The sequence below is a fragment of the Myxine glutinosa genome, chromosome 3 (assembly GCF_964187855.1).
Source record: "Myxine glutinosa chromosome 3, kmMyxGlut1.1, whole genome shotgun sequence".
In the NCBI taxonomy this organism is placed as follows: Eukaryota; Metazoa; Chordata; class Myxini; order Myxiniformes; family Myxinidae; genus Myxine; species Myxine glutinosa.
The window spans coordinates 46971988-47221692 of NC_136263.1; the positions used below are offsets into that span (position 1 = coordinate 46971988).

Consider the following 249705-nt stretch of genomic DNA (forward strand, 5'->3'; position numbering starts at 1 on the left):
GCTGCCTTTTTTATTTCAACATGGCGGCCGGAAAATTGACGTTCGAATCCAGTCACCGGCAGCAGTTTGTTCGCTTTATAGCGTTAAGGTTCCACTTGTCCATTTTATGGTGTACTAACATATTCTTTTCTTCTTTTGCAGGCTGCAAGTACCCACAGCAACCATCACCCAGGATAACATAGCTTAGAGACCTTAGATTAACCAAAATGGCAGAGTCTTCATCTAACAAGAAGTCAAAAACGGTGGATTTTGAACTATGCTTTATTTGCCAGTTGAGCAGCAAGCAAACAGATTATACAAACGATGTGCTTCGTCCTTCTTTGCCTTCAGTAGAGAAAGTAATTACAACAACTGATGTTCGATGTTCATATGGGGAAACAGAATTCTCCACATTAAAGAATCGCATAAAAGGTTTGTCAGCCCATGAACTGTTACAGAATGGTTTTTCATACCACAAGACATGTTATAAGGATCTCACACATAAAACATGCATTGAACGAGCCAAGACCCGATATGAGAAAGGACAAGCGACAGGCAGCGTCAGTTATATAAAACGGAAGACAAAAGGACGACCGAAAAAATCTGATGCTGCATCTACAAGTGCTTCCACATCACAGCGATCTACCAGAAGTCAGGCTTTCGACAAGGAGATGTGTGTCATTTGTCAGGAAGACAAAGCAGACAAATTGCACGACGTCTCAACTGAAAACATGGGAGCTCAGCTCAAAGCCATTGGTCAACAAACAGACAGAAAACTTTTGAAAGTTAGACTGAGCAATGTTGTAGGCTCATCTGATCTTCTTACAGCAGTTGCTGAGGACATGAAGTATCACCTTCTGTGCTTAGGCCATGCAAAACGAGACATACAAAAAGCTAACAGACCTCCAAAACAGCATGTTCATTTTGCACAGTTAGTGTCTGACCTGGAGATGCTCGACATGGTGGAAACTGAAATCAATGACCCATCTAACAGTTCAGCTTTGAATATGAACGACATTGAACAATCATATGTTGGTTTGCTAGAAGCCAATGGGTTCCCTTTGCCCGACAATCCGCGATACAAACCATACTTAAAGCAACTGATTTTGGACAACATCGCTGATGTGCACTTCACCAGGCCTCCAGACAAACCAAACCTGAGCAAGTACTTTCTACAAAATCCAAGGAAACCCTGTTAGCTGGTGCGTTGGCCTCCGATACAAAAGACCTAAGAGAAGATGTGAAAGTCCTTCTGAAAGCATCTAAAATACTGAGAAGAGACATTGCAAGCGCAACCCCGTGGAAATTCGAAGGAACATTTGATAATTATGAACCACCTGCTTTGCTTCAACTCCTCTGCAAGCTTGCTATCCAAGGTTTACATCATGTTAAAACAATCAGCAGGGCCGAATCTATGAACCAAAGTGCATCTGTGCTGGCACAACATTTCGTATGTGCATACAAGTCTGATCGGCAGGTCACCTATGAAACAAAACATGAAGATGTCACTTTCAAACACCACACTGAGACTCCCCTTACCGTCGGCTTAGCTCTGGATGTGCACAAAAACACCAGGTCCAAGGCCCTTGTGGAGACATTAGGCAAACTAGACCTCACTGTCCCGTACAACAAGGTAATGGAAAAAGAGACTGCCGTCGCAAATGCTGTTCTTGAAAGGATAAAATCCATGGGAGGAATTTATCGACCACCTTGGTTGGTTAACGACATGTTTGTTTGGTTTGCACTGGACAACATAGATTTTCTCGAATCCACGCCTTGTGGCATGAACACACTCCATGGCACTGCCACCGCTATATATCAGACTGCATCTGACAAATCCCCAGCAACACCACTTGATATCGATCGGTCATCAAGGTCTCAAACATTAGAGGAGGCTATTCCATGTGAAATACTATCATGTGACAAACCAATACCAACAAACAAAAAGTGTGTTTGCACACTGAATTCCTGCAAGTCCAGCTCACAGTCAAACAAAGAGAAGGATATGGCATGGATTATTGGCTGTTTGGACTTCAACGAAAGTGAAGTTGAAGTAAAATCAAGCTCTACTTCTCCAGGAACATGGGGCGCCTTCAACTCTCTGTTGTCTCCATCTGGTTCCAAGACAAACATTGCCCTTGTACCACCACTAATACGATTGCCACCAACAGAGTATGACACCCTGTTCACAGGTCTGATGAGAGCACGTGCTATCGCCACCCATGTCATGGGACCAGAATCTATCACAGTCGTGACTCTTGATCTTCAGCTATACGACATGGCCATGAAGTTGTGGATGGAGCGTGAGGACATCAAGAAACAGTTCTTGTTTCGACCTGGCGAGCTGCACATCGTCTTCTGGGCACTGGCTGCCATGGGTAAATATGTGGAAGGGAGTGGTATTGACCAAGCATGGGTCGAAGCTGGACTTTACTCACCTACAACCGTAAGACAAATACTCTACGGAAAACACATGTATCGAGCACTGGAAGCTCATACAGTTACCTTGCTTGCTTTGTACAGTTTGTACTTCCGAAAGTTCCTGCAACTTCAGCCTGATGAAGAAGCTTTCTTGAAGGAAACATCCACTCTTTTGGGAGAAGCCTATCAGCAAGACATCAATACAGACTCAGGAAGCAGACACAAACTCATTGATGCCGTTAAAAAAACAATCGAAATGTTCGAATCCAGGGACATCTTCCAAAAGATCAAACAATCTGAAGGCACTGCAAACAAGATTCAGCGTTTCATCGGAAAATACATGAAGCAGTTCGAGACCATCCTCCTATTTGTTCGAGCCACCAGACAACGAGACCTATTGCTGCACATGCAGAGTCTGGAATCACTCATGAAGTACTTCTTTGCCCATGATCATTTAAACTATGCACGCCTTCTACCACTGTACATCTATCTATAATTCCAGTAATCTCTGTGTGTATGTGTGTGTGTATGTGTGTGTGTATGTGTGTGTGTCTGTGTGTTTGTCTGTGACCGCTGTTTCTCGACAACCACGGGTCCGATATACTTGAAACTTGCCAGGTATATTGCTGGGGACCCGAGGATGTGCCTTTTCAAGGTTTGAAATTAATCGGACAAGTGGTTCCCAAGGTATGGTCACCGTACTCGCAAGCCGTTCGCTTTGGCTTTGCGAATGGACCAAACCATTTCATGTAAATAGAGGGGGGGTTCTACCGTACTCGCAAGCCGTTCGCTTTGGCTTTGCGAATGGACCAAACCATTTCATGTAAATAGAGGGGGGGGATATAATTTTAGATATATATATAGTACGGGCACGCCCTAGTTTCTACAATGCAACAAACAGAAAAGCAGCATCCTGAGATCTGGGCAGAGTTCATGAAAGGGAACTTCTGCGTCACCAAAGGTGTTTCTGGATTCACATCAATAGGCCCAGACCATGGGATTGAACAAGAGAATCGTGAACTGAAGGTTATTGGAGGCATAGTTGGAATCACACAGAATGAAAAGTCACTGGACAAGTACTTTCTTATTGCACCTGAACTCTCAAACTTACAACATGAATTTGAGAAAATGTACTTCACTGGCAGCAAGGCGAAGAGAACACAGCACCATGAGCTCACAGGGGGAAAGCTCTCCCGAATAACACAAAATGCTGTCAAACTCAGTGCAGTATTTCACGAGCATGGAAACCCATTTGAATCCGCTGATGAGGATGAGATCTACAACCTGCTCACCAAAGCAGTTATGAATGAAACTGCTACCAACGACATCCTTCGGCGTGATGAGATTGGGCAACAGATGTTTGAAGGTTTCGTCACTGAACGCCTAACGGAAGGAAAACTTTCTGTGTGGGACAAAATTACCAAAAGGAAACTGGGTACCTTCAAAAGTGCCAATGCAATGGCAGAAATCCGAATGGGAGACAAGGTGGTCAAAATCAAAGAGCGAGGACTGTTGCAACGGTTCATTGTTATTTCAAGAAGTCGACCAGAGCTGAATCTCAAGGAATGCATCGGAACTTATGAGTTTGGTGTGGTGCCTCGATCACTATTTGCTTCAGATGGATCCCTCCTGCTGGCATACGATAAGGCATCAATACTTCATCATCTTGAGAAGCTGGACAGTAACACACAACATGTTCAAGCTGACAGAAATGAGGCAATCCAAGCAATCCAAGTACCCTTGCAGGTGGCAGACACAGCAGTGGAACATACAAATGTTGACCCAACAGATGAATCGTCAGCACACCGAGTGATCATTATTGATGGGATGGCTGTGGTAAATTCAGTTATCAAAACGGAACAAATGAAAACATGCCAAGACTTTGCAGATGCCTTTCTCCAGATAATCTGTAACATGGCAGCACAATATGATGAGGTCAGATTGGTGTTCGACCGGTACATCAGAACATCGCTCAAGGAACAGATGACGACAAAGAGGACCAAGGGAAAGTCAACATATTACCACGTGAAGGACAACACTTTAATCCAACATATTTCCCTGAAGGACTTCTTATCAGATATCCGCGCCAAAGGACAACTGACCGAGTATTTGGCTGACAAAGTTGTATGTCACAGCAAGAGCTCCAACAACAGACTGAAACAACTTATGGTGACCTCAGGAACACAAACCAAGGGCAATGTTGATATCCCAGACTCGCTCCTCACTCACAGCCAAGAAAAGGCAGACACTTTGCTTGTACTGCATGCTCTAACTGTTCTCAATGAAGCAGAACTTGTTGTCAGTTCCCCAGACACAGACGTCTTTTTGTTGCTTGTCTACATGTATCCAAACTTACCAACGTCTACAACCTTCCTTACGGGAAAGGGCAGGCTGAAGAGGAACATTTCTGTGCGGAGCATATACAACAACTTAGGACCAAAGCGTGCTTCTGCACTGTTAGGTTTTCATGCTCTGACAGGTTCCGATATGTCTGGTAGATTTGCTGGCAGAACCAAAGACTCGTGCTTCAAGGCATTTATGTCTTGTGATGATGAGATCCTGGATGCACTAGCAATGCTCGGGAATGATGACATTGATCTGCCCGCTGATGTATGCTCTCAGTTGGAACGCTTTGTCTGTATTTTGTATCGATCCAAAATCTACACAAAAGTGAATGAGCTCCGTTGGTTCCTCTACTCAAATCGTGCAGCCGAAGGAGAAAACCTACCACCAACTTCTGGTTCACTGGACTTACACATTCGTCGGGCACATTACATATCCATGATTTGGAGAAAAGCTTGTGAAACTCACCCGTGCCTCCCAGCACCAGCTGCATTTGGTTGGACATTTGATGCAGTTTCAAGTCACTTCTCTCCTGTTCGCTGTTTGAATCCACCAGCTCCTGAAGCAGTATTGTACCTCATAAAGTGCGGGTGCAAACGTGGATGCGAAGGAAGGTGCAGCTGTCGCAAGAACAATATCCCATGTACGGAAGTTTGTGGATGCTGGGTTTTCAGCTGCAACAACAAAACTGTCCAACCAGGGATAAATGAAGACTGTGAAGATTGAGGTGTTACTTTCTATGACATTCACAAAATAATAATTCACTTGATATCCATTGTTAAAAATACTAAATGAAAGCCAGGCATTTAATCAGTATGACTTTTTGCATCTTCCTGTTTAAACGATTTAAGAGATTGAACAGTAATTCAAGTATTTCATTTTATTTAGATCTGTTTGTTGGCTTGTTAATTATGTATTCTTTGTGAAAAATACATGTCTTTAAATAGATACTTTGTTTGTAATTACATGCGAAGGGAGAAGGTATCGTTTACATTGCGGGTGCGCGGTGGCCATTTTGGAATTTGGCATGTAGATCATACATATAACATAAATTTGATGATTCCATTCGATTCCTGGTCTCAGAAAACATATATTTAGACACTTTATTTGTAATTGTATCACATGTACTCGCGAAGATATCGCATTATTAGTGTTTGGCGGCCATTTTGGACGCCATCTTGGATTTCATAGTCTTAGAATGTTCAGAAAAAATGCCACCCTAATTTTTTTTAAAGCTTATGATACCTTCTTACAAAATCAATTGAGTTTTTGCTTTTAACAAAAAAAAATACACGAAATTCCAAATATGCCTATACTAGTGCGGGCCCGGGGAACACGGTTGGTCTTAAAGTATTTTAATTACAAATTAGAGGTGCATAAGATTGTGAATCAAAAAAAGACGGATGAAACAAACTCCTATTGAACTTTTTCGCAATTTTTTATTCATACTTCCGCATCCGCAAGATGGCGGCCTCCATGGAGCAATTTGGTGCATAAAAGCTTCGAAATTCTCAAAGGATCCAGAAAAATCTGGCTTTTCAACATAAAAGTATTTTAATTACAAATTACAGGCGCATAAGATTGTGAATCAAAAAAAGACGGGTGAAACAAACTCCTATTGAACTTTTTCGCAATTTTTTATTCATACTTCCGCATCCGCAAGATGGTGGCCTCCATGGAGCAATTTGGTGCGTCAAAGCTTCGAAATTCTCAAAGGATCCAGAAAAATCTGGCTTTTTAACATAAAAGTATTTTAATTACTACTACCCTGCTGCAAAGCCGCAACGAGCCGGCGAAGCCAAAGCCTCTTGCCACTATTTAACCCATCACTATGGCATAAGTAGGTTAGGTAGTTGGTCATAGGCAGGTGTAGTAGGTACTGTAGGGAAAAGGGGGGCATTAAGCTCCAGGGGGCTACTGCAAAGCCGCAACGAGCCGGCGAAGCCAAAGCCTCTTGCCACTATTTTACCTATCACTATGGCATAAGTAGGTTAGGTAGTTGGTAGTAGGTAGGTGTAGTAGGTACTGTAGGGCAAAGGGGGGCATTAAGCTCCAGGGGGAATTAGGCTCCACTACATTGTAAATCTTGAAGGTAAATATAATGCATTTACAATGTAGTGGAGCCTAATGCCCCCTGGAGCTTAATGCCCCCCTTTGCCCTACCTGGTAAGACTTGGTAAAAGAGAAGAGCAGACAGTCCTCCCCAATACCTACATACAATAAATGTCACAAGAAGCTTAAGGAAGTAACTATACGATGTGCTAGCTTGGGGCCTATTTTAAGATATTTTAACTGGGCTTAAAATACGTTTTCACAGTATGTGTGTAGTCTTCTAACTTCAGTCGCTGTCAGGGCTGGTTCTCTCCGGGCACTGTGGCTTCCTCCACCAGAAGAAGTTAGCTTGCAGTAAGATCAGTGCCGACAGATCAGACGACAGCGCCGTTTCAACGGCAATGTGTGACTGTCGTTAATCAAACCGAGCTTTCTTTCTTTATGTAAACCGCTTATACCGGTCGGTGCAGGACAACATCAGACAAACCTACTGAGCTTGGGAGCATGGGATTGAAGCCTAATTCGGCTTTTTAGGTCTACCACTAAAGAAGAGAAAAATTTCGAAAATGCCCCAGAGTCACGACTGTTGTCGCGAAGGGTGCTTTTAAGGCCAGCACCCTAGCCTGCCTTTTTTATAATTAAAAAAAAGGTAAAAAATCAAACATTTAAACAGCCTTGGACATGCACCTTGACCCCATGGCCAAGGCACACCGTCTATCAAGACTGTCCCATCAGCATACACATGCACTTCAACCCCAAGGCTGAAGCACATGGTCATTCAAAACCCATGCATCCTGACCCCGAAGGGCCAGAATGCATGGTCATACAATACTCCACCACAGTGGACCACTCCACCACTCCTCCACGAATTGAAGAGAAGGGTGCACTTACCGGAAGTTACGTAGTTCCGCGGGCGCCTATTGAACTTTTTCGCAATTTTTTATAAAGACTTCCACATCCGCAAGATGGCGGCCTCCATGGAGCGATTTGGTGCGTCAAAGCTTCGAAATTCTCAAAGGATCCAGCAAAATCTGGCTTTTCAACAAAAGATTGTGAATCAAAAAAAGACCAGTGAAACAAACTCCTATTGAACTTTTTCGTAAATGTTTTTGCATACTTCCGCATCCGCAAGATGGCGGCCTCCATGGAGCGATTTGGGGCTTCAAAGCTTCGAAATTCTCAAAGGATCCTGCAAAATCTGGCTTTTCAACATAAGATTGTGAATCAAAAAAAGACGGGTGAAACAAACTCCGATTGAACTTTTTCGCAATTGTTTATGCATATTCCGCATCCGCAAGATGGCGGCCTCCATGGAGCGATTTGGTGCGTCAAAGCGTCGAAATTCTCAAGGGATCCAGCAAAATCTGGCTTTTCAACAAAAGATTGTGAATCAAAAAAAGACAGGTGAAAAAATTCCTATTGAACTTTTTCTTATTTTTTTATGCATACTTCCGCATCCGCAAGATGGCGGCCTCAATGGAGCGATTTGGTTTTTGAAATATTTTTTCAAATGCTCGAATCTCATTGGTTCCGGTGTTTGGTGACGATTTTCGTTGAAGATACCAGGGCCCGTGTGGGCCCGGGGAACGAGGTTGGTCTTAAAGTATTTTAATTACAAATTAGAGGTGCATAAGAATGTGAATCAAACAAAGATGGGTGAAACAAACTCCTCTTGAACGTTTTCGCAATTTCTATGCATACTTCCGCATCCTCAAGATGGCGGCCTCCATTGAGTGATTTGGTGCGTCAAAGCTTGGAATTCTCAAAGGATCCAGCAAAATCTGGTTTTTCAACATAATACGTACGCGTTCATTCACAACACCGGCTTCGCCGGCTACTAGTACCCGACTGCAAAGCCGCAATGAGCCGGCAAAGCCAAAGCCTCTTGCCACTATTTTAGCCATCACTATGGCATCAGTAGGTTAGGTAGTTGGTAGTAGGTAGGTGTAGTACTTACCGTACCTCGTTCAAAATGACACCATTTGCATTCTGGATCAGATTAAAATTTATAAAATGTCCTTGATTAATTCGGTGAATTTCGTCTCAACTTCGGATATTTCCGGCAGTGAAAAACTATCCCCTACGGCCGCGAGATTTCTAAAAAATAATTCTTCGTCAATTTTAGAATATTTGATGCCGTTTCAGCCTCCAAAACGCGGTAAAAAGCTTTTTTGAAATACTTTTTCAAATGCTCGAATCTCATTGGTTCCGGTGTTTGGTGACGATTTTCGTTGAAGATAACCAGGGGCCGTGCAGGCCCGGGGAACCAGGTTGGTCTTAAAGTATTTTAATTACAAATTAGAGGTGCATACGATTGTGAATCAAAAAAAGACGGGTGAAACAAACTCCTATTGAGCTTTTTCTTAATTTTTTATGCATACTTCCGGATCCGCAAGATGGCGGCCTCCATGGAGCCATTTGGTTTTTGAAATATTTTTTCAAATGCTCGAATCTCATTGGTTCCGGTGTTTGGTGACGATTTTCGTTGAAGATAACCAGGGCCTGTGCGGGCCCGAGGAACGAGGTTGGTCTTAAAGTATTTCAATTACAAATTAGAGGTGCATAAGATTGTGAATCAAACAAAGACGGGTGAAACAAACAGCTGTTGAACTTTTTCGCAATTTTTATGCATACTTCCGCATCCGCAAGATGGCGGCCTCCATTGAGTGATTTGGTGCGTCAAAGCTTGGAATTCTCAAAGGATCCAGCAAAATCTGGTTTTTCAACATAATACGTGTTCATTCACAACACCGGCTTCGCCGGCTACTAGTACCGACTGCAAAGCCGCAATGAGCCGGCGAAGCCAAAGCCTCTTGCCACTATTTTACCCATCACTATGGCATCAGTAGGTTAGGTAGTTGGTAGTAGGTAGGTGTAATAGGTACCGCACCTGGTAAGACCTGGTAAAAGAGAAGAGCAGAGAGTCCTCCCCAATGGCAATACCTGCATACAATAAATGTCACAAGAAGCTTAAGGAAGTAACTATACGATGTGCAAGCTTAGGGCCTCTTTTAAGAAATTTTAACTGGGCTTAACATACGTTTTCACAGTACTGTATGTGTGTCGTCTTCTAACTTCAGTCGCTGTCAGGTGCCAGGGCTGGTTCTCTGACTCTCCGGGCACGGCAGCTTCCTCCACCAGAAGACGTTAGCTTGCAGTGATTAATTCGGTGAATTCCATCTCAACTTCGGATATTTCCGGCCGTGAAAAACTATCCGTATTTCTAAACTAAATATGTAACCCGCTTATACCGTATTTCTGGCCGTGAAAAACTATCCCATATGGCCGCGAGATTTCTAAAAAATCATTCTTCGTCAATGTTAAAATATTTGACGCCGTTTTCACCCTCCGAAACGCGTAATAATATTTTTTCAAATGCTCGAATCTCATTGGTTCTGGTGTTTGATGACGATTTTCGTTGAAGATAACGAGGTTGGTCTTAACGTATTTTAATTACTAATTAGAGGTTTCATTAGATTGTGAATCAAAGAACGACGGGTGAAACAAACTCCTATTGAACTTTTTCGCAATTGTTTTATGCAAACTTCCGCATCCGGTCGATGGCGGCGACCATTGAGTGATTTCATTTTAGAAATATTTTTGCAAATGCTCGACTCTCATTGGGTCCGGTGTTTGGTGACGCGTTTTGTTGAAGATAACCAGGCCCGTGCGGGCCGATGTTGATCTTAAATTATTTTATTAATACATTGGAGGTGCATAAGATTGTGAATCAAACGATGACGGGTGAAAGAAACTCCTAATGAACGTTTTAAATTTGTTATGCATACTTCCGCATCCGCAAGATGTCTGCCTCCACTGCGCTTCGGATTCTCGAGCCAAGGCATAATCAGGTTTTCAACATAATACGTACTCGTTTATTGACAACACCGGCTTCGCCAGCTACTAGTACCGACTGCAAAGCCGCAATGAGCCGGCGAAGCCAAAGCCTCTTGCCACTGTTTTACCCATCACTATGGTATCAGTAGGTTAGGTAGTTGGTAGTAGGTAGGTGTAGTAGGTACCGTACCTGGTAAGACTTGGTAAAAGAGAAGAGCAGACAGTCCTCCCCAATACCTGCATACCTCTTGCCACTATTTTACCCATCACCATGGCATCAGTAGGTTAGGTAGTTGGTAGTAGGTAGGTGTAGTAGGTACCGTACCTGGTAAGACTTGGTAAAAGAGAAGAGCAGACAGTCCTCCCCAATACCTGCATACAATAAATGTCACAAGAAGCGTAAGGAAGTAACGATACGATGTGCTAGCTTAAGGCCTATTTTAAGAAATTTTAACTGGGCTTAACATACGTTTTCACAGTATGTGTGTAGTCTTCTAACTTCAGTCGCTGTCAGGTGCCAGGGCTGGTTCTCTGACTCTCCGGGCACTGCGGCTTCCTCCACCAGAAGACGTTAGCTTGCAGTGATTAATTCGGTGAATTCCGTCTCAACTTCGGATATTTCCGGCCGTGAAAAACTATCTGTATTTCTAAACTAAATATGTAAACCGCTTATACCATATTTCTGGCCGTGAAAAACTATCCCATACGGCCGCGAGATTTCTAAAAAATAATTCTTCGTCAATGTTAGAATATTTGACGCCGTTTTCACCGTCCGAAACGCGTAATAAGCTTTAAAAAAAATGTTTTTTCAAATGCTCGAATCTCATTGGTTCTGGTGTTTGATGACGATTTTCGTTGAAGATAAAGAGGTTGGTCTTAACGTATTTTAATTACTAATGAGAGGTTTCATTAGATTGTGAATCAAAGAACGACGGGTGAAACAAACTCCAATTGAACTTTTTCGCAATTGTTTTATGCAAACTTCCGCATCCGGTCGATGGCGCCCACCATTGAGCGCTTTCATTTTAGAAATATTTTTACGAAACAATACCTGCATACCTGCATACAATGAATGTCACAAGAAGCTTAAGGAAGTAACTATACGATGTGCTAGCTTAAGGCCTATTTTTAACTGGGCTTAACATACGTTTTCACAGTAAGTGTGTAGTCTTCTAACTTCAGTCGCTGTCAGGCGCCAGGGCTGGTTCTCTGACTCTCCGGGCACGGCGGCTTCGTCCACCAGAAGAAGTTAGCTTGCAGTGATTAATTCGGTGAATTCCGTCTCAACTTCGGATATTTCCGGCCGTGAAAAATTATCCGTATTTCTAAACGAAATATGTAAACCGCTTATACCGTATTTCTGGCCGTGAAAAACTATCCCATACGGCCGTGAGATTTCTAAAAAATAATTCTTCATCAATGTTAGAATATTTGACGCCGTTTTCACCGTCCGAAACGCATAATAAGCTTTAAAAAAAAAATTCCCCAAATGCTCGAATCTCATTGGTTCTGGTGTTTGATGACGATTTTCGTTGAAGATAACGAGGTTTGTCTTAACGTATTTTAATTACTAATGAGAGGTTTCATTAGATTGTGAATCAAAGAACAACGGGTGAAACAAACTCCTATTGAACTTTTTCGCAATTGTTTTATGCAAACCTCCGCATCCGGTCGATGGCTGTCTCCAGCACTCCATCCAGTGAGTGATTTCATTTCAGAAATATTTTTGCAAATGCTCGACTCTCATTGGGTCCGGTGTTTGGTGACGCGTTTTGTTGAAGATAACCAGGCCCGTGCGGGCCGATGTTGGTCTTAAAGTATTTTATTAATACATCGGAGGTGCATAAGATTGTGAATCAAACGATGACGGGTGAAAGAAACTCCTAATGAACGTTTTAAATTTGTTATGCATACTTCCGCATCCGCAAGATGGCGGCCTCCACTGCGCTTCGGATTCTCGAGCCAAGGCATAATCAGGTTTTCAACATAATACGTACTCGTTTATTGACAACACCGGCTTCGCCGGCTACTAGTACCGACTGCAAAGCCGCAATGAGCCGGCGAAGCCAAAGCCTCTTGCCACTATTTTACCCATCACTATGGTATCAGTAGGTTAGGTAGTTGGTAGTAGGTAGGTGTAGTAGGTACCGTACCTGGTAAGACTTGGTAAAAGAGAAGAGCAGACAGTCCTCCCCAATACCTGCATACCTCTTGCCACTATTTTACCCATCACCATGGCATCAGTAGGTTAGGTAGTTGGTAGTAGGTAGGTATGTAGTTGGTAGTAGGTCGGTGTAGTAGGTACCATACCTGGTAAGACTTGGTAAAAGAGAAGAGCAGACAGTCCTCCCCAATACCTGCATACAATAAATGTCACAAGAAGCTTAAGGAAGTAACTATACGATGTGCTAGCTTAGGGCCTATTTTAAGAAATTTTAACTGGGCTTAACATACGTTTTCACAGTAAATGTGTAGTCTTCTAACTTCCTCCACCAGAAGACGTTAGCTTGCAGTGATTATTTCGGTGAATTCCGTCTCAACTTCGGATATTTCCGGCCGTGAAAAACTATCCGTATTTCTAAACTAAATATGTAAACCGCTTATACCGTATTTCTGGCCGTGAAAAACTATCCCATACGGCCGCGAGATTTCTAAAAAATAATTATTCGTCAATGTTAGAATATTTGACGCCGTTTTCACCCTTAGGCCATGGGCTACCTAGACCCCTGGTGCCCCCCCCCCCCCCACCAACCTACCACCCAAGGTTTTTTTTAAGCCTTGGGGTGTCCTGAACACGAAATTGAATGTTAACAGTGAAAATATAGGGACGAACTTTCCTGCGTCAAACACCATGGTGACTATCCGTTAACACCTGTTAACCTTCACACAACTCCGTGTGCCTTCTCCATGTCGGCTTGCCTCTTCCGCTGTTCATCGTCAGTGCTACGAGCTTGGATCAGCGGATCCAAGCTCGTAGGCATGCTTCACAGCTGTATCCGTGTCGATAGTGGAGCTGTACACTATGAATGATTTGTAGCAGCCCATGTTACAGAATGATAGTTTGTCCTTGTATTGATCATGCATCTGCAGCTTTATTTTCAGGTTTTCGCTCCTGTATTCTGGATTAGGGTATTGCGAATCCTGCAGGGATGATATGTAAATGTTGCGTAAATCCGTTAGTTTCAGAATTTGTTCATATTTGGCCCGACAGGACTTGTGATATTTGGCCTCGCATGCGAACAGGTCATGCCCTCTGATCCGACGTAGCAAGCTCTCATCATTTCGCTCCTCAGCTGACGCGACAACATTTTTCCCTCCGTCAAATTCAAACATTGACAAACCTGATGTCCACGATCCACTTGATTTGATCTTCTTCCTCCCTTCAGACTTACAAAATAAACAGTCGGGGTTGAAGAGGACGCGATCACCTTCGGACGACCGACTTGTTCTGGGGGCAGTACCTGTTTCAAGTGGGTCAGATGGTTCAGATGGATGCAGGCGATCCAGATTCATAGTGAAGCGTTGGTAAAATTGTCGGTGATAACCATGATGGTCTGACAGGGTACTGGGTATTAGATCACATGATCCTTTCATCCTGTGTGTATAATCCACTGGTTGGGAAAGCCGTCTTTGTCTGATGTCCTGCAACTTCGACAATTTGTTCTCGGCGGTACTGGTGCTCGAAAGAAGCTGAAGTGGTCCATACTTTAATCCTGGAACATGGACAATGCATTCGGGTATATGTTTCTGTGTCTGTGTTTCTTCATTACTTGTAGAACCACTATCGTGTCGTGTTTTTTTCTGGGGAGGTGGACCAGTCTCCATCGGCGTGGAGGGGTCAGTAGGATCAGACATGATCAGGCTGCGTCATTTGGTGCATTCACACTGGACCTGAAAAGACACGTTTGAAGTCATATTTAGAAACAGAAGACAATCAAATATATGTGTAATATTTAGTATTTATGTGTAAAACCAAGGTAAGAGAATCAGGAGACGTATATATTCACTTGGTTGAATGGTACACTGGAAATTGAAACTTAACTACAATTGTTGTGAATTTTCATAGCCATGTCACACGACATGTATTAGTAAAAACTTAACTAACCTGTGACGAAGTCCTTTCAGAATTGCCTGGGTAGAACTTAACTATATTTTCACATGTACAACAGGAGATATAACTGAAAACAAAAACTGTATGGCGAATAATCGTAAAGAGTGTTGGAGAAAACATGAATTCCATGAATCGCGTTGGCGGCCTTAAATTCCATATGTTGTATTGGGGGCTCAGCTTTGCTGATTAAATTCCATAAATCTTGTACTGTGGATTAAATTCCCTAAATTTCGTCCGGTAAAGAATTCCCTAACATTCCCAAAATTCCCAAATTTGGAAATTTTTCCAACATTACCAAATTTTTCAAAAATTGGAAAAATTTTGTGTGAAGGTTAACAGGTGTTAACGGATAGTCACCATGGTGTTTGACGCAGGAAAGTTCGTCCCTATATTTTCACTGTTAACATTCAATTTCGTGTTCAGGACACCCCAAGGCTTTAAAAAAACCTTGGGTGGTAGGTTGGTGGGGGGGGGGGGGGGGGGGAGGGGGGTGCACCAGGGGTCTAGGTAGCCCATGGCCTACCTCCGAAACGCGTAATAATATTTTTTCAAATGCTCGAATCTCATTGGTTCTGGTGTTTGATGACGATTTTCGTTGAAGATAACGAGGTTGGTCTTAATGTATTTTAATTACTAATTAGAGGTTTCATGAGATTGTGAATCAAAGAACGACGGGTGAAACAAACTCCTATTGAACTTTTTTGCAATTGTTTTATGCAAACTTCCGCATCCGGTCGATGGCTGTCTCCAGCACTCCATCCAGTGAGTGATTTCATTTTAGAAATATTTTTTCAAATGCTCGAATCTCATACCGTATTTCTGGCCATGAAAAACTATCCCATACGGCCGCGAGATTTCTAAAAAATAATTCTTCGTCAATGTTAGAATATTTGACGCCGTTTTCACCGTCCGAAACGCGTAATAATATTTTTTCAAATGCTCGAATCTCATTGGTTCTGGTGTTTGATGACGATTTTCGTTGAAGATAACGAGGTTGGTCTTAACGTATTTTAATTACGAATTAGAGATTTCATGAGATTGTGAATCAAAGAACGACGGGTGAAACAAACTCCTATTGAACTTTTTCGCAATTGTTTTATGCAAACTTCCGCATCCGGTCGATGGCTGTCTCCAGCACTCCATCCAGTGAGTGATTTCATTTTAGAAATATTTTTGCAAATACTCGAATCTCATTGGGTCCGGTGTTTGGTGACGCGTTTCGTTGAAGATAACCAGGCCCGTGCGGGCCGATGTTGGTCTTAAAGTATTTTAATAATACATTGGAGGTGCATAAGATTGTGAATCAAACGATGACGGGTGAAAGAAACTCCTAATGAACGTTTTTAATTTGTTATGCATACTTCTGCATCCGCAAGATGGCGGCCTCCACTGCGCTTCGGATTCTCGAGCCAAGGCTCGAGAAAAATAATAAAATAATAATAATTTTTTATTATTATTTTATTCCCTAAAGAAATCTAGTTATTCCCTTTTTTCCTTATTTACCCTAAAGAAATAATACGTACTCGTTTATTGACAACACCGGCTTCGCCGGCTATTATACACTCTACCTGGACTAAGGTATCCCTACCCACTACAAACGTAAAACTATGTTAATGATGATGTCATAGGTGCCTCCATTATGACGTCATAATTCGACAAGTACCAAACTTCATCCGATCTAAGATGAAATTTCTTGTGCGTATCTCGGGATAAATTGGTGGAGAAAAAAAAGTAACCATGACGTCATCGGTCACGTGGTTCGGCCGCCATATTTGTTTGAACACAAAACCACTAAAACACATCCTGGTGAGGATCTGCAATCTCTGATTGCTCTTTCTTATTTGTTTTGTATTCAGAGTCAAGGCTTGTGGAAGCGCTATAGAACATTGAACGGATTCCAGGACACAACATAGCAAAAGGAACAGCAGAGAGAGGAGAAACACGAACAGCGGGGTTGAAGGACCAGATAGAGGCAGACTTGGACAAACAATGGGTGTGGGAAGGAATGGGGGGCAGGAAAAGGGGTGGACAAGATGGATACAGAAAGAAACTCTCAGGAGGGAAAACTGGGTTCAAGAAAGAGTTAATCTTGGGCGGGGGAGAGGTGGGGGTGGAAGGATGGGTTGTGTGGTTACTGGGGGTAGAAAAGATCAAGGTTTGGATAGGGGCGAGAGGGATTAACTGAGATGGTGATGAGCACGACTGAACAGTTGTCTTTAAGAGGGAAGAGTGATATGCAAGATAATGTGCAAGTTGGTTTTGCAGGCGGGGGGAAAAGGGGGATCTAAAGAGTGGAGCGAGGTGATGCTGAGTCGTGATTCCGGGTTTTGGGAATTTCGCCAGAAGAGGGTTGATGGTGGACCTGCGCGTGCGCCCTGTAGAAACCACGGACGGAGTCGGCGAGTCATCCCCGGCATCCTCAATCAATTACGACTCCCTGCGCATAAGCATATCGACTGCAGACAAACGTCATGCTAGAAATAAATCATATCACACTCCATATCATCGACTAGTTAATCTAGTTTAAGTTAACCTGGGAGTCGGGGTTTAACTAGGTTTTAACTAGCTAGAATCAGTAAATACAGTACGAGTGGATATATTAATATTGTTGCTCATGTAAGTTTCCATGTATGTTTGCGTACGTAATAAATCGATGGCCCGATTAAATTCCATTTTCGTGTAAAATGAGAGACGAAGAAGAATGCAATAACATGACCAAATACGGAAACGTAAATATCGATGATGAAAAATAATGACGAATTGTTGTCTCCCCATCATGCCCCACCTCCAAACTCGCGATCTTACCACGTGCTCTTTCCTACCTATCATGCGGGGCCACGCCCCTTGGTTCACTTCTCTCACGCTGTGCCACGCCCCTTCGCTCTGTCCTTGCAGCGAGCGAGACGGATGCACTTTGGCTGTTTCAGATTCCTGTCTGGTTCTTCCTGCTGGGTGGGGGTTCCCGTGACCACGTTTGTGATCGCTACTCTTCCTTCGTAACGAGTTCTACGTGACCTTAAATGAAAGCTTTTACCATTACAACAAACTGAGACCTTCAAAGCACAAACGCGGCCGGGAAGACGAAAGAACTTTGAAGTGAAAGGGTCGCAGAAAGTAGGGAAAAGAGAAGGTACGGATTGTGGGAAAGCTTCAGGTTGTCTGCACTCCACAGAGTATGTGTAGATGCTGCTGAAGCCAGCACGTGGCGATGGACGGGTTCCCGTTCTTGGTTCCTGTGAAGAGCTGGGAGTCGGGGTTAAGTGGAGGACATACCACAGGAGATGAAGAATCTGCAGCAAACAGTGGTGGTGGATCCATGAGAGGAGAATCACGAAAAGATCCTGGATTGAATTGCACACAAGATGCGAGAGAAGCAAATTGGGTTGAAGCTTGTAAAACTCCAGTTGGTGGACCTGCGTGGGTTGCAGGATGTGGGCCCTGCGGAGTTGAGGTGGGTGGATCCAGCAGAGTTGAGGCGGGTGGACCTGGGGGAGGTGAGGCGGGTGGACCCGGGGGAGGTGAGGCGGGTGGACCCGGGGGAGGTGAGGCGGGTGGACCCGGGGGAGGTGAGGCGGGTGGACCCGGGGGAGGTGAGGCGGGTGGACCCGGGGGAGGTGAGGCGGGGGGACCCGGGGATGGTGAGGCGGGGGGACCCGGGGATGGTGAGGCGGGTGGACCCTTGAGAGGTGAGGCAGGTAGACCCGGGGGAGGTGAGGCGGGTGGACCCTTGAGAGGTGAGGCGGGTGGACCCTTGAGAGGTGAGGCGGGTGGACCCTTGAGAGGTGAGGCGGGTGGAACCTTGAGAGGTGAGGCGGGTGGACCCTTGAGAGGTGAGGCGGGTGGACTCTTGAGAGGTGAGGCGGGTGGACCCTTGAGAGGTGAGGCGGGTAGACCCTTGAGAGGTGAGGCGGGTGGACCTCGGGGAAGCGAGGTGTGTGGACCCTTGAGAGGTGAGGCGGGTGGACCCGGGGGAGGTGAGGCGGGTGGACCCTTGAGAGGTGAGGCGGGTGGACCCGGGGGAGGTGAGGCGGGTGGACCCTTGAGAGGTGAGGCGGGTGGACCCTTGAGAGGTGAGGCGGGTGGACCCAGGGGAGGTGAGGCGGGTGGACCCAGGGGAGGTGAGGCGGGTGGACCCAGGGGAGGTGAGGCGGGTGGACCCAGGGGAGGTGAGGCGGGTGGACCCAGGGGAGGTGAGGTGGGTGGACCCAGGGGAGGTGAGGCGGGTGGACCTGCTATAGTTCAGGCGGGTAGACCCAGGGGACCTGAGACGGTTGGACCTGGGGGAGGTGACACGGGTGGACCCAGGGTACCTGAAGCGGTTGGACCCACAGCAATAAGAGTTTTTGGACCTGCTGCGATGGGAGTTGCTGGACCCGCCACGGTGAGAGTTGCTGGACCCGCTGCAGTGAGAGTTGCTGGGCCCACCATGGAGAAAATTACTGGATCTGCCGTGGTGAGTGTTGCTGGACCTGCCACGGTGAGAGTTGCTGGACCCGCCGCGGCAAGAGTTGCTGGACCCACCGCAGCAAGAGTTGCTGGACCCGCCTCAATGAGAGTTGTTAGACCCGCTTTGGTGAGAGTTGCTGGTCCTACAGTTAGAGTTTTTGGTCCAGCCGCAGTTAAATCTGGTGGTTTTACTGGGGGTGGACCTATAGGAGGTGTTGCTGGTGGGCCTGCTGTAAGTACATTTGGTGGGCCCGCTGGAAGTATAGGTGGTGGGCCCGCTGGAAGTGGAAGTATAGCTGGTGGGCCTGCTGGAAGTACATTTGGTGGGTCCGCTGGAAGTATAGGTGGTGTATCTACTGGAAGTACAGCTGGTGGGTCAATGGGAGGTACAGGTGGTGGATCCACAGGAAGTACAGCTGACGGATCAGGAGTGGTTCCACCGGGGCATTCGGCCTCAGGGGCACGTTTGTGCTGCCCCACCAATGGATCTCGTGCTGTGCGAGTTGTATACGTGGGACGTGAAGGAGCCGAAGGTGAGGCAGTACTCCGGGCCGTACAAGATGCCTGCGAGACCACTGATTCACTCTTGGAACACGCCACCTTCGGGAGCCTCGATTTCGGAGAGGCTGCGGTGTTGGACTCATTCTACTATGCAGGTTCGTCAACCGATCAATTACATGTGCCCTGCATGGTGAGAGATGTGCGTAAGCTTGCCAAAATGATTCGTGCACTCTACATTCCGCTTGTTTGTGCCCAACACTGTGCATATGATGCTGTGATATAGATGTGGCGCTGGTGGAGGTGGGAGATTGTTACAGACAGCCCTCTCTTTTCTACCACGTGGGTGTCCGGGAGTCATTCAACTCACGCAGCACGGCGCTGCTGTACGGAGGCACGGACCCGGACACGGCCAGCTCCCTGCAGGTATTGTTCCACATGCTTCATCACCATAGTGTTAGTGTTTTCTTAGCGTAGATGTCATTTTAATACGTCTTACGAGTAGCTTGGTGTTCATTTTTCTTTTACTACCTCATGGTTTTATTTCGATGAATACTGTATTTTCTATTTCTTTCTTTCTCAAGATTTTAAAAAGAGTTCATTGTTGACCCTAGGATGCATGGCTCGAGGGCTTCTATGGGAATTCAATGGCAGCCGGGTCCAAAACGAGCCTTGCATCCTCGGGTTAACCGAGACATTGTATGTCGATGGTTCTGTATGATTGTATGAAGAAAGAGGTCCATAACACGATACCTGTACTTGCAAAATCCATCAAACATAAAAATTTGACCTTAAAAATAATTGGTGGCTGACTTCAGTGACCAAATATACAAATCCTCTTCACATTTCAAGGTAATCAGATTTAAATGGATGATTTCAGAAATTTTCCCTATGTTGACCCTTTCCCTTTTAGACCTCATAAATAATTAGTGGTTGAATTCAGTGACCTGATATGCAAATTCTTTTCAAATCTCGAGTCAATTGGATAGAAATTGAGGATTTTTGAAATTTTACCTTAGAAGTTGTTGACCTTTGGCCTATGTTGACCCAAAAATAATTGGTGCTTGAATTCAGTGACCTCATATGCAAATCGTTTTCAAATTTCAAGTCAATCGATAGAAATTGAGGATTTTAGGAATATTGCCTTTGAATTTTTTGACCTTTTGGCCTATGTTGACCCTTTGGCCTATGTTGACCTCACAAATAATTGATGGTTGAATTAATTGACCAAATTTGCAAACCATCTTCAATGTCCAAGTCAATCGGATTAAAATTGACAATTTTAGAAACTTGGTCCACGTTGACCTTTTGGCCTATGTTGAGCTCAAAATTAATGGGTGGTTGAATTCAGGCAGCTAGTATGCAAATCCTCTTCAAATTTCAAGTCATCAGATGAAAATTGAGGATTTTAGAAACATGACCCAAGTTGTTGACCTTTGTCCTATGTTGACCTTTCACCTTTTGAACTCAAAATCGATAGATTTCTTGCTTATGACCAACTCTACTGTTCGGTGAAGTTTTGTGATGTTCGGTTAAAAATTGTGACCTGTAGGAGATTGACATATAGTCAGGTTGCCAAAATGTTGACTCTGCAATGTTGACCACTGCGAACTTTTTTCACGGAAATGTGTTCTATATAGTTAGAATAGTTAACTTAGCTTGGTTGCTGCTTGTGCAACGTTGAGCATTTCTCAGAATTCAAGATGGCGGCCGCCGCTATCTTGGATGTTGGCCAATTTTCAACTTTTGATTTCGATGACCTAGAGCAGGGGTCGGCAACCTTTTTGACATGAAGTGCCAGTTTGAAATGTTCTTGTTAATTTGTGTGCCATATCAACATTAAGTTTAACATTAAGTTTAATTATGACACCACATCAAAAAAATATTTCCAACAGACATGGAATTTTATTCCATCCACATAGGCTACATGCATGGCAACAACATTTTAAAGAAACATTTATCTCTCATAATCAGGACATTGTAATGATCATTTTATCATTGTAAAATTTGTCCCCCATGAGGTTACAAATTATATGCACGGACCCCATTTCAAAACACTGCTTTCAGTAACTCATTTACAAAGTATTGCATTGGGAACAAATGTCAAAAAGGGAGAATAGAGTGTATCAAACAGAAATACCAGTACTATACAAGAATGCTGCCATCCTCATGAAAACATCCACATCTGAGTTTGAAAAAAGAGATGGACAAACAGCTACATATGCAAATCCATGTGTACTACAAATAAACAGATGCCTACCAGTCAGTGTGATCCCTGGCCCTGCTTTCCTTTGCTGAGCGCCATTATCTGGGGGTTGTAGTTAGTCACTTTAAGTTGCACACATGCTTTGGAGTGGTTGGTTGTCAAACGACTGCGGGAGGGGCTGAGCACGTTCTTCATGTGTGAGAATATCTGCTCACAGAGGTACGTTGACCCGAAGACTGACAGCAAAGCCAGTGCAACGTTCCGGAGACAGCTGAACTTCTTTGGCACGGATGTCCAGCAGGTGAAGATGCAGGTTCCGTGATCTTGCACTGCCGTGGTTTCTAGTCGTTTCCGTAGCGCTGCAAACTTAGTCACCCACAGTGTTGAACTCTTCGGCTCAATCAGCTGCATTTCCATGTCCTGTGTATCCAACCAGTCTATCAGAGATAAATCCAATTCGTGTCCATCAAAGCTGTCTGGCTTGATCAAGAAAGAGAACATGGGTCCATACTTCTGAAAGTCCCAAAATCGTGTTGTGAACTCCGACTCAAGCTCGCTCATGTATTTGCATATTTCAGCGGTGCTGATGCTGTGCTGCAAGGACAGCTCTCTTACGTGTCTGAAGTAGCGGAAAGTGGAGGTAGCAACATCGCTTGAAAAGATTGCTAGCTTGCCGACAAAAGCCGTCCATGTGTCAAACATGTCCAAAACAGTTTGCCCTGCACCTTGCAGTCGGAGATTGAGCTCGTTGAGGTGTCCCGTAATATCCGTGAGAAACATAAGTTTCACAACCCACTTCTCGTCCTCAAGGTCTGGGTAGTTTCGGTCCTTTTCAGCCAGGAAGGCCTTGATGGCATCAAAGCAGCTGACAAACCACTCCAAAACTTTTCCGCAGCCTAGCCACCTAACCGCTAAGTGGAGAGGGATATCTTTGTATGTGCAGTTCATTTCCTCGAGCAGGGACTGGAACTGTCGGTGTGTCAGAGCAGATCGCTTGACTATGAAGTTAATAACCTTTACTACCATAGCCATAACCTTATTAAGATCTGAATTTGACATCTTTGCACAGAGTTTTTCGGTGTATTATGCAGTGGAGTTTCATGATGGTGTGACCGACTTTTTCCTCAATTAATCTGACAGCTCCCCTCTGTTTCCCGACCATGGCGGGGGCGCCATCTGTTGTCACTTCAAAAATCTTCCTGATGTCAATCCATCGCTCCTCAAAATGTTCCATAAACACCTTGGCTATGTCTTCACCTTTTGTTGTGTCCGACATTGGCTTTAAGCAGCAGAGTTCCTCTCTTACAGTCGAATCACAGTATCTTGCCATGACTGCCAAACGTGGTATGTCATTCACGTCCACGCTCTCGTCAAGTGCAATGCTAAATACCACAGCATCTTTTAACCCAGCTATTTGGTGCACGCTGACATTTTCTGCCATTTCTTCGATGCGTCGCTCAACACTTCTAGCTGGCATGGGAATATCTTTTATTCTTGATTTGATTGTCTCTTTGTTTGGTAAGCCTTCAAACAGAACCTCTGAGCTACAGAAAAAAGCCTCCTTAATATATTCGCCATCCGTGAATGGCTTTCCGCGTTTCACAATGCAACGAGCAATGCGATAGCTTGCTTCAGTCGCATGGTTTTTAGCAATAGCAAAGATTTTGAGGGTGTTGGCTTGCTTCCTATACCTGGACATGGCACGTTTGATGGATTCTGCCTTGTCTGCCTGATCTTTGAAAGTTTTCTCGTGCTTTGTCTCAAAATGGCGCATAACACTCGACGTTCGACAAACATTTTCAAAACATAAAGTACACACAGCACGGTCCTTCTGAAAAACAAAACCCCACTTCTGTCCATGAGGGCTGGAATGCCCGAACCTTTACTTCAGCTTTCTTAGCTAGCGGGGTTGCCATCATCGACCGAACCTGAACCGCTTCACTGCAATTCCTGTGGGAAATGTGAGCGGGAGGCTGTACCGTCAATCAAACTAAATAAGACAGGCCGCGTGTTACGAGAAAAACTACTACCCCCATTTTCATTACTACCACCCCATAAAAAAACTCAAAATAATGAGGAGATTAATATTAAAACGCAGAAGGCAGCCTGAATGATAACAAAGAGCGGAGATGCAGCCGCTGACCACCGGGTGTTAACAACACAATCGCTCTTACACCACCTCAGGTTGCCACGAACTAACGGCATATCGGAACCGGAAGGCTCCAAGCCTGTATCTCCTGTTTTATATCTGCGATTATTATACAATTCAGAATAATGATGAGATTAATATTAAAACTCAGAAACCAGTCCGAATAATAATAATGAGTGGAGATGCAGCCTTGGACCATCTGCTGTGAACAACACCACTGTTCTTACAGCACATCCGGTTGCCGTGAATATTGTGTTTGAATGTGCCAGGCCGGCATCTCATGTTGTGCACCTTTGATTATTATTCCAGTAAAAGAATTTGGAATTGGAATGGTGACTCTGCTCTGATCCATCTACCTCATCACCTTGCACTATCACACCGGAATACTGTTATAGTGCAACACGCGCAACAGCCAATGGCTGTTCAGGAGGAGATTTGGCATGCAGCGGAGAGGGCACTGCTTTCGCCAGTGTGCCAATGATTATGCTGCCGCGTGCCAATGGTGGCACGCGTGCGCGTGCCTAAGGTTGCCGACCCCTGACCTAGAGGGTCGTGTAATACCTCTTTCTAGGGGTTTTAGAGTACGGGGAGTCCATTTCTGGAGTTATTTTTTGGATACGGCGTCAATGTCAAGGTCAAAATGAAGGTCAAAGGTAAAACTAAGAAACTTTAATGTATTGTTATTGTTCATAAGACATGACGACGGAACCAGAGACATGTGACGCACAGTACCATGACCTCTATAGAGACGAGGTAACGTAGGTAGACTATTATAGACATTCACATTATTCACATTATTATTCTATTATATTATATTTATATTATATATATATTATACCATTATATTCGTCTTTCTCCAGACTGCTGAAACTGCCGGAGTAAGGGTAGTCGGCATTTCATACTTCAGTGAGGTATTCCCAATACTATTGAACAAATAGTATCAAAATAAAAAAATGACAGGCAATTAGACAAATAATAAAGCAAAAGCAAATAAAGCAAAAATAATAATAAAATAATACATATAATAAAGACCGGGAGCAGGAGGGAAACAAGAGGGGGAGAGAGAGGGAAGCACAACAACAGTGGAGCACAGGGACATCGGGAGATCTGAAGAAGGGAGAGGGTTGGGGTGGGGTACACCGGATAAACAAGATGGACTGTTTGGTGAGCAAGGTCTTTCAGGAAAGAAAACGGAATTTGATGGTGGATTTGGGATGGATTAACGGGTGTAGAAAAGATCACGGTTTTGGATTGGGGAAAATAAGAGATGGTGGTGAGCAGGTGTTTTAAAGACCCGGAGGGAGGAGTGGAATTGAAGAGAGTGAGGGAGCTTGTCCCAGAGGCAGGAAAAAGAGGAATGAAGGAGTGAAGGTGAGCAGAGAGTCTTGATTTAGGCAGTTTAACCAGAAGAGGGTTGCTGGCAGATCTTGTGCAACCTGCAGGAATATTTGGAGAACCGAGCACAGATAGAGCTGGGGGAGCAAGGCCGGATAGGAGTCGGTAGAAGACGGAACGAACACCAACCTGCCTGCGGTGAGCGAGTGAAAGGCCCTCAGAAACATTCATCACGGGAGATTCCAATGATTCTGAAAGCTTTGGATTCAACAGCGTGAAGCTGACCTAGATGTGAGGCAGGAGCACCAGCCAGTGGGGAGAGCAGTATTCCATCAAGGTGCGGATAAAAGCGTTGTGTGTGGAGAGAAGCTCAGTAGTGCCATGGAGGGACTTCAACTGGGCCTCCTCCGTCATGTGGAGACTGGCTTTTGAGGCCAGCTTGGAAATGTGGTTTTCCCAGGAAAGATCATGGCAGCTAGTGAGACCCAAAAGCTTGGGTGACAGAACTTCTTCAAGAGGATTGTTGAGAAATTAGATGGGAGGGTTGTCCAGACGGTATTTTCGGAGAGACATAGTTGTTGTTTTGGAGAGACAATGTTGATACGTAATGTTGATACGGCACGTGATACGTCAAATTTCCTGTTTGGCATTGAAGACCTCCATCCATTGTTGAGACAGCAGAAGCAGCATGTCCAGAGCAGAGTGGCATGGTCTGAATCCAAATTGATGATCTGGGTTCAAGCCATTGGAGAGGAGGAAGGATTTAATATCAGAAGCGATGACCTTGCTGATGATTGGGAGCAGGCCGATTGGTCTGTAGTTGCAAGGATCTGTTTTTGCACCTTTTTGTGTAAAGTGGTAATGTTGCCTGATTTCCAAGCATATGGCAGATGACCTTGAGCAAAAGAGAGGGTGAGGAGAACAGTCTTTGAATGTCTTCTCAATTCCCATTTCCTCAAGCATCTTGAATATCACAGTTTTTTATTTGACCATCAATATGACTTTCACAAGGCAATATGTACCGGTGATATCGTTTCTTACATTATTAATGTCTGGGCCTCTTCTCTGAGAGACTTTTGGGATTCCTTTGTCTTTGTTGTAGTCCTTGATATCTCAAAAGTCTTTTACAGAGTTTGGGATCGGTGTCTGATATCCAAGCTTCCCTCTTCCGTCTTTCCTTCTTCACTCTGCTCTCTCATGTCAAGCTTTCTCTCTGACTGTCTCTCTGACCGTAAATGAATACTTGACAATTCGGTCCTGTCTCCAACACTCTTATCTCCATAATTGGTGCTGGTTCAACATCTTCCCCCTTTCCTATCAACAGCAGTGTCCCTCAGGGTTCTGTCCTGTCTCCAACACTCTTCTTTCGTTTTTATCAATGACCTTCTTTCTTCTACAAATAACCAAATGCACTTGTATGCTGTGACTTGTATGCTGTGACTCGACATTACATTCCTCCATGTTTTTCCCATCTGCCCCATCTTTCCTTATTCGATCTACATCTTGTTTGATCACATCCACCACTTTAAATTCGGACTTGGACAAGATTTCCCTGTGGGACAAATGTAATCAGGTTAAGTTTAATGCTTCTAAAACTCAAACTCCTCCAATCTCTCTCTCTCTCTCTCTAATACTCTCTCATCTCTCCAATCTCCTTTGAAAGCTCCACAATTACACCATGTAATTCAAAAAACCTACTAGGTATTACCCTAACATGGAATTTATCCTGGAATCCACACATTACACAAAAATAGCAAAGTCTGCCTCGAAGAAACTAGGAGTCCTGTTCAGATGTCGAAGATTCTTCTCTCAACTGTTGTTTCAACTATATAAAGGATTGATTCGTCCTTGTATAGACTGCTGCTCTCACATCTGGGAGGTTCTAACCCCACATATTTACTGGACAGAATTGAATCCAAGGTAATCCGACTTATCAACTCTCCCAATCTGACCTCAAAACTTGACCCACTCGAACTATGCCGCAAAGTTGGCTCTCTTTCTCTTTTCTACAGATATTACTTCGGTTTCTGCTCCCAATAACTTGCTTCTTGTGTACATCCGCCATTAGTGAGACCAAGGAATACTTGACAAGCCACTACATAACATGATTATTGTGTGGCCATTGCCGAGGTCCCACCGTTATGTCGTTATGTCGCTATAGTCAGGTTCCGAGCTCACCTTCAGATGCTACTGTGGAAGGCAGCGGACCAACGTGACCCACCCGAAGAAGCTCGAGATATTGCCAACTTCGGCTGGAGCATCGAAGGCTCCACCATCACACCTGCCGTCTCAACAGCGCCAGTTGCTCCCCAAGCGCTCCTGGATGTAGTGAGCTGCAGCTGCACCGCAGAGGGCAGGGCATGCAGCTGTGCACGCTGCAGCTGCAACAGCGCAGGCCTTTCATGCACGGACTACTGCAAGTGCAAGGGAGGAGTCGCCTGCTGTAGTCGTTTCACCAGCAAGCAGATGGACATCGAAGACGACGAAGGGGAGCTAGGTGTAGATGATGATGATGATGAAGAGTAGTAGAGGATTGTGACCGCTGATGGCTGGTAATACTGTGCTCAATGTCTCTATAGAGGTCATGGTACTGTGCGTCACATGACTCTGGTTCCGTCGTCATGTCTTATGAACAATAACAATACATTAAAGTTTCTTAGTTTGACCTTTGTCCTTCATTTTGACCTTGACATTGACCCTGTATCCAAAAAATAACTCCAGAAATGGACTCCCGTACTCTAAAACCCCTAGAAAGAGGTATTACACGACCCTCTATGTCTAGGTCATCGAGATCAAAAGTTGAAAATTGGCCAACATCCAAGATAGCGGCGGCCGCCATCTTGAATTCTGAGAAATGCTCAACGTTGCACAAGCAGCAACCAAGCTAATTTGACTCTCCTAACTACATAGAACACATTTCCGTGAAAAAAGTTCGCAGTAGTTAACATTGCAGGGTCTCAAAGGACATACAGTATAAGGGCGGCAACTAGACTAATACAGACAGACAAAGACAGACAGACAGAATAACATGTGACCAACCAATATGCAGTATTGTACTTGAAAAATCTTTGATTTTTGCAAGTAATAAGAGACCCTTTACCCCCATACAATCAACAACATTGGAACTTTGTTTCCACTATTTTATGCCACACTGTCAGTATAAACGGAACTTCAACACAGGAGGAGGAGGCCATTACTCAAAGCCTGCACTAATTACACCACTGAGTCTTGTTTGTTTTCACTTAAAGCTTAAAACATTAAAACTTGATATAGCTCAAAAAAGCAATCGGTGATTATTATTATTACTTTGTATGCATCACATGGCTGTGGGTAGCATCATTGGCTGAGGGTGAGGCGGTGTTGTTGATACAGTGCCCTCTGTAAGTGAGGGCAGGACTTTGCGATTTGCCTCTCCTTCAAGTGTCACAGACAGTGTTGCAGTTTTATTTCCAAACAAATTGACAAAGAGGGGGGGGGGGGCAGGTCCACCTTTTTAACATCCAACCAAGGTACAAAACACACATTGATGCCTCACCCTGCTCGAGATACACCAGGACGGTAGTTTATCGATGGGTCTAGATTCAAAACCCAGGCTAGACACCTAGCAAGTGCACACGCCTCTAGGCTATTCTACCAGCAAATACCATTGCATACATGATCAACACATGACCACTAGAGTAGGTATTTGGAAAAAACATTGGTAATCTGATTCACAATAAACTCATTAACTGTAATTTTGCAATATGAATAGACCAGCTACCAACAATCGTGCAGGAAATTCATGGAGTCTTTATCAAATAAACCGATCGTATCTATAAATCTTGCTGCTGTCGTGCAATTGGGAAGACCTACAAAGTAAAGGTATTTTAAATTATGCAACTCGAAATGACTAAGCGAGCAAGGAGAAGCTGACATTTCGGGCATTAACCTTTGATTGGAGTATTTGTTAACCCTCCATTTGTTGCTCTGATGAAGGGTTAATGCTCGAAACGTCAGCTTCTCCTTTCTTCCCACAGCGGTTGGCATACCTCCATTAACGTCTCGTTGATTTCATCCACTTTTCAGCATTGATTGCGAAAATGCTGTAACTCTTAATGACTTTTAATGACTTCACTTATATTTGTTAACCTTCACACTCTATAGTTTGTTGCTGTTGCACTGCATTCAATGTTGCCTTTCTCCTGTTTCCCTCTTTGGTTGAAAAGGGTAACTGATCTGCTGAAGATAGTGATGATGGATACCGTCATTGTCAGGTTGTATTTGTCAGGTTTTAAAATGCACTTTTTCTGCTTTTTCTTCCTATCACTGTCATTAACACAGGTGGAATTAAAGGAAGTTGAACAAAAAGGCTTTTCTTGTTTGTACAGGGACTGCGTCAACAGTACCCCCTCGCCCTTATCCGTCCCCCCTCCCCATCCACCACCCTCATTTTTCAAGTCTAGAGCCAAAAACATGACTTGCATTCCAACGGTATCAGGAAACTCACCCATTTCTGGGAAACATTTGTGACACACGTTGGAAATTGCATAGGATGGACTGACATCTCTGTTGAGTTTTGTTGGTACAGGACTGGGAATGAGGGGGCGCGGAAGGTTGTGGAGTCAGGAAATGGGCTCCCCCTGTAATATGTATTATTAGTTATCTGGAAGGGAATGTGAGAGATGAGGATCTTCAACATTATTAGAATCTGCTCCAATGAATTACTTCCTTATTGCAGCCAGGTCGGTGGTCTCTGTGTCTCCTACCACCTCTGGTCTTGGTATTGGACCCTCTGTTCTTTCCGTGCATTGTTTCTGCAGGGTGCACACGGTCCACCATCAACTTCCTTTTGCTGAAGCTCCCAAAAACCAGAATCGCTGCTCGCCTCCACTCATTCGTTCCTCTTTTTCCCCACCTGTAGAATCAACTTCCACATTCTCTTCGATCTCATTCCTCCCTCCAGGTATTCAAGACAGCTGTTTACCACCATCTCACATCATACACTATCCAAAAACATGATCTTTTCTACCCCCGTTAACCCCTGCTGCCTCCCCACCTCCAAACCTTCTTTCACATTTCCAGTTTGTCCTACCTGAGAGTTTCCTTCCGTATCCATTTTGTCCACCCCTACCCCTGATTTCCCCTCACATCCCTTATTTGTCCAAACCTTTCTATTTTCTTCTTCAACCCTGATGTTGTTGTTACCTCTCCCCACCCTATTTCTACTGTTCCTTTTGCTGTGTTGCTTTCAGTGTTCTAGCTCTTCCATGAGCCTCGACTTTGTGTATATATATATTTTTATTTTTTTAATTCACCAAACCGAAAAATGACTTTTGATACAAGGAGCATCTGTAATTGGATTGCACGGCGCAATGCCCTCGAAGGATGGCCATCGTGGCGGATATACCCCATGAGAAATAGGCAATAGAGAATGGTGTATACCGTATACTGTATTTGAAAGTCCTATCGGGCTTGGGTTTACAGCTGTCTGCCTTTTATCCTATAAGAACCCCCTTCTTCTACTCTGAAGTTGTTTTGGGCCTGTACGGACTTGTCATCGCCGTGAGGCCTCTGAGTGGCCCCTCAGTTAGATTATAATTAGGTTATGTTAGATAGTGCTAACTTGATATGTTTATTGAACTGGGAAGCCGAAGGGAAACCCTAAAGCTGCATGGGCTTCAGTTACCATGTTTTCATGATGTTTTGCATCGTTCCTGTCCTTTAGCTTTGGCTGTTCCTCAATAACAATAAAAACAACAAAAACAGCAGCAACAGCGGAAGGACGATGGTTTCCTCACAGTGTTCATTGGCCGACTGCCCAGCCAGTACAAAGTACTTATGATCTAGGTGTGTCTGCCATGAGGTAAGTTTGACTTGATGCCGTGCTGGGAAAGTGAAATGAAAATAGTGTGGAGGGAGGGATCAGGGTTATGTGGGGTAAAAGGTAATGCGAGCAAAATATAAAATCACGGTGAGGAGACGTGCTTGTTGGCCTGGACGTACGTGAATGGTTTCTGGTGTTTGCGGTAAAGGACAACAGTGGTCATTAACTGCCAACATGCATAACCACAAAGGAGGAGGTACTTTCATTTGTAATTTTGTGCACCTGCTTCACTGACATTATTTATTTATTTTGTTCTTTACTTCGTCCCCCACCGTTCAAAAAATTAAAGTGATAAGTTTATTTTGATGTTCAGTATATATATATATATATGTATATATATATACTGGTGTTGGCTTAGCGGTTAGGGTGCCGGCTTGGGATCCTCGGATCCTGGGTTCGAATCCCGATCGATCGCTGAATTAACACCAGGGGGGTTGACTCAGCCTGTCATCCTTCCGAGGTCGGCAAATTGAGTACCAGCTTGCTGGGATGAATGATCCCGGTGTGCACCCCGGTTTAGAATAGGTACACTGTATCCCTGCGCATCGTAAGAGGCGACCAAGGGTTGGCGTCAGGAAGGGCATCCGGCCATAAAAACATTGCCTCAAAAAGGGAACCATGATTGTCATGGGGCCCGCAAGGCTAACCCCGCTCTAGTGGGGAAAATGGCCTTAAAACGATCATTCATTCATTCATTCATTACTTCATCCCCGACCGTCTACCTACGTAATACACTGAAGACTGGAATCTCCTGCGATGAAGCTAACTCCAAGGGCCTCTCACTCACTCACCGCAGGCAGGTTGGTGGTCTTTCCGTCTTCTACCGACTCCTCTCTGGCCTTGCCCCCCCCAGCTCTCTCTGGGCTCTGTCCCGCAAATATTCCTACAGGTCGCACAAGATCTGCCTGCAACCCTCTTATGGTCAAACTGCCAAAATCAAGACTCTCTGCTCACCTTCACTCCTTCATTCCTCTTTTCTCCCGCCTCTGGAACAAACTCCCTCACTCTCTTCAATCCCACTCCACCCTCCAGGTCTTTAAAACAGCTGTTCACCACCATCTCTTATCTTCCCCCATCCAAAACCTTGATCTTTTCTACCCCCGCTAATTTCACCCCAATTCCACTTTTTTGAAATACCAACTTCTGTCCTGGAAGTCTTGGTGTCCTTGTGTTTTATACTTCTCCCTCCCCCCCCCCCCCCCCTTCCCACGCCTCCTCCCCCCAAGCCCTCTCCCTTCCACACATCTCCCTGCTCTCAAATGTTGTGTTTGTGTGCTTCCCCTTCTCTCCCCATCTTGTTTTCCACTCCCTCTTTTTATATATTTTGTTTGTCTGGTTGATTTGTTTGTGAAGTAAATGTTAGCTCTTTCACGAGCCTCGATTCGGTATACAAAAAAAAAAAAAAAAAAAAAAAGACGAAAGTATTTGATTAACAGATATTGTAGGCATAAATAAATAATGTTTCTGTGACTGGCAGCTGCACAGTCGCAATGTCTATTAAAGTCAATGCTCCTTTCTGCAGGAGTGGTGCCATGTTTGATTCCATTACCATACAAAATGACAAAATAACAAAGTAATAGGGGATGTTGCTAGCAATGAGGCCTCTTGAGAGTTATAAAGGATAATATGCTTTAGGACTTGTGAAGGATCTTCAGTTTAGTTGATCTTGTTGTGCCCGTTGTTCCGCAGGCCTCATGCGGTTCGGTGTACACATTCCTGACCTACTGTGTGGCACCATGCGGCCAGGCCATCTTGTGCGAGTGGCAGTCTGGGCTTCGAAGACAACCTGTTGCATCATCGGCAATAGAAACTCCGGTTGGCCAGCCCAATGGCCCTTTGCTTGTAGAACGACTTGTGGAAATGCTGCAGCACATCCAAGTAACGTCAAGGTAGGTTATACCGCTGATCTCTGGTATCTGTGGCCCATACTTCATAATCCCTCACCATTTGTGATAAACTCTCGTTTTGCTTTGTGGCTCACCCTCTGGTCTCTCTTTATGCATCTCTCTTTATGACTTCACGTTTGATAGTTAATTAAAGCAAGCCAACCGCAATCTGCTCTCACTGCCTCACTTTTTACTGACATCTGCAAACTATTTAAATTTCAACAGCGATGGAACGTAAAATTTCCTTTCAGATTTAATCTGCCATTAAATTTGGTAACACGTGTCATGATCAGTATGATATTAAAAAGTTATCTCGCATCGCCTTCGGCCTCAAGGTACTTTATAAGTTATAACAGGAGCCCATTGAGGAGTAAAAAGGGAAGACTGGGGAGTCAAGGTCAGCGAGGGAGGTGGTGGAGGGGGTGGGATGGGGGCGTTGGTGCCGCATGAACAGTATCGGTTACAATTCAGCTAGAGGACCTCACGTCATTCATCGCTGCCTTTCATCTATTTATAAAATAGCCACACATGGTATGTAAGAAAAAAGTGCCAAGATTATCTTTTCCACTGAAAGGGCTGCAAGACTTACTGTGCATGCTCCACTTACTGTGTGTGCTCCACTTACTGTGTGTGCTCCATGTTCTCCTTTGAATGACGAAAATAACGATATAACTACAACGGCACTTGGGAGAGAGCATATCTCTGCCAAGCTGAACAGTTTACGTTTCGTATTCCACTGATAGGCCAGATCTGGATATGGATCTGAACCAAAATCATCTAATTGGCTTGTTCTTGTCATCTACCCAACTTGTCCATAAAGTTTTGTCATAAGTCGTCCACAACTTTTTGAAATGCCATGCTATGTACCGCATTTGGCCCCATCAACATCCCTGGTGTTGGGCTAGCGGCTAGGGTGCCAGCTTAGGATCCCAGGATCCTGGGTTCGAATCCCGGTCCATCGCTGAATTAACGCCAGGGGGGTTGACTCAGCCTGTCATCCTTCCGAGGTCGGCTAATTGAGTACCAGTTCACTGGTAATTCCCTGCTTGTCGTAAAAGGCGACAAAAAGGGTTGGCGGCAGGAAGGGCATCCGGCCGTAAAACATTGCTTCAAAAAGGGGACCAAAAAACAACAACAACCACGGTCCCCGAAAAAGGCCAACCCCCGCTTTGCGGGGAAAAATGGCCTCTAAATGTGTTTTTTTTTTTTTTTTTTTTACTCAATGGTGAAGAATCACTATAAAAATATCGGATCCAAATTCGGATCCACATTTGGATGTTCACCAAAATCGTATTGGTTCGTCCTTGTCACGCACCCAACTTGTCCACCAAGTTTTGTCCGAATCCGTCCACAACGTTTTGAGATATCATGCTATATATTGTTTTGTTTTTTCACCACATCTCTCAATGGTGAAGAATCACTTAAAAAAAGATGGTATTCATCGAATACTTATTACCCTGCGCAGTCAACTTGGTGTGAGCCAACTCTTCTGTTTTTGAACGTTTCTTTTTTTTCATCCAATATGGCTGCCAGACCACGTGAGCGATGACATCATAAATTTATATTCTCTAATATAATTGTTGCATGGATCATGCTCAATAAATTTCAAACTGATCAGACTAAACGTTGTCCCTGTCAAATTATGACGTCATAATTATGGCACCGATGACATCATCATTAACATATCTTATTGGCCATGGGGTTTAGTTGACAATGAACCATGTTTGAATTTCTTTCCATGGAGCGATTTCGGAGATACAGAGGTGCAACTTTTTTTTTCGATTTTTCCAAGATAGCGCCTGTACCGCATGACCTATGACGTCATAATTATCATTTAAAAAATTCCGCATGAGGAGCCACTCATATTCTGAAAGTTTCGTTCCAATCGGACTAACAGTTGCAGAGGAATTTTTTTTTTTTCATACTGATCAGATCTACCGTTGTACTTCTCGAATTATGACGTCGTAATTCAGACACCGATGACATCATCATCAACATATCTTATTCCCCATGGGAAGTACTTGACAATGAGCCATGTTTCCATTTTTTCCATTGAGCGGTTTGGGAGATATAGAGGTGTAACGTTTTTCCAAGATGGCGTCCATACCACGTGGCCTATGACGTCATAATTATTATGAATAAAAAAATCTACAGGCGGAGGCACTCCTATGGTAAAATTTAGTGTCAATCGGACCAACGCTTGCCGAGAAAATGAATTTTAAAAATGCAGACTCGGCACATGTACGACGCAACCGAATGTCTAACCATGCTTTTCGCTTCGCGAGTACAGGGTAACTAAAATGGCACTCGGTAGAGCGCACACCTCCACCAGGCCGAACAGTTTGTTTTGTATCCCAATGATAAGCCGGATCTGGATTCGGACCTGAACCAAAATCTAATCAGCTTGTTCTTTTCACATAACCAACGTATCCCCCAAGTTTAGGCGTACCTCTTTCACGGCTTTTTAAAATATCATGTGACATATCGCTTTTCGCCCGATCTCTCAATGGTAAATAATTACTTGATAATTAAATAATTCTCGTTTCCGAATCCATATTCAGATCTTCAGCAAAATCTAATCATTTAGTCCGTGTCACACACCCAACGGATCCACCAATTTTGTTCAATTTGTCCACAACGTTTTGAGATATCCCATCCTGGGTTAGATAAAGATGGGACACATCATCACCTGGTCTTAGCCGATGGTGACGCAATCAAATGCGATGTGACCGAAAATAAACACGAACCAACATGTCAAAGTCGTCTTTATTGTGAATAGGAATGTTAAAGTGCTAACATTGTGATAAGCCACTTGGGGTTGGTTGCCAGTCCTGGTCGGTTTTGGAAAGTGAGGCAGTTAGTTCAGTTCAGACTCTCCAAACATTTACCATCGTTAACAAATGCTGATCGGTGTTTCTCTGGACATTTTGCATGATTCTTGGTTAAAAAGCTCCAGATATCTGTCACAACTCTTTCATAAATAAACAAAATAGCTGTCCTTGATGTTATTTTTCTTTTTAAGTTGATTTACATCAAGTAATTTAACTAGTAAAGTGCAATCTTTTCCATGCAGTCTAACCCACACCCCCACTTTGCCTCCGGTAGTGCACGGTGCAAGGCGACCGTGCTGGCAGAAATTCGACGAGCACGACGAGATCTTCAGGGAAAGCTTCTTGCCAAAGAACTCGTCCGGATCCGCCAGCGCCTAGATACCACCGAGCTCCTCAGTCCCGACATCGTAGTGAACCTTCTGCTTTCCTACCGCGATGTCCAGGTCTTGCTCGCACTATGTCGCCCTGGCTTTGGAGTTGGAAAATTGCATGTGCTGATGTTTTTCCGTATGACCTTGGCAGGATTATGACGCGATGGTCAAGTTGGTCGAGACCCTTGAAATGCTGCCCACGTGTGACCTTTCTGATCAAAACAACATCAAGTTCCATTACGCATTTGCCCTTAACAGGTAAACCTGACTCGCAATGGCTCTTGTTCCCATCCTGCCCGATTCTGTGCAGCTTCACAGTCATTATTGCACTCAAGTTCGCAAAATGTTCTACAAATGTGTGTTAATCTCCGAGAGTTTTCAATTGATTGGCCTTGCATCAAAAAATAATGCATCTGTAAGTTGAGAATATGGGTGAAATATTAAATATTCTTATGCCAAGTTAATAAGCACATTTGTTGGGGGGGGGGGGGGGGGAGAGGGGTTTATTATTGCAATAACTAAAAAGGAAGTCACTAGTCTGGCCTGTGTTACTCTGGAGGAGCACGGAAGGGTTTGTTTGTTTGGATGGATCGATCATGGTGTGTGATTCGTTGAGTATTTTATTGTTCTGGTGTTGCAAAGCTGATGTAATTGTAAAATATTTCTTTCCGAGATGTTGTGGTTGAGGGTTAAGGTGGCACGTTTGAGAACATGGTGTTGCATTAAGTTATTTGCAGGTGATGGTGAGGTATTTTTTGTGTCTGAGAGGAGGTGGTTAATTACCTCCGCCACCAAAGGTGGATGGAGGTTATGTTTTCACCTCTGTCTGTTGGTCTGTCTCTGTTTGTCTGTCTGTCTGTCTGTGAACAAGATACCTCAAAACGTTGTGGACGGATTCGAACGAAATTTGGCAGATATGTAGTGTATGTGACAAGCACGAAACCATTAGATTTTGGTGATGATCCGGATCCGAATTCGGCTACTAGAAATTTTTAAGTGATTCTTCACCATTGGGCGATAGGGCAAAAAACGATACATAGCAGGATATCTCAAAAAGTTATGGATGGATTTGGACGAAACTTGGTGGACCGGTTGGGTGTGTGACAAAGACGAATCGATTCAATTTTGGTGACGATCTGAATATGGATTCGGATACGATAATTATTTAATTTTTAAGTGATTCTTCACCATTGAGAGATCGGGCGAACAGCGATGTATAATACGATATTTAAAAAAGTTATGGACGAGTTATGACTAAACTTGGTGGACGAACGAGCTGGTGAGGTGACAAGAACAAGCAGATTAGATTTTGGTTCAGGTCCGAATCCAGATCCGGCCTATCATTGGGATACAAAACAAACTGTTCAGCCTGGCGTAGGTGTGCTCTCTACTGAGTGCTATTCTAGTTGAACAAGTGGTCACATCGGTGTTCTTGTGTCTCAGTGGCATCAAGGACGTGCATCTGAAGCAGTTGATTTGTGCAATATTTGTGCTGATGCCTTTAGGAGTCTATTTTATCTATTAAAAACTACCTCTGGCACTACAACTCTGAGGCTACTCTGAAACCCCTACGTAAAGCTTAACCTTCATCACACAGGAAAACAACTTCCTTTTTGGAGGTCACCAAGTGAGAATTATTGGCTACAGCTACCACTTTGAGTGAGAGTCGTCATTGGCATGGAGTTTATTTCAATAAATACTTTGCCAAGGGCCATCTGCATGTTACATATGCAAAAGTGGTGGAATTTACCCCTCCAAACTCCCACCCTACTCCTCCACCCTCCCATCCCACCACTATTTCCTCCTTTATGCCCCATTAACTCCCTCCAATTCCATTCACTCAGTGTCTTCGCAGCCAATTTTCCCCTTTCTCATCCTCATTTCCAACTGTCTTACCCTCCTTGCTTATCTCCTGTCATACTTTCTTCCCCGTCATTTCAACATTTTTGTTCTCCCAATTAACTGCTCGGCCCATTGAACATGAGCCATGAATTTTAGTCTATAACTGACTGCGCCAGTGTTTCCCTGAGGCTCCACTGATGTTGAACTTCAAACAGGAGACAGCTAGTTCTGGTAATATTGAATGTGAAAATTGGTTTTGTGTTGACTGATATTGGAAATGACATTGCACTTTGATAAATGGCCGTGTAGAATTGCACCTTCAAATATTAATTGGCTTTTATTCATCTGAACCAACTTTGGATGCTGAACATGTGTCTGCAAGGACATTTTCTGATCTGTTGAAATGATTACATCTGCCACTGAAGGTGGACAGAGATGTGTTCACGCTTTTGTCTGTCTATATCTTTGTCTGTGAGCAGAATATTCAAAAAGTTATGGATGGATTTGGCGAAACTTGGTGGAGAGGTTGGGTGTGTATGAATGAATGAATGAATGAATGAATGATCGTTTTAAGGCCATTTTCCCCGCTAGAGCGGGTGTTAGCCTTGCGGGTCCCATGACAATCATGGTTCCCTGTTTGAGGCAATGTTTTTATGGCCGGATGCCCTTCCTGACGCCAACCCTTGGTCGCCTCTTACGATGCGCAGGGATACGGTGTACCTATTCTAAATCGGGGTACACACCGTGATCATTCATCCCAGCAAGCTGGTACTCAATTTGCCGACCTCGGAAGGATGACAGGCTGAGTCAACCCCCCTGGCGTTAATTCAGCGATCGACCGACCGGGACCGGGAGCCAGGAAGGCTGCAAAGAAAGAGGTAGCAAAGGCGCAGGAGGCATGTAGGAAAATGTTCGGAGAACGCTTGGATTCGGAAGAGGGTCAGAAAGCAGTATTCAGGATTGCAAAGCAGATAGCGAAAGAGAGGTGTGATGTGATGGGGGTGAGTTGCTTGAAGGATGAAGTGGGACAAATCGTTGTCGACCCAGATGGAATTAAAGGAAGATGGAAAAGATATATGGAAATGCTGTTGAATACAGAGAATGAATGGGATGGCAACATAGAGAGTAACCCAGTTTTAAGACCGGCAGAGAAGATAACCGAGAAGGAAGTTGAGGAAGCGATAAAAGCAATGAAGAGTAGAAAAGCGGGAGGGCCGACGGGAGTTGTGGGAGATATGTTGAAGGCAGCAGGAAGTTGGGGTGTGAAGAGAATGGCAGAGATCTGTAATCTGGTGGTGAAAGAAGGCCGCATTCCAGTGGATTGGGAACTGAGTACCCTCGTCCCTCTATACAAGGGGAAAGGTGACCCTCTGGAGTGTGGCTCGTACCGAGCTATAAAGTTATTGGAGCATGGAATGAAGGTATTGGAAAGGGTGTTGGAGAGGAGGATAAGGAAGAAAGTGAAGATCGACGAAATGCAGTTTGGATTCATGCCAGGAAGAGGAACGACAGACGCGCTTTTCATTGTGAGGCAGTTGCAGGAGAAGTACATGGAGAAGAGGAAGAAGTTGTTTCTTGGGTTTGTTGATCTGGAGAAAGCATTCGATCGGGTTCCACGCAAAGTATTGACATGGGCATTGAGGAAGTTAGGAGTGGAGGAATGGTTGATCAGAGTAGTGATGGCAATGTACAAAAGAGCGCGCACAGCTGTAAGGACGAAGGACGGGAACAGTGGTTAGTTTGAGGTGAAGGTGGGAGTGCATCAGGGGTCGGTACTAAGTCCACTACTATTTGTAGCTGTGATGGAGGTGCTGGCTCAGAACGTAAAGGATGGTTTACCGTGGGAGTTGTTGTATGCAGATGATCTGGTGTTGATTGCGGAAAGTATGGATGGACTGAAGGAAAAGATGAACACGTGGAAGGAATGTATGGAGACAAAAGGTCTGAAGGTGAATATCGGAAAGACGAAGGTGATGGCAAGTGGTAAAACATGTGGTGAGGTGGAAAGAACTGGGAAGTGGCCCTGTGCTGTGTGTAGGAAGGGTGTCGGAGTGAACTCCATTCAGTGTACAATGTGCGCTGAGTGGGTTCATCAAAAATGTAGTGGTCTGAGAGGGTCATTAACCAGTGTGGCAGCTACATTCAAATGTAAGGTGTGCACAGAGGGAGCTGCAGATGGAGGAAATGTTGAGTTGGATCTTGGAGACGGCATGAAGCTGGAAGGTGTGAAAACATTTTGCTACCTCGGAGACATGCTGAATGGAGAAGGTGGATCAGACTCGGCAACGGTTGCTCGAGTGAGATGTGCATGGAAGAAGTTTCGGGAATTGAGTGGCGTGCTGATGATGAGGGGAGTGTCGTTGAAGCTGAAGGGAAAGGTGTATGCTGCATGTGTGAGAAGTGTTATGATTTATGGGAGCGAGACATGGGTAATGAACGTAGAGCAGCAACGAAGGTTGGAAAGGGTGGAAATGCGAATGGTTCGACGGATGTGTGGAGTATCGTTGAGAGAGAGGAAGACAAATGATGAATTGCGAAAGATGATGGGAATAGAGCCTGTGATTGATGCTGTGAAGAGGAACAGGTTGAGATGGTTTGGTCATGTGTTGAGGAAGGATGAAAGTGACTGGTTGAGAAGAGTGATGGAAATGAATGTAGAAGGAAGTAGAAGATGGAGAAGACCGAGAAAGACTTTGCTAAAGATGGTGGAAGAAGAAATGCGGGCAAGGGGGTTAACAAGGAGAGATGCAGAAAATAGGGCAAAATGGAGAAGATTGTCATGGGGACCGCAAGGCTAACACCCGCTCTAGCAGGGAAAATGGCCTTTAAAATGCATGTTGTTGTTGTTTGACCGGGATTCGAACCCAGGATCCTAGGATCCCAAGCCGGCACCCTAACCGCTAAGCCAACACCAGGCTTAGGCGTATGACAAGGACAAATCGATTCGATTTTGGTGAATATCCGAATACTTGATCCGGATACTATAATTTTTTCAGTGATTTTTCACCATTCAGTGTGACGGTCAAAATGATATCCAGCACGATATCTCAAAATGTTACGGACCGATTCAGATGAAACTTGGTGGACTGGTTGGGTGTGTGACATGGACAAATTTATTTGACTTTATTGAAGATCCAGATACGGTATTTTTAATTTCACAAAGTGATTCCTCACCAATGAGAGATGGCCAAAAATTATATATTGCACAATATTTGAAACCGTTGTGGAATGAAACTTCGTGGTTGAGTTGGTGAGGTGACAAGAACAAGCCGATTCGATTTCGGTTCAGGTCCGGATGCAGATCCGGCCCACCAGTGGGATACAAAACGTAAACTGTTCAGCCTGGCGGAGGTATGCGTTATATCGAGTGCCGTGCTATTTTAATGCGTTTTCCTTTCTCCGTGCAGTCTTTTATTTTATGTGAGGCAATCAGCTAAACGCATCACGTGTGAAACAGCTTTTGTGCAAACATGGTAATTGGATTTTAGTTATAAAGAGAAAAGAGAGTGTGTGCCACAGAGCTCCAACGTGCTGCGATAAGTGATGAGAAAGGGGTTCAACAACAACTACGAGAAAGCTATATCATGGAGATGATTGCATTTGCTCGTGATTAATTTCAGTACTGTCAATGTAGTAATGACTCCAAAAGAATTACCTCCACCTGTTTTGCAAGAAGCTTGCTATGGGAAGCGGCACTGCTGCTTTATTCTGCTGCCTGATTACTGGAACCAGCCAGAATTCTCTACGTTACACCCACAGATGCTTTCTGTAATTACTTTTTCCCCAATAACGTTCCACTTAAAGCATTTTGGATCATTGGTACATACATAACCTGAGAAGTGCCAAAAACCGAATGAGCAAGAATATTCTTGTTTTTGTTTTTAAAAAAAAGAACAGTGATCTGTGGATCATTGATGAGCTTGTACATATTCCATATGCAGGCCTATGAGACATCGGTGGACTGTTATGTGAATTTTAAGCACATTGGTCGAATACACAGTATAATGTCCAGTATACATGGGGTGACATGGGAATGTCAAACGGGCCAAATCATATCGTACGTCAAATTTAGTTCAGTACATGAAAAGAGCCGTGAAATTTGAATCGAATTTCAATACTTCTGCACACCCGAGGTTGATATAATTAGGGTTGAAATGTGCACCACTCGTGATAAATTAGCTCGGTCAAAACAAGCAACCAAATAATGTATATGCAAATCAAAAAGCAAGCTTGCTGCCTGAACCGTGGGCTTCATTCACGTGGTAAAATGAACACCCGCGCACGTGGATTACCCGAGAGAAGCACGGGTTACACAATGGCAACTGGACAATTAGGGAGTGAGGCGATGCGTGAAAAATAGCTTCAGGTGCACGAGACCAGTGGCGTTTCACAAGCAGTGGTGAAGAAGAACCGTTCTGAGACAGCTTTTCAAAACATTGCTCAAGAACTAGAAGAATATTTAACGTGTCTGCCTTTAGGCACAACACAGCACATCAAACCTGTATATTTACTTTTAAATTTGCCACTTGTGGTACTTTAGTCGCTAATAAATTGGATTTGGATTCTGTTGGTGTGGAGTTCCACAAGATGCTGCTGCACCCCACCTTGTCAGGATTAAAGTCCCCTTTGGAGCATGGTGGATTGTCAGGATCGAGCTACTTTGAGTCGAGTAATAGCCCATGTTCGCTGCAATTAAATTAATGGGTCAAATGTTTCTCACCTACAAGGATCTCAGGCTCTCAATCGTTCTACTGTTCGTGACTTCTATCTGTGCCAATGTAAATAAATGAGCTTGAACAGTCACGATCAGTCAGATGGGTAGAAATAAATAAAGGACCATTCTTACACATAGACAAACCACTTTAAGGCAAATATGAAAAAAGTAAAAACAAGTACAGATACATTCAAAGTATACCGCCCCCATGCCAAATAATTAAATATTCTCGAGCTCATAGAGACTGTATTGGGAGGGAGAGGCGTACAATAATTGATTGATTAATTGCATAATTAAAATCAATAAACAATGATCACAAAATATTTTCTTAATCAATTGGCTAATAGCATACCGAAACCACCAGTGCTTCATCCGAAGCTGTAACTTTTTGAAAATTAATTAAATAAGCCATTAATCGAAAATAAATAATAATAAATTGATTGATCAACAAATAATTAATCGATTAATTGATGAATCAATAAATCAAAAATATCCTTAGAGCCACATCACTTGGTAACTGTCATGTCCAAATATCAGCTTCCTAGCTCAAAAGGTACCTGAGATATTGCCCAGATGAGAAAGAAAATAAATAAATGATTAATAATGAAAATAAATAAATAATAATCATAAAATAATTAAACAATTAATCGATTGCCAATAGAATACCTAAACCACCACCGTTTCACCCGAAGCTGTAATTAAACAAATTAATTAATCAAATCATTAATCGAATAATTAAATAATTAATCGATTAATTGATTCATCAATAAATGAAAAATACCTTTTGCAGCCAAATCACTTGGTCATTGTCATGTCCAAATATCAGCTTCCTAACTCAAAAGGTGCCTGAGATAATGTCCAGAAAAGAAAGGAAATAAATAAGTACTGAATTTATCGATAATAATTAAATAAGTAATCAATTAATTGATTAATCAAAAAACAAAAATAACGTTTTTGCCAAAGTACTTGCTCACTATTGTGCCGAAATTTCAGCTTCCTAGCTCAAAGGATGGCTGAGATATGGCCCGGATAAACAAGCAAGAAAACAAACAACCGGAGTGAAAACTGAGTATTCCCTTTCAGCGCGCGTCATTGCCAGGCCCCCTTCAGTGCCTGGCAATGACGTCATGGAGCGCCTGGGGATGGCATAGGAAAGGAGCAGTGTACAATAATCGATTCTGGATTTTAAAGGTGTATACATCTTCGTTTTATATGGTTTCTAAGGCTCGGAAGGAAGACCACATACACACACACACACACACACACACACACACACACACACACACACACACACACACACACTGGAGGTAGATACTTTGAAACCTGGTAGATCTCTGTTCCATCTCCTGAAACCTACGCACATGTTGAGATAGTAGTAGCCAACAACAGCAACTTGCACGCACGCACACACATACATACGTGCACGCACTCGAATACACATGCACACATGAAGATGGGTCATTTGAGACCTGGGAGGGCTCCGTTCCACCTTCTGAAACCCACATATGGAGATAACAACCAACGACACACAATTTAACTTCAGACAAACACAAGCATTGACTGACCTTGAGAGGAAGTGACTTCCTGGAATACGCTATGTGCCAGTGGCGGCCTCTAGTGTCGGCACTTTTCTCTCCACAGTCACCCGGGAATTTTTAGGGCAAAATGTCCCACACCTTGCCATGGGATGCAATTTTTTTTTTTTTTTTTTTTTTTTTTTTTTGGGGGGGGATACAACATCGAGGCTCGTGAAAGAGCTAACATTAATCACACTAAAAGTCAAACCGACACACAAAACACAAAACAAGGGGAGCGGTAGACATGATGGGGAGAGAGGGGGAACGACACAAACACAACATTTGAGAGCAGGGACATCGGGAGAAATGTGGGAGGGGGAGGGCTTGGGGGGAGGTGGGAGAGGTATAAAACATATGAACACTGCAAAGACTTCCAGGAAAGAAGTTGGAATAAATAATTCCATTATCTATAATTATGTACAGTGCATTAAGAAAGTATTCAGACCCCTTCACTTTTTTCACATTTTGTTATGTTGCAGCCTTATGCTGAAATCGTTTAAATTCATTTTTTCCCTCATCAATCTACACTCAATACCCCATAATGACAAAGAGAAAACAGGATTTTAGAAAGTTTTGCAAATTATTAAAAAGAAAAATCTGAAATATCACATTTACATAAGTATTCATACCCTTTGCTATGATACTTGAAATTTAGCTCAGGTGCCTCCCATTTCTCTTGATCATCTTTGAGATGTTTCTACACCTTGATTGGAGTCCACCTGTGGTAAATTCAATTGATTGGACATGATTTGGAAAGGCACACACCTGTCTATATAAGGTCTCACAGCTGACAATGCATATCAGAGCAAAAACCAAGCCATGAGGTCGAAGGAACTGCCTGCAGAGCTCATATATAGGATTGTGTCGAGGCACAGATCTGGGGAAGGCTACAAAAAATCTCTGCTGCATTGAAGGTTCCCAAGAGCACATTGGCCTCCATATAATTCTTAAATGGAAGAAGTTTGGAACAACCAGGACTCTTCTTAGAGCTGGGCGCCCGGCCAAACTGAGCAATCGGGGAAGAAGGGCCTTGGTAACAGAGGTGACCAAGAACCCGATGGTCACTCTGGCTGAGCTCCAGAGATCCTGTGTGGCGATGGGAGAAACTTCGAGAAAGACAACCATCACTGCAACACTCCACCGATCTTGGCTTTATGGCAGAGTGGCCAGACGGAAGCCTCTCCTTAGTGAAAGACACATGAAAGCCCCCTTGGAGTTTGCAAAAAAGCACCTAAAGGACTCTCAGACTGTGAGAAACAAGATTCTGTGGGCTGACTTTGCCAATCTCCCTCACTTAAAAAAAAAAAAAAAAAAACACCTTTAGAGGCCATTTTTCCCCGCAAAGCGGGGGTTGGCCTTTTTCGGGAACCGTGGTTGTTTTCGAGAACCCTCACTTATTGTTGCTATATTATTACCTATTTTACCTTGCCATATTTTACATGTACATTTGCATTATCATCGGCTCTGATGGCCAAACATGACCTCTAATATCTAATTTATTTTTTAATATTTCCTAATATCTACTTTTAGGCGAGGAGAGCTTGGTGACAGAGACAAGGCCTTGTCTGTCATGCTGGCTGTCCTTTCTGGCTGCAACCAACCTCCTTCAGACATGTACTGCCTTTGTGGGCGCATCTACAAAGACAACTTCCTCAAATCAAACTATCAAGACATTGAAAGTCGGGATAAAGCGATACACTGGTGTGTGTTTTCCTTTCTAATTCCCTGATGTCAACACCCACCCACCACGCCACCACCATTTTTATTTACCTGTAATCTCACTGGCCTTTCCACATACTAGGTATCGGAAGGGGTTTGAGCTGGAGCCAAGTTTATATGCTGGTGTGCACCTTTCCTCTCTTCTCGTCGCACGAGGAGAGACATTCAACTCGGCATCAGAACTCAGCAGGATTGGTGATAATCCCAGTGCCTGGTTTCAGAAATTACTTTCTTGAGATTTTTTTTTTTTTTAATCATCAAAATCCTTAGATGCCTGCATGCTCGCTCACAAAACTGCTTCTTCTGCTCAGAGACTTTTTTTCTTTCTTGGTTGTTATTATTTGTTTTGTTGTTTCAGGCATTAAACTGAACAGTTTGTTGGGCCGACAAGGTGGCCTCGAACGGATTCGGAGCTACTGGGATGTTGGCCTGTTCATTGGCGTTAGTCTACTGGCTGGAGACTATGCTAAAGTGGTGAATGCTGCAGAAAAGCTTTACCACCTCCACCCTCCCAGCTGGTGAGGAATAATGACGTATGTTATCCCTGGTGGTTGCTTAGCGGTTAGGGTGCCGGCTTGGGATCCTAGGATCCTGGGTTCGAATCCCGGTCGATCGCTGAATTAACGCCAGGGGGGTTGACTCAGCCTGTCATCCTTCCGAGGTCGGCAAATTGAGTACCAGCTTTCTGGGATGAATGATCCGGGTGTGTACCCCAGCTTAGAATAGGTACACCGTATCCCTGCGCATCGTAAGAGGCGACCAAGGGTTGGCGTCAGGAAGGGCATCCGGCCATACAAACATTGCCTCAAACAGGGAACCATGATTGTCATGGGGCCCGCAAGGCTAACCCCCGCTCTAGCGGGGAAAATGGCCTTAAAACGATCATTCATTCATTCATATATCCCATGCTAACCTTAGTAAGGGGCAGGGCTATCAGGGTTAGGGCTATTCAGTTAGTTTGTTGCTACATTGCTGTGATGATAGTTTCTCAGAATTTGATGAAGGCAAGCACATACAATGGCCTGCAAAAGTATTCACCTCCCTCCAAAGTTTTCACATATTGATGCCAATTGAGCTTATTTCATGTTACTTTCAAATCAAGCTTAATATATAGTCTTCACAAACTACTCCAAAGTGATGAAGCTCAAAAAATGCAGATGAAATGTGAATAACTGAGATTAACAGAGAAAATCAGATGATTCTCAGTTGCATAAGTATTTTGAAACCCTTTACCTAATTAACTCTAAATCACTTCAGGAGCAAACTGTTTATTTGAAAGATTACAAAATAAGTGTTATCGGTTTCACCTGTATGTAATCAGTGGTTTAACCTAAAAATTAAGCTCCCCAACTTGTCTAAGGAGTTTTAAGGTGCATCTGATTTGGTCAACTAACAACGCAAATATGAAGGCCAAGGAGCTTTTTGATTTATTTTTTAATACCTAGCCGAGGCTCGTGGAAGAGCTAGAATTAGTTCATTGAATGGATCGGGACACAACGGGACAAAAAGAGCAGTAGAGAGGGGGAACACCAACATCAGAGTTGAAGGCCAAGATAGAGGCAGACTTGGCCAAACAATGGGTGTGAGGAGGAATGAAGTGCAGGAGAGGATGCTTAGGGTAGACAAGACAGACACAGAAGGAAACTCTCAGTAGGGAAAATTGGAAGGAGGAGGGATTGGGGTGGGGTCAACAAAGGTATAAAAGATGTTTTTTGATTGGGGACGATTTGAGATGATGATCAACATCTGTCTAGAGGATCTGGAGGGAAGAATGAGATTGAAGAGAATGTGGAAACTGGATACACAGGTGGGAGAAAAGAGAAATGAATGAGTGAAGGTGAGCCGTGATCTTGGATTTAGGTAGTTTCACCAGAAAAGGGTTGATGGTGGACTGTGTGTGGCCTGCAGAAACATGGGGGGACAAAGTATGGAAAGAGCAGATGTTGCAGGACCATAAAGGAGGTGATAGAAGACAGAGAGACTACAGACCCATAGACAGCTTCATCTTGGGAGATTCCAATAATCTTGAAGGTCTTGGTTTCCACGGCATCAAACTGGGCAAGGTGTGAGGCAGGGGAGTCAGCCCAGAGGGAAGGGAAGTACTCGATCAACCTGCAGATGAAGGCCTTGTAGGTGGATAGGCGTTCAGGTATGCCAAGGAAGGTCTTTCTACCAACTGAACGTTGATGGCGAGACTTGAAGATTGCAGTCCATCGATGATCCCCATCAAACTTGGCAGAACTAGAACAATTTTCACGTGAAGAATGGGTAAAGATTTCACCATCTCACTGAGCAAAGCTGGTAGAGACTGACCAAAAAAGACTCATAGCAGTCATTGCTGCAAAAGGTGTTTCCACCAAGTACTGACCTAAGGGGCTGAATACTTTTTCAACCAGTGAATTTTGATTTGTACATGTTTATTGCAGGTATTCCCGACATGTGACCTCCTTCAACTATAAGTGTTTTTAGTTTGATGTCTTCAGTTATGAATAAAAAAAGTTCATTTGGAAATATTGTTGCTATATAATTCGTAATTCATCTAAGTGTGGCAATATTGGTTGGGGGTAAATACATTTGCAGGCCGTAAATACATATGCCTGGCAGAATGAAGAGCTATTCTTGCTGGTGAAGACTACTGTTTAACTTTTCTTTTAATTCTGCTCCTATGAAGGATTATCGCTCAACGTCAGCAACCTGTTTATCATGGCAGTTCGCACACCTCGGTCAACATCCTGTTGATTCCGTCCACATAAGCCTGGCAGTCTGTCAAGATTCGATGAGAGTTCTGTTTCCTGGATTATCTCAGCAATATAGGATGTGCCTCCCTGCAGGTATATGCACTCTGTGGTGGAAAATGGACAGCTGATTCTGTATTATATGAAGAAAGACCAGGGGATCTCATCAGGCCACTCTTCGGCAAGGCCTGCCCCACTGGACTTCTGGATCGATTTCATGGCAGAGACGAGCAGAGGCATGGAGCCTATCACTGCACTTCGATTTCCGGTAAACACATGATTGCTTTATGAAGAACGTTGAGTGGTGACGCCATGTAAAGATGAGGCATATTGTAGCTTCTCTCCACAGGTTCTCATTCAAGAGCCGGCCGGAGAATATCTACCAGGTTACGTGGCTGTTAACAGTGAAACTGAAGAGCGCTCAGTGCTATTGTGGCTTATTGCTCCAACAGACACGGTAACGACTTGTTATAAGCCATGAACATGAGGCACATATTTGTGGGAAATAATGGAAATGGTGGTAATTATTGGGAAATTTAACCAAAAACATCAAAAACTGATAATTAATTGGGTTGATATTCATTGATTGTATAATTTGATATGATTGTATAAGTAACTAGAAAGCATATGAAAATGCAAAGCCCAGCTGTGTCCACTTTGAATTCAGACTTCTTCTTCTTCCATGTGTGAAACATGACAAAACAGATAAATACTAGAATGGCACACGGTAGAGCGCTTACCTCTGCTAAGCTGAACAGTTTATGCTTTGTATCTCACCAAGAGGCCGGATCTGGATCCAGACCTGACCCAAAGTCGAATCGGCTTGTTCTTGTCACCTAACCAACTCGTCCACCAAGTTTTGTCATAATCCGTCCAAAACTTTTTGAAACATCATGTTGTATATCATTTTTGGCCCAATCACTCAATGGTGAAGAATCACTAAAAAAATCATTCTCGGATCTGGATCTTCACCAAAATCTAATCAATTCCTCCTTGTCACACGCCCAACATGGCCACCAAATTTCATCTGAATCCGTCCACAACTTTTTGAGATGACCTGTTCACGGACAGAAATGCAGACAGACAAACAGACAGGGTGTAAGCATTACCCTCCACCAACCTTCGGTGGCTGAGGTAAAAATACAAAAAATTGATGATTTTATGCAACCTTGACCTCTGACCTTTTGATCTAAAAAAAAAAACAATTGGCCTTTAGATTTTGATTGGTGAACAAATTCAGTGACCCAATATGCAAATTCTCAAAATTTCAGGGACATCGGATGAAACTTGACGATTTTCTGCAACCTCGACCTTTGACCTTTTGATCTTAAAAATAAAATAAAAACAATCCGCTTCTCGTTTTTGATTGATGAACCAATTCAATAACCGAATATGCAATATTTTTTTAAATTACAGTTCAATTGGATGAAAATTTATGATTTTAGGTGACATTGACCTTGGACCTTTTGACTAAGTTATTAATTTGTCTTTTCCATATTCTCATAATAAAGCTTTGTTGAAAATTTGATGACAAAAGCTCAGATGGTAAAACAGTTATGGCCTGGACAGACACGCACGCAGGCAGACACACATTGACATACAGAAGTGATTGCAAAACCCCGTCTCCCACTGGGTGCGGCACGGGTTAGTGAACCATTAGGTGACAAATACAACTTTGTGAATTTCCAAGTAATTTATGTGGAGACAGCTAATGCCATGCTTTTGTAGTTCTGTGATTGGCTGTGAAACATCATATGCTTGCTACAGTCAATCATGGACCTGCAAAGGCAAGACATGGATCCAGCCACAGAAATTTGGGAAATTCATTCATTTACATATACTGTTTCACAGCTAATTGTCAGATGTTTTCCTTTTTTGGAATTTGAGTTTAATTTCCCTTTAGGTGGTAGATAGTGGATTCAGGTGATGGGAATTTTAAATCTGTTGGAGCTGAAATGCTGGTGAGGGATTCAAGTCAAAAACTAATGATGGCAATGATTTTTTATTTAAACATTTTCCAGATGAAGGTTACAGAGTGGACCATTGAGGCATCTGAAATCCGGGGGGTCAGGTGAGTGCTTGCCTTCCACTATCAGTTTTTAATCAGTGCAGTATTTGATTTTGACTTTAAAAAACACAAATAAATACACGAGTAGTTCATACAAGATATTTAAATCCTCCTTCCAGATGTCTCTGATACCTTAATGTCTCTCCCTGGTTACTCCCTCCTCCGGTATGATAGAACTGAGCATCGTCCTGGAGGTGGGGTTGCTATCTTCATCAAAAACTCTCTTCCTCACTCTCCCTGCACTGCCCTCTCTCCACCTCACCCCCAGTAGTACCTCTGGCTACGGCTTCCCCTTCGCTCCCACCTTTTGTTCATATGTGTGTTTTACCATCCACCAAACAGTGATGACTCCATATACATCTCACTGTCTGATAACATGGACCAACTTCTATCTACTCATCCCAACTCTCTCTTCCTCATATGTCGTGATTTCAACTGTCATCATGCGAGCTGGCTGGCTCTCACCAGCCATGGCACCTCAGCAAAGGACTTCTGCGACTCACTGGGACTGACACAATCTGTCAATTTCCCGACCCGGATATCAGTCAATGGGGCATCTTCTCTTCTAGACTTGTTTTGACAAACTTCCGTGCAAATGTCTGGTGCTCTTCTTCTGCTCCAATCGGTTCATCTGCCCATATGCTTGTTAAAGTGGACATCTCTCTGGCCATTCTCAGGGAGCCTCCTCAGCGCCGACGAGTCTGGCATTTCACTCAGGCCAATTGGCACGGTCTTCAAGCAGCTATAAATCATCTGGACTGGTCTCCCATCTCTACTGCCTCTGACATCAACTCATCCTGGGAATTCTTCCAAAGTAAACTGCTCTCTCTCTCTCTCATGCACAGATTTATGCCATCCTGTCTTCAGTTGTCATACCCTTCCTCCCGTCCATGGTACACGGAATCTTGTGGTGAGGCAGTTGCCCTGAAACTACTTGCCTTCGTCTCCTGGAAGGCAAATCCAACGGAAGGCAATCTCATTTCCTTTCACAAAGCGGAACAAGTGTGTGTCTCCCCTCAGGAGAGCCAGGAAATAATATCTCTCTACTCTCAAGAGTGAACTCTCAAACCTGTCTCCCTCCTCCAAATCCTGGTGGCGTCTTGTCAAATCTGTTTCTGGTGTTTGTTCCCACTCCATCCCCTCCCTAACCTCAAATGGCTACACAGCTGTCTCCGCACGTGAAAAAGCTGAATGCCTCAACTCTGCGTTTGCCTCAAAATCTTGTGTCCCAAACCCGTCTCTCTCTATACCGACCATACCCAGTCGTACCCAGCTGCTCCTGGACTTTGTGTTCTTCTCTCCTGACAAGGTGGAGAAGTTTCTGTCAATCCTCGACTCTGATTCTGCAACTGGACCAGACGGCATCAGCCCACGGGTCCTAAAATCCTGCTCTGCCGCTCTTTCACACCCTCTCTCTGTTCTTTTCGCCCTCTCTTTTGCTCAAGGTCATCTGCCATCAGCTTGGAGATCAGCCAACATTACTGCTTCACACAAAAAGGTGCCAACACAGATCCTTGCAACTACAGACCAATCAGCCTGCTCCCAATTATCAGCAAAGTCATGGAATCCATCATTGCTTTGGATATCAAATGCTTCCTAGTCTCCAATGGCTTGATCTCTGATCATCAATTTGGATTCAGACCAGGTCACTCTACTCTGGACATGCTGCTTCTGCTGTCTCCACAATGGATGGAGGTCCTCAATGTCAAACAGGAAATCAGAGCTGTCTCCCTTGACATATCACGTGCCTTCGATATGGTCTGGCACCCCGCTCTGCTCACAAAACTCTCCTCCTATGGCATCCATGGAAATATCCACGCATGACTTGTGGACTTATTTCTCTCATCTCCCCTTCCTGTTCAGGCTGGAGTTCCCCAAGTCAGTGTTCTGGGCCCTGTGCTTTTTCTGGTCTTCATCAATGATGTCTCCGACTCTCTGGAAAATCCTCTCTATCTCTTTGCTGATGACTCCACTCTCTGTCGCTCGATACCTCATCCCTTAGATCGACAGTCTGCAGCCTCCTCACTCTCTGCAGACCTGGACAAAATCACAGACTGGTCAAACAAGTGGAACATGTCTTTCAATCCTGACAAATCTCACACTCTTACGATGTCTCTCTGAAAAGAACATCTGGACAACCCTCCCATCTACTTTCTCAACAATCCTTTCCAATAAGTTCTGTCACACAAGCTCTTGGGTCTCACAATCTCCCATGATCTTTCCTGGGAAAACCATATTTCCAAGCTGGCCTCCAAAGCCAGTCGCCGACTGGGCAGCCTCCATCCTGCGAAATCCTTCCTTGGCACACCTGAGCTCCTCACGCCAAAGACGGCTTTCATCCGCAGCTAAATGGAATACTGGTCTCCCCTCTGGGCTGGTGCACCTGCCTCACACATAGCTCGTCTTCACGCTGTTGAAACCAAAGCTTTCAGAATCATTGGAATCTCCCGCGATGAAGCTAACTCTGAGGGCCTTTCACTCACTCACAGCAGGCAGGTTGGTGGTCTTTCTGTCGTCTACCGACTCCTCTCTGGTCGAGCCCCCCCCCCCCCCCAGCCCTGTCTGTGCTCTGTCCCTCAAATACTTCAGACCAGGTCACTCTACTCTGGACATGGTGCTTCTGCTGTCTCCACAATGGATGGAGGTCCTCAATGTCAAACAGGAAATCAGAGCTGTCTCCTTCGACATATCACGTGCCTTCGAAATGGTCTGGCACCCCGCTCTGCTCACAAAACTCTCCTCCTATGGCATCCATGGAAATATCCACGCATGACTTGCGGACCTATTTCTCTCATCTCCCCTTCCTGTTCAGGCTGGAGTTCCCCAAGGCAGTGTTCTGGGCCCTGTGCTTTTTCTGGTCTGCATCAATGATCTCTCCGACTCTCTGGAAAATCCTCTCTGTCTCTTTGCTGATGACTCCACTCTCTGCCGCTCCATACCTCATCCCTCAGATCGACAGTCTGCAGCCTCCTCACTCTCTGCAGACCTGGACAAAATCAAAGCAGGACGAGAATCGCATGTCCACAAGTGATGCTCTACCCTTTCACAGATTCCTCGCACATAGGCCTCCTTGTCCGTCCTCAGCGAGCGTACAGTTTTATGCCTCAGCTCCCGGAACAGTTCAGCTCTGCCATCGAGCCTGGCCCTGCGACCTTGGTCGATGGTATCAAGCGTCTCCTGAGAGACAAAGTTCCTCTTCACCTGACGGTGGGTTCCAAGACGGCCACTGTCAACATCAAGGATGGTGGTCTTGAAGGCACTCCACAACTCCTCAGGATCCCCCGAAGCATCCACCCCCCCCCCCCCAAACCCCACTCAACCTACTCGCAATCTCCTCAGCTACCCTCTCCTCCTTAACTTGCCCACATACAGCCTAGGCTGTGATGATAGCATTCTCTTGGATTTGAGCTTCAACTTAAGAGTTGCTACAACAAGCCTGTGGTCAGTGTTAAGGAACTGAGCACTCAGGTAGATCCTGCAATTCTGGAGCATCCACCATCGACAATCAATGAGCACATGGTCAATCTCCTTCGCCACACCACCATCATTGGAATACAAAGTCCAGCAATGATGCTGTGGGTGCTGAAACCAGCCAGCCACCCTAAGTCCATGACTTTTTGCAAAGCCGAGGAACTTAGTGCTATTCTGGTTCACAGTCCCAGATCCATGGGGACCAATGCATGCCTCATAACCATCCCTGTCAGTGCCAGTCGATGCATTGAAATCCCCCAAGACTAGAAGAGTATCTCTCCTGTGGCACTGATCAACCACAGACTCGTGCGTGACGTAGAAAGCCTCCTTCACAGTGAGATCACTTTCCTCAGTCAGAGCATATACAGAGACCAGGGAGATGACACCCAAAGAGTGACGAATCCTCAGTCTCATAATACGCTCGTTGACCGGTGATACCTCAACTATCATGGGAGTCAGCTTATTGGACACAGCTATAGCGATATTTATACAGCTTATTGGACACAGCTAATTTCAATAGGCTGAGATCAAGTCTGAAATTTGTGTTGAACTTCCGTTGTTCACCCCATGTGTCTTTCTCCCCATGCCCTCGATCTCACTCTCACCTCTACTCTGCTGATTGGTGATTCCCCCATTGCCTTTGGTTCCACTCTGTTCTGCTCTAGCTCTTACATGAGCCTCGACCATGTATACAAGAAAACAACCATAGGGATTACACCATGAAATCAAAATTCAACTATCATATAATTTCTACATATTAGGAAATGCTGAGAATTAGAAACAAATTTCAAGGGATGATCCCACAACTGCCTTGATCCAGTCATCTGTTCCCCTTTTTCTGTCTCAAGATATATTTTATCCCTCCACACCACCCCCTCTCTTTTCTCAGCATCTCCAAGCATGATGAGCGGTGTTGCTTTCTCTATGTTCTCCAAAATTCCAATGATTTCCAGATCTTCCTTCCTTCGGAGGGACATGCTATTAGGTAAGTGACTGATGGACCGATCTTACCTTTCACTTAATGATCAAAGCATACAGATGCTGATGATTAAAGCATACAGATAAAGTAATTGAGCAAATTGAGAGTCGTAAAGCTTTCACATTTACAGTTTTTACACCTCTGCCGACAGAATCGCCCGAGGCATTATGTTTTCGGGTTGTCTGTACGGCTGTCTGTCCGTCCGTGATAGTTTTTCGTTACTGCGATAACTCGAGAATGGCTGAAGGGATCCAAGTCAAACATGGTGCAGGTATGCATAATGAGGAAAAGATAAACTGATTAGATTTTGGGGTCACAAGGGGAAAGGTCATGTTAGGTAAAAATACAGTTCCCGTGATAACTTGTGAACCAGTGATGGGATTTTAATCAAAGTTGGTACAAGTATGTATTATGATAAAAAGGTGAACTGATTTGATTTTGGGGTCACGAGGTCAAAGGTCTGAGGTCATTTTCGGTAAAAATCCTGTTACTGCGATAACTTATGAACCACTGATGGGATTATGACCAAAGTTGGTATAAGTATCTATCTATAATTCCACTAATCTCTGTGTGTTTGTTTGTACGTTTGTCTGTGACCGCTGTTTCTCGACAACCACGGGTCCGATATACTTTAAACTTGCCAGGTATATTGCTGGGGACCCGAGGATGTGCCTTTTCAAGGTTTCATATTAATCGGACAATTACTTACCGAGCTATGTCCAAAAAACGATTCAACCAATCAGCGAGCAGCGAGTTATCGCGTGTGCCGAACGTGCCGAACACACGCTGCCTCGGACGGCACATTTGAGAGCGTATTCATTTATTTCACGTTGGCAAACTATGTTGCCGCTATGTTGGCGTTAAACTATGTTTTAAAACTAATTAAAACTAATTTGCGATTCATTCGCTTTCCTGCGCGTTTGTGCACGCGATGGCGATTTCTTTACCAAACTCCGGAAGCCGTTCGCTTTGGACCAAACCATTTCATGTAAATAGAGGGGGGGGATTGTCACTGTACTCGCAAGCCGTTCGCCGTTCGCTTTGGCTTTGCGAATGGACCAAACCATTTCATGTAAATAGAGGGGGGGGATATAATTTTAGATATAGATATAGTACGGGCAATGCCCTAGTGTATTATAATGCAAAGATGAACTGATTAGATTTCAGTATCAAGAGGTCAAGGGTCAGAGTCTTTAATAGGTTTTTGTTAACCTGACAACTTAAGAACAGCTGAATGGAAATAAGTCAAACTTGGTACTACAAGTATGTATAATGATGTAACAATAAATGGATTACATTATGGGGTCAAGAGGTCAAAGGTCCCATTCGGTAAAACTTCTGTTACTGCATTAACTTGTGAACCAGTGATGGGATTTAAATCCAACCTGGTACAAGTTTGTATAACGATGTAATAATGTTGGTGGAGGCATATCGGTCGACGTAGAAGAGTGCCGTTCTAGTTTTACATATACGTACTACGAGTTAATTGACGGCATGAAAGCCAAGTTAATTCGTTTTTGTAATTCCATTTATTAATCCACATGCCATCAGCTGCATATCATACTTTATAGAATACAGGTTGCAGAGAAATGTGATAAAATATATAATCTGAGGAAGTGCCATTTTTTTTTGTAGAGCAAAAAAAAGTTTTTATTGATTGATTATTTTAGTTACAGTTGTGAAAAAAAATAATCCCTTTTAAGGCCATTTCCCCTGCTAGAGCGGGGGTTAGCCTTGCGGGCCCCATAACAATCATCATGGTTCCCTTTGTGAGGCAAAGTTTTTATGGCCAGATGTCCTTCCTGACACCAACCTTTAAGTCGCCTCTTACGACACGCAGGGATACGGTGTACCTATTCTAAACCGGGGCACACACCGGCACATTCATCCCAGCAAGCTGATACTCAATTTGCCAACCTCAGAAGGATGACAGGCTGAATCAACCCCCCTGGCGTTAATTCAACGATCGACCCGGTTTCAAACCCAGGATCCTAGGATCCCAAGCCAGCATCCGAACCGCTAAGCCAACACCCGACTTAGTTACAGTTGTGAATGATTTGATTATCAATTTAAAATGAGAATGATACAAGATCCAGGCAGCAATCTGTAGGCTCTAGAAGATATGGATCATATCTTCATTGTATGCCAGTACTTTGGCCAAATTAAAGGTGGATGTTGAGCTGGAGTCCGTCATGGTATGCGCCGGATCAGTACATGTAAGAAAAGTAAACCGATAGATTAAGGAAATGGATTATGGATAAAGAACAAGTGATGGGCCCAATATCCTTGTTTATTACAGGTTTCACTCCATGGTGAAAAGCTTCATGGAGGAACAGGGCCTCAATATGGATCTTGAGCTGGAAAACCACCAGGACCTGGAGGTGAGTGGGCGTGTCTGTGTCTCTGGTAATAACACATCATCACCTGAAGCTTAAGCCTGGTGTTGGCTTAATGGTTAGGGTGCTTGCTTGGGATCCTTGGATCCTGAGCTCGAATCCCGGTCAATCGTTGAATTAACGCCAGGGGGGTTGACTCAGCCTGAATCGTTGAATTAACGCCAGGGGGGTTGACTCAGCCTGTCATCCTTCCGAGGTCGGCAAATGGAGTACCAGCTCACTGGTAATTGGGGCACTGCATTAGCGGCACAAAGCGCTTCCATAGAAATGATGCAACCAGCAGCCACAGGCTGAAACAACAACCTGAAGCTTACAAATGTTGGCTTGAATATTGCCCCCTAGTGGTTGTTTTTGTCATTCATCTTAGGGAGATGTTTCCATAATGCATTATTTATGCTGAACAAATGCAGGGGTCTAGCATTTTTGTTAATCTTTTTTTCTTTGGATTTTAGCTCACCTGGAACGAAGTTCAGGGGAGGCTTATGCGATGGCACGTCGTCATTCCATCCATAAACACTTGAAAATTCTTCTCTGAAACCGTTGATAGGATTGCGACCAAATTTGGCACAAATGATATTTGTTGTGTTGTGACTAAAGTTTGTTCACGGCATTTAAGAAAATCGGGGTTTAAGGGGGTCTACCGGGGGTCAAAGTGGATCCAGGTTTGACCCTCAAAATAGATACCGTAAATTTCGGACCATTGAGCGCATCGTTATATAAGCCGCATCCCCTGAATTTTAAAAAAAATCTGGAATTTAAACACACACAAGCCGCACTGGTTTATAAGCCGCAAATGTTGCACAAAAAACCAAGCGCAAAAACGTCCGAAAATTAACCACAAAAAGTGAGAAACTCGACAGTTCGATCGCCTTCAATTTGAAAGCTGCATCGTAAGCATTGCGTCGTGTTTTCGGCATGATGGAAGTTGTCTGCGCATGGGCGATTACCGGTAACTGAATGTTTCGTGTGTGTAAAGGCCGTGTGTAAATTTGGAGGAAAAAACCGTAAACAGTTATCACTAGCACACTTTTACAGTGAGTTTTGAATTCACGAAGTCAAAACCAGTTTTGAAACCTAATGTGAATCTAAACATAGACTGGAGACTGACGACAACAACTTGATTTGGCCTGAACGCGTCATCAGGAAAACCCGCAACATCGGAAAATTCCATAAACAAGCCGCATCGTTATTTTAGCCGCAGAGGTCGAAGTTGAGGGAAAAGGTTGCGGCTAATAGTCCGAATTTTACGGTACTTGCTTTTTTCTCTGAAACTACACACACTATTTCGATGAGACTTGACCACAACCCTCACCACCTATGATGTACCAAAGTTTGTTCACGGCATTAAAAAAAAAATCGGCCCATGAGGGGTATACTGGGGGGTTGCCCCCCAAAATAGGTATTTGCTTTTTTCTCAGAATCTACACATGCAATTCTGATGAAACTTGACCACATCCTTAATCACCCGTGTTGCACCAAGGTTTGTTCAACGCATTAAAAAAAAATCGGGCCGTGAAGAGTATACTGGGGGTTTGCTCCCCAAAGTAGGTATTTGCTCTTTTCTCTGAAACCACACACGCAATTTCGATGAAACATCACCACAACCTTCATCACCCATGATGTACCAATGTTTGTTCAAGGCATTCGAAAAATTGGGGTCTGAGGAGGTGTGGGGTAGGAAGGGGGCTGTCTCCCAAAGTAACTATTTTTTTGTTTGTTTGTTTAAAGTCTTATGATTATGTTAGTATGATTCTACATGCTCCCTGTCTTCCAGCAACCATTGAAATTGGTTTAAAATACCTTTAGTCAGTGTAGTATACTGTTTATTCTTCAAGGTGACTGCCAGGGGTATTGCCCCTGCGTTTATATTCTTCTGTTTTTCCTTGTTTTTAATTTTTTTCTTCCTGCATTCATTTCATCTTTGCTATTGAGGATGTTTTATGATTTTTGCACTCTTGCATTCAGTATAATTTGAATTTAACAGCTCCTTGATACAAGTTTCATATTCACCATTTTTTACCTGTCAGTGAAGCTGATCAGGACTGTTGAAGTACACTTATGGAAATCCGTGACCATTGCACACTACCTCCTTGGGTTCTAGTCCATGATAATGCTTTATGGAGATTTTCTTTTTTGTTGTCTTTGTACTGTACAGTGTACATAGATACTGTATTTTACTTGTTGCAATTCTGTTTTTCTGCAGAACCTCCCAAAATAAAGCCTTGACAATTGTGACAATTGTGCATGGCTAAAATGAAAATAATTTCAAATTTCTCTGGTACTGTTCCACAAACCACCTCAGTGGGATTATGAATACAATGACAATGGTGAACGTATTGTACTCGGACGAGGCACCTTTGGCGTAGTGTATGCTGGACGAGATCTGCACAGCCACGTGCGCATTGCGATAAAGGAAATACCAGAAAAGGATGATCGGTGAGGCAAGGCATCATGGTGTGGAATGGGGTTGAGAAAACACATGGGGTGGGGCTGAGGCATCGTGGGTTTGTGGGTGGGATTGGATTTGAGACATTGTACACTGCTTGATGGGGCTAGCTAGTTTCATGGTGCTGCGCAAGGTTGATTCTTCATGCAAGGAGAAGTTGAAGCATTGCAAAATGAAACGTTATTGTGGAGTAGAGCAATGTGAGAAGCTTATTGTGGGTCGTAGAAATAGTTTTGAGGTATAGCATAGCTGAAAGCATAATGACATAAGATGCCGAGAATGACTCGATACAGTGCTGTTAGTTGGTGACACCATCTTGTTCCTTCTTGTAAGGTATTCTCAGCCTCTGCATGAAGAAATTGCCTTGCACAGGCACCTGCAACATCGAAACATCGTACGCTACCTCGGCTCGTTGAGTCACGACGGCTTTTTCAAGATCCTCATGGAGCAAGTTCCTGGAGGTTCCTCACCCAAACTACGCACACGCTAAATTCTGCTGTTGCATTTCAGTCATGTAATCTGATGCTGTAAAACTGAATGGTCTTGGTCAAATTTATATTACCGCATCAATAGCAACTACTTTCTGTGGCTTCATTGTCTGTAAGCTATACACAAAATAGAGATTGGCATAATGGTTGTAATTCCTAAGTGTTTGGGACAGCACAATAGCTCTCTGTTGTCTTGTTTGCCTCTACGTTGATAAGGTCTGGATTATTTTTTCAGCAGAAATGCATCTAGCTTCAAAACTGCTGTTCTGGTGCACTGTTAAAGGCACCTTTTCATCACCCCACACTCCCTTTATAATAGCACAATTTTTGAAATATTTTGTCTTTATTGGTGGTCATTAAATATTGCTTTGCAAACTAGAGTTCATAGAATACCTTTCTCCATCCTTTCTTGATAAAAAGGCCGCAGGAAGGGTCTTTGAACTCTTGCTTTGCATTTCTGAGCATGATCTACATTTCCTACGCGTCTGAATCTCAATATTCCCAAATGCTGAGGGTGCGAGCGGCAAATTTGATTGGTCGAGATGGCATAATATTTTGTCCAAGTTATGCTAAACTTGAGGTTTTTTGGAAGTGCCAACAAGGTGATTTGTGTTCTAACAACAACTACAACGACACTCATAGAGCACTCCCGTGTTCATTCTGAACAAAAATACCATCATTAACTAAACATGCTACTATTAATAGCCCACTTCTATTATGGCCCATATACACTACCGGTCAAAAGTTTTAGAACACCTCAATTTTTGCAGTTTTTATTCAAATTTACACAGTTTAATGTCCAATGAATAACCTGACATGGTACAAAGGTAAGCAGTAAATTGCTCGAGGTAAAAAAAAAGTTTAGGTTTGCAAAAACGGGAAAATAATGTAAATTGCAGTTACATTGTAAAAAAAAAAAAAAGGCCTTCTTCAGGGAACAAGTAATGGATTAACAACTTACAGCTGTTCTGCAGCAATGTAAGTAAATTAAGCCTTGAAAGTTGATGCAAACAGTTCCTACAGGTGTCCCAACGTCTGCTGATTACTTGATTACAAACCCCCTGTCTGTATAAAAGCAGTATTGGAACAGACTGTTATTACACCCTCTGAAGCATTATTTGGACTATATTGCACTGCAGGAAGTAGTATATTGGAAACTGGAGAAAACTCTTGACAGGAAGAGGTCTGGCAGACCCAAAGCCACAACAGAATCAGAAGACGAGTTTCTGAGAATCAACAGCTTGTGTGATAAGCGGCTCATTGGACAACAGCTTCAAGCACAGCTTAACACTGGTCAAAGTAAGCAAGTCTCAGTTTCAACTGTGAAGAGAAGACTTTGAGCTGCAGGTTTGACAGGTCGAGTGGCAGTAAGAAAGCCATTGCTAAGTTGCCAAAATAAGAAAAGGAGGTTGGCTGGGCCATGAAGCACCACCAGTGGACTACTGAAGACTGGAAGAAGGTCTTATAGACCGATGAATCTAAATTTGAAATCTTTGGTTCATCACTCAGGGTTTTTGTATGCCTTCGAGTAGGCGAAAGGATGATTCCTCAGTGTGTGACACCAATTGTCAAACATGGAGGATGAAGCGTGATGGTCTGGGGCTCTTTTGCTGGATCCAGAGTCGGCGACTTGCACAGAGTGACTGGCACCCTGAACCAAAAGGGCGACCACAGCATTTTGCAGCGCCATGCAATACCCTCTGGTATATGCCTAGTTGGTCAGAGGTTCATCCTACAGCAAGATAATGACCCTAAACACACCTCCAGGCTATGTCAAAACTACCTTCGAGGAAAAGAACAAGACGGTAGGCTTCAAATCATGGAATGGCCAGCACAGTCTCCAGACTTAAACCCCATCGAGCTGGTTTGGGATGAAATGGACAGAAGGGTGAAAGCAAAGCAACCTACAAGTGCAACACATTTGTGGGAACTTCTGCAACAGTGTTGGGAAGAACTTCCCAAACAATATTTGATTTCCATTGTAGAAAGAATGCCATGAGTGTGTTCGGCGGTTATATCTGCAAAAGGTGGCTACATTGCTGAGTCAAAAATTTAAATTCAATTTTGTTAAACAAAATGATTCTATGATTTCTTTTTATCTCCAATTGTTTATTTGTTCTATGCTTAATTAAAGAGTACATTGAGACATTAAACTGCGTAAATTTCAATAAAAACTGGAAAAATTGAGGTGTTCTAAAACTTTTAACCGGTGGTGTACTTCTATCATCCATGCACCCTATTATGTTACATACCTTGCCATTATCGTAGCTTTATTTGTTATTGATTGATTTGTATGATATTTAACAACCACATGTGTGCACATTTAGGCTAAATTGCTCAATGAAGATGAATATGACAAAAAAAAACTTTATTCCCAATGGCTCGTAGATTATATGAATGAAGTTTCATATCGATCAGTTATGCGGTTCAGGAGAAGATTTTTACGTTTTTATATGTTAGCTTCTTCTTTTTTTTTTTTAACCAATAATCCAATACAGTAATCCCTCGCTATATCGCGCTTCACTTTTCGCGGCTTCGGTACATCGCGGGTTTTTCTCGCTAGTATATGTAAAATTATATATCGGATTTTTCATTATATCGCGGGATTCTGCGGCCTCTAGGTATTTTTATTTTTTTAGATTTTAATTATTTTTGCGGTAAAATAAGCATTTTCTAGCCTAAAAAATTAATAATAATATAAATAAAAATATAACACATTAATTAAAACCTATATTAAAAGAATATTACAGTAAATCGAAATAAAATACGCATTATAAATGAGTAGACAAAGAATCGCGCATTTTGAAAGTCCCATATTCTGGGGGTAATTAACTTGTCCATGATTCTGGGGGTAATTAACCCATCCGTAAGGAGGGTTCTTGGACGGTTCTTCGCTACTTTAAGTAATTTGCAAGGTTGATGCCAAACTGTGTCCTGCAGTTTAATGATCAATATGGTTTTAAGAGTCATCATACTTTGGGTAACCTCTAATTTACAATAACTTATGTTTCCAACTTAGAGACACATGATCATGATGACGATTTCGATGATGTTGTCTTAAGCTGCAATTAAATTAAGTCGCTGAGTAACATGAATGACCGAGGTTGTGGAGGATGGGATTTTTCGGTCATTACCTTTTGATACAGATGAGATATCTGCTTCATCACTGCATCAGATCAGGAATAACCACCCTCACCTCCTCTCCACCCCCCACTGCTTCCTACAAATTAACCATCAGGAAGCTGCTGCATATGCAAGAGGAAGCTAATGCATTTCTTATTAATTTTCAAAATTAATCATCATCTCTATTTTGAATAGCTCATGAAGACTTCTTTATGCTTAGGCCTCAGGTTTGATTAAAGACACTTTTGTCAATTATTGCCTTTTGCTTTCAAAAACACAATTTGCATCAATGTAAATACTTTGTTGTACTGTACTTGTGTAGTTCCATGATCATATGTGTATGTTTGTTTGTTAATTAATTGCAATTATAAAAGAACTTGCATCAATGTACTGTCCAGCTATATATACACGTACAAATATTTTTCTAATACGTAAGGACTAAGGATGGGTCTCAAAAGTGTGTTTAAGAGTGTAGAAAGGGTTCATAAGAGAGTGGGAAAGGTTTATAAGAGTATGGGGAGGGTTTTTAAAGGCTTAAAATATATAAAAATAATGAAATAAATATATGGTTTCTACTTCGCGGATTTTCACCTATCGCGGGGGGTTCTGGAACGTAACCCCCGCGATAAACGAGGGATGACTGTATAGCCATCAGACCAAGTGGCCGATGTAAATTTAATTCTTCACTCACGTCGGGTCGTAGATCAGAGATATAGGAAGTTTCAGATTTTTTGGATAAGGATTTCGATTCAACCATTTATGGCTGGAATACCAGCCTGGTGTTGGCTTAGTGGTTAGGGCGCAGGCTTGGGATCCTAAGATCCTGAGCTTGAATCCCGATCGATCGATGAATTAACGCCAGGGGGGTTGACTCAGCCTGTCATCCTTCCGAGGTCGGCAAATTGAGTACCAGCTTGCTGGGATGAATGATCCCGGTGTGTACCCTAATTTAGAATAGGTACACCGTATCCCTGCGTATCGTAAGAGGCGACTAAGGGTTGGTGTCAGGAAGGGCACCCGGCCATTAAAAAAAAAAAACATTGCCTCAAACAGGGAACCATGATTGTCATGGGGCCTGCAAGACTAACCACAATCTAGCGGGGAAAAATGGCCTTGAAACGATCATTCATTCATTCATTCATTTTTTACCACTTCACTGATGATGTCATCATTATCACTCTATATACGCCGTGGGGAGTTGATGGCATATGGCAAGTTTCAATTTTTTCACTGAGTGGTTTCAGAGATGTCCATTTTTTTCCTTTAATCCAATATGGCTGCCATACCACGTGACCTATGATGTCACAGTTATCAATAAAATATTCTCCATTGGGAGTCCCTCCTATGTTTGAAGATTAGCATCGATCGGACAAGTGATTGCACAGAAAAAGATAATGCGAAAATATATAGACATGGACACATACACAGACAGGGGCGTTACAATCGTCTCGCAACCCCTTCGGGTTGGGTCTAATCGAGTAGTTCCTTTTTGTGGATTATCTTGAGATGTTATTTCTTGTGAAATAACATGTTATTGCTGCTGTTACTTTCTGCAGGAAGTTTGTCATCTTTGCTGCGAGAGAAGTGGGGACCACTGCAAAACAATGAGTCAACTATGGCGTTCTACACACGGCAAATCCTTCAAGGAATTCGCTACCTTCACAACAACCAAATTGTGCACCGTGACATCAAAGTACACCTCTTCTTGTTCTTATATTTGACTTTTCTTGTAGCCCACCCCTCTCTGCTCTACACTCTCTCTCCTTCTTTCTAATGTGTTATCCATTGCTTCCTGTTTCTGCCACTGCAGGGTGATAATGTCCTTATTAACACTTACAGTGGAGTGCTGAAAATCTCTGATTTTGGGACATCCAAGCGTCTTGCTGGAGTAAACCCGTCTACGGAGACGTTTACAGGTGTGGCACCATCAGACTCTCAATCAAGCACAAAACTTTGTCAGACCCCCATATCGTCAACAGCAATAGCAGGACTCACCATTTTTAATCTGTGGCTCTTTCATGGACCACAGATATTACCTCAGCAACAGTAGATTTTTTTTTTCAAATAAAAGTTGAGAGTACGTTTATTGCAGTGGGAAATGAGGTGCAACAGATGTTTTGAACATTAGTTATTCGTCAGAAGTCATTTTTAACAAACTTGTTCTTTGCTCTTAGGACCTGTTTACACAAAGGTTTGAGAATGAAGTAAGGGAATCCATCAAAGAGTGTAGAATTAAATTACTAAGAGTGAATCTTTTCAGATTGAGTTATGGCCAAGTCCCAAATCCATAGACTTTACACATGACATCCTCTCTCTCCCTCTCCTCTCCTCTCTGTCTCTCTCTCTCTCTCTCTCTCACCACTCTATCTTTGCACCCCTCTTCCTCTCTCTCTCTCCCACCCCATCCCTCTCTCTCTCTCCCATCCCATTCCCTTCCCTCCTCACCCATACCCACACCTCTTTCTCGCTGTCTCCCCCACCCCTCTATGTCAACCACCTCTCTATGTCCCCAACCCTCTCGGTCTCCCCACCCCTCTTTCTCTTTCCCCCGCACGCTTTCCCCTCCTCCCTCCACCCCCCCCCCCCCCTCCATTCCCCACTCTCGGTCTCCCCACTCCCTCTTTCCCCTGCACCCTTTCCCCTCCTCCCTCCACCCCCCCCTCCCCCCTCCATTCCCCACTCATCCTCTCCCCACCTCCTCTTTCACCCCTCCCCACTTCATATTCCCATCATGAAGCAACACCGGGTACCTTTGCTAGTAAGTATATCTTATGATCCAAAGATGAACTGATCTGATTTCAGATCTGATGATATAATAATGTTGGCAGAGGCATATTAGTCAACGTTGTTGCGTCAGAGTGTCATTCTAGTTAAAGTCTTTGATATGAGTCAGTTATGGTAAGAATAGAATTCCCAACCCACTGAACCCAGAGCAGACACTTAATTTGGCTCACTAGGTTTATGGCATAATCATGTGCTGTGCCCCTTGGGAATGATAGGAGAACATATCTTTGATCCACTGCCAAACAGATCTTTGATTGTCTGTGAGCATTCATGTAATAATGAATGTAATATACATGCATGTATTCCAGGAACACTACAGTACATGGCACCAGAAATCATCGATCGGGGTCAGCGAGGATATGGAAAGCCGGCGGATATTTGGTCTCTTGGGTGCACTGTCATAGAGATGGCATCCGGTCGGCCACCTTTCCACGAGCTGGGCGAGCCACATGTTGCAATGTTTAAGGTGAACTATTCTGTTTTGTAATTGAGAATGAAGCACAATTCATCAATTAAATCGAAATTAACAATGGTGCAATCATATTTTCATTAAACCATATAAGATCGGAGAGAATGAAGATCTAACACAATTCAAGGGCATGCTACAAGCATAATTATTCTCTACAGCAGAAGAGAAGCTATTTTGGAGACTGAGGCCATCAGTGAAGTAGAAGGTTGTCCAAATGTGATTATGTTAAGAATGTAAACCATGAGGACTGTTTACAGGATAACTGATTAATATCTCTTGTGAGACAATCTCTTGTCAGTTAATGGTATCAAACCATAGAGCCTGGATATCCATCCAAGCCAATGAACATTGTAATCAGTTTTGACTGCCTTAATAACTCCATACTCTTGTCCCCATTTGAACCCTCACAACCTTCTACCAAGGTGGGCATGTTTAAGATCCACCCAGAGATTCCAGAGACCCTTTCACCAGAAGCTCGTTCGTTTATGCTCCTGTGTTTTGAGCCAGAGCCAGAACGCAGAGCACATGCGGTGGAGCTTCTGCAACAACCGTTCCTGAGAGGTGCAGGATGGGGAGCTAGGCGCAGAGGGCAGAAAACTGGACCAGGTAGGAGAAAATTATATGTGCAGATTGAAGTGGTCCATTAAGGTGTTAGAAGTTAACTTTGTTGAGTTTTATTTTAGGGTTTCTAGTGTGAATATGGAAGGATTAATCCTACTGGTGTCCCTACATCTTACACCTCATGTACCCACTGCCCGATGGACTTTTGTCTCTTTATGACCAGAAAATGTAGAAAAGTTCTAATTAGCCTCGGAACTAAATTGGCAACGGGCCCAGATGGAATCATTGCCCATCTTCTCAAATCTCGCTCTGCTGCTCTGCTCTTGCTTCTCACTCTGAGCTCAACGGCCTGTAATTATTCTTTGGCCACCTCATTTGAGCCTGGAAGTCAACAAACTTTCACAAGAAGGATGTGAAAAAAATAATTTCAACGACAGACCAGATAGCTTCCTTCCAAATAAAAGCAAAGTCATGGAATCCATCATCGCTGCTGATGTCATCTTTCTTCATTTCAAACAGTCTGATCTCTGACAATCAGGACTGATTTGGGTGCTGTCACTCAACTATGGGTATGGTATTTCTTCTCTCTTAGCAATGGTCAGAGATCCCAAATCCCAAATGAGATCAGGATCGACCCCTGGACATATATTCGTCATTATATATATAATATATATTCGTCATTATATATATCCAATACAGTTTATGTATGTTTATGGATACATAAACTTCAGACAAAAATCCCTCATGGCATAAATTTTGATGTTCAAATAATGTTCCTACATCAACCCAATCAAATCATTAACCGTAACCCATTCAATCATTCATTCATTCATACATTCACCCATTCATTCATTCTACCTTTATATGTCATTTATATAAATATATAAATGTATTATATAAATATAAATGGTATATGAATATATGCTTGTGTGTTTATGTATGTATGTATCTCTATATTTGTATATGCACGTGCACCGGAACTGTAACACAAACGGTAACTGTAAGCTGCGCTTCACTCTCGTTGAACTTGGGGACGGTGAGTGAGCTTTGGCATGGCTCTTCCTTTTGTATGCATTTTCTACACATATCACACATCTTACACACATCTCACTATACATACTTGACTGATATAATGCCTGTTGTTTTTGTAGACTAAGAATAAGACCTTTGTTGGTCGAAAGCTTGTCAAATTAAAGATCGACGTCCTGAAAGCTACGTCCGCGTCTGATTTAACCTCCCGATTATTTATTTAATGCAAATGAGACGCCCTGCTCGTACTGTGGAGTTTCTACTATTTCTCAGATATACAGTGGAACCTTGACTTACGAGTTTAATTCGTTCTGTGACCGAGCTCGTAACTCAATTTGCTCGTTTCTCAAATTAAATTTCCCCATTAAAATGCATTGAAATGCTATTAATCCGTTCCAGCCCGCCAAAAACCACACCAATTTTTTTTTAAATATACAGTATATATAAAAATATCTCGCGCTTTATATTTCACCTGTATGCAGCATACAAGTTGGCAGGATGGCCTGGACTGGAGGTACGCACACTTGACTCTAAACTGTCCAGCCTGGGTTTGAATCCCGACCCAGCTATAACCTGTCATGTCGGTGTTTCACAGGCAGGGTGATTCATCAATGTGTGTACCGCTAAACTGGGCGCCCCGTTTGCGTCCCATTAGTTGTTGGATGTTAAGGATCTCACCGTGTTTTCCACAAAGAGAAGGCGAGCTATCGCCGGCACTCTGAACAAGTTGTGGCCTGGCATGCTCTTCTCCTCTGCCATTATATACGTCCTCCTCGGCATGTTTTTCCAGAAGAGCCCTGTCTCGTCACAGTTGAAGATTTGCTGGGGGATGTATCGTTCGGCTTCTATCAGTTCGGCAAAAGTTATAATAAAATCTTCAGCTGCCTTCACATCCGAGCTTGCTGCCTCACCAAGTCGACAACACGCACACCTCGCTCATGTTTTTCGACGATTGCGTGTTTTATATCCAAGCACATCATCCTCTTCTTCTTCTCAGTACTGCCCTTGGCACTCAATTTCTTAGGACCCATGGTTAAAACTAAGAAATTTTCCAAAATAACCAAAATGCGAAAACAAAACAGCAGCGCTATACGGCAGATATGCTTGCACGGCAAGATAACCACGTGACCGGAACCCACCTGGTGCGGGTGGCGTAAGCTCCAAAATAACCAACATGCGAAAACAAAACAGCAGCGCTATACGGCAGATATGCTTGCACGGCAAGATAACCACGTGACCGGAACCCACCTGGTGCGGGTGGCGAAAGCTCCAAAATAACCAACATGCGAAAACAAAACAGCAGCGCTATACGGCAGATATGCTTGCACGGCAAGATAACCACGTGACCGGAACCCACCTGGTGCGGGTGGCGTAAGCTCCAAAATAACCAACATGCGAAAACAAAACAGCAGCGCTATACGGCAGATATGCTTGCACGGCAAGATAACCACGTGACCGGAACCCACCTGGTGCGGGTGGCGAAAGCTCCAAAATAACCAACATGCGAAAACAAAACAGCAGCGCTATACGGCAGATATGCTTGCACGGCAAGATAACCACGTGACCGGAACCCACCTGGTGCGGGTGGCGAAAGCTCCAAAATAACCAACATGCGAAAACAAAACAGCAGCGCTATACGGCAGATATGCTTGCACGGCAAGATAACCACGTGACCGGAACCCACCTGGTGTGGGTGGCGTAAGCTCCAAAATAACCAACATGCGAAAACAAAACAGCAGCGCTATACGGCAGATATGCTTGCACGGCAAGATAACCACGTGACCGGAACCCACCTGGTGGCGGGTGGCGAAAGCTCGTAACTCAGATCTCGGCTCGCATCTCAAAGCAATAAACCGCCCGAGCGACGGCTCGTATCTCGGAAAACTCGTAAGTTGGTGCACTCGTAAGTCAAGGTTCCACTGTATATATATATATATATATATATATATATATATATATATATATATATATATATATATATATATATATATATATATATATATATATATATATATATACATGACATGACCAAAAGTATGCGGACACCCCTTCTAATTAGTGGATTTGGCTGTTTCAGCAACACCCATTGCTGACAGGTATATACTCATACAATCAAGCACACAGCCATGCAATCTCCATAGACAAACATTGACAGGAGAATGGGCTGTACTGAAGAGCTCAGCCACTTTCAACGTGGCACCGTCATAGGATGCCACCTTTCCAACAAGTCAGTTCGTCAAATTTTTGCCCTGCTAGAGCTGCCCTGGTCAACTGTAAGTGCTGTTATTGTGAAGTGGGAACATCTAGGAGCAACAACAGCTCAGCGACGAAGTGGTAGGCCACACAAGCTCACAAAATGGGACCGCCGAGTGCTGAAGCGTGTAAAAATCGTCTGAACTCGGTTGCAACACTCACTACCGAGTTCTAAACTGCCTCTGGAAGCAACGTTGGCACAGCAACTGTTCGTCGGGAGCTTTATGAAATGGGTTTCCATGGCCGAGCAGCCGCACACAAGCCTAAGATTGCAAGCGCAATGCCAAGCATCATCGGCTGGAGTGGTATAAAGCTCACTGCCATTGGACTCTGGAGCAGTGGAAACGCATTCTCTGGAATGATGAATCACGCTTCACCATCTGGCAGTCCGACGGATGAATATGGGTTTGGCGGATGCCAGGAGAACACTACCTGCCCGAATGCATAGTGCCAACTGTAAAGTTTGGTGGAGAAGGAATAATGGTCTGGAGCTGTTTTTCATGGTCTGGGCTAGGCCCCTTAGTTCCAGTGAAGGGAAATCTTAATGCTACAGCATACAATGACATTCTAGACGATTGTGTACTTTCAACCTTGTGGCAACAGTTTTGGGAAGGCTCTTTCCTGTTTCAGGATGACAATACCCCTGTGCACAAAGCGTAGTCCATACAGAAATGGTTTGTCAAGACTGGTGTGGAATAACTTGACTGGCCTGCACAGAGCCCTGACCTCAACCCCATTGAACACCTTTGGGATGAATTGTAATGCCGACTGCGAGCCAGGCCTAATCGCCCAATATCGGTGCCTGACCTCACCAATGCTCTTGTGGCTGAATGGAAGCAAATCCCCCGCAGCAATGTTCCAGCATCTAGTGGAAAGCCTTCCCAGAAGAGTGGAGGCTGTTATAGCAGCAAAGGTGGTACCAACTCCATATTAATGTCCATGATTTTGGAATGAGATGTTCAACGAGCACATACGGGTGTGATGTTCGGGTGTCCACCTACTTTTGGCCATGTAGTGTATATATATTGTTACGTGTGTGGGGGTAGCTAACGGAATACCTTAGTCCATACAGAATTGTGTAGGTTTAGAATGCTCCGATTACACGAAGAAGAAGAAGAAGAAGCCCACCTTCATGTAACTAAGTAGGGAATCCGTTCGGCCGAATGTCTGTGTAAGCGTTTGTGTGTCTCTATCCAACGGGTGGAGCTATGCTAATTAGGTAGGGCTTAAGAATAATCCCCAGTGTGTAATTGCCCTTGTGATTTTTCCCTTTGTTCTTATAACACTCACTCGACCAGCCATGCAATCGGCACATAATTGCAACCACTATAATCACCGACAGTACCCAGACATTACGACCCCGCCCAGCCAAACGTTCTCGATGGGCGTCAAGAATGGCCATGAGGTCACGCCCCAATTGAGGATTGGTTGAGGAGCGATGGGGTGATTGAATCGCGTGTGGTGATTGGAGCGAACGTGACGTCAGAGGGGACCTTCGAGAACGGAGGAAGAAAACGCGAACGTCCTGCCATTTTCTCTCTCTCTCTGGTGCTTGCTGTGTGGCGGACGGTCACCTATTGCTCTCTCTCTCTCGGGCAGTTGCATTTTCCTGGCTCGTGTGCGCTCGAGTGCGCTTGTGAAAAAGGGACTGAGCGGGAGCGGTTCGGGATGGTCGGTGTCGCGGGGGGAGCTTTGCAGAGCTTTGTGGAGCGTGGAACCACCGGAGGTGGAGGAGGATGAGTTTCCACCACTTCACAGCTCAGGGTGCCGTGTGTTGATTCGCACCATCTTGTGCGCTCCCTCACGTAGACTCGAGTACCATCCGCGCTTGTCCGCATTGGAGCAGGCCGAGTATCGGCCAACTCACCACACCATTCTCTTTTATTTTATTTCTCCATGTATCTGTATATGAGTCCGTTGGAGGGTCCCTCATTGAGGAATTTTAGTTTACCGTGCATTCATTTTTATTGCCTGCATTATTTTCATTAAACCCATTATTTATTGTGTTTCTTCGTCGTGCCTGTCTCATACGTTTATTTGTTCGTGGGTTCGGATAAACTCCTGTCACGTCCGTCCGTGCAGGTAAGAACCTCGGTATCCCTCCCCCGCGCGTGCCAAAAAGATACCACCGCTATACACCATGATGCCTTCAACACCATGCCGTCCTGATGAGGGCTTATTTGCCCTCTTATGAAGGCGCCTTTTTATAATAAAAAAAAGTTTAAAAATCAAACATTTAAACAGCTTTGGACGTGCATCTTGACACCACGGCCAAGGCACACCATCTATCAAGACTGTCCCATAAGCTAACACATGCAACTCAGCCCAAAGGCTGAAGCACAGGGTCAATCAAACACATACATCCTGACCCTGAAGGGCCAGAATGCATGGTCATACAATTGGACCCCTCCTCCATAAGAGTGAGTCCCCATGACTTCAACACAGTTCCAGCCCTCTTTTGAAAGAGCCTTTTTTATAAATAAAAAAGAAGTAAAAATCAAACATTTAAACAGCTTTGGACGTGCACCTTGACCCCACGGCCAAGGCACACCGTCCATCAAGACTGTCCCATTGGCATACACATGCACCTCAGCCCAAAGGCTGAAGCACATGGTCAATCAAAACACATGTTTCCTGAGCGCGAAGGGCCACAATGCATGGTCATACAATTGGACCCCTCCTCCATAGGAGTGAGTCCCCATGATTTCAACACCATGCCGTTCTCATCAGAATGGCATACTGCAAAAAAAATCTAACCAATGAGGACCAAACTCGTCTATCAAGTGAATCAAGTCACCTCCTAGCTTTAATGGTGAGCACCAGCCACGGATTATGTCTCACACTGTAAAAACCGCATAACCCGCAAGGAACCAAGAGCCTGTCTGCCATCCAGACCATCGTTTCCTCTAGTGCAAACCAAAACTAAGGGGTGCGGTGCGATCGGCGGAGATCGTGGCAGCGTGCGTCACATTGTTATGTCGTTGATAATTATTATCTCCTATGGAGGAGGGGTCAAATTGTCTGACCATGCATGCTGGCCCTTCGGGGTCAGGACGCATGTGTTTTGATTGACCATGTGCTTCAGCCTTTGGGCTGAGGTGCATGTGTATGCTAATGGGACAGTCTTGATGAATGGTGTGCCTTGGCCGTGGGGTCAAGGTGCACGTCCAAAGCTGTTTGGATGTTTGATTTTTTACCTTTTTTATTATAAAAATGCTGCCTTCAAAAGAGGGCAAATAAGCTCGAAATCTGGATTGGCGGCTCTGCTTGATGTTTAGCCAATAGGGACCAAATAATGAAATCTCTGTTGACAGAGTAGCCGGGCTGAGGCCTCCGAGACGGAGGTGACGCTTTGGTCTAGGACTTTGGTCCACAGGAGATCGGGACAGCACTCAATACGCTGTTGTGTCGTTGATTATTATCTCCGCCGATCGCACCGCACCCCCTGGTTTTGGTTTGAACTGGCGGGAACGATGGTCTGGGTGGCAGACAGTCTGTTGGTTCCTTGCGGATTATGTGGTTTTTACCGTGTGAGACATAATCCGTGGCTGGTGCTCACCATTAAAGCTTGGAGGAGCCTTGATTCATATATATATATATATATATATATATATATATACATATATATACACACACATACACACACACACACTTCTGCCCAGCTTTGCTCAAAAATCCAAAGTCTTGTTAATTCCACAACTGTATTGCATTTTCTCCCATATTTCCAATCATTTATTTCATTAATATTTTCTGCTGGGCCCTGTCCCCGATTCCCCAAGATTATGGTCGGAGTGTGTCTGTCCCAATTCACATCGATACGAGCAGTACAGGCAGCGAGCACGGCTCATCGTCCTCTGAGTCGGACACCCCAGTTCTTCGGAGGCCTCGAACTGCTCAGCCAATCATAGCGCAACCAAAGATCTTTCTGGGGTGAGAAGTTGCAATGATGCAAATAATGGTGGTTGTCCATAATCAATCTTGGAATATTTCCCAAAATGGCTTCCATCTTATTTTCCTATCATTACTAGCATTATTATTTTGCATCACGATCATATAAATCTACAACATTTATACTTTCTAAAAAAAAAAGTGTTGTGTTTGCAGCCTACCAGAAGAGGCATGGCAGAGCGAGGAGCACAGTGCGCCTCCATCACCGGATGAAGCAGAACCGAGCCTGTTCCTTCTACGCAAGGACAGCGAGAGGCGAGCCACGCTGCATCGCATCCTTGCCTCAGAAGAACAACATCTAGCTGGCCATTTGCATCAGTACCTGTCTAAGGTCTTTTTGACTTCTTTAACCATTCATTTACATTTCCGTTTGTATAATTGCTGCAAATCATCTTAACCTGTAATTACATAACGTATGTGGGGTAGATACAGTAGTCCCACAGCGAGAGGTATATAAGCTAAGCTAATGAGTGAACGTGGTTATTACCCCTGCCACTGAAGATGGATGGAGGTTATGGTGTCACTCCTCTTTGTCTATGAGCAGGATATCTCAAAAAGTTACAGAAGGATTCAAACGACATTTGGTTGACAGGTTGTGTGTGTGTGACAAGGACAAATAGATTTTTGATTTTGGTGAAGATCTGGATCTGGATCCTCAAATTTTTAAGTGATTCCTCACCATTGAGAAATAGGACCAAAAACGATATATAGCACGATGTGTGAAAACGTTTAAGGATTTGGATGAAACTTGGTGGACAGGTTGTGTGAGTGGAAAGGACAAATTGATGCGATTTTAGTGAAAATCTGGATGTAATAAGTTTTTAAGTGATTCTTCACTATTGAGAGATAGGGCTAAAAATAATATATAGCACGATGTCTCAAAAAGTTGTGGATGGGTTATGACAACTTGGTGGATGAGTTTGGTAAGTGATAAGAACAAGCCAATTAGATTTTGGTTAACACCCAGATCCATATCCGGCCGATCACTGTTCAGCCTGGTGGTGGTATGCGCGCTCGACCAAGTGCCGTTCTAGCTTTTTATTGTGCTGATGGTCGTGAGAATGATTATACATCGTTGTGTGAGAGTAATATTTGTACATTTATAGAATGGTGAGCCTGCACCTATTTCTGAGAAGCAACTACTGGATTTGCTGTCAGGCTTGAGAGAGTTCATTAGACAGCCAGATACAACATGTCTCGCCACCTCTATGTATGCTTTTCGACTTCAACTTCAACACCAGCCAGACATCATGACTCATATGCATACACTCCTGAAGAACTTCCAGGATGTGGTGAGTAAGGTGTTTGGAAAGTGTGCAGAGTCACATGAGGTTCTGGTGTTGTTATGAAGTTCTAGGGTTCCTGGTAGTCATGCTGGTCTTGTTATTGGCATGATTACCTGTGTGATGTTTTTCGGTCCTGGTATCCAATAACTTTTTTGTATCTTCTCAAGTTGTGTTCCTTTTCCCACTACCCTTTGCTTTCATGTGGTGCAGGTTAGCAAAGTTTTGCGAGACCACAACATCAAGCCTCATTGGGTGTTTGCCCTGGATAATTTGGTTCACACAGCCGTACAAACAGCTGCCAGCACCCTTATTCCAGGTAAGGCCTACTTAACCGGAAATTGTTTTTAAACCCGTTTCTGCATCTCTATATGTGCACTCTTCCTAACCTTTCTACCTATCCAGCAGAATAAAATATGGTGATAATATATTTGATTTTCATGGAAATTTTAAAATAATTAATGTGTCATGCAGACAAAGTGCAGTTAATAAATATTCCCGATTTGCTCTGATCACAGATCTGGAACAGGAGGCTAGTAGTTTCCAGGTGGAAGAGGCAAATGGTAACCATGGTGATGAGGGTCATGTGACCTCAGGTGTTAGCACTCTGAGTTCTGCAGGGTCAGTACAGCACACACAAATCAACATGCTGAAAGAAAAGCTCGAACAACTACAGATCCAGAATGGCAGGTGAGATGATGATTGGGAATGTGGAGAATCTGAGATTTTCTGAATGATGAAGATCTGGTTTTGTCTGTTACCTGTTTAATTATCACTCCCTGACAAACCCCGCTCCTTTTTATACTTTCCAATGGCAAAACTCTGTCTCCTTCACGCCCTGTGTTGGTCTTTTCTGGATACTGAAGATTGCTTGAAAGACTGATTGAAAAGGAGAAAGAGTACCACGAGTTGCTTCAGCGCTCCATTGAGCATCGCACGGATGACATACGTTTGTTAAATCTTCACAGCCAGCAACTCGGTATGCCATGGGTTTATTATTGGGTAGTTGGTATTTCAGACCTTTGGTAATAGCAGAAGGTGGAGTTTAAAATGAGCCAGAGGTCGATATACTTTTGCTTCAAATCTGAGAACTTGTGCTTCCAACTTCTCTCTATGTTGATTATACTCTTCTTCCATTTTCTTTGTACATGCAGACATCACAAAGCTATTTGAGAGGCTTAGTGAAACACAGAGAGAGTGCAACTCCAACCCAGAACTTGAGATCTGGCTGAAAGAGCATGGTGCTGATGTCCACAGCATGGAGAAGGTGTCAACACATCTACTCACTTGTTATCCTCGTCTTACCTTCTTGTCTTACTTTTATAGTTTATTCTCCTTGGTATGCATCCTCTTATTCCTACTTTATAATGCAATAAATTCGTACAAATAAAAGGTGATTATAAACTTCGGAAACATTATTAATATTTAAACAGCCGGACATTTCTATCCTGAGCTTGACCTCAGGTTTATTTTCCTTTTGATCTCTCTAAAAAGCTTACAACCCTTGAGAAAGGTGTTCAAGCCAGCATTTCCTGCCTCAATGGCATCGGCCTTGTTATCCTAGTCTTACCATAATGGCATCAGCCTTGTTATCCCAACCCTAAAAATGCAAGGTGGGCTGACAGGATGATCCAGCGGTCACCACACACTCGCTTCTAAGCTGTCTAGCTTGGGTTTGAATTCCGATCCAGCTATAAACTGTCGTCCCGGAGTTTTACAGACAGGATGATTCATCAATCTGTGTACCGTCCGTCGGATGAGTGTTAAACTGACATCCCCTTTGCTGACATTAGTTAGTGGATGTTAAAGATGCCATGGTGTCCTTTGCGAAGAGTAGGCAAGCTATCGCCGGCACCATGGCCAAGTTCCAAAATTCCTGCCCTAACCAGCAGCAAGGGGCATTTTATCAGTGGTTAGCAGTTTTACCCTCCGTCAATGATGCTACCCTTCAGTCCTGTGCTGCATATGAACGAAGTATAATTCAAGGATTATAATCATGCTTTTCTACTGGTTGACTCCAAATTGCACAAAAGAGGGTACCTTTAGCAACTGCCTGATTTGCATAACTCAACATATCATTAATGCAACATTGGATTGATCAGTAGATGGAAGGACAACCAAACAGGATACATTCTCAACCAAACCTAGTTATACACTCCGAAGATAAAATACTGTATTCTAAAAAAAAGCAACACTTCGGATGCTTTTAGAGGACATCAGGAGTGAGGGACGAGCAGAAAAGAACAGTTCATAAAGGATTAAGAAGGGCATGCGGTAAGGGAAGAGTATTGATTTTGGAGAATTTTAATTTGCTGGGGATAGTTTGGGTCTATGAACAGGAAAAGTGCAAAGTGGGTGAGGTCCAGGATTGCTTGATCTAATCCAGGATTGCTTTTTAATCTAGTCTGTAGGTAAGCTCACAGAGGAGAATGCAGTGTTAGACCTCTTTTTCAGTCATGATTCCAATATGGTAGAGGAAGTGGAGGTAGGAGAGCATTTAAGGACATTTGACCACAAACACAGTGTGTCCAAATGTTGTGTTAATATTTAGAGCTCAGGACAGTAGAGTAATGCTATTATATTTCAGGGAAGCAAACTTTCATGGTGAGAGGACAGAGATAGGAGCTCTCGATTGGGAACAATCAGTAGGGTAATCAACATCAGCTAAATGGGTAACTTTCATTGAGCAAATGTGCAATGTACACAGTAAGTAAATTTCAGTGAGGTGTAAATCTAGAGACAGAAAGAGACCTGGGTGGTTGAACAAGGAGATAAAAAGTATTATTTAGAATAAGCAGAAGGTATATCTGAAGTATAAAATAGCGGGACTAGAATCACTCGTATCAGCATAAGAATAAACAGAGGCCAGTTAGAAAAATAATAAGGCAAGCCAAAAGAAGAATATGAGAAGGCCAAGAATATTAAGCATAATAGCAAGGCATTCTTTAAGTATACTAGCAACGGTACACGCCCTATGGGCGGGGCTTCAATTGGGAAGCCCAAATGAAAAGGCAAAATATCAGAAATTGATGGCTTTTTTATTTTAAACGATTCATATAAACATCAGTTGAATCATATCACATGCAAATCATCAAAATCTAAACAGTACATGGCGCCCATTTTGAAAAAAGATTGAATTCTGCAAAATGGAAGCGGCCGCTACACGTCTTTCTCAGTCGCGCATTTATGTGTGAAGAATGCACGCCGAATCTAACACGGAAGCGGCCGCTACACCTGTTTCTCGGTCGCTTTGCACACGCTGCCGTGTTACTTCGGAGCCGCACGTTTATATAGGAAGAGTTCGTCAGGAGTCGATCTACTCTCTCTCCTGGTACGTAGAATTTCAACAAAAGCCACATCACTGTTCATATCGGTAAATATTATTCCATCGTGTTTGGGAAAATTGGAAAACTTGGAAAAATTAGAAAAACAATATAGCCTGTTTTACTCCAGGGGGTTCTAGGATTACCCACCCAAAATATCGTTGCGATCGGTTCAGCCGTTTTTGCGGTACCTTCGAACGGACAGACAGACGGACATTTGGTGAATTATAGTAAGATAAGAGGTTAAATAACTGGATCGTACAAGTGTGGGCCTTGAGGAATAGCACATGGGGAGTGGTTAGTGCAGAAAGTGAGATAGCAGGCTTATTAAATGGGTGTTTTGCTTCAACATTTTAAACAAGAACAGTTGGGAGAATTTCCAATCGCTGAGAGTATCTATCAAGAAGGTAAGGAAGGGCTTTAAGAGGTGGGAGAAGAGGAAGTTAAGAAGCAGCATGGAAAGATGAGTGTAGATAAAGCTCTGGGGCCAGATAATTTATCCATGAGTATTGAATAGGTGGCTGAGTAGATAAGCGAGATGTTAACGGATATTTTTAGTAGCTCGTTGGAGTCAGGACAGGTACCGGAGGATTGGAGAGTAGCAAATGTAACACCGTTATTGAAAAAAGTATCCAGAAAATAATTTGGGAGCAATAGACCTGTTGGTTTAACTTCAGTTGTGGGGGATATTTTGGAGATGTTAATTATGGATCTCATGGGGAACCATTTAAATAAATATAAGCTAATTAAAGGTATTCAGCATGGATTTACCAAAGGGAGATCATGTTTAACAAATTTATAGTTCTCTGACGCAGTTTCTGACTGGGTGGATACGGGAAATGCAGTGGATGTAGTATTTCTAGACTTTGATAAGGTACCACATAGATAGAAGGTTGTTAGCCAAGGTTAGGGCTTGTTGAGTGGCTGGTCATGTAGCTAACTGGATTAGTGATTGCGAATAAAGAATGGCTGTCATGAATGGGAGAATGTCAGGTTGGGATGTTTAAGTAGTGGGGTACCTCAGTTATCAATACTCGGAGCTTTATTATTCGTAATTTCCATCAATGGTTTGGACAATGGGGTTAGGAGTCGGCTTTCCAAATTTGCAGGTGACAGCAAGCTTGGAGGTAAGGTGGACAGCAGAAATGGCCGGTGGTGATCAGATTCAGGAAAGTCGAAATACTTTCATGAATTGGGCAAAAGATTGGCAGATGTAATAGAAAGGTAGAATGATACAGAAACAGCAAGTAGGTTTAAATTTGAGTTGGCTATGTCCACTGCATGGAGATGTACATGTATATTGGTAGGAATGGTAGATAGCTGAGTTATGGATGGGTGATCGTATACCTGTCATGATCTTGATGTCTCTGAGGTTCTCGTCAATAGGTGAATGTGTTCCTTCAAAATTTTCACCTTTTGTTGCCTTACAGCCTGGAATCAGACTTTTTCTACCTTTGTTTACACATCGTAACCCACAACTTCCAAGTGAAAAACAATTTCTACAAATTTCAGAAAATTAATTAAAAATACAAAACGAGAATATCTTGGTTGGATAGGTTTATGCTTGGATACAACATGCATTTTAAGGCCATTTTCCCTGCAAGAGCGGGGGTTAGCCTTGCGGTCCCCATGACGATCTTCTCCATTTTGCCCTATTTTCTGCATCTCTCCTTGTTAACCCCCTTGCCCGCATGTCTTCTTCCACCGTCTTTAGCCAAGTCTTTCTCGGTCTTCCCCGTCCTCTACTTCCTTCTACATTCATTTCCATCACTCTTCTCAACCAGTCACTTTCATCCTTCCTCAACACATGACCAAACCATCTCAACCTGTTCCTCTTCACAGCATCAATCACAGGCTCTATTCCCATCATCTTTCGCAATTCATCATTTGTCTTCCTCTCTCTCAGCGACACTCCGCACATCCACCGAACCATTCGCATTTCCACCCTTTCCAGCCTTCGTTTCTGCTCTACATTCATGACCCATGACTCGCTCCCATAAATCATAACACCTCTCACACATGCAGCATACAGCTTTCCCTTCAGCTTCAACGACACTCCCCTCCTCATCAGCACGCCACTCAGTTCCCGAAACTTCTTCCATGCACATCTCACTCGAGCAACCGTTGCCGAGTCTGATCCACCTTCTCCATTCAGCATGTCTCCGAGATAGCAAAATGTTTTCACACCTTCCAGCTTCACGCCGTCTCCAAGATCCAACTCAACATTTCCTCCATCTGCAGCTCCCTCTGTGCACACCTTACATTTGAATGTAGCTGCCACACTGGTTAATGACCCTCTCAGACCACTACATTTTTGATGAACCCACTCAGCGCACATTGTACATTGAATGGAGTTCACTCCGACACCCTTCCTGCACACAGCACATGGCCACTTCCCAGTTCTTTCCACCTCACCACATGCTTTACCACTTGCCATCACCTTCGTCTTTCCTATATTCACCTTCAGACCTTTTGTCTCCATACTTTCCTTCCACTTGTTCATCTTTTCCTTCAGTCCATCCATACTTTCCGCAATCAACACCAGATCATCTGCATACAACAACTCCCACGGTAAACCCTCCTTTACGGTCTGAGCCAGCACCTCCATCACAGCTACAAATAGTAGTGGACTTAGTACCGACCCCTGATGCACTCCCACCTTCACCTCAAACTCACCACTGTTCCCGTCCTTCGTCCTTACAGCTGTGCGCGCTCTATTGTACATTTATGCTTGGATACGATTATGATTATGATTGGGTTCATGATTGGATAAGATAACCCATGTTTATGCTTATTATGCAGTCTCCTCAAACATCCCAAGACATCCAGCCTTCCCTCCATTCCAAAGAGATCGACTAATACTTCCTTTGCAGATCCTGGCAGAAGAATACACACTGCATGACTTCCTCTTCTTAGTCACGAGAACCGACTTGGAGGCCTTAAGACTTAGGTAAGACCTGTCATGCATTTTTTGGTAAAACATTTGTCTAACTCAGACCGAGTAATAATAAACAGAAATGATGTAATAAAAGAGCTGTTATCAACCTAAATGTCATCTCCAGCAGGGTGTTTTGAAATTGTGAATGCAATTATCACTACAGTGACACCTGAATAGTGTGGTGAAGTGGGTGTGCTTCCCATCTAAGTTGTCTGTCAACTTGTTGTTTGATTAACAAATGGAATCACATCCAATTAAATCTCCCTTACTTGCAATTAAATCTCCCTGGTGCATTGCCAACAGGAGGCAAATTTTCCAGTAGCTGTTCTGAAGTGACTTCCATACTCGGTATTATCCACTTTGTGCTTGCATGTGTGCATGTAGATTCTGTTGCATCTCATGTACAGTTGCCCATCAGGCAGCTACCGAGGTCAAACTACCTCCCTAATACAAATCAAGCATAAGGCTGAAAAGAGGTTTATGGCTCTTGGCTACCTATTTTTTTGGTGTGACTCGAATTATTTTGTGACCCCCAAAAAAACCAACAGTCACATGAAAAAGTAAGTACACTCCATGTAAAGTTTTGACTTTTTCAACATATTTCAACATACACCTATTTGATCTTCATTTCAACAATATTGACAGCTAAAGGTGATATAATATAACAAATATCATGAAACATTTACATTTTGTAGTCCATTGTATAATGTAAATAAACATAAATGCAAATTTCGCATGTGGAAAAATAAGTACACCCCTACATTTATCACTACTTCAAATACCTAAAATTAGAATCAGGTGCATCAGCTCAGGTGCAAATGATTAGAACATCGTTAGAGAGCATCTTGGAGGAACCTGTCTTATTTAAACCTCAGACATTTAGTTTGGTTTGCTCTTTGTTGTTGAAGTGTGCGACATCACCATGCCTAGATCAAAAGAGCTCTCTGAGGCCTTCAGAAAGAAGGTTGTAGATGCCTAAGAGTCTGGGAAGGGATTTAAAAATATCTCCAAACAATTTGAAATCAATCATTCGAATGTCCGGAAGATCATTTACAAGTGGAGAAGATTCCAAACAACTGCCAACTTGTTCAGGCCAGGCCGCCCCAGCAAGTTCAGCCCGAGAGCAGACCGCAAGATGCTGAAATAAGTCTCTAAGAACCCCAGAATGTCATCACGGGACCGACAGGTAGCTCTTGCCACTGTTGATGTCAAAGTGCACGAGTCTACCATTAGAAAGAGGCTGCACAAATTTGATCTACATGGGAGGTGTGCCAGGAGGAAACCTTTGCTGTCCAGAAAGCACATCAGGGCAAGACTAAAGTTTGCCAATGAACACCGAGACAAAGACCAGCACTTCTGGAACAATGTGCTCTGGACAGATGAGTCAAGGGTTTAGCTATTTGGCCACAGTACCAGTAGACATGTTTGGTGAAAACCAAAGACAGCATTTGACCACAATAACCTGATACCAACTGTAAAGCATGGTGGCGGAAATATTATGGTTTGGGGGCAGCTTTGCTGCATCAGGGCCTGGGCAGCTCATCATCATAGAATCCACTATGAATTCTTCATTGTACCAGAGGGTGCTTGAGGATAATGTGAGGCCATCTGTCGGAAAGTTGACGCTCAACCGAAGGTGGACCTTGCAACAAGACAATGACCCTAAACATACCAGTAAATCCACCAAGGAATGGCTGAAAAGAAAGAAATGGAGGGTTCTGGAATGGCCAAGTCAAAGCCCAGACCTAAATCCCATCGAGATGTTGTAGGGGGATTTGGAACGAGCTGTGCATGCAAGAAACCCCTCAAACATCGCACAGCTGAAAGAATTCTGCATGGAGGAGTGGGCAAAAATTTCTCCCAGTCGATGTCAGAGACTGGTAGACAGTTATAAGAAACGCCTACTTGAGGTTGTTTCTGCCAAAGGGGGCAATACCACCTATTAGATCCAAGGGTGTATTTACTTTTTCCACATGCGAAATTTGCATTTATGTTTATTTAAATTATACAATTGACTACAAAATGTAAATGTTTCATGATATTTGTTATATTATATCACCTTTATCTATCAATATTGTTGAAATGAAGATCAAATAGCTGTATGTTGAAATATGTTGAAAAAGTCAAAACTTTACATGGGGTGTACTTACTTTTTCACGTGACTGTATATATATTAATACACATACATACATAAATCCTAGCTTGGAACTAGCTGTTCAGGGACAAGTTATTCTGATAGTCCATGTCAGGAACAGCAATAGAGGTTTTCATGAGAGTGACATACTACTGTAGGGTTAAATGAAAGGAAATGTGTAAAATCATGCCTGTGCTGCAATTCAGCTACATCCACAAATACTAAATGTAGCACATAACAACATAATGCCCTCTCCCTCTCCCTCCCATAGATCTCCCGATGTCCCTGCTCTCAAATGTTGTCCTTGTGTGCTTCCTCCTCTCTCCTCATCTTGTTCCCGCTCCCTTTATTTTGTCTTATGTGTCCATTTGTTTTTTTTTGTCATTAATGTTAGCTCTTACACGAGCCTCGATCTTGTATGCAAAAAAAAATAAAAATGAAAGATAAAAAATACTCCTTGTGTTCTCTTTCACATTGCCAGAGGCGGCACACTGTGCAAACTATGGAAAGCGATCTTGGAGCATAGAACCAGCCTGGAGGACTCCTGAAGAGGTCAGAGATTTGGCCCATGGGCGAGGCAAGGACAAGGTTGAGATGTATGTGGGTTGAGAAGGACAAGGCTTCATCGCTGTAATTTCAGCAACTTCCGACCAATCAGCAATACAAGCAGCCTGATCAGATACCCGTGACAGCGGTGACATTGCTATGTGACCAATATATTGGATATAGGTAGAGCAATGGTAATGTCATGGTCACAGATACAAAGTTGGTCGAAATATGTTTCACAAACTCAGCCTGAGGGATGACCTCGGTTTTGAAACGGAATTGCCTGCACAATCAAAAGCCTGCAGCAGACAGCAAAATTGAGAAGATGGAAACATTTAATGATCAATCCTTTTCGATTGCACTTAATGGAGAAAATGGTGCATTGAGAGGTCAACAGGGTGCAAGAGGATTACCCAATAAGTGAAGCACTCACCGAGTGTTGCCCCCTATCTCACTCAATAGTGACAACACCTTTGTACCAGCTGTGGATTTATGGCGACAATTGTAAGAACAAATTAAATATAATGCAATATTGTATTTGGGGTTTATGGATCTGTTTTGTTTACAAAATGCTACTTTTATTCCTTGACTTTACTTGTGCCTGAGCACCTATTGATTTATAATTCCCTATTTGTACAGAAATATACTATTTGTGTGGAAATGCAGTCGCTTTTATCTATTCACACAGAGGTGAAACCTGTTTATTTTTTGATTTAAAAAGACAAAACAACTTCATGATTAATCTCACAAACTCGTGTTGTGATACGAAGCACTGTGTCCCAAAGATTTTTATTCTCTTATATATGCCTGAGGACAAAATGTGGAGCACTACAATATTACTACTACTATTATAACAATAATAATTATTTTTTATATAGAGTGTTTATTATTTTAAACTTAAAATGGGGAAAAAAATTTTTAAGCAGTGCCTTGTTTTAATAAGGGAACTTTGCCTGGCATGTTTGTAGTTGGTCTGCACAGCTGAGGCCTGATATACTCACAGGGATGGGAAAAAGCCTCATGTTTTCACTTGTGTGAGCATGGGATGAGAAACACATTGAGTTGATTTTACACTGAATGAACAATTGTATTATTCAAGGATCTGTATGAAATTGCTTTTCAAATAAAACTTTTCACAATATTCTGGTTATCTTGTTGTTTTTCATATTTTGTCCTTCATAGCAGCCTTGTCCTTTCATAAAATATTAGTAATTATGGAGGCCTATACTCTTGATAGAGCTTCGGGTATTTCAAAACAAGTCAAGAACCGTTTCAACGTTAGAACATCAACTATTCCTGGACAGATGGCCACTCCGTCAGAGGATACTCAACTGAAAAGGGCAGACATCTGTAATTTGTTCAGGGTGCCGGGGGAAACTCACGTACTCATTGTGAAAGATACTGTGGGATATTTAACCTCCACAAGCACCAACTAAAACAAGCAGGTGGAATACCCAGCTTAACATCCTTTGGATGGATGGCACACAACTTGATCTATTGCCCTGCGTGCGAAACACCATGGTGAGAGTTTATAGCTGGATCAAGATTTTGATACCAGCAAGACAATTCGAATCGCCATGATTTCACACATTCATGAACTACTGATGACAAACACCAAATTATATTTAAATAGTACAATTATACGAAGGAAGGCCTAGTTGTGGTTCATTGTTTATTCAGAGATAGCGCACAGACTAGCAGGATGGCCTGGAGATGGACACACTCACCCTCAGCCATCCAGCCTGTGTTTGAATCTCAGCTCAGCGATAAACTGTCATCCTGGTGTTTCACAGGCAGGGCGATTCGTCAATGTATGTGCCGTACTTCAGATGGACTTTAATCTGGGTATCCCGTCTGCCAGCATTAGTTGATCGACGTTAAATATTCCATGGTGTCCTTCGCGAAGCATAGGCGAGTTATCACCAGCACCCTGAACAACTTCCAAATTCCTGCTGTCACCTCGAGGGGGCCTTGCATTAGTGGCACAGCCATGCCCTCAGCCAATGATGCTACTCGTAGCCATGCACTGAATAGGAAAGAAGAAAAAGAAGGTAGTGCATTTAGATAAATAAATAAAAAATTGACTTGGGCCCTGCTTTTATGGTTGTCTATGGGACATGGCTATTGGGAATGTTATAGACGTTCTTCTTTTAGTGTAGCAGCAAAGCAAACCTGTTGTGCATTTTGTGATACAAGCACCAAATTTGGCACAAATGTACATTAATATGTTGCGAACATTTTCAGATATTGGGCCACTTGAAATTCCGTAATTTTTTTTTTCAAATTTTTTCAAATTTCGTAATTTCAAATTTTTCGGGTGACACCGTCACAATTTCGGTCTTCGAGGCCGGCCGATATAGTGGGGCGGCTTAGCCCAAATATTCAAAAGAATTGTGCATTTTGTGATACAAGCACCAAATTTGGCACAAATGTACATTAATATGTTGCGAACATTGTGTGGTCAGCAATGAAGACGAGAGTCTGAATTACATGTATGCAAAAGACCTTGTGAACCAGTGAAGCAAATACACGGGTAAGCATGAATTAAATCTAGGGCATGATATAATTTCCATGATGTTTACCTCTACACTCAATGGTGGAAGGAGGTAATGTTTTGATCCCAGCTTGGCTGTATGTCTGTTTGTCTGTTAGTCCACAAAATTCCAGACAAAGCTTGTAGTAGTGGTAGTTGTAGTGGTAGTGGTGATAACAGAAATTGTTATATAGAACTGAACTTATATTATTATTATATGCAGAAAATAACTTCATTTCTATATGCCCTGCAGTGGACAGGTTAATTGGTTTATGCACTGAAGGGGTCACCCTGGTGTGCACTGCTGTGTTCTGCCTCACTGAGTTGTTCAGGTATGATGTACTCAGCACAAGCTTCCGGTCGGCCCGGAGGTGGGGGTGCAGGGCCTGTCACGGAACGTCAAAACAAACGGCCTGCCGGGGCCGCCCAAAAGTCGGGCGTGAGGGGCGCATCCACTAATGGAACGCCTCTCGCTTCCCAGATCGAGGGCCACGTGGTCAGGAGAACCTCGTCCCTTCCGGTCAGACTTTGCCTATCGGCCGGCCTCGAAGACCGAAATTGTGACGGTGTCACCCGAAAAATTTGAAATTACGAAATTTGAAAAAATTTGAAAAAAGAAATTACAGATTTTTTTTTTTTTTTTTTTTTTTTTTTTGTTTGTATACAAGATCGAGGCTCGTGAAAGAGCGAACATTAATCACACAGAAAGACAAACCGACACATAAAACATATAACATAGGGAGCGGTAGACAAGATGGGGAGAGAGGGGGAAGGACACAACACAACATTTGAGAGCAGGGACCGAGAGACATGGAGACAATCGAGAGATCTGAGAGAGGGCGAGGGCTTTGGGGGGGGGGGGGCGTGGGAAGGGGGCAGTGGGAGAGGTATAAAACATATGGACACTGCCAGGACTTCCAGGAAAGAAGTTGGAATTTCAAACAAGGTGGATCTGGGGTGAATTAGCGGGGGTAGAAAAGATCAAGGTTTTGGATGGGGGAAGATAAGAGATGGTGGTGAACAGCTGTTTTAAAGACCTGGAGGGAGGAGTGGGATTGAAGGGAGTGAGGGAGTTTGTTCCAGAGGCGGGAGAAAAGAGGAATGAAAGAGTGAAGGTGAGCGGAGAGCCGAGATTTCGGCAGTTTAACCATCAGAGGGTTGCTGGCAGATCTTGTGCGACCTGTAGGAATATTTGGGGGACAGAGCACAGAGAGAGCTGGGGGTGCAAGGCCGGAGAGGAGTCGGTAGAAGACAGAAAGACCACCTACCTGCCTGCGGTGAGTGAGTGAAAGGCCCTCAGAGATAGCTTCATCGCGGGAGATTCCAATAATTCTGAAATTAATAATTCTGAAATGTACAAATACCCGTGCTACGCACGGGTGAGAGGCCAGAAGCAAACAGCGATCCGGAATTTCAAGTGGCCCAATATCTGAAAATGTTCGCAACATATTAATGTACATTTGTGCCAAATTTGGTGCTTGTTTCACAAAATGCACAATTATTTTGAATATTTGGGCTAAGCCGCCCCACTATTTGTGGAATTGCGACATCAACGTTTTACATTAGGACACCAATAGTTTCATCAGTTTGGGGGCATGCCCACATCATTAATGACGTCTTGGATTACTTCCATTCCGACTTGGTGGCACTCGGTGGCAGGCACACCATGATGGTCAGCTCTTGTCACCCATACGGACAAACCCATACGGTCTTTATCAGTGTGATTTCTTCTTATGAGGATTCCTTTAGGAGAAATCCTACAAAATAGTCTACAGGACTGTCGGCGACCTGAAAACAGCGATCCGGGGTTGCATACGCCTTATTAGCCGACACTGGGAAATGTATGTGCATGTGCATACGCATACGTTCTATGCTTAATCAGAATGGTGAACCTCTAAATATAATGTCCTTAAAATGAAACAAAACTGCACAGACTCTGCTGTCGTACCAGTTTTATGTTTGTCGCAATAATTCGTTTTTTTATGAACGTTTCATTAAATCGTAGCTTTTCATTTGGAACATTCTGTACATTGGGTGGAATGGCTGGGAAGATTTATGTTATGTTAACGAGAGAAATACCCGTGCTACGCACGGGTGAGAGGCCAGAAGCAAACAGGCAATGCAGATATGGTGGATGCTAAAGCATGAAACCAATAAATTCAACATTTCTGTAGCACCTTCAGTCGCACGTCAGACATGGACAGCAAGTTCGTGAAGGACTTCCATGAAAAACGTACCTGTTCGCAAACAAACGGGTACGTTCACGTAGAGAAACATCGATCGTGGGTCCGTGGCGAATCTGCATATGGCGATGGCAAAATATCAGAAATTGAAGGCTTTTTTATTTTAAACGATTCATATAAACATCCGTTGAATCATATCACACGCAAATCATCGAAAATCTAAACAGTATCCTGAGAATTTCAATAAAAGCCACATCACTTCATATCGGTAAATATTATTCCATCGTGTTTCAAATCGTGATCGACACACTATGATCGTGATGATCGTGAATCGTGATCGATAATCGTGTTCACAATCGCTATGTCGTATGTACTCCCGATACATGTACCAAATTCCCGAAACGTGTAACTGTACCAAATCAACAGTTAAAAGGATTTTGAGCCGATAGGTGTTACGGCCTTGGCAAGATCGATGGAGACAGCGATCTGTTAGATCTGATCCTCCTTCATGCCGAAGTGCAGATCCTCCTTCATGCCACATCCAATCGATGCAGCCGTGCAGTGATCGGTGCAGTCGTTTGTGCGGCACACGGTGCAGCGATCGGTGCAGCCGTTTGTGCGCACACGGTGCAGCGATCGGTACAAACGTGGACTCCCACACTGCCACATCCTGCTGATACTTGCTCCAGCATGACGTTTCCGCATGACGGATGTTTATATAAATCGTTTAAAAGAAAACAAAGCTTCAATTTCTGATATTTAGCCTTTTCATTTGGACCTCCCAATTGAAGCCCCGCCCGTAGGGCGGGTACCGTTTCTCGACGTAAGAAGACGTCACAATGAACGTCGTGCGAACGCGAATGTTATGCGGGAGTCCAAACCGGAGAATGCTGGAGACTAAAGCTAAATTGGGAAAACTAAATAGCCTATTTTACTCCTGGGGATCCCAGGATTACCCACCGAAAATATCTTTGCGATCGGTTCAGCAGTTTTTACGGTACCTTCGAACGGACAGACAGACAGACAGACATTTGGTGAATTATAGTAAGATGGTTCATGACGTCAGTGTTGTTAATTCTCACTTCTCAGTTAATTCTTTTTTCTTTTTTTTTAACAGTGTCTAAGGCTCATGAAGGAGATGTTGCACAAGTCACATAAATCTGCGCAGTCAGTGGGGCAATTAAGGCGAAATAATTTACAGTGCTTCCGTGACACTTGTTGAAGTGCATGGCTGTTGATCTATGCCGGTAATTGGAGAGGGGTGAGCGATGAGCTGATCCTTGCATCTGGTGACTGCTGTAGTGTTCGTAAGACCCCCTGCGGAAGGTGGAGCGAGTGATCGGTTCTTTGGAAAACGAATGTAACAGGAGTGTATCGTTACAAGTGTTTGTGAAGTGAAGTATCGCTTGCCAATGAAGCGTGGAAGATGAGAATGTCGAGGTTGGTGGAAATTGGTAGCAACTTAGACTAGGGGGGGGGGGGGGGGAGGAATTGTGGCAGTTTGTGGTTTTTAACAGCAGGTACTGGAGGGGAAACCAGAAGTTCTGGAGAGTTTGTAAAGTAAAATTGAGAAGCTGATAGATAAAATAATCGAGGCCAAAATAGAAGGAATAAGGCTGGAGGCTGGAAGATGGAAACTCGAAAGCTAGAGGCTGAAATGAAGTTGAAGGGTCTTGCATTAGAGTGCGCAAGTAGCAATAACTTTGTGCAGGCTAGAGCTATAAAGCTCCCTGCCTTTGTTGATGGAAAGAATGGGATAGACAGCTACCAAGGTTTGAGAGATTTGCTACTAATAGCCGGTGGAACAGGGCAAGGTGGGCAACCTCGTTCAGTGCTTTGCTAATTGGCAAAAGGCTCGCCATGTTTGCCAAGCTGTCAGATGGGGTGGCTATAGACTATACCCAGATGAAAGTGCATTTAAGTGGTATGATTCAGGAGTGTCAAACCAGAGTTAAAGGAGAGCCTTGAGCAATTTATAATCAGGTTGACTTTACTTGACAACGTTGGGATCAAAGATAGATGGTATGAGCTTTCACAAGAAAAAGAGGTATATGGCTACAATCATGCACCGACAGAATTATAACAACAGCAGAACAGCGTCGTTACCAAAAGTGGTGCACAGCCAACTGGGCGGGTGTAAATGGCAACTACCCCTGCCCCTGTGATATATCTTTCCACTGCAAATGAGACCTCACAAGGCACAGCTATTTCTGCAGTATTGCCAACGCAGCAGCCAGGCCATCCCTATCAATTTTTTTGGTTTGTTTTGTATACAAGATCGAGGCTCGTGTAAGAGCTAATCCTAAAAAAAAAAAAGCAAATGGACACAAAAAACATACAATAAAGGGAGTGGGAGACAAGATGGGGGGAGAGAGAGAAGCACACAAGTATAACAGCAGAGAGCAGGGACATCGGAAAATCTGTTGGAGGGAGAGGGCTTGGGGGGAGGAGGCATGGGAAGGCGGGGGAGGGGGTTGGAGAGGTATAAAACACATGGACACTGCTAGAACTTCCAGAAAAGAAGTCGGTATTAGTGGATCTGGGGTGAATTAACGGGGGTAGAGGAGATCAAGGTTTTGGATGCGGGAAGATTAGAGATGGTGCTGAACAGCTGTTTTAAAGACCTGGAGGGAGGAGTGGGATTGAAGAGAGTGGGGGAGTTTGTTCCAGAGGTGAGAGAAAAGAGGAATGAAGGTGAGCAGAGAGTTTTGATTTTGGCAGTTGCACCAGAAAAGGGTTGCTGGCAGATCTTGTGTGACCTGCAGGAATATTTGGGGGCACAGACAGAGCTGGGGGAGCTAGGCCGGAGAGGAGTTGGCAGAAGACAGAAAGTCCACGAACCTGCCTGCGGTGAGTGAGTGAAAGGCCTTCAGAGTTAGCTTCATCACGGGAGATTCCAATGATTCTGAAGGCTTTGGTTTCAACAGCGTGAAGCCGAGCTAGGTGTGAGACAGGAGCACCAGCCCAGAGGGGAGACCAGTATTCCATTGAGCTGTGGGTGAAAGCCTTGTAGGTGATGAGAAGCTCAGGTGTGCCAAGGAAGGACTTCACACGACGGAGGATGCCCAGTCGGTGACTGGCTTTGGAGGCCAGCTTGGAAATGTGGTTTTCCCAGGAAAGATCATAGCAGATCATGAGACCAAAAAGCTTGAGTGACAGAACTTATTGGAGAAGATTGTTGAGAAAGTAGATGGGAGGGTTGTCCAGTCGGTCTTTTTGGAAAGACATTGTGAGAGTGTGAGATTTGTCAGGATCGAAAGACATGTTCCACTTGTTTGACCAGTCTGTTATTTTGTCCAGGTCTGCAGAGAGTAAGGAGGCTGCAGACTGCTGATCTGAGGGATGAGGTATGGAGCGGCAGAGAGTGGAGTCATCAGCAAAGAGATAGAGAGGATTTTCCAGAGAGTCGGGGAGATCATTGATGAAGACCAGAAAAAGCACAGGGCCCAGAACACTGCCTTGGGGAACTCCAGCCTGAACAGGAAGGGGAGATGAGAGAAATCCATTCAGGGCCACACGTTGACTACGACCAGAGAGGAAGTCCTCAAGCCATGCATGGAGATTTCCATTGATACCATAGGAGAGAGTTTGATGAGCAGAGCGGGGTGCTAGACCATATCGAAGGCACGTGATATGTCAAGGGAGACAGCTCTGATTTCCTGTTTGGCATTGAGGACCTCCATCCATTGTTGAGACAGCAGAAGCAGCATGACCAGAGTAGAGTGACCTGGTCTGAAACCAAATTGATGATCAGAGATCAAGCCATTGGAGAAGAGGAAGGATTTGATATCCAAAGCAATGATGGATTCCATGACTTTGATGATAATTGGGAGCAGGCTTATTGGTCTCTTGTTGCAAGGACCTGTTTTTGCGCCTTTTTGTGTCAAGCGTTAATGTTGGCTGATTTCCAAGCTGATGGCAGATGACCTTGAACAAAAGAGAGTGTGAAGAGACCATAGAGAGGGTGTGAAAGAGCGGCAGAGCAGGATTTTAGGACCCGTGGGCTGCTGGCATCTGGTCCAGTTGTAGAATCAGAGTTGAGGTTTGACAGAAACTTCTCCACCTTGCCAGGAGAGAAGGACACAGAGTCCAGGAGCAGCTGGGTATGACTGGGTAAGGTGGGTGCAGAGAGATATGGGTTTGGGACACAAGATTTTGAGGCAAACACAGAGTTGAGGCATTCAGCTTTTTCACGTGCGGAGTCAGCTGTGTAGCCGTTTGAGGTAAGGGAGGGGATGGAGGGGTAACAAACACCAGAAACAGATTTGACCAGATGCCACCAGGATTTGGAAGAGGGAGACAGGTTTGAGAGTTCAGTCTTGAAAGTGGAGGGATATTGTTTCCTGACTCTCCTGAGGGTAGACACACACTTATTCCGGGCTTTGTGAAAGGAAATGAGATTGCCGTCCGTTGGATTTGCCTTCCAGGAGGCGAAGGCAAGTTGTTTCAGGGCAACTGCCTCACCACAAGATTCTGTGTACCATGGGTGGGAGGAAGGGTATAACAACTGATGACGAGATGGGATAAATCTGTGCATGAGAGAGAGCAATTTACTTTGGAAGAATTCCCAGGATGAGTTGATGTCAGAGGCAGTAGAGATGGGAGACCAGTCCAGATGTTTGATGGCTGCTTGAACACCATGCCAGTTGGCCTGAGTGAAATGGCAGACTCCTCAACGCCGAGGAGGCTCTCTGAGAATGGCCAGAGAGATGTCCACGTTAACAAGCAAATGGTCAGATGAACCGATTGGAGCAGAAGAAGAGCAGCAGACATTTGTAGAGAAGTTTGTCATAACCAAGTCTAGAAGAGAAGATGCTCCGTTGACTGAAATCCTGGTCGGGAAATTGACAGATTGTGTCAGTCCCAGTTGGTCGCAGCTGAGGTGCCACGGCTGGTGTGAGAGGTACCCACACCCAGCCAGCTGGCATGATGACAGTTGAAATCACCACACTACCACAGTTGAAATCACCGCTTTGGTACTCATCAATGTATTAGTTGGACAAAAATATCAAACATTCTTATCTCCTTCCCCCTATTGCTGCTTTTTTTCCTCAAAATTCCGCTTTCTCCATCGCTTCACTACTACTATGTCCCAACATTAGTCTTTTTACCCCCCACCCCCTCCCCACCCCCCTCTACCCACTCCTGATCAGTCACCCAATCGTGTTCATTTTTAAATCCAGAGCTTTAATCCAGTCCTTGTTCCTTCACCGATACCCAAAACCTTATAATCCTCCATCTACCCACCTTTCCTTCATTCCCTCTGCAAACAGCTCACATTCAAAGCATCAACTGGAATTTGTTACCCACTATAATAAACATACTCTTTTTGTCTATAAGGCTAAGCACGAGGCTTAAGGAAGAGCAAGGTTAAATTGATCGTGCGACAGGGGGATAAAGGGATAGGAAGGAAGACAGAGAAAAAACACCGAATCAGTAAGTAAGAGGGTTAGGTTAAGAAGTGTTAATGGGGTAAATAAGGTAAGGTAATAAGGTAATAATGAAGGAGCTGTGCTCCAACGCGAGTCGAAAGGATTGACGCGACAAAAGACGGAAATTCGTCCGAGTTGCTTTATTGCACGAATCAAACTCGGGTACTCTGAAAAGCCCGTTTATCGGGCAGCAATATATATACACATCATGCCGGAGCGTTTGCCCGGGAAAGGCGAGACCGGGCGTGCCCGGGCGTCCTGGGCGAGCCCTGGAAAGGCGAGTCTGGACATGCCCGGGCGTCCTGGGCGAACCCTGGAAAGGCGAGAGCGGGCATGCCCAGGCGTCCTAGGCGAGCCCTGGAAAGGCGAGGCTGGGCGTGCCCGGGCGTCCTGGGCGAGTCCTGGAAAGGCGAGTCTGGACATGCCTGGGCGTCCTGGGCGAGCCCTGGAAAGGCGAGAGCGGGCATGCCCGGGTGTCCTGGGCGAGCCCTGGACAGGCGAGTCTGGGCATGCCCGGGAAAGACGAGACCGGGCGTGCCCGGGCGAGCCCGGGAACGGCGAGTCCGGGCATGCCCGGGAGAGGCGCGTCTGGGCCTGTCCGGGCGGCCTGGACGAGCGCGGCTTGGTGATCGCTCCCTGGCCGCGTCGTCGGTAGGTGCAAGGGGATTGTGTATACGCAGCGGTAACCGCTACACACGCCCCTCCAGAATCGACTTGCACCGGCAGGGTCAATTTAAGGGGGGTCCTGATGACCCGGCCGAAGCGACCTCTGGAGGGTCGTGGGGGGGGGGTCCGGTGCGGTGGCGGGTGGTCGAGCGGGGGGAACTGTGGATGGGGGGCGGCCTCGCCGCGGAGGAAGGGCCAACCGTGGTGGTTGGTCGACGTCCACGTGCGCCGGCTTGAGGCGGTCCACCGAAATCTGGTCCGACCTGCCGCCGATGTCGATGACGAACGACTTGTCGTCCCGTCGCAGGACCCGGAAGGGCCCGTCGTACGGCGGCCGGAGTGGCCCCCGGTGTGCGTCATGACGCACAAAAACGTACTCCGCTGTGCGAAGCGCTGGGGGGACGTAGGACTGGGGGCCACCGTGGCGGGACGTTGGCATGGGGGCAAACCGTCGGGCGGCCTCCTGGAGGTCCGAGCGCTGGCGAGCTGCGGACCAGGGACTGGTAGTGTCGGGCACGAACTCGCCCGGGATGCGGAGCGGCAGGCCGTAGACGAGCTCGGCGGTGGACGCCTGGAGGTCCTCCTTGGGGGCCGTGCAGAGGCCCAAAAGGACCCACGGCAGCCGGTCGGCCCAACCGTCGTCCTGGAGGCCGGCCATGAGCGCGGCCTTCATGGAGCGGTGAAAACGCTCACACAACCCATTGGCTTGGGGGTGGTAGGCCATGGTACGGTGGAGCTGGACTCCCAGGTTGCGGGCGACCGTGCCCCACAGCTCGGAGGTGAACTGCGGACCGCGGTCCGAAGAGATGTCCGCCGGTGCGCCGAAACGGGCGACCCAGGTGGCGATGAAAGCCTGTGCCACGTCGGCGGTGGTGTTGGAAATGAGGGGAACGGCCTCCGGCCACCTGGTGGTCCTGTCCACCATGGTGAGCAGGTGTGTGAAACCCCGCGATGGGGGAAGGGGGCCCACCAGGTCCACGTTGACGTGGTCGAAACGCCGTTCGGGCACGGTGAAAGGTGCCAGCGGGGCCTGGGTGTGGCAGTGGACCTTGGCCCGCTGGCAGGCCATGCAGGCGTTGGCCCAATCGCGGACGTCCCGTCGAAGGCCGTGCCAGACGAAACGCGCCGACACCAGCTTCTGGGAAGCCTTCCGGCCCGGGTGGGAAAGGCCGTGGATGGAGGCGAAAATGCGGCGCTGCCAGGTAACGGGCACGATGGGGCGAGGCTGGCTTGGGAGACGTCGCAGAGCAGGACAGTGTCCACGAAGGGGACGTTGGCCAGGCGGAGGCCCGTGTCCGCCGCCCGGAGGGCTTGCACCGTGGTGTCGGTGGTCTGGTCGGCTGCCATGAGCACAAAGTCCACGCCGAGGTGGACCGCGTTCGCGCTGGCCCGAGAGAGACAGTCGGCCACGGCGTTGTCTTTGCCGGCGACGTGCCGGATGTCCGTGGTAAATTCCGACACGGCGGAGAGGTGGCGCTGCTGGCGGGCCGACCACGGCTTCGTGACTTTGCCCATTGCGTAAACCAACGGCTTGTGGTCGACGAAAGCCGTGAACGGGCGGCCCTCCAGGAGGTGCCGGAAATGGCGAACGGCCAGGTATAGACTGAGGAGCTCGCAGTCAAACGTGCTGTATTTGAGCTCGTTCGGCCGGAGTTGCAGGCTAAAAAAAGCGAGTGGCTGCCAAACCCCGTTCACCCATTGTTCATGTACGGCGCCCACCACGTAGTCGGAGGCGTCCGTAGTGAGGGCGATGGGAGTGTCGAGCACCAGGTGAGCCAGCAGTGTTGCATCGGCGAGGGCCCGCTTCGCGCTAGTGAATGCCGCGTCCATGGCCGCGGACCAGACGATGTCATGCTTGGCCGGCTTGCCCCGGAGGGCTTCGTAAAGGGGCCGCATGAGCTGAGCAGCGCGGGGCACGAAACGGTGATAAAAATTCACCATGCCGAGGAACTCTTGCAGGGCCTTGATGGAGCGGGGACGCGGGAACTTGGTGATGGCCTCGACCTTGGTCGGCAGCGGCACGGCCCCGTTCTTGGTGATGCGGTGGCCCAAAAGGTCAATGGCCGTCGTGCCGAAGTGGCATTTGGCCGGGTTGACGATTAAGCCATGCTCGCTGAGGCGTCCGAACAGTGTTCGGAGGTGGAGGAGGTGCTCGGCCCGGGACGTGCTGGCGACGAGGATGTCGTCCAGGTAGACGAAGAGAAATGGCAGGTCACGCAGCACGCCGTCCATCAAGCGTTGGAACGCCTGGGCCGCGTTATTGAGGCCAAATGGCATCCTGAAAATTCGAACAGGCCGAACGGCGTGATGACGGTGGTTTTTGGGACGTCGGCCGGCCTGACAGGTACCTGGTGGTATCCCCGTATCAGGTCAATTTTTGAAAAAATGACCCGTCCCGCCAAACGGGCGGAAAAGTCTTGGATGTGCGGGATCGGATACCTGTCGGGGTGGTAGCGTCGTTGAGGCGGCGGTAGTCGCCACATGGGCGCCATCTGCCCCCTGGCTTTGGCACGATGTGCAGTGGTGAGGCCCACGCGCTATCGGAGCGCCGCACGATGCCGAGGCGCTCCAACGCGTCGAACTCGGCTTTGGCCACGGCGAGCTTGGCCGGGTCAAGGCGGCGGGCTCTCGCGTAGACCGGCGGGCCCGTAGTTGGTATGTGGTGCTCGATACCATGTCTCACTGCGACGGCCGAAAACGTCGACCGCGTGAGGGCCGGGAATTCCGCGAGCAGGCGAGCGAACTCGTTCGCCGCCGGGAGGGCGCATGCTAGTTCGGTCGGCGCGGAGCTGCTCATCGTAGATGCCAGGGAGCTGAAGGTCTCGGCGTTGACAAGGCGACGCCGTTTGACGTCGACCAGCAGCCCGTGCGCGCAGAGGAAGTCGGCGCCCAGCAAAGCCATGGGCACGCTTGCGGTCACAAAGGTCCAATTAAAGCGCTGGCTGCCGAAGCAGAGGGTGACGTTGCGCGGGCCGAAGGTGCGTATGGCCGATCCGTTGGCAGCGACCAAGGAGGGGCCGCAAACGGCGGTCTGCTTGTCCTGCTCGGAGGCGGATATGACGCTCAGTCGGGCGCCGGTGTTACACAGGAAACGCCGCCCGGACGCTTTGTCCTTAATAAAAAGCAAGTTGCCTGGGTGGCCGGTGCTCATGGCTGGTAATGAACGCCGGCCCGGTCATTTCCCGACTTGCCGGAAGTGCACGGGGGTTGGCACGACTGAGCCTTCCGTCCGAACCTGGCGTGGTAATAACACCACGCCTGGTCAGGTGGAGGCCCCGGCCGTCGTGTTGGAAGCGGTCGGCGCGGCGTGGCGGCCGCCAGTTGCACCGGCAGTTCGGCCTCCAACTGCGCAGGGCGCTCGGGCGCCATGGGCATCGCCTCGGACGGCGGCGGGCTCCAGGTAGCCACCCCGATGTGCTGGCATGCCGAGGAGATCTTGTCGGCTTCCCTGGCGAGGGCGCGGGGATCCGCGATCTGCGTGCCTGCCAGGGCGAGGCGTACCTGGTTAGGCAGCTGGTGGAGGAACAGCTCTCGGAAAAGAAAATCCGGAGAGTGCTCACCGAGCAGCGAGAGCATGTAGTCCATTCGCTCGGACGGGCGCGTGTCGCGGAGCTCGGGCAGGTCGAGCAGGCGTTGTGCGCGTTCCGCCGGTGAGAGGGCGAAAGTGTCGAGGAGGAGCGTCTTGATCACGCCATACTTGTCAGCGGCTGGCGGGGGCTGGAGGAGGCTCAGGGTGCGGGCCGCGGTGGCGGAGCCGAGCGCTGCTACCACATGGTGGAAGCGGGTGTCGTCGGCGGTGATGCCTCGCAGGGCAAACTGGGCGTCCGCCTGGGCGAACCAAACCACCGCGTGAGCCTCCCAGAAGGTAGGCAGTTTAAGGGCAACTGCCATGTCCATGTCGTGGGTCACCAATGAAGGAGTTGTGCTCCAACACGAGTCGAAAGGATTGACGCGACAAAAGACGGAAATTCGTCCGAGTTGCTTTATTGCACGAATCAAACTCGGGTACTCTGAAAAGCTCGTTTATCGGGCAGCAATATATATACACATCATGCCGGAGCGTTTGCCCGGGAAAGGCGAGACCGGGCGTGCCCGGGCGTCCTGGGCGAGCCCTGGAAAGGCGAGTCTGGACATGCCCGGGCGTCCTGGGCGAGCCCTGGAAAGGCGAGAGCGGGCATGCCCGGGCGTCCTAGGCGAGCCCTGGAAAGGCGAGGCTGGGCGTGCCCGGGCGTCCTGGGCGAGTCCTGGAAAGGCGAGTCTGGACATGCCCGGGCGTCCTGGGCGAACCCTGGAAAGGCGAGAGCGGGCATGCCCGGGTGTCCTGGGCGAGCCCTGGAAAGGCGAGTCTGGGCATGCCCAGGAAAGACGAGACCGGGCGTGCCCGGGCGGCTCGGGCGAGCCCGGGAACGGCGAGTCCGGGCATGCCCGGGAGAGGCGCGTCTGGGCCTGTCCGGGTGGCCTGGACGAGCCCGGCATGGTGATCGCTCCCTGGCCGCGTCCTCGGTAGGTGCAAGGCGATTGTGTATACCCAGCGGTAACCGCTACAATAAGGTATAATAAGATAATAAGGTAATAAGTTATAAGGTAAGGTAATAAGATAAGGTTAATGGTAAATAAGGTAGGATAATGGGTCAGGATGGGAAATGGCATGAGGTGGAGGTGCACTGCCTGTTTAAACCTGAAATGGAAGAGTGAGACAGAACAGCCTCTGGAAGGCAATTCCATATATGGGAGAAGCGAGGACGAAGAGTCGAAGTGTGCAGTCAGCCTGGATTTTTGAAGTATAACCAGGAAGGAGTTACTGGAAGAACGCATGAATCCTGGATTTACTATGGAGAGTCGGAAGACTGAGTGAGTGAAGGGTGCAATGTTGAAAAACAGACCGTAGAAAAAAAGAGAGACCACCGACCTGCCTGTGATGTGTAAGCAACTGACCTTGAGCTTTGGCCTCATCACCAGAGATTCCATTAATATTGAGAGCTTGAGATTCTACAAAATCCAGGAAAGACAGATGTGATTGATGCTGGAGCACTAGCCTATAGCAGATAGCAGTCCTCCATCGAGTTAAGGGCAAAGGCCCGGTTGCATAAAGCATCCTTCAGGACAAATTTGAGGATGTCCTTAACTTTTCCCTGAACTTTTCCCTTAAGGATATCCTTAAGTTGAGGATTGTAGCATATACGAATATCCTTAAGTTTTTCCTTAAATCCTCCCTTAAAGTTAAGTGAGCTCCTGCAACCCCTCCCTGTCATCAGCTTTTCTCCACCAATTAGAAGCAAGCTTTCATAAGTCACCCGGGTTTTAAACATTGTAGGAAATGTCATGATTCGTTGTTTGGGTTGACGTCAGTTTCAACTTATTTGTGCACACGTATTGAGCACGATCGTGGATCGACGTACTTTATGGGTCAAGGAAAGATTTCCCTTCAGGTTTCCCTTAGCTAAGGATTTCCTCAAGTGCTGTTGCATAAACATCTCTTTGGAAATCCTCAGCTAAGGATTTCCTTTAGGTTAAGGAAAACCTTGAGCCATTGCTATACAAACAAACAACAACAACAACAGGCATTTTAAGGCCATTTTCCCTGCTAGAGCGGGGGTATAGCCTTGCGGTCCCCATGACAATCTTCTCCATTTTGCCCTATTTTCTGCATCTCTCATTGTTAACCCCCTGGCCCGCATTTCTTCTTTGACCATCTTTAGCCAAGTCTTTCTCGGTCTTCCCCGTCCTCTACTTCCTTCTACATTCATTTCCATCACTCTTCTCAACCAGTCACTTTCATCCTTCCTCAACACATGACCAAACCATCTCAACCTGTTCCTCTTCACAGCATCAATCACAGGCTCTATTCCCATCGTCTTTCACAATTCATCATTTGTCTTCCTCTCTCTCAACGATACTCCGCACATCCACCGAACCATTCGCATTTCCACCCTTTCCAGCCTTCGTTGCTGCTCTACGTTCATTACCCATGTCTCGCTCCCATAAATCATAACACTTCTCACACATGCAGCATACACCTTGCTATACCAGGGAACGAATCAGATTCGAGATAGGACGCTTGTCCAAAAGCAAGAACACGTGATTTTAAACGACGCTTGTTATTTTGCTACATACACGCTTGTTATATGCTTCATTGGGAGCACGTGCTTCCGGACAAAGGAAGAATAAAATGATTCTGTGTAAAATTCATCCGATTCTCATTCACTATTTTATTTTGAATGTGTAATATATGCAGTACATGTTTGGAAACTTTCTGAGAATAGTGAAAGTGTGACATTATAGAAGTGAAATACAAGTGCGAAACTACAAGCAAAATATTCTGGGTGTTGTATTGTTATATCAGTCTCTGGCGTACCATGCTGCAATAATCGTCCTCTTCGTGACCAATTTCCATGAAGAGCCGCTCCTTTTGGAAACTCAAAGGTTTGTTGTTAAGGATGGGGAGGGGGGATGCTCCCTTAACTTTAAGGAAGGATTTAAGGAAAAACTTAAGGATTATTCATATGTGCAACTATCCTCAACTTAAGGGTGTCCTGAAGGGAAAAGTTATGGGAATCCTCAAATTTTCCTTGAAAGATGCTTTATGCATCTGTGTCCATAAACTCCTCCCACCTTCGGTGGCAGAAGTAATAAAATACTCATTGAGAATCAAATGAATTTCACACAAGGATCATTTTATTCCTCCTTCATCCGCAATCACGTGTTCCCTATGCAACTTATAACAATCGTCATTTAAAATTACATGTTCATTACATGTTCTTGCTTTTTGACGTCTCTTCCTATCTCTAATGTGATTGGTTGCCTGGCATAGGAACGACTCCTAAGGAATTCCTTAACTTCAAGGGAATCCTTATCCTTAGCTAAGGAATTACAGCGTACCCAAAGGGAAATCTTTCCTTGAGGTTAAGGGAGTTTTATGCAACTGGTGCCAAAGACCTTATAAAATAAGTAGCTCTAATTTTCCAAGGAGAGACTGCTCTCTTACAAATGTCCTGTTGGCAGATTCCAAAATCCATTGCCATTGCACACCAATAGTATCATTGCACACCAATTTAGTGCACACCAATAGAGAACTTCATAGACAAGTATGCTACTGGTCGTGACAGTGATTACATTTCCTAACGCACAGCATTGTTTTGAGCCTTTCTGAACTAAAACAAAAATCCTCGTTCAGAGCACACAATCGAATGTCCATGATGTAAGCTTATTCAGCTGCTGTTTAACGGACCACATCCGGATCAGTGTGCCCACTTTTTTCACGTGTGCTCGTTATTCCTCCACTTGCTCTCAACACAACACCTTTTACAGCCTCACATAGTTGAATTATTTATTTGCAGTAACGCTCTACAAGAACTGCGGTGGCTTCATTATAACATAGGTAGCAATGAAACATTTGATCGAGAAAAGTTTGCCTAGCTTGTTGATGTTCAAACTCCTGGGTCCTGGGTAGGTAAATGTGAGCATGAAAATATCCATCCGTGAAATGCAATCACAAAAGATCAGGCAGGGATGGGGAAAAGGGGAGGGGAGGAAGGGAAGGGTGGATAGATGTGCAAACCAGGCAGCTGCCTGCTAATGAATCAGAACAAGCAGAAAGTTTTGTTTGCTTTGAACAAAAGCAGTCACACTGATTCAGAACAGAATGCCTGACGCAGATGGGTAGAGAGACTAAAGGCCAACGTAAGTTTTCACATGGGGGTTTTCCCCTTAAAAACTCGTATTGGATAACCAGCAGTAATCACTAAACACCTGATATGGGATTATATTTCATTCAAATGCGTGCCAAATGAATTTAAGGGCCATTTCATTCGTCCATTTAATACGTCCATTCGTCCATCGTCCATTTAATACGTCCATTCGTCCATCGTCCATTCGTCCATCGTCCATTTAATACGTACGCAATTATATGGCGGAAATATCCAATGTTGCCTCTTCCTTATTCGCTACCTCTACTTTTAAGGTATTTTTCCTCACGCACTCCTCTCACAATCCATTCCCGTCTGTTATCCTTCCTTTAATTGTTTCTTTCGTCAATTTTCATTTCCACACGCATTACTATTACCAAAAGTGAAGCTCACGATTCTAATAGTACTATTTAATCCTGAGGTGAGATCGCTCCCAATAACGAGTAAGGTTTCCCTCACCTTTACGTCCCTTGGGGTTTATGGTCCTCCAATGGCCCTCTTCATCAACACACCATATCATTGTCTTCATTGATAAACCTCCACGGTTCGTCCCGCCTCGTCGTTCTCTCCCTCCGCCCTCCTGGGCGAGGCTGCGACGTTCCGACGTTGCGGGGATGAGGAGGAGAAGGCGGGGTGATCCTGCCCGATGACGTCACCCGCGAGACGCGCCTCTGCACCATCGCCGGGTCGCGCTCATCGTGGTCTCTTCTCGCAGTCACTCTTCATCCTCCTCTCATCTTGTGTTCCTCTTGCACTTCTCTCGATCCTTCCTCTCACCACCACCTCATCATTCTCTCCCGATCCTCTCCTATCTCCATCCCTGTGAAGCGCGTCCATAGGGAATGGGTGAGTTTACAAATGCTTTGTCCTCTCCCTCACGAGGTCCTCATCTTCTCTCTATCGCCGTATGAAGGTCCTCACGATCCCGCCATTACGTAGCTCTCTGGTCCTTCTGTCAGATTCGGTCCTCTCCGCAACTCCATCACATCCCTCTCCCTCCCCCAACCCATCGCCTCAACCCTCCTGCTTTTTGCTCCCTTGGCCTCCATTTTCCCTCCTTCGCTCTCTTTTCTCCCTTTTCTTTCTAATGAGCATCTTTAGTCCATTTTCTTCCCTTTCCCTATCACACCTCCTCTCCACAACCGCTTCATTTCCCTCCTCACTCCAATCTGCCATTTTAACGACACCCTTCTTTATACCATTGTTTTTGCTATAAATATGGAGTTTTTTTTTTTAATCATTGGAGGAATCCTTGTTACATTGTTTTTCTCAAAGGCAAAAGGGCGGGGTAAAAATGGAGAGATCGGGAAATTCGACGTGCAGAGATCGCTGCACCTGTACACCTGTACACCTGAGGCACAGCTTTGTTGACATTCAGTTTGGGGATGACTATTCAGATGACTATTTGTTAACTATTCATTTGAACACACAGTGTGTCCTCGCTTGAACACACATTGTAAACCGTTTAATCGGTGAACCGTACCGTATATTATTAATTAAATATTAATCGGTGTTGTCATCGTTGGCTCGTGACGTGTGCACCTGAACCGCTATACCAGGTGGCTTTATGGGCTTCAGAATCTGCTATTCGTGGTATTTATATTATGCCTGCAGGTTTCAGTGACATCATTATCATGCAATCAAGGTGGTGATAATTATCGAGTTACTATGGAAATTCCACACTGGCTCCTGCACCTGAATCTTCTTCTTCTTTTTTTACTTGCAAGATCAAGGCTCATGGAAGAGCAAGGTGATGGAGGGTACGAACTGACAGTGTGGCGGCGAGGAAAGAGCTGGGCACGGTGAACAGGTGAATTAACGAACGGAGAAAGAGCAGGGCAGAGGAAAAACTGTGACCTGTGAGTAAGAGGATTGGGTCGGGTCAATGGGGTAAAAGGGGGTAAAAGGGAAAACTGTGGGTAATGATAGAGAATGGTATGGGATGGAGGTACACCCACTGCCTGCTTGAAGGCCTGGACATGTGCGTGAATTGGAGGCTAAAATGACAAGAATATCATTGAGGAAAGGACAAGGTGAGTGAGGAAAATAAAAATTAGATGGAAAAACGAGAAAAAATTGGAAAAGATTTGGAAAAAAAGGGGGGAAGGGATGTTGGTGGGAAGATGAAAGCCAAGGGAAGATCTCTTGATGGCCTCACTATGGTATGGACCCACACACAAAATGAAGCTGCTGGAATCAAGTAGCCTAAGATTTCTCTCAAATTATTATCAATATCAGTGTTTGACATGAACTGCTTTTCCATAAATGGCTAAAAAATAAATAATGCGGATGATGAAATCTGTTAGGAAGAAAGAAAAATTCCTGACTCGAAGACAAAGGGTTAATGCAGAGTTCTGAAAACACGACATATTTTTTTGGAATAAACCCAAAGGAGGAAATGTAAAAATAGAAAGAAGTTAGAAAAGAAGCAAATACAGAAGAAGAGAACAAGAAGAGGAAGAGGATGACGAAGTGACAAGAAGAAGAAGAAGAAGAAGAAGAAAATGCAGAGCGAAGAGAAGAAAGTCCAGGCAGCAAAGTGAAACAGCTGTGCACGGTGAATATGTTAATGAACGAACGAGAAAGAGCAATGCAGAGGAAAAACTGTGACCTGTGAGTAAGAGGATTGGGTCGGGTCAATGGGGTAAAAGGGTAAACTGTGGGTAATGATAGAGAATGGCATGGGATGGAGGTACACCCACTGCCTGCTTGAAGGCCTGGACATGTGCGTGAATTGGAGGCTAAAATGACAAGAATAGCATTGAGGAAAGGACAAGGTGAGTGAGGAAAATAAGAATTGGATGGAAAAACGAGAAAAAAATGGAAAAGATTTGGGAAAAAAAGGGGGGAAGGGATGTTGGTGGAAAGATGAAAGACAAGGGAAGATCTCTTGATGGCCTCACTATGGTATGGACCCACACACAAAATGAAGCTGCTGGAATCAAATAGCCTCAGATTTCTCTCAAATTATTATCAATATCAGTGTTTGACATGAACTGCTTTTCCATAAATGGCTAAAAAATAAATAATGCGGATGATAAAATCTGTTAGGAAGAAAGAAAAATTCCTGACTTCAAGACAAAGGGACTGGGACTCGATGCAGAGTTCTGAAAAAGACGACATCTCCTTTTGGAATAAACCCAAAGGAGGAAATGTAAGAATAGAAAGAAGTTGGAAAAGAATCAAATACAGAAGAAGAAGAAAAAGAAGAGGAAGACGAAGAACAAGAAGAAGAAGGAAAATGCAGAGAGAAGAGAAGAAAGTCCAGGCAGGAAAGATGATCCATCTCACAGCACCTGCACGTCGTTATCATAATGGTTTTGGAGTCAGAGGGGCGTGGGAAACGGACCTATGGGACATGGCAGGGGTGGGTCAAAGAGCTCCACCCTTTGTGACTCCATAATATCGAGATGGCCTTATTTTGTTTTGATGAGACTTGCCATGAGCAGCTGACGTCCCGTAACTGGTCAGTCAAGCCTAGTCAGTCCGGTTCACCTAAAATACAAAGGTAATTGATATTTGAGACTGTGACCTTTCGAAGCGTCACAGGAATGAGACCACCATGATGTCCTGATTTATTCATTCGGGTTGTGATTGGCTGCTGAACAGCCAATCACACTTTTCTGGCTGACAAAACCGCGTCTCTGGGAAAGAAAAATAACTTATTCATCAGGTTAATGCGTCAACTCGCTGCATCGGCGCAACCGAGAGCAGGACAAAACGAGCAGCCCGATGTAGTCGTATGTTGACTGCGCTCCTTGCCATGCATCGCGCTGGTGGTGTGACGTGTGATTGGGAGGTTGAGAGTACAAGTCTGGAGGTAGACTGTCAGGCCGATGCACACTCCTCCATCCATGTACGTGCTCACTCACTCTGTTGTGCAGTGCGTAAACGTATAATTGAGCTATTACCATGGTTATATGGCATGTTTATGGTAATATACATCTTCATTGGATACCATTCATGAACGAGCTGATTGATGGAGGTGCCTGCAGTGCAACTCGGATGAACGCCCATTTTGTTTTTCCAAACGTTTTTCCTATATTTCTCAATTGAATCGCCATCACGCCACTCACTGGGTGTTGCCATGGCAAAACATCCTCCATCTCGGAAGGAATTCTGGGGAAAGATGATTTACGCATTTGTTGTGAAGATCTCCGTGCACCTTTGTCCATTTTTCCTAGTCTTGAAACGAGAGGCGAGTCAGGTGATGGTTGTGATCGAGAAACGCCGGAATTTTTCAAAATCATCAAAATGTCATTGTTTGTATTGTATTATGATTTATTGTATTTTTGTATATTATATTGATTGTCCATTCCCTATAATATAACCTTTCCTTTCAATGGATAATCGTATTTAACAGCGTCCGTTTGTTATGTGATAGTGCAGTTATTCATTCACCAATGTGTCCTTCTGATTATTGAGTGATTTGTGAATCTCATTTGTTCGGTTTTATTCAATATTCATTGCATCGTGTAAAGAATATTTATAACACGGCCTGTCAGTAATTTTGGGAAAAGGATCTCAGTAATCATGCTGAGAGGCTAAGTATATCGTTTTCTCTTTCGTATACTCAAGAACCATTTGAGTAGCCCTGAGGTGGGCTGCTTGAGAACATTGGTATGGCCCTGAGGGTCTATGAAGACCTGATGCAGGATAGTCAGGGCCCTGAGGGATATTTTGAGGCCGTTTGGTTCAAATTCTTCCAAAGGCACCAAATTTGGCCCAGATGTTGCCCATGCCATACTCTTTCGATTTTTGACGGGCGCCAAGACGCCCCCCCCCCCCCCGCCCCGGGGGGCCCATATTGGCGAAATACTAAATGGCCGCCACCCGGATTAGAGGAAAATCCGTTAAATAACCAAAAGGGTTGGAATCATGTATGATACCACTTTTCAGGGGTTTTCGAGGTCGAGGAATCCAATTATGATGTTATTTTGATGATTCGGGGTCAAGGTCAACCCTCAAGGTCATCTTAAAGGTCATTTTTGAGTCAAACATGTCGGTTTTTGAGTTTTTTGTCAAGATTTACGCGAGGTTCACCATTTTATGTTTCTGGGTTGGGTAATCGAGCTCTGACCTTATTTTTGACAATTAGAGGAAATATTTACATGTCTATTTCCTAATTTTCAGGCATATGCAGTTCATCAGTCTAATTACAAAGGTACGGATTTTGATGTTTTATGAACTGTATGCCATATCCTTGTGTTTAATTTTTGTGCGATCATGATCCGGGTTCATGTATACATGATTGTATACATGTCATAAATATGATGTCATAGGTCATGTGACCTGGCGGCCATATTGGATTTTATGGAAACCTCAAAAATGGATCCCTGCCTTCATTTTTCGATCGATTCATTTTGAACTTTGACCACTTATAGTACGCCATGTGATTGGATGCATATCCTAATTATGACGTCATAGGTCAGGTGACATGGCGGGATGGACCGGTACGGTCCCCGGATCATACCGTCCTTGGCGCCCGTCAAAAATCGAAAGAGTATGGCATGGGCAACATCTGCGCCAAATTTGATGCTTTTGGAAGAATTTGAACCAAAATATCCCTAAGGGCCCTGACTAGGATGGATTTGGGGACAACTACCTTGGAATGTTTGAAGATCGTTGAAGATAGATTTAGATTGGCTTGACCTGGTTGGTGTTGCAATCTGAGCCCATGGCTCATGATGTTGAGATACCATGTTGATTCGTCCATCGCCGACTGTCTGTCTGGTGCTCTGGCCAAAGGCAGGTTCAGTGCTGCCAGAGCAGTTCTAATGAATGGCAAGGATTACATTGAGTGATTTTCTTTTGCCTTCCCACTCTGTGACGTATGATTGGAGCGCCTTTTCTGAGTCTGGGAGTGCGGTGGTTTAAACCATGTCCGAGTCATAACAAAGACCTAAAAAAATGGTCCGAGCTGCCATCTTGCTTTTACAAGGTTAGAACACGGGCAAACAACGCTGGGAAGGCAATGGCAAACCACCGTGTAACACCTGCCGAGGAACCGTTTTGGCATCACCGAGGCTCCGTTAACAGAGTCTGGTACATCAGGATCAGGATCCCTCGGTAGTCAGCACAGGGATTTGCAATGAACATCCATCAATTAATGCTAGCAGATAGGTTTCCAGCATAGCCCAAGGAAAGGCCTTGCCTGCTGAGCTCCCACCGATTCAACAGTTTATAGTCACATGGGGAATCAATGTCACTCTTTGCAGGTCAAAGGTAAGTGCATTACCTCTTTACCGTCGTTGTGAAACATTGTCGTCAAATGTCCTTTCAATTTGTGTCGAAGTTTACAGATATTTACCTCCGCCACCAAGGGTGGATGGAGATTATGTTTTCACCCCTGTCTGTCTGTTTGTCCGTTTGTCTGTCCGTTTGTGAACAAAATATCTCAAAAATGTGTCGACGGATTCGGACGAAATTTGGCAGAGATGTAGCGTATGTGACAAAGACGAAATTATTCGATTTTGGTGAAGATCCGGATTCGGATCCGGCTACTAGAAATTTTTAAGTGATTCTTCACCATTGGGAGATAGGGCCAACAACGATACATAGCAGGATATCTCAAAAATTTGTGGACGGATTTGGACGAAATTTGGTGGACGGGTTGGGTGTCTGACAAGCACGATTCGATTCGATTTTGGTGAAGATCTGAATATGGATTCGGTATGAGAATTTTTTTTTTAATGTGATTCTTCACCATTGGGAGATTGGTCCAAAAACAATACATAGCAGGATATCTGAAAAAGTTATGGATGGATTTGGACGAAACTTGTTAGACATGTGTGTGTGACAAGGTATCAATCGATTCAATTTTGGTGAAGATCCTGATCCGGATCCAGCTAGTGGAAGTTTTAAAGTGATTCTTCACCATTGAGTGATATGGCCAACCAGGCGGAGGTATGCTCTCTACTGAGTGCCGTTCTAGTTACCTCCGCCACCAAGGGTGGATGGAGGTTATGTTTTCACCCCTGTCTGTTTGTCTGTCCGTTTGTCTATGAACAAAATATCTCAAAAAGTTGTGGACTGATTAGGACGAAATTTGGCAGAGATGTAGCGTATGATGATGATGCAAGGATGCAAGGATGATGCAAGGATGATGCAAGAGATGATGCAAGGACGAAATGATTAGATTTTGGTGAAGATCCGGATTCGGATCCGGCTACTAGAATTTTTAAGTGATTCTTAACCATTGGAAGATAGGGCAAAAAACGATACATAACAGGATATCTCAAAAAATTGTGGATGGATTTGGATTAAACTTGTTGGACATGTTGAGTATCAGACAAGGACGATTCGATTCAATTTTGGTGTAGATCTGGATCCGGATCCAGCAAGTATAATTTTTTAAGTGATTCTTCACCATTGAGTGATATTGCCAACCAGGAGGAGGTATGTTCTCTACTGAGTGCCGTTCTAGTTACGAATGTCCTCATCCTGCGTGTGATTTTGGTTTTAAATCACCATCAGAATAAGAAGGCTGTTTGACCCATGAGCTGTTGCCTTGGCAGTTCCTGTTTAAAATGCTTGAGACAGACACAGAAGACTACATACAGCAAGTGGACACCATGACATATCTGTGATGAGCAAAATCTATTTGCCAAGTGCCTGCTCTGCCCTTACAGGTGTTCATTAATAAATGTGCCGCGGTCTTTACACAAACAGGTGTGGTCACCTGGATTGTTGCTATCCGTGATGCCAGATAATGAGAGCGACCTTATGTTTGATGGCGGGATTCAGTGGAAAAAATGTATTTGACTCTCTTAAAGTGAACTTTCAATGCAATTTCCTTCTCTGGATGTTTTCTTGGTTTTTGTTATTTTGTTGTGTTCAACTACTCCAAAAACTCCTTAAGGCACAAACAGCTCTGTGACTGCTTAAGTGTCTGTATAACTTTTACCTTGAACATAAAAGCCTCCCTTTGTGTCCATTATTCCAGGGTAAACAGATTGCTCTCTTCCCTCCTTCCCCCACTACCCCTACCCCGAGGGTGGCACTGTACCCAGCCAAAAAGCAGGGCCTGCTCGTGTACTCTCGATGCATGGTTGCCCAACTACTCCCTAATCCACATTGGACTAGCTGCTGTGAACATATCAATGGTGTGTTTGGGCGTGGCTGATAAATGTCTGTATCAAATCACTATTTTAAAGTACGGTAGAAATTGGATAACATAGACACTGGACAAATGCGATGACAGTTGATGGTGGAGTCGAGCAACGATGAAAACATACCAACATGCGTCGAACAAGCTGCGTCTGTGAAATGTAGGGAAGTGGACACTGGACAGGGAGGGGCATTGAGACTCTGATCAAAAGAGCCTTTCATGACACTCACCCTCATGTTTCTCCTCCTGCTCCGCTTCTTGCTCGGCAGCCGCAAGAAAGGCACAATCGAAAAACTGGGAAGGTTAGTAGAGGCCAGTGTGATGTCATAGAGGTAAACCTACAGTGGTGAGCTCTTTGCCCTATCCACACTCACCCCCCTCCCCCTCATTGCTCACCCAATATAATAGGCCATAACCTTCTCACAATCATTCATTTGCAAGGGAAAATGACTAATTCTGAAAATGAATGGAGTGAGATAGAATATAAATTGATGAGAAAAGGAAAGGTTCATAAATATGTAATATGGGTAATATGACGTCGACCTGTGGAATGGGATGTGGCGGTGGGATCAGTCTAGGGACTGATGAACAAATGAAAACTTAATACCATTTATAACAGAGGAATACTGGAGACTCTCATTAACAGGAGACTCGTTAAAATGAATACTATAGACTGACACTCATTTTTGAGGAATTAATATTACAACATCAACGTTTTAGTAATTTATTGATTTATTTGTTGTATATTTTTATTCTTTGCTATTATTCCAACAAAATTTGGCCCAAAGATTGTTCGTTTTCAATTGTTTCATGATATAAATAATCTGGTGACGGTTTCCTTTATCATGAATAATTCTTTAAAACATGTGTGGATTTTATTTCGGGGTCCATCCACCATTGCTCCGATGTCAATGATCTCTCTGACTCTCTGGAAAATCCTCTTTATCTCTTTGCTGATGACTCCACCCTTTGCCGTGAAATCACTCATCCTTCAGGCAGGCGGGCTCCAGCCTTTTCCCTCTCCTCAGACCTTGACAAAATCGCACGCTGGTAAAACACTTGGAACATGTCTTTCATTCCTGATAAATCTCACTCTCACTATCTCTCTCCGAAAGGACGGTCTGGCAAACCTTCCCATATGCTTTCTCATCAATCCTCTTGAGGCGGTTCAGTCATTCAACCTTATGGGTCTCTCTCAGCCATGATCTTTCTTGGGCAAATCAAATTTCCAAGCTGGCCTCCAAAGCCAGCCACCGACTGGACATCCTCTGTCAAACAAAGTCCTTCCTTGGCACACCTGAACTCCTATCCACCTACAAGGCCTTCATCCACAGCTTGATGGAGTACTGTTCTCCCCTCTGGGCTGCCTCCTCTGCCTCACATCTTGCTCAGCTTGATGCAGTGGAAACCAAGGCCTTCAAGAATATTAGAATCTCCCACGGTGAAGCTAAGGGCCTATCACTTTGCCATCACAGACATGTCAGTGGTTTCTTTGTTATCTACCGCCTCCTTTCTGGTCCAGCACCCTCTGCTCTTTCCATGATTTGTCATCTCCTCCATTCCCGGGTTTCTGCGGGGCACACACGGTCCACCATTAATCCCCTTCTGGTGAAAGTCCCTAAATCCAGGATCATTGCTCACCTCCACTCGTTTGTTCCTCTTTTTTCTGCCTGTGGAATCAACTTCCACATCCTCTTCAATCTCATTCTCCCCTCCAGGTCTTCAAGACAGCTGTTCACCATCTCAGATCATCCCCAATCCAAAACCATGATCTTTTATACCCTCGTTAACCCCGCCCAAATCCCTCCTCATCCCAGTTTTCCCTCCTTGGAGTTTCCTTCTGTATCCATCTTGTCCACACTATGCATCCTCTCCTCCCCCTCATTCCTCCCCACACCCATTGTTTTCCTAAGCCTCCCTCTGTCTTCGCCTTCAACTCTGCTGTTGGTGTTTCCCCCTCTCTCCACTGCTCCTTTTGCATCCTAGTTTGCATGTTTTCCATCCTTTTTGTCTGTTACGTCCCGATTCATTCAGTGTACTAGCTCTTCACGTGCGTCGACAATGTATAGGGTAGGTGGGGGTAATATGGACCCCATAAGCCAAAGTCCCGATAGAGGCTATACAAATAGACAAGGAAAATTTCCAAATAATGGTTTATTTAGACAACCAGACAGACTACATCCCCGTGCAGTTTGGGTTGAATAAAATCAAAGACATATGATTGAGGGGACAAATAAAAATATGCCATCAGTGTCCATATTCCCCACGTTGTTTGGAATATGGACCCCCCCCCCCCCCCCCCCCATTGGGGTAATATGGACCGCGGGTCCATATTACATCAATGTGGTAAGTCCAGTTTCTTTTCGACAAATGTTCCCTGGGACAAATGTTACTTTCCGACAGTGCATAGTCACTGTCGGATTTTTATACAGAATCGAGTGTACATGTTATCGGGTGTTAACAAACAGCCGATACTTGACGGCTACTTGGACGATGCCTAGTTTTGCTTAGTCACATATTTCGGTGCAGAAAAATTTATTTGCTTCAAATTTTGACAGTGAACATGCTGTTTTGTGGACTTATTCTATTAGCTTCCTGTGTGGGGAATATGGACATCGACCGCGGGGAATATGGACTTGGGTCCATATTAGACACAACCAAAGGGTCCATATTCCCCACACCATGCCTCTCGATCATGTCAGCATGCCCAGTACATATGGGCTGGGATGAAGTTTTCTACACACAGTGGTGCTGTAGACAGCTCTCACGTGTACTCAGCCAGGGACACCACTCATCAAACAAGCTAGTGACTACATGTACATACACAGTACTGCATGCTTATGAATTGTAAAATTTGAGATGAAAACTTTTGGAAGTTTGCACTTACCGTCATTAAAGAGTTTGAATCAACTGCAGTTGTTCACTTGCTGGTCGGCCATGCTTGTTTATCCCGTGATATGGAGACGAGGCTTGATGCAGTGCATCATGGGAAATTCAGTGGGGTCCATATTCCCCCCGGGGTCCATATTACCACCACCCACGATATATAAAAAAAAATCACTCCAGTGATGAGCATTCTTGTTCTAACTGTGGCATCTAGTGTGAAAGATGTTTAACAGTACAGTCTGACCCAAATCTTGATAAAGTTATACAACTAGATCAACACATTGACATCACAACGTCGACCGATATGCCCCCGCCCACATTATTACTCCCCCCAGGGAGTAATGCATTCGATCATGTCCGTCCGTGTGTGTGTGTGTGTGTGTGTGTGTGTGTGTGTGTGTGTGTGTGTGTGTGTGTGTGTTCATGTGTTTGTGAACAAGATATCTGGAAAAGTTCTGAACGGATTTGGATGAAAGTTGGTGGGATGATTGCCCTTGGGATAAGGAAGAATTGATTCGTTTTTGGTGAAGCTCAGGATATTATTCCGGATCCAGGAGTTTTTTTGGGGAATTTTTTACCATTGGAAGATAGGGCTCATTTTTTTTTTTACATTATCTTCTATATATTCTATATTTAACATTGTGATATGAAAATAGTTTTCATATTTGTTGTAAATGTAGTTTAAACTCGTGGTTATGCGTTAGAGCGGTGTATTGTTTAGCAGCGTCGTCTTCAATGTTCATTATTTTTTTTAATAAAGACATATTCTGTCATTTTAAAACCACAAAAGTGTGTATTAGGTTTCCCCGTTTCATAAAATGTATCGTTTGATACGTATAATGCTTTAAAACTGTTTTTTTTTTTTTACCTCAGAAGAAATATCAACATTTACCTCAGCGAATATCAATCGCGTTGTCAGTATTTGATGAACTTATAAAGACTTATGTGAGTTATAAGTGTGACAAGCATGTGCACGGGATTCTTCCCAGAAGAATGAGTGGTCGCATTAATAGGTGTACGACTTAAAATGAGCGAGTTTTGTTTTGACGTTTGGGCCAGTTTTACATGTTGTATCCCTAATGAATGAAACGAACGTTTTTCCTGGCTTACAATTTTATTTGAAGTCACACATGCCTCAAAATACACTCACTTATATAGAATTGAACGCTGAATCCGAAAATGTAAGTGAAATTGCCTTGTTTTTTTTAACATTATCTTCTATATATTCTACTAGCAGAAGTACCCCCGGCATTGCCGAGCGGGGGAGGAGGAGGGGAGGGGGAAGAGGAGGGGAGGGGAACGGGGGGGAGGGGGGGGGGAGGGGGAGGGGGAGGGGGAAGGGGGGGGGAGGAGGAGGGGAGGGGGAAGAGGAGGGTGTGGGGGTGCCCGGGGGAAGAAGGGCCCCTCCCCCCTTCCCCTTCCCCTCCCCCCTTCACCTCCCCCTCCCCCCTCCCCCCCCTTCCGCCTCCCCCCCCTCCCCCTCCTTCCCCTCCTTCCTCCCTGAACTACTCCCTCAAAGGGGGGGATGGGGGAAGGGAAGGGGGGAGGGGAGGGTGTGGGGGTGCCCGGGGGAAGAAGGGCCCCTCCCCCCTTCCCCTTCCCCTCCCCCCTTCACCTCCCCCTCCCCCTCCCCCCCTTCCCCCTCCCCCCCGTTCCCCTCCCCTCCTCTTCCCCCTCCCCTCCTCTTCCCCCTCCCCTCCTCCTCCCCCTTAACACCAGGGGGGTTGACTCAGCCTGTCATCCTACCGAGGTCGGCAAATTGAGTACCAGTTCACTGGTAATTCCCTGTGTGCCGCAAGAGGCGCCGAACAGGGTTGGCGGCACGAACCCGGAAGTCGGAACTCATTGTCGTCAAATAAATGTAGCATGTATGTTTCACTCTCTGTCACATGCCGTTGGTCCCATGTCAATCGGATGAAGTTGAAAAATTTACATTACGAAGTTTCTCTGGGACGTACTGATTCCGAATAATGAAGTTGAAAAATTAACGTTCCGAAATACGCTAATTACGCTAACAGAAGCGCTGGCGCTGCGAAGCGCTAGAGGGAGTGCTGCGCTCCCTCCCTTCGATTCTCTCCCTCTTCTGCTAGCGTTTCTGTGCTAATACGCTAATTTTAAAACCCGAAGTTTTTTAAAATTTAAGGTGTGCTGTAGTTGCTCTGAGACGTACTGATTCCGAATATGCCTTTGGTTTTTCTCTGCGATGAGTAGTTCTCGAGTTATAAGAGGACAAACAAACAAACATACTTTACTGCTTTATATATATAGATACGATATATAATATATCTGTGCAGTGTCTGTCTTGTGTTGTCTTGTCTTGTGTTGTCACTGAACTACTCCCTCAAACTTTTCTGAAATCGTACTATTCCAACTTGACCCACGGCTGGAGTATGCGCTCTACTGAGTGGCGTTCTAGTTATATCATTATAATACTTGTAAAGGGCTTTATTTAATCCATTCAGCTTTTCTCAAGTTATCACATTTTTACCTGACATTACCAATGACCTTTGACCTCTTGACACCAAAATCTAATCAGTTCATCTTTTCATCATCATACATACCTGTACCAACTTTGAATTCGATCACTTCAGCCATTCTCAAGTTATAGACCTATTACAGACTTTGAGCTTTGACCTCTTGACCCCAAAATCTAATCAGTTCATCTTTATCTCATTATACATACCTGTACCAAGTTTGACTAAGATCCCTTCAGCCGTTCTCAAGTTATCGCTGTACCGAAAACCTATCACGGATGGACAGATGGACGGACAACCTAAAAACATAATGCCTCCGCCGACGAAAAAATAATGTTGGAGGCAAATTAGGGTAATGTCCGCATGCAGGTGTTTTAGCCTAATTTTAGGGTACTGAATCTGAATAAATTGTATGCCCGTCTCAATTTTAACACGTTCAGCCTCTAAAATGAATTTAACAAAATGGCCGTCATTTGAAAATTATATTTGGCACGATTTTGATCCTTAGTTTACCGATTATCTTGAATTTTCTCAACTGCCCTGTCCCCTTCATTGCAGAATATTGTCACGAAAGATCTCGACACTACAGAGATCGAGGAGTCACTACTGGGAGCTTAACAACTAGGACAAGACAAATTAGCTGAGTTTGTAAAAACACGACTCCTTACTGGCCAACCAGAAGGGGTTACATGTCTTGATCTTAACGATCCATTACCGAAGAATAAGCCTCTAACATTTGCATCACTCTATGCCGTACCATAGCCGACCCAGACCAAGGAAACACAGAAAGTGATCAAGGTTGACAGAAACATTCTGCAAAGGATTAATCACTGCATATGAAGTTAAGTGTCCGGTTAACCTAGAGAAGATGCTTCAACATAAGTTGGTGCCTGTTCCAGTGTCACTTGCATCTGCAGATCACAGTTTACATTCGGCTTACAAATCTATCTTTGCTGATGTCCTAACCAAGGATCTGGTTACACCACCTTCTGTGATATTGCCTGGAACCACTGGATTGGTGATAAATGGACAAGCATTGTTGATGTCTATAGGCAAATCACATGATGTCACGACATTTGGTGGCTATGCAGATGTGTTTGTGAAGTCTTTATTGAATATGGGTGCAAGATTCGCCCAAATTGTCAGATTCGATCATTACCAACAGCGTTCCATCACAGATGGTACCAGGAAGAAACTAACAAATGGGTCTCGACCAATACGATGTGTCGTGACAGATTCCTCCATTCCGTTACCCAGTAACTGTTCAAGCTTTATCTCGTTGGGTGAGAACAAACATGACCTATCAGAGCTACTAACCAAACAGCTAATGCTACAATCTCCTGAGAACAAGATAGTTGTGGTGGCTGGAGGTCTCCGAGATATTACTGGTGTTAAGTCATCTGATCCAGAATGGGATATGTCTGCACTACAGACAAACCACGGAAAGGCAGATACGTGTTTGGTGCTACACTGAATAAACATTGATGCAGACTCTATTGTGGTATCTTCTCACGATAATAGCACACCATAGCCAAATGAATTGTAGCCAGCTATGGATGAAGTCAGGTACATCCAAGAAGCTATTGAGATACATTCCAATTCATGAAGTACACCAGAGGCTACCCAAAGAGGTTGTTGACACACTATGGCGTTCCATGCTATCATTGCCTGTAACAGTGCATTGCAACTGTTGGGACACAGCAAGAAGACAGCTTGGAAGTTATTCCAGGAACAGCATCAACTGTTACATGGTCTAGGTAAGGGGAAGTTAACACAGGTTACTGCCTCTGCTCATATGCCGGATTTATGGTATCACTGATGTTGATGCATGTGACAAGGCCCATGTCAAATTGTTCAACAAATGTCTATCCCAGGAGTCACTGCCACCAACGACGGCTGATGCTGTACATCTCCATATCGAGCATGCACATTTCAAGACCATGGTATGGATCCAAGCTGATATCTGCACTCAGCTACTCCAACAAGTATCCAGCTCTGGGTGGACCATATCTGGAGATTGCTTGATACCAGAGATGATGAGGATGAGGCCACACCAATCCTTGCAGGTTGCTTAGAAATTACATCATGCAGTTGCTCCAAAGTTTGTGTAACCAGACGCTGCGGATGCCAACATGCCAGACTCAGTTGCACAGATGCATGTAAATGCATGGATTGTATAATACCTTGCAGGAACACTAATACATAAATTTGACATATATTAAAAAATAAAAAATAAAATAATAATTATATATATATGTGCACTACCGGTCAAAAGTTTTAGAACACCTCAATTTTTCCAGTTTTTATTGAAATTTACGCAGTTTAATTTTAATGTCTCAATGTACTCTGAAATTAAGCATAGAACAAATAAACAATTGGAGATAAAAAAGAAACCATAGAATCATTTTGTTTAACCAACACAGGACAGAATCCACTGGCGGTGCTTCATGGCCCAGGCAAGCCTCTTTTTCTTGTTTTGCCATCTGAAGACTGGAAGAAGGTCTTATGGACCGATGAATCAAAATTTGAAATCTTTCGTTCATCACGCAGGGTTTTTGTACGCCGTCGAGTAGGCGAAAGGATGGTTCCTCAGTGTGTGACACCAATTGTCAAACATGGAGGATGAAGCGTGATGGTCTGGAGCTCTTTTGCTGGATCCAGAGTCGGCGACTTGCACAGAGTGATTGGCACCCTGAACCAAAAGGGCTACCACAGCATTTTGCAGCGCCATGCAATACCCTCTGGTATACGCCTAGTTGGTCAGAGGTTCGTCCTACAGCAAGATAATGACCCTAAACACACCTCCAGGCTATGGCAAAACTACCTTTGAGGAAAAGAACAAGACGGTAGGCTTTAAATCATGGAATGGCCGGCACAGTCTCCAGACTTAAACCCCATCGAGCTGGTTTGGGATGAACTGGACAGAAGGGTGAAAGCAAAGCAACCTGCAAGTGCAACACATTTGTGGGAACTTCTGCAAGTGTTGGGAAGAACTTCCCGAACAATATTTGATTTCCATTGTAGAAAGAATGCCACGAATGTGTTCGGCGGTTACACCTGCCGAGGTGGCTACTTTGCTGAGTCAAAAATTGGTTCATGAGTTATCAAGTGACCACTATATTCATGTGTGTGTGTGTGTGTGTGTGTGTGTGTGTGTGTGTGTGTGTGTGTGTGTGTGTGTGTGTGTGTCTGTCTGTCCGCAGCATAACTACCCAATGATATCATCCGATCTTGATGAAACTTGGGTGGGAGGTCGATATCATGATCTAGTTGTGTCCTGCCTCGAGTGGGCGTATTGCGCCCATTGTGGGCGGAGCCACGCTCGAAAAACATGTCTTTTTAGGGGTTAATCGAGTTAAAGCTACATCTTCTCCGAGGGGTTTGGTGGAATCTGACAGGGGTTTCGATATTTGGTTGGGCCAATGTCATGTGTCTAGCCCCACGTAGCTCGATTTTTCATTTTCTTTTATTTATTTTTTTTCATTTATTTTTTTTCATTTTTCACCGAATTTTTGGTACTAGGGCATGCCCGTACTATATATAAGCTAGGACGTGCCCGTACGTGGGTGCCCGTTCCTTGCCAAAAAAAACAAAAAAAAAAACATGAATGGTTTGGCCCATTCGCAACGACCACAGAACCCCCCCCCCCTCTATTTACATGCAATGGTTTGGTCCAAAGCGAACGGTTTGGTCCATTCGATGTGATTCGATGATTCGATGTGAATGGTTTGGTCCATTCGCAACGACCACAGAACCCCCCCCCCTCTATTTACATGAATGGTTTGGTCCATTCGCAAAGCCAAAGCGAACGACCACAGAACCCCCCCCCTCTATTTACATGAATGGTTTGGTCCATTCGCAAAGCCAAAGCGAACGACCACAGAACCCCCCCCCCTCTATTTACATGAATGGTTTGGTCCATTCGCAACGGCAAAGCGAACGGCGAACGGGTAAATCGCCATAGCTCGGTAAGTACTTGTCCGATTAATTTCAAACCTTGAAAAGGCACATCCTCGGGTCCCCAGCAATATACCTGGCAAGTTTCAAGTATATCGGACCGGTAGTTGTCGAGAAACAGCGGTCACAGACAAACAGACAAACGTACAAACGTACAAACGTACAAACGTACAAACGTACAAACGTACAGACAGAGATTACTGGAATTATAGATAGATTGTGCAGCTAACTAACCTCATAACTGATTATACATTATTTTCTATCTCATTTCAAGGTCAGTAACCTTCGTTTTGACATTTCCGGGCCTGGCCTGTCCGGGCCTGTTTCGGTTATAGTCCGTCCTTTGTCATTGAATACCACTCGCTCGTGAACCATCGTCGTCTCCTGACTTGTTTAAATTAAATTTTGTTAAACAAAATGATTCTATGATTTCTTTTTTATCTCCAATTGTTTATTTGTTCTATGCTTAATTTCAGAGTACATTGAGACATTAAACTGCGTAAATTTCAATAAAAACTGGAAAAATTGAGGTGTTCTATAACTTTTGACCGGTAGTGTATATATATATGTACACAGGCTTCTCCAAATTGATTGAGCTTGCATCGCATCTCGCATTGCGGCGCTTTCAGAAAACTCTAATGGATAAATTCTGTCCAGTGCCGTCATCAGTACGATGTTGTGATGCCGTAGAGAGCATTGAGGATATTTCTGTCTATGGCCACCCAATCGCTAAACTCGGTAAGCAAGGTTCATAGTTCAGCAGAATCAGCAGCAAGATTCATAGTTCAGCAGAATCAGCAGCAAGATTCATAGTTCAGCAGAATCAGCAGCAAGATTCATAGTTCAGCAGAATCAGCAGCAAGATTCATAGTTCAGCAGAATCAGCAGCAAGATTCATAGTTCAGCAGAATCAGCAGCAAGATTCATAGTTCAGCAGAATCAGCAGCAAGATTCATAGTTCAGCAGAATCAGCAGCAAGATTCATAGTTCAGCAGAATCAGCAGCAAGATTCATAGTTCAGCAGAATCAGCAGCAAGATTCATAGTTCAGCAGAATCAGCAGCAAGATTCATAGTTCAGCAGAATCAGCAGCAAGATTCATAGTTCAGCAGAATCAGCAGCAAGATTCATAGTTCAGCAGAATCAGCAGCAAGATTCATAGTTCAGCAGAATCAGCAGCAAGATTCATAGTTCAGCAGAATCAGCAGCAAGATTCATAGTTCAGCAGAATCAGCAGCAAGATTCATAGTTCAGCAGAATCAGCAGCAAGATTCATAGTTTAGCAGAATCAGCAGCAAGATTCATAGTTCAGAAGAATCAGCAGCAAGATTCATAGTTCAGCAGAATCAGCAGCAAGATTCATAGTTCAGCAGAATCAGCAGCAAGATTCATAGTTTAGCAGAATCAGCAGCAAGATTCATAGTTCAGCAGAATCAGCAGCAAGATTCATAGTTCAGCAGAATCAGCAGCAAGATTCATAGTTCAGCAGAATCAGCAACAAGATTCATAGTTCAGCAGAATCAGCAGCAAGATTCATAGTTCAGCAGAATCAGCAGCAAGATTCATAGTTCAGCAGAATCAGCAGCAAGATTCATAGTTCAGCAGAATCAGCAGCAAGATTCATAGTTCAGCAGAATCAGCAGCAAGATTCATAGTTCAGCAGAATCAGCAGCAAGATTCATAGTTCAGCAGAATCAGCAGCAAGATTCATAGTTCAGCAGAATCAGCAGCAAGATTCATAGTTCAGCAGAATCAGCAGCAAGATTCATAGTTTAGCAGAATCAGCAGCAAGATTCATAGTTCAGAAGAATCAGCAGCAAGATTCATAGTTCAGCAGAATCAGCAGCAAGATTCATAGTTCAGCAGAATCAGCAGCAAGATTCATAGTTTAGCAGAATCAGCAGCAAGATTCATAGTTCAGCAGAATCAGCAGCAAGATTCATAGTTCAGCAGAATCAGCAGCAAGATTCATAGTTCAGCAGAATCAGCAACAAGATTCATAGTTCAGCAGAATCAGCAGCAAGATTCATAGTTCAGCAGAATCAGCAGCAAGATTCATAGTTCAGCAGAATCAGCAGCAAGATTCATAGTTCAGCAGAATCAGCAGCAAGATTCATAGTTCAGCAGAATCAGCAGCAAGATTCATAGTTCAGCAGAATCAGCAGCAAGATTCATAGTTCATAGATATTTAATGCATTTCATGTTCGCGTATTATGAGAACAATAAGTGAGTGCTGATTGTGTCTCCAGTCGAGATGTGCCATTAGGAGAGAACATTTTCAATAGCAAAAGGCCAAAATGGCAGACATCTTGGAATCCAAGATGCCCGCCATAAAATATTATATGCATACATAATCATTAGACTTGAAAACTATAAAGAAATGGAGTTGGACACTAAATACAAGAGTATATAGGCAATTTATTCAGATTCATCACCCTAAGATTAGGCTAAAACACTTGCATGCCGGACATTACCCCAATTTTGCCTCCGCCATTATTTATTGAAAAAGGAACCAGACTAGTGGTGATGCATGAATGGTTTTATCTGCTTGAGAAAGAGGCTGTGAAATCGAATTTCCAATGAAACACCAGTGGACCACAAAGACATCAGTGATGAGGAATATTCCAACCAAAAGCTGATCATTTCAAAAATATTTGCCAAATCATTTGATTGAACCACAAATGGCAGCAGATTCTGATACCACTGAAAGTAAGGAGCAAGTGAGTGGCTAACATAACGACTACAGCTTTGAATGCACTTCTCCACTCATTTGTCTGTCTCCTGTCAACCCTTAATAATGTTGGAAGATTTGTTAATATTTTGATTTTGATTCAAAATCATAACAATAGTGGAAAAATAATGCAGTAGGTGTGAAATTTTATGGCTTCTGCTCTCCTCATTCTCACTCAAAGTTCTGACTTTAAATGACCACAATGTGTTAAATGACAAAACTGCATCAGTATTCTTTTGATTTTCAGTTTCATGTTAAAATCTGTAAGAGAAGTGAGAGATTCTCAGCCAAACCAGGAAGGAAAAGTTGTTCAAACCAAAAAGAAGGCCTTTTTTTCCCCGACGTAGCTAAATTTGACTTCCAAACATTGAGTCTGCTGATGGAGTAAAATGTTCCATGAAAAGAGTTCCAAACATCTTTAACAGTGCTATCGGACTATTTTGAGTTTGCCCTATTCTTTTTTTTTCACTCAACTGGACTATGTCCAGCTGTGTTTTTGTCGACACCCAGTGTCCGTCGTCCGTTGTCCGTCTGTCTGTCTGTCTGTCTGTCTGTAGTCTGTAAACAATTCGAAGTCTACGCTCTAAAAGTCACATATATTAGCTCTTTCACGAGCCTCGATTCAGTATACAAAAAAAATAAAAATAATAAAAAATAAATATATATTGATTAAATTTGATGAAACTTGTTATGCAGCAGCTTTAAGACATAAACTAGTTTGGGATTGCATGTGGGCGTTGCACGCCCAAAAATGGGCGTGGCAGGACGGCCATATTGAAAAATCAATTTTTGTCAATCTGGTACTTCCTAATGTCGCTAGAAAGCTGAGACTTGGTGTGTAGACAGTATGTAACAAACCTCAACACATATATTACGGGTTTTGACGATGTCCGAAAAATGACCTCGTCGTGACCTATGACGTGACGACCCATAAACATCAGTTTGGACGACGTCCAAGCTCTAAAAGTTACAAATACCGATCAAATTTGATGAAACTTGTGCCTTTTGCCACTTAAAGATATTTGAAAACACACATATAAACGCACATATGAACATATAAATGCACATATGAACTATATAGTTTGTGGTTCCATTATGCATATTCTAACCATATTGATATAGACCAGTTGAGTTCAGGTTCCCTGGAACCTCTAGTTTATATTTGAAACCAAACATAAGTCAGAGGGAGCCATATCAGGAAAACGATTAGGTGGAGGAACTGGCAATATAAATCCAAAATCCCTCACTGTTGCTTTTTCAACTCTCGAGGTGTGAGCAAGTGCGTCGTCCCAAAGGATGACAACACCTCTCCCGAGTTTGCCGCATGTTTTTCCTCGACTGCTTGCTTCAAATTGTGCCGAGTTTCCACCAAATAATCTTCGTTGATTGTGCGGATGCTTCATTAAGTCCTCGAGTAACACACCTTGAACATTCCAAAGACAATTGATTCTGATCTTCCCAATTAATGCTCATTATTTGACCTTTGGGGATCCATAATGAAAATGTTTTGGATGCATGCATTCTCTTAAGGCTTCTGTGTCAAAGTGGAATAGCCATGTCACTGTCACAATTTATCTTTCTGGGTCAAAGTAGCATGGTTATGCTCATCTTGCGTAACCATAATCATGTTATAAACTATCATGATCATCTTTTAATAGCTCCAGAACAAGGAAGCAACTTACATTCTGGCAGCTGCTTGCTGGGGGTTTTTCTTTTTTTATTTACAAAATATCAGTTGATAGAAGAGCAACGTGATAGAGGATAGAAGACAATGCCCTGGCAGTGGGAAACTGCGCGGATGAATGAAAGTAGGGCGAGAGAGAAAAAGGAAGGAAACATAGCAACCTGTAGGTAGATGGGTAGAGGTCATCTTCGTTCGTAGGCAGCACAAGGCTGCAGGGTAGCATCATCGGCTGAGGGTACGGTTGTGCTGCTGATGCGAAGTCCTCTGCTGGTTAGGGTAGGAATTATGGAATTTTGCCATGGTGCTGGGAAAAGCTTACCTACTCTTCACTAAAGACACCATGGGATCTTTAACGTCCACCAACGAATCCTGGCAGGTTGGACACCTGTTTAGCGTCCATCCAATGGATGGCACACACGTTGATGAATCGCCCTGCCTGTGAAACACCAGGATGACAGCTTACAGCTGGGTCGGGATTCACATCCAGGCTAGACAGCTTAGTGGAGAATGTGTGTACATCTAGACTATCCTGTCAGCCATAGATGGAGAGGTAGACGAGGGTTAATCCGGATAGAAAATGTGAAGCATTTGTTGAGGTAGTGGTGTATAGCCAAGTTGAAGCCGTGTGGGTTCAAGTTCGCAATGGAGAGTGGGTTTGAACAGCTTCAACATTCTTGGCAGACACATCTTTTGATATGAAGATGTTTATTGCAAATCGTTTCAACCGAATCAGTACTGATCTCAACTTTTTCAGCAAGGTTTATGACTCTCACAAGCAAGGACCTTGGTCTTCAGGCAAGGTCTTATGGACCTCGTTCATCACAAGGTGCTCCACCAAGCCAGTGGGTTTTGGGATAATTACAGTGGATAATCAAAAGGCTTCGCTCGTAGGACATCACCTTCCCATGGGATATGAAGGCCCCTCAATATCCTAAATGTATCAGCACGGATGTCCTTAATTCTGACATCTTTCAATGCTCGATATTTGAGCAAAAGTTGGATCTCAAAATCATTATTTTCACCAAATATGGCTGCAGTCACAAATACTTAAAGTTGGTTACTGAAGACCATTTTGTCATTGAAATAACCTGTGACCTGTTTAGCTAATACATTATCAACTAGAAGGGCACTCGGTAGAGCACATACCTGCACCACGCACTGCCTGATTCAGTAGAATTTATCAGGCCCAAGACGATGATAATCTACTGCATGAATACTACTCATTCACTGCTCGAAGCTTGGGACCTATGATTCCACTACATTGCACACATACAGTACAAGTAGGATACAGTACAGTACTATACTTAGGCTGTTGCACCACATTTTTTTTTTTTTTTTTTTTTTTTTTTTGTATACTGAATCGAGGCTCGTGAAAGAGCTAACAATTATTTCACAAACAAATCGACCAGACAAACAAAATATACAAAAAGAGGGAGCGGAAGACAAGATGGGGAGAGATGGGGAAGCACACAACCACAACTTTGAGAGGAGGGAGAAGTGTGGGAGGGAGAGGGCTTGGGGGGAGGAGGCGTGGGAAGGGGGGGGGGGGGGGGGGAGAGGTATAAAACACAAGGGGACCGAAATTAGCGGGGGTATAAAAGATCAAGGTTTTGGATGGGGGAGGATAAGAGATGGTGGTGAAAGCTGTTTTAAAGACCTGGAGGGTGGAGTGGGATTGAAGAGAGTGAGGGAGTTTGTTCCAGAGGTGGGAGAAAAGAGGAATGAAGGAGTGAAGGTGAGCAGAAAGTCTTGATTTTGGCAGTTTAACCATAAGAGGGTTGCAGGCAGATCTTGTGCGACCTGTAGGAATATTTGGGGGACAGAGCCCAGAGAGAGCTGGGGGGGCAAGGCCAGAGAGGAGTCGGTAGAAGATGGAAAGACCACCAACCTGCCTGCGGTGAGTGAGTGAAAGGCCCTTGGAGTTAGCTTCATCGCGGGAGATTCCAATGATTCTGAACGCTTTGGTTTCAACAGCGTGAAGACGAGCTAGGTGTGAGGCAGGAGCACCAGCCCAGAGGGGAGAACAGTATTCCATAGAGCTACGGATGAAAGCCTTGTATGTGGTGAGGAGCTCAGGTGTGCCAAGGAAGGACTTCGCACGACGGAGGATGCCCAGTCGGCGACTGGCTTTGGAGGTCAGATTTGAAATGTGGTTTTCCCAGGAAAGATCATGGCGAATAGTGAGACCCAAAAGCTTGAGTGACAGAACTTCTTGGAGAGGATTATTCAGAAAGTGGATGGGAGGGCCCATCTCTCAATGGTGAAGAATCACTTTAAAATAAAATGAAAATCTCTGATCCGGATCTTCACCAAAATCGAATCAATTTGTCCTTGGCGAAGTTGTCCACCAAGTTTCATCTTAATACATTAGATGGTGGGCCAAAATCTCAGAGCGGCTTTAAAATGATTTTCGATGCAAAAAATTAAGCAAACTGGAAATAGTTTTTTTATTCATAATTCGAGTTACTTAGATTCCAAAAATCCAATGTTCCCTCTTATTGGGTTGCACATTAATTTTCTATGACATCATCAAATTTGCATTTGGCCATTCAATATGTAGAATCCATATTGGGTGTTTATTGCCGAATTTCGACAAGGGAGGCATCAACTTTACATAATTCAAGTATGAAGAATACAAGAATTCAATGCTATAATTTATTGTGATGCACATTAATTAGTTATGACGTAATCAAATTGTAGTATAAAAAATATCCACCAAAGTAAATCTTAAACATTTTGGATTGAGGCAAACCAAGGGAATGTAAAAAATTATAATTCGTCAATGCAGAATATACAAAATAGGAATGTTACCGGGAATTACGATGCATGTTAATTATTTATGACTTAATCAGATTTGCATTAAATTTGTCATAATGCAATATTTCTGCATTTAATTGAACAGTTATGGCAGCAAATACACAGACATAGTGTGTCATTTGAACATGGGAAATGCAATGTTTCCATGCCGTGATTCAAAATACCATGCATACTAATTAGTGATGACATCATCATCACTAATTAGTGTTTGTCATGCTACATTTTCAACAGCCGAATCTCGAATAAGACACAAAAATGTATCACAAAGTTAACAAGAAGAACAAGACATAAAATGTCACAGCCCCCCGTGGTTTTAGTAATTTTGCTCTACGGAGTTAAAGGCTGTCAGTCAGCCATCTTTGGTCATATTACAAAACAAAATCTTCTGCATATGTACACTCTCATGTATTGTCTTTGTGTCATGTTTGAACAAAATCGGTCCATGCATGTTCGAGAAATGGTTGGGGACATGTTTGTGTAACAAAATGGCCACCAGTCGGCCATGTTGGATCTGATCTGGGAAATAAAATGGCGTGTATATGTAATCCATCATTCGTTATCTTGTGCCAAGCTGCCGGAATATTTGTACGGCTACCGGAGACTTCAACGGGAGATGTAATGCCCTTAGTTTTCCCTTTCCTTTGAAGGCACTCACACTGTCACACCCGATAAAGGCATGTAGTCCGAGAATACAACAACAACAACAACAACATGCATTTTAAGGCCATTTTCCCTGCTAGAGCGGTGTGATATATACCGAGAATGGGTGATATGATTTGCTTACCTCGCATAACATTTCCGATGGTATCCGAGATCAGGTTTCTTGGTGGAATCCTTGATCGTAGCAGTAAACTCAATGGCAATGTTTCACTCCCCACCAGATTTCCCCATCTTTTAAGACGTTGACAATTTTTTTGGAAACTGACGTCGGAAATCAGTATAATAGGGTCATTTCCAGGCTCCAGCCAATGTGCAAACAACACCCCGTGGGGGCCGCCATATTGGATCGATGAAGCAGGAGATGGATGTTGGCCTATGCATGGATGCCGTTGATTGACTGCTCACCACGGTCACGGAGCAGTGGAGCACAATTTTTCGGCAGTTGTTCTCTCATTAATGTGCAAATAGAAATGCGGGAACGTTGGTGATTCCTAATCTCAACATCATAAAGTACCGGTACATCTGGTGTGAAAATTGGGTTACCTAAAAAACAATTGCATTTAGATTGAGATGACAGCCTCGCGATTTTGGCCCACGGTCTACATCCACCACTTATAGAGATATCATGTTATACTTTTTGTCCCTATCTCTCATTGGGGAAGACTCATTTAAAAATTCTCGGATCTGGCACCGGATTCAGATCTTCACCAAAATCGAATCGATCCATCCTTCTCAAACACCCAACCTGTTCACCAAATTTTATCCCAATCCGTTCACAACCTTTTGAGATATCTTGCACACAAACAGACGGGTGAAAACATAACCTCCGTCCACATTTTGTGGGTGGAAGTAATAAACACATTTTCGTATTTCAATCCCTTATTGCTCAGGCTGAGTCTGTTTTTTTTTTTACCCTTGGTGTGTTACATGAGCGTTTTCTGTCTTTGGTTGAAATATATTTAGTGGGTGTCAGAAGATTGAGCGAAGCCCTGCCATTGTCCAAATTATCCACCTCCTTGTTATTGGGATCACGTTTTGAGGACTAACTTATGATGTTTAGATGTTTTTGCACTGCAGCACATTTTGTTAACAATTTTTCCTTCCAATAACTTCTTTAAAGATTGTCACTGAACGCCAGATAAGCTCCAATTGTAAATTTGTTTGTTGTAATTAATAATATTTCCTGGTATCGCTTTCTCAATCTCAGTGAGGTTCTGCTTTACCACTCCTCCAAGGTCCTGGGACTTGGACATTTTTATAATTTCTCTAATACTGTATTTCTGTGCAAGTCACCTGGGTGGGGTGCTCACACCTCAATTAGCAATGCCGTCCTTTTCTTTTTAGATATGCTCACTATGTCTGGCCTTTTTTGCATGGAGTCAAGGTTCATGGAAGAGGTAGCACAATGAAAACCTGTGGGAAGCTGTCTTGAAGACCTGGAGGGAAGAATGGGATTGAAGAGAATGTGGAAGTTGGTTCAAGAGGAACAAATAATCTTGAAGCCCTTGGTTTCCATGGCGTCAAGCTATGCAAGGTGTGAGGCAGGGTTGCCAGCCCAGAGTTGTATTCCATCAAGCTGCGGATGAAAGCCTTGTAAGTGGATAGAGTTGAGGTGGGCCAAGGAACGACTTTGTATGACGGAGGATGCCGAGTCGGCGGCTGGCTTTGGAGCCTAACTTTGAAATGCGGTTTGCCCAAGAAAGAGCGTGACTCGTAGTGAGACCTAGGAGTTTGAGTGAATGAACTTCATCAAGAAGGTTGTTAAGAAATTAAAGGGGGTTATGAGGGTGGTTGGCCAGAAGGTCCAAGAAAGAGCGTGACTCGTAGTGAGACCTAGGAGTTTGAGTGAATGAACTTCATCAAGAGGGTTGTTAAGAAATTAAAGGGGGTTATGAGGGTGGTTGGCCAGAAGGTCCAAGAAAGAGCATGACTCGTAGTGAGACCTAGGAGTTTGAGTGAATGAACTTCATCAAGAGGGTTGTTAAGAAATTAAAGGGGGTTATGAGGGTGGTTGGCCAGAAGGTCCAAGAAAGAGCGTGACTCGTAGTGAGACCGAGGAGTTTGAGTGAATGAACTTCATCAAGAGTGTTGTTAAGAAATTAAAGGGAGTTATGAGGGTGGTTGGCCAGAAGGTCCAAGAAAGAGCGTGACTCGTAGTGAGACCGAGGAGTTTGAGTGAATGAACTTCATCAAGAGTGTTGTTAAGAAATTAAAGGGAGTTATGAGGGTGGTTGGCCAGAAGGTCCAAGAAAGAGCGTGACTCGTAGTGAGACCGAGGAGTTTGAGTGAATGAACTTCATCAAGAGTGTTGTTAAGAAATTAAAGGGGGTTATGAGGGTGGTTGGCCAGAAGGTCCAAGAAAGAGCGTGACTCGTAGTGAGACCTAGGAGTTTGAGTGAATGAACTTCATCAAGAGGGTTGTTAAGAAATTAAAAGGGGTTATGAGGGTGGTTGGCCAGAAGGTCCAAGAAAGAGCGTGACTCGTAGTGAGACCGAGGAGTTTGAGTGAATGAACTTCATCAAGAGGGTTGTTAAGAAATTAAAGGGGGTTATGAGGGTGGTTGGCCAGAAGGTCCTTTCAGCGAGAGACAGTAAGAATGTGGGATTTGTCAGGCTTGTTTTCAATGCTCTTACTTGATGTGATGGTCTGTACATTTTTAGCTCAACTAGACTACCGTCCAGTTGAGTTCATCACGTACTGAACCCTCCGGCGTCCGTTGTCTGTCGTCGTCTGTCGTCGTCGTCATCATCTGTCGTCTGTCGTCCGTTAACTTTTCGACGTTAACACTCCAGCGTCCCCAAATATCAACCGATTCTGATCAAACTTAACATGCAGCATCCTTACCCCAAGGACCAGGTTGGTATTACATTTCAGCCCGATCCGTTGGAAAAATGGCGGACTTAGGTGACCATTTTGTTTTTGGTCATGAAAACGACGTTAACACTCTAGCGTCCACAAATATTAACAGATTTTGATCAAACTTAGAATGTTTAACCCTTACCACACAAGGTCGGTTGCTATTGCATTCCAACCCGATCCGTCACAAAATGGCCGCCATAGGCCGCCATATTGTTTTCAGCTCCGAAACGACGTTAAGACTCTAACATCCACAAATATCTATGGATTTTGATCAAACTTGGTGTGTGAGACACACCACACAAGGTAGGTTGCTCTCTTAAGTCAAATCTAGTACAGACAACTGACCTACTTTAAAGTTGTCCAGTCAGTTCAGTTGAGTTCTGCTTCCCTGGAAGCTCTAGTTTTTATTTACAGGAGCGAATGTCATGAATTGGACGATTGACCTTGGCTCCTACCTTCATAAATTTTCAGGAACTGATATTGAGGTTTTTTTTTTCGATATTACAGTGAACTGCACTGCACATGCTGTTCTGCCTTTGTGAATGCACTTGTTCTGATGTGCAAGTTTATTGCATCCCAAGAGAAAGTAATTGGTGCTCTCTGTTTCAAACTTCCACAATATGCCCTTGTCCATTGACTCATTTTCTTGTCTATTCACAATCTGTCGAGATCGTTTTTATTATTCCTCTGCTCTTCTATCATCCCCCCAGTTTTTTATACATGGTCTAGGCTCGTGGAAGAGCTGAAAGTTAAACATCAACATTGGTATTGATGTTCACATAACTGCCTCCAAATATTTCACTTGGACTTAATTCTTCATGAAATTAAATACCATGGACTTTGCTTAAAATTTAGCGTTTCACCATTCGCTCGTTACCTTTCAAATACTGCTTCATGGCATTTGCGCATGGCCTGTATGTGGGTAGAATTGAATTATTTTTTATTGGTCTACACAAAGAGAGTGAGTTTTCAGCACCGTTAATGCTCCCTGCAGATCTCTAAGCGACAAGGATGGTGTTTAGGTCGGTGGGGGAGGGATTGGGACATTGACAAATGACTCATTTAGTTACGCCAAGGCCTGTTTTGCTGCATCGCCGGGGAATAGCACTAACTGGCATACTGCAGTGCAGGGCTTCTAGTACTAGTACTTCTAGACTTCTAGACTGTTTTCTTGGATAATGCGTTTTACAACAGCACTGCAGAGACAAAACATTGAAGGTCCTAAAGCTGATTGGATGCTTGGAGAGCAAGAAATTTTCTCGTCTTACCAGGACTATGTGGGTAAATCTAGCTGCTGTTGAGATGAAGAAGAAGGACATGGTGATACCATGCCTTAAGGCTTTTTTTTTTTTTGGGGGGGGGGGATACAGAGTCGAGGCTCGTGAAAGAGCTAACATTTATCAAACAAACAAATCAAACAAACAAGCAAACAAAGTATATAAAAAGGGGAGCGGTCGACAAGATGGGGAGAGAAGGGGAGGAAGCACACAAACACAACATTTGAGAGCAGGGACATCGGGAGATGTGTGGGAGGGAGAGGGCCTGGGGGGGGGGGGAGCAGGCAAGTCTAATGTCTACAAAATTTGACCACCAAGTGGTCTTTATTCATCCAGGACTATAAAAGCAAAGACTGCCAGGCATTAAGTACCTTCTGAAAGAAATGTAATGCTCCCTCCACCTTGGAATGATAAATTAACACCTGACCTGACACATGGTGTCTACGCAGTCCCGGAAGAAGACTGCGCAGTGGTCAAATTTATTTAACCTGAGCCTTGACTGGTTGGCAGACATATTGCAGGAGTCATGCTGATGGTGGTGCCTTTTTAGAACATGGACATTCTAACCTGTAGTCTAGATGGACCTCGTGTGATGGCACACCAAGCCTAACACCAATGCCACAGTTATCCTACTTCTTGTTTGATACCGATAGGAGATTCAGTTCTTCCTTTGACAGAAATGTCGCATTGGGGTGGGACAGAATTTGTCTAGGAGGTTTAAATCATACTGACACACCAATCATCAGATGTATGTTGGTGCAAGCACTGCCAGTCGGATGTACCGTATACAAGTTATTTGTTTATTTATTATTTGTCTGCGTCTCTAGTTATGTACGAGTATGTCATTTAATCTGATCACTGCCTCAATAAGTCAAATAAGAATCTCCATTGTCACATCAAGGTTGGTGTCGTTCATACAAATCAACCCACTTGGTTCCCATTCGAGGCTTCTGGCTTCCTTATTTGTTCTCTTCTCAAAGTCATTCTGTGTCCACTTGTTTTGGAGTGACACACATATCTATTAGGTTTTGTTCTGTACAAATAAATACATGTGAAAAATGGACGATTGAATTATTTGTAATCACTTTGAAAACCACAATGCTATTACTTTATATCCAATGCACTCACAAACCAATAAAACGTTCAACTTATTGATGCCTCCATCATTAAACAAGAAAATGACATTGTGTGTTTTTGTATTTCCTTCCAGAGGTCTCTGGAGGTCTAGATGGTCCCAGATCCAGGGGAAACATGGACGGAGGTACGATGTATGGGATTCTTCACCAGACCTTTGAGAGTCTTAGTGTAGCAGCATAGCAAACCTGTTGTGCATTTTGTGATACAAGCACCAAATTTGGCACAAATGTACATTAATATGTTGCGAACATTTTCAGATATTGGGCCACTTGAAATTCCGTAATTTTTTTTTTCAAATTTTTTCAAATTTCGTAATTTCAAATTTTTCGGGTGACACCGTCACAATTTCGGTCTTCGAGGCCGGCCGATATAGTGGGGCGGCTTAGCCCAAATATTCAAAAGAATTGTGCATTTTGTGATACAAGCACCAAATTTGGCACAAATGTACATTAATATGTTGCGAACATTGTGTGGTCAGCAATGAAGACGAGAGTCTGAATTACATGTATGCAAAAGACCTTGTGAACCAGTGAAGCAAATACACGGGTAAGCATGAATTAAATCTAGGGCATGATATAATTTCCATGATGTTTACCTCTACACTCAATGGTGGAAGGAGGTAATGTTTTGATCCCAGCTTGTCTGTATGTCTGTTTGTCTGTTAGTCCACAAAATTCCAGACAAAGCTTGTAGTAGTGGTAGTTGTAGTGGTAGTGGTGATAACAGAAATTGTTATATAGAACTGAACTTATATTATTATTATATGCAGAAAATAACTTCATTTCTATATGCCCTGCAGTGGACAGGTTAATTGGTTTATGCACTGAAGGGGTCACCCTGGTGTGCACTGCTGTGTTCTGCCTCACTGAGTTGTTCAGGTATGATGTACTCAGCACAAGCTTCCGGTCGGCCCGGAGGTGGGGGTGCGGGGCCTGTCACGGAACGTCAAAACAAACGGCCTGCCGGGGCCGCCCAAAAGTCGGGCGTGAGGGGCGCGTCCACTAATGGAACGCCTCTCGCTTCCCAGATCGAGGGCCACGTGGTCAGGAGAACCTCGTCCCTTCCGGTCACACTTTGCCTATCGGCCGGCCTCGAAGACCGAAATTGTGACGGTGTCACCCGAAAAATTTGAAATTACGAAATTTGAAAAAATTTGAAAAAAAAAATTACGGAATTTCAAGTGGCCCAATATCTGAAAATGTTCGCAACATATTAATGTACATTTGTGCCAAATTTGGTGCTTGTATCACAAAATGCACAATTCTTTTGAATATTTGGGCTAAGCCGCCCCACTATCTATCTATCCCTAATGGTGTAATTCATAATGCGTTGATTCCTTTCACACACATATTCGGTTTCTCATTTAAGTCTAACCGGTGTGACTTGACATTTGAGATCGTATGTCCTGCATGTTGAACTTTATCTTCTTGTGACTCTGCGTTTCTTGGCCATGCAGAGACCCCTTACCTGACGCAACAGAATGAGGTACCATGTGAGGACCAAGGCCTTAACTGCCGTTGCCTCACGGCTGAGCAGAGGAGGAAGCAACGTCTCAGTCAGGAACAGGTAAACAACTCACATTGGTGTTTGAAAAACAACTTTGAAAAAACAACTCACACAACCAACTTTGAAAGCTATCCTTTTTTTAAATCATTTCACATGATACCTGCAAAATTGTGCAAAAATAAAAGTCTACGCTATGGAAATAATTAAGGAACATTTCGTCAAAGTGCACAAGCATTGTTTTATTAATAATCAAATTGAATAGATTATAATCCCATGTGACCTTTCAGAGTGAACAAATAATAAATGCACCTAGATTGCCTACCAGATTACCAACAAAAACAAAATGCACATTCAAGTGAAAACGTATTTTTCATGATGGTGTCGAACTTTGGGGGTCGTGATTGTGTCCAACAGGTATTTATTGAGCATAAAGAAATTGCAGCCATATTGTTTTCCCCACACTTTTTGAAAAAAGGGGGGATATTATAATCAGCTCTATCTGTCTGTCTGTCTGTTTGTCTGTCTCCGTCCATTATGCTATCTGCTCTTAAACAGTTGTGCACATATTCACTACACGTGGTAGTTATGATCACTACATGGCAAGAAGGCGCAAGAGCAGTATAATTTTTGGCCCCGCTCCCTGGGGCGGGGTCAAAAGATCAAATACCAGAAAATGCAATTACGGGCACATTTTGAACATTTTTAAATGAAACTTTGTATAGTCGAACCCTGACATACGCAGGGAATACATTCCTGGAAAATGGCGTGAATGTTGAATCCGCGAATGTGGGGACATTGTTTGAATGCGGGAGGGGGGTTAACTCCGTGGTCTACACTCGTTGAAGAGCTAAGACACGAAACAAATCGGGACACAACATAAAAAGGGAACCAACAGCATGACAAAGGAGAAACGCCAACAGCAGGGCAGAGGAAGAAAGTAGATGGCACTTTTCAATAGCCTGAAACAAAATGGTGGCTTAATCCGGCGATGTCACAGTGGGCTGACCAAGATGGTGGAGCACCATTTTGGTAAGGCTTATTTTGGTTTTTTGTTATGAGCGCCCTGTTAATCATTTTCAAAAAGGGTGTTTTAACACACTCAAACATCCAGTTTTCATTCATGCACTCCGTTTGAGTTCAAAAGTATGCATGCAAAGTTGGGGCCGCTAGGTTTCATGGTTTTGGAGTTTTGGAGGAGACATGCATACACGCACACACACACACACACACACACACACACACACACACACACACACACACACACACACACACACCTCGTTTTTTACTCCCGCTAGGGAGTAATGCATTCGATAGTGTCCGTCCGTGTGTGTGTTCGTGTGTTCGTGTGTTTGTGAACAGGATATCTGGAAAAGTTCTGAACGGATTTGGATGAAAGTTGGTGGGATGATTGCCCTTGGGATAAGGAAGAATTGATTCGTTTTTGGTGAAGCTCAGGATATTATTCCCGATCCAGGAAGTTTTTTGGGGAATTTTCTTACCATTGGAAGATAGGGCTCAGCAGCGGCCACCCACGGCGGGAGTGTGCGCTCTACTGAGTGGCGTTCTAGTTGATATCTGTTCCTCACAATTCTGTCTCTCTCTTATTCACACAGACACACACACACACACACATACACATTCGCATACATATGCACATATATACACATATACATATAATATACACAAACATGTACACCCATACACATATACAAACATACACACATATACACACACACACACACACACACACATACACATTCACATACATATGCACATATATACACATATACATATAATATACACAAACATGTACACCCATACACATATACAAACATACACACATACATACACACACACACGCGCACACACACACACACACACACACACACACACACACACACACACACACACACTGACTAATGGACAAACATTGCCTTTTATTGTTTATAGATGTAAAGTTTTTACAATAAAATGTTTGGGCCATTGCTGAGGTCAGTTAAGATGACGTGGGAATTGTTACATTTTCACTCAATGTTTTTTGTTTGTTTGTTTTCATTTTCTCTTTGTCCCAGTTGGTTCAATAAGTTAACAACCAACTCACTGAGGTTGTCTCCTTACAATGAGTTGATCAGAGTTGCACTTTAATCTGTTGTGACATGCAGGACCAGATTGACAGTAGCTCACAGCGAACAACATCCAGGCCGAAGCGTTGGTCTTGGCAAGGAGATTCACCAGGATCCCCCAGCTCGCCCAGCTCTCCCAGTAAGCACCACACCTGGATGTCCGACATGAACGTCTGCATAATGGATATGCCTGTTTGCATCAACTTCATTATGATGGTTAAAAAAGTTGATGTTGGCTACATGACAGTCATGACGGTGAAAGTGGAGTCCACGTTGCGGGAAGAGTACCATGATCGCACCCTTCACCGGTGACATACTATATGACTCAACAATAATCACAACAACTTGCAATTAGTCAACCGACCATATGAGATACCACAAGGAGAATCAAACAGCTAATCCTTTATGTATCAGTGATATATTGGCAACATTAATCATTTCAATGATAAGAGCATACTTCATCCTAAAAACCGAACATTGGCTCGCACACAATGCTAATACAGTACAGCACATCGTTTGTAATCCCTCTGTGCAAAGTCCACAGAAAACTCTCGCATCTGCTTTATTGAAGCTCTCCAAGGGAAACCGGATGTGTTTGTGGTCATTATGTCCACATCTGGTTCTTCATGATATGAAACTGAGTACGAGCCATTATTCAAAGCTAAGAGCCCCTCTTGCTTTGAGAAAGGGCTCATGTCCCAAATGTCCCTTCACCTTTTCTCTCCTACAGCAGTTAGCATACCTCTGTGAACATTTGGTTGAGAAAATTAATTGTCATTTTTCCACCAATGCAAACTGCCGTTCGTCTTCATCAGGATGGGTTTTCCATGACATGATGCAAGTTATATATTTTTGATATAATTTGGTCAATGGTTGTTGCAAGCTGTTCATCATTTATGAACTTATTTCACGCACTCACACGGGCTGACAGGATGGCATTGAGGTGCGTACACTCCCCTCTAAACTGTCAGGCCTGGGTGGGAATCCTGACCCAGCTATAAACTGTCAGTTCGGTGTTTCACAGGCAAGATGGTTCATCATTGTGATGAACAACAACCAACAACCCTAACCCTAACCCTAACAACAACCCTAACCCTAACCCTAACAACAACCCTAACCCTAACAAGAACCCTAACCCTAACCCTAACAACAACCCTAACCCTAACCCTAACCCTAACAACAACCCTAACTCTAACCCTAACAACAACCCTAACCCTAACCCTAACAACAACCCTAACCCTAACCCTAACAACAACCCTAACTCTAACCCTAACAACAACCCTAACCCTAACTCCAGACTCGCGAAGAGTAGGCGAGCTTTTTCCGACACCAAGGCCAAATTACAAAATCCTGCCCTAACCGGCAAGGGGCACTGCATCGGCGGCACGGCCGCGCCCTCAGCCAATGACACTACCCCACCAGCCTTGTGCTGCATATGAACAAAGAAGACGTACTCACCTGCTCTTTCTCTCATATTTTGTCTGAATATTCTTCATATTTCAGTCAAAATGCACAAATCGAGGAATGTACACTCAAAAATAGTCAAATTTCTCCACTCCTAAACGCAGACCCAACATTGGCAAAACATGGTGACGTTGATGCATTAGGCATAATCAGGTGGTCAATGCAACGCAATAGACCATTTTCTTCTGTCCTGTCTGTCCAGAATCAAAATCAACATGTGGTGGAATAATATATGACATGACGGTGCTGTTTTCTTACTCCACCACTCGTGTGGATATCTGTCTCCCGATTCCCCCCTTTGATCCCCTGTCAGGTTGTGAACCCGCTGCCCCTGTTGTTTTTCTCCACCATGAGCCTCAGATTATGTATTTATAAAGTGAGACATGACTGATAGATGTAATGACAGTAATGCAAATTCACCAAGTGGAAAGATTTGAACCCAGGCTAGACTGTTTTGAGATTTGAACCCAGGCTAGACTGTTTTGAGATTTGAACCCAGGCTAGACTGTTTTGAGATTTGAACCCAGGCTAGACTGTTTTGAGATTTGAACCCAGGCTAGACTGTTTTGAGATTTGAACCCAGGCTAGACTGTTTTGAGATTTGAACCCAGGCTAGACTGTTTTGAGATTTGAACCCAGGCTAGACTGTTTTGAGATTTGAACCCAGGCTAGACTGTTTTGAGATTTGAACCCAGGCTAGACTGTTTTGAGATTTGAACCCAGGCTAGACTGTTTTGAGATTTGAACCCAGGCTAGACTGTTTTGAGATTTGAACCCAGGCTAGACTGTTTTGAGATTTGAACCCAGGCTAGACTGTTTTGAGATTTGAACCCAGGCTAGACTGTTTTGAGATTTGAACCAAGGCTAGACTGTTTTGAGATTTGAACCCAGGCTAGACTGTTTTGAGATTTGAACCCAGGCTAGACTGTTTTGAGATTTGAACCCAGGCTAGACTGTTTTGAGATTTGAACCAAGGCTAGACTGTTTTGAGATTTGAACCCAGGCTAGACTGTTTTGAGATTTGAACCCAGGCTAGACTGTTTTGAGATTTGAACCCAGGCTAGACTGTTTTGAGATTTGAACCCAGGCTAGACTGTTTTGAGATTTGAACCAAGGCTAGACTGTTTTGAGATTTGAACCCAGGCTAGACTGTTTTGAGATTTGAACCTAGGCTAGACTGTTTTGAGATTTGAACCCAGGCTAGACTGTTTTGAGATTTGAACCCAGGCTAGACTGTTTTGAGATTTGAACCCAGGCTAGACTGTTTTGAGATTTGAACCCAGGCTAGACTGTTTTGAGATTTGAACCCAGGCTAGACTGTTTTGAGATTTGAACCCAGGCTAGACTGTTTTGAGATTTGAACCCAGGCTAGACTGTTTTGAGATTTGAACCCAGGCTAGACTGTTTTGAGATTTGAACCCAGGCTAGACTGTTTTGAGATTTGAACCCAGGCTAGACTGTTTTGAGATTTGAACCCAGGCTAGACTGTTTTGAGATTTGAACCCAGGCTAGACTGTTTTGAGATTTGAACCCAGGCTAGACTGTTTTGAGATTTGAACCCAGGCTAGACTGTTTTGAGATTTGAACCCAGGCTAGACTGTTTTGAGATTTGAACCCAGGCTAGACTGTTTTGAGATTTGAACTTCCCACCATTGACTTCCCAACATTGTTTGTCTGTACTATATCCTTTTAGATGCGGAATGTCATGTAAGTAAGGAAGCAGCATGTACCATTTTAAAAGTTTTTGGTATAACTCGGCCTGAGTTTGAACCACTGACCTCCCAGACTCAAGGAGGACACTCCACTATACCAAGTCTGGTAGCTGTTGTACTACGGAAAGATAAAGTCCACTTCATGATGCAAGTTATACTAGATGCTTTAAAATGTCGCCATCTCTTTCACAACACTTGTTGTATTACCCTCCCTGCCAATGCCAATGAACCATTTGAAGCTTACATCAATATTTAACATTTGAGAGAATTACAGAATCTGATGTACTTGAACCATTTTTATTTTTATTTTTTTTTGTATACAGGATCAAGGCTCATGAAAGAGCTAACATTTATCACACAAAAAAATCAAACAGACACACACAGTATATAATAAGGGGAGCGGTAGACAAGATGGGGAGAGAAGGGGAAGCACACAAACACAACATTTGAGAGCAGGGACATCGGGAGATCTGTGGGAGGGAGAGGGATTGGGGGGAGGAGGCATGGGAAGGGGGGTGGGTGGGGTGGGAGAAGTATAAAACACACCATTGAAAGGTTATCATCTTTTCCTCACTGTGGTTAGTATTTAGCACTAGACTGCTCATTGCGGCAATTTAGCACTCGACCGGTAGCTCCATGCAGGGGTTTGTGACAAGTAGTAGTCAGGAACAACACTCACCTGTTCTTGGTCAAGTTACTTGTCTGACTGTTTCCCCAATAGGCAGCCCAGTGCGACATGGAAAAATCAACAAATCTCTTTCCTCGGCCCTCATCTCATCTCCAGATAAAGGTGTGTCTATTTTAATGCTGTTTTATCGGTTAAAATAATAAATTGAAAACTTGTCTTGGAAGATTGAAAAGGTGAAGATACTGTTGTGTGCTTTCTTTTGTGCTATGTTATTTCCGATTATGTTGTTATTGAATTGCTGGATGTTGAGGGATTGCTGGGTAGGGACGTGATTATGTAAGAAGAGGTGGAATTGTGGGGGAGTGAGAGGAGACGCCATCTTAACGGAGTCGGAGATGTATTCACGGCTATGTGCTTGAGAATAAACGGACTTGTGCCATGCATTGGGGTAATCAATCACATTGTTTGGGGTCTGTTGAGGGACGTAACAGATATCATGCATAATAATTATTGGTTTTGAATGAAGTCTAGTGATGCAAATACTTCAGATTATTTTCATAGTGCAGCTGCATCAGTTAGGGAGAGCATTTTGGGAGTCAAAAGATGTCTCCAAGAACAGCGGCTCTAAATAATATGAATACAGAGGGTTCTCGCTATATGTCCAAGATGCATTCCAGAAAAGTAACGAAATGAAATGACGGATAGCGGGGAATTTTCCCCATAATAATTAGTGTAATTAAAGGGGGATGTTTAGGATAGCGGGGAATTTTCCCCATAAGAATTAGTGTAATTAAGGGGGGATGTTTAGGATAGCAGGGAATTTTCCCCATAAGAATTAGTGTAATTAAGGGGGGATGTTTAGGATAGCGGGGAATTTTCCCCATAAGAATTAGTGTAATTAAGGGGGGATGTTTAGGATAGCGGGGAATTTTCCCCATAAGAATTAGTGTAATTAAGGGGGGATGTTTAGGATAGCGGGGAATTTTCCCCATAAGAATTAGTGTAATTAAGGGGGGATGTTTAGGATAGCAGGGAATTTTCCCCATAAGAATTAGTGTAATTAAAGGGGGATGTTTAGGATAGTGGGGAATTTTCCCCATAAGAATTAGTGTAATTAAGGGGGGATGTTTAGGATAGCGGGGAATTTTCCCCATAAGAATTAGTGTAATTAAGGGGGGATGTTTAGGATAGCAGGGAATTTTCCCCATAAGAATTAGTGTAATTAAGGGGGGATGTTTAGGACAGCGGGGAATTTTCCCCATAAGAATTAGTGTAATTAAGGGGGGATGTTTAGGATAGCGGGGAATTTTCCCCATAATAATTAGTGTAATTAAGGGGGGATGTTTCGGATAGCGGGGAATTTTCCCCATAAGAATTAGTGTAATTAAGGGGGGATGTTTAGGATAGCGGGGAATTTTCCCCATAAGAATTTGTGTAATTAAGGGGGGATGTTTAGGATAGCGGGGAATTTTCCCCATAAGAATTAGTGTAATTAAAGGGGGATGTTTAGGATAGCGGGGAATTTTCCCCATAAGAATTAGTGTAATTAAGGGGGATGTTTAGGATAGCGGGGAATTTTCCCCATAAGAATTAGTGTAATTAAGGGGGATGTTTAGGATAGCGGGGAATTTTCCCCATAAGAATTAGTGTAATTAAGGGGGGATGTTTAGGATAGCGGGGAATTTTCCCCATAAGAATTAGTGTAATTAAAGGGGGATGTTTAGGATAGTGGGGAATTTTCCCCATAAGAATTAGTGTAATTAAGGGGGATGTTTAGCATAGCGGGGAATTTTCCCCATAAGAATTAGTGTAATTAAGGGGGGATGTTTAGGATAGCGGAGAATTTTCCCCATAAGAATTAGTGTAATTAAGGGGGGATGTTTAGGATAGTGGGGAATTTTCCCCATAAGAATTAGTGTAATTAAAGGGGGATGTTTAGGATAGTGGGGAATTTTCCCCATAAGAATTAGTGTAATTAAGGGGGGATGTTTAGGATATCGGGGAATTTTCCCCATAATAATTAGTGTAATTAAGGGGGGATGTTTAGGATAGCGGGGAATTTTCCCCATAAGAATTAGTGTAATTAAAGGGGGATGTTTAGGATAGCGGGGAATTTTCCCCATAAGAATTAGTGTAATTAAAGGGGGGATGTTTAGGATAGCGGGGAATTCCCCCCATAAGAATTAGTGTAATTAAGGGGGGATGTTTAGGATAGCGGGGAATTTTCCCCATAAGAATTAGTGTAATTAAGGGGGGATGTTTAGGATAGCGGGGAATTTTAGCTCTTACACGAGCCTCGATCTTGTATACAAAAAATAAAAATAACAATGTGTTCCGATACTTAGATTGTGTCTTGTACAACACCACTCAACAAGCTTAGCAATCAAAAAATATGTCTGAAACACAAAACCTAGGTAAAAATACAGTAAATTAAACAAATTTTAAATCCCAAACATCTTTTTATCATACTTACTATATCTTTTAACTATTTTATCACAATAATTTAGTGGATTTACACCTTCAAAATCTCTCATCTCTAATTGTCTATGTCAAGATGCCTGCATCAGTCCTTTGCTCTCTAAATTATCCTTCCCATTGGGCCACATGATTTCCCTCACGGACCCAGGCTCCAGCCTTTGTGCCAGCGCAGGTGCTGTGAAGTCCGACACCCGTACTGCGACCCCTGCGGTCTCCACACCGGACCTTACTCAGAACTGCTATGGTCGCTGTGCCTGCAGCACAGGCCTCGTTACCTGAATGGCACATCTTCTGTGCCGTGTGTCAGGCCGTGCCATCTACACAGCCCTTGTCGGCATTCCTTAAAACTAGGGCATGCCCGTACTATATATAAGCTAGGACGTGCCCGTACGTGGGTGCCCGTTCCTTGCAAAAAAAAAAAAACTGCAAAAAAAAAAAAACTGCAAAAAAAAAACAATGGTTTGGTCCATTCGCAACGACCACAGAACCCCCCCCCCCCCCTCTATTTACATGAATGGTTTGGTCCATTCGCAAAGCCAAAGCGAACGACCACAGAACCCCCCCCTCTATTTACATGAATGGTTTGGTCCATTCGCAAAGCCAAAGGCAGAGCGAACGGCTTGCGAGTACGGTGACAATCCCCCCCCTCTATTTACATCAAATGGTTTGGTCCATTCGCAACGACCACAGAACCCCCCCCCCCCTCTATTTACATGAATGGTTTGGTCCATTCGCAACGACCACAGAACCCCCCCCTCTATTTACATGCAATGGTTTGGTCCATTCGCAACGCCAAAGCGAACGGCGAACGGCTAAATCGCCATAGCTCGGTAAGTACTTGTCCGATTAATTTCAAACCTTGAAAAGGCACATCCTCGGGTCCCCAGCAATATACCTGGCAAGTTAAAAGTATATCGGACCCGTGGTTGTCGAGAAACAGCGGTCACAGACAAACAGACGTACAGACGTACAGACGTACAAACGTACAAACGTACAGAGATTACTGGAATTATAGATAGATACAGTAATTTGAACAGTCGTCGATGGCAAACCAAGATAGTGAGCGATATCGACTGGTCATTCACCATTCCTATTTTGTTTCACAATGTGCAATTTAACATCCAGAGTTACACGACTGTGTTGCCACTTACGTGCAGGTTCACCCTTTTCGTTACCACTTTGTTTACCACTCATCGTTCAACTATTACTGTCGTAATGTGCACAAATGTAAAAAAAAAATACAGTACAGTAGAGTACTGTACAGTATGTGGAGGAGTTAATGCCAACAATGCACAGCGTGGGATAGATTCTGAGGGAGAGGACGCAGTGCATTGTGGGGTAGAACGCTGGGCAGGTGGTATGTAAAACATTGTGGGGTGGCACACCTGGTAACGAGTCTTCCATCCAATGAACAATAGTGCAGGGAACTGTTGAATGTATAATGAAAATGTTCCGAAGTAACTTATGGACTTGGATGCGAAACGACAGATAGCGGGGAGACTTGTGGCGGGGACCCCTGTATCACCATGGAAATGAGCGATATGAACATCACTAATGAAGCTGGAAGCAAATAGCTCAAAAGCAATCCAACCCTCACTTCGATCCTAAAGGAGCTCCCATTGTCATAGTTTGTATTGACTTTTGCTTCCGAAGTTTGTTATTTCTGATTGTGATTATGATGTACAGAGTGTCGGTGCTGCCAATGCAGTTTATTTGCAAGGGTTGGTTTGCCATTTCATTCCCAGCAAGTAGTTAGGGTCCACAAAATTACAAGAAATATGACTTTTTCTCATATCCGGATAATACTAATGATCCATGTAAATTTGCTCAGACATATTAGGATTAGCTCATCATTACTTTTTCTAAGGCATGTACTCTTTTTCAATATGGGCAATCTAATTATTACCAATGCACGGAGAGGGTTCGACATTGCTAAATTAAGAAAACTAGTGAATAAAAAATCCATCCGTAAATCCCCCAGAATTATGGATGAGATCGTTTCCTCAGAATTGGGGTATTTTAGTATGACTTGGAACACCCCCTCCCACTGGGAGTGGCGCTATATGATACACATTTACACAGAGAGAATTGGGGTCACCCCCACCCTGAACCCCGAGGACAATTAATCTTTTTTTACTGCCCATAGCCTCCCCCCAATCCTCACCCACTCCCCAACACTCCCCCTGCCCCTTCCGTGTACAACCACAAGCTGTTGCCAAATCCTTCCGCCCAGCGGCTCAGGAGTGCATGGAGGTCAAACAAACAAACCAACAAAGACTGTTCTCAAATTACAGTCACGTGAAAAAGTAAGTACACCCCATGTAAAGTTTTGACATTTTCAAAATATTTCAACATACAGCTATTTGATCTTCATTTCAACAATATTGGTTGATAAAGGTGATATAATATAACAAATATCATGAAACATTTACATTTTGTAGTCCATTGTATAATTTAAATAAACATAAATGCAAATTTCGCATGTGGAAAAAGTAAGTCCACCCTTGGCTCGAATAGGTGGTATTGCCCCCTTTGGCAGAAACAACCTCAAGTAGGCGTTTCTTATAACTGTCTACCAGTCTCTGACATCGACTGGGAGAAATTTTTGTCCACTCCTCCATGCAGAATTCTTTCAGCTGTGCGATATTTGAGGGGTTTCTTGCATGCACAGCTCGTTTCAAATCCCCCCACAACATCTCGATGGGATTTAGATCCGGGCTTTGACTTGGCCATTCCAGAACCCTCCATTTCTTTCTTCTCAGCCATTCCTTGGTGGATTTACTGGTATGTTTAGGGTCATTGTCATGTAGCAAGGTCCACTTTCGGTTGAGCTTCAACTTCTCCGACAGATGGCCTCACATTATCCTCAAGCACCCTCTGGTACAATGAAGAATTCATAGTGGATTCTATGATGGTGAGCTGCCCAGGCCCTGATGCAGCAAAGCTGCCCCAAACCATAATATTTCCACCACCATTTCCACCACCATGCTTTACAGTTGGTATAAGGTTCTTGTGGTCAAATGCTGTCTTTGGTTTTCGCCAAACATGTCTTCTGGTACTGTGGCCAAATAGCTCTATCTTTGACTCATCTGTCCAGAGCACATTGCTCCAGAAGTGCTGGTCTTTGCCTAGGTGTTCATTGGCAAACTTTAGTCTTGCCCTGATGTTCTTTCTGGACAGCAAAGGTTTCCTCCTGGCACACCTCCCATGTAGATCAAATTTGTGCAGCCTCTTTCTAATGGTAGACTCGTGCACTTTGACATCAACAGTGGCAAGAGCTACCTGTAGGTCCCGTTATGACATTCTGAGGTTCTTTAGAGACTTCTTTCAGCATCTTGCGGTCTGCTCTCGGGCTGAACTTGCTGGGACGGCCTGGCCTGAACAAGTTGGGAGTTGTTTGGAATCTTCTCCACTTGTAGTTGATCTTCTGGACAGTCGAATGATTTATTTCAAATTGTTTGGAGATCTTTTTAAATCCCTTCCCAGACTCGTAGGCATCTATAACCTTCTTTCTGAAGGCCTCAGAGAGCTCTTTTGATCTAGGCATGGTGACGCCACACACTTCAACAACAAAGAGCAAACCAAACTAAATGTCTGAGGTTTAAATAAGACAGGTACCTCCAAGATCCTCTCTAACGATGTTCTAATCATTTGCGCCCGAGCTGGTGCACCTGATTCTAATTTTAGGTATTTGAAGTAGTGATAAATGTAGGGGTGTACTTACTTTTTCCACATGCGAAATTTGCATTTATGTTTATTTAAATTATACAATGGACTACAAAATGTAAATGTTTCTTGATATTTGTTATATTATATCACCTTTATCTATCAATATTGTTGAAATGAAGATCAAATAGCTGTATGTTGAAATATGTTGAAAAATTCAAAACTTTACATGGGGTGTACTTACTTTTTCACGTGACTGTATATATACTATCAACGGTACCCGCCCTATGGGCGGGGCTTCAATTTGGAGGCCCAAATGAAAAGGCAAAATATCAGAAATTGAAGGCTTTTTATATTTTAAACGATTTATATAAACATCCGTTAAATTATATCACACGCAAATCATAAAAATCTAAACAGTATTTGTAGAATTTGAATAAAAGCCACATCACTGTTCATATCGGTAAATATTATACCATCGTGTTTGGAAAAACTGGAAAATTGGAAATTGGAAAAATTGGAAAAACAATATAGCCTATTTTACTCCAGGGGGTCCGAGGATTATCCACCCAAAATTTAGTTGCGGTTGGTTGAGCCGTGTTTGCGGTACCTGGGAACAGACGGACGGACAGACAGACATTTGGTGAATTATAGTAAGATAACTAGCAGAGTACCCACCCTACGGGCGATCTTGTTCCAAGCTTGCAACACGTTCTTCTGTTATATACCTTTATTTGGACGATGTACAGGCAACAACTGACAGCGCTCTCTCAGATAAAACAAATACCCTGGGTTCCATGCATGAAGAAAAAAACATGCCTATTGCTTAGGCCTATTGAAACATGCCTATTGCCTTACATGCCTTACATTGAAACATGCCTTAGAAAACATGCCTATTGAAAACATGCCTAATCACCTTCACCTTCATCAACCATCATTGCTGCTGAAATATGGCATGACCAAAAATCATGTTTGCTTTGCTGTGAAGCTGTGTTGGAAACTTTGGTTTGCACATCGGCTTAAAATGAGTGAAATGAAACATTTTGAATTATTCTCACTCAGATTTCAACATCACCATAATGCATATTATCGAGTTTGTTTAAATATAAGATGACTTTCTTCATCTAAGGTGACGATGATTTGTAATACCAGATGCCTCTGAGTGGCGCTATAGGATACCCATTTAAATAGAGAGAATTGGGGTATTCCCACCACCCTGAACCCCCTCCGCCAGATAGGCTACCCTGACAGAAACCATACATGGGGTACCCAGAGGCAATATGCAAAATTTGGTTGGATTTTGTTCATTTTTAGCTCACCTGGAACGAAGTTCAAGGGAGCTTATGCGATGGCACGTGTTTTCAGTCCGTCCGTCTGTCCATAAACACTTGAAACTTCTTCTCCGAAACCGCTGATGGGATTGCGACAAAATTTGGCACAAATTATATTTGTTGTGTTGTGACTAAAGTTTGTTCACGGTATTAAAAAAAAATCTGGGTCTAAGGGGGTTTGCTGGGGATCAAAGTGCATTGAGGTTTGACCCCCCCCCCCCCCCCCCCCCCCCCAAAAAAATGGAAATTTGCTTTTTTCTCTGAAACTACACACAATATTTCGATGAAACTTGACCACAACCTTAATCACCCGTGTTGTACCAAAGCTTGCTCACAGCATTAACAAAAAATCGGGCCGTGAAGGGTCTACTGGGGGGTTGCCCCCCAAAATAGGTATTTGCTGTTTTCTCTGAAACTACATTCACAATTTCAATGAAACTTCACCACAATCTTCATCACCCGTGATGTACCAATGTTTGTTCAAGGCATTAGAAAAATTGGGGTCTGAGGAGGTATACAGGATGGAAGGGGGGGGGGGGGAGGAGGGTAGGGGTTGCCTGCGAAATAGGTATTTTTTTTGTTTTTTGTTTAAAGTCTTATGATTATGTTAGTATGATTCTACATATACTGCCCTGTCTTCTAGAAACCATTCAAATTGGTTAAAAATACCTTTAGTCAGTGTAGTATACTGTTTATTCTACCAAGTGAGTGCCAGGGGTATTGCTACTATGTTTATTTTTCGTTTTTTAAGCATATATAAGCGAACAAACACAAATTGAGCTTTATATATTTGATGATAAGAATTGAGAAATGGAAGTGTGACAGGAGAGAGATAAGAGAGAGAGATGATAGGAGAGATAGGAGAGAAGAGCAGTTGGAGATGTGTGGGAGGAGTGGGAAAAGGATGGAAATAAGTTTGGTTGGAGATATGAATAAGAGGAGAGGAAGGACAGCGTGTACAGAATTGTGGTTGTGGGGAGGGGAGAGGGGAGAGAACTAAAGGCTCCTCCATTATTTGCTTAAATCATAAATCAACAGTGCTCTATCTGGCCAATGAAATTGTGTTCCTACTTTGTTATGGGGAAGGTGAAGAGGCAAGAAAGCAATCTGTTGGAATTATGGGATTTCTAGGAAGAGTACCCGTCCCAAGTGATGGGAAAAGCTCGCATAGGATCCCCCTCCTCTCTCTCTCTCTCTCCCCTACTTTCTCTCTCTCTCTCTCCCCCCTCCTCTCTCTCTCTCTCCCCCCTACTCTCTCTCTCTCTCCCCTACTTTCTCTCTCTCCCCCCTACTTTCTCTCTCTCTCTCCCCCCTCCTCTCTCTCTCTCTCTCTCCCCTACTTTCTCTCTCACCCAGTCCCCTCCCTCCTGCCCATGCCCCTCCCTCTCCCCTCTCCTGGACGAACGGACAACCATCTTTGTCATATATATATATATATCTATATATATATCTATATATATATATATATATATATATATATATATATATATATATATATATATACATACATATATATATGTATGTATATATATATATATGTATATATATATATATGTAGCGGTTACCGCTGGATGCACACAATCGCCTTGCACCGGCCAAAACACGGCCAGACGCGCCTCTCCCGGGCATGCCCGGACTCACTGTTCCCGGGCACGCCCGAACCTCCCGGGCAAGCCCGCTCTCGCCTTTCCAGGGCTCGCCCAGAGCGTCCGGGCATGCCCGCTATCGCCTTTCCAGGGCTCGCCCAGAGCGTCCGGGCATGCCCGCTATCGCCTTTCCAGGGCTCGCCCAGAGCGTCCGGGCATGCCCGCTCTCGCTTTTCCAGTGCTCGTCCAGAGCGCCCGGGCACGCCCAGCCTCGACTTGCCAGGCCGCAGCCAAACACGCCCGGGCAGGTCCAGACTCGCCTTTCCAAGGCTCGCCCTTGACACCCGGGCATGCCCGGTATAGCTTTTGCCGGGCAAACTTCCCGACATAAATGTGTATATATATTGCTGCCCGATAAACGGGCTTGTCAGAATACCTGAGCTGTTTTGTTTCAATAAAGCAACTCGGACGAATTCCGTCTTTGGTCGCGTCAATTCTTTTGACTCGCGTTGGAGCGCAGTTCCTTCATTGGTGACCCCGACGTGATACGGCAGTGACGCTTAAACTGCCTACCTTCTGGGAGGCTCACGCAGCTGTTTGGTTCGCTCAGGCGGACTCTCAGTTCGCCCTGTGAGGCATCACCGCGGACGCCACCTGCTTCCACCATGTTGTGGCGGCGCTCGGTTCCGCCACCGCGGCCCGCGCCTTGAGCCTCCTCGAGCACCCGCCGGCTGCTGACAAATACGACGCGCTGAAGACACTCCTCCTCGACGCTTTCGCCCTCTCACCGGCAGCACGCGCACGGCGCCTGCTCGCTCTGCCCGAGCTCGGCGACACGCGCCCGTCCGAGCGCATGGACTATATGCTCTCGTTGCTCGGTGAGCACTCTCCGGATTTTCTGTTCCGCGAGCTGTTCCTTCGCCAGCTGCCTCACCCGGTACGCCTCGCCCTGGCTGGCACGTTGATCACGGATTCCCGCGCCCTCGCCAGGGAAGCCGATAAGATCTCCTCGGCGGGCCAGCACATCGGCGCGGTTACCTGGAGCCCGCCGCCGTCCGAGGCGACGCCCACGACACCCGAGCGCCCTGCGCAGTTGGAGGCCGAACTGCGGGTGCAACTGGCGGCCGCCACGCCGCACCGCCCGCTTCCGACACGATGGCCGGGGCCTCCACCTGACCGGGCGTGATGTTATTACCACGCCAGGTTCGGACACAAGGCTCGGACGTGCCGGCCCCCGTGCACTTTCGGCAGGTCGGGAAACGGCTGGGCCGGCGTTAATTCCCAGCCATGAGCGCCGGCCACTCGGGCAACTTGCTGTTTATTCGGGACAACGCGTCTGGGCGGCGTTTCCTGTGTGACACCGGCGCCCAACTGAGCGTCATACCCACCTCCGAGCAGGACAGGCGGGACGCCGTTTGCGGCCCCTCTTTGGTCGCTGCTAATGGCTCGGCCATACGCACTTTCGGCCCACGCGTCGTCACCCTCTGCTTCGGCAGCCAGCGTTTTCAATGGACTTTTGTGACCGCCTGCATCCCCATGGCTTTGCTGGGCGCCGACTTCCTCTGCGCGCACGGGCTGCTGGTCGACGTCAAACGTCGTCGCCTTGTCAACGCCGAGACCTTCAGCTCCCTGGCGTGCACGATGATCAGCTCCACGCCGACCGAACTGGCGTGCGCCCTCCCGGCAGCGAACGAGTTTGCTCGCCTGCTCGCGGAATTCCCGGCCCTCACGCGGCCGACGTTTTCGGCCGTCGCGGTGCGGCACGGGATCGAGCACCACATACCCACTACGGGCCCGCCGGTCTACGCCAGGGCCCGCCGCCTCAACCCGGCCAAGCTTGCCGTGGCGAAGGCCGAGTTCGACGCGTTGGAGCACCTCGGCATCGTGCGGCGCTCCGATAGCACGTGGGCCTCGCCACTGCACATCGTGCCAAAGCCGGGGGGTGGATGGCGCCCGTGTGGCGACTACCGCCGTCTCAACGACGCTACCACCCCCGACAGGTACCCGATCCCACATATTCAGGACTTTTCCGCCCATTTGGCGGGACGGGTCATCTTTTCGAAAATTGACCTGATACGGGGCTACCACCAGGTACCTGTCCGGGCGGCCGACGTCCCGAAGACGGCCGTCATCACGCCGTTCGGCCTGTTCGAATTTTTGCGGATGCCGTTTGGCCTCAAGAACGCGGCCCAGGCGTTCCAGCGCTTGATGGACGGCGTGCTGCGCGACCTGCCGTTTCTTTTCGTCTATCTGGACGATATCCTCGTCGCCAGCACGTCCCGCGCCGAGCACCTCCTCCACCTCCGAACACTGTTCGGTCGCCTCAGCGAGCACGGCTTAATTGTCAATCCGGTCAAATGCCACTTCGGCGCGACGACCGTTGACTTTTTGGGCCACCGCATCACCAAGACCGGGACCGTGCCGCTGCCGGCCAAGGTCGAGGCCATCACCACGTTCCCGCGTCCCCGTTCCATCAAGGCCCTCCAAGAGTTCCTCGGCATGGTGAATTTTTATCACCGATTCGTGCCCCGCGCTGCTCAGCTCATGCGGCCCCTTTACGAGGCCCTCCGGGGCAAGCCGGCCAAGCATGACATTGTTTGGTCCGCGGCCATGGACGCGGCCTTCACCAGCGCCAAACGGGCCCTCGCCGACGCAACGCTGCTGGCTCACCCGGTGCTCAACGCGCCCATCGCCCTCACTACGGACGCCTCCAACTACGCGGTGGGCGCCGTCCATGAGCAATGGGTGGATGGGGTTTGGCAGCCACTCGCTTTTTTCAGCCGGCAACTCCGGCCAAACGAGTTAAACTACAGCACGTTCGACCGCGAGCTGCTCGGGCTATTCCTGGCCGTTCGCCATTTCCGACACCTCCTGGAGGGCCGCCCGTTCACGGCTTTCGTCGACCACAAGCCGTTGGTCTACGCAATGGCTAAGGTCACGGAGCCGTGGTCGGCCCGCCAGCAGCGCCACCTCTCCGCCGTGTCGGAGTTCACCACGGACATCCGGCACGTCGCCGGCAAAGACAACGCCGTGGCCGACTGTCTTTCTCGGGCCAGCGCGAACGCGGTCCACCTCGGCGTGGACTTCGCGCTCATGGCGGCCGACCAGACCACCGACGCCTCGGTGCAGGCACTCCGTGCGGCGGACACGGGCCTCCGCCTGGCCGACATTCCCTTCGCGGGCACCGTCCTGCTCTGCGACGTCTCCCAGGGCCAGCCTCGCCCCATCGTGCCCGTTTCCTGGCAGCGCCGCATCTTCGCCTCCATCCACGGCCTTTCTCACCCGGGCCGGAAAGCTTCTCAGAAGCTGGTGTTGGCGCGTTTCGTCTGGCACGGCCTTCGACGAAACATCCGCGACTGGGCCAACGCCTGCACGGCCTGCCAGCGGGTCAAGGTCCACCGCCACACCCAGGCCCCGCTGGCACCTTTCGCCGTGCCTGAACGGCGTTTCGACCACGTCCACGTGGACCTGGTGGGTCCCCTGCCCCCCTCGCGGGGGTTCACCCACCTGCTCACCATGGTGGACAGGACCACCAGGTGGCCGGAGGCCGTGCCCCTCACCTCCACCACCACCGCCGACGTGGCGCAGGCGTTCATCGCCACCTGGGTCGCACGCTTCGGCGCACCAGCGGACATCTCGTCCGACCGCGGCCCACAGTTCACGTCTGAGCTTTGGGGCGCGGTCGCCCGTTCGTTGGGGGTCATGCTGCACCGCACCACGGCCTACCACCCCCAAGCCAACGGGTTGTGCGAGCGGTTTCACCGCTCCATGAAGGCCGCACTCATGGCCGGCCTTCAGGACGACGGTTGGGCCGACCGGCTGCCGTGGGTCCTTTTGGGCCTTCGCACGGCCCCCAAGGAAGACCTCCAGGCGTCCGCCGCCGAGCTCGTCTACGGCCAGCCGCTCCGCGTCCCGGGCGAATTCGTGCCCGACGCTACCAGTCCCTGGTCCGCCGCTCGCCAGCGCTCGGACCTCCAGGAGGCCGCCCGACGATTTGCCCCCGTGCCGACGTCCCGCCACGGTGGCCCCCAGTCCTACGTCCCCCCGGCGCTTCGCACAGCGGAGTACGTCTTTGTGCGTAATGATGCGCACCAGGGGCCACTCCGGCCGCCGTACGACGGGCCCTTCCGGGTCCTGCGCCGGGGCGACAAGTCTTTCATCGTCGACTTCGGCGGCCGGCCGGACCGGATTTCTGTGGACCGCCTCAAACCGGCGCACATGGACGTCGACCGACCACCACGGTTGGCCCTTTCTCCGCGGCGAGGCCGCCCCCCATCCACAGTTCCCCCCGCTCGACCACCCACCACCACGTCGGACCCCTCCCCACGACACTCCAGGGGTCGCTTCGGCCGGGTCATCCGGACCCCCCTTAAATTGACCCTGCCGGTGCAGGTCGATTCTGGAGGGGCGTGTGTAGCGGTTACCGCTGGATGCACACAATCGCCTTGCACCGGCCAGAACACGGCCAGACGCGCCTCTCCCGGGCATGCCTGGACTCACTGTTCCCGGGCACGCCCGAACCTCCCGGGCACGCCCGGTCTCGTCTTTCCCGGGCATGCCCGCTCTCGCCTTTCCAGGGCTCGCCCAGAGCGTCCGGGCATGCCCGCTATCGCCTTTTCAGGGCTCGCCCAGAGCGTCCGGGCATGCCCGCTATCGCCTTTCCAGGGCTCGCCCAGAGCGTCCGGGCATGCCCGCTATCGCCTTTCCAGGGCTCGCCCAGAGCGTCCGGGCATGCCCGCTCTCGCTTTTCCAGTGCTCGTCCAGAGCGCCCGGGCACGCCCAGCCTCGACTTGCCAGGCCGCAGCCAAACACGCCCGGGCAGGTCCAGACTCGCCTTTCCAAGGCTCGCCCTTGACACCCGGGCATGCCCGGTATAGCTTTTGCCGGGCAAACTTCCCGACATAAATGTGTATATATATTGCTGCCCGATAAACGGGCTTGTCAGAATACCTGAGCTGTTTTGTTTCAACAAAGCAACTCGGACGAATTCCGTCTTTGGTCGCGTCAATTCTTTCGACTCGCGTTGGAGCGCAGTTCCTTCATATATATATATATGTATATATATATATATATATATATATATATATATATATATATATATATATATATATATATATATATATATATATATATATATATATATATATATATATATGTTTATATTATAGGACTAGTAAAAAGCCCGTCAAAAATAAGGCGTTTGGAATCGTTTATTCAACGGTGCAGCCTCGTGAGTGTGCCAGTCTGAAGCCTAGGCCTAGTTTAAGGTGTGATTATATCTTTTTATTTATTAGACATCCCTGGTGTTGGGCTAGCGGCTAGGGTGCCGGCTTAGGATACCTAGGATCCTGGGTTTGAATCCTGGTCAATCGCTGAATTAACGCCAGGGGGGTTGACTCAGCCTGTATTCATCCTTCCGAGGTCGGCTAATTGAGTACCAGTTCACTGGTAATTCCCTGCTTGTCGTTAAAGGTGGCAAAAAGGGTTGGCGTCAGGAAGGGCATCCGGCCGTAAAACATTGCTTCAAAAAGGGGACCGAAAAACAACAACAACCACAGTTCCCAAAAAAGGCCAACCCCCGCTTGCGGGGAAAAATGGCCTCTAAAGGTGGTTTTTTTTTTTTATACGGACAAAAATGAATACTCATTTTACTCTGCGCATGTTGCACATCATGTGCAGCAAATTTCACCTCCCTGCGCCTTGTATTTATTTTTTTTTTTTTTTTTAAACGCTTCTGTACACCGCCCTTGAGGCTCGGTTTGCAAGGCACCATGTACAATTCAAATATAAGAGACATTATTGCTCTTTTATGGAAAATGTTTTTCGAGTTTGTTTTATTCTCAAAAATAGACCGTAGTGAACACATTTTTTATTAAAAGAGTGGCCTTTAAAACCGACACTTATGAAGGGGACAGACGTCAGTACAAACACGTAAACTGACATTGTGTTTGATATGGTAGATAATTGGGAGTTCATTCAACGAAATTTACGGCAATGCATTGATCTGAAGCTTTGGATCCGGCAGCCACGTTTTTGTTTATTTGTCAAACTTAAACAGGTTTATTTGTTCAAATAAAAACGTATTTTATTCGAAATTTATCAGATATTTTCTATTCATCTAACGTTAATGCATTGTTACCTTTGTTGTAATGACCAAGGTTAAGTTGTAAGTCTTCCTCTATGTTCCCCTCCGTTCCTTCCCCAACCCTTCAGCATATGGCTCAGGACGTGGTAGGATAAGGGATGTCGGCATGGGAGGGAAATGGCCTGAAGCTCTGCGGCCCCCTCGGTCTCCCTCACCACCTCACACTCCTGAAGGAGGTTGCTCTCCCAGCTCTCCCAATAGCAAAAGGTGTATTTTCTTTTCCTTATATCCAACCAGATAGTGGTATTCTTACCAGTCTTTAGTGCAACATGAATATCTCTTAAAGTGCTTCATTTACAAGTAATATTATTGGAAGGCAACAGTTGTCTGGCGGACAAGCCAATATTTGTACTAAACATGTGTCATGCGTATTTGTGTTAAAGGTTCTGAGACAAGCCAATGCGAATTCAAAAAAGCCAAAATTGTAGAGAAATACCACCAATTACCTCCATTGTACTTGATCACAGCACAAAAAGCAATTGTGAGCGAGTACAAGATCTCATTACGATTAACCTCGATAAATCGACATGTATATCAGAGATGTACCTTCCTCAGGACAGATTTAAAATCTTAAAAGTGGTAACTATCCTTTGGACACTACTGATAGCAGCCATTTGTGAGAGGGTTTTCAGCTGTTGAGCATATCAAGTCTGAATGGACATCATCTCTAACAACTGACATGATGAATCCCTTGTTGGGATTCATGGATGGTCCCGGTTTATAGAAATCTATGATGCATTACAAGATATGCACCTGTGGTGGACAAGGGGACAGAGATCACGTTATTTTTGAAATACCGACTTCTTTTCTGGAAGTCCTTGGTGTCCTTGTGTTTTATACTTCTCCCACCCCCCACCCCTTCCCACGCCTCCTCCCCCCAAGCCCTCTCCCTCCCACAGATCTCCCGATGTCCCTGCTCTCAAATGTTGTGTTTGTGCTTCCCCTTCTCTCCCCATCTTGTCTACCGCTACCCTTATTATATGTTTTGTATGTCTGTTTGATTTTTTTTGTGTGATAAATGTTAGCTCTTTCACGAGCTTCGATCCTGTATACAAAAAATATATATAAAAAATAAAAAATTCAGGCCTGTTGGCGATCCAGCAGATGCAGATAGATGCAGATAGTCGAGTCAGGATACAGATAGTCAGAATGTACATGTGCTTCTAATTCCGTTTAGTCCTCATACCATCCCTATGAATTAACAAGACATCAAGTGACAACAATGTGTGTGGGATAATGTTTGGCTTGACATTGTTTTTGCTAATTGCCATGCACAGTGCCTCTTTATTTAAAATAATCAAAGGTGTTCGTTTATTTCTCATCATATTTCTCATCATTATTTGTCATATTCTCATCCAGAGCGTCATCTCCTGGCATGTGGGACAGGAGGCCAGGACGTTCATCGCCAGGGGGGCGGCGCAGAGCCTCACCGAGTACACGAATGCCTCAATCCCCATCAATGCCTCCACTTCCACAATCCCGTGGATCCTCCGGGTCTCCGGGCACTGGAAGTTACCCATCCAAGCCTCCATCTCCAGCACGTCAACGTCCTCCTTCACCTGGGAACCTACGTCCTGCTCGACGAAATTCAGAAAAACATAGGAGTGGACGAGGAACTCCAGAGCGCCGAGGAAAAGGAGGCAGGGCAAGGGAGGCAGACGACGGGGAAGCCCATACTCCAGGTGATTATGATGTATTCTATAAGCATTTTCGAACAAAATCTGAGGTAAATTTGGCAGGAAGGTGGAAGTTGAAATAGAGTTGAAAGAGGAGGACTGGTGATTAGAGGTCAACGGTGGAGCTAGTTTAAGGACCAAAGTTGGTATTGGTTTGGGACCCTAATGGAAGTTGGTATTGGTCTGGGACCCCATTTGGGTGTGCAGGTGTGGAAGGACGTGTACCAGCTGGTACTACAGACCCAGAAGAGGCTGCACGAGCACTTGCAGAAAACAGACGTCTGATGCGAGAGCAACGTGAACGAGAGGAGTTGGAACGACAGAAGCGAGAGGAAGAGGAAAAGTAAGGGTGGACTAGAGATAAGGAACCATTCCTGTATTCCATGCACAGTGGTAAGACTTTGACAGACACCCCTTCCCTCCAGCTATAATATTCCATACCTGGCATGAAATGCCCTATTTTCTACCCTCTCTTCATCCACAATCCTTTAAAATCCACAACATTTTTTCGACAACCTTTAAAATATTTATATTTATATGAATTGAATTATACAATTTTTTTGTTTTTTTTTTTGGTATACAAGATCGAGGCTCGTGTAAGAGCTAACATTAATAACAAAAAACAAACGGACACAAAATATATAATAAAGGGAGCGGGAGACAAGATGGGGAGAGAGGGGGAAGCACACAAGTACAACATTTGGGAGCAGGGACATCGAGAGAACTGTGGGAGGGAGAGGGCTTGGGGTGAGGTGGCATGGGAGGGAGGGGGGGGGGGGTATAAAACACATGGACACTGCTAGGACTTCCAGGAAAGAAGTCGGTATTTCAGAAAAGTGAATCTGGGGTGAATTAACGGGGGTAGAAAAGATCAAGGTTTTGGATGGGGGAAGATAAGAGATGGGGGTGAACAGCTGTTTTAAAGACCTGGACTGACCTGGACCTGGAACGGAGGAGTGGGATTGAGGAGAGTGAGGGAGTTTGTTCCAGAGGCGGGAGAAAAGAGGAACGAAAGAATTAAGGTGAGCAGAGTCTTGATTGTGGCAGTTTCACCAGAAGAGGGTTGCTGGCAGATCTTGTGCGACCTGTAGGAATATTTGGGGGACAGAGCACAGACAGGGCTTGGGGCGGGGGGATGTGGGGGGTGGGGGGGATAGCCCAGAGAGGAGTCGGTAGAAGACAGAAAGACCACCAACCTGCCTGCGGTGAGTGAGTGAAAGGCCCTCAGAGTTAGCTTCATCACGGGAGATTCCAATGATTCTGAAAGCTTTGGTTTCAACAGCGTGAAGCCGAGCTAGGTGTGAGGCAGGAGCACCAGCCCAGAGGGGAGAGCAGTGTTCCATTGAGCTGCGGATGAAAACCTTGTAAGTGGTGAGGAGTTCAGGTGTGCCAAGGAAAGACTTCACACAATGGAGGATGCCCAGTCGGCGACTGGCTTTGGAGGCCAGCTTGGAAATGTGATTTTCCCAGGAAAGATCATGGCTATGGAGCTATGGATCAAAGGGATGAGGTATGGAGCAGCAGACAGTGGAGTCATCAGCAAAAAGACAGAGGATTTTCCAGAGAGTGGGAGAGATCATTGATGAAGACCAGAAAAAGCACAGGGCCCAGAACACTGCCTTGGGGAACCCCAGCCTGCACAGGAAGGGGAGATTAGAGAAATCCATTCAGGGCCACACGTTGACTATGACCAGAGAGGAAGTCCACAAGCCATGCATGGAGATTTCTATGGACACCATAGGAGGAGAGTTTGGTGAGCAGAGCGGGGTGCCAGACCGTATCGAAGGCACGTGATATGTCAAGGGAGACAGCTCTAATTTCCTGTTGACATTGAGGACCTCCATCCATTGTTGAGACAGCAGAAGCAGCATGTCCAGAGTAGAGTGAGCTGGTCTGAATCCAAATTGATGATCAGAGATCAAGCCATTGGAGAAGAGGAAGGATTTTATATCCAAAGCAATGATGGATTCCATGACTTTGCTGATAATTGGGAGCAGGCTGATTGGTCTGTAGTTGCAAGGATCTGTTTTTGCACCTTTTTGTGTAAAGCGGTAATGTTGGCTGATTTCCAAGCTGATGGCAAATGACCTTGAGCAAAAGAGAGGGTGAAGAGAACAGAGAGAAGAGAGGGTGTGAAAGAGCGGAAGAGCAGGATTTTAGGACCCGTGGGCTGATGCCGTCTGGTCCATTTGCAGAATCAGAGTCGAGGATTGACAGAAACTTCTCCACCATGTCAGGAGAGAAGGACAGAGTCCAGGAGCAGCTGGGTACGACTGGGTACAGTGCATACAGAGAGGGACGGGTTTGGGACACAAGATTTTGAGGCAAACACAGAGTTGAGGCATTCAGCTTTTTCTTGTGTAGAGTAAGCTGTGTAGCCATTTGAGGTAAGGGAGGGGATGGAGAGGAAACAAACACCAGAAACAGATTTGACCAGACGCCACCAGGATTTGGAAGAGGGAGACAGGTTTGAGAGTTCACTCTTGAGAGTGGAAAGATTTTGTTTCCTGGCTCTCCTGAGGGTGGACACACACTTGTTCTGGGCATTGTCAAAGGAAATGACATTCCCTTTTGTTGGATTTGCCTTCCAGGAGGCAAAGGCAAGTTGTTTCGGGGCAACTGCCTCGCCACAAGATTCCGTGTACCATGGAAGGGTAGGACAACAGAATACGAGATTGGATAAATCTGTGCATGAGAGAGCAGTTTACTTTGGAAGAATTCCCAGGATGAGTTGATGTCAGAGGCAGTTGAGATGGGAGACCAGTCCAGATGATTGATGGCTGCTTGAAGACCGTGCCAGTTGGCCTGAGTGAAATGCCAGACTTGTCGTCGCTGAGGAGGCTCTCTGAGAATGGCCAGAGAGATATCCACTTTAACAAGCATATGGTCAGATGAACCGATTGGAGCAGAAGAAGAGCAGCAGACCTTTTCAGGGAAGTTTGTCATAACCAACTCTAGAAGAGAAGATGCTCCATTGACTGATATCCGGGTCGGGAAATTGACAGATTGTGTCAGTCCCAGTGAGTCGCAGAAGTTCTTTGCTGAGGAGCCATGGCTGGTGAGAGAGCTACCCACACCTAGCCAGCTGTCATGATGACAATTGAAATCACCACATTTGAGGAAGCGAGAGTTGGGATGAATAGATAGAAGTTGGTCCATGTTATCAGACAGCGAGATGTATATGGAGTCATCACTGTTTGGTGGACGGTAAAACACACATATGAACAAAAGGTGGGAGCGAAGGGGAAGCTGTAGCCAGAGGTACTCCTGGGGGTGAGGTGGAGAGAGGGCAGTGCAGGGAGAGTGAGGAAGAGAGTTTTTGATAAAGATAGAGCAACCCCACCTCCAAGACGAGGCTCAGGTCTATCATACTGGAGGAGAGAGTAATCAGGGAGAGATATAAAGGAATCAGAGACATCTTGAAGGAGGAAAGTTTGTGTTAAACAGATCAAGTCTGGTTTGTCAGAAGCAACCTGCATGGAGAGATCAATCAGGTTTGAGCGAAGGCCCCTGATGTTTGAGGTCCGTACTGATAAGGAAGAGGAAGGGGGAGCATCGGATACAGAAAAGGGGAGGGGTAGGGTAAGAGGAGGAGGAGGTAGAGAGAGCTGTTGATAGTGTGTCAGAGATTTCAGAAGAGCTTGGAGAAAGGGAAGGATTAGGAGGACAAAAGGTTTGATGGTGATTGGATGAGGCACAGTGAGGTGTTTGAGGGGGGGGCATCGTGAGGAGGAAGGTTAGAGGAGATGGAGGTAAGAGTGGGAAGGGAGAGGAAGGGGGAGGACACTTTGAGAAGGAGGAGGAGGATGGGTTTGAGGGGAGAATTGGAGAAAAAGATGAGGGTGGGGAATTTTGAAATGGAGGAGTTAGGGGGGAATTTAGGAGGGAAGGGGGGAGTTTGGGAGGGGAGGGGCAAGGGGGGAGATTTGAAAGGGATGGGTTGTGGGGGGGTATTTAGGAGGGGAAGGATGAGTTTGGATTTTAGAAAGTGTTGGACGATCAATGGAAAATGAACATTTATTGCAAAGTGAGTTTCTTGTGATTTTCAAGTCAGAGATCCGTTTGAAAACGTTGGAGGAGGGGTGGAATGCAGGTGAGTTTAGGGAATGTAGGAAGGAAGGACTGTGATAGATTAAATTTTTATTTGAAATGAAGAGCTTTGTTGAGCAAATCGAAAACAACTTTTAAAGAAGAAGAAGAAAAGTGTGTTCGAATATACAACAGAATACAACACTTGAGGGGAAAGTTTCAACATTTTAAAACTAAACTGTGAAAACTCTCTGGGGAAATTCCCTAAATGAGGGCATGAAGGATTCCTAAGGGGGATTAAGGATTCCAGCACAGGTTCAGAAGCAGGAACAGAAGAATAGGAGATTGACAGCCAGGAGAGCAGAGGATGAAGGAACAGGGAGGTGTATAAGCAAATGTGTTTTTTTGTATACAGAGTCGAGGCTTGTGAAAGAGCTAACATTTATCAAACAAACAAATCAAACAAACAAGCAAACGAAGTATATAAAAAGGGGAGCGGTCGACAAGATGGGGAGAGAAGGGGAGGAAGCACACAAACACAACATTTGAGAGCAGGGACATCGGGAGATGTTTTTGGAGGGAGAGGGCCTGGGGGGAGGCAGGATAGGTATAAAACGCAAGGACACCAAGGACTTCCAGGAAAGAAGTCAAAAGTCACCTCAAAAAAGTGGGTTTGGGGTGAAATTAACGGGGGTAGAAAAGATCAAGGTTTTGGATTGGGGAAGATAAGAGATGGTGGTGAACAGCCGTTTTAAAGACCTGGAGGGAGGAGTGGGATTGAAGAGAGTGAGGGAGTTTGTTCCAGAGGCGGGAGAAAAGAGGAATGAAGGAGTGAAGGTGAGCAGAGAGTCTTGATTTTGGCAGTTTAACCATAAGAGGGTTGCAGGCAACGCTACCAAAGTACGTTAGTACGGGAGGAGAGGCCTAACTTTTAAATTCTTTGTTAATATGTTTTTTTGAAGGTTAGGTGAAAGTGGATCAGAGGAAGAAGGATAAAGTTGAAGAACTATGGTGAGAACTGGAATTGGAAAGGTGTCGGCTGGAGAGGATTGAGTTATGAAGGAAGGAGAGAAAAAAAATGGGTGGGGCGAAGCATGTGGTCGAAGAACGAACGGGGAGAGAAGCAAATGATTTTTTTTAAAGTTTTTTTTTTGTTGTTAATTAAGACTTTTAACAAAGGGTAAAATGTTTGGGTAAGTATGGGGTGAAAAAAGACTGGAAGAAACAGTGAGAGAACGAAAGTAAATGGACTAAAAACGACCGCCGAGGGGAGACAACGAAGCCCTGAGGCCTGGAATACCAGGCCTGAAAATCTCGGCAGGAACCAACTGACGATTATACACAGGTATGCACAATTTACACCGATATCTAACGAGAAACACACAGTAGGCACTCACACCGTAAAATAAAAATACAGTTTTGAAAAAAATACAAATGGCAAAAATTCTTAACTTTGGTAGCGTGGAGAGCTTGGAAAAACACACGACCTAACCGGCAAAACTGGAAACGGAGGCTCAAATTGAACACTTGCTCACTTGAACAAGAAAATCAAAACCAACCACCTTTAGAGGCCATTTATCCCCACAGAGCAGGGGTTAGGCCTTTTTCGGGCACTATGGTCCCCTTTTTGAAGCAATGTTTTATGGTCCGGATGCCCTTCCTGCTGCCAACCCTGTTAGTCGCCTCTTGCAACATAGAGGGAATTACCAGTGAACTGGTACTCAATTTGCCAACCTCGGAAGGGTGACAGGCTGAGTCAACCCCCCTGGTGTTATATTCAGCACTTGACCAGGATTTGAGACTCAGGATCCTAGGTATCCGAAGCCAGCACCCTAACCGCTAAGCCAACACCAGGCTATTGCTCACTTGAACACTGGAAACCAAATCACCTTTTATCACTTTCAAATCCCTTCCTTTTAGCAGTACTATGATATTATGGCATATTTGTAAGGCAATTTACATCATTACGATCGATCAAATTTGCCGCTTGTTGACCCTGCCCATGTCCTTGATGTTTTATATTTTTCCTCTAGTTATATTATTATTATTATTATTATTGTTATATTTATTAATATTATTATTATTATTGTTATATTTATCTCAATACTTTGTAGGGTGAGGTGTTCTATTAACCATCTAGTTGCAAATACGTTTAATTAAACCGCCTTATAAAGCCAGAAATGTGTGCTGTTCACTTTCAATGGGATCATCAGGTCGTAATATGTGAGCATTACTTCCTTGTTTTCAATGATTGTTTTTAGTTCATGTTTCCATGAGTTTTGTGGAACTGGGATTTTTTTTTTTTTTGCGGATGTGCCAGTGGATTACTCTACAAACCCTGTTGTGCCTTTGCTTGTACAACTGTTCTGACATGAGTTGTTTTTTTTCCGGTAGGAGGTGGCTGGTACTTTCTGTTTCTACCTTGTAGAACCTACACTTGTCCAATTGACTCAATCCTTCCATTTTCTTAAAGCCATTCGTATGGTGTCCTTGGTCTTGGACATTTATAATGATTCGTTCTCCATCCAGGTTGAGCTGACCTCTTCTTAGCCATTCCAATGAACCTTCTTTGTCTTTGCTCAATCTGTTCAACTCTTTATATATACTCGTATACAGCTTTCTGCACATTTGTCGTTTTTCCAGTTGTTGATGTACTTATATTGATATTTTATTTTGTATTTTTGTTTTGTATTTTTTGCCATTGATGGGGCTGTATTCGTGGCTGTTTCGCTTTCATATGTGACATTTTATATTCACACCTGCCTTTGGATTTTTTTGCTAAGTGGATTCGACACCTTTTCTGACTTGCTGTCTTTTTGTTTTTGTACAAATTGGATTCAGTCGTCTGTTGTACTTTTCATGTACTCAGCCAATCATACGATTGTCATGCTGCGCACTTGGTTAAGCTCATTCATGCTGCTACCTCCTTATCGTCTCGGCAGGTACATTCACGGGCAGGCATGCAGTGCATTCAGAAAGTATTCAGACCCCTTCACTTTTTTCACATTTTGTTATGTTGCAGCCTCATGCTGAAATCGTTTAAATTCATTTTTCCCTCGTCAATCTGCACTCAATACCCCACAATGACAAAGAGAAAACAGGATTTTAGAAAATTTTGCAAATTTATTAAAAAGAAAAAACTGAAATATCACATTTACATAAGTATTCATACCCTTTGCTATGACACTTGAAATTTAGCTCAGATGCCTCCCATTTCTCTTGATCATCTTTGAGATGTTTCTACACCTTGATTGGAGTCCACCTGTGGTAAATTCAATTGATTGGACATGATTTGGAAAGGCACACACCTGTCTTTATAAGGTCTCACAGCTGACAATGCATATCAGAGCAAAAACCAAGCCATGAGGTTGAAGGAACTGCCTGCAGAGCTCAGAGACAGGATTGTGTCGAGGCACAGATCTGGGGAAGCTTACAAAAAATCTCTGCTGCATTGAAGGTTCCCAAGAGCACAGTGGCCTCCATAATTCTTAAATGGAAGAAGTTTGGAACAACCAGGACTCTTCCTAGAGCTGGCCGCCCGGCCAAACTGAACAATCGGGGGAAAAGGGCCTTGGTAAGAGAGGTGAGCAAGAACCCGATGGTCACTCTGGCTGAGCTCCAGAGATCCTGTGTGGAGATGGGAGAAACTTCCAGAAGGACAACCATCACTGCAACACTCCACCGATCTGGGCTTTATGGCAGAGTGGCCAGACGGAAGCCTCTCCTCAGTGAAAGACATATGAAAGCCCGCTTGGAGTTTGCAAAAAAGCACCTAAAGGACTCTCAGACTGTGAGAAGCAAGATTCTGTGGTCTGATGAAACCAAGATTGAACTGTTTGGCTTCCGTCTGGCCAATAAGGTAGTTGGATTTCTTCAGATTTTAGGATGAGGATGGTGTTGCCTTCTGTAAGCCACTTCTTCATCATTCATATGCAGAACATGGCTGCGGGGTCGCATCATTTGCTGAGGGTTTTGCGGTGCCACTGATGGAATGCCCTTTCTGGCTAGGGCATAAATATGTAATTTGTTCATGGTGCCGGCAATAGCTCGCCTACTCTTCGCGAAGGACACCGTGGAATCTTTAACGTCCACCAACAAATGCAAGCAGACGGGACGCTAGTTTAATGTACATCCAAGGGATGTCACACACATTGATGAATCACCATGCCTGTGAAACACCATGATGACAGTTTATAGCTTAGTCTGGATTCAAACCCAGATTAATAGAAGCTTAGACGTAAGTGTGCGTACCTCCAGGCCATCTTGGCAGTCCTTGTAAGCCACTCATCCATTACCTTTTCCTTTTGAATATTTTTGTTGAATGCCTGAGTGTAGTGATTGTGGAGAGCATCCAGTTGCTTTAGCCAGAAGATTGGAATTCCATCCAGGCCTGGGCCTTTAATTTTGGCATTTTTGCCAGCTGTTGTTAAAAAGAATTCTTCATCATTTATCATTGGGGGCATTTCCCTTGCGTGTTACTTTTTATTTTCTAAGTTTTGTAGTCAATCCGAATGTGTTTGTATATGTTTTTTGTTTTTTTCAAAAACAGCACGGCCAACCAACAATTCTTCATTTACCATACTCTACTGATTAATTATATGAATCAACCAGGAAAGAGCAGACTTAGCCATTTTTGTTTGTGGTCCGCAAACGTTCTCAAGCTCATTCATATGAGTTACAGGTAGTAGACAAAAAAATGGAAACAAATGTAAAGTCACTTAATAGGGTGTTGGCCCACCACGTGCCACCAGTACAGCCTGTATGCGCCATGACAGAGTCCACCAGCGTCTGGAGGTATACAACACCATTCTTCCACAAGAAAGTCGATCGACTCACACGTTTGATGGAGGTGAAAAACGCTGTCTCAGGCGTCATTCCAGAATATCCTATAAATGCTTGATTGGGTTCAGATCTGGTGACTGAGAAGGCCATGACATATGGATGGATAACATCAGTGTCATGCTCAAGCCATTGGGTGACCAAACGTGCTCTGTGGATGAGAGCATTGGGGGTCTCCTCTTGCTGCCATGATAGCCATAATTATAGGCAACCAGGCCTGTGCAGCATTTTTATACATGACCCTAGGCATGCTGGGGTGTTATTTTTTTAAATTAACAAATGGGCTCACACCTGTGTGTAAGCCATTGCTTGGTGTCTCTTATATACTCAGGTGTTTCCATTTTTGTACACTAGCTGTAGTTCATGGACCACAAACAATTCACTTGAGGCTAAGTCTGCTCTTTCCTGTTTGATTCAAAATCTTGAGAGTCGAGCTTGGTTCAAATTATTGTTTGGCTTTGCCTTTTTCAAACAATGGATAATCCTATGAGCATTATATATATATATATATATATTGCAGGAGGATTGGGGGTGGTTGGTATCCGGTGCTATCCGGCTTGGTGGGCTTTTCCTGGCTGTGGTTTTGGGGTGTTTTGGACATTGAAAAGGAACGGAGTTATTGGCCTCGTGGTGGTTACCTCCTGCCTGCGGGCCTGCGGCAGCATTGCCTGACCCCACATCCCAATATATACTTTATAGCAGCCTTTGTGGTGTCCTCATAATGGACGTCAAGGCCAACATGTGGTAGCTTAAAACGTTGCTCTGATTCTGAAGTACCTACAACCAAATTTGGTGTCTCTATGTATTACAGTTCGGCAGGGAAAGAATAATGTGCATACGCACAAATGCATGGTTCTTTGTAAGCACCTCCACATATCATGAAGGCACGAGCAATGCATACATACATCATCTAATAATATAGAAGAAACGTTTTTTGGTTTGGGTGTTTGTTTGTTCATTTATGCATTTGGACGCTGCAGGAACCAGTGCAACCAAACTCCCCCCTCATCCTCTTTTATCCAGAGGAATGTCGAAGGCTATGCTTGGATTAAAAAATAGGATCACTACACCTGTGGCTTATCTGGGACCTGGCCTAATGTTGTAACCCAAATTTGGTAGCATTCTGACTGGTGGGTCTGGAGAAAAAGTTTCTTGAAGGAATTTAGTAAGTCCGCCATTTTGACACACTTCCGGTCACGTTATCGGCATGGCCACTGCGATTTAACATTAGGACCCTGTCCTAATGTTGTAACCCAAATTTGGTAGCATTCTGCCTAAAATTGACCAAGTCAGCCATTTTGACACACTTCCGGTCACGTCACTGGAGTGAGCTTTGCAATCCCTGTTACATGAGCGGGACCTTGCTGCCAAATTTCAGCCGAATCGGCCCGGACAAGTCGAAATAGGCGACAGATGTCCGGTGCACAATAACAATACTTTATCTGGAATTCAAATTCCAGATAACCTAAAAATTGACCCCAGAGAAAACCAGATAATTGGTCTTGTGCTTCTACACTGTGTGGTTTTTTTTTCCTGGGAACGATCAAGTAAATATGTATTGAGAAAATTGTATGTTGAGGTTGTCGTGATTTGTTGTCAACAACACAAATTTAATTGTTACAGTGTTGACACACGCCTGTTATTAAAAAGATTGCTTTACATAGGTTTATTATAATACCTCCGTGTTTAGGCCACGAGGGAATATGTTGCTTATACACTGCCTGGGTTTTTCTCGAGGGCGATCGAGTAACATGTTTTGTGAAGATCATATGTTGAGATTGTAGTGATCTGTTTTATTTAAAAAATAAAAGTAATAAAAAGAAGTTAAAAGAAGGGAAAGTGGTCCAAATGCATTTTGCAATGCCCAAGATTGGTAATTCAAACGAAACCATCAGGCCAACATTCCCCAATATGTCATGCAGGAAATGTTTTAATACACATTTCATTGAATTTCCCTAGGCAACGCCAGGTACTTTTTTTATACTATGTCGAAGCTCGTATAAGATCTAACACTCAGAACATATAACAAAGGGAGCAGGAGAAATGAGGGGTGAGAGAGGAAAGCACAACAGTGGGTAACATGGACATCAGGAGATCTGTGGAAGAGAGAGAGGGCTGGGGTGGGGTACATAGGATAAACAAGATAAGACACGACAGGGACTTTCAGGAAAGAAAACTGGGAATGTGAAGGAGGTGGGTTTAGAATAGTAGAATAGAAAATGGTTTTGGATGGGGGAAGATATTGTCATGTGATTCCCTCAGGTGAACACCACAGAGATCATGAATGGCCAATAGTGAGCTTTTACTCCGAAGTGTTCAGTTCAATTGCGGACTTGATACACGTGGGAAAGAAAGGGAAAGGGGAGGAAGCTGAAGCGCTTACCTGAGCGATCCCGCCGGGCAGTCTTCAACCTGCAGAAAATAACTCAAACAAAAACTGGGTTTAGAATGTACAAAAAAATAACGAAAGGATTTATTAAAACGGATGCCGATAACAAGAAAATGCGACGGTAAAACTAAAGTCCGAAACGGGATCATCCACACCAGAATTAAACACAGACAAAGGGATAAAAAAAAACGTTGGATAAAATAAATTATGTGTGTGTGTGTGTGTGAGCTTAGCTCTGATCACTGGTGAAGTCTCGTCAGGGTCTACGAATGGGACCGGCATAGCGCGCCGGGCGCGCGCGTTCTCAGGAACCTAGCCTCGTTGCGCCCGTTCGCGCTGTAGCGCTCGTATACTCGTCCACGCATGGAGAACCGCAGTTCCTGGGCCGTGGCTCCTCCCGCAGCCGCTGCACGTCTCTGATAGCGTCTCTGAACATGGTCGGTCCAAGCACAATCACGCGAGGGAAAAGAACAAGGGACAAGAGCGACAATGGAGCAAGAGAGAGGAAGGCAAGAGTGAAGGCAAGAGTGAACGCAAGGAGCAGAGGGCAAGAGAGAAAAAGTCGGTCCGAGAGTTATTTTAACGTCAGGTCGTGACGTCATCAGCGCTTCGCCACCAATCAGCCCGCAGGCCACCACTGCCTGCCCAGCTCTCCATCAATCAGCGCGCCGCTTCTTGCTCGCCCTTCTTTCACCAATCGATGAGTGCCTTCTTGCTCCGCCCTGGCCAATCAACGAGTCCTTTCTTACCCCGGCCTTCCTGTTGGTCAACTCCCGCCCAATCACTGTCCTTCTGGGCATGGCTCTCGGCCTGCCCGATCGATGTGTGCCTGCCAGGCGGGATTGTCAGCCCCAGTGCCCGATGCCTGGCTTCCGGTTGGTTTTATTATTATGTGTGGTTTAATGGGCAATTCCTGTGCTCGTGTCTATTGCAGTGCCATAAGGGACAAAGGATAAATCACCAAGGGCAAGATGTACAAGGGATAATCTATCCTTATGCCCTAAGCTAGTTAACATGCCCCACCCTCTTGTGACAGGGACAGATATACACTTATCCAACATTCAGCTAAACAGAACTTATTACATGGTGATGGTTCTTACCCGACATCCGGAGAACCTACCTATACAAATCTACCTGATCCTACATATCTACCATATCACTGCCCACAGACATACCAACATGATATTTCAGCTAGTTTAATAAGTTTTGTCAAAGTCCATTAAACAGAACGTGTTTGGGATGTGACAGATTGTTATTAACTGAGTTTGGCCTGATCTCCCACAGACAAGCTCTAGAGGAAGCCTTTCTACGTGCAGCCGAGGAGAGGGCAAGACGTGCAGAGGAGGCACGGGTGCAGGAGGCACTTGCAGCAAAAGAACGAGCACTTAGGCGGCGCCAGGAAGAGGCCGCTTTGTTTGAGCAGCAGAGGCTGGTAAGTGTAGCAAGATGGAGTGTGGACAAACATGTCACGACTGTGGTGAAACTTTTCACTTTAGCCCCAGTTTATTGCAGCACTTGAATGTGCCAAGGTGGGTTGAGGTACAGCTTGGTATCTACATAAATGTATAAAACTATAAACTTATATTGACCAATAACAGTCTCAACTTTTTTGGGGGATAAAGTGTGACCATGTCAAGGACACTGGACTGGCATCCCAGAGGTTATGGGTTCAAATCTGACTGAGGGAAGCAGTGCTAAGTGTTTGGATTCTAACTTTCTGGAAACCAATATAGTTTCAGTAGAATTACCTGTCACTATTTTATTGTCGGTTATACACCTGTCCAATTAATAGCCTTAATGGAGTGAGTAATGTGCCTGCCTTGCCTGATTGGGTCTTGATCTAATTGTAATTCCCTTAGGGCGACTTGGAAGGTACTAACATACTAAAAGATGCCTTAGCACCCTAAAATACTCTTATCTGAACAGAAATTAAATCAGCTCAAAACTTAATTATATTCAATCATATCAGCGGGAGGAGGCTGAAGCCCGGGCTCAGGAGGAGGCTGAACGACAACGAGAAGAGCGCGAACGACTTTTCTTGAAGGAAGAACAGGAACGCTTCGAGAGGAAAAAGGTCTGCCATGTTCCACTGTGACCACTACCACTTTGTTATGACCTTTCTCTTGAGCTCCCCACTTGCAATAGCTGTTTATTCTCATTCTCTTATTGCATCCTACATTACCCTTTTCGTTTTACTTGTTGCCATCTGACAGCTTTTGTTGACATTCCACTTTACAATCCATGGCTAACATTGTGATGCTCTTTTCCTGAGCCACGCAACTCCTGACCCAATAAAAATGGCATTGGTAGTATTGCATTCCCCAGCAACATCTCCTCACGGTCTTGAGATACATCCAGAATATACTTACAATTCTAGTACACTAAACTCTTGTTCCATTTCATCCACAGAGACTGGAGGAAATTATGAAAAGAACACGGAAGGTACGTGTCCTTGTGAAGGCTGTGTCTTTGTCCATAATGCTTTGTTGTTTTCAGAGACCGTGCAGTAGAAATGAAGGATTTACGGTCTACGGGAATATAAGCTTTTGCAAATGTCTGGGCTGGTGTCATGAGTGCTTTAGTACATATACTGCAGGTGCTTTGGGGATGACAGCAAGTGGAAGAGTTCAACAGGCCTTAAGAAAAAATAGAAACTAAGGAAAGTATGCATGGAGCCATGGAGGACAATTGGCCTGATGTTGCTACATCTCATCGCCTGTTTACTAATTCAATTTGTACATTTGGCACATTTTGATAGCATCACCACCAAGGTTGTACCAGACTTGGCGGTGTAATGGTTAGAGCATCCGTTTTGATTCTGGGACGTCGGTGGTTGGAACCCTGGCTGTCATACCAAAGATTTTTTTAAATTCCAGTACATGCTGCTTCTCTGCTTGATGTTCAGCATTTAAACGATGAAGAGCATGGATAATCCATGTGGAGGAGGAAATTTTGCTGTGAGAAAGATGCCATTGTTGTGGCGTTGCTGGTACCCAGAGTGCCCTGGGAAGTGATAGACCATCCGTAAGCTCAGTCGTCATGTTTGTCTTGTAAGTGTCCTAAGTTGTGTCTTGTATATTCTTCTGAATGTCCATGTGTGTGTGGTAGCTCCACTTACGAGCCTTAGATCCAGTTAAAAAGGGGCGGGGGGGAGAAGGCAGTATAAAAACCACCTTTAGAGGCCATTTTTCCCCGCAAGCAGGGGTTGGCCTTTTTCGGGAACTGTGGTTGTTGTTGTTTTTCGGTCCCCTTTTTGAAGCAATGTTTTACGGCCGGATGCCCTTCCTGACGCCAACCCTTTTTGCCGCCTTTAACGACAAGCAGGGAATTACCAGTGAACTGGTACTCAATTTGCCGACCTCGGAAGGATGACAGACTGAGTCAACCCCCCTGGCGTTAATTCAGCGATTGACCGGGATTCGAGCCCAGGATCCTAAGCCGGCACCCTAGCCGCTAGCCCAACACCAGGGTCCTGGGGAGAAGGCAGTATATATAACCATAAATGGTGATAAGGTGGAAATTGTTCACAAATTCAAATACCTGGGCACTATTATTGATAAGCTAACTTTTGATGGAAATACTGATGCTGTGTACAATAAATCAATGCTTTATCTTCTCAGGAAGTTGAATTAATTTGGTGTAGGCTCACATGTGATGCGGATGTTGACCAATTCCTTACTGATCAGTGTTTTGTCATTTAATTTGATTTCCTGGTACAGTTGTCTACAGTCGTGGTCAAAAATATTGGCACCCTTGCACTTTTTTCAAATAACTCACAATTTCCTCGAAAAATAAGTTGAAATTGACAAAAGTATTTGGTCTCCACAATTCTTTATTTCACTGTTAATATTACAGAACCTTTGTTTTTAATTCAGAACTTAATATATTCTTTTAAATCAGAAAATAAAAGAAATAGCATTGACAAAATTATTGACACTCGAGACCTAATGTTTGGTAGCACAGACTTTGGATAAAATAACTGTGATCAAGCGCTTCCTGTAGCCATGAATGAGCTTCCTCCACCTCTCTACTGGCAGTTTGGCCCACTCTTATTGTGCAAACCACTCCAATTCTCTCAGATTTGAAGGGTGCCTTCTCCCAACTGCTGTTTTCAGATCTCCCCACAGGTGTTCAATGGGATTTAGATCTGGACTCATTGCTAGCCACTTCAGAACAGTCCAGCGTTTTGTCTTGAACTATTCCTGGGTGCTTTTTGAAGTGTGTTTGGGGTCATTGTCCTACTGCAAGACCCATGACCTTTGACAAAGACCCAGCTTTCTGACACTGGGTTGAAAATTGCGCTCCAAAATGCCTTGGTAATCTCCTGATTTCATGATGCCATGCACACATTCAAGGCACCCAGTGCCAGAGGCAGCACAGCAACCCCAAAACATCACTGAACCTCCTCCATGTTTGAGTGTAGGGAAGGTGTTCTTTTCTTTGAAGGCTTCATTTTGTTTTCTGTAAACATAGAGATGATGTGCTTTACCAAAAAGTTCCAATTTGGTCTCATCTGTCCACAGGACATTCTCCCAGAATAATTTTAGCTTGCTCAGGTGTGTTTTGGCAAACTCCATTTGGGTTTTCTTAATACCTCTCTCTCTCTCAGCAGTGTCCTATCTTAGAAACCCCTTTCAATGAGTTGGCGACGGATGGTGTGAGTTGAAACTGTCGTACCTTGTGTCTGAAGGTCAGCTTGAATCTGTTTGGCAGTTGATTGAGGTGCTTTCTCCACCAATCGAACAATCCTTCGCTGCAATCTTGGATCAAGTTTTATCTTACGGCCACTTCCAGGGAGGTTGGCTACAGTGCCATGGGCCTTAAACTTCGTCATAGCATTGCGTGTGGTGGACACAGGAACACTAAGGTCTCTGAAAATGGACTTGTAGCCTTGAGATTGTCCATGCTTGGCTACAATCTTGTGTCTGACCTCCTCAGACAATTCTCTCGTTTTCTTTCTTTTCTCCATGCTCATTCCGATGCACACAGTGCCACAAAACAGCGGAATGACTCCTTTTCTCTATTCAAACTGGTTGAAAGTGATTTTTATATTGCAGGCACCTCCAACTCACCACAGGTGAGTTCAATTCCAAAGTAAAGGATAATCACCACCTTGAAATCTAATTATTTCTTACAACTTCTCAAAGGTGCCAATAATATTGTCCGGGCCATTTTAGGATTTCTGTGTGGAATAAGCTGAGATTTAGTAATGTTTTCAGCTTTTTATGCCTCCGCCGACAAAGTCGCCGGAGGCATTATGTTTTTGGTTTGTCCGTCCATCCTTCCGTCCGTACGGGCTGAAACTCGTTTTTCTCAGCAACCATATGTCCGATTGAGAATAAACTTTCAGGGAAGGAGTGACACCCATGCAGAATGTTTTTGTGATAATTGTGACATCATAGGTCACGTGGTATGGCAGCTATTTTGGATTAAAAGCAAGTAATAAAAAAATTATTTCTCGGAAACCGCTGAATGGAAAAATTTGAAACTTGGTACGTTGTCAAGGACTCCCAATGGGGAACAAAAGCACGATAGTGATGACATCATAGGTGAAGTGGTGTACCAGCCAAAAATGTTTTAATCGAATTCCTTATCCTAAAAATCTGAAATTGCATGCACATAATCTATGACCCATTTGTATTGAAATATTACATTTATGACATCATAGGTCACATGGTTTGGCAGCCATTTTGGATTGAAGGAAAATATTAAATAATTATATCTCTGAAACCGCTAACCCTATCGATGCGAAATTTTACAAATATCATCTAACAGCACTGTTGCATATAGTTTGAAAATGATGATGTTATGACATTTGGTCACTTGGTTTGGCAGCCATCTTGGATAGAAAAACGAACCTTATCCAATCAACACAAAACTTCACAAACGTGATTCACTGCCCATACATATGCAGAGTGATGGCATCTACCCGTTGTGGGACTATGCGGAGGCATATTGGCGACACAGTCGTATTGTTTTAGTTTACCCTGTTTTCTTATTCTCTTTGAGGTTTTATGTTTTTTATGAAGGTTAAACTTACAGTGTCACCAAAGTAGAATTTCCCTGGATATGAAGTATATAGTTTGTTACCTAAAAATGTTGGGCCAACATTGACTGGGTTTCTTTATTGTCTGGGAGTGTTTCACTTGTTTTAGACCTTAAAAGGCAGAAATCTTATGTGGTTGTCCCTCTCACACTCTGTGCCAAAATGACCCCGGTCTTTGTTTGCAGCCCTCGGTGGATCGTAAAAGTCTAACTCCGGAAGGGCCAAAGGAAGATACTGTGACCAGCAAAAAAGGTGCGTTAAAATGTAGTTTAAATGGTTAACTTACTTAGCGAGCATCAGACCATTTTTGGCAAAACGAGGTGAGGATGTTCCTCAAAGAAAGAATAGACCGTAATCCAGCCCATTCATTCTCGCAGGTTAATTACCCACACACGCAAAGTGGAAAGCGGGGCCAAGCGATAAGTTCACTTCTGTCTACAAACGTCAGTTTATGATCGAGGGATAACTTGATTTAAATTGAATGTTATATTTTGAACACGAATGGCCTTAATTTAGCAGAATAGCACTTTGGCTCTGAATTCCTGCCAATCGCACATGCGCAGAGTGGAGTGAGATACTTGTTTTACTCTGTCTGTCTGTCTGGCAGCTAAACAAAATTGCAAATCAGTCCAAACAGGAAACTCACTGTTTTTAGGGATTTCATAAAGGACACAAACAACAGGCATGAATAACCAATGTGATGTGTTAGATAGGGTGGTGTGAACAACTGCATCAATGGTGGTAAGCTTCTGGGGAAAAAATTTAAACAACCTATAAAATCTTTCTTTTATTTCAATTTAATCATATACAGTACTTGAACACCGTAGAACACAAATTGCCTTTTTGGCTCTTTCAAAAACCTTCCATTTAGCTGTACTTCGACAAAATATTATACAATTTCATGCCATCTCGACCAATCAAATTTGCCGTTTGCGCTCTGAGTTGGGAAATATTGAGATTCAGACAAACTTGCGGCTCGTAGGAAATATAGATTGTGCATTGAAATGCAAAACAAGAATTTCAAGAACCTTCCAATGTCCATTTTCTCAAGATTGCGTGGGGTGAGGTGTTCTATGAACTCCAGTTTCTTTTGCAGCATAGTTCATGAATCATACAATTATGCAAAATAGTTACAGAAACGCATGACCTGCCAATCTGCACTCAGGAGCTCACTATTTGTACAAGAGTTTTTCTTTCTTTCGTCCATCTCTTTAAAAATCCTCAAATGTTTGCAGCAGTTTACTTTACTAATGAAAAACAGCCTAAAACAATTACCTCACTCATTTGTGCCCATATACGCTCGGGTCGGGAATCCGTACAATTTGCCAAATTCAGAATCAAAGAACTCCTAAACTGCAGGTTTGTGTTCCGATTCATGTTCAAAATATAACATTCAATTGAAGTCAAGTTGTTGCTTGATCATAAATTGAAGTTTGTAGCTAGACAGACAATGGTAAGTCAATTGCTTAACCCTGCTTGTCGCTTCCTGTGCGGGGTAATAAACCATTGCTTTGTCACTCTTGGTGCAGCCCAACTCTACTATCTTCAGGAGGTTGGGTCTACGTTAAAGTGACCTTGTCACAATCAAACCTGTCATTCTTTTATAGTACCTTGACGAGATACTACCAGTTTCCAGTCTTTTGTCAAAATAATTTTTCCTAAAGTCTAACTTCTTCTCAAAATGTGTAGCAATTATCAGTATCACAAATCATTGTCGTAATAATAACATAATTTATTGCATTTATTCACCAGGCGAAATTACAAATGGTGATGTAACGAGCCAAGAAACAAGGCCTGCAGGAGCAGATGCGGAGACAAAGGAACAAGATGAGGGAGATGGCGAAATCGTTGGTGAGGACGATGGAAGTGAAAGGGCTGCAAGTGATGAGGAGACAGATGATGTGCAGTCCATGGATGTGAGGTATGAGGCTAAAACTCCATAGTTACTTCATTTTATGTGTCATACGGCCTACGCATTGGCAATCTGTATTTATACCAATGCTTGCATTGAATGTTGTCTCCATCCATTCCCCAAACTCATCAGAAACAGCTGGAATACCAGGCAAAACGTTTTGAGCATAATCTGCATATCACGATACCCATCATAAGTCTAAGTGATCATTCTGGAGTGCAGGAAATTTATTCTTACGTATCTCATGATAGGCAGATACCAGAGCAAGTGTTTTTAGCATAAGGGGCAAGCAAGCGGTGGTCAAAACGTTTCAAGTGGTACTCCAACTCTTTCCAACGAGGTGTTGGAGTGGATGAAGACAACATATTTTGACTTCTGACTGCCAACCTCCCTTTAGTGCAGTTGAATGCATCGAGAGTTCCTTGTACCATCTTGTTTTAGTGCTGAGTTTAATCAGCTGGAGGACCAATCTTGCAGATTCAGAGTAGGGCTTTACCATCAATCTCTCAAATACTCAATAATCCTTCTCTTCTACAGCCCGGTCTCCAAAGATGAAGGGCTATCATCTTCCAGCTTTTCCCCACTTCGGGAGAATGCCTACACACAACCTATGGCTCCTGGACCCAACTCGATCGATTCATCCAGTAACAGTTTCCACGCCCGTGGTCTGGGTCTACGTTCTCCAACAGGGACTGTCGTCATTGAAAAGCTGGTAAACCTGACCGAGAGTCTGGTCCCCGTGCTGCCACGACCAATGAGTTGTCTTCATCCTCCGGCACTTGCAGCTGGTGATAAAACTGTGGTTGTCAGTGAAAACGGTGGTGGTAAATCAAATTCTGTGATAATTGCTTGTACCGCAAACACCATGGGTCTTGAGGATGTAAGTAACAGTAATGTGGTTGGGGTTCGGAGTGATGTACAAGACTTGCACTTGTAGCTGAAAATACTTCTTCCAAGTGGGCTTCGATTCAGGTCTATACCCCCTGTCTCCCATCATCCAACCCCCTAACAACCTCAAAACCCACTTCTCCTGCTTTCCTAAAACACCAAGGCTTGACTGTCGTTTCGTGCCGAGTTCTTCACGTGGACCTCAGGCTCAACTGTTTCGGAGTATGTATGCTTTGTGCAGCGATGCTCCTGGTACTCTAACTAAACAAACAAACCATTTCACAGAAAGTAAGATTTCCAGCATGCTGAAAAAAATGGGATAGTACTGGTAATTGTTTATGCATCGTGGCAGCACAAAGGCCGGAATTTTCCGCAAGCGCCATTCTTTGCCTTCTGCTGATGTCGTACACAAGTTGGCTAAAATGGTCGAGTGAAGCAGAAACGTGGTCCGTCCAGTGCAAACAAACGCAACACCATGCTTATAACCTGTAGCGAAAATGCGCAAACATGTTTCCTTAACTTATTCGATATTTGCACGAAAGTCTTCGCGGAAACACATACTGCCGTCTCCAAGGAGGTTACTACTGAACTTGCTTTTACAAACTCGCACCACGCTTTGCCTTCCGAGCTCCTCTACTGGAGGAGGCACTCATCCTGCGGTACCTCTAACACGTTTACAGAAACCATGAAAATGTAAGTGTCGAGCACCAAACGGGAGTTAATAGCTGCTGATATAAATATGATGCGATTTTGTTGTACAATGTACATTTTGTGTTTTTGTTCAAAATGTGAACATGTGTTTGCGTGATGTGCGTTTTGGCCAGTTTATCCCTTCATTCCCCCAAACAACCTTTTCTCGCTCTCCCAATGTTCAAAGCGAGCATCGTGACTATTGTCGAGCGAATAAAAGCGCTGCACCCTGCAAAGCTGACTGCACATTGGTTGTCCTTTCCTTTGCTTGACCGACTTGTCATTATATAAACGTTTTAAACGACATGGTGGAAGATGCAATAAACATAGGGGCAATACCCTTGGTGCTCACCTGGTAGAATAAACAGTATACTGCACCGACTAAATGTATTTTAAACCAATTTCAATAGTTGCTAGAAGACAGGGCAGCATGTAGAATCATACTAACATAATTCATAAGACTTTAAACAAAAAAATACCTATTTTGGGGGGCAACTCCCCCTACTTCCCCCAACCCACCATATACCTCCTCAGACCCCAATTTTTCTAATGCCTTGAACAAACATTGGTACATCACGGGTGATGAAGGTTCTGGTGAAGTTTCATTGAAATTGCATGTGTAGTTTCAGAGAAGAAAACAAATACCTATTTTGGGGGGTCAAACCTGGATCCACTTTGACCCCGGTAAACCCCCTTAGATCCTGATTTTTTAAAAATTCTGTGAACAAACTTTAGTCACAACACAACAAATATAATATGTGCCAAGTTTGATCACAATCCCTTCAGCAGTTTAGGAGAAGAAGTTGCAAGTGTTTACGGACAGACTGACGGACGGACGACGCGCCATCGCATAAGCTCCCTTGAACTTCGTTCCAGGTGAGCTAAAAACGAAAAGCTCAATTTATTTTCACTGTATTCTGCCAAATACTTGTAATTCAAAATGCCTTCAAGCAGCAAAAGGAAATAGAAATATAATCTGAGATTTATATACATACATATAGTCAGAGTAAAGAGAAAGGAACGCTTCTCAATCCATCTCAGCTGTCACTCCTCTGTAAAGCACAGTTACAGGAGAATACGAGGGATTACTCCGTCCAACCTGGAGGGCACTGAGGGAAAGTCCACGGTTACGGACGGAGAGTGCAAGCTCAGGCATAATGGCAGCAAAATTACAAAAAAAAAAAAAAAGCATGTCAAAGATTGACAGAAAGAGAAGCAGATATCATGAATACGTACAGATTTCACAGGTGTGTGAAAGATGTGCAAACTTAAGGTGGTTTCATCGGCAGCATCAAAGCCATAAATTATACCTGGTTCCGGTTTGATCCCAGGGGCAGGCAAAGGTAAAATGGCAGATGGGTGATGAGGAAGATACAAAAGTGAAGGGGAGTTGAGGTCACCAAATACAGACAAACATAGAAAGAAGTACAGAAATCCCAAGATATTGAAACATGGAGTATTGTTGGTATTGACAATGTGTGTGAAGCATTTCAAGGTTGCTGTTCATGCCAGGCAACTTGTAAAGCACTTCTTTGCTGCATCCCTGCAAAGCAAATAGGAAAGTGTTAAATGTAGATTTGGAAAATGTGGGAGAGGCAGAATGAAGGTAGATTGAAGGCAAAAAGCACTGATCCTACCCCTCCCTCCACAACCACCACCCATTTCAAACCCTCCCGTTCCATCCCCAGTGAGCTCAAGACAACCAAAGGTTAACATGTTCGATTGAATAACTCACCGAGCATAAGGAATGTAGGAAAGGCTGTACCTGAAAAAAATAAAATAAAAGAACATGATGAGTGCAAATTTTCAAAATGCAAAATGAGACCGAGACAAAAATACAAATTGTCAACGTTTTGCTAAAATATATTTCGCATCTCATCGGACTCACCAAGTCATTGCGAGAAACTGCATAATGCAGAATAGAAGTGCGAGCCCCTTGTTGTGCCACTGTTGGTAAAAATAAAATAAAGATAAAAACAGGCATGTATTTCATCAGTGGAACCCAAGTTTGGTGATACTGGCTTGGAAGTAATAGATGCTCAATTGAATGGACACTCACCAAGAATGCCGAAAGCAAGGTAAGCAGCAAGCAAATCTGTAGTTTGAGAGCACACAGACATGGATAATGTTAGGAAAGGGCATGGGAAGAATGGAATGGAGGAGGAAAGTAAGAATCAAAATCTTACAAGCATGGCTATTGTGGCAAAGACGCGTGTCGAATCGAACATCCGCTTGAGCTGTTTAATGGGACCCATGAGAAAACACGTGCTGCAGACGTAAAGAAACAAAGAAGCAGGTGGTTAAAGTTCACACAAGGTGATTAAGAGTTTTAAAAACTGGCTTCATTCTCCACAATGAACAAAATGTACTTGTAACAATAACTTGTAATAAAATACAATATTAACAAAATGACATGTCGTATGTCACATTGAACATCCATGTCATAGTGTATACACCAACTATATAAACTGGAATTTCAAACTAGAGTGAACTCCATAGCATGCCATCGCAAATTCCCGCTCTTTGCACCTAAAGCAAAGTTGAAAGATGGCAAAAAGTCCCGCCAGGAATGACCCAATAATAAATATTGAGTTAAGATTCTCTTCAAATTTTGAGCCCTGCGATCGTCTGGGGCATGAACTTTTTTTGGTATGCACTAGGTCGAGGCTCGTGTAAGAGCTAACACATATAACGTATAATAAGGGGAGCGGGAGACAAGTGGGGAGAGAAAGGGAAGTCCAACACCAGTAGGGAACAGGGACATCGGGAGATCTGTGGAAGGGAGAGGGCTGGGCAGGTTACACGGAATAAACAAGATGGACACTGCAGGAACTTTCAGGAAAGAATACGGGATTTGAAGGAGGTGGGTTTGGGATGAATTAACGGTGGTAGAAAACATCAACGTTTGGATGAGGAAAGATAAGAGATGGTGGTGAACAGCTGTTTTAAAGATCTGGAGGAAGGAGTCGGATTGAAGAGAGTGTGGGAGTTTGTTCCAGAGGCGAGAAAAAAGATGAATGAAAGAGAGAAGGTGAGCAGAGAGTCTTGATTTTGGAAGTTTCACCAGAAGAGAGTTGCTGGCAGATCTTGTGTCGTGTAGGAGTATTTCGGGGATAGAACACAGACAGAGCAGGGGAAGCAAGGCCGGAGAGGAGTCGGTAGAATATTTGATTATTGGAAAGACCGCCAACCTGCCTGCGGTGAGAGAGTGAAAGGCCTGGGTCAAATCAAAGTGAACTGGGGGTCAAATCCAAAAAATCATTCCATATTTCATGTGTCCCCAAATGTCGATTCCATATGAAGTTTTATTTTAAAAATGTGCTCGTAATTGCATTTTTCGTTTTTTGACCCCACCCTAAGGGGCGTGGCCAAAAATGATACTGCTCTCACACCTTTGTGTCATGTGGTGACCCTAACTACCAAGACTGGGCATTTCTGCCCAACCGTTTGGGAGGAGACAGCCTGACGGACGGACAGACGGAACAGATTACAATATCTCCCCATTTTTTTTCAAAATGTGTGGGGATTATAACAGATATAACTGAGGTTTTGGATAAGAAACTGCAGATTTTATTCTTTGTATTGAGTCAAATGTGTACTACTTGTGTAGTCAAATGTATCCCGACAATACTCGTTATGCCTCACATATCCAGGACTGCATCCAAGTATGCTTACCTGCCCAGAGCACAAAGGTTGCCACAGGTGTAGAAGAGGGCAAACAAAATGAGGCCATTTCTAAACCACAGGAAAACCGTGCCCTGAAATAAAGGAATGTTAGTGGAACGCTTCCATTTACATCAAGCAACACGTGATCCAGAACTAAAGTAATTACCTGGATTGTAATTATTCATTCAGACTGACCAGCATAATGCTGGTCCATATACAGTATTGTGAATCACACAGAGGAACGAACAGTAGAAGATGACAAAAACTGAGCTAATGTTTCATCTGGAAATACTTTGGCGTTTGAGATTCCACTTCGGGTTAAATAAAAAAAGAGAAACATTCAACTCAACAGTGTTATGATTAGTTAGTGAAAAGTGTTATGATTTATGGGAGTGAGACATGGGTAATGAACGTAGAGCAGCAACGAAGGCTGGAAAGGGTGGAAATACCCTTCCTCCCGTCCATGGTACACTGAATCTTGTGGTGAGGCAGTTGCCCTGAAACAACTTGCCTTTGCCTCTTGGAAGGCAAATCCAACTGAAGGCAATCTCAGTTCCTTCCACCAAGCTCGGAACAAGTGTGTGTCTACCCTCAGGAGTGCCAGGAAGCACTATCTCTCCACACTGAAGAATGAACTCTGAAACCTGTCTCCATCCTCCAAATCCTGGTGGCATGTGGTCAAATCCATTTCTGGTGTCTGTTCCCCCTCCATCCCCTCCCTTACCTCAAATGGCCACACAGTTGACATCGCACGTGACAAAGCCGAATGCCTCAACTCTGTGTTTGCCTCAAAATCTTTAGTCCCAAACCCATCTCTCTCTGTTCCCACCTTTCCCAGTCTAACCCAACTGCTCCTGGACTCTGTGTCCTTTTCTCCTGACAAGGTGGAGGAGTTTTTGTCTAACCTCGACTCTGATTCTGCAACTGGACCAGACGGCATCAGCCCACGGGTCCTAAAATCCTGCTCTGCCGCTCTATCTCACCCTCTCTCTGTTCTTTTCACCCTCTCTTTTGCTCAAGGTCATCTGCCAGCATCCTGGAAATCAGCAAACATTACCGCTTCACACAAAAAAGGTGCAAAAACAGATCCTTGCAACTACAGACCAATCAGCCTGCTCCCAATTATCAGCAAAGTCATGGAATCCATCATTGCCTCTGATATGAAATCTTTTCTCTTCTCCAATGGCTTGATCTCTGATCATCAATTTGGTTTCAGACCATGTCACTCTACTCTGGACATGCTGCTTCTGCTGTCTCAACAATGGATGGAGGTCCTCAATGCCAAACAGGAAATCAGAGCTGTCTCCCTTGACATATCACGTGCCTTCGATACGGTCTGGCACCCCGCTCTGCTCACCAAACTCTCCTCCTATGTTATCCATGGAAATCTCCATGCATGGCTTGCGGACTTCCTCTCTGGTCGTAGTCAACGTGTGGCCCTGAATGGATTTCTCTCATCTCCCCTTCCTGTTCAGGCTGGAGTTCCCCAAGGCAGTGTTCTGGGCCCTGTGCTTTTTCAGGTCTTTATCAATGATCTCTCCGACTCTCTGGAAAATCCTCTCTATCTCTTTGCTGATGACTCCACTCTCTGCCGCTCCATTCCTCTTCCCTCAGATCGGCAGTCTGCAGCCTCCTCACTCTCTGAAGACTTGGACAAAATCACAGACTGGTCAAACAAGTGGAACATGTCTTTCAATCCTGACAAATCTCACACTCTTACTATGTCTCTCCGAAAAGATCGACTGGTCAACGCTCCCATCTACTTTCTCAACAATCCTCTCCAATAAGTTCTGTCGCTCAAGCTTTTGGGTCTCACTATCTGCCATGATCTTTCTTGGGAAAACCACATTTCCAAGCTGGCCTCCAAAGCCAGTCGCCGACTGGGCATCCTCCGTCGTGCGAAGTCCTTCCTCGGCACACCTGAGCTCCTCACCACATACAAGGCTTTCATCCGCAGCTCAATGGAATACTGTTCTCCCCTATGGGCCGTTGCTCCTGCCTCACACCTAGCTAGGCTTCACGCTGTTGAAACCAAAGCTTTCAGAATTATTGGAATCTCCCACGATGAAGCTATCTCTGAGGGCCTTTCACTCTCTCACCGCAGGCAGGTAGGTGGTCTCTCTGTCTTCTTCTGACCCCTCTCCGGCCTTGCACCCCCAGCTCTCTCTCTGTGCTCTGTCCCCCAAATATTCCTACAGGTCGCACAAGATCTGCCAGCAACCCTCTGATGGTTAAACTGCCGAAATCTCGGCTCTCTGCTCACCTTCACTCCTTCATTCCTCTTTTCTCCCGCCTCTGGAACAAACTCCCTCACTCCCTTCAATCCCACTCCTCCCTCCAGGTCTTTAAAACAGCTGTTCACCACCATCTCTTATCTTCCCCCATCCAAAACCTTGATCTTTTCTACCCCCGCTAATTCACCCCAGATCCACCTTGTTTGAAATTCCAACTTCTTTCCTGGAAGTCCTGGCAGTGTCCATATGTTTTATACCTCTCCCACCCCTCCCCCCCTTCCCATGCCCCCCGCCTTCCCATGCCCCCCCCAAAGCCCTCTCCCTCTCACAGGTCTCTCGATGTCTCCATGTCTCTCGGTCCCTGCTCTCAAATGTTGTGTTTGTGTCCTTCCCCCTCTCTCCCCATCTTGTCTACCGCTCCCGATGTTATATGTTTTATGTGTCGGTTTGTCTATCTGTGTGATTAATGTTAGCTCTTTCACGAGCCTCGATCTTGTATACAAAAAAAAAAATGCGAATGGTTCGGTGGATGTGCGGAGTATCGTTGAGAGAAAGGAAGACAAATGATGAATTGCGAAAGATGATGGGAATAGAGCCTGTGGTTGATGCTGTGAAGAGGAACAGGTTGAGATGGTTTGGTCATGTGTTGAGGAAGGATGAAAGTGACTGGTTGAGAAGAGTGATGGAAATGAATGGAGAAGGAAGTAGAGGACGGGGAAGACCGAGAAAGACTTGGCTAAAGGTGGTGGAAGAAGAAATGCGGGCAAGGGGGTTAACAAGGAGAGATGCAGAAAATAGGGCAAGATGGAGAAGATTGTCACGGGGACCGCAAGGCTAACCCCCGCTCTAGCAGGGAAAATGGCCTTAAAATGCATGTTGTTGTTGTTGTTGTTGTTGTATTCAACTCAACAATATTTCAATATGGTCTTCATCATATTACACCTGCTAATAACTCAGCTCCAGCCCAACTTCAAGACATGCACCATACAGATAACGAAAACAATATACAGGATGTAGACTTAACTTATCTTATAGATCAAGACGTATGGGCTGACAGGATGGCATCGAGGAAAGCACAGTCGCCTCTGAACCATCTACCCTGGGTTTGAATCTCAGCCCAGCCACAAATTGTCGTCCTGGTGTCTTGCAGGCAGAGCGATCTATGAATGTGTGTGCCTTCCCTCGGATAGACGTTAAAACGATTTGATTGTTGGAATCTCCCGTGATGAAGCCGAGTCTATGGTCCGATCACATTCCCATCGCAAACAGGTCGGTGTCCTCTCTGTCTTCTACCACCTCCTTTCTGGTCTTGCAGCTTCTGCTCTTTTCATACTTTGCCCTTCCCAGGATTCTGCAGGGCTCACACGGTCCACCATCATCAAGATCCACAATCACTGCTCACCTCCACTCATTCGTTCCTCTTTTTCCCACCTGTGGAACCAACTTCCATGTTCTCTTCAATCTCATTCTTCCCTCCAAGTCTCCAGGACAGCTGTTCACCACCATCTCAGATTATCCCCCAATCCAAAACCATGATATTTTCTCCCCTCGAAAACCCTCCACCACCCACCCCACCTTCTTCCAAATTTCCAGTATTTCCTTCCTGAAAGTTTGCTTCTGTATCCATCTCGTCCACCTTGTGCATCCTCCCCTACCCCTCATTCCTCCCCACATCACTTGTTTGTCCAAGTCTCTCTCTGTTTTGTATTTTGTCCTTCAACCCTGCGGTTAGTGTTTCCCCCCTCTGTATACTGTTCTTTTTGTTATGCAGCGTCATGATCAGTTGCGTTCTAGTTATTTCACGAGCATTAACCCTGAATACAAAAAATGGGCCTCCTGTATACCAGAATTAGTTGCTGGATGCTAAAAACCCCATGTTGTTCTTTGTGAAGAGTAGGCAAGCTATGGCATGCACTCCAAACAAAATGCAAAATCCTACCATAACCTACAGGGAGGGCATTGTATTAGCCGCACAGACACCCTCAGCCAACGATGCTATTTATAGCCATGTGTTGTGTACAAAAGAAGAAGAAGCAAGACTTACCAGGATGGAACATAAAATGCCGAAAGCAAAACAAGCAGCAAAACCTTTAATTCGCGTGCTCCAACTCAGCGTGCTTGCATCAGAAATCTAAAAGATAAAGGAAGAAACATACAGGTATTTCAGCTTTTAAAAAATGCCATCAATACTACTCCATGCCACATGTCATCTTTACATGATGCTCGAAACATCTAGTTCTGGTTTGTACACCACAAACAGACCACTGGCTGACAACTGTCTGCCAATAAGAGCAGCATTTGTAGGACTGTAAATTGGAAAATGTAAGCTTTGGTGAGTAAGAATTGATATAGCAAGTTTTACTGTTGTTCAAGTACCACGGCAGAAAGGCCTACCTCAGCCCATGTGAAAGTTCCATCTTCGACGAGAGCAAATGGGAAAAGAAAGAACAGCTCAATTTGAGGGCCAACAAGAAAAAGAGCTCATCGTACCAATATCCGACGTGGAGGTCATCAATGAGGGAAATACCGGTCACTATTACTCACGGACTTATCAAACGTGGCCTTGGTAACAAAGCATAGTTACAAATCATCATCACTGCAACCTCCATTATTGGCACAAAACTGCATGCCATTATTACTCATGTCCAATCATGCAAGTTGTCCCCCCCTTACCCATATGCAATCAGACCAATTGCTCCTATACACCCACCGACCCCATTACCACATCCTATAATCATGCTAACGACCCCTATTAGCAATAACATGCTAAATTACCATCCCACAAGCCCCTCCCCCTTTTCCCTCTTAACAATATGTATTTTTTTTTTTGTTGTTTTGTATACAGGATCGAGGCTCGTGAAAGAGCTAACATTTATTACACAAAAAATCAAAACAGACACACAAAGTATATAATAAGGGGAGCGGTAGACAAGATGGGGAGAGAAGGGGAAACACACAAACACAACATTTGAGAGCAGGGACATCGGGAGATCTGTGGGAGGGAGAGGGCTTTTGGGGAGGAGGTGTGGGAAGGGGGAGGGGGTGGGAGAAGTAAAAAAACACATGGACAACGCAAGGACTTCCAGGAAAGAAGTTGGTATTTCAAAAAAGTGAATCTGGGGTGAAATTAGCAGGGGTAGAAAAGATCAAGGTTTTGGATGGGGGAAGATAAGAGATGGTGGTGAACAGCTGTTTTAAAGACCTGGAGGGAGGAGTGGGATTGAAGAGAGTGAGGGAGTTTGTTCCAGAGGCGGGAGAAAGAGGAATGAAGGAGTGAAGGTGAGCAGAGAGTCCTGATTTTGGCAGTTTTACCATAAGAGGGTTGCTGGCAGTATTCATGCTGATGTATTCATGCTAATGGACCCATTACCAATATCATATGATAATTGCACTCAACAGACAATTCCACCTAATTATCAACCAAATGCTTATAATAGAAACATCATCTTCATGAAATGCTTTAAATTATTCCTCAGAGCTTGTTATTTTTACATTTTCACAGATAATACATTAAATACCCTTGAACGCAGAAATATAAATGGCAAGAAAAATGGAATTATTTATTTCTCCAAGGAATTTTTTTCCCACACATGTGCAATCATTGCCCCATCCCCCGAACAACGAGACATAGGGCTTTGCAAGTGTGTATGTGTGTGTGTGTGTGTATGTGTGTGTGTGTGTGTGTGTGTGTGTGTGTGTGTGTGTGTGTGTGTGTGTGTGTGTGTGTGTGTGTGTGTGTGTGTGTGTGTGTGTGTGTGTATGTTGTTGTTGTTGGTTGTCTCCTGAAGTACCCACCTCCGTTTCAGGAAGGGATCATGATTCATGGACCAATTAGTGAAGTTTTCTTGTTACCTCCAGCACCGAAGGTGGGCAGGTGCTATGTTTTCACCACTGTCTGTTTGTGAACAGGATATCTCAGAAGGTTGTGTACGGATTCGGACAAAACTTGGTGGACAGGTTGGGTGTGTGACAAGGAAGAATTGAGTCAGTGTTGGTGAAGATTCGAATACGGATCCAGATACGATAATTTTTTAAGCAATTCTTCACCATTGAGAGATCGGGCTCAACACAATATACAGCACGATGTTTCAAAAATTGTGGACGAATTATGACAAAAACCTGGTGGATAATTTCAGTAGGTGACAAGAACAAGCGATTCGATTCTGGTTCAAGTCCAACTCTATATCCGGCCTATCAGTGGGATACAAAACGTAACTGAGTGACATTCTAGTTCTCAAAAAATTGTTCCTGGGGCTCTTTTGAGGATCGTCCCCGAGCCCCGGAGAGCCTCCCACTATAGCTGGTTTGTAGTAATATTCCCAAGGATGTTTTATCAGATCTCTGAGGGTCTTTTTCGTCATTCCCATTGCTCCGATAATCACTGGTACAAGTTTGGCGCTCTTCAGTTTCGAGGATGTTTTCACTTCATTTTTTTAGATTTTTTTTTTTTTAAAGATATTTTGTCGTTTTCTTCATTTCTGGGTTGTTTATGCCAAATTCGCTGGGAACTGAAAGCTCAATTAACAGTCTTATTTTATTTTTTGCGATCGTTACTTCCTTGTTGTCAGTCATTCCTTTTGGTTCATGTTTTCATCAGTTTTCTGAAACTGGGATGTTGAATTTATTTGCAGATGTGCCAGTGGATTACTGTTGTGCCTTTGGGTGTATGGTTGTTCTGACACGAGTTTTTGTTTTACATCCTGATAAGAGGTGACTCGTACTTTCTGTTTTTACCTTGCAGAACCTACACTTGTCCAATTTATTCAGTCCCGCCATTTTCTTAAAGCCATTGGCATGAGCCTGGTGTTGGCTTAGCGGTTAGGGTGCCAGCTTGGGATCCTAGGATCCCGGGTTCGAATCCCGGTCGATCGCTGAATTAACGCCAGGGTGGTTGACTCAGCCTGTCATCCTTCCGAGGTCGGCAAATTGAGTACCAGCTTGCTGGGATGAATGATCCCGGTGTGTACCCCGGTTAGAATAGGTACACCTTATCCCTGCGCATCGTAAGAGGCGACCAAGGGTTGGCGTCAGGAAGGGCATCCGGCCATAAAAAAACATTGCCTCAAACAGGGAATCATGATTGTCATGGGGCCCGCAAGGCTAACCCCCGCTCTCGCGGGGAAAATGGCCTTAAAACGATCATGCATTCATTCATTCATTGGCATAGTGTCCATCACAGTTGAGCTGACCTCTTCTTGTCCATTCCAATGAGCCTTCTTTATATACTCCCAATCTGTCCAACTCTTTTTTTAAAAAATTGGCCCTTCCTGCCCTTTTATCGTTTTCCCATTTGTTGGTATATATCTGTTATATTTCATTTTATATTTTTATTTTGTCTTTTTTGCAGTTGTTGGAGCTGTATTTGTTGCTGTTTCGGTTTCATGTGACATCTTCCATTCCCAATTTTTTGCCTGTCTATGACCTCTGGTTTGTTGCCTTCTTGTGTGTTTGTGTGTGTCTCCAGGGCATAGCGATTTTAACAATTTGAGCTTTTGCATCTAATTTTCAACAAAATATTTATTATGAGAATATGGAGAAAATGAATAATAATTGTGTCAAAATGTCAAAGGGCAAACACACCGAGTAGAAATAGTCTTTATTAGCCCGTCCACCACGCGTCAGCACAAGATGGCCGGATTTTGTAGCCGCTTGCATGTTTCTTTACTTATTTACCACTTGAGCTTCAGTGTGTCTGTCCAGGGCATAACATTTCAGTTTTATCATCACATTTTAACAAACCTTTAAAATGAGAATATGGAGAACTGATTAATAAAATTTACATAAAGTTTAGCTGTTGTTTTTGTTAAGTTTAGTTTAGTTTGAGTACAAAGTGGATAGATGGGCTTTGCCTTCTGGGATGCTTTTTGAGTTAGAATTTTAACAACCTGGCCCATAAATCGAATACTCGCTCCATTTCAAGTTACACAATGAAAAATCATTAACTAACCGTTTCCTGTTTGTAGAAAAAAAACAAAAACAAAACTAGCACGGCACTCAGCAGAGACCATACCTCCGCCAGGTGAACAGTTTACGTTTTGTACCCCAGAGTAGACCAGAAAATCACAATACAGAATCACATTTAATCAAAATCATCCATCCACAACTTTTTGAGACGTCCTGTTATGTATCGGTTTTGGCCCTATCTCCCAATGGTGAAGAATCGCTTAAAATAGTCACAGTAGCCGGATCTGAATCCGGATCTTCACCAAAATCTAATCATTTAGTCTTTGTCACATATGCTACATCTCTGCCAAATTTCGTCCAAATCCATCCACAACTTTTTGAGATATTTCGTTCACAGACAAACAAACAAACAAACAAACAGACAGACAGACAGACAAGGGTGAAAACATAACCTCCATTAATCTTTGGTGAAAGAAGAACCACCTTCAGAGGCCATTTTTTCCCGCAGAGCAGGGGTTGGCCTTTTTCGGGCACCATGGTCCCCTTTTTTGAAGCAATGTTTTATGGCCGGATGCCCTTCCTGCTGCCAACCCTGTTGGTCACCTCTTGCGACACAGGGAATTACCAGTGAGCTGGTACTCAATTTGCCGACCTCGGAAGGATAACAGGCTGAGTCAACCCCCCTGGCGTTAATTCAGCGATCGACCAGGATTCGAACCCAGGATCCTAGGATCCCAAGCCGGCACCCTAACCGTTAAGCCAACACAAGCACATTAATCTTTGGTGGCCGAGGTAAAAAAAAAAAAAAAAAGCCTTAAAACTGTTGTGTTGTGGGACAAAGGGTAGGGGGATGGACGAGCACAATGTAACGTGTTTCATTCAAACAAAAATGTTTTGTAAAAATGAAAACTTCTGAAGACAACCCGAGAATCATTTTTATTCCCTGCCCCCCCCCCTCACCCCCCCCCCATTTACTGACATCTCCATTTTTGGCCCATTCCCCAATCTTCTTTTCTCTCTACTATTCCCTCTCCTTCCCCTCCATTTCTACATTTTGTATTGTAATAAGTAAATGGCCAACAATGTCACATTGTTTAGTCAGATTCACTATAATGTGACAAATTTCATACAGACATGATTTTCCTACACTGTAAGCAAGTCGTTACACGGGACAGTTCATCGTATGCTCACGCAATACACATTTTGCTGGAAGCAGTTTGTCTGCTGATGCTTTTCCACTTCAATAACATTGAATTATTTTTTTTTAAATCTCAAACATTAAATCAGAACACTCAAAGTTCAAGTGCACAGATTGTATTCCAGGCAGTAAGCGCAACACTGCAAATGAAAGGCTTCTTCTAGTCATTAACATTTATTTTTGGAAAGAGCCATTTTGAATATACACCCAGTAGGTATTTAAACGAGCTGAAAGATATAGAGAGTGTAAAGACTGACAGTTGGAAGGAGAGGTGAAGTGCATGGAAGATATTGACATAGGAAGACAGGAAAAGCTGAGAAGTAAACGTCTCGGCCTTAAAAAGGTGATGAGCTGAAACTGAATGAATGAATGAATGATCGTTTTAAGGCCATTTTCCCCGCTAGAGCGGGGGTTAGCCTTGCGGGCCCCATGACAATCATGGTTCCCTGTTTGAGGCAATGTTTTTATGGCCGGATGCCCTTCCTGACGCCAACCCTTGGTCATGCTCTTACGATGCGCAGGGATACGGTGTCCTATTCTAAATCGGGGTACACACCGTGATCATTCATCCCAGCAAGCTGGTACTCAATTTGCCGACCTCGGAAGGATGACAGGCGGAGTCAACCCCCCTGGCGTTAATTCAGCGATCGACCGGGATTCGAACCCAGGATCCGAGGATCCCAAGCCGGCACCCTAACCGCTAAGCCAACACCAGGGATGAGCTTAAACTGAAGGGAGGAAAAGGACTCGTTGAAGGCTGGAGGATGGTTCCGCAAATGGGAGAGAAGTAGATACAGGAATGGAAGCGAGCAACCAAGATCCACAAAAACAAACAAGGAGTGCCTTGGATGACTCGAGTGTATGATCAAGGGGGGCTGAAGTGAGATGGATGGTACAAAACAGGACCAAAAAAACTAAGTCAGGACAAAAGGAAAGCATGAAAGTATATCAAAGACTTAAGTTCCTTGTAAGGGAACTCGTGTAGTGTACCGATGGTATGAGTGGAGCACGCCCTGAAATTTGGCTTCCTTATTTTTTTGCCAGATTTGCCAATAATCTTCAAAGCTTTCACCACCAACACAGCACCTACACTTGGAGTCAAATTTGATTCAGGGGCTTTGGTCTGAAGTGGAGATTTGTGATGGAGGGGTTCTGACTCAACTACCTAAAGCTGCTTCTGACTACCTTGTACCAAGGAACGACCGACACGGTAGAGGATGCTCATGTGGCATTACCTTTTAAGGATTGCCTGTGATAAGACCTGAGGCCATCATTTTTTGTCAGAGCCAAAGTGAGCCGGGACGGAGACAATCTTGGTCGCAGCCAGGGAAGTGCATCCATGAAGAAGGATGTGGTAAGTTAATACTTTAGGAGCTTAATCCATGAAGATCTTGTTGAACATGGTAAAACCATCAATGCACAGAACTACCGACTTATTATTCAATTCAGTGAGAGAAGCAATACGCAGACTACATCCAGGTACGCTCTCTCAGGTATTGACCACTGCAGGACGAAAACCTTAATGCACGTGTCCTGAAATGACTGCGTAACCGTCCCAAAGTTATAATACACGTGTGGCATCGATGGGACGTGTGTGTGCACACATCCGTGCACTCCAGCAGTCACACAGCAAAGCACACAGCACAGCTGTGCCCAGCTGAGGATCCGTGCAGTCGGGAAACTAGTCAATTGCTTACAGGTTAACGTTCTCAGGTAGAGGAACTATGTTTGAGGTTTACAATTTAAACAAAGTTGAATATGGGATGTTGTGAAATTAACTTCATTTATAGAAATCCTTCAAATTATTTATTTTTAAGTTTAGGAACAACCGATACTGTACAATTAATTAAATGCATTTTAAAATAAGAATTGAAAAAGAGAAATAAGAATTGAAAATCATAAGAGATAGAATTGTGAGAAACAAAAAAAAAAAAAACAAGATGTGTGTGTGTGTGTGTGTGTGTGTGTGTGTGTGTGTGTGTGTGTGTGTGTGTGTGTGTGTGTGTGTGTGTGTGTAGGTGTGTGTATATGTGTAGGTGTGTGTGTGTGTGTGTGTAATACCTTGAGAAACAGGTAAGGTTTCATAAACTCCCTTAGTCTTACACCTTTTGAATGACGGAATTTAAAGGTGTCCCGTAAGTTGTGTGCCTATTGTGCTACTTTGTGTGTTACTTTTGCATAAGTAATGATCAGGAACAAATATCGTTTTGATTCTTCATATAACATACTAGTCTTCTTCCTGTTGAGCCCTCTACCTACACCTGTGCACACCTTTTTTAAGCACTTGCCCCTCCGTGCGGCACTGATAGTAATTATAAACACGTGGCATCGACGTGGTAGTCGGTACGACTACTAATGACACGTCGGTGCACTTCAAGATTCATGGATTTCCCTGCAATCTCAGTGTGCGCCAGTCATAAAACGTGAAGGGCTGGTGTAGTGTAAGGCCTAGCACAATCCGGTGCTAGAGATCGCCACACCTGTGTCATGAGATTGCTCTCGGAGTCTTCCTCTTGCCCGCTTAATGCCTGGCGCAGCTTGTCCATGTCTCCGTCTTCCTCGCGTCTTCTACACCGCTTGCTCAGCAGACAATAACAATATCCAGAAACTTCGCCGCTAGGGTGCACTTAGTCTTCCGTACGTATGTAAATTGTAAACCGTGTTTCATACTTTGAACGATTTTCTCTCAGCACCTTCTTCTGAACATCACTAGTCGTTTTAAAACCCTAATAGGTTACATTTGAAAGCACACCATTAGATATACTTCGCCTAACTATGTTTTGTTTTGCACGTGGAGCAGCCTGAAAAAAGACTGGGACGCACAACACCGTCATGGACGCCACACAGTGTACAGAGCAAAGTATCACGCGGATAGATGTCTCGAGGAAAAAAATATCCTCGACAACATAACACTCCAGTCTCCACCCCCGTTATTGGCGTCTCGTGTGATGAGACTGAAACACCAGGTCTAGTGCTGTTGTCACAGGTGACTTTTTAACCTCATCTCCTCGGGATGGTCTTGCTCGCACCGTTTCCCTAACCCTCCGAAACCCCGCCAAAACCCCAAGATGCACGTTATCTTTCAGTTAGCCCCTCGAGGTTAATCGGTCAAAATAAGACCTTCTGTAAACCAGTTCTTCTTTTCTTCTGCCCTGTGGAGACTGGCTGTTCAATCTCACTCTTCCCTCCAGGAGTTCACCGCCATCTCATGATCCTTTCTACCCCATAAACCCTACTCCCTCCACCCTCCTAATTGTAGGTTTGTGGTGTTCCCTCCCAACTCCCACCATATCCCACAGTGGCACCACTGGATATTCGTTGGGTTTTTACCCTCGGTCTTCTCGCTATTCCATGAACCAAGATTTCGCAGAACAAAAAATAAACTATGGAGAAGTCGACGGCACACCATCGCATATCCCCGTGTTTCCCACCTAAAGCAAAGATGGCAAAAAGTTAAACCAGGAATGACCTAATATCAAATTAAGCTTTAAAAAAAGTCTTAGTTTGACCTATGACCTCGAGTCCCCCACTCCCCTTGGGCATTAATTGGGGGCCAAATCCTAAAATTCATTACATATTTTATGCGTCCTCCAATGTTGATTGCACAAAGTTTCATTAGAAATGCTTTAAAATGTGCCCATAATTGCATTTTTGGTATTTAACCTTTTGACCCTGCCCTGCAGTTCCAGAGGGCAAGGGCAAAACTGAGACTGCTCACAGATTCCTGTCATGTGATCCTAACTACCAAGTTCGGTGAATTTCTGCACAACGGTTTTTTTTTTTTATATACAAGGCTGAGGCTCGTGTAAGAGCTAACATTGATCACAAAAAAGACAAACTAACACAAACAACATATGATAAAGGGAGTGCGAGAACAAGATGGAGAGCAGGGACATTGGGAGATCTGTGGGAGGGAGAGGAATCGGGGGGGGGGGCACGCATGGGAAGGGGGTTGGGGGGAAGGGTGGGATAGCATGCGGGATGACCGGACAGACAGACAGTGGCCCGATTAAAATATCCCTTTTTAAAGAGGGTATAAATAAATTTAAAAAAATCAAAATACAGACGGCATTTAATATGGAATATTTTTTTTTCTTGACTTGGGTTTACTTTCTGAACTTGGTATATCAATCTGGTGAGTTTCTTTTACGCTTCGGTGATTTCTTTGTTAAAAGAACCATGTCACTGATTGTCTGTCGCAGCAAGAAGTCAATAACAGGATTATATCACAGGTGGCGTGACAAAATGTTCGGACAGGTACATTTGACGATTGGCTTCACAATCGGGTATATAAGGGTTGTTGCGTTCTGTATTAGTGGAAAACAACTGCTGCACGTCAACAAAAGTTATTGCTGCTTCCCCTGGAGATGGTCCGTCAACTCGACAATGCTGTTTGTCATTTAGTGGTGGCTTTACGAAATTCCGGCATGAAACGGCGTGCTATTGCTCGGCAGTATGGCATCACTCAAGGGCAGGTGGCAAACATCCTGAAACGAAATTCTCAGATGGGTGTCCCTACTCCAATACCCTACTACTCTCCCTGCTACTCCAAAGTCAGTCCCTACTACAGATGTCCCTACTACTCCAAGGTCAGGACGTCCCCGCAGAACCGCAAGGAGGGATGATCGCCAACTGCACTGGTTAATCTGCAATGGCCGTACCAAATCAGCTAATCGGCTTAGGGCTGAGTGGCAGCAACTGACAAATGTGCCTGTATCCAGAAGGCTAGTCAACCAACGAGTGGTTCAAGCAGGCTATTGTGCCAGGCATCCCCTGAGAAAGCCACGTCTGACCAGACAACACCACCAGCGCGGATTGCAGTGGGCCAGAGAGCACCGTCAATGGCAGCCAGGACACTGGAATCACGTGATCTTCAGTGACAAGTCTAGATTTCTGGTCTATCGTCAATATGGCCGCGTCCGAGTGCGCAGACAAGTGCATGAAGCCCACAACGAAGATTGTATAGTGCCAAGAGTTCAAGCTGCAGGTGGTGGGGTGACCATTTGGGCTGCTTTTCATGCAGGGGGCAAAACTGACCTGGTTGTTCTGAATGGAAACCTGAACCAGTTCAAGCACAGGGCCATTCTGGAAGAAACATTGCTTCCATTTGCTCGTGCAGCCTTTCGAGGAAACTTTGTCTTCCAAGATGACAATGCACGGCCTCATCGTGCTCGCATGCTCCAACACTTTCTTGCTGACCGTGGTGTGGAGCATATGGAGTGGCCTGCCATGTCCCCGGATATGAATCCGATAGAGAACTTGTGGGCAGAATGAACGCGTCAAATCGACAACTTGGACCAGCAGCCTGCCTCTGTGCGTGAATTGCAGCAGGCTATTGTAACTGCATGGCAAGCGATTCCTGTCCAAACCTTGGCAAATCTTGTGAACAGCATGCCTCAACGTGTACGTGCTCTCCTGAATGCTCGTGGGGGTTACACGAAGTACTGAACTGTAATTTTACTGTCCGTAATCCCAGTCGTAATTCAACTTTTGTTTTTGTTAAAAAAAATTTTTGGCTAATGTGCAAAATAAAGATACTTCTGGAAAACGTACAGAAGTTTAACACAGTACTGTCCATGAATTGAGTTCGATATCAGTTTACATCACTTTCAAGGATCAATTTATTTGCTTCGAAATGTCAAATGTGGTTTTTGTTTCTTTTAAAGGTCACATTAACAAAATCTAGAATGATTTCAACATAATTCCAATGAATTTTTGGTTTTAAGTCATCTTGAAAAGTAAGTTCACCCCCACAAAAAAAATATTCCATATTAAATGCCAAGTCTGTATATGGACATTTTAATCTGTAGTAGTGGGTTGACAGGATGGCCTAGACTCGAGAAGTAAGCACACTCGCCGCTGAGCTAAATTATCTAGCCTGGGTTCAAATGCCAAACCAACTATAAACCGTTATGCCCGTGTTTCTCAGGTAGGGCGATTCACCAATGTGCTGTCTCTCAGATGGACGTTAAACAGGTGTCCCGTCTGTCAGCATTCGTTGGTGGACTTTAAAGATGCCGCTATGGTCTCCTTCACGAAGAGGATGCAAGGTATCCCCAGCACCGTGACAAAATTTCAAATTCCTGTCCTAACCAACAGAGGGCACTGCATTAGCGGCTCTGGCAATGATGCTGTAGCGCAGCCTGGTACTGCACACGAACGAAGATCTACAGTCATATTGTACATCATAGCCCAGGACGAAATTAAGTGAAGTACATGTAGTTTCCTCATTGTGATGCCCCGCCGAACAGAATAACTGGTAGTGCAAATAAGGCAAGTCAAACACTAGGGATATACAGTGCATACAGAAAGTATTCAGAGCCCTTCACTTTTTTTCACATTTTGTTATGTTGCAGCCTTATGCTGAAATCGTTTAAATTCATTTTTTCCCTCATCAATCTACACTCAATACCCCATAATGACAAAGAGAAAACAGGATTTTAGAAAGTTTGGTAAATTTATTAAAAATAAAAAACTGAAATATCACATTGACATATGTATTCATACCCTTTGCTATGACACTTGAAATTTAGCTCAGGTGCCTCCCATTTCTCTTGATCATCCTTGAGATGTTTCTACACCTTGATTGGAGTCCACCTGTGGTAAATTCAATTGATTGGACATGATTTGGAAAGGCACACACCTGTCTATATAAGGTCTCACAGCTGACAATGCATATCAGAGCAAAAACCAAGCCACGAGGTCGAAGGAACTGCCTGCAGAGCTCAGAGACAGGATTGTGTCGAGGCACAGATCTGGGGAAGCCAATAAAAATTTTCTGCTGCATTGAAAGTTCCCAAGGGCACAGTGGCCTCCATAATTCTTAAATGGGAGAAGTTTGGAACAACCAGGACACTTCCGAGAGCTGGCCTCCCAGCCAAACTGAGCAATCGGGGGAGAAGGGCCTTGGTAAGAGAGGTGACCAAGAACCCGATCGTCACTGGCTGAGCTCCAGAGATCCTGTGTGGAGATGGGAGAAACTTCCAGAAGGACAACCATCACTGCAACACTCCACTGATCTGGGCTTTATGGCAGAGTGGCCAGACGGAAGCCTCTCCTAAGTGAAAGACACATGGAAGCCCCCTTGGAGTTTGCAAAAAAGCACCTACAGGACTCAGACTGTGAGAAGCAAGATTCTGTGGTCTGATGAAACAAAGATTGAACTGTTTGGCTTCCGTCTGGCCACTCTGCCATTAAGCACAGATCGGTAGAGTGTTGCAGTGATGGTTGTCCTTCTGGAAGTTTCTCCCATCTCCACACAGGATCTCTGGAGCTCAGCCAGAGTGACCATCGGGTTCTTGGTCACCTCTATTACCAAGGTCCTTCTCCCCCGATTGCTCAGTTTGGCCGGGCGGCCAGCTCTAGGAAGAGTCCTGGTTGTTCCAAACTTCTTCCATTTAAGAATTATGGAGGCCACTGTGCTCTTGGGAACCTTCAATGCAGCAGAATTTTTTTTGTAGGCTTCCCCAGATCTGTGCCTCGACACAATCCTGTCTCTGAGCTCTGCAGGCACTTCCTTTGACCTCATGGCTTGGTTTTTGCTCTGATATGCATTGTCAGCTGTGAGACCTTATGTAGACAGGTGTGTGCCTTTCCAATTCATGTCCAATCAATTGAATTTACCACAGGTAAACATTTACCACATTCATTCATTCATTCATTCACAGGTGGATTCCAATCAAGGTGTAGAAACATCTCAAATATGATCAAGAGAAATTGGAGGCACCTGAGCTAAATTTCAAGTGTTATAGCAAAGGGTCTGAATACTTATGTAAATGTGATATTTCAGTTTTTTTATTTTTAATAAATTTGCAAAACTTTCTAAAATCCTGTTTTCTCTTTGTCATTATGGGGTATTGAGTGTAGATTGGTGAGGGAAAAAATGAATTTAAACGATTTCAGCATAAGGCTGCAACATAACAAAATGTGAAAAAAGTGAAGGGCTCTGAATACTTTCTGAATGCACTGCAACAGGACCTAAATGAAATGAGTTAATATGGTTCCTTCAAAGCAGCACACAGACGACCTTCAATTACGCAAAGGTTTTAAGACAGCATTGCACAATTTGACCGGAATCAACTGTCTCCCAACCAGAAGATGGTATGATGAACATGTACGTACTTTGCATGTGAAGTTACTTTATTCGCCGCATTTGCACACAATCAAACATGGAGCGCCTGCTAGCTTGATTTCACAATAGTTATCAAAATAAAAAGAGCAAAAATACATTGGAATTTATACCTGCACAAGTGCACATATGATAGATCAGACCAAGATCCCGTACATGGTCCAGATGGCCTCATCTGACATTGGCACAGAGAATCATGACTACAAATAAAATAAACATCAATAAACATCTTCCACTATTGGTAGTTGGGAAAAAAAAAAATGTTTGCCCCCAAACCCGAAAGGAAGTGCATTACGATGCTGGTTACAGCTGCCGCACCACAAGTCCGATCAATACTGTGGCCTTAGCAACTAACACCAGGCAGTTGGCCTTCGAATCAGGTGGGCAGTGGTGTTGAGTGTTGTGGTTAAAAACATCTTTCAAAAATCTCGGTTTGGAGGGTTTCGTCCTCTCCATTCAGACAGTGCAACGCAGCAATACACTAATCTATGATCACACGAAATCGTCCGAATCGCAAAGCGATCCTGAGCATTTGGTTTTAGCACAATAGATAAATAGCAATCAATATAGAGGCTTTCTACAGACACCACATGGACACGAAAGACAACAATGACAAGGCACCGAGGAGGAATTCCATCGAGAAGGCCGCCAGACCTGCCGCAAAAAAATGGCATCAAGAAAACCTAGTGCTTTTCCCACAAACCAGATTTGATGGATGGCTGTTTGCAAACGTGTTGACAATCATGACCAAAGTGTCATCAAGATAAAAGTGTGCCACAATCACAATTTATCAAAAATAATAACAAACTATTAACAGGCAGCTGAAGCCATTGGAATGTCTCGATAAAGGGAGGTGCAGAGAGGGTGAAAAGATTGGAATGAAAAGAGGAAGTTGAAAAATAAGAAGGGGGAAAAAAAAAAAAAGCTCGGAGAAAGGATCGGAGCACGGCAGCATACACCACGGTGAAATGCACACCGCGGTGCTGTACGGCATGGACAAGTGCAGTTGGGCATCATTTATCCTTGTTGAAGCTCTGACCGTATGTCGATCCCTTGTGGGTCTCGGTCATACCAATCATCTGTCGGACAGCCAGCGAACCTGACAGAAGAAACAAGAGGGAAGAATGGAGAAAAAGAGCAACTCGATTAGCCGGACGGATCACAAGAACTCAAAACTTGTTACAAGCAGATACATTTCAAACTGACCCAGTAGCAAGGCCGACAGGAACGTGGCGATGGAAATGGCCGAGCCACTGCTGAATACCGAGGTGGAAAAGCGAAGGAGCGGGGACAGGAGAAGGGATGCCCAAAAGAGCCAGTTGAGAACGGGCCACACGCGGCGTGGAGGAACGAAAGGCTCTCCTGGGAACACGCCTGACCTCTCATACTCGTCTTGAAGAGCATCCTGAGAGATAGAAAATAAAAATAATATTAATGTTTAAATGCACGCCCAACATACTCACCGTACTCGCAATTTCCAATTCTCACCATTCATTTGCTTTTAACATCACAACCGACAAATGTCGCTTCATTACTTCAGAAAACAATTATTTTAATTCCTCTCCTTGTGGACATTTAAAACAGCCCAAAGTATGAGATAAACAATTCCAAATTCATATCCTTTTGTTTATTCTATATTTCATGCCAAATCCATTAATTTAAAACAAGAAAGAGCAATCAGAGATTGCAGACCCTCGCCAGGACGTGTTTTTAGTGTTTTTTTAAAGGCTTTTACGTTAAAACAAATATGGCGGCCTAACCACGTGATCGATGACATAATTATTTTTTCCCGAGATGACGCTCAAAAAAATTTCATCTTGATCGGATGAAGTTTTGTACTTGTCGAATTATGACGTCATAATGGAGGCACCTATGCCATCATCATTAACATGTGTTATTCACCATGGAGAGTTCTTTACAATAAGCCATGTCTCAATTGTTTTTATGCAGCGCTTTCGGAGATATAGGGGTGCAATTTTTGTTCGGTTTTTCCAAGATGGCGCCCGTACCACATGACCTAGGACATCATAATTATCATTTAAAAAATTATTCAGGTGGAGGAGGAGCACCTATGGTGAAAATTTCCTGTCATTCCGACCAACGGTTGTAGAGAAAATCATATTTATTCTTTGTGGACAAACAAACAGACAAACAGACTCAAATGCAATAACCTCTCCTCTGGCGAAGGTAATAATGGAACTAGGAACATTTTACAACAAGAAGAGCAGTGCTGGCGGCGGGCTCCAAGCAGTCGAAATCTGCCACCCTTGTGGAGACCCATCTGTACGTACGTTTTCTGGGAGGCCAACTCCATCGTGAGCAGGATAGAATGCGTAAAGCATCCCTCGACAATCGATGCATTATAATTACTAGGGCATGCCCGTACTATATATATGCCCGTACTATATATCTATCTAAAATTATATCCCCCCCCTCTATTTACATGAAATGGTTTGGTCCATTCGCAACGCCAAAGCGAACGGCGAACGGCTTGCGAGTACAGTGACAATCCCCCCCCTCTATTTACATGAAATGGTTTCGTCCATTCGCAACGACCACAGAACCCCCCCCTCTATTTACATGGAATGGTTTGGTCCATTCGCAACGCCGGCACACGCGATCGTTCGCTGCTCTCTGATTGGTTGAATCGTTTTTTGGACATAGCTCGGTAAGTAATTGTCCGATTAATATGAAACCTTGAAAAGGCACATCCTCGGGTCCCCAGCAATATACCTGGCAAGTTAAAAGTATATCGGACCCGTGGTTGTCGAGAAACAGCGGTCACAGACAAACGTACAGACAGACAGAGATTACTGGAATTATAGATAGACTAGGGCATGCCCGTACTATATCTATATCTAAAATTATATCCCCCCCTCTATTTACATGAAATGGTTTGGTGCATGAAATGTTTTGGTCCATTCGCAACGCCAAAGCGAACGGCGAACGGCTTGCGAGTACAGTGACAATCCCCCCGGGGTTTTAATTAGTTTTAAAACATCGTTTAACGCCAACATAGCGCCAACATAGTTTGCAAACGTGAAATAAATGAATACGCTCTCAAATGTGCCATCCGAGGCAGAGTGTGTCCGCCACGTTCGGCACACGCGATAGCTCGCTGCTCTCTGATTGGTTGAATCGTTTTTTGGACATAGCTCGGTAAGTAATTGTCCGATTAATATGAAACCTTGAAAAGGCACATCCTCGGGTCCCCAGCAATATACCTGGCAAGTTTAAAGTATATCGGACCCGTGGTTGTCGAGAAACAGCGGTCACAGACAAACAAACGTACAAACAAACACACAGAGATTACTGGAATTATAGATAGATAGCAAAACTTGGACAGAGCGGCGATATAAATGTACATTTCTGGAGACAATGATGAATTAACTCGGGGATGGTCATTTATATTCATAGAATTGTGAAATGTAAAACTTTCAACAGGAAATCAGGAAATCCTAACTCATGGGGCATTCAATGGCGTTATCCGGTTTGGTAAGAGTCAAACTTTAAGGGACATTTTACCTCAAAAAAAACTCGACGACCCAGGTGTGGCAGGTTGATCACAGATAATTTGATAAGACCCGAAAAGAAAAACCTTAAAAGATCCGATTCTTCTCAATTTTGTGGCAGCCAAGTCTTAGACATCACTCGTGACTGCTAAAATGGTATCAAACGTCGAATTAAATTTCTTAACATTAGTGTTCTAAGCCTTAGAAGATATCTGCATGGGCCTGCTAGAGGCGTTGCTCACGAAGACAGACATTTTAGCTCAAAATACAATATATAAAGCATCCATCAAAATGTATGTATCAAAGTAAAGCCTAGCTCATGGGGTATACAGGGATGTTATCCAATTTGATAAAAGTCAAATTTTGGAGGCCATTTTACCTCATTTTACCATGCACATGTGCCCATTTTACTATGTGACTAGCTTCCAGAGTTTTTAGAGCAGAGGTTTCAAGCTCACACGTCAACACTGCCATGGAGTGTTTAAGCTGTCTGCCAAACTTCATGGCCATCAGTTTCGTAGTTCTGGGACACTTTTTTCAAAAGCAGTCACAACAATTGGGGGAACTAGAATAATTATCCTGACAAGAACAATATAGGCTTCCCACCTGTCAGCTTGGAAGTCTAATTATTATACTGTTACATGGAATGAGGGGGATGGGTGAGGGGTAATTTAACAGGTGTAGAAAAGATCATGGTTTTAGATGAGGGATGACTTGAAATGGTCATGAACAGCTGGCTTCAAGACCTGGAGGGAAGAATGAGATTTAAGACAATGTGGAAGTTTATTCCACTAGTGGGGGGGGGGGGGGGGGGGGGAGGGAAGACTGGCGGGAAGAAGAACAAATTAGTGGAGGTGAGCAGTGATTCTGGATTTTGGAAGGTTCACCAGGAGGGGTTTGCTGGTAGACAGTTTGCATCCTGCAAATACCTGTGGGGGAGAGGGTGAAGAACAAAGCATGGAGAGGACAGAAGGTGCACGACCAGAGGGTAAGCGGAAGAAGAGACCACTAACCTGTTGGTGATGGCGGAGTGAGAGGCCCATAGACACAGCTTCATCATGATAGATTTGTCAGCGTCAAGCTGAGAAAGGTGTGAGGCAGGGGTGCCAGGGCAGAGGGAAGAGCAGTACTCCATCAGGCTGCAGATGAAAACCTTGTAGTTGGATAGGAGCTCAGGTGTGCCAAAGAAGGACTTTGCATGACGGAGGATGCCCATTCAGCATCTGGCTTTGGAGGCCAACTTTGAAATGTGGTTTGCACAAGAGATCATGGCTGAGTGTGAGACCCAAGAGTTTGAGTGACTGAACCTCTTCGAGAGGGTTGTTGAGAAAGTGGATGGGAGGGTTTTGCGGGCCGGCTGTGGCAAGTCGTTCATGAGTGCACATTGGTCATTGGAGCTATTGTCTGCAGACGGGAGTCTTGTCGAATGAATGAAATGGTCTGGACAGGGAATACAAAATGGTGGAATAGGGGAGGGAGGTATCACTCCAATTGGATAAAGCAGGGCAAGGAGCTCACCTCAAATGGGAAGGATCTCAACGGGTCGGCACGGTTCTCACACAAGTCTCGTGGTTTTGGGCTTGGAGGTGCGAGGTGGAGAGGGGTGGGGGACTCGGGTTTGCCGTTGGGAGGGGCGGGAACTCATGACGTCGAGACCACACCCACAAACTGCCACAATACAACAACAACATGCATTTTAAGGCCATTTTCCCTGCTAGAGCGGGGGTTAGCCTTGCAGTCCCCATGACAATCTTCTCCATTTTGCCCTATTTTCTGCATCTCTCCTTGTTAACCCCCTTGCCCGCATTTCTTCTTCCACCATCTTTAGCCAAGTCTTTCTCGGTCTTCCCCGTCCTCGACTTCCTTCTACATTAATTTCCATCACTCTTCTCAACCAGTCACTTTCATCCTTCCTCAACACATGACAAAACCATCTCAACCTGTTCCTCTTCACAGCATCAATCACAGGCTCTATTCCCATCATCTTTCGCAATTCATCATTTGTCTTCCTCTCTCTCAACGATACTCCGCACATCCATCGAACCATTCGCATTTCCACCCTTTCCAGCCTTCGTTGCTGCTCTACGTTCATTACCCATGTCTCGCTCCCATAAATCATAACACTTCTCACACATGCAGCATACACCTTTCCCTTCAGCTTCAGCGACACTCTCCTCATCAGCACGCCACTCAGTTCCCAAAACTTCTTCCATGCACATCTCACTCGAGCAATCGTTGCCAGGTCTGATCCACCTTCTCCATTCAGCATGTCTCCGAGGTAGCAAAATGTTTTCACACCTTCCAGCTTCACGCCGTCTCCAAGATCCAACTCAACATTTCCTCCATCTGCAGCTCCCTCTGTACACACCTTACATTTAATGTAGCTGCCACACTGATAAATGACCCTCTCAGACCACTACATTTTTGATGAACCCACTCAACGCACATTGTACATTGAATGGAGTTCACTCCGACACCCTTCCTGCACACAGCACACGGCCAGTTCCCAGTTCTTTCCACCTCACCACATGCTTTACCACTTGCCATCACCTTCGTCTTTCCGATATTCACCTTCAGACCTTTTGTCTCCATACATTCCTTCCACTTGTTCATATTTTCCTTCAGTCCATCCATACTTTCCGCAATCAACACCAGATCATCTGCATACAACAATTCCCACGGTAAACCCTCCTTTACGTTCTGAGCCAGCACCTCCATCACAGCTACAAATAGTAGTGGACTTAGTACCGACCCCTGATGCACTCCCACCTTCATCTCAAACTCACCACTGTTCCCGTCCTTCGGCCTTACAGCTGTGCGCGCTCTTTTGTACATTGCCATCACTACTCTGATCAACCATTCCTCCACTCCTAACTTCCTCAATGCCCATGTCAATACTTTGCGTGGAACCCTATCGAATGCTTTCTCCAGATCAACAAACCCAATAAACAACTTCTTCCTCTTCTCCATGTACTTCTCCTGCAACTGCCTCACAATGAAAAGCGCATCTGTCGTTCCTCTTCCTGGCATAAATCCAAACTGCATTTCGTCGATCTTCACTTTCTTCCTTATCCTCCTCTCCAACACCCTTTCCAATACCTTCATTCCATGCTCCAATAACTTTATCGCTCGGTACGAGCCACAGTCCAGAGGGTCACCTTTCCCCTTGTATAGAGGGACGAGGGTACTCAGTTCCCAATCCACTGGAATGCGGCCTTCTTTCACCACCAGATTACAGATCTCTGTCATTCTCTTCACACCCCAACTTCCTGCTGCCTTCAACATATCTCCCACAACTCCCGTCGGCCCTCCCGCTTTTCCACTCTGCCACACACTCTGCCACATATCTCCTCTGCCACTCTGCCACACACAAACTGCCACAATATAATTTTGAATTTAATTTAGCTATATCATTATTAGCCAAGGTCATAAAAAAGTCACCTTTGTACAACAGGAGGTCCAATTTGGTCTATGTGTCAAGTTTAGTGACAATTGGCCCAGTAGTTTGGGCATGATTGGTGTTTCACACACACACACACACACAGACAGACAGACAGACAGACTAAAAATGACTTATTTATAAGATGGCAAGAATGACAGATAGTGACAAAACCACCCTGACACACCCTCTTCCTTGTCCATCCCAGACAACTTACTTTCTCCTGGTAGAGACGGTGCAGCCAAGCCGCACATTCTTTGTCATCTTCTGGTATAGTCTCCACAGGTATACGTCTGCAAGATCAACATGAATCCCACACACTTCTAAATAGGTACAAAAACATGTGCCACGTCATGACTCTAATCTTGGGTCTTTCAAGTTTGCAGCCGAGAGCAATGATGGTTTATCTTACGACATGTATACCTGATATACATATCAGCGTGATAGCGTTGTCCTTTAAGTAATCCCTGCAAAGTGGGCCGCTCAATGTCACGGAAATTCAAGGTGCAGTCATAGACAGCGGATACTAGACAGGTGAGGGAGAGACAAGGAAGTCAATTAACAGCGGCCGAGTCCATCAGAAAGAACCCTACATTCCTCAGTGCATACAAGGCATCAATATAAAGACGTGTCGCTGGTAAGCTCCGCTCGACAATTCACTGTCAAAGATTTGCCAGTGACCACATTGTTCTTAATCCACCAATCAGCAACAAGGTGACCTCTTATTGGTGGTTATAGACCATGAGCCATAACAATATTTTACGTACAATCGTGGAAAACAAATCTTGCTGATAAAAGATGCATTTCAGGAGAGTAATGATGATGAAAATCCTGAAATATATTGATTACCTCTCAAAATGGTGCAAACGTTTAGTCAGAAGGTTACAAAGGGAACTCGGTAGAGCGCATACCTCTGCCAGGCTGAACAGTTTATGTTTTGTATCCCACTGATAGGCCGGATCTGCATCCGGACTTGAACCAAAATATAATCAGCTTGTTTCGTCACCTAACCAATTCGTGTGCCAGTGTTTCATATGAATCCGTCCACGACATTTTGAGATATCGTGCTATATATCATTTTAGTCCGATCACCCAATGACGAAGAATCAAGTAAAAATTTATCGGATCCGGATCTTCACTAAAATCTAATCATTTCGTCTTTGTCATTGTAATGGAATTCATCCACGACCTCATTCACAGAAGTGAGGCTTTATTGAAATCGATTCACACAAGTCTTAGGCACACAAGCAATTAACATATTAGCTATTGAATCATATACGGTACAAGTATATAGTTTACTCAAGCATAGTATAAAGACCAAAGGTAAATTGTAATTTCAATAAACGTTACAACGGGATTATATGGCGGGCAGTTACCATGGCGTTGCGGACACACGGGATGTCCTCAAACATGTGGGAGCGAGTGTTGCCGGAAGCGCTGCATGCAATTTGATCCCTGTTATGTACTTCAACTAATGCCACCCCTCATGAACGAATGTTCCTGTACCAACGTCGTAGTTCTAGCGGGCAACCGCTACCCTCATGGTTGGCTGAGCCGGGCCCTGCGTTACTGAAACACACTGTCGTTCACTACAGTCATACATTACAATTTGTCCACCAAATTTCGTCCGAATCAGTCTACAACTTTTTGAGATATCCTGTTCAGAGAGACGGACGGGTGAAAACATAACCTCTGTCTATCTTAGGTGGCGGAGGTAAAAATGGTTCACAGGATGACAGTTGGCCAGCATTATTCCGACACAGCATTTGATATCCTCGTAGACCACCACCATAAAAATCCCAGCTGGTACCTCTTTATCAACCTGTTGATCATAATCTTTACCCTCCTTCCTTCCAATATTTCACCTGTCCCCTTGAGGTAGAATAGGCAGGTACAGAATCCACGAGTGCGAGGCAGGAGGTGGTGCTTGAGGAGTGGCAGACCCTTGCTGGCAGCCACAGCCATACTGGCAGCGTGTTTCTCCTTCGTGAAACGCGTTCCCTCACAGTGCAGCAGCAGCTGGAGAGATGGAATTCCAAGATAAGAGACTTTTCATTTTCCGATTACTCCACTCCAATGATAACATCCACATACACCCCAAGCTTTTACATCCTAACCCACCCAAATGTTCTCAGGGTAATCCTTCAGGCGCTGCAGGGAGCGCTTCACCGTGTGGAAATCTTCGGCCCAACGTCTTCGGAGAAACACGACCTCCATGAAACACCAGGTCCAGCCCACCAAGGGCATGAATGCCAGCTCTCTTTTTGCCACCACCTTTGAACTCTGCTCACCATGTAAACATGCGAAGGGTCAACTCAATGATCCAATGTAAAGGACCGTGTGTGAGACTACCTCGACGAGGCAAAGGTACTTACCCCCAAAACACCGAACCTTTCGCACAATGTCCATCCACACAAAAAGTCGATCTCAAAATTGTGGTTGAGGACGACAATGGCATGTTCATGCCCAAACCGCTGCCAGTCTTCAGCGTTACCAAATATGGTGCATTCTGTTCCTGACCACCACTCAAACAGCAGGACCAATTCTACATGACAGCATGGAGGGTATCATTTGTAAATCAATGTCATAAACCTCCATGACCCCTCCCAACTACAGCTTTTCATGAGCACGGATGCACAAATTAACCTGTACCTCAACGTACGGGGAAACCCTCATCAACCTCTCATTACCTCCATCACATTGAAACATCCATTTCCATCCATGGATGGTTTGTGAAAATCAACAAGACTTGTGGTCATACCTGAGTCAATGGACAACTTTACATCTGTCAATTGGTTTTAAATAACACATTGCAGGAAAAGTACAAATAAGTCATCTTTACTGCTTTACCAAATTGAGACTACACACACAATCTAAATGTTCTGAATAAATAAAAAAAATTAATTCAGAGAAGTTGAAATGAGGGACAATCACTTAAAAACATGATGATGGCATGTATCATAGGGCTGGCAGGATGGCCTAGAGGTACGCACACTTGCCTTGAAGCTGTTTGAATCCCGACCCAGCTATAAACGGTCATCCTGGTGTTTCACAGACAGGGCGATTCATCAATTTGCGTTCCTTGGATGGACGTTACCGCGTGCTGGCAGTCGTTGGTGGACATTAAAGAACCCACGGTGTCCTTTGTGAAGAGTAGGCGAGCATTTGCGGGCACCATGGCCAAATTCCAAATTCCTGCCCTAACCGGCAGAGGATATCTCATCAGCGGCACAGCCGTGCCCTTCAGCCAATGATGATATCCTGCAGCCTTGTGCTGCATATGAAAGAAGCATGCCTGTGCCACTTATTGTGAGCATGCCTGTGCAGTGCCCCTGTAGGTTATGGCAGTAATTTGAAATTTGTTCAGGATGCCGGCGATAGGTCCTCCACTCTTCGTAAAGGATACCGTGTTATCTTTAACATCCACCAACTATTACTGGCAGACGTGATGCCCGGTTTATGGTCATCCGAGGGATGCCACACACATAGTCATGGCCAAAAATATTGACACCCTTGCACTTTTTTCAAATAATGCACCATTTCTTCCAGAAAATTGTTGAAATTAAAAAATATTTTGGTATCCACTTGTGTATTTCTTTGGTTTGAAGTGGAAGAAAACAAAAAAAGCTGAAAAAAGTACTAAATCTTAGCTTATTCCACACAGAAATCCTAAAATGGCCCGGACAATATTATTGGCACCTTTTAGAAGTTGTTAGAAATAATTCGATTTCAAGCAGGTGATTTTTTATTTTTTTTGTATACAAGATCGAGGCTCGTGTAAGAGCTAATATTAATCACAAAAAGACAAACCGACACATAAAACATAAGATAAAGGGAGCGGGAGACGATGGGGAGAGAGAGGGAAGCACACAAGTACATTTGAGAGCAGGGACATCGGGAGATCTGTGGGAGGGAGAGGGCTTGGGGGGGGAGGAGGCAAGGAAAGGGGGAGGGGGGTTGAGAGAGGTATAAAACACGGACACTGCTAGGACTTCCAGGAAAGAAGTCGGAATTTATTCGGGAAAGAAACCCAGAAAGAATTAGGATTCGGGAAAAAGAAGTCGGAATTCTCCTTTACTTTGGAATTGAACTCGCCTGTGGTGAGTTGCAGGTGCCTGCAATATAAAAATCACTCATTCAACCAGTTTGAATAGAGAAAAGGAGTCATTCTGCTGTTTTGTATCACTGTGTTTACCATAATGAGCATGGAGAAATGAAAGAAAACCAGAGAATTGTCTGAGGAGGTCAGACACAAGATTGTGGCCGAGCATGGACAATCTCAAGGCTACAAGCCCATCTCCAGAGACCTTGATGTTCCTGTGTCCAACGTACGCAATGTAATCAAGAACTTTAAGGCCCATGGCACTGCTGTAGCCAACCTCCATGGACGTGGCCGCAAGAGAAAGCTTGGTCTAAGATTGCAGCGAAGGATTGTTCGAATGGTGGAGAAAGCACCTCAACCAACTGCCAAACAGATTCAAGTTGACCTTCAGACACAAGGTACGTCAGACATCAGTTTCAACTCGCACCATCCTTCACCAACTCAATGAAAAGGGGTTCTATGGTAGGAGACCCAGGAGGACCCCAATGCTAAGAAAGCCTGACTTGAGTTTGTCAAAACACACCTGAGCAAGCCAAAATCCTTCTGGGAGAATGTGTTGTGGACAGATGAGACCAAATTGGAGCTTTTTGGTAAAGCACATCATCTCTATGTTTACAGAAAACAAAATGAAGCCTTCAAATAAAAGAACACCTTCCCTAGAATCAAACATGGAGGAGGTTCGGTGATGTTTTGGGGTTGCAGTGCTGCCTCTGGCACTGGGTACCTTGAATGTGTGCATGGCATCATGAAATCAGGAGATTAACAAGGCATTTTGGAGCGCAATGTTCAACCCAGTGTCAGAAAGCTGGGTCACCGTCAAAGGTCATGGGTCTTGCAGCAGGGCAATGACCCCAAACACACTTCAAAATGCACACAGAAATGGTTTATGACAAAACACTGGACTGTTCTGAAGTGGTCAGCAATGAGTCCAGATCTAAATCCCATTGAACACCTGTGGGGAGATCTGAAAACAGCAGTTGGGAGAAGGCACCCTTTAAATCTGGGAGAACTGGAGCAGTTTGCAGAAGAAGAGTGGGTGAAACTACCAGGAGAGAGGTGTAGGAAGCTCATTCATGGCTGTAGGAAGTGCTTGACTGCAGTTATTTTGTCCAAAGATTGTGTGTGCTACGAAATATGAAGTCTAGGTTGTGAATAATTTTGTGAATGCCATTTCTTTTTATTTTCTGATTTAAAAGAATATATTACGTTCTGAATCAAAAACAAAGGTTCTGTAATATTAACAGTGAAATAAAGAATTGTGGAGACCAAATACTTTTGTCAATTTCAACTTATTTTTAGAGAAAATTGTGAGTTATTTGAAAAAAGTGCAAGGGTGCCAATATTTTGGCCACGACTGTAGATGCTAGCCTTGTCTGCGAGCACCGGAATGACAGTTTATAGCTGGGCCAAGATTCATACCCAGACTAAATAGCTTAGAGGCAAGTGTGCATACGCCCAAACTATCCTGCAAGCCCTTTCGCATTGAAGGTCAGGGTAGGAAATTGGAATTTGCCCAGGTGATAACACTCCTACTCTTCATGCAGGATATCATGGAATCTTTAACGTTCAACAATTCATACCAGCACACGGGACACAGTTTAACGTCCATCTAAGGATGGTGCACACATCCATGACTCGTCTCGCCTGAGAGACATCAGCATGACAGTTTGTAGCTGGATCGAGATTCAAACCCAGGCTAGCAAGCAGCTCATAGGCGAGTGTGCATACCTCTAGTCTTGGCAATCCTAGCAGCCAGATAACACATACTCACCGGTCTCTTATTTTGTCCTTTTATCCTGCCGTTGATGTATTCCACCTCCCCCCACCCCCCAACCGTTCTTTCCACTGTTCTTTTCATTCTGTTATGTCATGGTCTGTTCAGCAGTCTAGCTCGTCCACGAGCCTATACTCTGTAAAAAATAAAAATTACAAAGATCCAAGTCACACGGAGGAGCTTCGACGTACATGACAAGGACATCTAGAAAATAGTGTACTTTTCAACACGAATTACAATGACATCAGTAGACAATGGACGCATTCGTAAAAAGCATACAGAATTTGAACCTGGGTTCCAAGCATCCTGAGTCTCAGTTCAAATGAAAAAGCTAAAAAGCTCAGAAAGGCAACCATTGACTGTGTTAGCCCAAGTTAACTAGGTCAGAGGCATAACCAGTTGTGAGCAGTTAAAGGGGTCCAGGGGTGGGAGGGTGGGTGAGGACAGAGTGTGGGAGGCCAGAGCAATTAATTGTTAGTACTGAGCTTATGGAAAGACTGCCTCCATCTTTAGACCATGAATAACTAGAACATCCCCCCACCAATTTATGACACCAAATAGGGTACAGAGGTGCAAGTGGTGGCTGGAATATTAACTCCAAAACATGCCATTCCATGCGAAACATTTCAAAAATATCACAGCACAACGCTAGAAATATTTTACAGCCTCCGACCAGCCAAACAACTTTCTAAAGCAGGACCATCACTCTGCACACAAGAAGAAACGAGTTATGTAGGACAGGACAAAAATAAATAAAAAGATAAACCAGGCGTGTGTGTCAAAACGACTGCTGCAAGCGTCGAACTGTTGTACTTACGACTCCAGTGTGAATAGGCGAGTCTACAGTTGATGACCCTGTACAGTCTCCGGCTAATGGGCCATATTGGCAGGGTGCACAACTGCAGGAGGTTGATGATCAGACCACTCACGACAAAGATGTAGATGAGAAAGAGCTGCAAGAAGAGGCGAGGATGCAGGAAGGAGGCTAGGCCCATTCTGCCTAGGCCTCCTGCAAAACACGAAAGAAACAAAAAGGTAAGTCGAATGGTGGAGAAGAATACAACTTTTCTTTCGATATCTTAAATAAAGACCATCACTTAATTACATACAAATTAGAGATTTTTGACAAAAAAACAAAAATTTTAAAAAGAGAAAAGAACAAATGGGAATCCAATTCTATTTTTTTTTTAAAGACTTAAACATCACAGAAACCCTACATTCCTTCCGGCCTTGTGGTTTATTTTGTTACATGTTGGTTTGTGGTTTGTGACATGTTGTAAACACTTATACTGCTGCATGTCCAAAGGTGACTGGATAATTAGCACAATAATGTGGCAAAAGTACCAAGAATACTTTAAAATTTAATATTATTAGCAAAAAATAAAATGAAACAATCAAGCTACAAAAGGGACTTTATATAAAAATATATATATATTAAAATACCCATTTGGTGACGAAGAAAAAAAAAAAAAAGGTCAGTGGTGTAATGGTTAGAGTGTCCGCTCAGGCTGAGCAGTTTATGTTTGTATTCCACTGATAGGCTGGATCTGGATCTGGACGTGAATTAAAATCGAATCGGCTTGTTCTTGTCGTCTAACCAACTCATCCACCAAGATTTGTTGAACTCGTCCACACCTTTTTGAAATATTGTACCATATACATCGTATGCCTGATGCCTGGTGTTGGCTTAGCTGTTAGGGTGCCGGCTTGGGATCCTAAGATCCTGGTTTTGAATCCCGGTTGATCGCTGAATTAATGCCTGGGGGGTTGACTCAGCCCGTCATCCTTCCGAGGTCGGCAAATTGAGTACCAGTTCACTGGTAATTCCCTGTGTGTCGCAAGAGGTGGCCAACAAGGTTGGCGGCAGGAAGGGCATCTGGCAATAAAACATTGCTTCAAAAAGGGGACCACGGTGCCCGAAAAAGGCCAACCCCCGCCCTGCGGGTAAAAATGGCCTCTAAAGGTGGTTTTATTATACATCGTATTTGGCCCTATCTTTCAATGGTGAAGAATCACTTAGAAAATTCAAAAATTCTCTGATCCAGATCCGGATCTTCACAAAAATCTAATCAATTCATCCTCGTCACAACCCAACCTGTTCACCAAATTTCGTCCAAATCCGTCCCTAAATTTTTGAGATATCCTGCTCGCAAACAGACATGGGTGAACACAACTTCTGTCCACCTTCAGTGGTGGAGGTTGTAGTGAAATTGTGCCTAAGTTTGAACCCAGGTGTTATGCAGCTTCTGTCCACTGCGCGGCAGTTATAAGAACTCAGACAGCGCTACGATCATTCCTGTGACATTTATTGTGTGTAATGTTGTGAATAATTAAATGGTGCGTATCATTCCTTTGTTCCAGGCTTCCTTGTGCTCGTTTGTAAATCCATTACTGATTCCTATGAATGCTGAATATTGATATGTTGCTTGTTGGTTTTCTTACAGGTATTGCTAAAGATCGATTCAGAATTAAACTCACAATCTGAGACAATGTTGTAACTCTGGTTTTTACAACAGAGGTAACAAGCGTTACGCCTAGGTCCCCCATCGGTGAAGTGATGTGAGTTGACAGAGTGGAAGACGCAGAAAACATGCTACGATATGATATTTCGCTCACAAGGTTCAGACATACATGGAGGCGGCCATCTTGGATTTTGACGTGGCGACCCAATTTTCAATAGCCTTCTTCCTTATGCCGAGATACACCCACACACCAAATTAGAAGTTGATACTTCGCTTATTTTTCGAGATATTTCGCTCACAAGGTTCAGACATATATATGGTGGCAGCCATCTTGGATTTTGACGTGGCGACCCAATTTTCAATAGCGTTCTTCCCTATGCCTAGATACACCCACACCAGATTAGAAGTTAGTAGTTCATTTATTTTTCCAAGATATTCCGCTCACAAGGGTACGCACGCACGGACGGACAGAAGCACGCATGGACGCACGCACGGACGGAGGGTAAAACCATAGTCCCCCTTTCGCTCCGTGGTGCGACGGGGGACAAAAAGAAAGACCTCTCTCTGGATACCCAGAATGGATACATAACATGAAAGTACTCCATTGTGACAATCAAGGAAAGGATCTCAGAAAAGTTACCAAAGAGACAACATGGACTAATGGCTGGAATGGAATCACATTCCAGAGGTTTTGAGCTCAAATTCAGCTGTCCACTGCAGTGGCAAGGATAGGGATTCTAAGCCTCGGGAATCCACGCAGGTCTCTGAAGAATTGGCACACGTGTCCAATGGATCATCAGTTTAAACAACAGAACAAAAACAAGCTCACTAATGGCTTTGAGGTATGTCTCAATCTGCTCATCCTGATTGGTCTGGCCTATGAGTGACACTTTGTGGTTGGCTTAAAACACTTTGGGGAAACTTTGGACAGGCTTCAAAATGTTACTTATCCAAGAAAGCAATCCCCTATATTCCCCTAAACAAAATTTTAAAATACCATTTATATCATTCTCTGTTATTTGATAGAAAAAGTTCCGATGAATACTGATTCTATGAATATGAAATCATCAAATGCTTTGTTTTTTTGTATTAATAGTCGAGGTTTGTAGAAGAGGCCCTACACTGAAATTGTTCACCCCCAAGAACAATCTTCGAAAAATGCAACTGGGTTGTTTTTCCCAAAAAGGATGATTCACATCCTGAACTGCATTCACACTCACTACCACACGATAGATCCAGAAGTTTGATGTTGGCCAAACAGGCATAAGGCAAAGGCAACATTTTGAAGGATTACTGCTGAATTCATCAGAATAAAGTTATTTTTGCAGATTACCTGTGCTACAGGACTATGGTTTTTATTGGTGTGTGGGAGGCTGTGGAGGTGGGGGGGGAAGGGGAGGGGGGAGTGAGCATTCTGAAGCTACAGGGCCATCAGAGCATCAGCTGCAAAGTCATTCTCCATCCAAAACCATGATCTTTTCTGCACCCATTAAACCACCCCTGCCCCTCCCAACATTTTGTGTTTATGTATCCACCTTGTCCATCCCTTGCTTTCTCCCCTAACCCTCATTGTTACCTGCATCCCTTGTAGTCAGGTTCACTATGTCAATAAATTATATTTCGTTCAAAATCATGGTAGATTAGCAAACCTATACATTTTTGGAAAGGTTATAGCATAAGGAAACTAAAAATCAATGTTTACATTTGGAGAGATACCTGTATGGCGGCCATTTTGGATTTTCAAAATGGCCACTGTAAAATACATATTTTGTTCTATTTCTGCCTCTAATTACCCACAAACTTTAAAAAATATACTAAACCTATATTTTCAGGGACAAGGAATCCAATGAAAGTATCAAATTAGTGCTATGGGGAATGGTAAGAAACGAATCAAAGGTTTTGAATTGCAAAATACTGTCTTTATATTCGCGATAAGTTGCATAATCAAATACATGTTATCATTTTGTACAGGCAGTTAATAACATCAAAATGTGTCACAATAATTCACATCACCAAACATACACAGGCAGTCAGCAAAATCATATATACACATGCAGTCAGTATAACTTCACATCTACACAGGCAGTCAATGGCATCAAACATACACGATTACAGAATATGCCATTTAGAGTTCGTCATCACTGTCCTGTGTGTCGTATCCGACAATATAGTCCGCATCGTTTTCACAGTCGGTTCCACACAAGCAAAGGTCGGTCAAATTGATTGGCAAATCGAATTGGTCGAATGGTCGATCGAATCGAATTCGATGAATCGAATCGAATCGATCGAATTGGTCGAATGGTCGATCGAAGCGATTGGTCGAATGGTCGAATGGAATTGGTCGATTGGTCGAATTGGTCGAATGGAATTGGTCGATTGGTCGAATGGTCGAATTGGTCGAATTGGTCGAATTGGTCGAATCGAATTGGTCGGAATTGGCAAATGTAAACATTGATTTTCAGATTTTCGATGTAATGACGTTTCCAAAAATGTATAGGTTTGCTAATCTACCATGATTTTGAACGAAAAAACATAGTGAACCTGACTATTGTTTATCCGTCTCCTTTCTACCTTCGCTCTGCTGTTTCTCCTGCTGTTCCCTTTGCCATGTTGTGTCGTGATCTGTTTTGTGTCCTAGCTCATCTGCGAGCCTAAATCGAGTAAAGAAAAAAACAAAGATCCACTCATGACTGATGTGAAATACCAGACTTCTACAAACTCCACTTTCATAGCAAGGGTGGGGTTCCACGTATCCAAGATCATAATCTGTGCTGATGCCAGCTCAAAAAAAAAGTGCTGCACATTTGTATTTTTAATGGCACCGACTAATCTTTGGACTAAGAGTTGTTGTTCAAGTGCAGGCATGAAAGAGAGAGCGAGAGAGAAACGTTGGTTTTCACGGATCAACCTTACATCTCAGTCAACAATGAGCACAAAAATCGAAATGGAAAAATACAACCTCCACCAAAATAGTTGGAAATGTAAACCCCGTCTGTCTCTCACTGTCGTAAATGAAACGCGACATGTAAAATATTTGGATAATTTATCAAAAAGGGAATGACGGGAAAGAAAACGGATAAACGGAGATCCATAAGCCTCGATCTTCACTCTTCCATGAGCTTCGATCTCGCAAAGAAAAACTAGAACGGCACTCGGTAGATCGCACACCTCCGCCAGGCTGAAGAGTATACGTGTTGTATCCACCGATAGGCCCAATATGGATCTGGACCAGGATCGAAATGGCTCGTTATTGTCACCGAACAAACTCGTCCACCAAGTGTCGTCACAACTCGTCCATAACTTTTTGAAATATCAGGCTAAATATCACTTTTCACCCGATCTCTCAATGGTGAACAAGTCAAGTGAATCCACTTGGATTCCGCCCAGGTTGGCACATGGAAATTATGATGTAGCATAATTATCATCTCGGGTCAAGATTTGAAATTATGCCATGGTTTTTGTAAAATTGCTACTAGTATTCACATTATGTACTTTCACCAAAACATACATCATCATAGAAACATACATAGAATTTGGGTCCTCTGGGTCATTTGGGTCCTCTGGGTCATTTGGGTCCTCTGGGTCATTTGGGTCCTCTGGGTCATTTGGGTCCTCTGGGTCATTTGGGTCCTCTGGGTCATTTGGGTCCTCTGGGTCATTTGGGTCATTTGGGTCCTCTGGGTCATTTGGGTCCTCTGAGTCATTTGGGTCATTTGGGTCATTTGGGTCCTCTGGGTCATTTGGGTCCTCTGGGTCATTTGGGTCCTCTGGGTCATTTGGGTCATTTGGGTCCTCTGGGTCATTTGGGTCCTCTGGGTCATTTGGGTCCTCTGGGTCCTTTGGGTCCTCTGGGTCCTTTGGGTCCTCTGGGTCATTTGGGTCCTCTGGGTCATTTGGGTCCTCTGGGTCATTTGGGTCCTCTGGGTCATTTGGGTCCTCTGGGTCATTTGGGTCCTCTGGGTCATTTGGGTCCTCTGGGTCATTTGGGTCCTCTGGGTCATTTGGGTCCTCTGGGTCATTTGGGTCATCTGGGTCATTTGGGTCATCTGGGTCATTTGGGTCCTCTGGGTCATTTGGGTCCTCTGGGTCCTCTGGGTCATTTGGGTCATTTGGGTCCTCTGGGTCATTTGGGTCCTTTGGGTCCTCTGGGTCATTTGGGTCCTCTGGGTCATTTGGGTCCTCTGGGTCATTTGGGTCCTCTGGGTCATTTGGGTCCTCTGGGTCATTTGGGTCATTTGGGTCCTCTGGGTCATTTGGGTCCTCTGGGTCATTTGGGTCCTCTGGGTCCTCTGGGTCCTCTGGGTCCTCTGGGTCCTCTGGGTCATTTGGGTCCTCTGGGTCATTTGGGTCCTCTGGGTCATTTGGGTCCTCTGGGTCATTTGGGTCCTCTGGGTCATTTGGGTCCTCTGGGTCATTTGGGTCCTCTGGGTCATTTGGGTCCTCTGGGTCATTTGGGTCCTCTGGGTCATTTGGGTCCTCTGGGTCATTTGGGTCCTCTGGGTCATTTGGGTCCTCTGGGTCATTTGGGTCCTCTGGGTCATTTGGGTCCTCTGGGTCATTTGGGTCCTCTGGGTCATTTGGGTCCTCTGGGTCATTTGGGTCCTCTGGGTCATTTGGGTCCTCTGGGTCATTTGGGTCCTCTGGGTCATTTGGGTCCTCTGGGTCATTTGGGTCCTCTGGGTCCTCTGGGTCCTCTGGGTCCTCTGGGTCCTCTGGGTCATTTGGGTCCTCTGGGTCATTTGGGTCCTCTGGGTCATTTGGGTCCTCTGGGTCATTTGGGTCCTCTGGGTCATTTGGGTCCTCTGGGTCATTTGGGTCCTCTGGGTCATTTGGGTCCTCTGGGTCATTTGGGTCCTCTGGGTCATTTGGGTCCTCTGGGTCATTTGGGTCCTCTGGGTCATTTGGGTCCTCTGGGTCATTTGGGTCCTCTGGGTCATTTGGGTCCTCTGGGTCATTTGGGTCCTCTGGGTCATTTGGGTCCTCTGGGTCATTTGGGTCCTCTGGGTCCTCTGGGTCCTCTGGGTCCTCTGGGTCATTTGGGTCATTTGGGTCCTCTGGGTCATTTGGGTCATTTGGGTCCTCTGGGTCCTCTGGGTCATCTGGGTCATCTGGGTCCTCTGGGTCATTTGGGTCCTCTGGGTCATTTGGGTCCTCTGGGTCATTTGGGTCCTCTGGGTCATTTGGGTCCTCTGGGTCATTTGGGTCCTCTGGGTCATTTGGGTCCTCTGGGTCATTTGGGTCCTCTGGGTCATTTGGGTCCTCTGGGTCATTTGGGTCCTCTGGGTCATTTGGGTCCTCTGGGTCATTTGGGTCCTCTGGGTCATTTGGGTCCTCTGGGTCATTTGGGTCCTCTGGGTCATTTGGGTCCTCTGGGTCATTTGGGTCCTCTGGGTCATTTGGGTCATTTGGGTCCTCTGGGTCATTTGGGTCCTCTGGGTCATTTGGGTCCTCTGGGTCATTTGGGTCCTCTGGGTCATTTGGGTCCTCTGGGTCATTTGGGTCCTCTGGGTCATTTGGGTCCTCTGGGTCATTTGGGTCCTCTGGGTCATTTGGGTCCTATATTCCTATCCTATAACATATATATCTCCTATAACCTATCCTATAAATATAGATTTGATGACGTCATGTTTACACATCTGAGCGACAGAAATGAGCGACAGAAATGAGCGACAGAAACTAGCTTCACTTTTGAGCGCCCGAAATTCCCAGGCAAACGCTATAACGCACCAGGTTTACAACCTGTGCGTTAATAACCACTTAAAAATTAAATAAATCTCGTATCCGAATCCATATTCAGATCTTCACCAAAATGGAATCCATTCTTTGATGTCACACACCCAACCTGTCGACCAGGTTTTGTCTAAACCTGTCAACTTATTGAGATATCCTGCTCACAGACAGATGAATAGACAGAAAAACATAACCTGAGCCTACTTTCGGTGGCAGAGGTAATAATGGAAACCAAAAGATTAAATCCGGGCAAATATTTCATGAATATTATCCAGGCACAAGTCTGGGAGCAGTTTGAACATGAGGGAGAGGAAATAAGGTATTTATAGAAACCAATGAGATCACGTTCACCATGACAATTCCCACAAGCTGCAGATACAGGTGAATTCATTATGGTTGTTCATGCACGAGTACAATTTGCAAGGTAGAACCCGACAACTAAATAAATAAATAAAACTTTTTCTTGAAAAGTCCAGTTAATTTTCCCTTTGCCAAAAACACTCGTGCATTCTTGTTAGCGTTGTGCAATGGTAAATGCCATGCCTCCTTCACGTGTCTTGTTGACATATTTGGATAAAGTTAAAAGCGAAGGTTCGGGTTAACATAGCCAAGAAAATAAACAAGCACACACAGAGAATTGCTTTGCAATAAATGTCCCCTACCGATATTTTCTAAGTCCAAAAAGGGCACAACTCCAAGGAAAATTCGTGAAACACACTGAAACTCGATGTTGTTCTGTAACTTACCATAACAAAGCAATGCACCAAGTTTCAGTTGATTATGTTAGGGGGTATGGGGGAAAAAGTCTGGAAAACCACAGGTGGGGACGGACAGAATGAATCAATGATCGTTTTTTAAGGCCATTTTTCCCCCGCTAGAGCGGGGGTTAGCCTTGCAGGCCCCATGACAATCATGGTTCCCTGTTTGAGGCAAAAAAAATTATGGCCGGATGCCCTTCCTGACACCAACCCTTGGTCGCCTCTTACGATGTGCAGGGATACGGTGTACCTATTCTAAATCGGGGTACACACCGTGATCATTCATCCCAGCAAGCTGGTACCCAATTTGCCGACCTCGGAAGGATGACAGGTTGTCAACCCCCCTGGCATTAATTCAGCGATCGACCGGGATTCAAACGAAGGATCCTAGGATCCCAAGCCAGCACCCTAACCGCTAAGCCAACACCAGGCTTCAGCCTAGCAGAGACAGATGGAGAACAAATTTATAGTCCCCTCTGGTGAAACAGGAAGGGACTAAAAATGGGTGGGTAGGTCAGGACTTTGTCAAGCTGAACGGTAGAAATAAATCTTTTTTTTTTACATGTGTGTGGGTAACATCAACAACGACGCTGACGTAGCACTCACTCCCTTTTAGTGGTGGTGGGAAAACCAGAACCCTAGAACTTTGGCCAAAACCGTTACGGTGTATACAAGGAGGGTGGGGGGCAAGTATCACAATCTATTAAAAGCCAAGTCGGTAAATTTCATATTTTAATTTTTCTGACATATTATTAAGAAAATGAGAATTTCGATATTTTATTGTGAAGCTTTTCTTTGATCAAGTGAAATGCTTGATGATGTAGTTACTGGTATTGCTAGTCTTACGACACGGCTCTATTATTATTAGCCCGGTGTTGGCTTAACGGTTAAGGTGGCTGGCTTGAGATCTTCAGGTCCTGAGTTTGAGCCCCTGTCATGACGTTGAATTAACACCAGGTGGGTTGACTCAGCCTGGCATCCTTCCGAGGTCAGGAACATGAGTACCGGCTGACTGGTAATGGGGGCATTGCATCAGAGGCACAGCCGCACCGCAGAAAATGATGCAGCCAAGCAGCCACACGCTGCTTACAAACCACCTCCACTATTATTACCTTCGCAAAAGCGGAAGGTTATGTTTTGATCGCTGTGTATTTATTTGTATGTCTGTGTGTGTGTATGTTAATCGCATAACTCAAAAAGTATTCAACCGAATTGCATGAAATTTGGTGGGATGATTGGTTATTATACGGGACACATTTGATTAGATTTTGGGAAACAGATTTGCTCAAATTCTGACTATTTTTAACTCGATCGTATTTCACTCAAAGTTATGAGCGACTGAAGAAGAAGATGTCCATCCAGGACGTCATCACTATAACGCGATCTCCCGCGATCATTTCAACCTCAAAAAAAATTATAATTGCAGATTTGACAATAGATGAGGCATATTAACAAACGAATGAAACAGATTTGCTCAAATTCTGACTATTTTTAACTCGATCGTATTTCACTCAAAGTTATGCGCGACTGAAGAAGAAGATGTCCATCCAGGACGTCATCACTATAACGCAATCTCCCGCGATCATTTCAACCTCAAAAAAAATTATAATTGCAGATTTGTCAAGAGATTAGGCATATTAACAAACGAATGAAACAGATTTGCTCAAATTCTGACTATTTTTAACTCGATCGTATTTCACTCAAAGTTATGAGCGACTGAAGAAGAAGATGTCCATCCAAGACGTCATCACTATAACGCGATCTCCCGCAATCATTTCAACCTCAAATGAAATTCAAATTGCAGATTTGTCAATCGGGGAGGCATATTAACAGACGAATGAAACAGATTTGCTCAAATTCTGATTTTTAAAAATCGATCGCATTTCACATAAAGTTTGAGGTACTAAAGAAGAAGAAGATTCGTTTAGCTTCTCAGATAAAATAAATAATTCTGTCTGCAATTTCAGGTTAATTACCTTCGCAAAAGCGGAAGGTTATGTTTTGATCGCTGTGTATTTATTACCTTCGCAAAAGCGGAAGGTTATGTTTTGATCGCTGTGTATTTATTTGTATGTCTGTGTGTGTGTGTGTATGTTATTCGCATAACTCAAAAAGTATTCAACCGATTCGCATGAAATTTGGTGGGATGATTGGTTATTATACGGGACACATTTGATTAGATTTTGGGAGCAATCGGGTCAAAGGTCAAGGTCAAGGTCACGAAAAGGTCAAAATCGTATTTTTGTTCTGTTCCCTACACTCCCATGCCAAGTACAGAACAGTAGCTGGGCGAAGGTATGCGCTCTACCGAGTGCCCGTTCTAGTTATTATTGTTTTGTCATAGAACCGCCGTATTTACAACGATAGTAGAGTGAAAAATAAAATAAAGAGAGGAATGTTGAAGTCGTACATCAATTCTACCTTTGCATTGAAAACCCTGAATACTTTGGGGTCGATGGAAGGAGGAAAGGGAAAGCGCAGAACACCACAAATAGGAATGCAGAGTGCTGGGCTTGTATGACAATTTCACCTTGCAGTGATGCCAACTGTGCGCAATTTATGCACAAGCTGTTTAACGTTTTCCTAGACAAGTCAGTGCAGAAGTCTCCTAAAAGAATGATAAACCCCACCACCTCTAGTAAGTCATACCAACTATGAATACAAAACAAAAAGGAGTAAGTTAAGTTTAAATAAGTTTGTTATATAACCATGAATTTGTTTACAGTGTAAGAGCTTTACAGAAAAAAATATATCCCTACAAAAAGTTTCAACTTTCAGAAGTTTCAGAAAAAAAGATTTCAGAAGTTTAAACAGGAGGGATTTACTGAAAACGCATTCATTCTGGTGCTGTTATGGAGGGTCAGAGGACTGAGAGAGCAGAGGGAGCAATGTTTAGAAAACAGAAGGTAGGAAAAAAAAAACCCGGAGATACCACTGACTTCCTGCGATGAGAGAGCAAAAGTCCTTGTGCTTTGGTCTCGTCACTGGAGATTCCAATAATGTCGAGAGCTTGAGATTCCACAGAATCAAGAAGAGACAGATGCGATGCTGGAGCACCAGCCCATAGCGGAGAGCAGTACTCCATTGAGCTAGGGACAAAGGCCTTATAAAGTGAGAGTAGCTCTGATTTTCCAAGGAGACACTTAGATCAATGGAGGATGTCGAATATGCTGTTGGCTATGGAGGCCGGCTTTGCTGTGTTGGCCCAGGAAAGGTCATGGCTGATGGTGAGGCCTAGAAAGTTTAAGAAACTGAACCTCTTCCAGTGGATGACCCACAAAATAGAGGTGGGTTCGTTTCATGATCACTGTGAAAGGAGAGAGAGAGACTGGAATCTCCCAGGATTGAAGGCCAAGTTCCATTTAACAGACCAGAGTCTAATAATTTCCAGATCAGCATAGAGAGATGTAGTTGCTGTCTGCCGAGCAGAGAAATGTGGGTACTGTACCACACAATGTAGAGTCGTCTGCAAAAAGGAAGAGGGTTTTTTTTCCAGAGCATTGGAGAGATCATTAATATAGATGAGGAATAAGACTGGGCCCAAAACACTGCCTTGGGGAACTCCATCCTGAATATGGAAATGAAAGAGTTCCATTGACACCAACACCAACTGTGAGAGTGAAGGAAGTCAGAAAGCCAGATATGAAGATGGCCTCGTACACCACAGATAGCGAACCCGGCAAGCACAGCGAGACGAAAACAGTTTCAAAAAGACATCATGATACACTCTTAGAGCCCATAGCCACAAATTTTATATTTTCTCGAAAGCTGACCCCACACAAGTGATGCGTACATGTATGTGAACTCCAACTGAATATTCAAAAGCATGCATTCCTACATGGTGTGGAGGAGTTTCACACACCCCAGACATACATTACCCTACCACAACAACACCAGCTTAAAATATTCATGTGAACTGGGGCATCGGAGAGGTCATTAATATAGATGAACAACAAGACTTGGTCCGAAACCCTGCCTTGGGGAACTCCAGCCTCCACTGGTAGAATGCTCCATTGCTGGCAACACATTGACTGCATGAGTTGACAAGGAAGTCAAAATTTCAGGAATGAAGGCCTTGTGTGCTCCAGGCAGAGAGTTTGGTAGGCAAAGCAGGATGACAGACCATCAAATGCCAAGGCATATCGAAGATGGTCCTAACTTCTCGTTTGAGGTTGAGGGCCTCCAACCATTGCTGAACGAGGAGCAGAAGGATATCCACAGTTGAATGACTGTTATGAAAACCAAACTGATGGTCGGAGATCCGGTTGTTTGAAGCCAATGCCACATTTGTAGTCCTTGAGCCAACCGGCCATTTTTTGAAGTGAATGCTCCGGGGGGGGGGGGGGGGGGGGGGGAGTAATTCTCATTATGATTTTCCATTAGACCAATGTCTCAAGTGTCAGAAAAGGTGTGATGGACATCTGAGAACGGTAGCTTAGTGCCCGGATGGACGCCATCTTTGAAACCACCCAGCTCAAAAATGCCCATTTGGTGGGGTACATTGTTGCACGTGTATCTGGACTTCTATACTAGCTATCGATGTGCGGTTGACGACTAAATATACGTCCGATGTGTACCGTCTAAATAAAAAATAATATGAAGCATTTTGTTTTAGATTAATTATTATAAAAATCAATTATCGAAAAAAAATCATATATTTTTCAATATTTTATTATTAGACTTGTACTTTTTTTAGTGAAACAACACTGGTATGATTTTCCAAATTATGCATTGTGCTACACCGTTTATCTGTCTATAAAAATAACTCAAAAACTAAAACATATCATCCACCACGAGTGTACACAAAAAATATATGAAAAGGCATGCACTTTCCACAAACCGAAACTATGTCAGTTGGAATTTCCCGCCGATATAATCAACCCACAGAACCCAGTGCCGAAAGTGACGTCAGTCTATTCTATATCTATATTCTATATTCTATATCTCAGTCTGAGATTTGTTGCGGTGACCTGATTAATTTCTGAGGGGGGGGGGGGGGGGGTGGGTGGCTTAAGAACTAAAAGTGAACATGTTAGATGGCGCCACATACAACTCTATTATAGAGTTGTATTGTGGCGCCATCTAACATGCTCACTGACTTGGATGAGTATGTCTATGTAAGCTGGCGAGCTTTTCGGATATCGGAGTAATCTAACGTCAGTCTTTTTGTTCTTTCAGCTGAGATGGCCGGTGTCGAGGCGAAACGGGCGAAGATTGAACCTGAGTCCGGAACGTGCATCCTGTGCAGCAAGAAGTCGCCACTCTCTGAACTAAGCAAGGCAGCGGGCAACAGTTCTTGGAAGACATTGTGTGACGCAGCCGCAGTTAGAAACTTTTATCCAATTCTAAAGCTAGTCCAAGAAGGCGCAGTTGAACTTCCTAATATTCCAATATTATACCATAGGGCTTGTAGATCAGACTTCACTCACAAAAACCACCTAGCTACTTTGACCAATGCAGCTAGAAGTTCTTCAGTTGATACTGGCGATGCGGTGCGACGGCGATCATCACGGGAAGAGACAGGATCAACTTCAACGGTCTACGATGATAAATGCATTTTTTGCCAGCGTGCTTCAAAATTCATAAAAGGCAGTCGTACCCGTGAAACAGTTGTCTTGGCTGTTGAACTTCGAGCAGATAAGACAATAAGAGATGCTGCGACAGCTCGCAATGATGAGAGAGTTTTGGCATTGACTACACGAGATATGGTTGCAGCTGAGGCTCACTACCACTTCTCCTGCTATAGAAACTACACACGGCCCCAAAAACCTCAAGTAGAAACTGACATTGAAGATAATATCGAGAAAAAAGAAATGATACGATGTATATTCAATTTCATTCGCACTGACTTGTTCTTGAACCCGAGGATTGTTCCAATAGTTGATGTTGCAACAGATATCCTGTCTTCAGATACATTTTCAGTTGATGTTCGTGACTCCATCAAGAAGAATCTGCAGCGCACATTACAAAGAGAGTTTGGAGAATCGCTCATCTTCTTCAATGTGAAACACCGTGTATACTTGATGCCCGATAATCTGACAAAGCGAGAGATTGCTGCAGAGTGCGTAAACCTGAAAGCAGAAGTGAAAGCATTTGAACGAACGGATGGTGAAAGTAACATTGTGCGTGCAGCTACTTCACTGCGACACCAGATCAAAGATGCTCATTACAATGAACGTTGGCCGCCTCAGCCAGCAGAACTCACTTCAGATTACGTGAAGATACCAGATTCTCTTCGTGTATTTCTGCATACTTTGATTTGCGGGAGTGGGGGTAGCTCTGCGCGTGCCGACACACTGGTATGGTCGATGGCTCAAGATATCATCAATGCTGTACACCGGGGTACCATCAGAACATCGAAGCATGTCCTACTTCCGTGGGTCATGAAAACGCTCACCGGTAATACAGAGGTCATCAGAATATTGAATCGACTCGGGCACGGATGTTCGTACACAGTTCTGGAAGAAATCGAGACAGCGCTATGCATAGACAAATTAGCAAGTGTGGAGAAAGATACAGTACCACTTCCGTCACATGTGCACCCTTCGGTCCCGACTGTATTAGCATTCGATAACATCGACAGGCTAGAGGAATCGCTGAGTGGTGGCGGAACATCGCATCGCGTCAACGGTATCATCGTCCAACCGAAGTCGCAGTCGTGTTTGCCGCCCCAACCTCCATCGGCAGTATCCAAAGCAGATAAGAAGCGATCTATCCCGTCATCCAGCGATTTAGTTCCAATATACAGCGGTGGGAAACGAGAGGGCCCACCTGCAATCAAGCCTGCAGATCTTTCTGACACTCTTGCAGGCGCAACATCCCTTGCGCAGCGCCGAAATCACGTATGGATTATGACTCGCATGCTGGAACCATGCGACCAGACAATCAGTTCGTGGACTGGTTTCAACATCATGACTAGAGATCGTGTTCAGGTGACGGAAGATGTAGTTGGCTACCTGCCGACTATAAACGCGCCTGCCACAGATATGGCAACAGTGCAAGAAATCCTCAGAGAAGCTCTGAACATCATGTCATCACTTCAGCTTGAGCGTATACCGGTGGTGCTAGACCAGGCACTATTTGCTAAGGCGACCGAAATAGCATGGAAAGATGTCGATCGATATGGAAGAATCGTGCTCATGATGGGGAACTTCCATACCATCTGTAACTTCATGTCGAGCATTGGGAAAATGTTTGGAGATGCAGGCCTTCGGGATGTAGCTGTTGAGTCAGGAGTAATCGCTGAAGGTTCCATCAACAGGGTTCTGGAAGGCAAGCAATACAACCGTGCTGTGCGACTCCACAAGTTGATGTACGAGGCACTAATGCGCATCATTTGGAAGGGCTTCCAGGTGTGGATAGAAAGCAATCATCCTGACAAGGAACCCCAGATTCGAAGCACTGACCTCAAAATTCGCAGCATCAAGGAGGATGTTTGCCACGAGACTCTCGCTGCTGCTCTCGATGATGATTCATGTGTACAGAGCTTTGACATGTTCGCGAAATACCTACATTTTCTGCGAACCAAACATGGAGACCTGGCTCGCTTCTGGATGATGTATATAGATATGGTAGAGACCCTGCTGGGGTTGATTCGTGCGGATAGAGAAGGCGACTGGATGCTTCACTTGGCTTGTGTCAGAAGAGTGATCCCTTGGTGTTTCGCAATGAACAAGGAGAACTATGCTAGATATCTACCAGTGTACTATGCACAGATGACGCAACTCCACGAAACATGCCCCGAGTTGTACAGGCATTTCAATCAAGGCTACTTCTCCGTACAGCTTAGACCAGGGAATCCATTTGCCAGAATCGCTGTTGATCAGACAACAGAAGAAACAGTAAACAAAGATACGCAAACAGCTGGAGGAACACGAGGTTTTAGTCTTCGACAAGGGGCTGTGTCACGATACTATCTAACTGCATAAAATCGGGCTACTGCACTGAGGCAACTACGAGAAACTATCCTTGTGAATGGCAGCGACACATCTCATGCCAAGCACCCTGACTTGTCTACTTCTCGCATCAAACGTGATGAGTCTGGCGTCACAGCTATCTGTGATCTACTGGAAAATGACTGGACCAATCCATTCGCCGATGATCCGTCATGTCTTCTCAGTATATCTACCGGAGCGGCTGCGAGGGAGGACGTTTCTAATGACCTACTCAACACCCTGCAAAAGGGGGAAGCGGCGTATCAAAGCTTCCAGAAACGTCTTGAAGAGGGAACAGGCTTTCATGACACATTGAACAAGCTAAACTTGAAGACCTTTGGTAAGATCAAGCAGAAAGTTGTGAAGGGCACAAACAAGGAGATCGTCCTGAGAGCTGACAGACAACTGTTTGCCACCATGATACTCATCGCCAAGACAAGGAACCTCGACATGCAACTTGTCCTTTGTCACCCACTAGGGCCGTTACCATGGTCTTTGGCAAACGTTGATGGGTCAATGAAAAAAACGAACAAAGCTGCACTTGCGAAACACATGGAAGGTCTTGTGGAACCAGCCGAGAGCATTGACAAGCGAAGTGCAACAATAATTGATGCGATGGCTCTCATACAAAAGATGCATGGCGAGAACGACACGTTCGAAGAACTATCTGACCGCATCCTTGCTGCAGCGCTTCACGCTGGTCAAGGCAGTGAGCGCATCGATGTTGTCTTTGACACATACACAGAAGAATCCATCAAAGCAGCTGAGCGTGTGAACCGCGGTTCAAATGAAGGCATCAGTTTCAGCGAGATCAGACCCGCACACAAAATCATGAACTGGCGGCGTCTCCTTGCTTGCAGCCAGACAAAGGAGAAACTGGTTGTGTTTCTGGCGGAGTCGTGGAAACATGAAACAAATCGCGAAAAGCTAGGCAACAGAACACTATGTCACCTGTGGTGAAAAATGTGTGGTACTGACCCGCGATAGGTGGAAGTTGGTGCAAGCACTCGAATGTAGCCACGAGGAAGCAGACACGCGTATGTTTCTCCACGCAAAGCACGCCGCTACCCACTACAAGACGATCATCTTAGTGGCAGATGACACCGACGTTCTGATCATCAGTCTTCATCTCAGCAGAACCATCGATAGTCAGCTCTTCATCAGACGAGGAACAAAGGTTCGAGTCAGAATGATCGACGTTGGAAAGTTGGCTGCGGTATTGGGGTCTGGAGTTTGCAGTGCATTGCCAGGGCTTCATGCATGGAGCGGGTGTGACACTGTGAGTGCTCTGGCTAGCCAAGGAAAGATAAAGGCTTTGAAGCTTGTGCAAGCGAATGAGCTGTATCTTCAAGCATTCACAGATCTGGGATCTTCGTGGAATGTACCAACAGACGTCTTCAATAGCATTCAGGCCTTCACGTGTCAGCTGTACGCCAAGAACACGAAGATCGTCGGTGTTAATTCGCTCCGTTATCACATGTTCTGTGCAAAGAAGGGCCAGATCGAATCTGGACAATTGCCGCCTTGTGAAGACTCCTTGATGCAGCATACGCTTAGGGCCAACTATCAGGCAGCTATCTGGCGACGCAGCCTTGAAAACCTACCAGACGTCCCAACACCATCAGCAGGACATGGTTGGGAACTCGATGATGGCGGTTCGCTCACAATCCGATGGATGGCGGGTCTACCAGCTCCAGATGTCGTCTTGAATCTCATCTCATGCACATGCAGAAGGACGTGTCGACCGTCAGATTGCTCCTGCATACTGAATGGGTTGAAGTGCACTGTTGTGTGTAAGCTGCAGGGATGCTCCAACATGGTGCAGGATGATGCTATCGTGGCTCAGGATGCCAATGACTGATGGCGACTCTGATGATTAACTTTGTGTGCACTGTATATTGTATAGCATATGTTGTTCTCTATTATAATGCAGGCCAAATTGCCTGAAAATCTTTATAGACAGATAAACGGTTTAGCAAAATGTATAATTTGGAAGATCATACCGGTGTTATTTGACTAAAACATGACATGTTCAATGATACCTCCGCTTGCTTATTAGGAATATACATCGTATGGTGTTAAAATCAGCTCCATACGTCTTTCCAAACTCTAGTAATGAATAATTAATATAATTGGCGGCCATTTTGAAATCCAAGATGGCCACCAAAGTGCAGATTTCCTATGTAACAATTTCCGCCTGCTTATTAGATATCGTATGGTGTTAAAATCCTCTCCGTAAGACATTCCTAACTTGGCGTTATCATCAGAATAGATAATGCCAGCGGCGGCCTAAGTCATTTTATGCCTCTTTACATTTATTTGTTGTAAACTCGTGGTGGATGATATGTTTTAGTTTTTGAGTTATTTTTATAGACAGATAAACGGTGTAGCACAATGCATAATTTGGAAAATCATACCAGTGTTGTTTCACTAAAAAAAGTACAAGTCTAATAATAAAATATTGAAAAATATATGATTTTTTTTCGATAATTGATTTTTATAATAATTAATCTAAAACAAAATGCTTCATATTATTTTTTATTTAGACGGTACACATCGGACGTATATTTAGTCGTCAACCGCACATCGATAGCTAGTATAGAAGTCCAGATACACGTGCAACAATGTACCCCACCAAATGGGCATTTTCGAGCTGGGTGGTTTCAAAGATGGCGTCCATCCGGGCACTAAGCTACCGTTCTCAGATGTCCATCACACCTTTTCTGACACTTGAGACATTGGTCTAATGGAAAATCATAATGAGAATTACTCCCCCCGCCGGAGCATTACTTTTGGTCTGGCTCAAGGACTATTGAGGAGATTCCCAAATCACCCAAACCCTCCCCTGCCCTCCTTTCTCCACCTTTGTACATATAGTTGGTAAAGTTCAAACACTTCAATTTAGAGGATTTAACAGCAAAGGGTTACACTGGCATTGTGTGTCGTCATAACCTGTGGAGATGAAATTCCAATATGTACTTCATCCAGAAAAGGAGGTGAACAGCGGGTACAAACATGGCCTTATAAATACTAGACCTTTGCACCTAATTCAGCCAATTCTGTTTTACTATCAACTATGAATCCACATTTAATGAATTATTTGGAAGTAGTAAAGATAATGACTTCAGTAGTTTCCTACTATACGCTGTGAAAACTGTTCAACTTTATTGAACAAATAATGTAGAGGTAGAGGTGGGGTAGGTGAAGTAAGTGTATGAAAGAGGGGGAGGGAGGCAAGAAGTAGCAAGGTGGGCGTGGGGTGGGGGTGGAAGGGGAGCGGGGGCTGTAAATAAAGGATGTCGTGATGAGCTATGTGTATTAGTGACGTCTGTGTATGAGATCCCAGAGAAAAAAAAAATTGTAGCAAAGATTTGGATTGTTATAAAATCGCTTCATTGGCAAGTTATGGTGCACGCAAGAGAAGCAAGTGACCAATTTGCACGCACTTGGCCAATCAAAAATAATTTTTTCGTTTCTCGACAGCTTTCCCGTTCACCCAAAAGTACAGCAATTATTGCAAGTTTCTAATATTGCACTTTTAAATCACAATGACAGAGGCACAGACTTGGAGGGATATTATTACAGGTCACTTAGTCGAGACCAAAGGCCTTCAGGTACTCCCAAGGGATCTTTAGCATTCACACCAAAGCCCAGGTGAAACAAATGATAACCACATTTTGAACCACCATGAGCATCAAACCCTACCGAGACGCTCTAACCCACTCGCCACACATTTTAGTTAAAACAGGTTTAATGAATGACTTCAGCAAGTAAAAACAAGACCGAAAGTCTAACAGCAAACAGGTCTAACAGGGCTTTGATACTTTCGTTGAAAATAGGCGTTATGACGTAGCGTGACACAAAACTGCCGCTCCAGTGTTACGATTATTTATTATAATATTAATGTTACGTTATCATTATTACGAAAATGATATTACTATAAAAACAAGAGCGAAAGTCTAACAGCAGCGTAGCCGGGCTTGTAAAATATTATAAACCACAAACACATATTATTAGCTTTTCAAACAGTCGCTAATGCTGTTTATAACATGAAACAAATAAATTTTGAGGAATCCCGACATCCGTGAGGTAAGTTTTACTTCCAGAACTGAGCGATGATCTACTGTAATCTATATACCCCACCAGGATTGGAGGTGTGCTCATTTACCAAGCAGCTAGCTAGCGCTTGCCAAGCCAGCCATTCCTTAAGGGTTTTGAATGGAGTGTTTGCTCGAATGCTTAAACCACTTGGCGATCTCTCCACAAGAAACTTGGTAAATGAACACATCCGATGTTCTTGAGACACGACCATAGATCGACTGTAATCTATGTAGCCCAAAGAGGAATGACCCTTCCTGCCACTCCCGTAGTGAGCAGGTGTACTTGTAAATTCAAATGTTGGTTGGTGGACTCAGCCGTCGTAATTACATCACAGACATAATGACGTAACAGACACAAAACCTATATATTTTAACTTCCAGTACGTTTGCAGTCACTACAAAGGGATTAGTGTTACAATTAGATTTACTATAATATTAACGTTATGTTATCATTATTTCGAAAATGATATTACCATTAAAAAACTGAGGCTAATTCCCTACTTCCTCGGTTATTAATATTACTGCCAAACACCGCTCATCATTGATTCATGAACCATACACCACTTCAATCCATTAACTTCGCATTCATGACATTGGGATTAAAGTATTATGGTTATATTTACAATATTATTATTATTACGAAAATGATACTACTGAAACGATACACTCGTGTTTTAAGAAACCTGGGCTCAATTTGTCCGAATCGGTCCGAAGATAAGTCATAACACTTAAGGCCTATACGTACCGTACCGTTGGAAGAGCCGTAACGCCGATGTTTTTGATATTTCATGATCATTTTAACAATCGGTTTGTTTGTGTTTCACACTGAATAAAAAGCGTAAAGGTAGAGCATGGCGATTGTGATATATGACAGGTTCGACGATATGTTCAACCTGAACGAAATTGGAATCAAAATGCCGGAGTGTGGAAAGTCAACCGCCGTAATGACATCAGACGTAATCACATCACCCTGTCATGTGACCAGATCCTCAGCTCTGATTGGTATACATTTGAGGGGACATACATACATACAGACAAACTGTTCTAGACGGCTAAGCCCCATGGGCTATGCCATAAAAATTCAGCCATAACAATACAGATGGTTCGACTGCTTCAACTACAGCCCCAATTATTTCCATTTTCTGGTGGCATCGACAAGGGAAGGTTTTTGGCCCAAGTCTTTCACGAGCTAGCTGCCCAGTCCTGATTTTCGACTTAAGGTGGCAGGTGTAATGCTCAGGATGCCAGTGATAACTCGCATAGCCTTGGCAAAAGACAGCATGGGATTTTACCGCCCATACGAGGGCCGGTTTTTTTTTTTGGTTTTTTTTGTATACTGAATCGAGGCTCGTGAAAGAGCTAACATTTACTTCACAAACAAATTAACCAGACAAACAAAATATATAAAAAGAGGGAGCGGAAGACAAGATGGGGAGAGAAGGGGAAGCACACAGACATAACATTTGAGAGCAGGGAGATGTGTGGAAGGGAGAGGGCTTGGGGGAAACTTATTGGAAAATTGGAAAACTTATGGAATTTTAAACAATTTTTAACATCATAATTCCATTTAAAATGAAGGATGCAGTTCAACACTGCACGGGGTATCGTGTTCTATGAACTCAAATTTATAGTCCACAAAATATTGCGGTGACGATTTGTCCGATGACTACTTGTATCCTTGTATTTAAAGTAAAGTACACGAAAGTCCCGTGATGTGCTTTGACCTACATACGAATGTATAGAATCTCCACCTTGAGCAAAAAATTAAAATATATAAAAATGAATAACTGATGGGTCAAAACAAAGTACAGACTTTGTTTACTTTGGTACAGACTTGGTACAGACAAAGTACAGACTTTGTAAACAACGTACGTTTACAAAACAAAGTTTACTTTGGGATACAACAACCTACCTGTGTTAGAAGCACCAATCTGACATTTTATAAGTGTTGAGATTCGAACCCAGACTAAATTGTTCAAAAGTATAAGCACACCACCTTACCCTCCTACCAGGCAGATCAATAAGGGATTTTTTTGTTTTAATTGGCAAAAAGGTACTTCATTGCCATTGGCCATCATAATTTTCAAACCAGAAATGCTTCTCCGTTCATTAATTCACAGCATCACCCACAGGATGACATCCCAAGTATATCAGGTAAGTAACATTTAATGGGAAAATTATAACAGCACTCTCCGACGTCATGACGTCGACCAATGTGCCTCTGCCCACATTATTACATCATTATACATACTTGTACCAAGTTTGATTGAAATCCCTTCAGCTGTTCTGAACTATCACATTTTTACCTGACATGACCTCTGACCTTTGATGTCGAAATCTAACCAGTTCATCTTTTCATCATCATATATAGTTGTACCAAGTTTGGTCAAAATCCCATTACTGGTTCACAGGCAAGCACATCAACAGAATCTTCACCAAACATGACCTCTGACCTTTGACCTCATGACCCAAAATTTAATCAGTTCATCTTTACCTCATTATGCATACCTGCACTAAGTTCAACTTGGATCCCTTCAGCCATTCTCAGTTAATCCTTCCCAAGGATCTCAATATCCCTCCAAGGAAACTAAAACCTATCATGGCCGGACGGACACACGGACAGACGGGCGCACCGAAAACATAATGCCATAAGGAAACTTCGTTGGGGAATAAATGAATGAATTATTTTTAATTAATAATACGATATTCAAATTTCCAGGATGGTGTAAATGGTTAGCATTCGCTCTGAGTGTTGGAGGTCGGTTGTTCAAACCCCATCCGAATAATACCAAAGACTTCAAAAACGGTCTGTGCTGCTTCCTTGCTTGATGCTCACATTTAAAAAGGAAAGGAGCACAGACAAGTACAACCATAGTTTGCAATCGGATGTGCAGACTGACCTCCTGTGTTGAAGTTCCTTATAATGGCACATATGTTAAATTATTATATATTCACCAACCAATGCCAGTTCAAAGTTTAGTATTACCGCAGCGATATCTCGAGCCATCCAAGGGAAACTAGAACGGCACTCGGTAGAGCACATTCCTCCATCAGACTGAACAGGTTACATTTTGGATCCCACCTGATTAGCCGGATCTGGACCCAGACCTAAACCAAAATCGAATCGGCTTGTTCTTGTCACCAACCCAACTCGTCCACTTGGCATAATCAGTCCACAGCTTTTTGAGATGTCATGTTATGTATCGTTTTTGTCCCCATCTCTCAATGGTGAAGAAATAGCTTGGTGTTGGCTTAGCGGTCAGGGTGCCGGCTTGGGATCCTAGGATCCTGAGTTTGAATCCCGGTTGATCGCTGAATTAACGCCAGGGGGGTTGACAGCCTGTCATCCTTCCGAGGTCGGCAAATCGAGTACCAGTTCACTGGTAATTCCCTGGGTGTCGCAAGAGGTGGAAGGGTTGGTGGCAGGAAGGGCATCTGGATATAAAGCATTGCTTCAAAAAGGGGACAATGGTGCCCGAAGAAGGCCAACCCCTGCTCTGTGGGAAAAAATGGCCTTTAAAGGCGGTTCCTTTTCTCAATGGTGAAGAAACTTTTTTTTTTTTTTAATCAATAATCCTAGTACGATCCAGATCTTCATTAAAATCTAATCAATTCCTTCTTGAAACACACCCAATCTGTCCACCATGTTTTGTCTGAATTCGTCCACAACCTTTTGAGATATCTTGCACACATATACTTACATAAAAGAGCAATCAGAGATTGACGACCTTTGCCAGGATGTCTTTATGTGGGTGTATTTTGTGTGGCGTCTATTAGCTGCTGTTTGTGTGGTTTATTGGCGACGTAGATTAATGTTCAATCAAATGTGGCTGCCGAACCATGTGACCGATGACGTCATTAGTTTAATTATCCCATACAATTTTGGGGTAGATCACGCTCATGAAATTTCAAACTGATTGGATCAAGCATTCTACTTGTCTAATTATTACGTCATAATAAAGGCACTTATGACACCATGAATATATGGCGTTCCCCATGGTGAGTACTTGACAATGAGCCGTTTCCATTTTTAACTCAACTGGACTATGTCCGGCTGTGTTTTTGTCGACACCCAGTGTCCGTCTGTCTGTCAACAATTCGACGTCTATGCTCTAAAAGTCACAAATATTGATCAAATTTGATGAAACTTGTTATGCAGCATTTTTAAGACATAAACTAGTTTGGGATTGCATTTGGGCACGCCCAAAAATGGGCGCGGCAGGGCGGCCATATTGAAAAATCAATTTTTGTCATATATTTTTAGCACATATAAACTATATCGTTTGTGGTTCTCTTATGCATATTCTAACCATATTGATATAGACCAGTTGAGTTCAGGTTCCCTGGAACCTCCAGTTTCCCATGGAGGGGTTTTGGGGATAAAGAGGTGCAATTATTTTTCGTTTTTCAAAGATGGCGCCTGTACCATGTGACCTATGACATCACAATTTTTATTTTAAAATTCTAAAGGAGGTGAAATGAAAATGTTGGTGAAAATGGTGAAAATGTTGCGTCACTCGAACCAACGTTTGCAGAGAAAAGCATGCTCTTGTTCTGTGCAGACAAACAAAAAGACAGACAGATAAACAAACGGACCCAAATGCAACAACCTTTCCATTGGCAAGGGTAACAAGATGTTGCGCAGAGCATGATATTATTGCGAAATTGCCCCCACAAAAAATTGACCTGAAATAAAAAATATTTGACAGTTGAATTCAACGACCAAATCTGCAAATCCTGTTCAAATATCAAGTCAATCAGACAAAAATTGAGGATTTCAGGAATTACACCTAAGTTATTGACCTTTGGGCTTTGTTAACCTCAAAATATATGGTGGTTCAATTCAGTAAGCTGATGTGTAAATCCTCTTAAATTTCATGTCAATCAGATGAAAATTTATTCTTTTAGAAATCTGACAAAGTTGTTGACCTTTTGACCTCTAAAACAATAGGCTTCTTGCTCATGACCAGCTCTACCAGGTGGTGAGGCTTTGTGACGATCAAAGTAAAAATGTGACCTGGAGGCTGTTGACAAACAGACAGAATAACGTACACGACCAAACCAATATACAAGGCAACAAATAGACAGGCGTGAAAACATAACCTCCGCCAATTCCAGATGGCGGAGGTATTAACGGCGCTTGAGTATGATTCCCGGTATAAAGCGATGGAAATATAAAATTTATGTTATTGAGGAAGCCATCCCAATGTCACACGCAAACACGTGGAGGACAGTGCAACCAAGTTCACGTGGGTGAACCCGAACGGACACGCCCCTACCGGAAACGCCCCAAACGGCCACGCCCTACTTGAAGGGAGAAACAAGTCCAAAAGTTTTATAAGGGGGCGAGTACCAAACCTTACTGCAACTAAAGACGATGGGAAAGGTTATTTCTATTTTTGGAACGATATTAAGCATTAAACTCAGTCACACGATAATTCATAACAAATCTATATTAAAAGCATTAAACTGTAACAATAACACATTAAATAGTCCGCAATCTAACTAAATCAACAGGTTACAACACCAAGAGACACCAGGTGAAAGCACTTTTAACTGTCACAGCACAAAGCACGAGGGTACTTACTTGGAGTACTCACTCAGTACGCGAGGGTGCTGCGAGAATGGACGCGCCACATCCGAATCTGAACTTCACTCCGCGTGGTTACCCAGCGCGGTTCTGCAATTCGTTCACGCCCTCATTCCTTCAACAAGTCATTCTTTCGTTACTTCTACTGAACTTTGTTTTACGAACCGTAATGTATCCAACCGATAAATACATTCATTTGTTCGTTGTTTTAATACATATAAGCTTTTTCATTCCGACCGTTTCACAGGAGGCAAGCAACCAGCCAACTAAACGACGATGATCCCATACACCGCTCAACGAAACCTACCTCGTGTACACCGACGGTCCAGGTTAATCGTGCAACTCTTTGATGAGAAAGATCCGCTAAATATATATCAAGAGAAAAGGTAAATGCCTATTTTTGCAGGTAAATTGTAATTCGTTAAATGCTGAAGCGTATGAAGTATGTATGATAATAGCTCGTGGTGTCATGTTTAGTTAGACGTTTGGGGAGAGCATCCTGCTCTGAGTCTGGCGTCTGGGAGGTCAGTGGTTTGAACCTGACGCCGACCGAGTCATACGCACGTGCTGCCTAGTACGTTACGTAAGATAGAGCAGGAACAAACAACCATAGGTTGGTAATAATAGCGCAGAATTTGATTGGCCAAACCCGAATGGCTTCCTCTTGTGGCGAAGTTCCTCATAAGGGAACTCATTATTATGAACTAATAGTAATAGGATGACAATATGGCCAAGAAGCATACACACTCGGCTCTAACTGTCTAAGCCAGTGGTTCTCAAACTTTTTTGGACTACCGCCCCCTTCTGCCCTCTTGGCCCGGCCCAATGCCCCCTACTTGTCCTATCGTTCGTGGTCGGACACCCAGAATTTATGTCGATAGGAAGCAAAAATAACAAAAGCCAAATATTTTCTGAATAATATTTTACTTTTTATTTTATTTTGCACGACCTACAATGTTTCAGCAGAACAGGTCCAGGTGAAGCAAACTGGGAATCTGTTATCACAGGCCCAAATACCGTTAGTGTGCAGGAGTGGGCCTGGTGACTCGCTGCGAGATTACGAACGTCTGGCTCCATCTCAGTGAGGTAGAGACGCAGATCGCCCCTCTTGGTAATGTCAAGGCGGTTTCGATACTTGGTCAGTAGCACCATCACGGCGCTGAACCCTCTTTCAACGAGGTATGATGTGGGGAACGCCATAGGCAGCAGTTCTGCCTCTGTGCACATTGCGGGGTATTCGCCCCGCTCCAGAATCCAGAATTTGCCGTATTCATGCTGCGAGAATCTTGCCTTCGCCTCATCATCATTGTGGAGGTTGATAGTTTCGTCCTGTAATTCGCGCTTCACATCTTGAATGTCACATTTGAATGGGTTGATCACCCATGCTGGCACCGACAGTTCGAGCATGTCTCTGAAACGCTGCTCCAAATCTCCACGAATCTTCTCAAGATGATTGCAATAAACGAGCAGCTCTTCATCAGAAACAGCAGTTTCCTTTGCCAACCGGGGAAAGTGGTACATATCTCTGCGGCCGAGGGTTTCCCTGTGCAGAGTCGCCTTGGTTACGAACGCGCCGTTCACTTTCTTTGCTTTAATCAGCGTCATATGGTCACCCTGGAGTTGTTTGTTGACATCATTCAGTATACTGAATATGTCCGTGAGGTAAGCCACATCATGCTCAATCGCATTCACTTTCTCCGATAGCTCCGTATCAATTTCTGACAGAAACTCGACCACTGTTGAGAAGAGGGCATGGAAACGGGTCAGACCTAATACCTACACGACATCAGCGAATATGTGATCATAAAAACCATGCGGAGGGGGAAAGAATGTGGTCGTTGATTGGATGGACATTTTGCCGAATGGCGCCGGGTAACCTGTTCAGACTGCAGGAAGCCCAATGAGCGCTCCAAATCGCCGCTGCTCCTCTAAATAGCCAGTGCCCCCCAAATCATTGCCAACACCCCCCTACCACCCGTGGACTCTCGAACGCCCCCCTGAAAGTTCCCAGCGCCCACTGGGGGGCGGTAGGGACCACTTTGAAAACCTATACTCTAAGCCATCTATCCTGGGTTCAAATCCCCATCCCAGCTAATTTAATTGTCATCCTGGTGTTTCACTGGTGCATGTCGACCCCATTGCCAGATTAACCATTAGGCAGACAAGGCATGTGCCTTAGGGCCAGCCAAAAATTCGGGCCACAAAAATGGACAAGCAGTTTTCGTCAATTTTTATTATTTTAAACAAATTATTTCTAATTTCTGTTAGAAATATTTCTAATCAACACTGCTATGACAGGGCTTGTCAGTGTGTATCACAAGGATCTGAATACTGATTTTGCGTCAGAGTTCCATCAGTTCATTTGCTGGTATAAAGACCAACTGCCCTCAAGTTCCCCCTCAACAGGGTGTGCACAGGCACAGCATATGTTTGAGCTGCTGCACACCACTGGAGTTCATGCAGCCTTTCCAAACACTGCAGTGGCTCTCCGAATATACTTAGCACTGATGGCCACCAATTGCTCAGGAGAACGCTCATTTTCGCAGCTAAAGAGAATCAAAGATGTGAAGCGTTCTACCATGCATCAACAGCGTCTTGGTGCGTTGGCCCTTTTGTGCATTGAAAGTGATTTGCTCCGAGAACTGGACTTCAGTTCCGTAATTGAAGAGTTTGCAGTTGTAAATGCGCGCAAGGCTACAATCTAAGGTCTAGTAAACTGTAAAGCAAAGTGCCAAATCTGTGCGTGTTTTGTCATGCATATATTCATACATTGCAAATTGTATAGACTAAACTAGTTTGAAAGTAGTTTCTTTTCACATTAAATATTTGTCTTTTTTTTGTATTAAATATTTTGTTCATGAATCAGTTCATCTTTTGTCTGGGGTCCATTTCCATGAGCCCGAGATCTAATTTAAATTGTTCAGGCCATTCTCTAAAATTTCAAAATGTGCCTTAGGACCAGCCGAGGCTTAATCCGGCACTGGTCGACCCTCGGATGGACGTTCAACTGGTGACACTCGTTGCTGGATATTAAAGATCCCAGTGTCGTTCGTGAAGAGTAGGCGAGTTATCGCCATCACCCTGAAAAAATTCCAAATTCCTGCCCTAACTACTGCTGGGAGAGGGATGGCAAACCCCCCAGCGTGACCCCAGACCCAGGCCTAGAAACTGCTTCAGCGGAACCACTTCTTGTAACAGAGTGTGGTACATCAGATCGGAATAACACATGGTGTTCCAAAAGTACCCGGACAACATTGGGTGTTAATGTATTTAGAACCACAAATGATACAACGATACCCTTTGGTTTATATAATACTGAAACTCAAAGTTTTGTGCACATCATCAATACATTTCAATCTGAGTTATGTTTGTCGTGTGCAGGACATCAAGGCGGTACACGAGTTCTTGCCATTTTGGCTCAGCATGTTTGTGTCCACCAGTGTGCATGGAGCTGTGATCCGATAACGAAGATCCTGCAGGCTTTCCACCTTGGTGTTGTAGACATCTTTGACAAACCCCCACAGAAAAAAATCACGGGGGGGGGGGGGGGGTTATGACTGATGATCATGGGGGCCTGGCGGTTGGTCCGACCCAGCCAATCCAGCAACTTTTTCATTCAGGTTTGGGTCCACCATTTGATTTGAGTTCCTGCAGAATCTGCACCTTTATAGGCACAAAGCTTCAGTATTTTATGCAAACTCCTGTATACAGTGGTGGTTGGTAGTCCCAGTTCTCTCGATGTGCGTCAGATTGACTTTCTGGGACTTTGTTGAAATGATTCTCGCACTCATTCAACATCTGCTGCACTTGTGCTTGGTCGACCGGTACTTTTTCTTTTCTGACAACTTCCATTCTCCATAAACCTCTTGTACCAAACTCTGATACTAGTCCGCGATGGCGGATTCCTTCCATACCTTGTACAGAAATTACTCTGAACTTGCGTGTCGGATCTCGTCTCAATGAACCATTCAACGCACTGAGCTTTCTCCTGTGGAGTCGCCATTTTCTTTTACATTAAACCACCAGACCTGAAAATAAAGAAAACTTTGAGTTTCTGTATCATATGAAATAAAGGGTATCATTGTCAAATTTGTGGTTCTAAATATATTAACAACCGAAGTTGTCCAGGTCTTTTTGGAACACCATGTACAATACAGGCATTTCATGCACAGATATTGTACACCAAGCAAAACAGGAAGTGACCAACGCCAGCCAAAGCATTCTGGGTAAATCAAAGATGGCAGTCAAGTCACATGCACTGTATTCTGGAATGGAGGTGTATCGTGAAGTTCCTTGTGAAGAGCCTCAAACGAGCTGGAATTGACAGACGACTATCTGCACATTCTGCTGATGCACGTCCTTCACGTAGTTGTTCAAGTAGTGCAGTCACCTGAGCAAACCAACCTTGAAAGGGTAATTTTGGAGAATCGCCGAGTGACTACTTTATTATCATTGTTGGAAGCGAGGGAACGATTATTCATTCTCATTTGAAAAGTTTAGCACAAGGCAGGTACCAAAGGGTGACATGCACGATCAAAAGGTAACCAACCTCATGCGGCTATTGCAACTTAGTTGAGATGCTTCCAGAAGTAGAAAGATGATTTCATGAATATTGTGACACGTGATGAGACCTGAGACCTGGGTCCAGATCAGACCGATCAGCGAATCAGCATGGAGTGGAGACATTCTTGATCGACACTACCAACAACATTTGAGGTTTAGCCATTCAATGAAAAGCTTGAAGGGAAATCCTTTAACCAGTAGGTTACTAATTTTCACTTACCAAACATGGTTGCTGCCTGGGCCCAGGGCCTCGAGAGGATGGATTGGCATGGACCGGTTAAAACTTGTATCGTGAAGTGATGAAGTGAACGGCAGAAAACAAGAAACACTGCAAACTAGTGGTAGTGTTGGAACATTGATGTCTTAAAACTACTACAGTGACTTGTCACACAAGGAAATGAGACGAGCAATGCAGACGACAGACGGCCAGGTATGCTATCTCAGGGCATGACTTTACTGTACGGTAATACCTGCCCTCACATGTAAAATGTGACCACTATAACTCGAAGGGACATGGACTGGAAAGTTCGAAGTCATCTCCCCTTAAAGTCCAGACTTGTGATTTTCATCTCATTGTACCACTCAATTGTACCACATCCCTGGTGTTGGGCTAGCGGCTAGGGTGCCGGCTTAGGATACCCAAGGATCCTGGGTTCGAATCCCGGTCGATCGCTGAATTAACGCCAGGGGGGTTGACTCAGCCTGTCATCCTTCCGAGGTCGGCTAATTGAGTACCAGTTCACTGGTAATTCCCTGTTTGTCGTTAAAAGGCAGCAAAAAGGGTTGGCGTCAGGAAGGGCATCCGGCCGTAAAACATTGCTTCAAATAGGGGACCGAAAAACAACAACAACCACGGTTCCCGAAAAAGGCAACCCCCGCTTTGCGGGGAAAAATGGCCTGTAAAGGTGTTTTTTTTTTTTTTTTTGTACCACTCAAAAAACATCTCGATGGTTTCTAATTTATGAACGATGTTTCATCAATGCACCTGCCCTGAAATGGCTTTGCAACCGACCCAAAGATTTATATCATGGCACAAGCACATTGATGTGACATGTAGCAAAAGGGGCAGAAGAGAGAGGAATAACTTGAGAGATAGGTGAAGTTCGGATCTTCCCGATACATTTTGTTCTAAATTCCTAATGACAAACCCCATCCGAATGATGATTTTTCCTGACAAATCCCACACTCTCACTGTCTCTCTCCCATCTACTTTATTAATTCTCCTGAGGAAGTTCAGGCATAAACTCTTGGGTCTCACTTTCAGCCATGATCTTTCTTAAACAAACCACTTTTCAAAGTTGGCCTCCAAAGCCAAGCTAACCTGGCCTCCATCATGCAAAGTCCTTCCTTGGCACACCTGAACTCCTATCCACCTACAAGGCCTTCATCCACAGCTTGATGGAGTACTGCTCTCCCCTCTGGACTGGTTCCATTGCTTTGCATCTTGCTCAGCTTGACGGCGTGGAAACCAAGGCCTTCAAGATTAAAGCAATCTCCCGCAATGAAGCCGAGTCTATGGGTCTATCACTTCGCCATCACAGATAGGTCGGTGGTCTCCGCCTTTCTGGTCTTGTAGCCTGTACACTTTCCGTGCTTTGCCCCCCTCCAGGTTTCTGCAGGGTGTATGCAGTCCACCATCAACCCCCTTTTGGTGAAACTACCTAAATCCAGGATCACTGCTCACCTCCACTCATTCCTTCCTCTCTTTCCCCTGCCTGTGGAACCAACTTAAGGTCTTCAAGACAGCTGTTCACCAGCATCTCAGATCACCCCCATTCCAAAACGATGACCTTTTATACTGCCAATAACCCTGAGAGTTTGCTTCTGTATCCATCCTGTACACTCCAAGCATACTCCACTACCACTCATTCCTCCCCACATCCCTTATAGTTCTCCAAGTCTCCTTCTGTTTTGTCCCTCCCCCTGCTGTTGGTGTTTTCCCCCTCTTTCAACTGTACCTTTTGTTCTGTTACATGCTGATCCGTTCTGCGTACTAGCAGCTTGTATACAAAAACAATACCACCTCATTATTAACAAGAGGAAGAATTGCTTTGCAAAAAAGGCAGAATTGGTGGTCCCAATTAATGTTCTTGTTCCAAGCAAAAATGGCATAACCCCATGAATAATTGGTGAAACGCCCAAAACTCAAAACTTGTTCTGTAACTTATCATAATAAAGCCATCTACCAAGTTTCAGTTCAATATTTAAATTTAAATCTCAGAATCTCAATTTAAATCTCACACTCTTACGATGTCTCTCCGAAAAGACCGACTGGACAACCCTCCCATCTACTTTCTGAATAATCCTCTCCAAGAAGTTCTGTCACTCAAGCTGTTGGGTCTCACTATCTGCCATGATCTTTCCTGGGAAAACCACATTTCCAAGCTGGCCTCCAAAGCCAGTCGCCGACTGGGCATCCTCCGTCGTGTGAAGTCCTTCCTTGGCACACCTGAGCTCCTCACCACATACAAGGCTTTCATCCGCAGCTCAATGGAGTACTGCTCTCCCCTCTGGGCTGGTGCTCCTGCCTCACACCGAGCTCGTCTTCACGCTGTTGAAACCAAAGCGTTCAGAATCATTGGAATCTCCCGCGATGACGCTATCTCTGAGGGCCTTTCACTTACTCCCCACAGGCAGGTTGGTGGTCTTTCCGTCTTCTACCGACTCCTCTCCGGCCTTGCTCCCCCAGCTCTCTCTGGGCTCTGTCCCCCAAATATTCCTACAGGTCACACAAGATCTGCCTGCAACCCTCTTATGGTTAAAACTGCCAAAATCAAGACTCTGCTCACCTTCACTCCTTCATTCCTCTTTTCTCCCGCCTCTGGAACAAACTCCCTCACTCTCTTCAATCCCACTCCTCCCTCCAGGTCTTTAAAACAACTGTTCACCACCATCTCTTATCTTCCCCAATCCAAAACCTTGATCTATTCTACCCCCGCTAATTTCACCCCAAATCCACTTTTTTGAAATACCAACTTCTTTCCTGGAAGTCCTTGGTGTCCTTGCGTTTTATACCTATACTGCCTCCCCCCAAGCCCTCTCCATCCCACACATCTCCCGATGTCCCTGCTCTCAAATGTTGTGTTTGTGTGCTTCCTCCCCTTCTCTCCCCATCTTGTCTACCGCTCCCCTTTTGATATACTTAGTTTACTTGTTTGTTTGATTTGTTTGTTTGATAAATGTTAGCTCTTTCACGAGCCTCGATTCTGTATACAAATATATATATATATATATATATATATATATATATATATATATATATATATATATATATATGTTGAAGGGTATGGGAAAAAGTGCAAAAAACCACAGGTGGGACAGACAGACAGACAAATAAACAGAGAGCATACCTACAGTGCCCTATGTGTAGGGGTCCAATAAATAGACTCGTGGGGGACTGACATTTAAATCACTTACCTGAATTTGAGGAGAAATCGCCCTTTACAGCCTCTTACAAGAGGCGGATCCAGATGGGTGAGGCACAACCTGGTATGGCTCAGGAACAACCCCATGAGACCTTAAGTTCCTGATGTATCGTACCAAATTTGGTCAGTATCACCGAGGTAGTTGTGGCAAAGATGTTTTTATGAAAATGAGCGATTGAAAATTTATGATTTTGGAAGTTTGACCTTGTCTTGACCTTTGACCTTTTGAACTAAAAAATAATTGGTTTTCCAGTTGTGACTTAATATACAAATGCTGTTCAATTTTCATGTCAATTGGATGAAAATTTACGATTTTAAAAATTTGGCCTATGCTGACCTCAAAAATAGTTGGGGTTGAATTCAGTGACCATATATGCAAATCCTCTTCAAATTTCAAGTTAATCGGATGAAAATTTAGGATTTTAGAAATCTGCCCTGTGTTGGTTGACCTTTTGGCCTATGTTGACCTCAAAAATACTTGGTGGTTGAATTCAGTGACCAGGTATGCAAATCTTCTTCAAATTTCAAATCAATCGGATAAAAATTGAGGATTTAAAAAATTTGACAAAGTTGGTGACCTTTTGGCCTATGTTGACGTATTGACCTTTTGACCCCAAAAACAATAGGCTTCTTGCCCATGACCAACTCTACCATTTGGTGAAGTTTCGTTTAGATCGGTTGAAAATTGTGACCTGCAGGTGACCGACATACAGACAGACAAACAAACAGACAGAATAACGCACAAGACCAACCAATATACTTGAAAAATCTTCGATTTTCGCAAGTAACAAACAGAACAAGTATTCTGAGTATTGCGCTGCAATACATGTCCCCTACCAAAGTTCAAAGTGCCATAACTTTGTCAAAAATGATCGAATATGCAAATTTATGCACGGTTGATGCTGGTTCTCAAACTTGATCTGAGGTATGCTGAGACACGTGTGTCACACCTCGCCTCATTGATAAGCCTGCAAGGTCGCTCCGTGGAGCGGCCTGCATGTATTGCACTGTGTGAATTATATAAATTATTACCAACTCACGGTCTGAGGTACTAGCGATTCAAGAGATATCCATTTTAAAAAATATTTTCGTTTAATTAACGATATCTGCCAAACCACGTGCTCTATCGCAAATTCCAAAATGACATTTTAGTAGACTGACATGCTGAACAGATTTGTGAAGTTTCCCCTCGATTGGATCAAAAATGAGGGAGGAGCTCGGTTTTAAAGGTTCATGCTTAAAAATGTCATAACTCTGAAACCATCAGTAATTTATTATATTTCCCGGTTCACGATCAATGATCGATGTGTATATATATGTTGCTCAGCTTGGCTCCGCCCCTCCAGAAAGCGCGCGCTGTTGACGTTCGCGAGACGAGGCTGAGGACGCGCAGTGCGGCTTGAGGAGAACTCGAGAATAAACAAGAGATATCCATTTTTAAAAAATATTTTCGTTTAATTAACGATATCTGCCAAACCACGTGCCCTATCGCAAATTCCAAAAGGTCATTTTAGTGCTGAACAGATCTGTGAAGTTTCCCCTCGATTGGATCAAAAATGAGGGAGGAGCTCGGTTTTAAAGGTTCATGCTTAAAAACGTCATAACTCTGAAACCATGTGACGCATGACGTCATGTTCGCTGACTTTTTTGTTCGTCATCGGTATGCGATTCTGCCTGCAAGGTTTGGCCTCGATCTGTTCAGCCGTTGCAGAGAAAAAGGGGTTTTCGTGCTTTCACGAAAAACAATATGGCGACCGAACCACGTGATCTGTGACGTCATAATTACCATTAAAATATTCTACAGACCGAGTCTATCATATGGTGAAAATTTGA

At 44.4% G+C, this 249705-nt stretch overlaps 4 protein-coding genes and 1 long non-coding RNA gene across 8 annotated transcripts; 2 read left to right on the forward strand and 3 right to left on the reverse strand.

Annotated features, from left to right (window-relative positions):
* Positions 1 to 18957: 18957 nt before the first annotated feature.
* LOC137423621 (mitogen-activated protein kinase kinase kinase 15) lies at positions 18958 to 86295 on the forward strand. The gene is made up of 28 exons (XM_068110973.2): positions 18958 to 19845; positions 19974 to 20113; positions 32930 to 33129; positions 36232 to 36400; positions 36480 to 36586; positions 45992 to 46162; positions 46263 to 46375; positions 46539 to 46698; positions 49012 to 49183; positions 49265 to 49372; positions 50937 to 50986; positions 55344 to 55439; positions 57733 to 57814; positions 60132 to 60265; positions 60609 to 60736; positions 65443 to 65579; positions 65697 to 65802; positions 66979 to 67136; positions 67562 to 67745; positions 74762 to 74912; positions 75087 to 75261; positions 76037 to 76222; positions 76427 to 76532; positions 76732 to 76903; positions 77080 to 77192; positions 77368 to 77480; positions 82410 to 82486; positions 85090 to 86295. Exons 1-28 carry the CDS (start codon positions 19101 to 19103, stop codon positions 85154 to 85156), a joined length of 4320 nt encoding a protein of 1439 aa, XP_067967074.2. The 5' UTR covers positions 18958 to 19100; the 3' UTR covers positions 85157 to 86295.
* On the reverse strand, positions 86173 to 104218 carry LOC144891302 (uncharacterized). Its single transcript, XR_013622818.1, has 2 exons — positions 104113 to 104218; positions 86173 to 87180 (listed from the first exon to the last, which is right to left on the reverse strand). It is a non-coding gene; the product is annotated as an uncharacterized LOC144891302 (long non-coding RNA).
* A 54-nt stretch (positions 104219 to 104272) lies between these two features.
* LOC137424246 (uncharacterized) lies at positions 104273 to 179599 on the forward strand. Of its 4 annotated transcripts, none has more exons than XM_078773984.1 (14): positions 104273 to 104499; positions 134319 to 134369; positions 135702 to 135811; positions 137914 to 138013; positions 141772 to 141840; positions 156953 to 157091; positions 158271 to 158566; positions 158768 to 158903; positions 171102 to 171249; positions 171787 to 171891; positions 172227 to 172259; positions 176049 to 176115; positions 177616 to 177784; positions 178313 to 179599. In XM_078773984.1, the coding sequence occupies exons 1-14, from the start codon at positions 104496 to 104498 to the stop codon at positions 178710 to 178712; spliced, it is 1827 nt and encodes a 608-aa protein (XP_078630110.1). In that variant the 5' UTR covers positions 104273 to 104495; the 3' UTR covers positions 178713 to 179599. The 4 variants fall into 4 exon arrangements, with proteins under 4 accessions (XP_078630110.1, XP_067967807.1, XP_078630112.1 ...); XM_068111706.2 differs by having other exon boundaries at positions 104275 to 104499; positions 158244 to 158566; XM_078773986.1 differs by lacking the exon at positions 104273 to 104499 and adding an exon at positions 107269 to 107509 and having other exon boundaries at positions 158244 to 158566.
* Positions 176638 to 195198, reverse strand: LOC137423620 (vesicle transport protein SFT2B). Its single transcript, XM_068110972.2, has 8 exons — positions 194836 to 195198; positions 187298 to 187384; positions 183029 to 183111; positions 181540 to 181621; positions 181413 to 181448; positions 181242 to 181300; positions 181089 to 181118; positions 176638 to 180896 (listed from the first exon to the last, which is right to left on the reverse strand). Exons 1-8 carry the CDS (start codon positions 194899 to 194901, stop codon positions 180857 to 180859), a joined length of 483 nt encoding a protein of 160 aa, XP_067967073.1. The 5' UTR covers positions 194902 to 195198; the 3' UTR covers positions 176638 to 180856.
* Positions 195199 to 200473: 5275 nt separating this feature from the next.
* Positions 200474 to 240031, reverse strand: LOC137423619 (1-acyl-sn-glycerol-3-phosphate acyltransferase gamma). The gene is made up of 9 exons (XM_068110970.2): positions 239882 to 240031; positions 214128 to 214319; positions 209810 to 209979; positions 209556 to 209717; positions 209300 to 209453; positions 207858 to 207960; positions 207652 to 207727; positions 201690 to 201888; positions 200474 to 201582 (listed from the first exon to the last, which is right to left on the reverse strand). Exons 2-9 carry the CDS (start codon positions 214303 to 214305, stop codon positions 201497 to 201499), a joined length of 1128 nt encoding a protein of 375 aa, XP_067967071.2. The 5' UTR covers positions 214306 to 214319; positions 239882 to 240031; the 3' UTR covers positions 200474 to 201496.
* Between the last annotated feature and the right edge of the window lie 9674 nt (positions 240032 to 249705).

Coding starts and splice junctions, on each gene's coding strand:
- LOC137424246 (XM_068111706.2), top strand. Junction 138,014..141,771: donor CAGCTCGCCCAGCTCTCCCA/GTAAGCACCACA, acceptor TTTCCCCAATAG/GCAGCCCAGTGCGACATGGA. Junction 141,841..156,952: donor CATCTCATCTCCAGATAAAG/GTGTGTCTATTT, acceptor CCAACCCTTCAG/CATATGGCTCAGGACGTGGT.
- LOC137423621 (XM_068110973.2), top strand. CDS start 19,101: ATGGGAGTTGCTGGACCCGCCACGGTGAGAGTTGCTGGACCCGCTGCA. Junction 60,737..65,442: donor CATGGAGCAAGTTCCTGGAG/GTTCCTCACCCA, acceptor TACTTTCTGCAG/GAAGTTTGTCATCTTTGCTG. Junction 67,746..74,761: donor AGGGCAGAAAACTGGACCAG/GTAGGAGAAAAT, acceptor CGATTCCCCAAG/ATTATGGTCGGAGTGTGTCT.
- LOC137423619 (XM_068110970.2), bottom strand. CDS start 214,305: ATGGGCCTAGCCTCCTTCCTGCATCCTCGCCTCTTCTTGCAGCTCTTT. Junction 209,454..209,555: donor ATTACCCTGAGAACATTTGG/GTGGGTTAGGAT, acceptor CCATCTCTCCAG/CTGCTGCTGCACTGTGAGGG. Junction 207,961..209,299: donor ATTCTACCTCAAGGGGACAG/GTGAAATATTGG, acceptor TCACCTGTCTAG/TATCCGCTGTCTATGACTGC.
- LOC137423620 (XM_068110972.2), bottom strand. CDS start 194,901: ATGGACAAGCTGCGCCAGGCATTAAGCGGGCAAGAGGAAGACTCCGAG. Junction 181,449..181,539: donor TTGCCACAATAGCCATGCTT/GTAAGATTTTGA, acceptor CTCAAACTACAG/ATTTGCTTGCTGCTTACCTT. Junction 181,119..181,241: donor CAGTTTCTCGCAATGACTTG/GTGAGTCCGATG, acceptor TATTTTTTTCAG/GTACAGCCTTTCCTACATTC.